Here is a 236,755-nt window from a genome sequence, read left to right as displayed (position 1 = left end):
TTTTACAAATTTTTTTAAGTTAAGGATTTAAAAATTAATTTTCAATTAATTATCAATATCAATATCAATTAATAAATACACTTTAAATCTACTTGAACGTAATGCCATATATGATTTTATTTTTGTGCTTCGCTACTTATGGATGTTGTCATCCTTGTTTATGATTCAAATCGAAATATAGCTAATATTTTCTTAAATTAACAAAATGAAATGCAAGTATGATTAAGTTTTCTCACTGTTATTGTTATGATTAAACAGATGGACATTCGACATTCAAGTACCAAGTAGAATCGTATATATTATTTGGATGTTGCACATTATTTCATGTCCTCTAATAAAGTGATACTCGCAGCTGGCTAAAATACCGATACCTCCCATCCACCCTCTTTACACAATCTACTCCTACTGGATGAACAAACTGACATTAAATGAGGACTATCGAGTTATCTCAATTAGCGACAAATTTTGCCTGTCAATATATCCAAGTATTATATATCCATACCAAGTAGACATTGAAGGTTAAGGTTATATTAATCACAGAAATTCGGGGATAGGACAATGTATTTTTAATTCATCTTTCCATCTACATATTTGAACAATTAATTTTGTATAGTGTAGGACAGGTAGCATAATGATTCAATTGCCATTATACAATCCCCTCCTCCCCAAATTTATCCTATATAATATATTTATATTTTCCGCTTTTGCGATGGCCATACTTAGGTTATGAAAACAATGTATTAAAATATGTAAATATAATATATGTGGTAATAATATCATTTCTCGTATTCATTCGAATCCGGTGTATAGGAACCAGTTCTCATCCATACGAAAAAACTATGTCTAGCATCGTATTATATCAAGCTTTCAACGAATATAAAAATGTACAATCATTAAAATCAGTTTTTTAGCCCATGCCTTCGGCACCTCGGTGCTAAAAAAGTGGATTTAATCATATAATTGTACATTCTATATCCGCGGAGAGCCGTTTATAATATGATGCGAGAAATAACTATATGTTTAATAGCTTATGTTGAAATTCATTATCTATCTATTTAATTCAATCATGAAATTATGATTAGGGAGGAAGGGGACATTGGGCTGTTATTACACTATCCCAAAAGTATTATTATAACGTTTTCTTATTTGTTGGACAGTCAACTTTGGGAACTTTTGTTGAATTTTGATTGGTTGGTTCATAAAGTTGAGTGTAAAAAATACGTTTTAACCACTAATTGTAATTTACAGAAGGTTAATCATCATTAGAGATGAACATCAATTTATCGGTCAATGTCTTATCCCTTTAGACCCCTTACTTATATTGCACTAGAGGCAGCGTTCTAAAATTAGACCGCTATTGGCTAGATTGAATATTAATCATTTTCTTTCATTGTCCTATCCCTGAATATTAAACTATTTCTTCCATTGTCCAATCCCCGAATATTAACCTTTTTCTCTCATTGTCCTATCCCTGAATATTAACCTTTTTCTTCCTTTGTCCTATCCCTAAAAATTAAACTTTTTCTTCCATTGTCCAATCTCTGAATATCAATATTTTTCTCCATTGTCCAATCTCTGAATATCAACCTTTTTCTTCTATTGACCTTTCCTTGAATATTATTTTTTTCTTACATTCTCCTTTCCCTGAATACTAATTTTTTACTTCCATTGTCTTTTACCTGAATATTATTTTTTATTTCCTTTGTTCTTTCTCTGAATATTAATTTTTTACTCCCTTTGTCTTTTCCCCTACTATTAACCTTTTTTCTTCCATTGTCCTATCTCTAAATATATTTTTTTTACTTCCATTGTCCTATCCCCGAGGCCGCGTTCTAAAATTATCACGCGATTGGCTAGATTTATCAAGTATTTTATTTTACTTTATTTGACATAACAATTATACGTCTTGCAAGCATTGCCTTTATCCTATAGAACAATAGTACATCAAATAGCAAAAACTGAGATCTGGCGTCACCCTTCCAACCTAATGCATGGCAGATATCAGGGATAGGACAATGGAAGAATAGTGCTAATAGTTTTGCGCCATGACTCGTATCGATGGGCTCTATGTAATTATCTCGATTAGAATATTTGATTAAAAAATAAGTCATTAAATTTAAAACTAATTAAAAAAAAGGAAAAAGTACTAACAAAACTTTCTTGAAAAATAAGTTGCGCGAAAAATATGTATATCGTGATCGTCTTTGTTTTGGATTTGTATCAGACAATAAATTGTTTGTTATTATTCCACCCTCTTCTTTTTCTAGTCGCCGTTGAAATATGGACTCCGTTCTAGTCTATGAATTAAGATCCTACCCCACGTTAGGTAGTCGCCTCTCATTAGACAATTTCTAATTGCTTGTTTCTCATTGGTAAATTTCGAGAATAAATTCAGCTTTTAGGAGATTAATTTGTTACAGCCAAATATTCATTATTTACTTAATATTATGATTTTACATTTTATATCTACGGAAATTAAAATAAAGAAAAAATTTTTTAAGATAAGATAAATATCTCAGAAAATACTTTACGTTTCTTAGTGGTATTATTTAATAATCAATTTAAAATTAATCTAATAATTTTTACAATCTAAAATTTTTTTAAAAAGACGACATCAAATATATATTTTAAACATGTTGAATTAATACCACAACATGCGTAATATTTTGCCGCAACAAATTATGAAGACAACTCCCCCCCCCCCCACCCATTAATTAATTCCCCATACACATACAAAATAGGGGTTACCAAATTTCTTTTATAAATATTATTGTAATAGCTAAAAATATTACGCCGATATTGAATTACACCAAATTTTTTAATTTCTAAAAATATTGTTATAATAAATAAAAAACGTTCCGCCGATATTGAATTATACCAAATTTTTTAATTTCTAAAAATATTGTTAAAATAAATAAAAAACGTTCCGCTGATATTAAAATGCTCTTTTGTTTTAATTTATTGAATATTTGAAATTTTAGAAAAAGTATTTTGGAAAACCCTATTCATAACAATACCAAACCAAATTTGAGGGGGGGGGTGGGTGAGGGAGTGGGAGTGACAGTAAAACAATCACCAAACTTCCAAATTTTTTTCATGTATTTTGTAGATTTATTGTTTCAAATTTTTTTTTTCTAATTCGATCATTTAAGTCACTCTTTGCTTTTTCTGCAAAAAATGATCTAGAAATTCAAATCTACAAAACACGCATCCCCCTTTTGTATCTTCGAGGTTTGGTGATCCTCTCTCTCTCTCTCTCTCTCTCTCTCTCTCTCTCTCTCTCTCTCTCTCTTTCTCTGTTTATAGATTATTAATTTTGGGGTAAATCACTATCACTTATAGTATAGTGGTCAGAGTCCTATCTCTCAGATGTGATGATAGTGTGTTCTAATCCCGGCGATGTTCATCATGATTAATTTTTTCAGTTTATTATTTCTTTGTCTCTCTCTCTGTATCCTATCCTTATTAATTTTAATAATAACAATGTTCTCTTGTGGGGTAGTGGGCATGATGCTAGCCAACGGTCATAATGATCGAGCGTTCAAATCTTGGTAAAAATTGTCTTTTTCTGTTCATTTCCTTGTCTACCTTGGATGCAAGTTCAAGTCTTACCAAAAAACAAATTTTAAAAAATAGCTTTTTGATATTTTAAGTGACTGTTAATACAATGTAAATGTAAATATTTTTAACTTAATATATTACTTAATATCTCAGAGAGTGAAAATAATATTTGGTGTTTGGGTAGTTTCGAACTGACAACCTTCCGACTTGAACTGATTCAAAACTGAACCCTCATCTCTACCCCTGAGCCAAGACAACCGATATGAAAATGTGTGAAATTTTAAAGTATACTATAAGAATTAAATTTTTGTGTACATTGTCTATTTTCACATGAGATTATTGGTCTCCTCCGTAGCTTGATTATAGAACGTTGGTTTCCTTATCCGTATGTTGCGGGTTCGAGGCTCTCCGAGAGGGGCAGGGATTTTGTAGTTGTTCAAAATTGGGAGTTTCTGTGTAGTAAAAGTTGTCTCAAATATAGGTATTAAATAAGAAATGACAATGCTTATGATATTGAGACACAATAATTGCCATGTCATTGCCCAGGCATTTTGGGGATATGATATTTAGACAATTTATAGATGAAAGATTAAAGTAAAAGAATATATGGGATGGGGAACATGTGCTAACTTTAAATTTAATCTTTAAATATCATCCACTAGCGTCGGAAATATAAACACAGACAAGTCACTACAAAGAGCAGAAAGTAATTAGCAGACGAAAAAAGTCCCCACCACTTTTGACAGGTAGTTGTATGAGCTATACATTTATATTTATATATTTATTGAGAAAAGGACCAAATCCTATAAAATTTGCTAGGGTTAGGGTTTACTTTGTCTTAAAAAAATACAAAGAAATAGGTATATTCTTAAATCTTAGAAATATTTTATAAGAAAAAGCCTATTTCGTATCTTAAGGTTTTGTGGTTTTTGTGCTTGCTAGGAACTTTTGGAAAAATTATCTATTTTTATCTTAATCATCTCTTGCCCAACACCTGTATCCCTGAGACAATATACACATTAGTCAACACAGTAATGGGAGGAATATAAATATTTATCTGGAATGTGCCTGCCCTGTATCCCTGAAACAATATACACATTAGTCAACACAGTAATGGGAGAAATACAAATATATTTATCTATAATGTGCCTGCCCTGTATCCCTGAAACAATATACACATTAGTCAACACAGTAATGGGAGAAATACAAATATATTTATCTATAATGTGCCTGCCCTGTATCCCTGAGACAATATACACATTAGTCAACACAGTAATGGGAGGAATACAAATATATTTATCTATAATGTGCCTGCCCTGTATCCCTGAGACAATATACACATTAGTCAACACAGTAATGGGAGGAATACAAATATATTTATCTAGAATGTGCCTGCCCTGTATCCCTGAGACAATATACACATTAGTCAACACAGTAATGGGAGGAATACAAATATATTTATCTAGAATGTGCCTGCCCTGTATCCCTGAGACAATATACACATTAGTCAACACAGTAATGGGAGGAATACAAATATATTTATCTAGAATGTGCCTGCCCTGTATCCCTGAGACAATATACACATTAGTCAACACAGTAATGGGAGGAATACAAATATATTTATCTAGAATGTGCCTGCCCTGTATCCCTGAGACAATATACACATTAGTCAACACAGTAATGGGAGGAATACAAATATTTATCTAGAATGTGCCTGCCCTGTATCCCTGAGACAATATACACATTAGTCAACACAGTAATGAGAGGAATATATTTATCTAGAATGTGCCTGCCCTGTATCCCTGAGACAATACACATTAGTCAACACAGTAATGAGAGGAATATATTTATCTAGAATGTGCCTGCCCTGTATCCCTGAGACAATATACACATTAGTCAACACAGTAATGAGAGGAATATATTTATCTAGAATGTGCCTGCCCTGTATCCCTGAGACAATATACACATTAGTCAACACAGTAATGAGAGGAATACAAATATTTATCTAGAATGTGCCTGCCCTGTATCCCTGAGACAATATACACATTAGTCAACACAGTAATGGGAGGAATACAAATATATTTATCTATAATGTGCCTGCCCTGTATCCCTGAGACAATATACACATTAGTCAACACAGTAATGGGAGGAATACAAATATTTATCTAGAATGTGCCTGCCCTGTATCCCTGAGACAATACACATTAGTCAACACAGTAATGAGAGGAATATATTTATCTAGAATGTGCCTGCCCTGTATCCCTGAGACAATATACACATTAGTCAACACAGTAATGGGAGGAATACAAATATTTATCTAGAATGTGCCTGCCCTGTATCCCTGAGACAATATACACATTAATCAACACAGTAATGAGAGGAATACAAATATTTATCTAGAATGTGCCTGCCCTGTATCCCTGAGACAATATACACATTAGTCAACACAGTAATGAGAGGAATACAAATATTTATCTAGAATGTGCCTGCCCTGTATCCCTGAGACAATATACACATTAGTCAACACAGTAATGGGAGGAATACAAATATATTTATCTAGAATGTGCCTGTCCTGTATCCCTGAGACAATATACACATTAGTCAACATAGTAATGGGAGGAATACAAATATATTTATCTAGAATGTGCCTGTCCTGTATCCCTGAGACAATATACACATTAATCAACACAGTAATGAGAGGAATACAAATTTTTATCTAGAATGTGCCTGCCCTGTATCCCTGACACAATATACACATTAGTCAACATAGTAATGAGAGGAATACAAATATCTAGAATGTGCCTGCCCTGTATCCCTGAGACAATATACACATTAGTCAACACAGTAATGGGAGGAATACAAATATATTTATCTATAATATGCCTGCCTTGTATCCCTGAGACAATATACACATTAGTCAACATAGTAATGGGAGGAATACAAATATATTTATCTAGAATGTGCCTGCCCTGTATCCCTGAGACAATATACACATTAGTCAACACAGTAATGGGAGGAATACAAATATATTTATCTATAATGTGCCTGCCCTGTATCCCCGAGACAATATACACATTAGTCAACATAGTAATGGGAGGAATACAAATATATTTATCTAGAATGTGCCTGTCCTGTATCCCTGAGACAATATACACATTAATCAACACAGTAATGAGAGGAATACAAATTTTTATCTAGAATGTGCCTGCCCTGTATCCCTGACACAATATACACATTAGTCAACATAGTAATGAGAGGAATACAAATATCTAGAATGTGCCTGCCCTGTATCCCTGAGACAATATACACATTAGTCAACACAGTAATGGGAGGAATACAAATATATTTATCTATAATATGCCTGCCTTGTATCCCTGAGACAATATACACATTAGTCAACATAGTAATGAGAGGAATACAAATATCTAGAATGTGCCTGCCCTGTATCCCTGAGACAATATACACATTAGTCAACACAGTAATGAGAGGAATACAAATATATTTATCTAGAATGTGCCTGCCCTGTATCCCTGAAACAATATACACATTAGTCAACACAGTAATGGGAGGAATACAAATATATTTATCTAGAATGTGCCTGCCCTGTATCCCTGAGACAATATACACATTAGTCAACACAGTAATGGGAGGAATACAAATATATTTATCTAGAATGTGCCTGCCCTGTATCCCTGAGACAATATACACATTAGTCAACACAGTAATGAGAGGAATACAAATATATTTATCTAGAATGTGCCTGCCCTGTATCCCTGAGACAATATACACATTAGTCAACACAGTAATGAGAGGAATACAAATATATTTATCTAGAATGTGCCTGCCCTGTATCCCTGAGACAATATACACATTAGTCAACACAGTAATGGGAGGAATACAAATAACTAAAACTCAAAGCGGGATGGGACATTGCGCTGTTTATTACACTAGTCCCCAAAGTTTTATAACATTGGGGACTTTTCTTGAATTTTAATTGGGTGGTTAATCAAGTTGTGTGTCCAAACATCCAAACCACTATACTAATTGTAATCTATAAAAGGGTAATTTTGTGAATCATAATTAAGGATGTGCATCAATTAATCCCTTTGAATCCATGAATAAAACTGAAAGTGTGTGTACAGCATGGAGGTAGGGGACATTGGGCAGTAAATTTTACGAGGGATCTTATCTTCATCATCGCCGGTTATCTCTTCTTTGCAGAGCATAGGCCATGCACAATGGCTCTCCATTTTTTAGGGATCCCATGATATATGTTAATTTGGACGATAAATTGATTGTTCATCCCCAATAATGTTCAAATAAATAAAGTCTTTTGTAGATTTAAATCATTGGTTGAAAAGTTTAGCCACTACTAGTTTACCCCGTAACGTGGGACTTTTCCTATCTCATTTTCTTTGTGTGAAAGATATAGGGCTGTAACTAAGTGTTTTTTTTTTAAATATGTGTATGACACATAATTGAAAGTAGCAATTTTTCCTTTCTGGTGTACTGGGCAAAGAATGCCAGCAAACCTGGCAGGGTCATCCAGGTAAAGAGTAAACTAACTGTTAACTTAAACAAAGCATTTGTGTTAGCAAAATGCTAAAATATCCTATACTAGTACATCGTAATATGAATTATAGGTAAAAGTAATTTCAGGTTCCATGTATGATCTTGCAGGTCTTAATCCTCCAGGTCAAAAAAATAGCTCCTTTGACCGCAATTTTTGACTTACAGACTTCAAATCTTAAACTTAAGCCATTAAAATGAAATATTAAAAATTGAAAAGATCCACAAATATTTCCGCCAACCGTTGACTGCGGCGGCTGGAAGCTGCCAAGTACAGCTGCCGCCACCGAAATTTATGTTTTGATATTTTTAATACAAAATTTACATAAAAAATCAACATTTCCTGAAAAAAGTGTTCTTCTAGTTTCAAAGAAAATTACAGCTGTTTGAATTTTTACAGTAAAAAAGGACCTTACAAAAAAGGTTGTTCAATGAAAAATCTGATTTATAGTCGGAAATTCTTTTTCAAACACACGTGCAAAAATAATTTTTTAGCCCTCTAGCTAAGGTTTGGAGTTTATTGCAATAGAGGATTTATCTCTGGAGGGTTGAGGTACCCTCCCTAAAATAGTTGTAAACCTTCCCTGGACCTATAAGAAGCTTACCTTTACAGGAACCAGCGATAAGCGAGTTATTCAAGTGCAGACAAACACATAAGACAGATAGATAAACAGACAAAAATCCTATTACTTTTTAGATGTGAAATAACATTTATATGGCAGAACCAACAAAATATTATTAGACTTTCTATAAAAAGAAATCTCTGAAAGAAAAAAGCATGTGTACAATTTCTCATGAAATCACCCAAATTTCCTGGGAGGGAGGGGACATTGAGCTGTGTTTTACACTAGTCCCCAAAGTTTAATATAAAAAACTTTGGGGACTTTTATTAAATTTTGATAGTTTGGTTCATTAAGTTGGGTGTCCAAAGGTTTCAACCACTAGTTGTAATCTACAGAAGGGATTATTTTTATCATCTTTGGGGATGTACATCAATTTATTTGCCATTGTCTTGTCCCTTTACATCCCTGCAAATTTCTATATAACTATATGACTGGCGTTGACACTTTGTGATATATTATAAACATGTTTTTAAATAAATATTTAGATGTAAAGCTACGCAAATGAAAAAAAAATATTACCTTCAAACTTAATTAAGTTAAAAAAACATAAAAATAAGACATAAATAATGTATTCTATTACGGGAGAGGTATACCCTTTTTGCTATAAATTCATTCAACTTATATAGGATAAAATTAAGTTTCTTAAGATGGAGTATTTTGTAAATAAAAATAATAAAAATTATCAATAAAGCTTAAAAATGATATAGAAATCAATTAACCATATAATCAGAGTATTTTTGTCAGAATCTGATCTTATAAAAGCTCTTCTGCCATTAGAGAATGTCTGTACGTCCGTTTTAGGTAGGATTTGACAACTTGAATAGTAAAGTTTCTTGCAGCGAAGTAGAAAACTAATCATTGTTGACTATTTCAGGAATTGAAGGGTACATTGGGATATAAAATATACTGTTACCCAAATTTTTATTAGCTCACTCTCTCTTTCGATTGTTTAAAAACGATGGGGTAAATCTTAATTTGTTATTTTAAGCAAGCAATGTCCCACTCCCAACAGTTCAACCAATAATTATTATCTACAAAAGGGGTAATTTTGTTCATTATCACAAGGGATGTACAGCAATTAATCGTCCATTGGCTTGTTCTTTAAGGTCTCTGATTATTTTTAACAAAATATGGAACATGCATATAACTATTAATAAATGACCGAGAAACAGTTTTTTATTCATTCCAAATATGATTATATGCAGAGTTTTTAACAATCAGTATTATATATATGTTATAAAGTAATAGGGTGTCTTTGTGTAGAAAGCAGAAAGTTTAGTAGTGATCCAGGGCAGGTTTTAGGCTATTTGTTGGGGTTAGAGAGCAAAGCAACTAGTCTTAAAATGTAATGTAGATTATTGATTGGAAAAATATGTAACCTAAAAATATCATTTAAACAATATCGAAAGTCTAAAAAAATAGAAGCTTTTTAATATAAAAACATGTTTATATTTTTGTTGGACATGCTCTACTATAAAGCATACTGATACAATAAATCATATTTCCACTTAATAATTCACAGTTATAGATTGTATATGTGGGTAAATGATAACATATAAGTGAATAATGATCTAACCAACTATTAGAAACCACAGCAAAATACAGGAAAGGAGGTCGTAGCTGATATAATTTTTTTGAATCTTAATCTTGTGATAATATGTCATTATTGAAGCTACTCAGTTATTTATTCAGTATTAACATATATTCTCTCTCAATTTTTATTACAACTGCTCTATAACTCACTTGGTCAGTTTGTTCATCTATGATTTTTTAGTTTTTCACGAAATAATGTGTACTGTGTAATTGAATAGAAAAAGGAAATAGTAGCTTTCGCAATATTCCGTAAAATAGTGAGCAAGCTTCCAGTCAAATGCGCTTATTAAGTCTAACTGTTCTTAAGTTTGTCCTAACGCATAGTATAACTAAACGCATATTTAGTAACAGTTTGACCTAATAAGCGCATTTGACTGGAATCTTACTCACAACTTTCCGCAATTTTGCAAAAGGTACTAATGGATAAATTTGTTCTTTGTTTTGTACACAGGAATCTCACCCTTGAAAAAGAACAAATATAAATAAAACATTTGTTTATATTTACATAAAGTCAACAATTACTTAGTTGAGTAAATAATAAACAAATGTTAGAATAAATATCATAAAGATAACTTGTTAATAAAACATCTTTTATCATGGATTTGTCTCATGTAGAAGTGAATAAAGCATTATTAGGATTATTGATTAACAAGAAGTTACAGTAGATTTTTTTAAGTAACTGGAAAAAGTATCTCAAAATTTTTTAAAATGAACATCATAATAATTCAAGATTGTTTTATTTTGGACGGTTCGTCTGTTTTTGCTTATCTTTAGTTATTTGTTATCACTCTTTGTTGGTTGGAAGGAGTATCACTAAAAAATAGATTTTTTACCATAGATTGTCAATTATCTATAATACAAAATAGCTTGATGTCTGTCCGTCCGGCCCTAAAGATGGTTTTATTCTATTTTCTTAGTGGGTAGGACACCCCCAACCCCTAAAAAAACAGAAAAATCCCTCTAAATTTTTTTTGATAGAAATTAGTGGGGGCACCTTAGTGGGGGTACTCAATTTTTTTAAATTAACTCTTGGGGCAAAGCCGCTAGTACATAATGAAATTAAAGAGATGAAGATTTTTGTTTATATTTAGTCCATATGACATTGTAATAGGAAAGAAATTTTGGAAGATAACTATCCATAAATTTCCAAAAACAATTGTAAGAAATTCAACTATAAAAAGCTGAATTATTGAAGAAGTGGTCGGATTGTTCTTACGCTGTATTCCTATTGGTCCAAATAAGTGATTTGGGATCTAGATTTTCTATAAATTAATGTACTCTGAAATTGTTCAAGCTGCGCTACATATGTATACACTTATGGATATAATTATCCTTGTTTGTGTAAAGTTAATGTTATTTTTCTGGCAATAGAGTTATAAAAGAGATATACTGTCTGATTCCACCAATAGGAAAATAATAAAAAAACATACAAGAGATCTTATTGGTTGAAATTGTGTACACAATTTGTTACATATGGGCATATTTTTTTCATTTTGTTCATATTTTGGGTCAGCTAAAAATTGTGGCATATTTTAGTATCAATCTTTTCCTAGGTAAATTAATTCATGTAAAAAATTCTTCCCTCAAATAATTTGAAGCAAATGACGAAATATATATTAAGTTAGTTATAAGATTCTTTTAATAAAGTTAGCTTTCTAAAATTTATAACGTTGAATAAATTCGTCTAAAATTTCTATCCGTATCTGGTACATAACAAAAAGTAAACAAAAGGTATGTCTGCAAAAATTCCCTTTTTAATTTTGACGAAAAATGGGGTCAGTTGGACTATCTATATATGCAATGTCTTTTTCTTGCTGGCCTGTTTTAGTAGCCACAGAAAATATCCTTTGTAAACAAAACTAAATAATCTGTTAAGTGTATATAAGCAACTTTAAAGAGACAAGTACTTTTACTTAAACAGAAACTCCAATATTTAGTCTTATGCTTTTTTTGTAATAAATCCAGTAAAAGGACAATAGAGATTAATAAAGGGGGAAGTAGGTTGTGCTAAAATTACGTAAAATTGTGAGTAAACTTCTAATCAAAAGTGACTATTAAGTCTGACTGTTATTAAATGTGCCTTTAATTATACTATGCATTTTGTCAATATTAAGAACAGCCAGACTTAATAATAGCTTTTCACTTGAAGCTTACTCACACCTTTACACTGCGAATTTTAAAAGAAAAAAAGTTGACCCTCAAAATTTCACCTTAAAGTGACACTTTTCTAATAGTTTATAGTCCACTAACTCATAAGCAGTAAGAATTCAAATCCATTAAGTCCCTTCTAACGAGATATTGGCAACTTTTTGCACACATTTTTGCAAACGGCAATTATTTCCTTTATTTGAAGTTTTGGATAATAACATTTTCATAAAAGTTTTCAGTAATAATCATTTAAGATCCATTGTTGAGAAAAAATAACTGAAAAAATGTGTTTCCATGCAAAATAAGCTTAAAATCTAATGATTTTAAATATTTGCGATTTAATGGTAAAAAAGAATATTTTTTTCTTTTTGATAGCCTGAATATGTTTAATTTTGTTTTTTATATAATCTATTCTTTGAATAGACATGCATATTCTTGCAGATTTTAAAAAAAATTTAAAAAATCAAAAATCGAAATTAATCAAAATTTATCTATAGCCTTTGAAAAATACTTTTGATATTTTTAACCTATATAATCAATAAAATCAATGAAAAATAAAAAAGTTTTATATAACAAACTTTTGGAAAAGGTTTAAGATAACTTCATAAAATTAGCATTTAAGTAGGATATATTTCTTGTCTATTTTAAAAATGCAAATTAAACATAGTTAACGAATATTTAATTAGCAAGAATAGTAATAGAATATTTCAATAACTACTTAAACCTTTTTGTGGCTATGTTATTTATTTAAACAGAAAATCTATTTTGTCAGAATTATAAAAATAATGAAATATTTTCAAACAAGCTTGCAAAATAAACGTAATTTTATCAAACTTCCTCACAGTTTTTAGAAGATATTGTTGTAAAATATTAATTATTAAAATAAAATCTTTAATTTACAATGTTTAAAACACCTAAAAGTAAATTCTAAGCAAAATTAGATTTATTCTCTAGATTTAGAGTAGCTGCGCTACTTAAAAAAAACATCTAGTATTGAAACCTACAGCTGATCAAAAATCAATAGTCATAAATTGGTGGTTTACAGATATCTAAACATATATATACACCTTACAGATTTATTTTTAAGATGGAATGTAAAGTATATTATACGAGATGTCATTTAGTCAAATTTTAAACAAAATAATTTTCATTAATTCATTAACAAAAAATAATGTTATAAATTTAAACTCACAAAGAGACTATTGTGTATTTTATTATCATGTTCTTTCTGCAATCTGATTCAAAACAAATTTTTTCTCTCATTCAAGTCAGGGATGAGTTTAGTACCAAAAAAAATAAAACAAGTTGAAATACTTTTAATTTAATTTGATATTATTGTATAATATTTTCTTTTATATATAATTTAAGAAATATATTTATAAAATATTTACCTGTCATAAAGACGACATATAAAAACAACATCCTTATAAGGAAATTAAAATCTATTTTCAAAATTTTCAAATTCATTTTATGCTTAAGAAGGGACGAGAAGGAATTGAAATTCAACATTAACTTGTTATTTTGCTTGTATATTTATCATATTTGTTTACAGTTTATTGGTAAAGTTTGGTAATACTTTATTTCGAGTCTATCATGCAGTGTTTACGTAATTTTAACACAACCTACCTCCCCCTTTATCTCCTTCATTCCGTCAATTATTTTCCAACTACCACTAACATAATCTCACATTAGACCTTTTCTTGGCGAGGGGGGAAGGGTGAGATATTCGCTTATCCCCATATGTTAAATGCCGGAAAATCATTTTGTTACAGTGAACTTAAGGGATAACACAATAGACGATAAATTGATGTACATCCCTAAGTATGATATAATACGATGTTAGACATAATTTTTTTGTATGGATGAGAACTGGTTCTAATCCACCGGATATTATTAATACGTTTCGAATGTACACGAAAAACAAAAATATCTCTTCGCTTTTGGAAATAAATGAAGTTTAAAAGTAGTGCCCTATAGATTATTTAGTTGGTTAATCAACAAATAGTTCAAATTTTCAACATTTCCCAATTAACAAAATATATTAATGTATCTTAAGAGAAAATATGAGTTGTCCATTTTTGGTTTGTAAACAAAAATTAATTTTTAATGGACAAATGGACAGACAATTTTCATGATACGGGATGGTTAATATAGATAATATAGTTTAAAAATAAGAATTCAGTTCTAGAAAGAAGGAAGTAAAATAAGAGAAAGAGAAAAGAGATAGAGACAAAGAAATGGAAGGAGAAAAAGAGAGAAAGATATAAATGAAAGGTAAAGGTAGAGAGAGAGAAAGAGCAAGGTGTGATAAAATTTTTCCCAAACATTTTTTATGTTGTGTATTTTCCGCTATTTACATCTATTTCTTTTTCTATTGGCATCAATTATTCAGCTGACTTTCTAATAGTTGTCTATGGTGATAATGTCTTAGGACTCGCAAATTAAGATAAATCATCGGTAATCTACACGGAACAGACAGGGAGTGGATATTGGACTATAAATTTTACTGGTTTCCAAAGTTTTGTGGCTCAAAAACTTTAATTACTTTAATCTTGTTTAATTGGTTGGTTCAAAAATAGAAGTGTCAAAACTTTTCAGGCTATAATTTTCAATAGCAGAAGGGGTATTTTTGTTTATCATTATTGGGGAGGCGTATCAAATTATTGTACAATGTCCTATCCCGGATCCTTAGGGTCCCTGACAATAATAAGAAACATACAAAACGAACATTGATAATTAGCAGGGAATAAATTATCTAGAATACATTAACCCTTTACAGTCGGGCCCCTTGCCGCACCTTAATCGGTCGGGGGGGGGGGGGGGCGTTCAACGCCCCCCCTAATTATCTCAGTTCCTATTAGAGCTAGAGGGCTAATTTTTTTTGTGCAAGTCCCCTGTTTGATAATGAATTTCCGACCTTTTATAAGTCTAAGTCAATTTTCGCTTCCTTCACCCTTTTATTTAACAACCTTTGTTTTTAGGTCTTTTTTTACTTAAAAATTTCAAACGGCTGTAATTTTCTTATTTTTGAAGCTAGAAGAAAAATTTTTTCCCAGAAAATGTTTATCTTTATGTAAATTTTACATTAGAAATATCAAAATATAAATTTCAGCGGCAGCAGCTGTACTTGGCAGCTGCCAGCCGCCGCAGTCGGCGGTCGGCGGGAAAACGGCGGCGGATCTTCATGAAATTTTAATACGTTATGTAGACATGTAAGAAAAGCTTAAGTTTAAAATTTGAAGTCTCTAAGTCAAAAATTGCGGCTACAGGAGCCATTTAAAGATTTCTGGAGACCTGGAGGATCAGGACCTGCAGGATCATACCTGGAACCTGAAAGTGACTTGAACACCTGTATTTCATATAAGGATGTACTACTAGAGGATTTTTTAGTATTTTGGTATGGTAAAATGCTTTGTTTTAGTCAAAAAAAATATTTTTGCTCTTTACCTGGATGACCCTGCCAGGTTTGCTGGCATCCTGTGCCCGCCAGGATGGAGATATTCAAAAAATTCCAACTCTCAGTTATGTGTCATACCCATACTTAAAAAGTCAAGCAGTTTGGGCTCTTTATCTTTCACACACAGAAAATGAGATAGAAAAAACCGGAGGGAGGGGCGTTCAACGCCCCCCCCCCCCCGACCGTTAAGGGTTAAGTAGTATAAGTCAGGGAGTAAGGGAGGGGACAATGACTTTGGGTACTAGCGCACAAAATGCCGCTAACTCGTTTGTTAGTTTTGAATATTGCAGACAAGTATCAATAAACTTAATTTGTTATGATATGGCTGGTTTTAACAATTTTTTTCTCTCCAGAAAATATCATTTCATGGATAAAAACTTTATTGTGATATTTGTTTAATAAACAATTTAAGAATCCAATTAAATTTTGGGTTATGGGGCTATGGGTTGAATGGGTTTCAGGGAGATTTTTCTAATTATTAATTACAGAATGGTTACGTCAGTCTGATGTGCTGGTAATATAATTTTCAAATGAATGCTTTTTTCTTGGAACTTTCTTCTTATTTTATAGTTTTCTGTATTGTATTAACTCTCCCTTTACAATTTCCTCCATATTTTCTGGATTAATCTTGATTTCAAGGTCTTTCAGTAAATACTCTTAAATTGAATTAATTGCCCATTGTCCCCTCCCTTACTCCCTGAGTATAAGTAAAGATAACAATGTACTTACTTTCTTTGTAGTAGCGAAGCTACTCTATGCATTACTTAGTCAGTCATCAGTTAGGCTGCAGCGCTACGGAGAAAATGTTATTTTATCGCCTGCTATTAACGATAGACAGTTGGAATTTTCAGTGAAGATTACTATGACATCTGCGCATCTATTCTATGCTTTGTTTGGTTTTAAAATTAATTTTCGAAAAGTTTGCACATTAGTCTTTTGAATCAACCAATAAACAATCAGAAAATGTACCCAACGTTTTTAAGCCAGCAAATAAGTAAAGGTTTTTTTTATAAAATTTTGGATACCAATGTCTTCTGAGCCTCTGGATAATTGGAACTGTTTACATTTCCCTTAAGGAATTAGAAATCATTATAGTTAACATAATGTATAAATATACATACAATGTACATATACTTTGATCGTCGTAACAAAGTACGTGCCTATTTTTAAAAGCGAAGCTTTTCTATAATTAGGGTTCGTCAGTCTGTAACGATTAGCTTTTTTAGTTAATTTAGGCTTGTTAGAATTGTCCTATCGATTTTTATGGGGATACCTACAGTTGTTAGGTAGGATTTAGAAAGCGGAGCAACTCTATAATCGTTACCAGAATGTCCGTATGTTCATTTTTAACATGTTTGATTGATCTGATTTTGGCATACTGATCCTCAAAACAATTGTTATACATTGTTATAAGCTGAGCATCTCTTTAATCAAGTCCTAAAAATGTAAGTATGTCCTTTAACATTATCCTGTATTTAAGCAGTTTTTCAACTAATTTCAGGAGAACCCACAAAGATTCCAGGGACATAATACGCTTGTGACGGTTTACGATAGTAACAACCACAAGACAAACAACCCCTTGATTGCACAATCTTTATTTGTTAGTTCTAACAGTGCATTGTAATGAGTTCCGCCTGTTTATTGGCCAAAGTATTCCTCTAGCTCTTACTATTATTGTAATGCAATATATCAGCAGTAAGTATAATTTTTTATGCTTTAGTATGACGCGGCGCGGACTAGATATGATCTTGAAGGCGTATTTAGGGATTTTCTTCTTTCGGGTTGTGTACATTTAGCTCTTATCATAAATTTACGCATGGTAGAGACGTTCTACTAATTTCAAACCATGCAAGAATATATTATATTTTCAGACCTACAATTTCTCCAGGTTCTACATTAAATCAAATGGATGCATTAGTCCAAATTAAAGAACCCTGTAAATCACAGCTTCAATCTGGTTAAATAATCCGTTAAAAGTAGAAAGGTCTTTTCTGATTAAATTTCCTAGGAAAAGGTCATTAATTTGAACTTCATATTGGAAACAAGAACAAAAATCTTTTCAGCTTTAAAAAAATAAATGTTCCTTTAAATCAATTTGCTATCGAATTAAAACCAAAATTGTATTTCTTGTTGCTAACAAGCATTAGACAACGAAATTCAAATTATGGACGTACATACAAATTGAATAATAGAGCAGCTACGTAAGCAAAAATCGTAAAAGGGTATTAAAAAGTTTTCATCATAATAAAAAAGATGAAATAGTTTCTGCCCAGGGACAAAATGATCATTTTGGATACCTATATTTTGGACTGTAAATTATACTAGTACCCAAAGTTTAATTGTCATGTTTTTCTATTAGAACTTTGGGTACTTTCATTAAATCTTGATCAGTTTGTTCATACTAGCATTGTCCAAACTTTCCTCACATAATAGTAATCTACAGAAATAGTAATTTTGCTAATCATCATTGGGGATGTAAATTATTTTATCGTCTATTGTCTTGTCCGTTAAATTCAATCTATGTATAATTATCTAACATTATTAGATTAAATCGTCACATTTACCTTGAAACCATGTTTTAGTTTACTAGAAAAAGAGGGTCATGTTAAGGAAACGAAGTTGCGGGTTTAGTCGTATTTTCACAGTAGCTTTTGAAAGGTTATTTTAGGTTAGGTTAGGTTAAGTAATTGCCCCCCAGGGTTAGGCAATTGTCCACGCAGGGTTAGAGCCCCCCGCAGGTGCAAGATATAAGAGAAAAGCTACTGTGAAAATATGACGAAACCTGCAACTTCGTTTCCTTCACATGACCCGAGAAAGATAGGGAAAAGTAGGTGTAAGGGGTTGTCAACACTCCAACAAGTTATTAAAATAACCAGTTCCTTCTCCCTTTTTTGTCCTCTGGATTCACACCTCACTAATTAATCACTGTGCACACCACTGGTTAAAATCCTGTAAATCATATATAATTGAAAATTGCTTATTGACAGGTTTGACCGCTAATACAAGGTATAAAAAAGATATAAAATTGAATATAATATAATCATTGGTCCTTTATTCCTGACTCTTTATACAGAGTGTTTTATGTTCGATTATGCATGAAAGGAACGAGTTGTAATAGTTTCATACTAACTTTAGTTAGGTAAACAAAATTATCTGGGTAGTATGGGTAGTAATAGTTTCATACTAACTAGAGTTAGGTAAACAAAGTTATCTGGGTAGTATGGGTAGTAATAGATTCATACTATCTATAGTTAGGTAAACAAAGTAATATGAGTAGATTGGGTAGTATGAGATTCATACTAACTCCAGTTAGGTAAACAAAAATATCTAAGTAAAATGGGTAGTAATAGATTTTTTACTAAATATCTGAGTAGAATGGCATTAAGCTGTTTTAATTTAACTCACTGTAGATTTTCTCTATATTCTTTTTTGCCATCTTACAATTCAAATTTATATATCCTTTGAAACCTCCAAGCACATTAATTCAAGATCACATGCAAAATACATTTCGTTTTCTAATATTACATTAAATAAGGACTAAAATATTAAAAACTAGCGCAGCCGAGCAATAACAATCCTATACTATACACCAGGTAAATCTAAGATACTTTGGTTAACGATCTAACTATCTGTTACAGGCGGATGGACAAAATTGTAGAAAGTTTTGGATTTTAGAAATGAGAAAAGTCTTTGATATAAAATGCAAATAAATAAGATTGATTGTCAAATTTTTGAGTATTTTATGTTTGAAAAGGAGGATTATCATATCATAAATTGATGCTTTGTCATTCATATACAGGGTGGGGCAAATAAGACCGGACAAATTCTAACTTCTAAACAAATGAACATAAAATCGTACATTTTAAAGATTTTATTGAATTTTAAAAACTGGCAAGCAAAATAGGTATTTGACTATTAGATTATTTAATAAAATCACCGCCAGCCTTAATCACCGCCTCTACCCGCCTCCTCAACCGCCGGCAGGTCCATGTCAAAATGTACCTGTACAAGCTGGCGTAGTTCTCCTTGATAGTGGCAATGAGGGAGGTCTTTCTGGTATGGGCACGTCTATTGGTGCATGCCTCAAAGTAGCCCCAGGCCCAAAAGTCCATTGAATTAAGATCGGGCTGCTGGGAGGCCACATTTCCTTAGGAACGTGAGTAGCCGCAGGATCCAAATTCGCCAAACTTTCAAGCTACCCTTATACACAGAGGCTCTTATTTGGACCACAGTTGAGCTAGAACGACGTTCTTTACCTTTTTGGAATTGGCATGAAGTTTCAGCTAGGGTTGTCAGCGCAACCTATAGTCTAAAATGAGTTTTAAAGTTTAATATGGGTCCCTGAAGTCAAGAGCTGAGAAATTTTCACGAATTTTCATGGTTTTTGACGTTTTTTACATCTCAAAATCTGCCTAATTCTACTTTGCTGGAGTACTACGGCCAAGCCATTTCAGATAGAGAGCTCTAGCCTTTTCTAGTGTCTTACTTATGTATCTAACAGTATCCCCAGCAAGTTGCATAACTCTACCTCACCTACAGATGGGCTGAGGACAGATGCAGTGGGCCCTAGTCGAGAATCAAGATTAAACCACCGGCGCATTTGGAATCTGCCTTGTTGAACATACGCACGGCCAGCTCGCTGTACACGTCCATCTTCGTCTAAAGATTTTTTTGTGCTAAAAGGTCATTACCTAAGCTTTTTATAGCGTGGTCAAACGTCCTGATTGGTCAAGTAGTTTTGGCGCTATGGCCGTTTAAAGTTTGTCCGGTCTTATTTGCCCCACCCTGTACAATATTGAGATGTATCGGCTAAATTCTTTTATCCCCCCAATAGAGTAGTATATATAGAGACATATTCTGGTTTAACCAATAGACACTTATGAAACGTACAATCTAGACGCGCTATTGGGTAGAAACTATACACATTTTGGTATAAAAGTCCATATTGTTTTGGTTTCTTCCTCTAAAATTCAGCTATAAATGGTCGAATTGCTTTTTAAAAACCAGAGATCAATTAGTTTAAATAGTTAAACAAATCTTCAAGTTTTGATAGATTTTTTTACATTTAACCCTTACAGATCGGGGGGGGGGGGGGGGGGCTCAAAGAGCCCCCCCCTCTAGTTTTTTCAATCTCATTTTTTTTGTAGGTAAGATAGAGAGTTGTGACTTCATGACTTTTTAAGTTTAGTAATTATACGTCGGCAAGAGTTGATTTTATTACGATATCTGGTCTGTGTCGGTCGTGGTGTCTGGTCAAAGTCGGTTGGGTAGCACCAAAATTAGAAAAAAATTCTAAATAAATCTTAATTTCTACATTATGACTTTTGTGTATAAGGAGAAACCTAAAATTTTTTTTGGTGAATACTTAGATATCAATGACCTTCTGAGAAAAGTTGTGTTATGACCGTTTGACCGCTCCCTGACCGACTTTATGACCGATTTTTGTCCGGCTTTTACTACAGACATATATCATGAATATCGTGGCTTCTATTACAGCTAGAGTCCTATAATTTTTTTTGGTAAATCCTTGAGCAACATCAAACAGATTTAAATATTAATTGGCGCCGCCAACCGCCGTTTTACCGCCGTAACCGCCGAAAATGGCGGTTTCCGTTATTTGCCGTTTTTTGGCGATGATCAGAAAAAGTATTTTTTTTGCTATGAAAAATAAAAGTTCGTCCTAAAATTTGGTCATCCTAGCTGCAAAATTGGCCGCTCTACAGCTGTTTTAAAATTTAGCGGCTGGCCGCTAAAAAGCGGCTAAGGAGCGGCCTGGCCGCTATGACTAGAAAAAGTAATTTTCTCTAAAAATACACATAAACCACCAGAAAAAAATTTTACGTCTTTATCTGTAACAGGAGCTGAGATAGAGGGGGGGGCTCTTTGAGCCCCCCCCCCCCCCCCCCCCCGATCTATTAAGGTGGGAATTGGGGCCCGAGCTGTAAGGGTTAAAAAAGGTTAAAGTAATTTGAAAATAACTTATTAAACTTGAATAATAAAAAACGAGTCTATACCCCTTCCATTTTTTTAGTGCACTTTTAATTTTAAAATTTATTGTCATGATGCTTTTTTTCCCCTTAAGAAACTAATGGCTTTAGTCCCAGTACTTAGGGGATTCGCAAAAAAGGGGTATGAATTGTCAATTGTTTAAACGTAAAGATATGTAAATCAAACAATATCCATATCAATGCAATGTTGAAAGTGTAAATTTATTCTTACAATAGCTAAAAATATGAAAATAATTAACATTCTTTCTGTATTTTATTATCATAATTAATGGCGATCTTAAGAAAAGTCGACGTTTTTGAGCTTTTCAAAGTATTTCATATGGAATGTATGAGCTTTATTTAAAGCAATGCAGATTTATTATTACTTGGATCTTACACCAGATTATCATTTACTCTAATAAAGTAAAACTTGTAGCTGGGTAAAATAAAGATTCCCCCAATCCTCCTCCTATATCCCATCCCCTCCCCTACTACTGGATGAATGAATTGATTAATAAATGAGTTCCATATTAGCAAGCTGAATTGATGACAAATTTTCCTCTTGGCAATATATCCACGTATATCAAATATCCATTGCTTTATTTAAAGCAAACGATGACAAATTGTTTTCTGGCAAAAAATGGCTACATATCATTTTTTGTTTTATTCATATTCAGACTTTTTACATTTAAAGAAACATGGATCCCTAACTTTTAAACATAATTTTTATACAGGATGTTGAGAAAATTAAGAAATTGTAATAGTCCCAGGTTGTCGAGTACACGGTTTTGCCAGGTTAAAATTAAGAAACATTTGAGGGGGGGGGGAAGAGCGTCTTATGGAGGAAGATTTATTGCAGACAACAAAAGTGGACACCTGTGATCTAGAGGTGGATCCACCCTTCCTCTGAACGCCTCTGTTGAATATGCAGACAGGGTTAAACAAAGGACGTTTATGTTTATCATAAACAAAGTTACCCCTTTTGTAGATACTCAACTTATTCATCAACCCAGATAACCAAAAGTTCTATGCTGCCGGTCAGTATAATTTACAGTCTAGTGTCCCCTCACTACCCCACTCCTTTGTCTGATGCGATTTTGTTATAGATCCCTGGAATTAGGACATACCAAGACAATTACCATATTTCTTCAACCATGTTTTGCAAACATTTGAAAATACAAGCAAAAAGATTTAATTATCCGTTGTGTTTCAAAATGAAAATTAAAAATTTAGTATTTTCCAGCTTAACTTCAAATTGAGTTTTAATAAAACTATGGGGTTTGACCCAATCTTACACTAAATAGCCTACAAAACATTTTGTATTTCCGTTTTCGTGATATTAAGTAACAAATAGAGAAAGATATATAGATAGATAGAAAGACATACACACACGACTGCTATAGATATAAAATTAAAAGATTATCACATTCAAACGCTTTTCTAAAGTCAAGCTAACACAAACTAAATCTTTGTAAAATGTAAGGGATTACAGGGATAAGACAATGGACGATAAATTGATGTCTTGCACCCTCAATTATGACAAATAGAATTACCCTTTTGTAGATTATAATTGTTAGTGAAAAACTTTGAAAACTTCTAATTCAAATTTTATGAGAGTACCGAAATTTTATTAAACTTTGGGGACCATTATAATTTACAGTCCAATGTCCCCTACCTCTTAGTATAATGTAGGTATACAATTAATGAAAGAACATTAAGCAATATACTCTTACACACAGGACCTGGATTAATGACCAAACATTATAACTCTTTCTGGATCCATTAATATTAGTAATCGATATATTAATACTTGGATGTTGCACCAGAGTTTCATGTACTCTAATAAAGTAATGCTCGGAGCTCGCTAAAACAACAATACCTCTATTCCAACCACATCCCCCTACCTAATGGATGAAAGAACTGACCAATAAATGAGGTCCTTATTAACAAGCTTAAATGAAGACAAATTTTCCCCTGGAAATATATCCATGTATATTGTATATCCTATATCCATTAACATTAGCGCAACTACCCAATGAGCAATATTGAACAGGCTTTATAATTGGAGGGAGGGGATATTACTGTAGATTGTGATGTTAGGTACCCAAAGTTTTGCAGGCATGCTCTTTCATTTGCTATTACAAAAACTTTGGGTACCGTTTCTAATTATTGAATATACATATAACACAAATAATCTTCAAGGAAACTATAGTTTTGTAATTTTTAAAGCATTGAAATGTGTTAAAAATTGCGTCTTACAAACGGTCTCGAACTTTGTTTATCCAATTTCAAGGGACAATAACCATTAAAATACACCTTCTAACAGTTGAAATGGTTTAGATTTTTTAGTAATTTGCGTCTCGTACATTTCAGTATGCAAAACTAGAGAAAAAAACAAGTTATACAAATCAGACCTTAAATTTTCTTTCATCGAATTCGACAAAACAATATATGTGATTACAGAAATAGATATATTATTACTTGGATGTTGCATCAGATTTTCATGTACTCTGATGCTGGCAGCTGGCTAAAATAACGATACCCTTCCATCATGATTGAACCCATCCCCTCCACTCCTGCTGGATGAACGAACTGACCAATACATTAGGTCCAAATTAGCTAGCTAAATTGACAACAGATTTATCCTTGTCAATATTTCCACGTATATCCTTTATCTATCAACAAGGATGACAACATCCATAAAAGCGAAGCTCTGAAATGGAAGGACAAATGGACATTAACACTTGTATAATGTCAGAACTGAATAATCAGAATGCGAATGTATAAGAGTCAAAGCAAAATTGTAAGTAAATTTGTTGAAAAACTGCTTGATACAGGATAATGATTATGGACATACTTACATTTTTAGGACTTGATTATAGAGTTGCTTCGCTTATAATATTGAACTTTGTTGTCCTAGGAATCAGTATATCAAAAATCAGACCAATCGGATAATTAGGTCACATACAAATTTGTTGTTAAAAATGTAAAAAAATCAACATGTTTAAAATGGACGTACGGACATTCTGGTAATGATTATAGAGTTGCTACGCTTTCTAACTCGTACCTAACTATTACAGGAATCACCATGCAAAATTTGAAATCGATAGGACAATTCTAACATGCCTAAATTAACGAAAAAAGCTATTTAAAAAGTAAAAAAATCAACATGTTTAAAATGGACGTACGGACATTTTGGTAATGATTATAGAGTTGCTACGCTTTCTAAATCGTACCTTACTACTAAAGGAAGGACGGAAGGACGGACAGACGGACCGACCCTAATTATAGAAAAGCTTCGCTTTTAAAAATGACAAGATAGAGTTATAATTTTATTTGAAAATCAATACATAAAAACATAGTTACAGAACAAATAAATATATATCTTTCATGTAATACATGTAGTTAAGCGTTAAATTTTAATGGTTACAAATTATTTTTGTAATTCTATACTAAAGTTCATTATAATAAATCTATATATTTTTGTTATAAAATCTATTTTATCTAATTATGTATTCTTATAAAATTAAATCTAATAGAGTTTCAGAAAATTTTCGGCAAGCAGTTGTCTTAATATACTTTATTTAAATGAAAAGCAAAAAAGTGCTATTTTCTAATATTATATTTTATACAAAAAATAAATTCTTTTTTTATAAACTTTATTTTGGACTGATTATAAGCTAATTAATTAATATTTACAAAAATATGTAAAGAAGCGACTTAGTTATCTAATTTTTTTGTTCTATTCTAATAGACTTTTAAAAGTATAACTTTTTGAAATATGAAATTATCATTTTTTCTTAGAGAGCAGTTATCGTATTACAAAAGCTAGTATCAGTTTTAATTCCCCCCCCCCCCAAAAAAAAATTAATAACCCCTCTATTGAAATTTTTATCCCCTTTTCCTCAAATAAAAAACATATTTTTATTTGGTAGATTTCAGTTGCGAGTTGAAGGTGTGAAATTGTATAAAAACAAACAATGGATCTAATGCGGTTCTCGGTAAAATGGTCCTGATATCGATCATCTCTAAAATCGATGATCTTTAAAGGATGCTAGCTGTCAAAGGCCTATAAATAATATGATTATGGAATAGCCAGGATCTAACGATGCACGGGGAATGCTTTACTGGAGGAAATACTTAGTATTTTTCGCGCATTTATGTGCACTGCGATATAAAAAGGAACATTTTACTGTGAGCTGCACCTGATCCAAAACAATCTCTAGTATAACAAAGACGCAACACAGTAAAAATTTTACAAAGCATATACTGATAATTTTGGCACAACGAATCCGAATCATAAACCTTTGCAAAAAAAATGAATTATACAAAAAAATAATGAATTTTATATTTTTAAAATTAACTAAAAAACTTTTAACCGATTCGGAGGAAATACTTAGCTAAAGGTTCAATTGAAAATTACATAAAAGAATTAACAATTGTATTTTTAAAATTATTTTTCTGTCAAAAAATAATTCAAATTTTAAATTGTTGGATACCAACAATTTTACATGTTTTAATAGCTTAATTTTTCCAAATTAAAATAAGAATAAAATAATAAAATTAATTTCAATTCAATTTAAATATTAATACGACATAAAAATGTGTAAAAACAACAATCCATCAGGGTCACAAATGTTCAGAGATTTTTTTTTATAGAGATTCAATAAAAAAATAATTTTCTTATTTTTTATCCTAATATAGAGATTTTTTTTCAACAATGCATATTAGTTAGAGGGATCACGGATTTCTTCACGTTAGGATAATAAACCGGACTATCAAATATCAAAGATAACATAAATAATCCAATAATTATTTATCAAAATGCCTTCTAAACATTACTTTTAACTAAAGAATTGAATTAGAAATTAATTCAAATATCTTAAGAGCAGTTCTTTCGTACTTCATCTTAAACTAATTACAGATTCTAAAAGTTTAGTTTCTTAAACTTTTGCCTAGTTCATTGATATAATGAAGTCTAGTTTCTGAACCCTAACATGAAAAATTCCGTGGGTACTCTAATATAAACTTAACTAAAATCATTGAATTTATAATTGAATTAGAAATAGATTTAATTTTCAATGATTTTATTCTACAAAATACTAATTTATATCTGGACGGTAATGGTACATTAAACACATTACAAATGATCTCACAAAAACTTTACAAAAAAAAGTACCTTAATAGCGTACATTCTAAGCATTGTTGTACATATTTTGAAAGTTTTCATGAGATCACCAATTTACAATATAGTACAGAGTAGGCATAGGAAAATTCGTGTTTTTAAAAATAAATTTAATTCTATAACTGTTATTCATAAATCGTTATGGAAAGTATATGAAAAATCAAAATGTTTTACTGAATGAATTTAGTAGGTGGATGTATTTTCTAGTATGTAAATCTTTAAAAATATTGATATTAATTCAATTTAGATCACTTTTAAACCTTATTTTTACTTGAGGGAGTGAAGAAACTTGATCCCCTTACAATCTTAGTTTAAAAAGGAAAAGGAACTTTTTTAGGGGTCTTTCACTCTAGTTTGAAATCTTCCCTGTAAAGGAGAGTCATATCTGTCCAGCATTTAGCAAGATTTTACGCTAAAGACAAGAGGGACATCATTTTACTTTCATATAAGGATAGCACCTAAAGTTTTTTCTAGTGAAAGAAATATGAAATATGCAGCCTTTAATATGTGAATTTGATACTCAAATTTTGTGTCTATAACATGTATACATTTTTTTGTCGTTTAATGACTTTTTTAAAAAATAATTCTCCCTGTTCAAATAATTCCTTACCAAATATTTTGTAATTTTTAGTGACATCATCAACCAAATATCCCTAAATCCACAATAATCTTATTACAAAATATGTGAGTAAAAAAATTTATGAAATTAAAAAAAAAACACGAATTTTCCTATTTTTCCACCCACTGGGGTAAGGTATTTTTATTTCACAGTGTTTCTTCACAGTTTAAACAAAATATGTGGATTCTATCGAAGAGTTTTGTCACAGTTTTAACCAGTATTACAGGTCCCAACTTTTCAACCAATAATTTTATTCTACAAAAGGGTGAATTTTGTAAATTTCAATTGAGGGAGTACATAAATTCATTGTCCATAAAACTATTTACAAAAAAATTCCAGTATGGCTTTCAAACCGATTAATATCCGCTGGATTAGAACTAGTTATCATTGAATTAATACCAGTTTTGATAGATAGAAAACCGTGACAAAACGACTTCAAATATCCACGTCAAAAAGAATTCTAAAGTTTTTAGATCCATGGCATGAAGTATGATGCTGTGCTATTTAACACAGTATCACAAAACTTTAGGAATTGAGATGTTATTAAAATAGTTTTCATCAGTGGCACACAGTGGAAGTATTTACAGCATAGAAATGGAAGCTAGGAAATAATCATCTCTGTAATAGTCCTCAACAGGACCCAGACATGACTCCAGGTGGGCAGACAAAGATTTGTAGAAGTGGAGCCACGAGTTTATGTCTTGACCGTCATCTATGTACACCTGAAATTAAATATAAAACTATAATAAATTTTGATTGGTTTGTGTCCTAATTTTTCAACCACTTTTTGTAATCTATAACAGGGGTAATTTTGTGTATTATTATTAGGGATTTACACCAATTTATCAGCCATTGTCTTTACCCTTTTGATCCCTGACTAATCATGCATAATGCTTCGAGTTAAACTTGACATTGACAGTAAATAAGTCAGAAATTGTGGTTTTATTTCCAAATTGAAACTGTCACATTATTTTAGAACAAATAAATACATGCACATAAAAATTCTGTACTATAGAATTAAACTCAAATTTAAATTTGGCCCAAAATCACTTTTTTCTGTGATCATTAAAATTGCCTTTTCATGTATGGCTTCGAAAACGATTATTATTTGCTGGATTAGAATTGGTTTCGAAGGCATACTGAAAAATAATGCCAATAAAACTATTTTTTCATTTCAATATCTGCGGAAAGCTGTATGTATTACGATGCGATAATTAAATATTCTTCTGAAAACGGTTGTCTATAAAAATTACTCCTATTTTTTTGTTGTACATTCAAACGACTGCTTACAAAGAAAATTTTCTCTACCTGTTGTTTGAAGACAGTGCCCTCCAGGACAAGCTTCCTGGACAGCTGGAAGAGGTGGTGAAGGTTGACAAGGTCACCAGGACGGTTTGTCAGGTATAAACTCTGGCCAGGATAACCCAGGCTCTTGGCAGTCAAAGAACTAAGCTCATACCTAAGTATATTCAAAATATAAATTCAATGATTATTCTATCAGTGGCGTGCACCTGGTTTTACAATGTGGAGTGGGGAGGATGTTTTATAAATTTAAGGAGTGAAAAAAGGGAAGCCAGCTTTTCCTAATATCATGTTTTGGGGATAAAAATCACCCCCCTTCTGCACGCATATGTATCAAAACATTTTTTTATTGCTCGACTAAAATTGTAACTATTCTTTATTGATCACTACATATGGTCTTAATCTTATCTTTATTCAAAGTTGTAGTTTTTTTTCTAAACTAAAGCTACCCAGGGATTTTGTCAGGCGTAGTCAAATTTCAGACCGCCGATAAACGAACTCAAAATTCTACTTGTGAAATTATTATATGTAAACTGGGGACAAATCTGGTTGTAAGGTTTTAACCAAAGGTAAGTTTGAACGAAAGATGGAAACAAAGGAAATGGTTTTGAATAAATATTTCACTTAAAATTGATTGTAGAATCCTATTCCTTAGTCCTTGATTTTTCACAAGAAAAAATGAAACTAATTCAACTGTGTAATGGGTAATGACTGAGGGATTTTTTTCTTAAAAATTCCTTTAATCAACCAAGGCCATAAATATTCCTCCCTTAATATCGTACTAAGAAGTGTTTTAAAACCTTTTAAAAAGCACTTTCCCTCTCATGTACTGATCCATTAAACCTTATTTAACCCACCTTTGCTAAATAATCAGCAAGAACTTTTTATTATACGAAGATTGAATATAAATAGGGTGGGGTTTATGTGGCCCCACGAGAGGCTGCAAGGATATTGTGGAGGGATTGTTTGCTTATTGTGCTTAAAAAGCCTGAATGTCACTTTTTTTTTCACAATTCTCAACATTTTTCTTTTTTTTCCTTTTCTTAAAACAGTGTTTTTGTAAACTTGAACATTCATTTTTAACATAACAATATAACTCTTTAATAAGACAAATTGACCATTAAAACACCCATTTCAGTATTTTGAGGTTTTTGCTTTAAATCATTGTCTCACTTAAAAAATTATACTATTCACCGAAAATATCATTTTTTATAGATTATATTGCTAAAAAGCATTAGCCGATTTCAAAAAATACCTCAACCTAATATTTTCTGTCTTTTACAATTTTTCTTTCTCTTTCATCTTTCTTTTTATGCAGTTTTGTTTACATAATATTTGATATTAAAAAAAAAACACTTTTTAACATAATTCATCATCAGGGATCTAAAAGGGATAAGGCAATAGCTGATGAATAGATGTACATACCCAATAATGATACACAAAAATACCCTTTCTGTAGATTATAGCTAGTGGTTAAAACGTTTGAACACTCAACTTAATGAATCAACCAATTAAAATTCAATTAAAGTCCCCAAAGTTGATAAGTCAACTAATAAGAAAACGTAATTATAAATCTTTGGGGACTAGTATAATAAATAGCTCAATGTCCTCTCTCTCCCTTGTTTATATCTAATAATACAATATGTAACAAATTATAATTTTTCATAATTATATATTTTTCTTATAAAACTGTATGTTCCCGTGGCGGGAACCCTGTGCCGCTTGTGAGTCTTTGAATATCGGCCAATAGTGTCGTAAATATTAACACAGCCAAGTCGCTACAAAAGAGCAGAAATCAATTTGCTAGCAGACGAAAAAAGTCCCCACCACTGGAACCAGGTAGTTTTCTGAGCTATGCATCTATACATTAAATAGCCCTCCATTTATACAGTTCACATCCTCTAACCAAAAATTCATAAAACCCAAAAAGGGCCCTGATATCAATATCTTTCTACACAAAGTAAATATTTACCAAAGAATGACAGCATTTAGTAAATTTATGACAAAACTTGTGAAAAAATATATATCTTGTTTTTCGTCATTCTAATTTTTATTCCTATTAGTTTATGTCGATTTAAGTTAGGGTAAAACTAAGATAATTTATATGTTTATAAATATAGATTAAGATTTTATTCAATTTTCTTTTCCACAAATGAAAAGTAAATATATATTTTATGGATAAATTGAGTCGCTAGATAAATTGACTTAGCTTAATAATATCTATTCTTACTAAACTCGCACTAATGTCTAATATAAATTCCAGGTTATAATACATAGCACGGTAAATTTATGCACACCCCCAATTAACAAAATTACACTAAGTTGGTGGAAAAGTATGAACATTACTATTTTGTAAAATAATAGTTCCCAAAGTTTTTAACCAAGGAATAAGAGAACGTAATTAAAAAACTTTGAGGACTATTGTCTCCTCCCTCCCCGATAAATTGAAGGAAAAATTAATTTTACCTGTTCCAATTGAATTGTTGGCTTCTTGGTCCGAGCAGATTTTCACTACGGAAGGCATCTGAATAAATTATTTATAAGAACATACAAAACTTGTTCTATAGAATTTTTAAATCCTTACTCCATCTTTATCTGTTAGTATGTCTGCAAATCTAGTCCTAATTCACATAATGGAAAGGAAAAATGTAATTGGAAAACAATGGAAATGTAGATTGGTTCTTTTAAATTTTTGCCTAAAATGTTTTTTAATTAGTGTAAAAGGACTTTTCTTTTATAGAATTTTCTATATATAAGGTTTTATAGTAAGATAATTGATCCCACATAACGATTATAGAGATGCTACATGATGTAATGAAAATAAAATTTTAAAATTTTCCAATAAAAATATATTTTATGTAAGTTTTGAAGATCATATATAAAAATTTGACACTTTGATGGTTTAAAACTAATTACTATGCAAAGTTTTTATAATTTCAAAACCCGCATTTTTTAAAAATTAGCAAAAATATTGGTATTACTTATTTAATAATTCATTATTTATCCCATATTATAGACAGCTTTCCACGGATATTAAAATGCAAAATTATAAGATCAAACAAGTTTTGTTAGCTATGTTTACTGGAAAGCTTAATGCAAGTCCTACGCTTGGCCTACTCTATTTTCAGAAAAATAGTATTACCCCAAAATTATCAACCCCCTCCCCCTTTTAAATTAAAACTGATTTTACTCAGGAGGCAGCTGCTATCATTTAATTATATGACACATTGTTTGATAACCTATGAGTACTTTCAACTTTATCAAACCAGCGTTGGAGGAAAATTATAATAAACTTTCTTTTGTTGTTGTTACTTAATAAAACCTGTCAATTTAGAGGTAAAACATAGCATAAAACCAACCATATTACCTGTCAATTTCCAATTAACAGTCGGGGATACGTACACGACACACTTGGTGAGTGTTGGCTCGGAGCCTGCAGCCTCAATGTCTGCCAGGTAGACCATGCCAGCTGTGTAGCCTCCCTCGTCCTCCCCGACCAAAGCCACCTTGGTCTTGTCAACGTAGTGCAGCTCTTCGCTCAAATACCTGAACATTATTTAATAAGGTGTTTTCCCTCAAAGTGCCCTATTGAGCACTGAAAGTATCTCAATACTTGGTAGCCACTCAGGGTTAGGTCCTTGAAGAGTTAAAGCTTGGGCAGGGGTGAGGCATAGGAACACCCCCCACTCCATATTATTTTGAAAATTCTTATAAAGAAAAGGGGTGTTTTTAGTAATAAACAGGCACTATGTGGGAAAGCCCCGATATTTAACATTATATCTGAAAATATTTCATAGATTTATAACAGGATCGCCCCCAAGGAACTGCTTCCATGTATTGGTCCCAGGAAGGATTTTAAACTATTAATTAACTTTCTAAAAGAAACGAAACCCTAGAATTTTAATATAATGAAAAATTATATATTTGTAAGTCCAACATGCTATTTCTACGTAATAAAATGTATCCAATTGTAATTGTGAGTACATTCACAAATAACTGGAGCCAAATACTTTAACAGTAAAATGGTGAGGTCAAGGAACAACCAAGATATATAAAGATACGACGATGGTTAATAAATTGAAGTACATCTCCAATGATAATACACAAAATTACCGCTTGTGTAGATTACAATAAGTAATTAAAACGTTCAACTTAATGAACCAACCAATCAAAATTAATAATATTCCAAAAAAGTAGTTAAGCAAACGAATAAGAAAATGTTATTAAAAAACTTTGGGGACTAGTGTAATAGTGTAATAAACAGACCTCCCTCCCACCCTGAGGAAACTACTCAAAGTTTAAAATTATTTTTAAAAATGGTTTATTTTCCAAAAAAAAGTTTTCATAGCAAAATATCTATTCTACTATTAGTGGTTATTTGTATTTATACTCTTTTTATCTACTGGGTATGATTGACTATAGATTTTATGAAATAGATTCTGCAAATGTAATATAAATGTAGAAAATACGTACAGACAGGGGAGTATTTAGAATCCATTAAAGTGGGGCTATTTGACTTGAGCTCTTACTAATATTAATCTAAATTTCAGTGTAAACTAATATACAAAGTTTTTTCTTTATTATAGTAATTTTGTTTTATTGGGTGAACATGTAGGAATTCTGTAAGAGTAAATATAATGTTTGATGCTAAAAGTCAATAAATACAACAAATGCTTTTACAATCTATATAAACACACAATATATATAATCTAGAGACAAACTCTCTAATTCATCCAATAGAAAAACAGTGGAGGAACAACCCATTCATACTATTGGTTAGAAAGTGTACAGATTTTAGTAAGAAAGGTCAGTTTTTTCATTTGCACAATAAGTCAGCTATAAAGAGTCGCATTACTTAGGATAAAGCTTTGCTAGGTTAAATCATATCATGTAAAATTTCTCCACTTGAAAAATGTAAAGCATATAACAAAACATATACATGTATAAGTCAACTAAACCCAGAACCACTTCATTATGCAATCTACATTTTCCTGGATATTTTGTCTACGGTAGTCCATAAGTGTACAGCTTTACAGTACATTGTTTCTATTTGTCAAAGCAACACGTATGATAAAGGAAAAAGATTCCTTTTAAAGTAAAATGCTTATATTTCAATCAAAATCTATATTTTTTTATTTTTTACCAATCCACTTCATTATGCAAATCAAAAGAAAATCAATGGGAAAACGTTTGTTTTGCACTTTTCTCCACTTTTAAAAAATGATTCTGATAAAATATCAATTTTTTAAGGGATTTATGCATTAATTATAATGAAAAACAGTTAACGGTAGATTTTAATGATTTTTCTAAATAAGAAATAATTGAAAAAAAGAAATTCTATCCCTATCACTTTAGAGAACAGCTGCCGACCCCCAGTCTTATGGATGAAGCTAAATACATGTTAAAGATAAAAATTAGCATGAAAAGTATACAAAAATGTTTTTTGATGTGTTAAAAAAATCAATTTTAAAATCTTGATTTTGAGGATGATGGCCCTTCAGATGCTCTTACTGGTGGTGAAGGTGAGCTAAATGTTATCTAAGTACATGACCATTACAACAACTTGTCTATTAACCTATATACCATTTTTTGTAGTCATAGCAGCCTCCACTGGAGCCTCTCGACATGAAATATAACCATTATCTAAAAACTACATTATTTACTCTATGAATTTTAGTAATTAAAATTGCAATTTTTTTCTTTTGTAATATTTCTTGGCTGGAGGCTGCTATGACTACAAAAATTGAACCATAGTTCAATATATAAGTTTCATCATGGGCATGCACTTTGATAACATTTAGCTCACCATCATCACCAGTAAGAGCATCTTAAAGGCCATCATCCTCAAAATCAAGATTTTAAAATGGATTTTTTTAACACATCAAAAAACATTTTTGTATACTTTTCATGCTAATTTTTATTTTTAACATGTATTTAGCTTCATCCATAAGACTGGGGGTCGGCAGCTGTCCTCTAAAGTGATAGGGATAGAATTTCTTTTTTTTCAATTATTTCTTATTTAGAAAAATCATTAAAATCTACCGTTAACTGTTTTTCATTATAATTAATGCATAAATCCCTTAAAAAATTGTTAATTAATCAGAATTATTTTTTAAAAGTGGAGAAAAGGGCAAAACAAACGTTTTCCCATCGATTTTCTTTTGATTTGCATAATGAAGTGGATCGGTAAAAAATACAAAAATTTAGATTTTGATTGAAATATAAGCATTTTACTTTTAAAAAAATCTTTTTCTTTTATCATACGTGTTGCTTTAACAAATAGAAACAATGTACTGTAAAGCTGTACACTTATGGACTACCGTAGACAAAATATCCAGGAAAATGTAGATTGCATAATGAAATGGTTCTGGGTTTATGAATAGTTGAATTTCTTGGATTATTATATCCTTAAAATTTTTCATCTCTGATAATATTAGAAAGAATTGTGTATAACAAACATAAATAAAGATGTATATCTGCTAGAATTTCCTTTTTAATTTTGACAAATTTTGGGGTCTGATGAACCACTGAATATGCACTAACACGCCCACAAAACAAATATTATCAATAGACTTATTTACATATTGACATGATTGAATATTTTTAAAGCAGATTATAAATTAACAAGATGCTCATATAACTACTGAATGGATGTAGAATATACGTGGACATTATGACGGGTTGCTATTTCCCCTGTTACTTATGGGTCAGTTCTTTAAACCAGAAGTAGGGAGAGAGTGATGAAGTATAGGAGGGGGTTGAGAGGATAGTTTTAGCCAGCTATGAGTGGCACTTATTTAGAGTATATGAAAATCTGGTGTAAGATCCAAGTAATGATAAATCCATTAGTATAGTATCTTTGTTATGATGTGGTTGGACTTTGAACTTTAAACCACTATAACTGCAAGCAAAGCCAACCACGAACCCAATATATTTTCTGCCCTTAATTAATTGCTTAGCATGTCAATTCAAGAACTACAGCCTAGTCTGCTTCAGAAGATTAAATCTGAGATTTACAGCGCAACTGTGGCACCAAGATTATATATTTAGTTAAATGATATTGCAAGGCAATTTGATAAGTCTAACTACTTACACTCATTGCCAATTTCCTCTCTCTCTTTCTATATCCCTCCGTCTTTCTAATCTTGTATATTTCTCCATGTATATATCTGCCCAATCTCATTTAACTGTTAATACAGTAATACCATAAAGACTTATATACATAAGTAAATGTGTATACTGTAAGGGATAAAGTAAAATGCCAATTGGATGAAAATTTTCGTAAATCATAGCTCTCTATCTTTATAGGTTACATCATCCTCACCAGTTATTTCTTATTAAATATAGGCCACGTACAATGGTCTTTCTATTATCTTTATAAGTATGCTTTATGAAATAATGGCATATATTGCAGAATACAGGATAACCCATGACTGTGGCTCAACACGTAGCGCATCCACTCATCGTCGGGTAGGTGATAGGTTCAAATCTTAGACCAACACCGTGTCATAACTAAAGACATTAAAAATGGTTCTTACTGCTGCTATGTCAGATGCGCGACATAAATAGTTAGAGTAGGGGGAATGCCTTGGTCCAAAACAGGCGCAATTCACTACCATGAACAGTTAGGACTTCTCAGACAAAAGTTGTGCAATCAAAGGGTTGGTTGTCTGATGGGCAAATGGACGCTTTACACCGCAATCATAGGGGTTAGGGCTGACATATCCATAAAAAAAGCCACAATGTTACAGAAACACTGACAAATTGTCAGCGGCCTATGCTCCCCCTTTGGAGTGAAAAAGGGCTTGTTACTGTTACTAGCGGCTACGCCCCTAGAGGCCTCTAGTGGCACTTTAAATTTTTTGTTTGTTAAAGTTTACGATAATTCTTTATGTTACGGATACCTCTTAATGTTACGTTGAAGTCTCCCAGATTTTAAGAAAATTTTCAATTTTTTTGTCATTTCTTTTGGGAGGGTGGTAGTACCCTCCCCCAAAATAGTTAAAAACCTTCCCAGGACATATGAGAATCTACCCTGTTAAGGAGAACCCGATCGGTTCAGCGGTTAGCGAGATCCTTCGGTACAGACACACAGACAGACACACAGACAGACAAACATCCTGTTACTTTAGTATAAGGATTGCAGAAAACTTACCAGATTAAAAAAAAACTTATTTTGATGCTGTGAGTATTGGTGCAAAAAATATGACGTAACAAAAAAAATTAGCCAATGAGAGGCCGTTATTGACCAATGGTAAAATTTATAGTGGCCTCTCATTGGCTAAATTTTTTTGTTACGTCATATTTTTTGCACCAATACTCACAGCATCCTTATTTTTCTTGCAATTGACTTGTAAACCACATTTATGAAAACAAGCTGCTTGGCTAAAAGTGCCTTTAAAGTAGTGAAGCCACACTTTAGTTCAATTTGTCTTTCTGTCCGTAACAATATGGAGGAATGGAGCTGCTATAAACGCTAGACCTGTCTAGACATTAAGGGCCATATATGGATTATATCCAGAGCAGTCCGACTGCTTTGGAACAGCTTTTAGTCGCTTTTTTCTGATTTTGTATATTTTTGGTAAAGAAGCTGTATCAACTTTTTTGCTTTTTATTTAAGATAGCTAGCCGGTCCTTTCAGTAAGTAGTAGATGTAAAATTTTTCATAGAATTCAGATATGCAATCGGTTTTTTTGTAGACCTCTTATTTTTTAAGTAATTTAAGTTTTTTAAAAAAATAATTAAGTCGGTTTTAAGGTACTAAAACGCAACAAAATAAAAGAAGAAAATAGCCAGTATAAACAAAAATAGTAAGATCTTTAATTTGACACCTTACTTTTAAAATTCTGTTGAGTAATTGTTGAAAAAATCTATTTTTTTAACCTCGGTTTAATCAAAACATTAAACCTAAATATTTTCTCATACAGACATAAAAAATATGGGTTCATACATACCATTAGAATGAGAAAAATAATATGAATCCATTGTAAGCAAAATTGAAAAAGTTTAAAAAAATTGTAATAAAAAATAGAAAAAATAAAAAAGTTATTTTAAGAATTGTAACTACTAAACTAGCCAATCACAAATCGCAAAAATTGACAAATCGGGAAGCTTAATCTATAAAATTAACCTATAGAATTGCCAGAAAAAAAGGAGAACGTTCATACAATATATACAATAGATACTACAATAAATATAGTGATATTAAAGAACATGTAAAGAATGAAAAATTATGAACAAATATGCATCAGTCTGTTTATAAACTTCAAAACAATGCAGTTAAAAATACATTATTGTTTCTTGTGTTTAAAAAATATCTGCTACATTGCATTGTCTTTTGTTTAGGTTTTTTTCAGGATTGGTTTAAGCTAACCCTTTAAAGCCGAAAATTATGATTCTTAAAATAAACTTATTTTTTTTATTATAGTTTTATAAAACTTTTTCAATTTTGCTTAGAATAGATTCGTAATATTTTTCTGATTCTAAAGGTATATATGAACCCATGTTTTTTATGTCTGTTTGAGAAAATAATTAGGTCTAAAGTTTTTATTAAACCGAGGTTAAAAAAATAGATTTTTTCAATAATTACTCAACAGAATTTTAAAAGTAAGGTGTCAAATTAAAGATCTTACTATTTTTGTTCATACTGGCCATTTTCTTCTATTTTGTTGCGTTTTAGTACCTTAAAACCGACTTAATTATTTTTTTAAAAAACTTAAATTACTTAAAAAATAAGAGGTCTACAAAAAAAACCGATTGCATATCTGAATTCTATGAAAAATTTTACATCTACTACTTACTGAAAGGACCGGCTAGCTATCTTAAATAAAAAGCAAAAAAGTTGATACAACTTCTTTGGTGAAATTTTTAAAATATTTGTGGTTAATAGTATTTTTATTTCTTATCTTTTTCTCCCTGGAAAAATGAACATTAATTTGTTGCAAATTATTGATATTTCCTCCAATTAGTTTCATTTGAAAATAGATTATGGTGCAAATTATTTTGATGACTTAAAAAATATTTAAGTAATTCATTAATTATTTCATAAAATTACTTTTATTCTAAATATCATTTTCAGGAAAATCGCCAAATCTTTAATAAAAAAATCTGTATTTGAAATGAGGAGATTCTTTTTCTTGAGAATTTGTTAAAAGTTGTTTTTCTTGTATACCACCACCGCTGAATATTCAACAGAAAAATTTATTTTCCTGTTTTCGGAAAACTTTGATATCCGCTGGTTTAAGTGTGTTCAGCTCATGTATGTGTGGGTTTATGTGTGTGGTGCTGTAAGAGCAGCAAAGAATCTCTACAACTTTTCAGTACTTACAATCAGGCATCTAGAGAATCGGTTAAAATTAAAAAGTTCTCTCAACTTATATATGTATGTCCTAAAAGCAGATGGGGGAATACCTAGAAAAAAGTATTTTTTTTTAATAACTATGTATAATTAACACTTCCTGACAAAGGAAGTGCAATAAAAAGCGATATTTTCACCAAAATGTATTGTTTTATTTTCTCTTGTAAAGCGAAAACCCCAAATTCGCACCTTGGATTAAAAAAAAACACATTTATATATTTAATACAGCCAGGAAGGGAAAAGACAATAAGGTAGAAAAATATTGGACCCTTATTTTTAAAAGCGAAGCTTTTCTATAATTAGGGTCGGTCCGTCCGTCCGTACAACTGAGATGGATAGCTTTTTTCATTAATTTGGGCATGTTAGAATTGTCCTATCGATTTCAAACTTTGCATGGTGATTCCTGTAGTAGTTAGGTACGATTTAGAAAGCGTAGCAACTCTATAATCAAGTCCTAAAAATGTAAGTATGTCCAAAAACATTATCCTGTATCAAGAAGTTTTTCAACAAATTTACTCACAAATTTGCTTTGACTCTTATTAATTTGTATTCTGATTTTTCAGTTCTGACACTATACAAGTGTTAATGTCCGTTTGTCCTACCGTTTCAGAGCTTCGATTTTATGGATGTTGTCCTCCTTGTTTTAACAATTTTTAGGTACTACGAAAGACAAATTTTAACATCTAAAATATCAATTATAAATTTATAGTCTCTTGTTCTATCATCGTATCCCTGTGGAAAATGTTTCCATGAAAAAAGCTTTTAGATTGAATTATTCATGAATTTATATTTTGACAATTCAAATTCTTAAAGTTTTATTTTAAATTTTCAGATCATGTCGGAGATACGCTGAATTTCCTTACATATTAAATTTCCATCATCTTTAAGGTTAATTCAAAAAGTAAGTTATCACAACGCATACTTTTAAAGCTGGTTTTCAGAGCACTTCAAAAAATTGTGTGAAAATTAAATAACAATTTTTTTACTGATTAAAACTAAGTTTTAAGTATATATTCTCAGTGGATTCTTAGATATATAAGACTTGATCCAAAATTTGTTTTGTAACATTTTTTCTTTCCAATGCATAAATTCAGTTAAAATGAAATAACAAAGAAATATATGTAGGCATTTAATTTTTTATTAACAAAATTTTAATAAACACCAGAACCGATAAAAAATTTCTAGAAAATAAAACTTAAATACTATTTTAGGTAGCAACTTGATTTTCAGAAACACATAGAGGCAGACACACACACATACTACCTATTTATATAATAAGAATAGGGAAGGCAAAGTTTCAAACATTTTAAATGGTAATTTTAAGACATTTAGGATACATAATCTTAAACATACAGTAAAAAGTAAGGTTTTGTTTAATCCATACTGAAAAAGAGAGTTTGAAGTTCTAATCTACCATAGATTAATAGGTTTCAAATAGTAATACTTTTACTAAATTTATTTAGAATATAATCATATATACCATTTTGATCTTACTTTGTTTTAACCAATCTAATTAAATTAAAACTTAATGAATATATTAGTAATTTAAATTCTAGTACATTTTATGACCAATACGACATAAAATTGTAAATATTGAACAAAGTTAAGGTTATACAATTGAATGTTTGAATAGATTTATTATTAATTGGATGTTACACCAGGTTTTCATGTTCTTTACTAAATTGAAACTCGCAGCTATCTAAAATAACGATTCCCGCTATCAGTATCCACCCTCTTAAGCCATCCTCTCCCCTTCTACTTGATTAGCAAACTGGCCAATAAATGAGTTCCATATTTGCTAGTAAAATTGACGACAATTTTTCCCCTGTCAATATATCCACGTACATCCTAAATCCATTAACCCTTACAGATCGGGGGGGGGGGGGCTCTTGGAGCTCCGAGAGCTCCAAGAGCCCCCTCCTCTAGTTTTTTCAATCTCATTTTTGTTGTAGGTAAGATGGAGAGCTGTAACTTCATGACTTTTTAAGTTTAGTAATTATACGTCGGCAAGAGTTGATTTTATTAGGATATCTGGTCTGTGTCGGTCGTGGTGTCCGGTCAAAGTCGGTTGGGTAGCAAAAAAAATTTGAAAAATTCTAAATAAATCTTAATTTCTACATTATGACTTTTGTGTATAAGGTAGAAACCTAAAAATTTTTTGGTGAATACTTAGATATCAATGACCTTCTGAGAAAAGTGGTGTTATGACCGTTTGACCGCTCCCTGACCGACTTTATGACCGATTTTTGTCCGGCTTTTACTACAGACATATATCATGAATATCGTGGCTTCTATTACAGCTAGAGACCTATAATTTTTTTTGGTAAATCCTTGAGCAATAATAATCAGATAAAAATATTATTTGCGCCGCCAACCGCCGTTTTACCGCCGTAACCGCCGAAAATGGCGGTTTCCGTTATTTTCCGTTTTTCGGCGATGATCAGAAAAAGTAATTTTTTTTGTTATGAAAAATGAAAGTTCGTCCTAAAATTTGGTCATCCTATCTGCAAAATTGGCCGCTCTACAGCTGTTTTAAAATTTAGCGGCTGCCGGTAAAAAGCGGCTAAGGAGCGGTCTGACCGCTATGACTAGAAAAAAGTAATTTTCTCTAAAAATACACATGAACCACCAAAAAAATTTTTACGTCTTTATCTGTACTAGGAGCCGAGATAGAGGGGGGGGGGGGCTCTTGGAGCCCCCCCCCCCCCGATCTATTAAGGTGGGAATTGGGGCCCTATCTGTAAGGGTTAATGTTTGTTGAAACTCTTTGTAAATGAAAGCTGTTTGGATTTGATGTTTATCTTTACAAGTAAATATGTACATCAAATTTATATTCATCTGTTAAATAGAGTTATTACCATAAATGGTCAATTCATCCAACTTATAAAGGATTCTAGCAGATAAAGAATTTTGCTAATATTTAGTATAATAAAGGGTATTGCAATAATACAAGTAATTTTTTTTAACATAATAACTTTTCAAAGCAAAGCATTATCTTAAGGAATTCAGCTGTTTATAGCTGACTTATTATAAAAATGAAAAATTCCCTTTCATTCCAAAATGTATACGCTTTATAACTAATAACATGGTCTGATTGTTCCTACACATTGTTGTTATTGGTACAGTTCCGGTATTGATCATCTAAACTTTCAAGATTTATTATCTGTCATTTGGCTTAATGAGAATGAAATAGCGTTCAAACATATAAAAAGAACGTGCATCCAATTTTTTTAGTGCTTGTATGGAGTGGGACGAGATACTTTTGTACAGCCATTAGGGCCAGCTCAAGCTACACGTTTATGCACAGTATGACATTATCACCTCACCTTGCATGTGTCCTCAAACAAGTCACATTAACGAATGACCATGCTTGGAATAAAGGTTGTAATAATGCTATGTTTATTATTTAATTTTGGTCCCACGACAAACGCAGGAGTCCCAAACGTCGGAGTGGACACTTAACCTAACCTAACCCATTTTAGACCATCTTATAGGTTTTTTAAATGCCTAACCTCTGCGGGGGGCTTATTTGTTCATTCATATCTTAACCTATTTAATCTGTATAGAAATACTTAATAAAATTAGTATTTTAACACTCCTGCGTTTGTCCACTACGACGTTTGGGACTCCTGCGTTTGTCCTGGAACCTTAAGTATCCGAATAATAAAATAATTGACATTTCGTTTAAGCTATGAAGATATTTAATAAAACTTTCGAAAATGAATAAAAAGTTATTTTTTACATTCATTATCTTTTTTTTGATACCTTTTGTCTTAAATCATTCAAATTTTCCCAAAAAGTAAAGATGATCTAAATTTACAGTATTACAGACTTCTTTACGAAAATGTAAACATGTATATGCTAAAACGTTTAATAAAACTGTAATAAAGAAAAGGATAGCAGTAAGTCTCAAAGCAGGATTCTAAAGGGATAAGACAAATGCCGATAAATTGATGCGTATCTCCAAAGATTTTAAATTATCCCTTCTGTAGATTACAATTAGTGATTGAAACGTTTGGACACTCAACAAATTTCAATAAGTCCTCAAAGTTGCTAAGCCAATGAACGAAAATATGTTTTTATAAAACTTTGGGAACTAGTGTAACAAACATCCCAATGTCCCCTTACTCCCTGGTCTCAAAGTATCCTGTGCCAAAAATAGAATAAAATATGTATAAAGTAAGCTTACTTAGCTGTATTCAACCTTAATATATATTCGCATTTCTGTGGCAATTCGCATAATTTGCCAATTTTTGCCTCGTATTTTTGTCACATTTAGACAAATATTTGCCCCAACCTCCATGTACTTTTAAACATGCAAACTAATTTTGTATAAAGCTTAGCATCCCTTTCTCTCAAGGAAACTAAGAAACATACATATATTTGATGTTAAAGGGGTTAAGGGGTAATCCCCCCCTCTATAAAGACGAATTACCCCATTAAGAAGTTAACCCCCCACCCCTCCTTAAAAATATATCTTTAAAACCTTTATAAAGAAAAAAAGTAAAAAGTTAAAAAAAAATAGAGATAAGCTATATGGAGAGGGGACAATGTGCTGTTAATTACACTAGTCCCCAAGTCCTATAATAACGTTTTCTTATACTTTGGCTTAACAACTTTGGGGACTCTAGGGAATTTTTATTGTTTGGTATATAAAGTTAAGTGTTCAAACTTTTCAACCACTAATTTTAATCTACAGAATCGATAATTTTGTGCATTATCATTGGGGATGTACAATACATAAATTTATCGGCCATTGTATTATCCCTATAGATACCTGAATTTACATACAGACTATATTTAAAGAATATTTGCACTTGTAACAAGTGTTGCTACAACTATTTATAATTCTTTTCATGTGTATCTAACCAAACAGGATCATAACAGCTAAAAGCTTTAGTCAATTTTTCATAGCATTATGTCCAGTAATACAACATAGGTTATAGCATAGTTAATGATACAACTCAGGTATCTTAAGAGATAAGTCAATGGCCGATAAATTAATGTACATCCCAAATGATAATGTACAACATTTCCCCTGTTGTAGATTTTCAGTGGTTGAAACGTTTACACATTCAACTTAATGAACATTTCAAAATTTAATAAAAGTCCCAAAAGTTGTCAAGCCATCTTTTTTTATAGGTATACTTTTAATTGATTAAATAATTTGCCTTTAAAATTAGTAACAAACTGTTTTTTTTTGTTTACTTTACTAATGGCTTCGCCCATAGCATTTAAGGACTATGAATTCGAAGATAGAAAAAAATATCTTAAAACCATCCCATAAATCTTAAAATAAACAAATTCGGGACCTGTGTCAAGCTACCCTAAATAGAGAACTCAATCGGTTTACTTGTCTTTAAAACCTAAAGCTTAAAAAACAAACCATACTACATTATACATTTTAGGATTGCATGTAAGTAAAAAATAAATCAATAAATTTGTATTAATCAAATCTAGTTTTAATTAAATGTGTCTAAGGTAAATTAAAAGAAATGACATCAATAGCCAAAAGAAAAACAATTTTGTTACAACTTAGCACAATTGAAAAAATAATGCAATAAATCACAAAACAATAAACAAAAAGTTTTACCTCATAACTTGAATAATTTCTTGATGTGCTTCGTTACCAAGTACACTCTCGTTCTTTCTCTCCATGTTAGGTATGTCAATCTAAATAAAAACATACAAGTTAGGTATACCTATCTATCTACCAGTAAAAAAAGCTTTGGAAACACCTAGAAATGAAATTTTCTCAATCTCAGTTACCCATAAAATTATCAGTTTTTCTTTTTCATCCATATAAACATAGCTTTGAAACGGTATGACATACGTACATTAACTCTTGTTGAGTGTAAAATATATACAAAATATAAATTTGTTGCAAAACTTTTTAAATTTAGAATACTGTTTAAGGACATACTGACATTTTTAGGAATTGATTGAGATAAAATTGTACCTTATTATAATAGAAATCAGTATTCCAAAAATCAGATCAATTTGATGATTTTATTTCATAGAAGATTGTTGCTAAAAAAGTGAAAAATCAACATGTAAAAAATGGACGTACGGACATCCTGGTAAAGATTATAGAGTTTTTACGCTTTTTAAATCGTACCTAACTACTAAGGAATCATCATTCAAAGCTTGAAATCGATAGGAAAATTCTAACAGGCTTGAATTTACGAATAAAGCTATCCGTTACGTACGGACGTACGGACGGACCGACCCTAATTATAGAAAAACTTCGCTTTTGAAAAGATCGTATGTGATATAAACCCGGGATCAAAAGGGTTCAGACAATGGTCGATAAATTTATGTACATCACCAATGATGATACAAAAAATTACCCCTTCGGTAGATTGCAATTATTGGTTGAAATGTTTGGACACTCAGCTAATTGTACCAATCAATTAAAATTAAAGTCCCAAAGGTTGTTAAGCCAACCAACAAGAAAACGTTGTTATAAGACTTTTAAGGACTAGTGTAATAAACAACCCAATATTTAATCTCTCTCTGGATATTAACACAGACATACTTATTAAAAATGTACAAAATAACAATATTCTAATAATGAAATAAATCAAATAAAATTGTAAATATGAATTTGTAAAGCTTGTCAAAATGTGTTGAAATAAGATTTGTGCTGTTTTCTAAAATGTGGAGTCATTCTGGATACAATAGATGTAAAATTGTTAGAAAGTGTGAATTCTTCTTTTTAGATAAGCTTCATATAGGTCTCAGGGTTGTTTTAGGCAACTTAGGATAACTTATTTCCTCTTAATACCTATCACCTAGATGCAAGTGACGCAGCTGCTAGTTGTATAGAAAGGCATATTAACTACCAATACACAAAAAATCCGTAAATTCTTTTTCATTCCTTAAAAAACAAACATTCAAAGGTTGATGGGGTTCTTTATCCAGAAAGGAAGGGGACAATTAGTTGTTTAGTACACTAGTCCCCAGGGTTTCGTGATAACGTTATTTATACGTAAACAACTTTTGGGACTTTTATTTTATTGGTTGGTTCATTAAGTTGAATGTCCAATTGTTTCAACCACTAATTGTAATCTACAAAAGGGGTAATTTTGTGTATCATTATCGTTCTTATCCCTTTAAATCCCTGTCTTTATTTTTCTCTTGGCCAACACACCAGAGGCTTGAGAAAAAAAGTCATAAAAAGCCTAGCACATTCTGTTAACTCTATTATCATTTTCCTGAAAGTGCAGCGAATTTGTAAACTTGAATGAAATATAGGAGAACATTTTCTCAAGGTTTTAGGATATACTCATGGATAGAGGGATATATCATCTGAAAAATTATTCTCAGAGTTGAAAGGGACAAGAAAAAATCTAAATATTGCTTATAAGTAAAAGCATTTTCCAAATTAAACATTTTGTGTGTAATATGTATAAATAAAGGGTTCTAAAAATATTACGATACGAGAAATAACTATTCCATTTTTTACATTATTCTAAGGTCAGATTAGGTTACATTGGGTAGGATAGCCCTGCAGGGCCTCTATCAGGGCCTCCATATTTATTTTAAAAAAGAGGTTCGAAGGTTTAGTGCTAGCTATGCAGTTTGTGGGAAAGCACAGACATTTTAAAACTAGATCTAATGAAAAATGAACCGTAAGTAAGTTTTTTCACACATCTAGAATCACGTCCAATTAACTGTTTTCACCGGCATATAAATTACATACTTATCAACCATTATATCCCTGTAGTCATCTTTTAAATCCATAACATAAAAAGCATAACATATGTGTATGGTGAGAGCAAGCATGGATTAAGGGATATGACAATAAATAAATTAATCTTGCCCTCTGAATTTTGATTTTTGCAGATCAACCTTTAGATTCGTGAACATTTTTTGGGGGATAAATTAATTGTAAATTTATTATATCCATATCCTATTTCTGCTTTTGATCTACTCACTTTTGTACAAAGTAGAAAAAAAACTAATTTGAACCAAAAAAGGAAGGGGAGGTAAACTGGTAAAATCTTTTTCGTTACGAAGGAAATTGGTTCAGTCAAAAAACATCAAAATTGTTACTCTAAATTAAAAAAACATCGAATAGTTTATTTTGATTATGTTGCTAGATAGATAATCCATCCATATAGATATATACAGATAGATAGATAAAATAATATGAATACCTTTGCAATGATATAGTCCTTGTTGCTAGATAGATAATCCATCCAATATAGATATATACAGATAGACAGATAAAATAATATGTATACCTTTGCAATGATATAGTCCTTGTTGCTAGATAGATAATCCATCCAGGTAACTTTCCAATTCAAATCAATACGTGGGAACAGCGAATCTCTGAAAATTTATAAAACAAAAATTGAATTATATTCTGTATAAATCTATACTTTTGTTTTATATGAGTCAAATAAGAGGTTTTTTTTGTAGGGAGGTTTGTCGTACTCTCTCTCAAAATAGTTGATAATCTTCCCTGGACCTACAAGAAACTTCGCTGTAAAGAAAAGCCATATCGGCCCACCGGTTAGAAAGATCCATCAATATAAACAAATTTACAGACAACAGGTAAATATCCTGTTACTCTTTTTAAAGGTTAAAATTATTTTTATAAAACATTCTTGTCGGAAGGATTATATTGATTTTGGCAGCTTTAAGATTATACACTCAACAAAAACCAGCAATTACATTGCTCATTACCAATAATTTATTTTCATTTAATAAGTTATTTGTATAAAAGGTTCCAGGACAAACGCAGGAGTCACAAACGTCAGAGTGGACATAGTGGAGTATTTCTATAAAGGTTAGGTTAGTTTAAGATATGAAAAATAAGACTCCCGCAGGGGATATGCATTTGAACCTATAAAATTTTAAAAATATGTTAGGTTTCCACCCCGACATTTGTCCACTCCGACGTTTGGAACTCTTGTGTTTGTGCCAAGGACCGTATAAGAGCCTTATTTACTAAGTATATTTGCGATAACTTTTATTTAATGAAATCTTCCAATTTTTAACATGTACAAAACGGCCTGCTTAATTGCTTCAAGATCCATGTCGGATCTATATAGGAAATAAATGTCTATAAACGAGCTCAAGTTTTCCAAGGAATATTTGTTTAAAACTCATAGTGCTCCAATAATCCATAATAAACTCTCATTGCCCAGAACGATAAGACCCATTATTTTACTTTATTAAAAATAAATTCCTTTTTTTAATTTCATGTTGCTATTTACCTTATATCAATGTATTTAATTTCTAATCATAAAAAAGAAAATTTAGATTTATAATACAATAAATTTAAGAAAACTCTATTTTAAAAGAATTCGATTGTGGCGACACTTTGTGTGTTCAAATATTAAACTAAAATTGTAATCATCATCATTAACCCTTTGGTGATGGTAATGTAAAGAAAAAAATATAATTTAAAAAATCTTTTTTAAATCATTTAGATTATTAAATATTTACTTTCTTTTAGATAGTAATGCCGGGTGAGGAAAATAGATTTATTGAGAAATAGATATGCATATAGAAAACTAGCCAATAGGGAGATAATTATATCGAGCCAACTCTAGTTTCTAAATGTGCTGCACATATTACATGGGAATAAAGAATGAAAACAAAACTTACATATGAACTATCATTGGGAAAGCAAATTCTTCCTTTTCTCTGAAGCCAGCAGGGAGTCGTAACTCTACATTTATCAACCTACCAGGGCTTATCTCCACCTAAATAGGTTTATTCTTTGTTAGATGGAACATCTTCCTTTAAAGCGAAGCTTTGAAATTAAACTGTAGAACAAACTAACAAGAACAATGTTTTAAATTAACGAACAGACTATTTAGTAAAAATTATTAAGTTGCTAAGCTTTCTAAGTAGTATATCTGTTACAGGAATAAATTATATACATACTAAATGATTTTAAACAAGAGTATACCTACTGTAGATTAAAATTATTGGTTGAAACGTTTGGTCACTACTAGTTTTGAACTAAATTTTGTACCCAATAATTTTTGAGCCAACGAATAAGACAACATTGTAATAAAACTTTGGGTAATAACTACCAGTGTTAAATGTTACACTAAGGTCAAAGTGTTGTTAATTAACAAATATTTGTAACAATATAAAAGCAAAAATTAGGGGGGAAAGGGCTTAAATAACTGTTCACGGGATGGGGACCCGGTGCCGACTTTAATTGGGTATTTGAATATCAGCCAATAGGGTCGGAAATACTAAAAAAGCCAAGTTCCTACAAAAAAAAACAGAAAGGAATTTGCTGGCAGACGAAAATCCCAACACTTGAACCAGGCAGTTGTCTGGGTTATATATCTATCTTTACCTAAACATTTATTGTAGCAATCGTCATAGACTTTAATTTAATGTTAATTCCAGTTTTCTAAGCCTTAAAGGTATTTATATTATGATTTTGATTCTATTATTCGTAATACAATAAGATGAATTTATTTTCAGTATGACTCAGAACCGGATTAAATCCAGCGGATATTAACTGGTTTGGAAGCCATACTGGAAAACAAATGAATTTCATCCTTCTGTTTTAATAAAACCTTGTCAAATGATATTTAAAAAAAAAATATTTAACACAAAAAAAGCTGTAGCTAAAAATTATGTTTACTGCATAAACTACATGCATTCAGTTTTATACTTACATATATTATACTATCAATATAATGTAGATCAAGATTTATCTAGATAAAGGAGCAACCATTCAGAAAAATAATAAAAATAAAGGATTTTTCCTACAAAGAAGTTTTGATGTTAGTAGCCCTCCGTATATTTCCCTCCATTATATTATCTGGGTAATAATAGTTGCATCTTTTCTTTTCAATGCTTGGTGCTTTCACTCCAACATATTCCTTGACCACCGAACCCTTGTCCCCCCTCTCTTTTTTTAAATATCGAAGAAAAAATATTTCTAGCCTTTGCAGGATAATAAAATCCTGCGGAGTGCAAAACCCATTCCTATGAATTACTATATCTGAGGGCTTTTCTAACCTTTACTAAACTTAATCTCGCCTAATTTAGCATAAAAAATATTCTTTTAACAAAAGCAGTTTGTAGTCCACATGTGGCATGAATTAGATCGGCAAATATTGTATTAGTTATTTTTTTTAAAAGCAATTATAGTGTACTAATGCAGAAGAACAATATATTTTGTTTTAATATTGTTAAAAAAAATAGTTCTCGCGATAAAGAATAACCAACCATCCATAGGGGGGGGGGGGGGAGTGTAAATATGTGTTTTACCCCCCTAAAACTTTGAAACACCTCATTTTAATCTCTCAAAATAACTTGAATTACCCCCGTTAAACATTTGAAACCACTCATTTCACCGCTTTTAAAAAAGCTTATATGTCCTGGAACCCTCCATTCTTTCACAAATTAAAGGGGCGGTAACAGATTCTTCATGACTTGATCGGGAAAAAAAGAAACAAAAAAGCTTATTGTTGTTACTGAAGCATTAATTAATTCTAATAATCATTGTCATAGACATTTGTCCTTATAATGTATATAGTATATGTGGATATATTGACAGGGGTAAATTTGTAGTCAATTTAGGTTGCTAATATGGAGTTGATTTATTGGTTGGAACTTTCATCCAGTAGGAGGAAAGGGGATGAGATAAAGGGATGGATGGGTAGTATCGTTATTTTTGCAAGCTATGTGATTCACTTTATATTGGAGTACATGCTAATCTGGTGTAATATCCAAAGTAATAATAAATCCATTACCCTTATATTCATTCTCAGAAAATTTTTTTTTCTTTCTTGATATAAGATTACTGAATAAATAATACGATTCAGATTTACAAAACATTAAACTATACAAAGGTTTAGCCTATTTTAATTGAAAATCAATTTTAATATATATAAAAAAAGTTCAATTGGGAAGGAGGCAAATTTACATAACATGATAAAAGCCTACTTTTATTAACAAGTTTTCAAAATTGAAAAAAAAGATATAAAATACTGATTAAAATACACTTTAAACTTTTTTCTCTCCATATTTTATTAATGTATTAATGAATCTTAAAAAGATAAATCTTAGATTCCATTCATTTTATATCCGTTTTTCCTCTAACCTTTCTATTATTAAAACAATGTCATTGTCTATGGCTTGTCTACCAGATAACATGTCACTTGTCTGTCTGTCTATCTACCAGATTATATGTCTTTTGTCTGTCTGTCTGTCTACCAGATTACATGTCACTTGTTTGTCTGTCTGTATACCAGATAACATGTCACTTGTCTGTCTGTCTGTCTACCAGATAACATGTCACTTGTCTGTCTGTCTGTCTATCAGATAATATGTCACTTGTCTTTCTGTCTGTCTACCAGATAACATGTCACTTGTCTGTCTGTCTGTCAGATATCATGTTATTTGTCTATCTGTCTGTCTACTAGATTACATGTTACTTGTCTGTCTGTCCGTCTGTCTGCTGGTCATTGATGGATAATTGTATTCTTGTTTAGTTTGTCGAATCTGTCACAATGAAAAGCCACAGGGACGCAGGGAAAGGACGACTTATGGCATTTAATTAATTGCATATGTCTGAAGTATTTTTAAAATACTGCAAAAGGGATAATTTCTAAGATATCTAAGTCGATTTATGGAGGGAGGGATGGGACATTGGGCTGTTTATTAGTCCCAAAGGTGTTATGATAACGTTTCTTATTCGTTGGCTTCACAACTTTGGGGATTTTTATTGATTTCGGATTAGCTGGTTCATTAGGTTCGGTGTCTAATTGTTTCAGCATCTATTTTACAGAAGGGGTAAATTTGTGTATCATTATTGGGGATATTGTACATAAATTTATCGTACATTGTCTTACACCTTTACTTCCTGGATTTATGCCAAAAATTAGAATTTTAATTATCTAAAAATTGTATTAATTTCATAACTTTAGCATAATATTGGTCATAAAAAGTTAAATATTGGAAGTATGGAAGGAGGGTCTTATATATCTATGCGTAATTGGTTAATTTAAGCATCACATGTTGGCATCACAAACATAGGCGTTTGGTAGGGGGTGTAAAAGGATGTCAACACCCCCCTGAAATAAGAAATGGATAGGACTGCTTTCCTCTTTTTTTCGCCCTTAAAAGACTTCACCCCAGACTTCCAAAGGACTTCAATGATCTTAAAGTGTATAGACAAATCACCAATAGTCTTCATTAGCTTTAACAAGGATGACAGCATCCATAAAAGCGAAGCTCTGAAATGGAAGGACAAACGAACATTAACACTTGTAGATTATCAGAACTGAATTAGCCGAATATTAATGCATCAGTACAAACAATATTTTAAGAAAATTTGTTGCAAAACTGCATAAATAGATGATACTGTTTAAGGACATACTAACATTTTTCGGACTTGTTTATAGAGATGCTTCGCCTAAAACATTGTACCTTGTTGTAATAGCAATCAGTTTTCAAAAAATCAGAAGAATCGTATAATTTTAACATACAAAAATTTGTTGTCAAAAAATTTCAAAATCGACATGTTTAAAATGGACGTACGGACATTCTGGTATTGTTTATAGAGTTGCTACGCTTTCTTAATTGTACCTAACTACTATTGGAATCATCATGCAAAGTTTGGAATCGATAGGACAATTCTAACCTGTTTAAATTAACGAAAAGAGCTAACTCTCTGTGACGGACGTACGGACGGACGGACCGACCCTAATTATAGAAAAGCTTCGCTTTTAAAAATATTTCTAGTGAATATTAATTTTGTATGCCGGTGTCCCTGACAAATAACAGATTTACTAACATGTGTCTGTCTGCTTGTAATAGACATATTTATATCAATGAATAAAAAAGAAAGATTAGTATTAATATTATTGGATGTTTTCAGTGGATGATTTTTTTCTCAATATTTTTCAGTTCGAAGATTTTTTTCTCTCCAATGTTTTCAATAATAATGAAAAACGCACATGTTTATTATTTTTTACTATGGAGTTTAACATTATAAATTTTTTTTTAATATTGGAAACATTACCTCACTTTTATTTCATTTTCAACAAAAGAAGATACTAAGAATTTCTTCAACAGTGACAAGAAGAAAAAGGACGAATTGGGATTATGCTATAAAAATCAATAAGATCTTAAAAACAGCCTGTCCTTGGCTTTAAAAGCGTATTATTCTTTTTACGGATATTGTGAAAAACCTTAAAAAGTCTAAAAATACTCATTTTTTTCATCCTAATTCAGTACTAACATAATTTTTGTGCATCCACCTTAATTTATCCCTATATATTCAAACACCTTGATAATACAGGCTCAGCCACAAATATTTAATCTAACTTGAAACAAATAAATTACTATTGGTTTAACCTATTATATCTATTATAGATAAAAGATGTAGATTGATTGCAGCCACCTTTAACCTTCTCTTTTATTTTTACATTTTCTTTTTACACGTTTTTATATATATAATGTATTGCATTTTTTTTATTAACAAATGAAGTATTACAATTTACTCCACATCCACTCACTTTACTATTCTTTCCCGGCCCTCCGACTGAATGAACGAACTGACAAATAAATGAGGTATTAGCAAGCTAAATTTACGTCAGATTAATTCCAGTTTTGATAGTCCCGAGGGGACAAAGGTCCGGGCTAACAAAATTGGTATTAGATTAAGATTTTATGATTCATTGAACATTGTCTATAATACGATACAATTAATGATTTTTAAGTACGGCTAAGAACCGGTTAAAATCCAGCGGTTTCGAAGCCATTCTGGAATATAACTTACCATAATGAACTTGGTTTGAGCCATAGCGAATTCTTGCACAGTCTTTTGGAGCTCGGTGTTGTTCTCCAAGTGGAGAAAACATTCTCCATTTGATGTGGAGCAAACCTAGATAGATACAGATATAAATAATTTGTATAGTCTGTTGGAGCTCAGTGTTGTTTTCCAAGTGGAGGGAATATTCTCCAGTTGATGTGGAGCAAACCTTAATAAATACAGATATAAATAATTGCACATTCCAGTGTTGTTCTCCAAGTGGAGGAAAAATTCTCCAGTTAAGGTGGAGCAAACCTAGATAGATATAGATATATACAATTGCAGAGTCTGTTGGAGGTCAGTGTTGTTCTCCAAGTGGAGGAAACATTCTTCAGTTGATGTAGAGCAAACCTAGATAGATACAGATATAAATAATTGTACAGTCTGTTGGAGGTCAGTGTTGTTCTTCAAGTGGAGAAAACATTATCCAGTTGATGTCGAGCAAAAGACCCGACATAGTGACAGTAAAAATGAACCGTGTGACGTCAATAGATCCATCTCTTTTTAAGGGGTTTCCTTTCCCACTACTACTCTCATCTCTTCCTTTTATGATGTTACACGGCTTATTTTTTTCTACCACTTTGTCTTGTCTCGTCGAGCAAACCTGGATAAATACAGATACAAAAAATTAACATTTTCCTCTTGTAGTTTATAGTTTTTCTTTGGCCCAATTATAATCCCTATGTGATTGCCAAATAATTTTTTAGAAATATTTTAAATTCCCCCTTGCCCTTCCTTAACAATTTTACTTTTCAGATCCAAAATGTGGGCTTCTTCACCCCAAAAAAAATTGTTTGGCTAGGGTAAGCAACTTCAAAATACTTGGTCTGTAAAAATAGTGGCTTAAAATAATAAAAACTGTTATTGTGTAATGTTCAAACTCATGTTTTATAAAAAAAAAAGGTTTTCCAGAGCCCAAATAGTTCTGATGAAACACTTTTTATACCTGAGTAAACGGAATTCCAGGGCCCATGCATTGCTGTACGAACAAGGCATTGTCACTGGATAAAACCGGTTTTGAATTCTGGCATGGAGTCGCACAGGTGATACAGGTCACTCCATTGACTGTATGCTCTGCTAGGCTATTATTCAGGTAGGCCAGGTCGTCGGTTGGGGAATTAGATGGTTGGTATCTAAAACGAGGGTGGCACTTTAAGGTATATTCTACTATGATTTGCTTCCCTCACATTTTTCGCAAGATTTTTTATGTTCATTAAAGGTTGACTTTTAGGTTTTTATCAGAACAATTGTCAAACCTCTATAGGTTAATGACAATTGACATTTGCATTTCGTAAATAATTACAGACTCAAATTCAAAATATTTGCAGACAACCGTTTTAAAGGGATTTAGGAACATACACAATATGACTATCTTGTCAATTGTTTGAAAATGTAAAAACATTAAGCCTTTCTTCAAAAGACATAAAAGGAAAAAAAATTACAACCTGTATAGATGTTGTGTACTATCTTGATCTCCAGCTGTTCCAGTGAAGTATCTGAAACAAACAAGAATGATTAAATTGAAAATAATTTAACTTTCTATCATATATGAATCATTAAAAATTTTATATTGGCAATTGTTAGAGAGTCAATTTTTTCAAATGATGGTGGATGAATTTATATTTTGTAAAAAGATGAAATACATTTATGCTGCCTTGCAGATTTACGTGTTTGTGATGATTGCGCGCGTAAAAATAAACTTACGGACATACTTTAGTTAGATAATTGTTGTGCTGTTCGAATTTTTTTTAGATTTGACTACACATTTTACCTTGTAAACGTATAATTTATATTTAATAAATTATAAGAAAGCCGCTTTTTATCTTCTGTTGCTCATTTTTGGCCAATAAAAATAATAAAGTACAAGTTTCTATTTTTAGGTAACTCATAAATATTTATGTTTATGTGTACAAATAGTACCAGGAATCCAAGGATTGGACAAGAGATGAAAATAAATAATTTGCAAGTGGTGGCGCAGCATTCAAAGAGATGAGAAAGAGGCAGGAACATCCTAAACCATCTTGGGACCTAAACTTAGCTTTCCTAAAAAGTAGAACTCAATCAGTTTCGTAGTTGTGGAAATCTTAAGCTTCATATAATAAAAAAACGTACTATTGTATCTAATGCGATATTCTGTTTTTGGGAATTTGTAAATGATTTTAAATTCTCTTATTTCCTGGTTCAAAAATTACCAGTACTAGATATTATCAATCTAGGTGATTTTTATTGAAGGTTGAAAATTAAGGTTCCAGTAAAAAATGATTTTTTTGGTAAATTAATCAAGGAACTGCTAATATGTCAGTCGCCAACGGTTGGTATAGTACCAAATTCTATAAATATGTGCAAATCAATACTTTTTACATAAATTATGAAATCAAAGGACACAATAAAAACTGTCCCGAATTTGTATTAATTTTGAGGAACACGACTCCAGTTACGTCATATTTTTCTTTCCCGAAAAAGAGAAGGGGGAAAGAAAAAAAAGGGAAGGGGGGAAGAAAAAAGAGATGGAAGAAAAGGGAGTTTTCCCCATCTCTTTTGAAGAGATTTTCTTCCCCCCTTCCCTTTTTCGGGAAAGAAAAATATGACGTCACTGGAGTCGTGTTCCTCAAAATTAATACAAATTCGGGACAGTTTTTATTGTGTCAATCAAAGGATTGCTCGAAATACTATAACAAATAGTATTTTGACTTACAAGAAAACTTGATTTAAATATTTTTTATTTGGCAGAAATATTTCTCTTTACACATAACCTGTTCAATCACCAAACTTTATTTTGATGAACATTGCAAATAATACCCATCCTTTGGCTGTACCTTTGTTTTAGTATAAAAAGGTTGACACAGTGAAAGTTGTCTCATATGAACATTCTCTATTTCATCATATTTAATAATGTTTATAGGATATACGTGGATATCATGACAGGGGGAAATTTGTGGGCAATTTAGCTTGCTAATAAAAACCTTAATTGTTGGTAAGTTCGTTAATCCAGTAGGAGGGGAGAGGAGGTGGATTAAGAGTATCGTATTTAAGCCAGCAATATCCAAGTAATAATAAATGTATCGATTTATTTAATTATGATTAATTTTGTTAGGCTTACCTACCTTAGAAAGAAGTTAAAAAGCAAAACAAGTAAAATGAAAAAAATATTAATTTTTATAAAGGTAAAGTTAGGTCAGCTAAAGGTTAAAGGAGCCCTACAGGGATAGTACACCATAGGATTAGTTCCCCTCAGAACAAGAGCCCCAGCAAGGGATATAATTTTCTTCTTTCAAAATTCAAAAAGAGTTAAGGAATTTCCAAACTAAATTGATCTAAATTCATTCGAACAATAGAGGTAAAATACATTAAACTATTTTGCTCTAGACTTTTCCGCTATTCTTTTCAACACTAAAAATAGTCTTACTAGCAACAAAAACAACAAGTTAATCATAAAAATAAAAATGTACAAAATAGTAAAGCCCAATGATATATCACTTGAAGAAAAAGTGTTTGGATTGATGCCAAAACAATGATTGCAGACTTACCATTTACATATTAGTATAGACAAATACAAATAGCAAATACAAATATAGAAGCTGTCTAAGTATCAGTGTAATTTTATTTTATTAATGTATATCAAATATACGTGGATATTTTGACAGGGGAAAAATTGTCGTTAATTTATGTTGCTAACATGGACTTCTTGGTCAGTTTGTTCATATAGTAGGAGAAAAGGGGATGGAAGGATCGTTATTTTAGCCAGCTACAAGTTTCACTGTATTAGCCTAGTGTAGGATCTAAGTAATAATAAATCCAATATTTTATTTTCATTCCTAACCATTAAATTTTGTGAGATTTCTGCCATGTAAAACTAAATTTACTCATCACTTCAGGACAGAAAACATGATTTTTCAGTATGGCTGAGAATCGGTTCAGATCCACCGGATATCAATCGTTATTTTTGTTCTACTTATGGACATAATTGTTCTTGTTTCAATGAGTCTATGTTTGTATATATCTGTTATTGTTGATGTTAATATATTCTATTCCAAGTGGTTTCCTTATATTATGTCACAGAAAACATCTTTTATTCTGTTTTTTCCTTTCCAATTTTCCTTTTTTTTTGGTAGTGGAGCTACTCTATAGGCACGATCTTTTTGTACTTTCTCTATTTTGTCCTTCTATTATTAATTTATACGCACTTTTACTATTTTATAATGTCTACGTAATTGTTAGCTTATCATTGCTATGATAGTCATGAACATAATTGAATACAGAATTTTTTTTCACTGTAATTCTTATTTTTTTCATATTTCATAGAAACATTCTTTGAAAATGTTTCTAAGGTTTATAATTAATTTAGGGGAAGGTACCTCCACCCTCCAAAGATAACTTGGAGATAACCTTTTTCTTGCGTGATTTATTTTTTGAAGGTGGTGGTTCCCTCCCAAGACCTATTAGAAGATATAGTTGTTACTTTTATATTATACGTATTGTGGATTCGAACCCAAAACTATTATCAAGTTGTTGGCTCTATCTTTCTAAAGTGGTAATGAGTTACATATTGGTAATCTAAAATGATTGTTCTCGCCTCCTTTCCTCATTCTTTGTGAAGCTTTTCTTTATTTAGACAATTTCAGTTCGGCTGACTGTACTTTCATAATTTACAATATAATGCTATCAGCTATGAAATAAGGGATAATAAAATATTTAAATCTAAAATCAAATTTAGGAAGAGCTACAGCCAAATACTTGTTGAAAGTAATGCATTTTTTTGCCGCAACAATTGTCATAATAATCATCCTATAAATTCCAAAAGTGAAATTAGAATTCATAGGGAAATAAGCCCAAATGAAATGGGTAAAGCAAGCTTAAAAATGAGAAGTACATTATTACTTTTTTAAAAAGCTATCGGCTGCGCTCCTAGCAAATAGTAGCTATGTATTTTCTAGGAGTAAGGAAAGTAGGACATTGCCTAAAACCAAACTTATATATAAGAATTACATAGCCTAAAACCAAACTTATATATAAGAATTACATAGCCTAAAACCATCCACGGAACTATATAAAGCTGTCATAAAATGGAAAACTCGATCGGTTCGGTGCTAGGTAGGATGTTGACTACAGACAAAATACCGAACTACTTTATTTTAAAGTATATAAATTTTCCCTTTCGACAATTGTCATTCTTGTTTTGGGTGATAGTGGCTGCAAAATTTAGCTTTTTCATTTGCTGCCAACCAAGAAAATGAGACAATTACTCAGACAATACTAGAGAATTGTATCAGGGAGAAGGCATTGCAAACTTTTGTACTGATGAATTTCGTTAAAAGCTGAACCGATCGGGTTCTCATAGGTCCTGGGAAGGTTTATAACTGTTTTGGGAAAGAAGAATCGCCAAAAAAAATATTTAAAAAAAACTAAAATTAAAAAATTGGGTTAAGGATTTCAACTCCCTCTTCAAGTACTTCTAGCGGCCTCTAGGGGCAAAGCCGCTAGTAATATATATTTGAGCAGCTGCAGATACCAAAAACTATTTAGATACATATTCAGATCCTTATTTATAGTAAAAGTTACACATCCCTTGCACAACAAACTAAAAAAAAGACAAAATGGTTTAATTTAGTTTAAACACAGTTTTTCTAATAAAAACAAGAATGATACATTTAATTTGATATCAAGCTTATCTACTAAATAAAAAAGCTGAATTGATTTTGAAATAATTTTAGCTTACATGGATCTTGTTGTATAAAGCTGTTGGTGATAATGGTGATTTATTTGTTAAATATTTGTTGGAATATTTACAAAAACATTGATCTGAAGGGATAATAGATTGAGTGATAAATTAGAAAACTAATCCCTGTAGATAAAAATTCATTATTAAAAAGATTAGTCACTGCAAGTTTCTACCAATTAATCAGGATCTTTAACAAGCCCCCAAAATTTTTAGAGAACGGGTTAATATAATTTCTCGTATTCATTCGAATCCGGTGGATAGGAACCGGCTCTTACCATACGAAAAAACTATGTCTAGCATCGTATCATATCCAGCTTTCTGCGAATACAAAAATGTACAGTCATAAGATTAAAACCAGTTTTTTTAGCCGGTGCCTTTGGCATCTCGGGGCTAAAAAACTAGTTTTAATCTTATAATTGTACATTTTATATCCGCGGAAAGTCGTTTATAATACGATGCGAGAAATAACTATTACTGTCCAATGTCCAGATATCTAAGTAAACAGACTAACAGACAAATGCTTTGCAACAAATAAATTTACAAACCAAGTCTTCTTTGTACACAGCATTTATGAAGAAAACACACAAATACATTTTTTTTGGGTACAACCAGAGAGTGAGGGGACAATGTACTGTAAATTAAACTGGTAACCAAAGTTTTATAACCAATCTTATTCGTTAGCTCAAAAACGCTGGATACTAAAAGTGACAAAACTAATCAATCAACCATAACTTTAATACACAGAAAATTACCCCAATTTTGTGGGGTTGTAGATCAATTTATCTTCCATTGTCTTATCCCTTAAAAGCAGAACTAAGAATATATATTTTTGTACAATGTACATATATGCAGTACACAAATGCACAATTAATTACACATGAGATATTACTGTGCTTGTATGATCAATAACATACATTAACATTTTGTACATCGAGAGCTGAATTTTTTTCTCAACTTAACCAAAAATACATAACATAAGTGACCTATTAGTTCATCATAAAATTGTTGTTAATATAATGGATGTAGAGTATACTTGAATATCATGACAGGAGAAAGATAAATTTAGGTTGCTACTTACTAAATCATTATTGGTCAATTCGTATGGGGGAGTGGTGAAGGGAATGGATGAAGGGGATCATTAATTTAGCCCGCTACAAGTTTCACTTTTTTAGAGAACACAATAATCAGTGGACTATTTTCTCTATGCAATATTGTACTATTAACTTCCTGAAATAAATTATTATTATTATTATAATCTGGTAAAGTATCCAGGAAATAATAAATCCATTATTAATGCACATACGTACAAAGATAAACAGATTTAAAAGATTTACACAAAACTTTGCATTATTCAATTTAAATTTAGTTCAAGCAAGTAAAAGAATTCAAGAAAAAGTAAATCACTTTAACTTCGCATTGCTCCTAGGATAGTTTTAGACTATTTTATTTTCAAAATAAGGTGTAAGGGTTGCTTCTCGTAAATTATGAAAAAATGTAAGATAAGATAGATGTATATACAACTTAAGGTCAATAAATATATGGGCTTTTAGTTGCTTGATACAGTTACAAAAGCCGAAAAAACACTTACATGTAGTTTTGGTCCCAGTCTAGAAGTTGTTTAACTCTCCAAGCTCCATGTGTCACAATCTGAGGACCTTTTATACCGTCAGAATTCAGATTCTAGTTTTATTGAAAGATTAGCATTTTCTCTTCCTGTTTTCTAGCTTTAGATTTCAACTACTGAGCTGGATCTTTAAATCATTTTAATGGTGAGCCAGATCGGGGTGAGCCAACTTTTCACCAATGAGAGCACATCATTTTATGAAATGCCGCGCTGTGATTGGCTGAAATTCGGCGCACCTTGATCTTGCTCCCCACTAAAATGATTTAAAGATCCAGCTCTGAACTAAATTGAGTTCTACTATTAGGGAAAATTAACATTGTCCTGGGATGGTTTTAGGCTAACTTATCTTTAAATTTAAGCCCTGGGATAGGTTTAGGCTATTTGTGTGATCTTTTTTCTTGCCCTTTTAAGTACAGGGCCCTAAATGCACAGCCTTTATGATCCTTAACAGGTTATAATCTACATCAAGACCAAATTATAAAACAGCAAAAAAAGTCAATAAATTTTAAAGGTGATTGAAGAAACAAGAATGTTAAACTTCCAATATGCTATCTTTTCCTTGATGTGTATGTGAGGGAAAAGCCCCAGTTCTCCCTCTAATTTAAGAGCTATGTACGCCATTTTTGTTAGATCTCTGTGTAAAATATAAAATAATGCATCTATTTTTGCTTAAGGGATAAGACAATGGATGGTATATTGATGATTATCAAAGTTTTTGACCCAATAAATAAGAGGGCATACTTATGTTACTTTGGGTACTAATATATATTACAGTCCATATATACCTCCCTTATTAAACTATTTGAATTAACCCACCATTTTGAGATTGGTACCCTTTTCCTCCCCAAAATAAAAAAAAACATGTATGTCCTTGAGAGGAGCCTTTTACAACCATCAAATAGGCATAGACATAATAGTTTTATTTCAAATTTGATATACTACAATTTACTTTTTGTGTATAAACTTAACTGCAATATAAATACTATTAGTACATACATGTTATAAAAGAACCAGGAAAAATTATAGTCTCACTATTACATAAATCTCTGGCATAGAGGGTTAATCACATTGATTGGTTAATTTTGACAATCTTAAACTTGTAATTAAACAACAATTACTTTTATTCTACAGCTTATAAAGAATAATTTTTTTAGCTAAATTAAATAAGCATATGATTTTAAATTACATTAAAGCTGGAATTATTTTTAGTCAAATCTGTTTTGTAAAATTTTTTTAATCATTTAAATATTTGCCGGTAAAAACTAGTGTATCTTTTTAAATCTTTAAATTGATTTCATTAGATTTTTCACCACAGATTATATACCTTTTTATTGTCAAAGTTGTAAATAAAGGTCCATCTAATAGTAATTTATTTAATCGAACCTCTGAAACACAAATAGAGGTAGAATATTTAATTTTTGATTACTTGATTATCCTTTTTCTCTAATTAATGTGTATGTACTATGTAGTAATGACCATGCGGGTAGGAAACACAATAAAATATCTGATGAGAATATCTAATCATCTTATACTTATCAAAGGAAATGAAATACTATTTTAAAGAGTTGTTTGTATGTTAAAATGGTTTGGTTTTAGGCTATTTTGTATAGATACAATGCCCCATACAATTTTTTATATGTTTAAATCAGTCTTTCTTTCTAAATTACACTGTACAAAATCATTCTTGTTATACCAGCAATTATGCACAAATATAATCTCAAAGATAATTTTCCTCCAAATATTTGATTGAGATGCATTTTTAAATTATCCTGCCTGTTAAGCACTGGCTTCTGATGGATAGGTGAGAGGCTATTATACCCATAATTAGAGGCTGGCTCAAATAATTCCTAGAAAAATGGATATCATGATGGAATATAGATAGATAGATAGATATGATTGTTATTATTATCTAAAGGTGAAAGGCTATTATACCCATAATTTGAGGCTGGCTCAAATAATTCATAAAAAGATATATGAATAGCAGTATTACTTGATAGATAGATGGATGAATTACAGATAGATAGATAAGTTAAAAAGGTATATTAATGAACAGGTGATAGGCTATTATACCCATAATTTGAAGCTGGCTCAAATGATTCCAAGAAATATAGATAAATAGCAGTATACTGTGATAGATAGGAGGATGAATTATAGATAGATAGATAAGTTAAAAAGGTATATTAATGAACAGGTGATAGGCTATTATACCCATTAATTTGAAGCTGGCTCAAATGATTCCAAGAAATATAGATAAATAGCAGTATACTGTGATAGATAGGAGGATGAATTATAGATAGATAGATAAGTTAAAAAGGTATATTAATGAACAGGTGATAGGCTATTATACCCATTAGTTTGAAGCTGGCTCAAATGATTCCAAGAAATATAGATAAATAGCAGTATACTGTGATAGATAGGAGGATGAATTATAGATAGATAGATAAGTTAAAAAGGTATATTAATGAACATGTGATAGGCTATTATACCCATTAATTTGAAGCTGGCTCAAATGATTCCTAAAGAAGATAAATATCTGTAGTGATAAATAACTGAAATAATATATGACATACAGATAAATTGTATGGTTATTATAACGGAAATGTTACAAATGATTTGAATATTGCTTGTATAATTTCTGGAAGTATGTATATATATAGACAATTTCAATAGATAGATCAAATAAATGATGTTAGATAGTTTTATAATAGGAATATGTTATTTTAAGAAATTTAATCTTAAATCATTACTAGTCTGTAAGAGGAAAATTAGTTACTGATTAAATTAAAGTTTTATTGGAAAAAATTGTTTGGATGTTTTAGGATTATAAATATTTTTTTTTATCCTGCATTGTTAGCACTTCTTGTGATATAAAAAGTATTATTACATGCTAATGTATTAAAAGTATGAATTATAACCATACATGCAGGGATCTAAAGGGATAAGACAATGGTCGTTAAATTGATGTACATCCCCAATGATGATACACAAAATTACCCCTTCTGTACACTAAAATATGTGGTTAAAACGTTTGACACTTAATGAATCAAAAAATTAAAATTCAATATAAGTCCCCAAAGTTGATAATCCAACGAATAAGTAAACGTAATTATAAAACATTGGGGACTAGAGTAATAAACACTCCCTCCCTGACATATACTACCTGCATTTTCTCATAATAAATCATGTTCATGTAATAAAAAGGAAATGAATATTGGCATATTAATGCAATATTTTGTGAATAATAATTATTTAAATTAGAATAAAGGCATTTTATTATTTTATTTTTGTTGTGGATTTTATAATTACCAAAACTAAACACTTTTTTAGTTCTTTTATAAAACACTAGGTTGACAACATCCATAAGTAGCAGATCTTAAAAAAATAATGGAATGAACAGACAGACAAACTAAGTTATATTGCAGATTTTAAGTTATTAAAACAATAAAAAAGAGAGAAAACATTAAAAAACAATGTAGCATTCTATAGATTTATGTCATTTTTAATTGTAGCCGAGAAATTCGCATTTCCCTATAGCGTTACGGAATGACTTGGATGGACAGACAAAGGGAATTTTAAAGTAGCTTCGCTATATAAAAGTTGAGGTTACTAAAATATACTTTTATCGTTTGCTTAAAAAAATAAAACAACAAAGCAAAAAGCTGTTAATATTTCATTTTTTTATAAAGTTGATTATATAGCTAAGAAAAATTAAAATATGGGTTATTCTTTTTCTTGTATAATCCCTAGATGATAGAGGCTAAGCCGCTAGTAATGTATCTGTAAAGGTAAGAGTTAAGTAGATCCATGTTTTATGTATTATTACTGGGCATAAGATGTAATTGATATATCTGTCAGGGGGATACAATCAATGTTATGGATGTTAATGTGTACATCAAACTACTTTGCGGGGATATAGTATTATATTGCTACTAACAAATGAGTATAAAATTGTATATTCAATTCATCTAATGTAGAAATAAAAGATTGTATGTAATATAATGACCAGCACCACTAATAAGACAAAAGTCATAATATTATAAGGTTAAAATATAATATAAAATTCTCGTGGGCAAAAATTTAGGCCCAAGGTCTGAAATAACAAATACTGTCATATCCCAACGTGCTACTTAAATGAACTCCCACGTGGTTTTAACCATGTGCATAAAGTTAGTGAGTTCATCCCCCCTCCCCGGAAAAAATGCATAACAATAGCAACTTTACTTGCAAAATATTTGGGGCAAATTATTTTTTTCTTTAGTTGGCACATCCTTATCCCTGTGTACTAAGCTTAGTCAATTATGTAATACCTACAGCTTTATAATGTACATTATGTTTTCTATGTATTTTTACCAATAAAATCATTAATATATAGAACAGAACAATACAGAAGCAGATAGAAAGATACAATATAATGTAATACCTGCAGCTTTATAATGTACATTATGTTTTTTGAGTATTTTTACCAATGAAATCATTAATGTGCAGAATAGAACAATACAAACGGAGATAAAAAGATATAAATATTAACCAAATATGATAAATAACAGAAAGCACCAAAAGCCTTCAAATGCACACTCCTAAAATCCATCCTATCTCTTGATAGATAGAAAGATAGGAAGGTAGATAGATAGATAGAGTAGTAGATAAATATAAATAGAACTAGATGGTTAGATATATAGAAAGTACATGGAGAGGTATTCTCAACCTGATAACAAGCTCCAGAAGTCTTGCAGAGTGATACAATCCTGAAATCCTGTTCTCTAGTTCTGTTCTCAGATATACTGGTAGATGGATGGATATATAGAGAGAAAGAGAGAGGTAGATATTTCCTTCCTGAGAGCAAGCACCAGAAGTCTTGCAGAGTGATACAATACTGAAATCCTTTACTCTAGTCAACATAGGTAGATAGGTTGAGAGAGATGTAAAGATAGACAGATAGATATTCTATACCTGAGGTCAAGCTCCAGAAGTCTTGCAGAGTGATACAATCCTGAAATCCTGTTCTCTAGTTAACCATGTGTTTAGATATACAGATATACTGGTAGATGGATGGATAGATAGAGAGAGGTAGATAGATAGATATTTCCTTCTTGAGAACAAGCTCCAGAAGTCTTTCAGATTGATAAAATCCTGTAATCCTGTTCTCTGGTTAACCAAGTCTCCAGATATATAGATATACAGGTAGATGAATGTATAGATAAATAGAGAGAGAGAGAGAGAGAGAGAGATAGAGAGAGGTAGATAGATAGATATTTTCTTCCTGAGAACAAGCTTCAGAAGTCTTGCAGAGTGATAAAATCCTAAAATCCTGTTCTCTGGTTAACCAAGTCTCCAGATATATAGATATACAGGTAGATGGATGGATAGATAGATAGATATAGAGAGTTAGATAGATAGATGTTCTATACCTGAGAACAAGCTCCAGAAGTCTTGCAGAGTGATACAATCCTGAAATCCTGTTCTCTGGTTAACCAAGTCTTCAGATATATAGATATACAGGTAGATGGATGGATAGATAGATAGATAGAGAGAGGTAGATAGATAGATGTTCTATACCTGAGAACAAGCTCCAGAAGTCTTGCAGAGTGATACAATCCTGAAATCCTGTTCTCTGGTTAACCAAGTCTCCAGATATATAGATATACAGGTAGATGGATGGATAGATAGATAGATAGAGAGAGGTAGATAGATAGATGTTCTATACCTGAGAACAAGCTCCAGAAGTCTTGCAGAGTGATACAATCCTGAAATCCTGTTCTCTGGTTAACCAAGTGATAGTCCAGGTTGTTGAGTCCACCCAGGCAACATTCTCAACATAGTAATTCCTAAACAAAGAATTTTTCATCAGTTACTCTGTGAAACTAAGATGATTTGTGTTTGCTTACAATCTAATAACGTTTATGTCGACTATATGTAACTTAACAAGCTAGGTCATGGCTTTGAATTGAAGGCGTTGTTTAAGCCCATTTTACTGATGTCTCGACAATCTTTCACTATGAATCTCTAAAAAAAAAGTTTGGAAAGGTTATTTCCTTGTACAGTACACTCAGATATACTATAATTATTGACAAGCATGGCCACTAAATATCTGCCAGACATCTATGCAGGCATACATGTATTCCTATTCTGTATAATTATATACCATTTAATTATACCCAATAATGGTTCTCACAGGGGATAAAGGAATTATTGTATTGCCTTAAAGTTATCATTAAGGAAAAAAATACTAGAAGATATAGATAATTAAAGTACATATCATAAAAGTTTTTGGGTATTCTAACCTAACAATATTAGCATTGGATGTTGCAACAGATTTTCATATACTCAAAGCTGGCTAAAATAACGATATCCACACCACAATCCACCCCCTTTATCCCCATTCTCTCCTACTGGATGAACCTGACCAAGGAATGACGTCCCTATTTGCAAACTAAATTGACGACAAAATTTCCCCTTTCAATATAACCACGTATATCCTATATCCGCTATTATAGCACGTCTTTTATGTTTTAATTCTACTATCGAACGCTTTGTTCATTTCAAACTGACTTTAATTATAAACATCTTGTTCAAGTTTGACTGTAATTTTTATTGTCACCAAAGTTTTACAACCACGTTTTCTTATTCGTTGGCTCGGAAACTTTGAATACTTGAATTATGATTGGTTGTTTCAAAAAAAAACTTTTAAAACAATTATTCTAATTCACGCGATGGGTAATTTAATCATTATCATCATTGGGGATGTACACAAAATTATAGTTCACTATCTTTCAAGAACTTTCAACTTTCATTTTTATAACGCGGGATAAATAGACCCTAGCTTCTAGGGGTTCTCATTTGAAGGGGGAGGAATGTGACTTAAGAAATAGCCTAAACCCATAACGAAAAATTTGTAAATGTTTCCTAAAACTTGAAATATCTATATCGGGTCAATGGTTAAAGGACACACAAAAAATCATACAGCTTTATGTATCCATAGAATAATAATTGAAAGAAATTCCGACATAAACTTTAATATCATCTACATATCCATTTCTGTCTGATATAATTGGATGTTCTGAAAAAAGTGAACATAATTAACCTTGAATATCTCTCATAGTAACAAGGAAAAGTATGTCCATGCGAAAAAAAGAAGAGTTTTTATATTTGAACAAATAAAGGGAGGGAAGGGCTAATGGCAGTTAAATTGGTCTACATAACATTAACTCTATATTTACAAGCTATCAAAGGCATATTTATCATTAAAATTTAGGTGACAAAAATAGGCAGTTTTCATAAGGAGCATAGTCGAATAAAGAACTACAAAATAACGAGAAATCTCCGTATTTCCAATTAATTTCAAAAGAATTTTTTTTGTGGGTTCATATTTTACCTTCTATTGTCTTATCCCTGCACTAATTGATCATGTGGCAAAAGTTGCAAGGTCGCCAAATAGAAATTATTATCCACAAGAAATGTGCAAAAACACATAATTGTTCCATCTACTAAATAATCAAGTCAACCACTTCAGTTTTTGCCCACCTTATCAACTTCTTTTCAAATAAGTCCATTGCCAATACAAGATGCCAGGGAGGAAGGGAATATTGGGCTGTTAATTATACAAGTCCCCAAAGTTTTAAAACAGCGTTTTCTTATTCATTCACTTATTTGGGAATATATTGAATTTTTATTGGTTGGTTCTTTATATTGAGTGTTTAAAAGCTTCAACCACTAATTGTAATCTACAAAAGGGGTAATTTTTGTTTTCGTGATTGGGAATGTACATCAATTTATCTGCCATTGTATTATCCCTGTTGAGTCCTGACAATATGTAAACATTAATAGCTTAATTCATGTTTTAGAGCAAATTTCATTAAATTTAAACCGAGAAAACAAAATATTTTGTTAAGTAATTTTATATTTTAAGTTTCTAAAGATTTATAAAAAAAATTCTAGGAAAAATAAAAGTTCTAACTTTTCCTTAAGATAAATAAAACTGCTATTATTAAGTTAAAAAAAAACCAAACAAATATTTGTTCATTTTGCAATGGTCATTAAAAAACAAGTTGTTATTTGTTCTTACTCTATAATTGTTAGACAAATAAAAAAATTAAGGATTTACTTTTTAAGGAGTGAAACGTCTGATTTTATATTGAAGCCGCATTTTTACTGCTTATACCGCTGTTTATTTTTTGTTTAATATCACCCATAATCATGGTTACGTATCTTTCATTGAAGTTTACTATGTAGCTTGTGACTGCCTTTTATTGCACGACTTTTTTTCTGGTAGAGATACATTGTAGGAGTCAAAGCATTCTATTCCGAAAATAAATTAGGAACATTTCTTATTTGTATCTAACACCTGAACCGGTTGATTTATTCATTTTATATTACCAAAGCTTCGTATAGGTCTTGGTTTAGTTTATGGCTATATTTTTAAATCTAACTTTTGGGATGGTCTATGCCAACTCAGTTTCCTTACAAAAAATATATTTACAAATATAAAAGCCCCTAGATGCTTTTACTTAAAAAGATGATTCAACAAAAAATCCACAAAAATATTTGGCGGTTGCAGAGCTCTAATATTTACTGTGTGAGTAACTTAATAGGAAAATGCTTAATGTTCTTTTGTCTCTGGTATGAATCTATTATCCTTCATTACATGCCTTTTCAGACTCCTTATCTCTAGCATCCTCTTTTTTTCTCCATCGAAGCTACTCTGTACTTAAAAGTATAGTTTCCTGCATGTCCATCATCAATCTATTTGTGGAAAACAAATTATTGACTTCCTGATAAGGTAAACAATTAAAATTTTAAAATTTTTGACACTCTACTCTATAACTCACTTTCTCTGCCTGTCTGTCAAAAACGTATTTTTTTCTTGATCAGTATTTTAATTCGCTCTTATCTTTTAGTTCATTTTTAAATAAAACATTTAAATCCTCACAGGGACATATGTGGCTCTTTCATAAAATGGAGAACTCAAACGATTCAGAAATAAGCGGTATCGTGATGGACAAAAAAAACCTTAGTATTTCATATGTTTGGACTTGTTGTCTCGCCCTTAGCCATCAGGAGAGAGAGGGTTAGGTCAGTAAAATAAACTTAAACAACGCCAAGGCTTTTATACAGATGCCCTAAAGAGTACAAACCATTCGAACCATCAATTTAAAAAAAACCTTACTACTTTTATATTTAAGTATTTCATATGTATATTGTTATGTAAAATTTCCTATGTATGTTGTTATTCTTGTTTATGTCTAGCTGTATGTAATATGTTTCCTATGCATGTTGTTATCCTTGTTTATGTCTAGCTGTATGTAATATGTTTCCTATGTATGTTGTTATTCTTGTTTATGTCTAGCTGTATGTAATATGTTTCCTATGTATGTTGTTAGCCTTGTTTATGTCTAGCTCTAGGTAATATGTTTCCTATGCATGTTGTTATCCTTGTTTATGTCTAGCTGTATGTAATATGTTTCCTATGGATGTTGTTATCCTTGTTTATGTCTAGCTGTATGTAATATGTTTCCTATGTATGTTGTTATCCTTGTTTATGTCTAGCTGTATGTAATATGTTTCCTATGGATGTTGTTATCCTTGTTTATGTCTAGCTGTATGTACTATATTTCCTATGGGTGTTGATATCCTTGTTTATGTCTAGCTGTATGTAATATATTTCCTATGGATGTTGTTATCCTTGTTTATGTCTAGCTGTATGTAATATGTTTCATATGGATGTTGTTATCCTTGTTTATGTCTAGCTGTATGTAATATGTTTCCTATGGATGTTGTTATCCTTGTTTATGTCTAGCTGTATGTAATATGTTTCCTATGGATGTTGATATCCTTGTTTATGTCTAGCTGTATGTAATATGTTTCCTATGGAAGTTGATATCCTTGTTTATGTCTAGCTGTATGTAATATGTTTCCTATGGATGTTGATATCCTTGTTTATGTCTAGCTGTATGTAATATGTTTCCTATGGATGTTGTTATCCTTGTTTATGTCTAGCTGTATGTAATATGTTTCCTATGGAAGTTGATATCCTTGTTTATGTCTAGCTGTATGTAATATGTTTTCTATGGATGTTGTTATCCTTGTTTATGTCTAGCTGTATGTAATATGTTTCCTATGGATGTTGATATCCTTGTTTATGTCTAGCTGTATGTAATATGTTTCCTATGGAAGTTGATATCCTTGTTTATGTCTAGCTGTATGTAATATGTTTCCTATGGATGTTGATATCCTTGTTTATGTCTAGCTGTATGTAATATGTTTCCTATGGATGTTGTTATCCTTGTTTATGTCTAGCTGTATGTAATATGTTTCCTATGGAAGTTGTTATCCTTGTTTATGTCTAGCTGTATGTAATATGTTTCCTATGTATGTTGTTATCCTTGTTTATGTCTAGCTGTATATAATATGTTTCCTATGGATGTTGTTATTCCTGTTTATGTCTAGCTGTATGTAATATATTCCCTATGGATGTTGTTATCCTTGTTTATGTCTAGCTGTATGTAATATGTTTCATATGGATGTTGTTATCCTTGTTTATGTCTAGCTGTATGTAATATGTTTCCTATGTATGTTGTTATCCTTGTTTATGTCTAGCTCTAGGTAATATGTTTCCTATGCATGTTGTTATCCTTGTTTATGTCTAGCTGTATGTAATATGTTTCCTATGTATGTTGGTATCCTTGTTTATGTCTAGCTGTATGTAATATGTTTCCTATGTATGTTGTTATCCTTGTTTATGTCTAGCTGTGTGTAATATGTTTCCTATGCATGTTGTTATCCTTGTTTATGTCTAGCTGTATGTAATATGTTTCCTATGGATGTTGTTATCCTTGTTTATGTCTAGCTGTATGTACTATATTTCCTATGGGTGTTGATATCCTTGTTTATGTCTAGCTGTATGTAATATATTTCCTATGGATGTTGTTATCCTTGTTTATGTCTAGCTGTATGTAATATGTTTCATATGGATGTTGTTATCCTTGTTTATGTCTAGCTGTATGTAATATGTTTCCTATGGATGTTGTTATCCTTGTTTATGTCTAGCTGTATGTAATATGTTTCCTATGGATGTTGATATCCTTGTTTATGTCTAGCTGTATGTAATATGTTTCCTATGGAAGTTAATATCCTTGTTTATGTCTAGCTGTATGTAATATGTTTCCTATGGATGTTGATATCCTTGTTTATGTCTAGCTGTATGTAATATGTTTCCTATGGATGTTGTTATCCTTGTTTATGTCTAGCTGTATGTAATATGTTTCCTATGGAAGTTGATATCCTTGTTTATGTCTAGCTGTATGTAATATGTTTCCTATGGATGTTGTTATCCTTGTTTATGTCTAGCTGTATGTAATATGTTTCCTATGGATGTTGATATCCTTGTTTATGTCTAGCTGTATGTAATATGTTTCCTATGGAAGTTGATATCCTTGTTTATGTCTAGCTGTATGTAATATGTTTCCTAGGGATGTTGATATCCTTGTTTATGTCTAGCTGTATGTAATATGTTTCCTATGGATGTTGTTATCCTTGTTTATGTCTAGCTGTATGTAATATGTTTCCTATGGATGTTGATATCCTTGTTTATGTCTAGCTGTATGTAATATGTTTCCTATGGAAGTTGATATCCTTGTTTATAGCTGTATGTAATATGTTTCCTAGGTATGTTGATATCCTTGTTTATGTCTAGCTGTATGTAATATGTTTCCTAGGGATGTTGATATCCTTGTTTATGTCTAGCTGTATGTAATATGTTTCCTAGGGATGTTGATATCCTTGTTTATGTCTAGCTGTATGTAATATGTTTCCTAGGGATGTTGTTATCCTTGTTTATGTCTAGCTGTATGTAATATGTTTCCTATGGAAGTTGATATCCTTGTTTATGTCTAGCTGTTTGTAATATGTTTCCTATGGATGTTGTTATCCTTGTTTATGTCTAGCTGTATGTAAGTTGTTTCCTATGGATGTTGTTATCCTTGTTTATGTCTAGCTGTATGTAATTTGTTTCATATGGATGTTGATATCCTTGTTTATGTCTAGCTGTATGTAATTTGTTTCATATGGATGTTGATATCCTTGTTTATGTCTAGCTGTATGTAATATGTTTCCTATGGAAGTTGATATCCTTGTTTATGTCTAGCTGTATGTAATATGTTTCCTAGGGATGTTGATATCCTTGTTTATGTCTAGCTGTATGTAATATGTTTCCTAGGGATGTTGATATCCTTGTTTATGTCTAGCTGTATGTAATATGTTTCCTAGGGATGTTGATATCCTTGTTTATGTCTAGCTGTATGTAATATGTTTCCTAGGGATGTTGTTATCCTTGTTTATGTCTAGCTGTATGTAATATGTTTCCTATGGAAGTTGATATCCTTGTTTATGTCTAGCTGTTTGTAATATGTTTCCTATGGATGTTGTTATCCTTGTTTATGTCTAGCTGTATGTAAGTTGTTTCCTATGGATGTTGTTATCCTTGTTTATGTCTAGCTGTATGTAATTTGTTTCAAATGGATGTTGATATCCTTGTTTATGTCTAGCTGTATGTAATATGTTTCCTATGGATGTTGTTATCCTTGTTTATGTCTAGCTGTATGTAATATGTTTCCTATGGAAGTTGATATCCTTGTTTATGTCTAGCTGTATGTAATATGTTTCCTATGGATGTTGTTATCCTTGTTTATGTCTAGCTGTATGTAATATGTTTCCTATGGATGTTGATATCCTTGTTTATGTCTAGCTGTATGTAATATGTTTCCTATGGAAGTTGATATCCTTGTTTATGTCTAGCTGTATGTAATATGTTTCCTAGGGATGTTGATATCCTTGTTTATGTCTAGCTGTATGTAATATGTTTCCTATGGATGTTGTTATCCTTGTTTATGTCTAGCTGTATGTAATATGTTTCCTATGGATGTTGATATCCTTGTTTATGTCTAGCTGTATGTAATATGTTTCCTATGGAAGTTGATATCCTTGTTTATAGCTGTATGTAATATGTTTCCTAGGGATGTTGATATCCTTGTTTATGTCTAGCTGTATGTAATATGTTTCCTAGGGATGTTGATATCCTTGTTTATGTCTAGCTGTATGTAATATGTTTCCTAGGGATGTTGATATCCTTGTTTATGTCTAGCTGTATGTAATATGTTTCCTAGGGATGTTGTTATCCTTGTTTATGTCTAGCTGTATGTAATATGTTTCCTATGGAAGTTGATATCCTTGTTTATGTCTAGCTGTTTGTAATATGTTTCCTATGGATGTTGTTATCCTTGTTTATGTCTAGCTGTATGTAAGTTGTTTCCTATGGATGTTGTTATCCTTGTTTATGTCTAGCTGTATGTAATTTGTTTCATATGGATGTTGATATCCTTGTTTATGTCTAGCTGTATGTAATTTGTTTCATATGGATGTTGATATCCTTGTTTATGTCTAGCTGTATGTAATATGTTTCCTATGGAAGTTGATATCCTTGTTTATGTCTAGCTGTATGTAATATGTTTCCTAGGGATGTTGATATCCTTGTTTATGTCTAGCTGTATGTAATATGTTTCCTAGGGATGTTGATATCCTTGTTTATGTCTAGCTGTATGTAATATGTTTCCTAGGGATGTTGATATCCTTGTTTATGTCTAGCTGTATGTAATATGTTTCCTAGGGATGTTGTTATCCTTGTTTATGTCTAGCTGTATGTAATATGTTTCCTATGGAAGTTGATATCCTTGTTTATGTCTAGCTGTTTGTAATATGTTTCCTATGGATGTTGTTATCCTTGTTTATGTCTAGCTGTATGTAAGTTGTTTCCTATGGATGTTGTTATCCTTGTTTATGTCTAGCTGTATGTAATTTGTTTCATATGGATGTTGATATCCTTGTTTATGTCTAGCTGTATGTAATTTGTTTCATATGGATGTTGATATCCTTGTTTATGTCTAGCTGTATGTAATATGTTTCCTATGGATGTTGTTATCCTTGTTTATGTCTAGCTGTATGTAATATGTTTCCTAGGGATGTTGTTATCCTTGTTTATGTCTAGCTGTATGTAATATGTTTCCTAGGGATGTTGATATCCTTGTTTATGTCTAGCTGTATGTAATATGTTTCCTAGGGATGTTGATATCCTTGTTTATGTCTAGCTGTATGTAATATGTTTCTTTTCATCCGAACATCCTTTGTTATAGATATTTCATTACTCTTTTACAAACATATTTTTAATACCATTCAATAGAGCTAAATTATATACTTTGATTTCTATCCTATTGGAACTCTATGTGTATGTCTGTCTATACTGAGGGATCTTGCTAACCGCTGAACCAATACAGTTCTCCTTAACAGTGAGTGAAGCTTTTCATAGGTTCTGGGAAGGTCTATTACAATTTTGGGAGAGGGTACTACCATCATCTAAAAATAATCACCCTGGTAAAACTAAAAACACCTCTTCCTCAAATGTTTTTTCTATAATTTTTTACAAATCCTTGAGTTGAATATCTTTAACATTATATTTTTTCTCGAAAAAAGGAAAGTTTTCACGTATATACACACATATAGAATTTCGTCAGTACATAAAAAATGTTAGCCAAAAAATATTAATGTGCATATTGTCAAGGATCTAAAGGGATAAGACAATGGCCGATAAATTAATATACATCCCTAATGTTAATTTATAAAATTATTTCTTCCGTAGATTACAATTAGTTGTTTAAACGTTTGGACACTCAAATTACAAATGAGGAACTAAATAAAGCCAAAAATTATTATTAGTCTACAAAGTTGTTATGTCAACGAATAAGAAACCATTATTATAAAACTTTGGGGACTAGGGTAATAAACAGCCAATTGTCCTCTCCCTCATGACATATTGCACTTTGTAACCATAATTCAAATCCATGCGTGCCAACCTATGTTAATAAATTCTATGCAGTTCACGGTAAAATATTCCTGGTATTGATTATCTCCAAAGTCTATGAACGTTAAAAGCTTCTTGATCCCAAACAGCTGAACATTCAATTAGCACAATATCATTAGCGGTATAAGAATGTGCACAGCGAGATAACAATGCATTATAGATTAAAGTCTTTCACTGATTATTTGAATGCCTTCTTATGTTTGATAAAATTTTATACAATCTTAATATATTCGATCAGACGTTTGGCTTCTAGCAGCCTTTAAAGTTCATAAATTTTTGGAGATAATCGGTCCGAGGAACATTTGACCGCAAACTGTACCTGATTTTTTTTTGCAAAAACCTTACATTATGGTCCAGGTATTATGGCCGTTTTACTTGATTTACTGGGATTAATTGCAGGATATGTAACCATATATAATATATATACCTTCAACTGGGTATAGGGATGTGTTAATGAACGATAAATATTTAATATATTCTTTAATATTTTGTGTCAAATCAAAGAAGATAAAGTATAGAATAGAATCCAGGTAGAAGATTCTGCCTGGCTAGCCTGAAGTAAAATTGGAACTTTTGAAAGACCAAAACGGCTACAAGGCTGTTAGTAAATAACATGATTTCAGTAATTATTCAGAAAAAATATTCAAAATAAATTTCTTTTCCAATGATTTACTAAAAGCCATGTAGCCAAGAATCCAGCTTCCTCTTCCCTATTCACAATGGATTAAAAATGAATTTAATGTGCATATTAAGCCTTAAAAAAGTAATTATGTAAGAAAATTTACAAAAAAATATTGGTCTCAGTATTTATATTATAAAACTAAGTTGCGCTCTTATGTTTCTTATATTAGATGTTGATACAAATTAAACTTTTCTAGTTTTGTCCAACTAGTCATTGTGATTTGTACTTTATCATTATTGTCTTTACTGCGCAAGTCAAAGATTCCTTCAAATTTCCCAGAAATATTTAGGGTTTTCATTTCTATTCCTCCTTATTCTATGTGTCAAATATGAATTAAAAAGAGAGAAATATTACACATTGTTCAAAATTACACTAAAAGTTAGAATTTATATTTCTCTTTATTATAAATAAATTGACTTTGAGAGAGGAGAGGGGAATTATGATCCATTATGCATAAAATGAGGGCCCTATCCATGCGGAGATATCCAGCACACACTACAACCTAACCAAACATGACCTAAAAAAACAAAAAATACTCACCCCTTTTCTCAAATTTGTGTTTTAAATTAAGGGGTGTTTCGTTGCTAAACAAGGGACTTTGAGGGAAAACGTTGATTATTACCAACCATCAAGATTATTTGAAACTCTTACTTGGTTTTCAAGAATTCTGGAGGTTTGATTTCCATGTTTTTGTTCAGTTTGAAATCATACAGGTAGACCTTCACATGCGAGATATTTCGGCCAGCCTAAAGTAATTCAAATATTACTTATATAAAAGTAACAGGGTGTCTATCTGTTTCTCAGTGCGTGATATGGTTCCTATTTAAGGTCCATAACTAATTTAGTGAATGGTACCTCCACCTTTCCAGGAGTAATCATCCCTTGGACCCCTTCCCCCACCCCCCTAAAATATAAACTGGAAAGTGGAGGGTTAAATCCCACTTCCCTCAAATCTTTCTAGGGATATAGCCATTAGTAATGAACGATTTGAACAGTTAAAGTAAAATAATGACATGCCAAATATTCTAAAACAACACAGTATTGAATTTCAAATCAATACACATTGTAAAGCTTTTTTTATTGTTTTTTTTTATGATTTCTAAAATGAAACGGCTTTATTAATCAGATAAATAAAAGCTTTTAAATATGTTTATGCAATTAATTATCTTACCATAGGATATTTGATGAAAACTTGATCAAGGCCGGCCTCGTGTGAGCCCAGTAGCCGCGGGTACCTGACCTCCTGGAGGCCAGAACAGTTGATGCTCAGGTAGACAAGATGACCGCCACCTGGAGACATCCACAGAGCTGAGTCGGAACGCAGGATACGCTCTTAAAAAATACTGAGTTGTCAAAAATATTCAATGAAAACTTTTACCTTCAAAATAGTAAAACATCATATGAATAATACAGAAATCACAAATTTAAAAAAAAAATTTATAGGAACAAACAATCAGACAGCCTACTACTTTAACACAGAGACATCCTAATGTTACATGAATGAACTTTAAAAAGATTTTTTAAAAAACCTGAAATGGCGAACATAAGTCTAATTTTATCAAAAGATACTATATTTATATGCTTTTTAACCATTACAGATCGGGCCCCAATTCCCACCTTAATAGATCGGGGGGGGGGGGGGGGGGGGGTCAATATCTCGGCTTCTGTTACAGATAAAGACGTAACATTTTTTTCTGGTGGTTCATGTGTATTTTTAGAGAAAATTACTTTTTCTAGTCATAGCGGTCAGGCCGCTCCTTAGCCGCTTTTTAGCGGCAAGCCGCTAAATTTTAAAACAGCTGTAGAGCGGCCAATTTTGCAGCTAGGATGACCAAATGTTAGGACGAACTTTTATTTTTCATAACAAAAAGATTACTTTTTCTGATCATCGCCGAAAAACGGCAAATAACGGAAACCACCATTTTCGGCGGTTACGGCGGTAAAACGGCGGTTGGCGGCGCCAATTAATATTTTTATCTGTCTATTGTTGCTCAAGAATTTACCAAAAAAAAATTATAGGTCTCCAGCTGTAATAGAAGCCACGATATTCATGATATATGTCTGTAGTAAAAGCCGGACAAAAATCGGTCATAAAGTCGGTCAGGGTGCGGTCAAACGGCCATAACACCACTTTTCTCATAAGGTCATTGATATCTCAGTATTCACCAAAAAAATTTTAGGTTTCTACCTTATACACAAAAGTCATAATGTAGAAATTAAGATTTATTTAGAATTTTTTTTAAATTTTGGTGCTACCCAACCGACTTTGACCGGACACCACGACCGACACAGACCAGATATCCTAATAAAATCAACTCTTGCCGACGCATAATTACTAAACTTAAAAAGTCATGAAGTCACAGCTTTCCATCTTACCTACAAAAAAATGACATTGAAAAAACTAGAGGGGGGGGGGTCAATATGACCCCCCCCCCGATCTGTAAGGGTTAAAAAAGAATACAATTGCAATTGCTAAATCTTTAAATTATATTTTTGTAATTGCGTTAGTAAGAGTTTATCTTAAATTCTTGTAACTGCTGCGCTAATCAGAGAAAAGAACTTTCAAGTAGGGCTTCGAAGCCGATAAATATTCATATAGTCATACTGAAAAATCATGTGTAGCGTCATAATACATAAATTTTTAACGATTTTAAAAATCATAAAAATTGACCCCACCCCCCCCCCCCCTCCCGGCTAAAAAACTTGGTTTAAATCTAATAATTTTTAAATTTGATATCCGCAGAAAGCTGTCTATAGCACGATGCGATAAATAATAAATATTCTTTGTTTTTAAAATGCAAGTATGACGATCCAAATGAAATAATAATGCCAATAAATTATGGAGAAAAAACAACAACAAAACAATAAAATAAACAATTATTGCGTTTATATTATTGGAATAAATTAAACTACGGCCTTGCCAGGATTACACTTTGTGCCCTGTACCTATGTTTTTCCATGAAATATTTTTAAAAAACATAAATGTGCTGCAAAGTTGCGTAAATACAGGATACAGTAAAAGGAAGTACTTTGATGTCAGATGAATAGAATGGTAATATCATACACAGATTTTTTGTCAAAAAGCTAAAACGATTATAGGGTTGCTACTCTGCCTAAATCTTACCTAATTATTATAGGAATCAGCATACAAAGTTATAAATCGATAGAACAATGCTAAATTGTCAATACTGACGAAGGACGGAACAACCGACCCTAATTTTAGAAAAGTTTTGCTTTTGAAAACACGACAGCCAACCTAACATACCAAAGTATTAAATTTTTCAAAAAAAATAGCGGCAATAAACGTTCTCCTTAAAATGTATAATATAAAATAATTTTTACATTGGCCTGTTTGTTTATTGAATAAACATAATCAGGGTATGATGCCATAAAACCAGGGAGGGGGGGGGGGGGGAATGAGTTATTTATTACACTAGTCCCCAAAGTTTTATAATAACGTTTTACTATTTGTTGACTCAACAACTTTGGGGACTATTATATAATTTTGATTGGTTGGTTCTTCAATTTGAGTGTCCTAACGTTTCAATCATTAATTGTAATCTACTGAAGTGGTAGTTTTGTGTATCATTAATAGGGATGTTTATTTATCGTCCATTTTCTTATCCCTGTAGGTCCCTGTAATCAGGCCCTTTGATGTCATAAAACGTAAACAAACAAATAAATAAACAATATTTTTATCGATAATGCAAATATTCTCATTTTTCTAAAATTATGCCTGTTTTTAAAAGATCAAATTAAAAGAAAGTCACATTTTTGGTTGTAATGCAAATAAGAACCCAACCGTTAGATCATATTACATTTATGCACCTTGTAATTATTTCCTTTATACATTTTGTCTGAAAACTAATCCTTTATTAATGTGACGAAAAACGTATTTTGCTTCCAACATCAGTCTATTCTAAACACTATTATTTTATTAAGAAGATAATATGTACTTCGGAGATCTAAGTGTTTATTACAAGTACCCTAAAAATCTAAGAATTCATATATTCTTTCCTATAAACAGCTATAAGGAAGATCATTTAAAATTAACAAACAAAAATTCGCAATTTTTAGATGTTTGAAATTTTTTTGCTCTCTTAGCATTTTTATTGTACTTAACCCTTGATGATTATTCTTTTCTCAATTGTATTATGTTTTATTAGCAGAAAAATTAAAGCAAATTAGTTGAAGTATGAAGATATACAAATTATACCTTTATAAGTCCAGTCTGTAATTCCATTGAAGACAACTCCTTGAACACCAGTCCGCGTGATTCTATCATAGCATCCAGTGTTATACGTTGTCTAGGTGTCACAATTAACTGCATATTATTTAAAGCTTTCCGTAGTTATCAAAATTAAAAAAAAATATAAGATTAAAACCAGTTTTGTTACATTCAATTGGACTAAGGCCCGAGCTAACATTAACATTTTACATGCCAATGATTATTCGTGTAAAATTGTCGATAATACGATGCTATACTTGATTTTTCAGTATGGCTGAGAACCGGTTCTAAGCCAGCGGATATTAATTGGTTTAGAAGTCATACTGGAAAATGTAAAGAGAAAAAATCGAAATAAACATAACGCTGATGATGCCTGATAATTTTGTTATTATTCTCAGGGGTAGGTTTGTAGTAGATATCATTATCCTTTACGATCACAACTGAGCCCCCGGTAGAACCAACCCACTCGACGTGCTGTAAGCGTTCCTGAAACCAAAATAAAATAATAAAATTTTTAAAATTGTAACAGCAATGTTACCATACAATAATGAACAAAGAATATGTGGAAATTGTGAGAGATTTTCGCATACCCTAATCAAATGTTCTCACAGCTGGCTAATGACGATACTCCTCTCACCATTATCCCATCCCCTGACCATGGAGGAATGTCTTGACAAATATCTAAGAACTATATTAGAAACCTATATTAGTAAATGACCACAATATCCATGTATTCTATATCCATTTATACAAGTTGGTTATAAAAATAGATTTATCATACAGCTAAGTATGGACTTATCTTTGTTAAATTTTAAATCTACAGCTCCAACAAATATGTATAACTCAAGATTACATAACGATTTTTTTATTATTAGTTTAAAGTTTCCAGCCGAACCAGTAAAAGTGGCTGACTCTAATTATGACGTCAAAAAAAATTAACCAATGATAGGCCACTTACAGTGTATGCTGGCCTCTCATTGGCTAATATGTTTTACGTCATAATCAGAGTCAGACACTTTTACTTGGTATTTCCAGCCGCTGTCTTTATGCAACAAAAAAATGCATTTGCAAGCAACTATAGAAAAAGACTATACCATAACCCAAGCAGTTAAATTATAGTCACAGCTAAATTGCTGCGATAAAGTATTTACCGCTGCTAATTCAACAATCTGTAGGCAATCTATAATTGAGGCGCAGCTGCTAGTCATGGCTGTTATAAGTCAATAATTAACTAAATTGTATGAACACTGTAAATCCCTCTAGTTTTATCTTAAAAAAATATATAATAGATACAATTCAGGGAGTAAGGGAGGGGACAATGGATCGAATATTCAATTTTTAGTAGTCTCAGACTTTGGGTACTGGATTAAAGGGAATGTGCAAGAATTTAGCAGTTTCTGACTGAGTTTGGGTACTAGCGCATAAAATGCCGCTACTCGTTGTTTTAGTTTTGAATCTAGCAGACAGAGAGTTGAGAATACACGGCCCCCCCTCCATATTCTATTTCACTCTCCTCTCCTCCAATCTCCCTTTTTTTAAGCACACGATAGGAAAAGGGAGAAGTGAGGTGGGGGCATGGGGCAAGGGAAATAAACTGGATAAAAAGGGGCAGGCTGGCGTATTGGTTCATTTTTTTGCCCAGCCAGCCAGCAGTTGGCTGGGTCTAATAATCTTGTAAGATAAAAATCGCACCATAAAACCTCAATATATTTCATCAAAAACAAGATGTGATTACGCTTTGCATGATTTCTTAGTTTATAATTTTCTAAATTTATTGAACAAACCATTTACAATTTCCTCCAAATTTTATGGATTAGTGTAGATTTCATGGCCTGTCTTTGAAAACTCTTATATTGAATTAATTGCCCATTGCCCCCCTCCTTACTCCCTGGATACAATTACTGATCCTTAAATTAGGACAGAAGTATAGAAAGAAAATTCAAATATATTTAGTCAGGTTAGGTGATATTATATCTAATACTTGATTCCCCCAAAGGGTTAAGACACCGCAGCGGTTAGGTAAAAAATACCCCGCTCTCTAATTTTCAATTTATCTTACAATAATTGAAGTGGAGGATTATCATTGCTTTACAGACACTTTGTGGGAAAGCACCTTTAGACTTTACAGTTTAATAAAAAGTTTACAATGAAAGTTTAATTACTGTCTATTAAAAATACAATAATATTACGCAAACAAGGGTAAAATAATGATAAAAAGCGTAGCTCTAAATTTTAAAAAATTGCATGAAAAGCAGAACCAATTTATTAAAGAATTAGTTTTAGTACCTTAAACTAATTAACACACATGAAATGCATGTCATATTTGAACGCCAAACCAAACAGGGGGCTTGGAGAGTAGGTACGATATTAACAAGGATGACAACACCCATAAGTAGCGAAGCACAAAAATTCATGAAGAGAATTACAGTCAAGATGATTTAAAGAGGAAATATTAAAATCAAGAATAAATATAAATTGAATGGAAACAAATCACAGAACCTTTTACGTGTATTTTAAATTTTTCCATGTGTTTATGCTTTGTAGCATAACTGAGAGACCGAGGGACCAAGTTAATTGAATACTGGAACTCATGAGTATAGAGAAAAAAATAGATGTCTATCTAGGAAAATTATCAAAGTGTCTCAAAAATCCGCAATGTGACGTCAAAAAAATGAGGGATTATCCATCTCTTTTTTAGGTGTTCTCTTTCCGCCTTCTTCTCTCAATGACGTCACATGGCTGATTTTTGAGACACTTTGTAAAGTTTCTATCTTTTAACTGGAAAAATCATATTTTCCTCATAATGTTACGGACTGACAGACGCGCAAAGTGAGTTATAGTAGCGTCGTTAATAGAAATAATAGACAAAAACATTTGTTGGAAAACTGCAGAATTTCAAGTTTGTTTTGGCAGTAGTAATGACTTAGGAATTACACAATATTATCTATCTATCTTACTTTATATCGATCTATCTTAATAACTATCTTTCTTAATTTCTATCTTTCTTAATTTCTATCTATATCAATATCTATCCAGCTGTCTATCTATCTCGTTATCAATCTTACTAACTATCTATCCAGCTGTCTATCTATCAAACTATCTATCCAACTGTCCACTAAAGTGTGTAGTAGTTAGTAAAGTTTATCAGCAAGGGATGAGTAAGCAATATCAAATTTGTCTCTATTTCTTCAAAAAGTTTATCTACAAACACACACATACAGGCACACACACAAGCCCACGCACACAAACCCATTGACTAATATACATAGTTATGCAAAAAATAAAATAAAATGAAAGTTGAAGAATATCTTTATTCTATCTTATTCTTAAACTAAGTAATTCTTCGATACTTTGATTTATATAAAATCCGGCAATCAGTTAAAATACCAATCCATTTTTCACAATTATTTATCTATCTATCCATAAATTACTAATATATGTGACCATAAAGCCATCTATAAATTCATTTAAAAACCAATCTATTCAATTTATACATATTTACATCCATTTTTCAATTAATAAATTTATTGATTTATCCAATGATATAATGGTTCATAAATCTATTTTCAAACAATATATCTATTCATAAATCTATTTATCTATCTATGTTGTACCTGTGTTGCTCAGGCATCAAGTGACTCAACACCAACTATCTATCAATGTGTGTACCTGTGTTGCCCAGGCATCAAGTGACTCGAATATCTATCTATCTATGTGTGTACCTGTGTTGCCCAGGCATCAAGTGACTCAACTATCTATCTATCTATGTGTGTACCTGTGTTGCCCAGGCATCAAGTGACTCAACTATCTATCTATCTATGTGTGTACCTGTGTTGCCCAGGCATCAAGTGACTCAACTATCTATCTATGTGTGTACCTGTGTTGCCCAGGCATCAAGTGACTCAACTATCTATCTATCTATGTGTGTACCTGTGTTGCCCAGGCATCAAGTGACTCAACTATCTATCTATGTGTGTACCTGTGTTGCCCAGGCATCAAGTGACTCAACTATCTATCTATCTATATGTGTACCTGTGATGCCCAGGCATCAAGTGACTCAACTCCAACTATCTATCTATCTATGTGTGTACCTGTGTTGCCCAGGCATCAAGTGACTCAACTCCAACTATCTATCTATCTATGTGTGTACCTGTGTTGCCCAGGCATCGAGTGATTCAACTCCAACTTTCATCACAGGAGAGTTTAACCTAAATGAAGTTAGACATAAATAAATACACGTAGACATAAACTTTTTTTAAAAGTAGCTTTTCTACAGGTAGGTCGGTCCGTCCGTAATGGATAGCTAGGTGCTTGCTTACATGTGAAGACCGGAGCACCGAAACCCCCCCCCCCCCCGCTTAGTTTTGACAAAAATCAAAAATAAGGGGGGGGTAGTTTTTAACCCCCCGCTTAGTTTTGACAAAAATAAAAAATAAGGGGGGGGGTAGTTTTTAACCCCCCCCTTAATTTTGAAGAAAATCAAAAATAAGGGGGGGGGGGGTAGTTTTTTCACTGTACAACACGCCAGAAAGTTGAGTGAGGTAAATCAAGTAAATCCAGTATACCAGAGGGGAAACCTTATTACAGGGATATTCATGTTTTGGGGCATAATTTCCTTATTTATTGACTGATTTTAGTAATTGATGTATCCCTGAACAGAAAATAAGGAGGAGGGGGGCCAGTAAAATGTTTTAATTTTGCGCAAAATTAAAACCGTTTTAGTGGAGTAGAAGCTCTTTATAGTGCCTATTAAAAATGGTGTCTTATTAGTACATTATTCTAATATGACATTATTCGTAAAGAGCTTCTATAGATTTTGATATACCAGTTTCTTCTTCAATTTATCTATCTATTCTAAAATCTATTTTCACTTACTCAGTTTGAATATTCTGTATAGAGTATTGTGCAGAGCTGCCGTAGTATGAACTTAATTCTGCGTGGCGCACTAGGATCCAAACTCTGAAAAAGAGAAGAAAAGTTATTTATCACATAGTACTTTAGACAACTTTCCGCGGATATTAAATATTTTAAAACCAGTTTTGTTAGCCCCAATGGCCCAAGTCTAACAAAACTGATGTTAATATTATGATTTTTAATTTATTTTTCGTGGAAAAATTTCTCTAAAGTGATGACATACAATTTTTATCACTATGGCTTAAACAGGTTTTAATCCAGCGGATATTGATCGGGTTCGAAGCATTAATGGATATGATACAATATCATCTTCAATTAAAAAATGTTAAATATATTGAAATATAATTCAGCGCTTTCACACAAAGTAACCTGGTGAGCACTTACCCCCCCCCCCCCCCCCCCCGTTTCCCCTAATGTTTAAAGTAATAGAAAGTAAAGGGGGAAATAAGATAGTTTGGTAGGCATATAACCCCCCCCCCCCCCCCTCCTTGTAGAGATGATCCACTCAACATTGAATAGTAAAAAAGTAAATTTTATAGTTGCTAAACGCGTAAACTTTTCTCTATATCTTCGCACATTTCTTTTCACAATAGAAAGAAAGAATCGCTCAGATTTCCTGTAATATTTTATAAAAATTTCTTTTCCAGTACGGATCCCAAACCGATTCATATCCGCTGAATTAACACCGGTTTCAGCAACTGTGAATAACCATATATAGCATCGTATTACAGATAATTTTCCAGAACTATTAAAACAAAAATCATGAAATTAATAATATTTACGTCCTCTCGGAGCTTATAAAAATGGCTTAATGATTTTAGATTTTTATGATTTTTGTACTTTAATATTCGCGGAAAGCTGTCTATAGTACGAAGCGACTAATAACTATTCCTATATTCATATTAGAGATAACCATAAAAAATTTTTTTTTTTAGATTGAATAAAGTGTAGAATGATTTTCTTACTGAAAAAAATAAAGTTACAAAACATAGAAGTTGAAAAAAACTCCCCGAAAAATGAGAACTTGGGTGCATTGGTCAACAATTTGTATAATATGATTACAGACGCACATACAGACATCATATTTGTATAATGATAGAACATGCAAAAGTTACTAATTTCATTATCTTATTATAATGTAAATGTTCATATTGATTTATATTTTGTATTAATCAAAAACATACTTTAACAATTGGTATCATCATACATACATAGTACGTTCATCAAAAACGGAATTTACTGTTTTCTACGTTATCGCTTGATTTTGTCTTTCATGCAGTTTATTTTTGGGATGATATAATGTTTATAATCTGAAAGAATAGTTATTTATCGCATTTAATCATATATACTTTAAAAATGCAAAATTATAAGACCTAATCAGTTTTGTTAGATCCGGGGGGCCGAAGTCCCGGGCTAACAAAACTGTTATTAATTTTAAGATTTTAATTTTAATTTTACGTAATTTAATTTGCTTTAGTTACAATATCTTTGGTGATTTGCGCCTGGCGAGCATAGAACCCCTTCCCCTCCTATTTTTGAAGAAATTGAAAAAGAGGTTGATCATTGCCTAAACCCTCTGGGCTACCATGAACATAACCCAATATTAGCAAACCTAACATTAGCAAACCTGGTAAAAAAACGAACACATAAATAACCCTCCCCATTTTTTATTTTTAATTGCTTTTAAAATATAGGGGGGGGGGGTCTGTTCTTGATTAGTCTCATTGAAAGAAACCACTATATCTATATATAAACAAAGTACATTTAAGTAAAGTTATCATATATTTAAGTACTACATATCTGTATTTGTAGTATATGTATCTACTCAACTGAAAAATTATCGTTGGCAGTTATTCAAACTATGAGTGGCTCCAGATTTTTACTTAAAGGTTGCTCATTTATGGCAATACCTGTAAAAACAAAAAATCGGAATTTTACTATGAAAAGATACAAATTGTTATTTATAATATAAAGTAGATCGATGTCTGTCTGTCTGTCAATTTGTTTGTTTATTTATTTGTTTTTCTGTACCAAAGGATCTCGCTAACCGCTGAACAGATCGGGTTCTCCTTAACATGGAACAGGGTAGCTTCTCATAGGTCCCGGGAAGGTTTATAACTATTTGGGGGAAAAAAATATTTACTTTAAAAAAAATTTAAATTGAAAAAATGGGTTTTTGGATTCAACTCTCCGCTCTCCTAGAGGCCTCTAGGGGCGAAGCTGCTAGTCGTATAATATAAAAGTAATAATGTATTTTTTATGGTTGGAATTAGTTGTACTTTTAAAGAAAGTTTATATATTCTTGGGGTTGTTTTTAGGCTAAATTCCTTTAATTTCCTAGAAGTTAGTTCCGAAGCAACTAGTGTATATACAAAGCAGCACAATGTCTGTACGTCAAAATCACAAGAAATCAACAATTGCATGTTCAAATTTCAGGTAAGCTTTATACTAGCTAATTTAATCAAATTATTTTTTTAAAGAAAAAGAACAGTGCTAAAATATCTATTAACTATCTTGATACAGCAATTTTATAACTGCATTGTATTATAGACAGTTTTCTGCTGATATAAAATGATTTTTCAGTGTGGCTGAGAAACGGTTCTATTCCAGCGAATATTAATCATACTTGAAACAGTATTTCCTTATAAGTGACAAGAAATATTTGAAAACAGTTTTTTATTGTTAATTTCCTAACCTTTAGTATGTCATAATTGATAAGTACTATATGAGTACTCTAGTAAATACTGAAAAAAGGAATATGTTATCATCAATTAGAACAATCAAGAATCACGATTAATCTATATAATATTCTAAGAATAGTTATTTATAGCATCAGCTTTCTTAATGTAATATAAAAATGTACAATTATAAGATTAAAACCAGTTTTACTGCAACGAGATGCCAAATGTACTGGCTAAAAAAACTGGTTTTAAACTCATGATTTTTTATTTGATATTCGTAGAAAACTGGATACAATACGGTACTATACATGCTTTTTCAGTACGGCTGCAAACCGGTTCTAATCCAACGAGTATTAATCGGTTTCGAAGCGATGCTGTCATCCAACTGTTTTGCGAGGAAAAATAATCCTTATTGGAACAAAATGATGTGTCTGTGTGTTATCGTACAATTTTATACTATGATTTTGTAACTACACATATGAATGAAACCAACCCAGCCAATTACGCATAGAATAATTTTATTTATAAACTTATATGACATAAAAAATATATATTTCTAGTTCTGGGAGGGGGGTGTTGGGGGGGGGGGGGGGGTATCAAAGCAACAAATTAGAGGAAGCAGGAGCTATATGCTAATGGAGAAGATCCTGTTCCGATTTTGAAATCAGATAATATCGTCGGAAATATAAACAAAGCCGAGTCCCTACATAAGAACAAAAAAAGTAGTTTGCTTGCAGACAAAAAGAGTCTCCACCACGTGGAGCAGGTATTTGTAATGATTATAATCTATACTTATACATTTATCGGACCACCATACTGACCCTTTTCCTATGTAATGATATCCTTTTGTAACCTTTACTTAACCTAACCTAAAATAAGCATAAAGAATACGTTATTTTCTTTACAAAGTTTAATTATGGTCCAGATGCTAAATGAGGGAAAGAACCGATAATTTTTTTATGATAATACAAGATGAATGATTTAGAATAATACGGCTGGTTAACAAACAATGAAAGCTATAAGCAAATTCTTTGCTGTAAAGAGTTGGGGTAGGGGTAAGCTATCTAAAATTAATGTTATGATAACCACTAGAGGATGGGATATGACTTCAGAACTTATATTGATTTACAGACAACCCACCTTGATTGTACGATCTTTTTCTGAAAGTTCAATGGCAATGAGTAGCGCCTGTTTTGCACCAAGGCATAGTTCCTACTCTAAATAGTAATGTCGCGGAATATAGAGGCAAGAGGAACCATTTTTCTCGTATTTATTCGAATCCGGTGGATAGGAACCGGTTCTCATCCATACGAAAAAACTATGTCTATCATCGTATTATAAACCGCTTTCTACGAATATAGAAACGTACAATCATAAGATTAAAACCAGTTTTTTTAGCCCGTTCCTTCGGCAGCTCGGGGCTAAAAAAACTTGTTTTAATCTAATAATTGTACACCCAATATCCGCGGAAAGCGGTTTATAATACGATGAAAGAAATAACTATTAACGTATATAGTTATGACGCGGCACTGTGTTCCAGAAAAGCAAAAAAATGACAAAAAATCATAGCGAGTGTATATTTTAAAATTTTGACGAAATTTTATTTAAGTAGCAATAAGTATCCATATATCTTTCAATGTAATGACGAAATTTTGAATATCTCCATCCTGGTTGGCACAGGATGCCAGCAGACCTGGCCGGGTCATACAGGTAAAGAGCAAACATATTTTGTTTGCCTTAAACTAAGCATTTTAAGTTACCAAATACTAAAATATCCTATACTAGTACATACCAATATGAAATTTAAGTGTTTAAGTCAATTTCAGGGTCCAGGCATGATCCTGCAGGTCGTGATCCCTCAGAAATCTTAAAACAGCTCTTGAGACCGCAATTTTTTACCTATAGACTTCAAATTTTAAACATAAGCTTTTCTAACAAGTATGTATGACCTACTGAAACTATATGAAAATCTGCCGCCGTTTTACCGCCGATCGCCGCCGCCGAAATTTATTTTTTGAGATTTCCAATCTCAAGTTTACATACAGATGAGCCTATTTCTTATTTATTTTCTGTGTGTAAATGTACGGAGGGAGGGGACAATGGGCTGTTTATTATAATAGTCCCCAAATTCACAAAATAGCATTTTCTTATTTGTAGGCATAACAATTTGTGTGACTTTTATTGAATTTTGATTGGTTGGTTTATTAGTTGAGTGTCCAAACGTTTCAATCACTAATTGTAATTTAAAGAAGGGCCAATTTTGTGTATTAGTATTGGAAATGTACATTAATTTCTCGGCCATTGTATAATCCCTATAAATCTCTGATATAAGACTTTCATTTTATTTTCAATTTACTTGAAAGGAAGCATTTTCTATCTTAAACAATACAAATTCGGTGACTACTAAAATGGTGGGTCCACGTATTACGTGCATGACAGATATCTTGAGTTTTTTCCGTCTTAATTTCTTACGACTTTTTATACAGTTTTGTATTGTGGGAGGCGTTGTTAGACAAATTAGTTGGGGGGGAAAGTACCAATTCAACGGTGGGCGTTCATTTCCGCATGCTATCACTTCAGCATATTGTTTCATCAATACACAAAAGCAAATTAAATTAGAAGGGGTATACAGTAGTGGGTATAATGGATCTAAAGGGATAAAGATAATAAGACAATGGCCGATAAATTAATATATACCCCAATGATGATACTTAGAATAACCCCTTCAGTAGATTAAAATTTGTGGTTGAAAAGTGTGAACAATCAACCTAATGAAGCAACCAATTTAAATTGACCCAATCCCCAAAATTGTTAAGCCAACTAATGAAAAAACGTTATTTTAAAACTTTGGGTACTATTGTCATTGCCCACTCTTTCTCTGCTGTACAAAGTTTGTACGGTGTTAACAAGGACAAAAGGGATGTAAAGTAGAAAATATTTTTTTCGTGAAATAAAAGAAATTATTTTTTTTTTCATTAAATAAAAGATATATAAATATATTTTGTATCTTGTTTATAAAAATATTTTAGATTCTAAATAAATTTAGCTGAGTAATTTACCACATCATATTATAGACATCTTTCCGTGGATAATAAGTGAAAACAAGGTTCCGAATGCCTTAACTATAAAAACTAGTGCTAATCTTATAATATTTACTTTAATACTCATGTAAAATTTCTGTAATATTAGAAGTAATAGAGTAGCCTCGCTACTAGAAAACGATTTATCTTTGTACTTAATACCCTTTCTTTAAGAGAAATAATTCTTCAATTTATACATGGGAACGTTTTATGGGGGCGTTCAAAAAAGTGGTGGTTTATGCACCACCAATAATTAAAATTTAAACAAAAATAAAAATCTGTATTTTAATGTATTTTATATACGTAAATATATTCTATTCCTTAGTATCTTTTATTTGAATGCTTACAAGCGACTTCAGATAAAGTATCAATTAATTTGCATGCGTCGCATGTGTTTTAATGTGTTCGTATGAAAGTAAATTATGTTTGCATGAATAAATGGAGTTGAAATATGGATCTTGAAATTGTTGGCGAAGTTTATCTATAATTTGAAATGTCTGTCAGCTTGTCTATGTAACATTTTTTCTGCTTTTATTTTTAATTTTTTTGTATTTTCCTCATGGCTTTTCAAACAGAATGACTGATTAACAGGTAGAAAAACAAAGTGAGTTACAGAGTAGATTTGCTTTAAAAATGTGTTTATCTGCCAACATTTTTATTTTGTTAGTGAGTGAATAAATATTAGTTTTTTAAAAGCAAAGCTTTTCTATAATTAGGGTCTGTCCGTCTGTATGTGAGTTTATTATTATGGGACAGTTAGCTATCCTGGTTAAAACTATGCCCCGCCCCATAACTCAAACAAGGCCAAGAATTATTCCCTACTCCTCCTATTTAAAAAAACCAATGTTTTAATCTTTTTTTTAAAACTTTTTCAGTCGTCATACCTAAGATTCAAAATAATTTGTGACATTGTTCTATATAAATGTATGTTTAATATCTTTGATCATATTTGCTGTTATCTAATATGTCTCATACCTATATTTTTTAAGACAAAATGAATTGAAAATGAATGCTAAAATCGAAATATATCTTCATGTCTTAGAATAGTGTATTTTTTAAAAAATAGGTTGAAAAACATACTAACTTTAAAATAGGTTAATTTATATGAAATATAGGTGTTCAAGTCAATTTCAGGCTCCAGGTATGATCCTGCAGGTCCTGATCCTCGAGGTCTCCAGAAATCTTTAAAACCCTCCTGTGACCGCAATTTTTGACATAGAGCCTTCAAATTTTAAACTTACGCTTTTCTTCTACGTCTACATAATGTATTAAAATTTTATGAAGATCTGCCGCCGTTCTCCCGCTGACCGCCAACTGCGGCGGCTGGCAGGTGCCAAGTACAGCTGCGGCCGACGAAATTTATGTTTTGAGATTTCTAATATAAATTTTACATAAATATAAACATTTTCTGAAAAAAATTATTTTTCTTGTTTCAAAGATAAAAAAAATTACAGCCTTTTGAAATTTTTAAGTAGAAAAGGACTTAAAAACAAAGGTTGTTAAATAAAATGGAGAAGAAAGCGAAAGTTGACTTAGGCTCAGTTTTAGTCGGAAATTCATTATCAAACAGGGGACATGCACTGAGATAATAGGGGGGGGGGGGGGGTTGAGCCCTACCTCCAAATGTGCGGCAAGGGGCCTCACTATTAAGGGTTAATGTCTAGTATACTTATTGTTTTGTATTAGATATATTACTTAAGGGGGGGGGGGGGGCGGATCTGACACTTTTGCGTAAACTTGGAGTATAGGCTTTGTCTTAGGAGTGAGAGGTTAGGTTATTTGGGGGAAAAGTTTAGTTTTGGGTGTATTTTCCTAATATTTTATTAAATTTTTTTATATGTCTCCAGGTTCAGGTGCTGCAGGCTGGAAGGTCACTTCTGGAAAGGTATAAATGAAAAAAAATAGTTTGAAGAGTTAGAGATCAACTTATTCAACCAAATATGCATCTTTTGGGATGTTATGAGCGTATATAAAGAAAAAATAAAAATCAGCCTCCACGTTCAGGTCCTGCAGATCTCCAGGTGAATTCTGGACAAGTAAAAGCTGAAAATTTTTAATTTTATAGTTAGAACAAAAAAAACTGAAAATTTTTAATTTTATAGTTAGAACAAAACTTATTTTACAAAAGTTTCTACTTTATTAATGGTATGAACTAATTTGAAGAAAAATTTGAAATCAGGATCCAGGTTCAGGTTCTGCAGGCCTCCAGATAAATTCTAGACAGGTAAAAACTGAAAATTTTTACTTTTGAAGTTAGAACAAAACTTATTTAGTAAAAGTTGCTACTTTATGGATAGTATTAACATTTTTGAGGAAAAATTTGAAATCGGGATCCAGGTTCAGGTACTGCAGGCCTCCAGGTGGATCCTGGACAGGTAAAATCTAAAAATTTTCACTTTTAAATTTAGGGCATAACTTATTTAACAAAAGTTGCTACTTTACGGATAGTATTACCTCATTTGAAGAAAAATTTCAAATTGGGCTCCAGGTTCAGGTACTGCAGGCCTTCAGGTGTATCCTGGACAGGTAGAAATAAAAATTTTCACTTTTAAAGTTAGGGCATAACTTATTTTGAACCTGGAGCCCAATTTCAAAATTTTCTTCAAATTAGTTAATACTATCCATAAAGTATCAACTTTTGTTAAAGAAGTTATGCTTTAACTTTAAAAGTGAAAATTTTTATTTCTACCTGTCCAGGATCCACCTGGAGGCCTGCAGGACCTGAATCTAGAGGCTGATTTTTATTTTTTCTTCATATATGCTCATAAAATCCAAAAATATGCATATTTAGTTTAATAAGTTTATCTCTAACTCTTCAAACTAATTTTTTTTTCATTTATACCTGTCCAGAAGTGACCTTCCAGCCTGCAGCACCTTAACCTGGAGACCTATCAAAAAATTTTTAAATACAGTGTGTTTTTTTATGAGAACTTTTTTGAAAGCAATTTTACCCCACTTATAGTTATCAGAATTTAATGATTAATGGCTTATTTTCTTCGCTTTTTAAGGGAAATTATGAAACAACCAAAAAATGTTGAAAAAGTACAGAGCTGGATCTTTAAATCGTTTTTATAGTGCGCTGAATTGGGGCGATTCAGAGGTGAACTGTAGCTGCGCTGGTGGTTAGCCACAGCTCGCCTATAAAACAGGGATTTTTAAAAGATTTTCGGCGCGGTGTTGCTAGATCGCTGGCGACACTCAATAACATATCCATACGTGCCGGTACAATTTTATAACTTAAAATGGGTCAGTACGGTGTTTTATATAAAAAAATATATAATTTATTTTTAAAATAACTATAAAAATGTTTTCACTATAGTTTTGCAATAAAATATTAAACTAATTTTAAAAAAATATTTATTTATTAAATATGAATCATCCAGATTTAGCGCGGCAATGCCACTCGTTGAGTGGCATTGCTGCGCCGGTTCGGCGCAACTGACCGCGCTGAATCGCCCATGCCATTTCTATTTAAAGATTGGTATTTAATAATTTGATGGCGCGCTGAATGAATCGCCCCGGTTTAAATCACCTATAAACAATTTAAAGATCCAGCTCAGTAAAGTTGAAAATTAAAAACTTAGGTGTCAACATCTAAAAATGGTTTTAGAGCATTTTTCTTATGTTCAAATATTCTACCTTTTGCAAGAATGGCTGCAAAACGCTTCAAAGTTGAGATATAGAGCTATAAATTTATACAGATACTATTAGGGACATGTACTAGAATAGGTCAAAGTTAGAAGGCCATATCTCAATCAGGGAGAAAGTACTGGCCCCCCAAAGTCGACTACTGAAAATACAATTTTTTTCTTGCAAAGGGTAGAAGATTTGAGCATAAGAAAAATGCGCTAAAACCATTTTTAGAAGTGGTCACCTAAGTTTTTAATTTTCAACTTTACTGTACTTTTTCAACAAAAACTGTAATTTTTTTTGGTTGTTTCATAATTTCCCTTAAAAAACGAAGAAAATAAGCCATTAATCATTAAATTCTGATAACTATAAGTGGAGTAAATTGGCTTTCAAAAAAGTTCTCATAAAAAAAACACACTGTATGAGGAAAATACACCCCAAAACTAAACTTTTTTCCCAAAAAACCTATCCTCTCACTCTGAAGACAAGGCCTATACTCCATGGTTACGCAAAAGTTTCAGATCGCCCCCCCCCCCCACATATCAATCAAACAACAAACCCTTTGAATTCATGAACTTTTTTTTTGAAAGGCTCTTGTGACCGCAATTTTTGACTTACAGACTTCAAATTTTAAACCTAAGCTGTTCTAACATGTATACATGACATATTTAAATTTCATAAAAATCCAACGCTGTTTTCTTGCCGACTTCTGTCTGCAGCGTCCGGAAACTGCCAAGTACTGCTGCCGCCGCCGAAATTTATATTCAAGATTTCTAATATTATATATACATAAAGGTAAACACTTTCTGAAAAAATCTTCTTCTAGCTTTAAGAGTACAGAAATTACAGCCTTTTGAAATTTCTAAGTAAAAAAGGACCTAAAAACAAGGTTGTTCAATAAAAAAGTAAAAATTACTTTGATCCACTTATTGTCGGAAATTCAATATTAAACAGGGGACATGCACATTAGAAACAGAGATAACAGAGTGAACGTTCAATATCGCCCCCCCCCTCCTCTCCTACCCTCGACCTATTAAGGTCAATAAAGGGGACCAACCGTTAAAGGTTAAACATAAAATTCGCTACTAAAAATAAACTGTAAAGTCATCTTAGAATTGATTAAAATTTTTATTTAGTTTCCTGCGAAGAAATCTGCGATACCGTCGCTAATTTTTAAAATTATAATCTATGCTATAAAAATTGAATTCTTTAATAATTTGTATTAAATTTAAATATGGAATGTAAATATAAGTAGAAATTATTTGTTTCTATCAATGCGTTGCAAAATTTTAAGTTCGCCAAATTTGAGATATGTCAGAGAGCCAGACCCACCATTTTAGGGGTCACCACAAATTCTACTTGTCTTTTTGAAAGCACCTTTGGAAAAAGGTTGCTTAATATAAGTGTGAAGGGAGTAAATAATGCTAATTAAATAAGAATATATATTTGAACTAGGAAACCACATAGATTTTTTTAAACTTCTAGCTTTAATGGGTTTAGATGTGGATATAAGTTGGGCATTACCCCCCCCCCCCCCCAATAAAAAGGTAAAATAGTTCAAATAAGAGCCTAGACATTTAGGGATAATCTTTATTTAAAACTTTTCTTTACTTTTAGTTTAATTGATTATGTGTTGGAAATAAGTAAAAAAATAAATCACTTTTATATCTTAAAAAATTGTTATTTTTGTATAGACCCAGTATTTTTAGGGCTTAAAAAAACAAACTTCGCATACCTTCGCATACACAGGGTAAAGTTCTCTGATATTGTACATACATCTAATATCACCATGTAAGAGGATTTGCTTGGACTCTTATGGTCTTAAAAGATCTGGAACCAAACGTAAAATTTTCATTAGAAGAAAATTGTCTATTTTACAGAAATCGAGTATGCTAAGAAAACCATCTACAATTACAACAAAAAATGGAGATTTGACTTCTTTTAAAGGCTAAACGTATAAATTATTACATACTGATTCCAAAAATATATAATACTTAAAAATAGCTTTAAAATTAAGGGGTCCACATTGATTTGAAATGTAGTTTAGTTAACCTTAAAAATAGTTGTTTACAATGATGAAAAGGAACTTAATTCCATACCTCTGGTATAATTACACGTAAAATTCTTGTTTTTCATAGTAAAGAGCTAATTCTTTCGGCTTTATTTCCCAAAACTTGTGTATATTACTAAACAATTGTTTAAAAGTGTATTTTCCAAATTGTAAAAAACGATTTTTTGTCACTCGTGGAACATAGTGCGCGGTGTTGACGACTAGCACTACTTGATGTGTTACAGACACGTTTTTTTTGCAGTATGGCTTCGAAACGAATATCTGCTGATTAGAACCAGTTCTCAGCAATACAAAAAATCATACAATAGTCACAGGATATAAAAATAGAAAACATAAAATTAATTCCAGTTTTGTTAGCACGGGCCTAAGGCCCCTCGGGCCTAAAATCTTATAAATTTTACTTTTACTATTCACGGAAAGCTGTCTGTAATACAATGCGACAAATAACTGTTATCAACTTTACAATTTATCTATCCCTTCATGCCTATTAAGACTAATATACCTGTCTTGAGAGAGTGAATAGGAGAAAGAATTTATATATCCATTTATCTACCCCTTATCCCTGTGAAGACTAATATACCTGTCTGGAGAGAGTGAATAGGAGAAAGAATTTATATATCCATATATCTATCTATTTATCCCTGTGAAGACTAATATACCTGTCTGGAGAGAGTGAATAGGAGAAAGAATTTATATATCCATTTATCTATCCCTTTATACCTGTGAAGACTAATATACCTGTCTGGAGAGAGTGAATAGGATAAAAGAATTTAAATATCAATTTATCTATCCCTTTATACCTGTCTCGAGAGAGTGAATAGGAGCAAGTATTTATATATCCATTTATATATCCCTTTATCCCTGTGAAGACTAATATACCTGTCTGGAGAGAGTGAATAGGAGAAAGAATTTGTATATCCATTTATCTATCCCTTTACCCCTGTGAAGACTAATCTACCTGTCTGGAGAGAGTGAATAGGAGAAAGAATTTATATATCCATTTATCTATCCCTTTATACCTGTGAAGACTAATATACCTGTCTGGAGAGAGTGAATAGGAGAAAGAATTTATATATCCATTTATCTATCCCTTTATACCTGTGAAGACTAATATACCTGTCTGGTGAGAGTGAATAGGAGAAAGAATTTAAATATCCATTTATCTATCCCTTTATCCCTGTGAAGACTAATATACCTGTCTGGAGAGAGTGAATAGGAGAAAGAATTCAGAGTTTTCTGAAAATAAAAACAAAGTATTAATTATCGGAGCAAAGGAAGTCGTTGGGAAGTCGTTAGGAAGTCAATAGAGGAATCTCAGGGAATGAGCCTTTGTTTAAACATATTGTCTTAAAGGAATAATCTGTGAGTTGTTCTTCTTAGAAAAAGAGAAATAAGTAAACAAACATAGTTATCAGGGAGGGAGGAGACATTGGGGGGTTTATTGCACTATTTCCCAAAGTTTTCTTATTCGTTGGCTCAACAACTTTGGGGACTTTTTATTAAATTTGATTGGTTGGTTCATTTAGTAGGTATCCAAACCATTCAACCACTATTGTTATCTACAGAAAGAGGAATTTTGTATATATATATATTGCTTATTACAGACTTATAGAGTAACCAAAATATTGACATATTCTGAACTGCTATTTCATTGGAAGCGCGGCAATAAGATGACCGTACATCCATGAACGACACTTGCTTAATATGTTTCAATGATCTTTAAACATATGATGAATTGTTTCAAAAGTGTTGAGCATACCTTATTTATCCTTATTTTAATAATACTTCAAATATGCAGTTTTATTTCTTTGTTACTTGCTTATCTTTGTTTATTACTATTAATTTTTATAAAACAAGGATGACAACAAACGGACATTAACACTTGTATAATGTCAGAACTGAATAATCAGAATGCGAATGTATAAGAGTCAAAGCAAAATTGTAAGTAAATTTGTTGAAAAACTGCTTGATACAGGATAATGATTATGGACATACTTACATTTTTAGGACTTGATTATAGAGTTGCTTCGCTTATAATATTGTACTTTGTTGTCCCAGGAATCAGTATACCAAAAATCAGACCAATCGAATAATTAGGTCACATACAAATTTGTTGTTAAAATGTTTTAAAAAATCAACATTTTTAAAATGGACGTAAGGACATTCTATTAACGATTATAGAGTTGCTACGCTTTCTAACTCGTACGTAACTATTACAGGAATCACCATGCAAAATTTGAAATCGATAGGATAATTATAACATGCCTAAATTAAAGAAAAAAGCTATTTAAAAAAGTAAAAAAATCAACATGTTTAAAATGGACGTACGGACATTTTGGTAATGATTATAGAGTTGCTACGCTTTCTAAATCGTACCTAACTACTAAAGGAATCATCATGCAAAATTTGAAATCGATAGGACAATTCTAACATGTCTAAATTAACGAAAAAGCTATCCGTTACGGACGTACGGACGGACGGACGGACCGACCCTAATTATAGAAAAGCTTCGCTTTTAAAAACTAGAGTTGGCTCGATATAATTATCTCCCTATTGGCTAGTTTTCTATATGCATATCTATTTCTCAATAAATCTATTTTCCTCACCCGGCATTACTATCTAAAAGAAAGTAAATATTTAATAATTTAAATGATTTTTAAAAGATTTTTTAAAATTATATTTTTTTCTTTACATTACCATCACCAAAGGGTTAATGATGATGATTACAATTTTAGTTTAATATTTGAACACACAAAATGTCGCCACAATCGAATTCTTTTAAAACATAGTTTTCTTAAATTTATCATATTATAAATTTAAATTTTCTTTTTTATGATTAGAAATTAAATACATCAATATAAGGTAAATAGCAACATGAAATGAAAAAAATGAATTACTTTTAATAAAGTAAAATAATGGGTCTTATCGTTCTGGGCAATGAGAGTTTATTATGGATTATTGGAGCACTATGAGTTTTAATCATATATTCCTTGGAAAACTTGAGCTCGTTTATAGACATTTATTTCCTATATAGATCTGACATGGATCTTGAAGCAATTAAGCAGGCCGTTTTGTACATGTTAAAAATTGGAAGATTTCATTAAATAAAAGTAATCGCAAATATACTTAGTAAATAATATGAAATAGTGGAGTGTCCTATTAATGATATATTATTCTTTTTACTCAACCCATTCAGTGTTATAAAGCTATTTAAGATTAACAATTACCCTATAATTAATATTAGTCTTTCCTATTGTTTCATTGGCAAGTGTAAATAAGAAGGGATCTAAAAATATAAGACAATGGCCGATGAATTTAAGATTAACAATTACCCTATAATTAATATTAGTCTTTCCTATTGTTTCATTGGCAAGTGTAAATAAGCAGTGATCTAAAAGGATAAAACAATGGCCGATAAATTGATGTACATCATTAATGGTGATAAACTTTTGTAGATTACAATTAGTGATTGAAGCGTTAGGCCACTTAACTTAATGAACCCAACCTATAAAATTTAATAAAAGTCCCCAAAGTTGTTAAGCCAACAAATTATTCTGGGGACTAGTATAATAAACAGCCCAATGTCCCATTCTTGCAGATATTATGAATAAATCACAAAATATGACCTTTTTTTGTCTGAATGTACGTTTGTTTAATTTAGATTCGTAAAAATGTATAACTCAAAGAAAACTATGCTTTATAGAAAACACTATAGAATCAAATAAATGAAGAAAAATACTTACAAAAATATTAGCAGAGACGAGAGATTTAGTTTGTTTTGTGTGAGTATTTATGATAACAAGACCCAGAGAATCTGCAGATATGAAAGCCAGGTCTTCAGCTGAAATAAGAAAAACATTAGTCAATTGAAAAAAGGTATCTAAAGGGATTAGACAACGGCCTATAAAATGATGCACATCTCCAATCATACACAAAATTACCCATTCTGTAAATTACAATTTGTGGTTGAAACGTTTGGACACTCAACTGAATGGATTAACCAATCAAAATTCAACAAAAGTCCCCAAAGATATTAAGGCAACAAATAAGAAAACGTTATAAAACTTTGGTGACTAGTGTAATAAAGTCTCTGGATTACACTATAGTTCATTTTGTCTGTTTGTTTTTCAGTCTGGATGTCCGTAACGCTATGGGGATATGTGATTTTCTTTGCAGCTTTCTAAATTAAACAGCTGAATTTTTATGTAATGATTTGTCCGTCAGTCTGTCGATCAATGATACATTTACATTGAAAAGGTGATATTTTATTTACTAAGTTTCCAGAGATAGACGTCTGCTTTTTTTATAACAATTTTGCTGATCAATGAGCATCTACCTTAAAGCCCTACTTGTACGTCGGTTTTTCTTTAATGCTCTAGAGATAATTCATAAAAATTGGGTATTATTAAAGACTGAAAGCGAAATTTTGTAGTAAAGATTCTACTAACCAATAAACTTCTACTAAATAACTTACCTTGTACGTCTGTCTGTCTATTTATTTTAGAATTAGTTAATCGTTTTAAATTTATAAGCTTTACTACTTTTGAATGTTGTCATCTAGCTTTACATTACATGTCTTTCTTTACTTTTTTGTCCTTTAAGATTTAAGGCTTTGAAAAATTTTTAATCAAGTTTTTACATGAATAGTTTTGCTATCAATTAAAACTTATCAATTTTTACAATACCCAGCTTTATACAACTTTTAAATACTTCTTTTCACATAAAAACAAGGATGACAACATCCATAAAAACGAAGCTCTGAAACGGTATGACAAACAAACATTAACACTTGTAGAGTATGAACAGTAATTTCTACGTTTGATATCGATAAGAAAATTCTAACATGTCTATTTTAACGCAAAGAGCTAACCATTACGGACGGATGGACTTACGGACTGACCTTAACTAAAGAAAAGCTTCACTTAAAAAAAAACCTTTTTAGGATTTGGAAATAAATCACAGGTGAATGAAATATATTTTAGAATTTTAAAAGTTTCCAGCCATTTCAGTGAGCAATTTATTTTAATCTTTTCTTTAAATATAACTTGTTAAACTTTAGTGTTGTTATTATACCAACATAAGACTTTAATAGGCAGCTTTCGACTGAAATTAAAATGTATAGTAAAACTAAAACCAGTGTTATTAGCTCGGGAGGCCAAAGGCCTGGGCTAACAATTTAATATTTTATTTTAATATCTTTGAAAATTCGTCTGTAATACATGATTATAGGTATAGCTGAGAACCGGTTCTAATCCAGCAGATATCAATAGGTTTCAATGTCATACTGGAAACATAATGCTATCAGGTTTATTAATGTCGTTATGGATGCTTTTTCTAATTGTGTCAAGCCAGGAATATTAAAATAAATTGAAAATAAGGAGGAGGGGTAAATTTTTCCAAATCCCAACCCTGCGGGGTTAACAAGCATCCATATAACCGGCCCTAACCAGACCTAAAGTAATAAACAAGCAAATACAAAATTAACCATCCTTATTTTCAATGGGGGGTTGGGTCATAATCAACAAGGCAATTTGATGGAATACACCAAGTTATGTGTAATGTTGTACATTTAACATAAATAATAGGCAAACTACCACTTTATATGTCCATTAACACATTAGCGATATTTATTCCTTATAAATCATGTAAATTTCACCAAGGATATTAGGACAATGGACGATAATTTCATATACATCCCAAATTATGATACACAAAATAACCCCAGTGCACATAAAATTGTTAATGTAAAAGATTTGACCCTGATGTTTTTTATTATGACGTACTAGTAGTTCCAAAAGATTGAAAACCAGCGAATGATTTTTTAACATTATGATTTAAAGTCAAATGTCTCATCCCTCCCTCAATTTTAAACAATTTTCTAGGAAGGAAATGTTTCAAATGAATAGGATGTTGGCGTTGCTTTCATGCAATATTTTCACTCAATAAAGCAAACTGTTCTTAACTCACTTATCCATAATGTATATAAAAGGTTGACTATAGAATTATCACTTATATTGCCATTGGACAACCGTTAATTTTTGCCCCCTCCCTAACTAACAGCTGCGTCAAGAAGTAGGGAAGAGCAGAAAAATAGCCTAAAACTATCCCAAGACTTAAAACTAAATTGAAATAGCCTAAAACTATCCCCAGAATCTATGTAATTGAAGAACTCAATCGTATGCACAGACAAAAGAAACCTTACTAATTTAATAGGACTGTTTTATGCTAAAAATGGGCTGTTCTAAAATAAACTAAACCTCACCTAATCTAAAATCTTATGTTGAAATTATTAGTTTACTTGTAGTAAACTAACACCAGCAATAACCTCGTAGTTGCGAGGCCTTTGTTTTACATCAGATCCAACAATCAAGAGGAGCCCTTCCCGCCTTTTTCTGTCAAAACCCTTGGGACAACCAACTCTTTGACTGCATGACCGTTGTCAGAAGGCCATCAGCTCCACGAAGATGCGGGTAATTGGTGGTCAACTAACGATTAAGTGTAAATGCCCTAGATTTACTAGACAGGGAAAATATAAATATTAAAGTTTGAAAGTAAGAAAGGTCACAGAATACCACTCGGGTCATGCATTTTTCTCATTTATATTACAATCAATAAACAAAGGGAATTACTAAATGATTTGTGGACAAAATAGATTATATAATATTAATTTAATTATTACATAATGATCAAATTCATGAAAAAATAATTCATACATAAAATCAAGAAACAATACCAAATTCATAATGAATTTGACTTGATAATTTAAAAGTTGTTGCAAATTGTTTCTTCTTTAAATGACATATACTCTCATAAATTGCTTATATAATTATAATAGAATTATCGGTACACCGACAAACGTCCTACCGCGACAAACGTCCTACTACGACAAACGTCCTACGCGACAAACGTCCTAAGCGACAAACGTCCTACTGCAACATCTCTTAAGTAAAACGTCCTAAAAATTTAAAGGTCGAATTTTGTAATGCAAGGATGTATCGGGTTCGAAACCATACCATTTGATAGCCAACACAGACTTTGGAAAAACTGTCGGACAGATTTTTAAAATTTAGCCTATGGTTAAAGTTATTCAAAAAATAAATTTCAGTCAAAGATTATTTTCCTGTGTTAATTATCGCCATATTGAATTTTATATTGATAAGTATTCTTACAATTAGAGGATTTTGTCCTTAAATTTGGAAGATTTTTTTTATTTCATAATTTTTGAAAATTTTTAGGACGTTTTACTAAAGAGATGTCGCAGTAGGACGTTTGTCGCGGTAGGACGTTTGTCGCTTAGGACGTTTGTCGCGTAGGACGTTTGTCGCATTAGGACGTTTGTCGTATTAGGACGTTTGTCGGTGTACCGAATTATCCCATAAGACTTCAAAATTGAGAAGCTGTAATTTTGTCAAAACAAAATGTTGATTAAAATAATACTTAGAATGAAAAGGTACCGCCTAATTTAAAATCATTCCCAATTCAGGCCGAGGACATTCAACTGTAAATTAAACTTCCAAGTATTGTTTATGGTAATTGGGAATGTAAATATAAATGTATACTTATTTGTCTTATGCTGTCTGATTATTATATGATACATATTTCTTATATTATAAAAATAGAAGCTGCAGCCCAAACAAAAGGGGTCTGTCTACAAAGGGCAAGTAAGGGGGCAGATAGGATCCCAAGATTCAAATTCAAAATAAAATAGTTAAAAACCTTCCGGGGGCACTCTCTAAAATGAAGAACTCGATTATTTCAGTAATTTTGAAAAGCTTAATGGTTATAAAAAATCCTTACTATTTTGTGTAATAGGATTGTTTTATCCAATTTCTGCATTATTTTACTTTCCACTGATTTTTGATAGTGTTGCATAGTTGCCTGTTTGTGTATCTGATCGACTATTGGATATAGAATATATGTGAATATTATGACAGGGAAAAATTGTCGTCAATTTAGGTTGCTAACAAGAATATCATTTATTAGTTAGTTTATTTATTCAGAGGGAGGTAAGGAAATGGGGTTAAAGGTGATAGTTGGGATCGTTATTTTAGCCCCCTACAAGTTACACTTTACTAGAGTACATGATAATCTGGTCTAAGATCCATGTAATAATAAATCCATTGTGTATCTGATCAACTATTGGAATGAATTCTATAAAAATTAGGTCGGGCCAAGTTCTCAGTTATTCAGATTATTATTACGCTTTTTCCAAGATTTTACGCACCTCTTTTAAAAGCGAAGCTTTTATATGACTAAAGTCTGTACGTCCGTCCGCACATAATAAAAATGTTAGAATTGATTTATTGATATGAATATTTGCATAATTATTGCTATAACATTTAGTTACGATATTATAGCGGAGCAACTTTACAATGTAATCGTTGCTAGGAATTTCGTTCGTCTATTTAAACAGCACCAGGTTTTTACGCAATTTGGCAACAAATTTATGTACAATTTTATTTATGCTTATAAAACTAATATTCTAACACTCCACAGTTGTTACTGTTTGTTTGTACAACTGTCTCTTCATAAAGATTTACTTTTATGAATGTTGTCATCCTTGTTTTAATAGGTTTGTCTGTTTCTATTGCATGCAACTTATCCTTGTAAAAAAAATTTATTTTTAAAATAAATTTATTTCTTAAAACATCTTTTTTAATGCTACATTTAATTTTTTATTTTGAATCCATAATATCCCTATAATTTTTAGGAAACTTCTTTATGTTTAATATTAATTTTATTTTAAATCAGAAACTATAAAGTTATTTAACCATTTTCAAAATCTTAAGCAACATCCAACTAATTAAGTGTTAGAAATCAATGTACTATAGAAGAATTATTAAGTTATTGAAAATGTAACTAAAATCTAAAATTTGTCCATATATTTGGAATTTGGAAGGCAAACAAGAGAACTAATAGAATTTCCAATGTTTATTTACTAAATGAAATTCAAATCAGTAATTTAAGGATAAAATTATTTACTAGGATCATATGAAATTTCGTCCTATAATATAACATTTAACTGAGACATAATTAAGTTAATTGTAGGGTTGTAGGCTTTTTTAGACTATACTACTATTCAATTTCTCGTATTCATTCGAATCCGGTGGATAGGAACCGGTTCTTATCCATACGAAAAAACTATGTTTAGCATCGTATTATATCCAGCTTACTACGAATATAAAAATGTACAATCATAAGATTAAAATCAGTTTTTTTAGCCCGTGCCTTCAGCACCTCGAGGCTAAAAAAACTGGTTTTATTCTTATAATCATATTTGAAGAAAAATATTACTGCTTTTTCTTCAAATATGATGATAGTTTTATAGACAATTCGTCCTTTTAAAAGTAATTTTTGTTTTCATTTGGTGCTTTCCCTCTCAAAGTTTCTAATTTTGAAATGAACTGAAAAAATGGAGTTTTAACCCTGCGGGACCTGTACCACAGGTGCCCTAACTCTTTGAGTATACCCTGTACCCAATATAACCTAAACTACCCTAGCCTATAGTAACAACATCAAAAAAATCCCGCATACCCCCTGCTATTTAATATATTCCATTTATTTATAAATAAGGGTTTTGTGCTTGAAACGGCACATTGAGAGAAACTACATTTGGTGTTCCTTTCTCCCTGACTTCTCTGGTTAAGTCCTTGTCCTAGTTGTTGTTGGATAGAAAAATGTCACAAAATCCCGGTGCAGTTGGAACAGGGATATAGGGATGACACAATAGCCAAACAATTCAATTTAAGAGTTCAGCTGGAAGGCCTTGAAAACCAGATTTATAAACAATAAAAAAAGTTCAATTTCTCTCTATTTTAGAAGATTAAATATGAGAAACAGCTAAAAGAAAAAAAACATTAATTAAAAATTTAACATTCTATAATTAATCACTTGAAAATTGCCATTGAAACTCGTTTACCCGAAGTACTACCACCAAAAAAAACCCCAAGAAAACAGAAATTTGAAATATGAGGATTTATATATTGTTTATCACAAAATATCACAGTAGAGTTTTGATCTATGACATGAGATTTTTTAAAGAAAAAAATGATTGTAATCCAACCAAAATATTTTTGTTGTCTGTTAGAAATCGTGTTGATTATTTTCATTATTTTTGCTACGCTATGATCGTTGTAACCCATTCTATGGCATTATGTACAGTGCACTAGTCTCAAAAGACTTTAAAATTAACAAATTTTAAAAAAGATTTTATTAGTTCTAGTACCCAAAGTGTAAGACAGCCAAGAAAATGAAATTTATGTCCTGTTGTCCCAACCCTGTATCCCTGAGTTTGAAAGGGAAAATAAGTCTGAAGGTAAACTTTTACTCTTTCTTACCATCATTATATTACCTCAACAAAAGACAACTTTATTGCAATTTTTGTTTAGATTTGGATTTCTTCATAATACGTCATCAATTTGTATTCTAGTAACGCAGCTAATATATAACTAGGATTTATCCGCGGATATGAAAATAAAAAAATATAAGATTAAAAACAGTTTTGTCAAACCCCAATGACAGAAGGCCGTTGCTAACAAAACTAGTATCAATTTCATTTTAATTTCGTGGAAAATTATTTGCAATCAATGCTATACATTATTTTTTTATATGGCTGAGAACCGGTTTTAATCTAGCGGATAGTGATTGGTTTTATAAAACGGTGTGATAAATAACTATTAAAAACTGATGGCAGACACTCAATAATCATGAATGTACAAAAAGTTTAAAACTATCAAAATACAGCTTCTAAAAGTTTGATCAAAAGTTAGTAAATTATGTTAAACATGGTAATTCGTGACGAAGCCCAATCTGCACCACTTTTGATTCCTCTGACGTAATAAAAATCCATCTCTTTTTTAGGGGTTTTCCTTCTCACTTCTCCTCTCATCTCCCTCATTTTATGACGTCACAGGAATCAAAAGTGGTACGGATTGGGCTTAATCTAATTCGGAATTTCTTTAAATAGTCATAAAGATACTACTCTATCTAAGTTGATTCTGGCTATTACAGTAATCATCATGTTATGTTTAATATCTATAGGACAATTCTAACATGACTTAATTAACTATATTAGCTACCGGTTACTACCTGTCCCTACAGGAAAAAAGGAAAATTTTTGTCAATTTAGGTTGCTATTCCCCTGTCATTTATTAATCAGTTTCCCGTAGGAGGGGAGAGAGTGGAGTACAGGGAGAGATGGGAAGGATAATTATTTTAGACTGCTAAAAGCTTCACTTCACTAGAGAACTTGAAATATGTAAAACAGTGTAACATAGAGTGCAAATCATGGAAATAAGTTTTGCAGAATATTTATTTTGCAGTCATAAAAAGTATATAAGAGACACTATAAAAAGTAAATACTTTGATTTGGCTAAAACTGTAAAAACTTACAACATAAAACTTATTTTACAACTTTCAATTCAAATTGATTTTATAGTTTGTATACTATAGGTAGGCTACATTTAATAATACATAAAATCAAAAGTTTACAAAATATAATTTGCCTATAAATTGAAGTTGAACAATAAGAAAGAAATTTCTTCTATTTTTTTATGTGAAATATTTATGAATTTTTTATGATTAAAAGTTTTTTTTGCAAACTTTTATATAACTTAAAATTTGTTTTCTTTAATTTTTGCACAAAATCTAATTTAGGAAATTTTCTTCACCTAACTAGTAAAGCTAATTTGGCAATTTAGTAAGTCATGCAGTCTTATTAAACATCATTTGGCAAAATTAAATTTGTAATGGTTAGACTCGAACATATATTACCTGAATACCAGTTAAAATTGTAATGGATAGGTTCGAACATAAATTACCTGAATACCAGTTACAATTGTAATGGCTAGACTCGAAATTATATTACCTGAATACCAGGTACAATTATAATGGCTAGGCTCGAACATTATATGTTACCTGAATACCTGGTATAATTGTAATAGCTGGACTCGAACATATATTACCTGAATACCAGGTACAATTGTAATGGCTAGGCTAGAACTTATATAACCTGAATACCAGGTATAATTGTAATAGCTGGACTCGAACATATATTACCTGAATACCAAGTACAATTGTAATGGCTAGGTTCGAACATAAATTACCTCAATACCAGTTACAATTGTAATGGCTAGGCTCGAACACATATTACCTGTATACCAGTTACAATTGTAATGTCTAGGCTCGAACATATACTACCTGAATACCAGGTATAATTGTAATGGCTAGACTCGAACATATATTACCTGAATACAAGGTACAATTGTAATGGCTAGACACGAAATTATTTTACCTGAATACCAGGTACAATTGTAATGGCTAGACTCGAACATATAATACCTGAATACCAGGTACAATTGTAATGGCTAGACTCGAACATATATTACCTGAATACCAGGTATAATTGTAATGGCTAGACTCGAACATATATTACCAGAATACCAGGTACAATTGTAATGGCTAGACTCGAACATATATTACCTGAATACCAGGTATAATTGTAAAGGCTAGACTCGAACATATATTACCTGAATACCAGGTATAATTGTAAAGGCTAGACTCGAACATATATTACCTGAATACCAGGTATAATTGTAATGGCTAGACTTGAACACATATTACCTGAATACCAGGAACAAGTGTAATGGCTAGACTCGAACATGTATTACCTGAATACCAGGTACAATTGTAATGGCTAGACTCGAAATTATATTACCTGAATACCAGGTACAATTGTAATGGCTAGGCTCGAACATGCCCGATGTCAGGTTACTCAGTTGCATTCGAAGACCAGATATTCTAAAAATATTTTATTTAATTTATTAGTTATCAAGAAAAACTATTTTTAGATTTTTTATCCTTATCCTATTTAAAAATGAATAAGGTTTTTTTTTATCCAAAGCTATACACATATGAATAACTCCTGGACTGATTAAGTTCGCCGTTTTAAGAAGGTCCCATATAGGTGCAGGGATGGTTTTAGGCTATATTGTCATTAAAATTTAAATTTCGGGATAGTTTTGTGCTAATTTTCCGTGTATTCCTTCGGATATTTTCAAATATTCAATTTATCTATCTACATCTTTCCAGTTTCCTACCTAGGTCTAGTATTTTGTGGGGTAATAAACCAAACTATCTATCTAATCCACGCTATCTGACTATCTATCTAGCTACCTACCTAGATCCAGTATTTTACTATCTATCCATAACAATTTGAACCACACTATCTATCTATCTACCTACCTAGGTCCAGTATTTTCTGGGGTCATGAACCAAACTGAGAGTGCTACAAGGCCTGAAAAAAATCAAAATTATTAAAAAATATGCCAGAACTTAAAAATTGATAAATCTACATAAAGTGTAGGTTTCTTAAAGGTATTTTTTACTTTGTCCAATATCTAAGAAAATATAAAATTATTAAAAAGTAGAGAAAATGAAAGTCTAGCAACTAAACAAGGACAATCTTAATTAAATAGAGATATAAAAATGACTATCTGAATCTTTATTTGTATTCTTTAAAGTGAAAGACTTCTGAAAGTGTTGCTTTATTATATTCACGACATTAAAATAGAAATATTATATGGGCAGGAATGCATTGGCCAAAAAAAGATTCCACTAAATGTCACGCACTATTAGGACTTTCATACTAATGTCTTTTAGTTAAAGGGTTGTCTGTGATAGTAGAAATACATCTTCCAGTTTGGCTTCGGAAACGATAAATATCCTCACGATTAGAACCGTTTCTTAGTCATACTGAAAAACTATGTATTGAGTCTTATTTAACGAATATCGAACTAGCAATCATAAAAATTAATACCAGTTTTGTCAGCCAGTGCCTTTGGCCCTTCTAGGCTAACAAAACTGGTTTAATTATTACATTATACTCTTTTATCATTTTAGTAAATTTTTATTAAAACCACCTATAGAGTTGCTACGCATCTAGAAATTTATGCATACCTCTAGCACATAATTTATCCAACATAAATATCATGTAAGCATTTACATTAAAGCAATAAATAAACATTTTGTGCCTAGCACTGAACATATATAGAATTTTTAAATAGTTGGTTGGGCCTTCAGGTATGCCAGGTTTGGTCCAGGTATATGCCCATACCAATAATTTTCAAAGAATAATAGTTTATAGAAAATATGACAAAAAATTACATTTAAAGAAATACAATTTGTCTTATTACTTTAGAGCAACTTTATGAACATTATTATGGCATTATCAATCTTTTTGAACATAGAAAAAAACAATTCCTCTCAATTCGAAAATTTCAACAAGTTTTTAGAAAAGTTTAAGCTACTAGCTATCCTTCTTTATAATGTTATCCTATGTTGCAGTGTAAAATACAAGATGCAGGTTTCTAAATTTAACTCTATTTCATTTTTATGTAAATCGTGGATCTGAAGGAATAAGACAGTGGATGCTAAATTTAATCAAATCAATAATGATGACAAACAAAATTACCCCTTCTGTAAAATAAGTCGATTGGTTGAAATGTTTGGAAAAGGATATTTAATAAATCAACCAACCAAAATGTAATTAATAGTATCCAAGTAATTAAGCCAATGAATAGGGAACTGTGATTATAATTCTTTTGGTACTAGCGTAATAAACATTCCAATGTCCTCTCCCTCTCTGATTTAATTACTTTATACTATATTGGAATATTTTGGTTGTAATAACATTTTGTACAAAAATCTATTAGAAATATGCTCAAAACTGCAGCAAAATCACCCAAAAAAGAAAATATTCGCCAGCTAGATTTAATAACATTATCAAGTTTAAAAAATGTTACAAAAGTAAAATACATAGATTTTCTTCAGAAAACATCCCCCTGGCTTATCTAACACAAATTTTAACACTTTGTAAGTTAGATATAATCGGTTAAAGATTGATTTGGATGTATGGATGGATAGGTTGTAAGTTAAAATTAGATAAACTTTAAAATAAGTTTCCAACTACAAAAGTTGAATAACTTCGTTGCCTTTGAACTTTCTAGTGGATGGTTTGGTAGGGGAAATAAACCAGCGAAATTTGAAAATAATAATCAGCCAGAAGATTATCACTAAATTATTAGAACATACTTTGTCTGCATGTTTTAATGTAGGTATAGTTATACCCCTGTTAATTGGCCAAGGAATTCTACACATCTCTTTTATGAAGGCAAGTATATTAATAACATTTTACGCTAAAGCTGGGAAATATGATTACTGACATCTTGTGGACACCTCTGGTTTGCCAGAGGGGAAAAATATTTAAATTCAATTAAAGATAAATTTAGAATGAGTTAAAGATTGTCAAACATGGGCTTGGCAGCCGCAGGCGGATAGCCGAACCTACAAAAAAGGACTAACTGACTTGCAGTTTGATCGTAAAATAACTCAGTAATGCCATAATATGCATAATACCCAGCCGCCGTAAAAATCCGCAGCTGATAGAAATAAAACTTGGAGGCTGCCGAGCCAATAATTTCTAGATGGTGAAATAACAACTGGATTAAATTTCATCAAAACAAATAAAAATCAAGAGTACATTTTAAAAAATAAATTATTTCACTCGATATACGTTGATATTATGACAGGGGAAAATTATCGTCAATTTAGCTGGCTAATATGGAGCTCCAAGTAAAAATAATAATAAGTTTTATATAAATGTGTAATTGTACTTATTTTGATGGTATCAATAAGGGTGGGAGGAGACTTTGAGTTGTTTATTTCACTAGTCCCCAAAGTTTTATAGCAACGTGTTCTTATTCGTTGGATTAAAAACGTTGGGGTCTTTAATTAAGTTGAGTGTCCAAACGTTACAACACCTAATTGTAATCTCTACAGAAGGGGTAATTTTTTATGTCATCATTGGGAATATATGTAAATCCATCGACTATTGTCTTATCCCTTTTATCCCTGCTTATATTAATGGTATCAATAGTTGTACAACAATTTATTTACATATTGGGAGAAGGAAAAGTGCATTGTTGTATTAGCGATGCTACTTATTAATTATCATTGGGGAAAAAACATTTAAAAAGTTTAATAAAAAGACCATACATGAAATAATAAAAATAATAATATAAAAGTAACAGGATCAGTGTCTGTTTATCTGTACCGATGAATCTTGCTAACCTAAACCGATATGATTCTCCTTTTCAATGTAAATTCTTCATGGTTCTGGGAAGTTTATAAATTTCTTAAGAGAAATCGCCGGTAGAAAAAAAACCACTAAAAATAAAGGCTTCAAAACCGAATAATATCCACCGAATCTAAGCCATGCTAAACATCATATAAAGCGTGTGCAAAAAAAATACGGACTTTATTCAAATTAAAATTGCGCGGCTTGTGTTAATAGTAGAAAAATATTATGCATATCGTTAGGAGTCTACTTTTTGGAAATATTTTGACGATTTCTCTGCTACGTATAGTTACGGAGCTACGTGTTAAAATGTCCCAACTGATGTAAAACTTTACTTGCGAGTAAATTTTAAAATATAACTAAAAATACGATAAATAACTATTTTATCCCCGCTACTTATAGTAGTTTTGGTCCCTGTGTGATTTTCTAATCAAATTGAGTGCAAGTACAATATTGTTTGCAACAAATTGATGTCCATACACTTTATACACAAGACAATTATGTACATAAGTAGCAAAAGAACATCTTGGCATTGAAAATTGACCACGCAAAATAAAATATAATTATTTTTTTCAATATTAAAAGGCCGCCAGAAGAATCATAAATTTAAAACAATAATTTAAAAGAACAAATCATCAAATTAAATATAATTTTAGGTTTTAAATTAATTGAGGTGAACCCTTAAAGTTAACAAATTTCGAAGTATTTTAAATTGCAAAATATATTGCATATTTTTTTATCAACATTTGAAGAACACCAAACAACAATGTTATAAAATAAGAAAAGCTTTTGTTTTATAGTATTGGTACAATAGCAATATTTTTATTAACAATTTTATTAACTAGCTTTAATCTTCTTGTCATTTTAGATATTGGCAATAGTTTAAACTTGGATATATTGACATGGGAAAATTTGTTGTCAATTTAGCTTGCTAATATGGACTTCATTTATTGGTCAGTTCTTTCATCCACTATGAAGGGAGGGGATGGGATAAAGAGTATAAAGGAATCGTTATTTTAACCAGCTATGAGTTTTACTTTAATAGACAACATGGAAATCAAAGTAATTAGAAATTTATTATTGGTATAGCTAAATAAGAGGGGGGGGGGAGTTTTGACAAATTGGCGTAAATAGTGAGTATAGGCTTTATCTTTGGACTGAGAGGATAGGTTATTAAAAAAAAAATCATTCTTATATGATGAGTTTTAAGATTTCTTGGATAGGCCTCCAGGTTCGGGAGCTGCAGGCCCCCAGGTACAAGAGCTGCAGGCCTCCAGTTGGTCTATGGACAGGTAAAAATAAATTTTTTTTTTTTTTTGAAGAGATAGAGGTCAATTTATTAACAAAATATGCATCATTTTTCTTCAAATATGTAAATAACATTTAAAAATATGCATATTTTGTTATATAAAATGACCTCTAAATTTTCAAAAAAAAATATTTTGATTTTTGCCTGTCCAGCAGGGAGTAAGGGAGGGGACAATGGATCGAATATTCAATTTTTAGGAGTCTCAGACTTTGGGGACTGGCTTAAAGGGAACATGCAAGAATTTAGCAGTTTCTAACCAATCTTGGGGACCAATTATGAATGACGTCACGCAAAATCATGCATAATCTCGCGGCAAACTAGCGCGTCAACAAAAAGATAAACAATAACAAGCAGACAGAATATTTTGATTTTGAAAATTATTTTGTAAATTGAATCATTACATTTTTATATCTAATTCTTGTTTGATGTTAATTCATTCCGATTAGTGCGTTGTAGAAAGAAATCATATTAAGATTATTAGTTATTATGAGCAAAGCCTTCCTATAATTAAGTCCCGCACATTTGTACGTCCGTAACGGTTAGCTCTTTTCGTTACTTTAGACATGTTAGATGTTTCTTATTGATTTAATGTAAAGGCAAACGTTTTTTGTCTTTAGCTTAATATTTATGTAATTAATGATCCGATTAATTTCAAAATTTTAGGGAAAATTCACGAAGTCCTGAGTTGTTCAAGGTTTGTTTTTCATTAAAATCTCAAGATGGTGTTATTTTATTTTTCTGTCCTGGATGCTAGGAGCGCAGCTACCAGTTATCCTAAGATATGTTACTTAAACCTTAAGATCTTTAAAATTAAGATGTACTTATGTTCTCAACTATTTTATTTATGTAGTATGAAATTTTGACGCAAGGTATCTCATTTTTATTTCGTTAAATGAAATAACTTGAGTTAAAAGTTCTGTAGAAAGGTAATTGTTTTAGCAAGTTTTGTAATATAATTATTTTAAGGCTTTTTCATGTCTAAGCTTTTTAATAAATACAATAAAAAAATTTGGGTAAAAGAAGTTGTAAAAGTAAAATGGTATGTTCCTTAATTTTCCAAAGTTTAAATAATAACAATTATGGAAATGAAATGTAAACAAGGGTTTTGATCTCTAGAATCAAAGGCTTGTAGTAAAGCATCAGTTTAAGGATGGTGCATTTCGAATTAAAAACAATTCAAAAAGTCAAAAATTTCCACTAAAGGTTGCTATATTGCAAATACTTGTTTTATCTGGAAATATCTGGGTTTTCAACCTTAAAGGGTCACAACTATAAAATTGAATTAACTGCCCATTGTCCCCTCCCTTACTCCCTGCTGTCCAGAGACCACCTGGAGGCCTGCAGCTCCTTAATCTGGAGGCCTGTCCAAAAAATATTAAAACTTGGGAAAATTTATCATATTATGAATGATTTTATCCCTAATAACCTATCCTCTCAGTCCAAAGATAAAGCCTATACTCACTGTTTACGCAAATGTGTCAAAACTTCCCCCCCTCTTATTCTATTTACTTTATCTTAAGATCATCAGATTCTTTTGACTAGTTATTATCAATAAGGAAATGAGTAAGACCATTTTTAATCTACAGAAGGGGTAATTTTGTTTATCCCCATTAGAAATGTACATCAATTATTGGCCATTGTCTTATCCCTTTAGATCCCTGTGAAATAGGAGTAGAAAAAATTAACAGAAATTAGATATTGTATATACCGTAATCTTGAAGAGTAGCTGCGATTCAAAAAATCTACTAACCTATAACAGATAAAATAACAACGAGAGAAATTCCAATTCCTTTCCAGTTCTGTTGTGACGGAATCACGGCCACAAGCTCCTGAAACAAATAAGATAAGGTTAGGCATTGGTTATTAGGCCCCGTAGGGAATACACTTGAAATTTTGTAAAACATTACAGACAATAAATCCAAAATTAATAGTAAAAATGGATATAGAATATACGTGGATATTATGGCAGGGAAAACGTTGACGTAAATTTAGGTTGCTAACATGGACAAAATTTATAAGTCAGTTCGTTTTGTAGAAGGGAATTGGTAGGATTAAAGGGGTAATCGTTATTTTAGCCAGCTTCAAGTTCCACTAATTTTTTGGTTTTAGGTGATTTTATATCTTTTTTTTATCTATCTAAGGACGAATGAACATGTAACCTTAAAAGATAAAATTACATGATAACATATTCTCATAAAGTTCATACCAACCTAATTTGCATATAATAACACAGCTAATAAAAGATGCAAAAAATCTCTGCTTCCCACAGAATATATTAGATGTATCGACAGGTAGATATAATAAATATCTTTCAATTCTTCTTCTATTAACTAATATTATTGTATTCTATGCCAAGAATAGACCAACACTAGAATTAGTTGAAAAACATACTTTTTTTTTTTTGGGGGGGGGGCGGGGGGGCTATCGTAGTTAACAAGGTAGCCCCCAAAATCATTTAAAATAATAAAATATTTTTTTAGTAGCGAAGCTACTCTATAATTCACTTTGTCCGTCCGTCAGTCCGTCAGTCTGTAAGAATAGGTATGACCAACACTAGAATTAATTGGAAAAGATACTTTTTAAAAAAAATAATTCAGTTGTTGGTTTCAGCTGATTTTATCTTAGAAAACTGCTTACTTTAAGAATTATGTAAGTATTCGTGAATAGCTTAAAATTTCTGTTTTTTATTATTAAAGTGGCTAATACTTTTTTTGTATGGGACATTGCTTTAACACTTGTGCAGTTTTAAATGAGAGCTCATTAAAGTATCAAAACATTATTTATTGTTAGGAGTAAGGGGATAAGTTTTTCTTATAAAACTTTTGTTATCAAGCTGTTAAGTTATCGTGCTATGACAAGGAGAAAACCATGTTCTTCATGTCATTAGTTTCTTACTTCACTTGTTGTATAGATTATTTATAATTTATATACTGGTGTTTTATATATCTAAATCGGTAATAACCAATTTAGAAGAAAGAAATATCCCTCAATCCATGTAGGTTGCACTTTCTTACACCATGAGATAAAGTTTTAAATGAGTCTTAAATATTTTTCATAATACACATTTCCTACAGTTTAACGAATAATACTATTTTATAATGTAGTGTGGTTTTTTGTCTGTACGTTCAGATCTAAGTAACAGCTAACTCGACTAAGCTTCTATTTTTACGAAATATAGGTGTATGGTCTTAATTAAGATGCCAATAGTGGCTAGTTTAATATTTTAAGAATTTTCGTGGGACCAATAAGAAGCTTGACAGAAAAGCAATATTCAATTACTTTATTTTGTTTACTTAATATAGACAGACAAACAATGTTATAATCAGAATGTACTTTCAAATTTAATCATTTTTTTTATTCAAAGCCAAATAGTCTATACTTTTTCTAATTTGATTAAGTTGTGCTATTTAGGGGCTTTTTAACATGTATCTTATAGGTGACCCCTCCTCTTAAACAAGCGCCTAGAGACTGTAGCTGAAGCCAGTAATATTTGATAACATATTGTAAAAGTATTGACCTTAGATAAATCAAATTTGCTCCATTGAAACTGTCAATGAAAAGAAAATGAAGAAAAAGAATTATAGCGACTTTGGGAACAGGACAATTGCACTAAGAACATTATTCTACATTGTTTTTTTTTATTTACTAAGTATATTTGCGATAACTTTTATTTAATAGATTCTTCCCATTTTTAACATTTACAAAACAGCCTGCTTTATTGCTTCAATGTCCATGTCAGATCTATATAGGAAATAAATATCTATAAATGAGCTCAAGTTTTCCAAGGAATAAATGTTTAAAACTTATAGTGCTCCAATAATCCATAATAAACTCTCATTGGCCAGAACAATGAGACCCACTTTCAACTTTTAATATAGTAAATTTAAGAAAACTCAGTATGAAAAGAATTCGGTTGTGGCGACACTTCCTTTTGTGTGTTCAAATAATAAAACTAAAATTTTAATCATATGAACCCTTAGGTGATAGTTATGGAAAAAAAATATAATTGAAAAAATATTTTTAAAATCATTTAAATTTAATATTTACTTCTTTCTTTTAGATAGTAATGGCGGGGGAGGAAAATTGATTCATTGAGAAATAAATATGTACTCATAGAAAACTAGCCAATAGTGAGATAGTTATATCGAGCCAACTCTAGTAAATAATAATATTACAGTATTACTTTTGCCATATGTCTGTCATATAAGTTTAATTCATTATTGGGTAACTAGTAATTTACTATCCCCCCTAACAAAATTGGTGTACATATTCATGGTAACTTTATGGCCATCAGCTATGGAATTGGGTTTATGGAAAATATTTATAATTAAGTTTTATATAAATATTTATTTTTAAATTTGAATTAAAAATGAAAAAAATAATCTATTTTAATCATCACAAAATACAATTTTTTTTTTTTTATAACTAGAATTTGGTGGACAATTATTGTTTTTTTGCTGTTTAAACATGAATTAACATTAACATTTGAGACACCTAGCGGCAAATTACAAACTATGAAATATTATTATTTATTTTACCCTTTAGGACTGAGAAAAACAATTAGCCAAATTTAGAATTTACACTTTTTCCTGTTAATATATCAATTTAACCAACTCCCTATTTTTATCTTTCTGTTGGTTTAATACCAGACAAACGTCCGCTAATAAAACTGCTCATGAAATAATTTTAGAATTCCGTTTTATAATAATAAGCTCTCTAAAATAAAAACAAAATAAATCAAGATACAAACCTATTTGTATAACCACAATAAATAATTGTACTTTCATAATTTTTCTAAGAGTTTTTGTTAGTTTAAACATAAATAAACATTTACGTTTGACATCTAGCGGCCAATTATCCCCCCCCCCCCTCCCCTTTTTATTTTTAAATCTTAAATACAAAAAATGGGTTGATCAAACGCAGTTTATTGCCTTTTGTGGCGAAGCCGCTAGTCCTAATATATAAAGTAGTAAGATTTTTGTCTGTAACATGAGAGTTCGATAACTAACGAACCGATTGGCTTCTTTATTTATAAGAAGATTCAAGGTCCTTGTTTTAGCAAAATTAATTTTTAAAAGACTTGAGACAGTTTTGAATACAAAGACCAAGGACGTTCAAGGGGGGAGGGGTAAAGGGGTGATTACCCCCCCCCCCAAACGATTACCCCCAAAATATTTTTCATTTTACCCCCCCCCCCCCCTCATTTAACATTTACCTCTATCTTGGGGGTGCCGTAAGCACCCCCAAACATTTAGGAGGGGGTACTAAAATAAAAATCCCTAACAAAAAATTTTTGGCGCGCTTCGCGCGCATTTTTACTCCTAAACATTTAATAGTATTTCATTATTAGGTAGGTACCTTTTTACATTATTAAATTACCCTTCAAAAAAATTTACCCAGAGGGTAAATTTTACCCCTGACAACAGGTTAAATCCCCCCCTCCCCCATGCAAATTTTACCCCGGGGGTAAAAATTTTGGGTGGAGAAAAAAATTTGTAAGCACCCCCAAGATAGAGGTAAATTTTAAATGAGGGGGGGGGGGTAAAAAGAAAAATATTTTGGGGGTAATCTACTAATCATCCCCCAAAATAAAAAACTTGGACGCCACTTACAAAGACCCTAGATGTTTAGACGCAGCCATTAGTAAACTATAAGTTAATGTTTTGATTTTCAGCAATTAGCATAAAAGTAATCAAATGTTAGAGTATACAATTTTTATGTTAACATCGTTTGTGTCTAACTGACTTTTTATCTGTTGATACAATACCAGAACAAAGTTTAACAGTGCATTTTTAATACAAATTCTTCACTTACTGAAATATTTTATATTGAGTTCTCTTTTAGATATATTAACCTACAAATCAATCCAAATTGACAAAGTGCCCATACATTTTAAGTTTTTGGTTCAGTTCCAAAAGAATAATTATAATGAAATGAATGTATTCTTTATTGAATAAAATGAATCACAATAAAAGAAACATCTGAGTTATTTGAAAGAAAATATTGTTAAGTGCAATTAATTTCATTTTTTTGTACGTATAAGATAATAAGATATATTTTTAATTTAATGTAGTAATAACAAATAATTACATATTGCAAAGTATTATACAGACAGCTTTCCTCAGATATAAAGATGATTAAGTATTTTAGAAATACATGATTTTTCAACATGGCTGAGAACCGGTTCTAATACTGATGATATTAATCGGTTTCGAAGCTATACAGGAAAATTAGTTATTAAAGTAATAACTCTACTAACTAATTTTTATATTATCCAATTCTTTTTTTGTGCAATAAATTTTTAAAATGACCTAAGATATGGATATTAAGTTTAGTTAATGTTCCTTGTAATTTTAATCATTTCTGGGAAAGCATCTGGCAAAAGATATTCAGGGATAAAAAGATAAGAAAATAATATGGGCGTCAAAACATTTTAGTTCTAGGTGGTGAGCTGGAGGGAATTCAAAATAGGGGAGGTACACCATTTTTTTTGGAGTGTCGAGGGGAGAAAAACTTATTTTGGTGTATAAATATCAAAAAGTTCACATGAAAAAAGGGGGTTTAAGATGTTTTATGGGGGAAGGGGTGTTCGGGTTACTACTTAAATTCCCCTACCACTCTTAGACAATGTACAAACATCCAATATTGTTCTAAAGTTTTATGCGTTAAATTATTTTTTAAAGCTTGTATTTTCTTTCTTTTTTAAAAAAAAACTGGGGTTAAAAAGGTATCAAAATAATGATAGTAACAAAAATAAAAGGATTTTAACCTTAATTTTGCTAAAAAAAAGTAGTTTCATGTAAAAAGTTATTTTTTGCTCAGTCACTTTTTCAAAACTTTAGCTCCAAAAATGCATGTAAAACTTAAATTATATATATTCTGTAGTGAAAATGTTTAGAGAACAATGAAATATGCAATAGAAAATAAGGGCTGTAGACCTTTAAAAATTACTTTCTTATGAGTCATTGTGTTGATATAACAAATCATTTTCTCTTGATTAAGATAATAATGTACGTAAAAATTGCAATGTACTTCTTTTTAACAATGAAATCAAATCATGCATTTTATGTTATAAATGAGAAGCGTTTCAAGTTTTGTGTATGTTTGTATGTAGTGGTAGCTTTGTATTAGACATGTAAAACCAACTATGTGCAACCAATTCCGTGTAAATTCTTGTTTCATAAAGTTATATTTTATTACATTTATTTATTTACAGTAACTGGATGTCTGTCTATCTATCCCTTTATATGTATGTCAGTAGCAAATACCTTGGATCTACTGCAGTTCACGGTAAAATATTGCTGGTAACGAATATTGCCAAAAATCTATGAATTTTAAAGGCTGCTAGCTGCCAAACGGCTGAACGTACAGATCATGCCCGCACAGTATTTAAGCGGCATAAGAAGGCCTACAAATAATCTGGAATAGCCATAAATCAATAATGCATAATTATCTTGCAGTGCAGAGAAATGCGCGAAAAAGGCCTATTTTACGCGTTTTTTTCTTTCAGTGAAGCTTTCCCTGTGTATCATTGGATCTTTGCTATTCCAGATTATTTGTAGGCCTTCTTATACCGCCTAAAATGGTGTGCGAGTATGATCTGTACGTTCAGCCGTTTGGCAGCTAGCAGCCTTTGAAATTCATAGATTTTTAGCAATATTCGTTACCAGCAATATTTTACCGTGAACTGCAGTAGATCCAATGACTTCGATAACCTCTGTACCAATATGGCTCTTATTTACATTGTAGATTTTTATAGGTCTCAGTAAGGCTATTTCTATTTAAATGGAGGGTACCTTCACCCTCTTGAACTAAAAACCGCCCACTTAAATCTACTAGAAGTAATGACACCTAGGAGAAAGCTAGGGCATACCATAATGAAAATTTAATTAATTATTCAGTTTGAAGGCACAAGATTAAAATACTAATACATATACAATTACACCTTTTCCTCAATGCTTAATATCAAATAAATTTATACTAGCGCATTTACTCTTTAACTATATTGTCCTCTGTATATATTTATTTTACAAAGTACATTACTCTCTGTAAATTCCTTTCCTGCAAAGTCCTAAATACATATCTCCATACCAGTAATTATGAACATTGTTATTCTTGTTAAAATTGTCCAAAATGTTTAAAGCATATGCATATGCATATGCTGAAGTCATATGTTTCTCATAAATTTAGAAACACATAATCATTTACAAAAATATTATGGTCTTATTAACAGTCTAGCAGTTTCCGAGATCTTTCAAGACACATCGCAAATCCAGCTACTTTATTATATAGGAAAATAGAGAAAAAAGGTAAACAAAAACATTTTTTCTCTAAAACTTAAGTCTTTTTTTATATACTAGCGGATACGCCCCCTAGAAGCCTCTAGGGGCACTTAAGGAATGAGGGGGAAAAGTCGACCTCATCCCATTTTAAATTTGAGTTTCAAAAGAGTAAAAAAAGTATTTTTTGAGGGGGAGGGGGGTGAAGATATCCTCTTCAAAAATAGTTTAAAACCTTCCCATGACCTATAGGAAGCTTCACTGTAAAGGAGAACAATATCGGTTCAGCGGTTAGCGAGATCCTTTGGGACAGACAAAAAACGTTTACTACTTTATATAATAGGATTATCTATGTACAATTTAAATACTTTTCCCGCGAGGCTGGCTAGGATTTCAGAGGTCATATTCCAGATTTTAAAAGTTTAAAATATGCAAGGCTTGGCAGCAGCGAATAAACCTCAAAGGTTAACTTGATTTATGCTTTGAAAAATAATTTGAAAGAGAAATTTCCTAATTGGGTCAGGTTTAGATTTCCAGCTGATTTTAAAATTGTAAAAGGATGATTTCCCTGAGGCTTACAGGCGGCTGATGCGACTGCCGAGCCATAGAAATATGAAATATATATATTTTAGATTCTCTGTGTGTTCATATTTCATTTTAAATTGTATTCTTTCATTAGTGTCAGTATTATACCAGGGATTTTAAGGGATGGGACAATGGATGAAATTTATATACATCCAAATCTTGAAAGTTTTGTAAATTAAAATTATTTGTTGAAAAGTTTGCTAGTTTGAGACAGTCAATCAATGTTTAAAAAAAACGTTCTTGTGCCAACAAATAATAGAATGTGTATATAAAACCGTGGGAACTAGTATAATTAACAGTGCAATATACCCTCACTCCCTGGTATAATACATACATTCAAGGCTACATAAATAGGACAATGAAAAATACATTTTTCTCTATTCTAACCTTGTGCGTTGACAAAGTAGGAAGGGGGCGGGGGATGAGTTTTAAATTTTTTTTTTTAGCGTCAACTCCCTTTTCCTCCCTGATTTACATTACATAAATGTGTGGGTATCTAAAGTATAGATTTCTCTGTAAGTTTCAAATATTTTTTTTATCTATTCTATGATGAAAAGTGCTAATGTTACTTTGTCTAGAGCTAATTTCTGGTACGACTGCGTTGTACTTTTCACAGGAGCTATATAAATAGCTTTTGAGGGTTTATGGCTATTTTCCTAACCTTACCCGCCCTCTCGTGAGACCAGGGGCAAAACAACTAGTTTCTTAATATGCAACTATCCCAACTGGCCAAAATTCTTAGTTTTCTGTTGTCCACTTAAAATCTTATTGATATACGCTCGAACCCAGGATGTAAAAGACCCCAATCAAGTTTTGATGATAAAAAAAACTTATATAAGAAACGGAACAAAATTGTGTGCACTTAAACCTTACTATTTAATAGAGAAAACAGTAAAACTTAAACAACTATGATTTTTATTAAGGTAGCTTATTAGTAGTTTTAAAATAGGCATCATTTAAAAACATCGCAATTAAAACAATTTAATTGTTACTTAGAAAGGATTTATCTAAAGCTGACAATCCTAATCTTTTCATTAAAAATTAAAATATGAATCCAATTTTCTTTAACTAATTGTTTTGTTTAAATTGAATACATAATCCTTTAGCACCAAGGACATTTTTTCCATACGAAACCAATTACGTTTTTAAATAAAACAAGGATGACAACATCCATAAAAGCGAAGCACTGAAACGGTAGGACAAACGGACGTTAACACTTGTATAGTTTCAGAACTGAATAATCCTAATATAAATGTATGAGAGTCAAAGCAAAATTGTGAGTAAATTTGTTAAAAAAACTGCTTGATACAGGATAATGTTTATGGACATACTTACATTTTTAGGACTTGATTATAGAGTTGCTTCGTTTATTACACTATACTTTGTTGTCCCAGGAATCAATATACCAAAAATCAGATCAATCGGATAATTAGATCACATAAAAATTTGATATTAATAAAGTAAAAAAATCATCATGTTTAAAATGGACGTACGGACATTTTGGTAATGATTATAGAGTTGCTACGCTTTCTAAATCGTACCTAACTGCTAAAGGAATCACCATGCAAAATTTGAAATCGATAGGACCATTCTAACATGCCTAAATTTACGAAAAAAGCTATCCGTTACGGACGGACGGACTGACCGATCCTAATTATAGAAATGCTTCGCTTTTGAAAAAGGATAACAAAATCCATAAAAGCTAATCTCAATAACAAGAAAGACAAATATTTAGAAATTTCACATCAATACTAGTCAACAAGAAAATCTAAGAAAAATATTATATTATATTTGATACTGACTTGCTAACTCGGCAGCTATCTAAGATGGACAACTGATATTCGTGGTGAAGATTCCCCTTTACCAATTAGTGTCTAGTATATAATTTACTTGTCGATCATGCATCAAAAGACAACAATTTTGTTTTATTAAGGTTTTCTGATTTTTATATTTATATGATTTATATCATATTCTCCTTTTTATGAAAACTGAATATCTGATTTATAACTCAATTGGTCCTTCCATAATTTTTTTATTCGATATTTATGGATGTTGTCATCCTTGTTTTCGTTCTAACCATATTTTTTTTGTTCTGTGTAAAAAAACTTAATAAAATGATTGAAAAGTAAAGTAAAAGTTGCAAATGTAAAAATATGAATTTTCATGTTCTGTAGTTGTACTAGTGCATAGTTTACCAGGGAAAAGGGATAGAACAATGGGAAACCAAAACACTCTCATACTTTGGTGACCTGGATTAAATCTTGTTTAAATAATACACTAGCAGTATCAAAACTTTTTCACCAGAATTGTACGTCAATAGCTGTCTTATTCCTTAAGATCCCTAGCTAACACCTTATTAATGCAATTTACGTCAGTCAAGCAATCTTTCAATTGAAATACTATCATATATTCAATTACATCAATGATTATGTTTATACTCTCGTCCCTACCATTTTTAACATCCCTATTATGATACAATTTAATTATAGAATAGATTATTTTAGGCCTTAACTTTTAAAGATTATTAAAATGTCAAATTATATTTCACTTGTTCTATACCTATATCCCAGCTGGTTCAGTGAAAAATTACTGTCCTGTTAAAAACGGATTTATTTCCAAATTGAATATTTTACGTGGATTTGCAATTCCACACAATTCTAGTTTAACACAGTGAGAATGGATTTATTATTACATGGATCTTTCACCAGATTATCATGTACTCTAATAAGGTGAAACGTGTAACTGGCTAAAATAACGATTCGCCCCTTATAACCCCTACCCTCCCGTTCTACTGTATAAAAGAACTGACCAATAAATGACAGGGGAAATAACAACCCAAATTGAGGACAATTTTACCCTGTCATAATATCCACGTATATTATAAATCAATTACAGTGAGTTACAGATGTAACAAGGATGTCAACATCCATCAAATTGTTTCTTACAATAATTATTCAAATCTTTATATTTTCAAATTTCTTTTCATTTTCTACTGCAAGTATTTAATTTGTACACCTGAACAATAAATCCTATAATGTATAAAGCTCAATTACGAATGTGTACTTTTCAGGGAAGCATTATAAATATTATGCGACATAAAACAAAAATTTTCAAATGGACAGTTACTAGAGATAAAGGAACACGTTTAGAAAAGTTAAACATATATTATCATTGTGATTTTTAAATCACAAAACTTTTTCTAGTATAGTTTTGAAATCGGCTCTAACCATTTTTGAAAAATTGCGCATCGCATCGCTTTACAGACAAGCTTCTATTAATAACAACATAAAATCAATACCAGTTTGTTGGTTGGGGCCTTCTGCCCCATAGGGCCGTTAAAATTGGAATTAATCTTATAACTTTTCATTACACTATCTGCTGAAGGCTGTCTACAACACGATGCGATAAATGGCTCTTAAAACCTCCACTAATGGTAATATTTTTTAACTGTAGTATAGTGGGTGGGTTGAATTGGGAATTGTTACAATAAATAGTTTTACAAAAGTTATGCAAAGGAAAAATTGCAATTTCAACTATTCTGCATAACAGTTTGATCACTTTTTAAAAGCAAAGCTGCTCTAAAATATATTTATGCATTTTTAAAAAGTATTATCTCTTTAAGGCCTTTCACTTAAAGATAGTTGAAATAGACTATTCTTTACAACCGTCTACAGTTGTATAACAGGCATCTAATCTTAATTATTTTTCTTTAAAATTATTGCCGATTTTTCTTCTTTTTTTGTAATATTTAATAAATTTCATTGTTTATGATCAAAATGTACATTATACGTAATATCCTCTTTTATCAAATTTTTATTTCAAACAGGATATTCAACCAACAAACAAAATTATTTGGATGAAAACAATGGCGCAAATAAAAATATTTCAATTAAATAAAAACTCCTACTCAAATTTGACTGAAAGGGTACGGTGACTAATGAGTCCATTGAGTTGGGACCATTGACAAATCACCCATTCGCAGCATTACAGACAATCAATCTTCTGTTTGAAAAGTATTATTTCTAACTAATATATAGAGGAATGAATATTGAAAGGAAAAAGAGAGATAGCTTATCCCTTTTTTCATGGTAGAAACTGATATAAATTGTCATGCTTATTACTCATTTCGTTCCTGCAGTAATCATTTTAATTGAAATACCTTTGAGCTAATGCATCCTTGTTACATGATGAAAACTAGAGTAATTGAATGAGACATGAAAAGCATTGGGGGGGGGGGGGGGAGGCTGTTGCATAAAAAATGCATTTTGCTAAATAAAAATGATTGAATAGGTTATATTTCAATTGGAATGTTGAGTGATTCATTCAATAGAGTTAAGCAGGGTTAGAGAATAATTTTCTTGAATATATGTAGACAGCAACCTGACTAAAGCATGAGTTATAATGAATTTTAAAGAAATGCATAATATTACATATTTATACATAATACTTTATCCTAAGCAGTCAGGTTTTTTGTATTAAGCGTATTGTACTCTAATAAACCCATCGAGTTTTCTATTTTAGGTAAGATTCACATTTCACATATATCCTAAAATAACCTATCAAAAGCTAGTGTGAAAATACGATGAAACCTGCTACTTAGTTTTCTTTCCATGTTCCAATATTTCTTTTATCTATAACTGCTATTTCTTTTCATTCTACTTGACATAAAATATTCAATTTTGAAACCATATACTAAATTCTTAAAGTGTTCAATGTTTTAGTCAGTTTGATATTAACAAAGCATTTGATGTAATAATTTCAGCACGTATTTAGTCGTGTTTACATAGTCAGTTCTGCAAGCAAGGATATAACAATAAAAGATAAATCAATATATACAAAATTTTTCTTTGGTAGCAAATCATTCGTAGGTAGATTAATCGTTTTAATGTCACTTTTAAAATTCACAATATTAAGAAATATTTTTCTCTTTTTTTGATAAATTTTATTAAATATAATGTATCATTATCATCACTTCTTATACATTGGGGTTTACATCTTCCTTCCCTCCCTCTCTCCCTGTAAAACAAATTCTAGGGGGGTGAATTTAAATTTACACCCTGGAGTCAATATTTTTTAGTAGGGGTGGGGATATCTTCGGCCATCCCACCCCCCCTCAAGCATAAAAAGCTTAAGTCCTTTAAAACCCCCAATAAACAAAATTAAACTTATAAATGATTAATTTAGATCAATGTCAAATTTTTGTATTTGATATAAAACATCTTGCTAGAATTGAAGAACAACGTGAAAGGTTTTACATAGATATTGAATAGATTATTCCCTTTACGCTAAACTTTAATAAAATTCTATAACATTTTTATATTTTGTCCATCATGTAAAAAGAACATTTTCATAAAATATAACAAGAATAATGATATCCAAGTAAAGCAGCAATAAACAGATAAAAAAATACAGCGAATTTAAATATCAAAAGTAGTTATTATTCATTAGGTATAAGTTATGAAAAAATACAAAGTAAAATTGTCCGACAAAATACCCTAATGATCTTTTGATCAAAAAATGTCTAAGATTTACAAGCAAGGAATATATTAGCCATTGTCGTATCCTTGCATAAAAACTCTTTAATATTATACTTTTTACTCAATTTTGACCTAACCCATAATTCTTTGAGAACAACAAACAAAAGATTTATTTAATTAAGGTAGTTAGAGCCGAAAACACATTTTTTAAACTTTAGAAGATTTTTAGTTTATTATCAGTGTATCACTATATAAAAATCATTTTCATATTCTAATTGTATTATCCATCAGAATGAAACTTTTTCTTTTGAACTTCACTTTTTATGAAACTAGTAGTTGTGCTCCTAGGTATAAGAAGGTAGCAGAAAATAGCCTAAAACCATACAAAGGCTTCAAATTACAAATTTATTAGCCTAAAATCAACCAGGGACCTGTATATAGCTTCCTTTTAAATGAGAACGCAAACAGTTCCTTAGTTATTGTGATCTTTATCTTCAGACAAAAAAAGCAAGTATATTTTCTACTAAAAAGTTGTTTATATTTTTAAGAATCGTTCGCGGCTCTAACTGTAAAAGAAAGTAAGGAATTTACAGACAAAAGGAAATTTGTTGTCTACATTAAAAAAAATAATTTTTCTGACTGGTCAAAAATGAGTTTAGCAAAAATGCGTTTTAAAAGCAAGTAGGCTTTTAAGGCAATATTAAGTATTAAGCATTGAAAACAAGTATGGCTATTAAATAAAGTAGTAAGTATTTTTGTCTGAATCTAAAGATCTGGAAACGTGCTTGTTTGAATTAGTTGTACTTTTTTGATAAGCTTTATAATATTACCACCTCTGTCTTGGAGCAAAGCAACTAGTCTGTAGTCGGATGTTTTTAGGCTATTTTCTTCTCCCTTCTTACCCCTTAACAGTCATATAGACGAAATAGATTGCTTTTGGAGAAAAATAGAATGGAGTTTTTCAAGTACTTTTAAAATAACTTATTTTGACCCTATTCTTACACTTTATTAATTCCACTATTAGTTGTAACTTGTCAATATCAGAATTTGTTTTACTAGAAAAGGTTCTTCCAGAACAACGAAAAGTATTTCTTATGCAACGCTAAAAGAACTAGTAATATATACGATGGTTAAATGAAAAAATATAAATTTTAAATCATGCTTAATGCTACTCACATAGTATCTAGGGACTCGGTATTCGAAGGGTTAGGGAGGGGGCAAAAAAATGGCATAAAAATCCCAAAACTTAATTCAGTAAATAAAATACTCTATAAATCCCCCGGAAATTATGTGAAGCTCCCAAAAATAGTGCAATAATCATTGGAATCTGAAGATTCATGAAAAAATCTTATTATTGAATATAAAACATTCAAAAATATCAATAGCGACTAAATTTGTAAAAACTCAATTTAGTCGATAAAGCCCATTAAAATCATTAGACAACAAAAATTTCATAATTGAAATTCATTAAGAGAAAAAAAACGTTATCTTAGTTGTTTTCTTTGCTCAATTGTAAGAAATATAATATCATATTTGGAATTGACATGTACATAAGACCAATGGATATATAATACGTGGATATATTGACGAGAGAAAATTTGCCATTAATTTAAGTTGCTAATATTGACCTCATTTATTGATAAATACCTTCATCCAGTAGGAGGAGAGTGAATGGTGTAAAGGAGTGAATTGTTATTTCAGCCAGCTGCGGGAATCAGTTTATTATGGTAAATGGAAAGCTGATGTAACATCCAAGTAATAATAAATCTATTATGAGACCAGTAAGAAAGAATAAGAAGAGTTGAAAGAGTAATAAAATATTATGTTATTGATAAGTGAGACATAAAGATCTAGATTATCATGGAAGGAAGGATAAATAAGTGATAGAATTGTTCTATGAAATTAAAAGATTGTTTCAAGTGGTAAAAAATATTTTCTATAAAAAAGTTTATGTCATTTGTATGGTACTAAATAAATATTGATGACATTATTGAATTATCAATTGAGCCACCTAACATGTTTTAATCGGCAGCTTATTTTTTTTCTTTGTTGATTAAATAAAAGTATGATTTTATTTTTAGAGGAGAAAAAAGGTTTTCTTCACAAAAAATTGTGTTAACATCAAAATATCATTTTTGAGTTACATCAATGAATTTAATACTACTTGGATCTGACAAACCCCAAACTGTCCAGTTTTGAGCAAGACGATTCCAGTTACGTCATATACGTTTCGGGAAAGAAAAAGGGAAGGGGAGAAGAAAATCTCTTCAAAAGAGATGGGAGAAAAGGGAAGAGATTTTCTTCCTTCCTTCCCTTTTTATATGACGTCACAGGAATCGTCTTGCTCAAAACTGGAAAGTTTGGGGGTTGTCCTTGAATCTTACACCAGATTATCATGTACTCTAATAAAGTGAAACTTGTAGCTGTTTAAACAACGATCCCACAATCCATCTCTTTACCCCATCCTTTTTTCTCCTACTGGATGAACGAAAAGACCACTATATAATGTCTATGTTAACAACCTAAATTGACGACAATTTTTCCCCTGTCATAATATCCACGGTATATTCTATATCCATTTTTCTCTGGGACTGTAAGAAATGTTTTATTTGAAGAGAGATGAAAACTAGGAATACATGGATAGGCCAATGGGTGTTAAAATTAATTTTCCATAAAAATCAAGTGTCAAAATATTAATTAGCTGGCATACATTGGATGGGGGGGGGGGAGCAAATGATGTAAATTAATTTATTTACCATTGTCCACTCCCTCCCTGGATAAGACATGAAAAGGCAATGTATGGTTTTAATGATGTCTTTTAATCAGGGATATTAAGGGATAAGACACCCCCAACTACAATAAACGAAATAACCCCTTAAAATTGAGGTTAAGCTTTGACTTTGAAGGAATATACGACCCAATCAAATGATGTTTTAGCTAACGAATTAGGAGCTTAATTAAAAAAAACTTTGGGTACACGTCTAAATTACAGTCAAATGTCCACTCCTTCCCTGCTTTTACTAGTTTATATACAGTATGAAGGACTGTAACATAAACATGAACAGTTTTTAAAAGCGAAGCTTTTCTATAATTAGGGTAGGTCCGTCCGTACGTCCGTCCGTAACAGAGAGTTAGCTCTTTTCGTTAATTTAAACAGGTTAGGATTGTCCTATCGATTCCAAACTTTGCATGATGATTCCTGTAGTAGTTAGGTACAATATAGAAAGTGTAACAACTCTATAATCAATACCAGAATGTCCTACGTCGCTTTTATGGATGTTGTCATCCTTGTTTTTATATTAGTAGCGCGGCAATATTCAGCATAAAAAATGTTTGACAAAATAACAGAGTTAATTTACAACTAATAAATAGCTATACAAACAGCTGAAGAGAATATTTATTTTCCTCACACCAGTTAAATAGCAAGCTTACCTGAAAAGGGTAAAATAAAATTAAATACAATTAAACTAAATTACATTAACATTATGTCCACCAGTTTACGAGATTATTGTGTGGGCATACAAAAATAATGAAAATAATAATGAATTAGAACTCCATTCCATATTGATTCCTGTAAAATTAGGTGCGTTTGAGAAATCCTTGAGTTTAGACTTTTATATTGATATTCTACTTATTCAGTGCTGACACTCAACAGTATCAATTATCAAAGCTTCGCTTTTATGAAAGGTGTCATCCTTGTTTGATATAAGTTTTACAGATAATATAAAGATATAAAGGAAAACATTTAAATTGTGAAATTTTAAAAAATAAACAAAATCCAAGTTTGTTGACTGCAAGCTTAAACAAATTCCGAACATAAATTCTTTAGGTTTGACACACAAAAATTTTGTACACTATTAATGCATTTAGAACTTTAATGAATAAATTTATTCTAATTAGTAGCGGGGATGCTATAAAATTAGGACTTTTAATATCAGTATTTTCTGATTAAAGTAACAGCAACTTTTGAATGAAATTCTATATTTTACATAATGATTCTTTGTGCTTGATAATCATTCAACAGATACAGTGAGTTTTAAAGCATATATTTACTGTCATAACTTTTTTGCTTGACCTATGTATTACTATTGATTTGCGTAGCATTATCGACAGACCGACGGTTAAAGTAAACTACATACTTCATGCTCATTGGTATAGAGAATCTTCAAATAAAAATTAAGCCTTCTATTTGGAAAATCAGGCGAAAAATTCACGTTTTCCCCTTACCGTATCGTCAAGAAGGACGAACGGACATTTCGAATTATAAAGTAGCTTCGCTAATAATTTAAAAATTAATAATAAAATATCCAGATCCTTTTTTATAATGTATAATAAAAGTAGCAATGAAATTTTTATGAAGGATAACTATTTTTCCACCTTTTTATTAGCACAGCTACTCTTTAACCATGGGTAAGTCCGTTCTACCTAACTTAACAACTACATTAGAGGAAATTATGTGATTTCAGTCGAGAAGAAAGGAGGTGAGTTATACTGGTCCCCAATATTTTAAAACACGCTCTCATATTCGTTCCTTATAAACGTGATCGGTTGTTTAAAACTTGCTGTGTCTAAGCTTTTCCCCACACACACACAAAACAGAATGATAATTTTGTTCATCATAATTAGGAGTGTACATTTTTTTCTTTACTGTCTTATCAAGTTACCCCTAAAATTTTCTAGATTTCTTATAGTAATTAAGTTTTTGTAAACTTAAACTTCTACATAATAACTGTGTTACAGTTTACCTTGCTTATCAATTAAGTCTAAAATATGCTGAGATCTTAAGGGACAAGACAATGGAAAAAGATGTATGTATACAAAATAATTACTTCTTGTATAAATTAAAATTTTTGGTGAAAAATATTGAAACAGTTAGTTTGTAAAACACAATCAAGACCGAATAAAAGCACCAAAGTTTTTTAAGCTAAAAGATTAGAGATCGTATTTTAAAATTTTGGAGATCAGTATGTTTACATACTAATGTCCCATCTATTCCTGAAAACATTGCAAAGATTTCCTTACTCATGGACGAAACTTTCCTTGTTGTTATTTGAGTAATAAAAAGGTGCAAGAAAAACACAAGTATAAATAGCCCTCATATTATCTACACAAAATTGACAAGCTTTCTCACACATACACACACCCAAACAGACACATACATACACACACACACACACACACACACACACACACACACACACACACACACACACACACACACACACACACACACAAACTAGCGCTATAGGTAAACACACAAAAACACATAGGTACACTGTAAAAAAAAGTTTCCGGCATGGCCTCGAAACCGATTAATATCCGCTGAATTAGAGCCGGTTCTCAGCCATACTGAAAAATCATATTAAAGATAATTATTTTACGAATATTAAAATCAAAATCATAAGATTAATCACATTTTTATTTATTTAGGGTCCCCTTGGGACTAACAAAACTGGTTTAAATCTTGAATCTAAGAATAAATAAGAATAACCCCCATGCCAACTTGATTGGTTGATTCAAACTTTTTAATATCTTTAATCTATCGAAGAGATAATTTTTTATCATCATTATGGATTTCCATAAATTTATGGTCAATTGTCTTATGCCATAAAATCCTAGGGAAGTAGTTAAAACGTATAATAAAACGCATCAAAATTATAAAAATTAAATTTTCTCAGTGCATGAACGACGTCTATTTCATAGCTTTGACTTGTTAGCTCAAGAGGAAAGGAGATTCAGAAAAATTTCATTCATCACAATTTGAAAGCTTTTTTACTTTATAAAACTTTGGGTACCAGTGTAATTTACATTCTAATGCAGAGAGAGAGGAGATAATGGGCTGTTTAATACACTAGTCCCCAAAGTTTTATAATAACTTTTTCTGATTCGTTGACTTTGGGGACTCTTGTGAATTTTGCCTATCACTCCATTATCATTGGATGTCCTAAATTTATCGGCTATTGTCTTATCCCTTTAGACTCCTGAGTCCAATGTCCCCCCTCTTCCCTGGCTACTTGTCATCCCTATATACTTGTTTGTGTATAATCCTGTATTGTCTATAAATAAATGTTGGTCAATGATCCATAATTTATACAGCATTCTTTGTTTTTAGTAGCAAAGCTAATCTACAACTCAATAAGTCTGTCAGTCAGCTCGTCTTTAACTGTTTTGGAGAAATATAATTTACTAGGCTGATATTTATGACAGAGAGCTGAAATTTTTGGTGAAGATTCCCTGTACCAATGATAACCCAGTACAATATTTACGTGATCATGCTGTCGGTCATGCTTCAAAAGATAACTGAACATCACCCTAAATTTGACTTTAGTCCATCCTAGATTTTTTTTTGTGCTGCTCTAAGTATTAATAATTTAATGTTGTCATCCTTGTTTACTTTCTGATACAAAACCATAAATACTAATAATAGCTTTGTTTTTGAAACACTGTTGTACCAAGAACTTTTATATGATGACATGGTTTATGACGATAATATCTCAGATAACTTACTGTAAATATCCTCTTTTTGGATTTTAATATTTGATGTCCAAAATATAAACATCACTACTAATTCATATTATTTATCTTTTTTATTAAAAAGTTTAAGGTTGACATATTATCGACATCTTCCTATTCTAATGACAATAGTAATGGTATCGTTGAAGTTATTGAATAAAAGTGGTCATGGCTGATCTATTTCCGACCTATTATAATAAAATCTTACTTATACAGTCTTGTGTTTATTTTCAAAATGCACAATATTTTATAAAAACAGAAAAATAGCAAGAAAACATCCAAATAAAAAAGACTTCGACTATCTTCTGACCTATGTAAAGCTTATCTATAGAACGGTTCAGTGGTTATTGAAATCTTAAGCTTCAGTCATACCAACTACTACTTTAAATAACAGGAATTTCAATCTTAAATCTATTAATGTACTATCTTACTCACTGAAACTAACCTATCTAAACTCTGTTTAAGAAATGTTATTTTCTGTCAGCCTTTTAGAAAAACAAATAAACAAACTATGTATTAACTTTTTCTATATTTTAGCATTCTAATTGAATTTAAATTTGTTTATGCAAATATATTTTGATATCAAAATTAGAATCTTTGTGTATAAGACAAGATTATTAAATAAAACAAGAACTATATAGAATGACCATAAGTAGCGCAGCAATGTGAAGCTTAAAATTAAAAAAAATAACACTTTTTTAGATCTCATTTCTACGCCTAATCCCTACGAACAAGGGGCTTATACCTCCGGGGCTACCCAGTACCCTAACCTACTGACCTAACCTAAAGTAATAAATAAACAAAAGAAATATACCCAACCCCTCATTATTTACATTTTTTCAAAAATAAAATTATATATTTTTGGAATAGTCCCTTTCGTGGCTTTTTAAAACGACTTTTAATAGGTTATTTTAGGTTATATTGGGTTAGATGATTACCCCGCAGAGGCTAGAAATTATAGAAAAGCTACTGTGAAAATGCGAAGAATTTTCCACGAAAAGGACTATACCCGATATTTTCTATAAATCATTTTTTGCCTATTAACTTCTCTTCTCTTAAAAAAAAACATATTTTTATCTTGTTTTTATTTAAAACAACAATGTAATGTAAGTCCAATTATAATCCTCATTATGTGATGTACTTTGACAAACTTATAGAGATATCCTAGTTATAGAATAGCTACACTCTTAATAAATCAGAAAAGACATTGCTATTCATGATTTTGGGGTTTATTAAATTAGATTTTATATTGGATATAAGGATTTATATATTTACTATTCTTTTATTTAATTGGTTTAAAGATTCTCAAGGGTTCTCAAGGAATAAGACAATTGATGATAAATTGATGTACATCCCCAAACATGATACACAAAATTATCCCTACTATAGATAAAAATTAGTGGTTGAAACTTTTAGACAGGACACTCAAATAATGAACCAACCAATCATAATTAATAATACGTCCACACAATTTTTAAGCCAACGAAAAAAACATTACCATTAAACTTTGGGGACTAGTGTTATAAACAGTCTCATTTCCCCTCCGTCCCTGCTTTAAATAAGCCACATACAAAATCAACTACCATCAAAGTTTTTTGTGAAAATTTTCCAATTCCTTTAACCCTGGATTTCATGAATATTTTACATTTTATTACAAACTAGGATTTACAAACTACAGTTACATAAATTTATTAAACAAGAAATAATTCTGATGCTAATATTTGTTCCTTATTGATGGCTAAGCTTTTCTGTGGTTATGGTTGGTCCATCCGTACGTCTGTCCGTAATGGATTGCTCTGATCGTTAATCGTTATTTAAGCATGTTGAAATTTCCCCATTTTATAGTTTGCATGGCGATTACTGAAAAGTCAGGTACAATTTCGACAGGGTAGCAACTAAATAATCTTTATCAATAAGTCCTTATTTCCATTTCAAACATGAAATTTTTTTTCTAATTTTGAAATATTTTTTTTGAATATATTGACAGTTTTCATATATTATCATAACTTTCTAAATATTGACTCCTAGGTCAATTATGAAACATAGTGAAAACAAAGCATTTTCATGGGGAGAGTAAGTCATCCCCACAAAGAAAAATTGTCCCTAGGTAAAATTTGCCACCTTCATTTTTTTTTCTTAAGACAAATTCAATAAGAGGGGGTTACCTCTCCCACCTCTCTTGCTTGACAACCTGAGAGGTTTGTAGCCTCATGTATTGTAACTTAGTATAAATTTATTTAATCAAAGAAATGGACTATTGAATATTGGGTATTATAATGGATATAGAATATACGTGGATATTATAACAGGGGGAAAAATTAACGTCAATTTAGGTTGCTTAAATAACATCATTTATCGGGCAGTTCAGTTCAGTTCGGTTCAGTAGGAAGGAAGGGGATGAGATAAAGAGGGTGGATGAGGAGTATCATTATCTTAGCCAGCTACGATTATCATTTTTTAGAGTACATAATAATCTGGTGTAATATCCAAGTAATAATAAATCCATTGTTATTATGGAGTCAAAGGGAAGAAAGAATAAAAAGTTTGACTGACTTAGAAGTTTATATCGTGTTTGAGGGCCATACGTCAATTTTACGTCGGAGAAGGTCAGGTAAATAGCCTAAAACCAACAAAGACATATATAGAGATTCCCTTAAAAGTACAACCCATTTGTACCAGCAGTTTCTGAGGTCTTATGCTTTAGACATAAAAACTTTACTACTTTATATTATTAAAAAATAATATTACTATTTAAAATTATAGCCTATCTACTTTTAGAGTCGGTGCATCTGTTCAACATTCTATCCGTTCATAACTGATAGCTGAAAGCTCTTGCGTTAATTTAGAAATGTTAGAATTGTCCTATAACCTTTTAACTTGTACATTACATTATAATGTAAGGCACTAGTTAGATATCGTACTAAATATATTATCCTTACCAGAAAGTGAGAATGTTTTATTTTAAGCATGATTTTCTAAATTGTTTCATTACATTTTATAACATGATTTAATCATTCCATATACTTTATTTTTTGGACTATAGATGTCTGGTACGTTTAGGCAAAATATATAAAGCTAAGCATCTATATAATTTTAACAATTTTCTAGCAAGCTTTGTAATTGGCTTCAGAGAATATAAGTTATAGGATAATGCAGTGAAGTTGGGAAAAAAATACTACGCAAAAATATCTCCGCTAAAGTAAAGTATGATATGCATATGTGCCAAACTGAAATATGTGAAAACTATATAAACTTTTCAAAATACACAGAACATCTTTCAAACCCTCTTTCATAGCACGGGAAAAACTTTTTTTTCTGCACTAAAGAAGTGTTACTTTAAAAGTTAAGAAGAATTACTTTTGAAAGTAAATGCAATTGATCTTCACCTTTATATGCAATAGTTAAAAGCAATTAACATTTTACCAATGCAAGTACTATATAATGAGGTCCAAAGTCTTTCTGTCTATTATATTAACTTTAAAGTAGGTTAAATGTAAGTATAGCCTTTGATGCGCTGTCAGATCGATTTTTAACAGCTTTTTATTTTTGAAGCTACTCTATAAATACTTTTTGTCGTTATTTTTGTAATTTGTCATGTGTTATTTAAGCATTATTTATGTCGATAAACAAAGCAAAAAATCAACATATCAAAGTTAGTCTTCAATCGGTTCAGTGCCTAACGAAATCTTAAAAGTTAAACTGTTAAGCTGTTTACTTCACATCCAAAAATGATTAATAGTTTTTACCTGCTCATCATAACCTGCATAATTATCATCCATTTTGTATCAGATTTATTTTTCTATTTGTTTTACTAAAGTCTATACACAAAAATCTGATTCAACAAGTGTGTCTTTCACAAAAAACACACAAATTCTATGATAAATAAGCGCGCGTGGCGCGCGCTAATGCGCTCTTAAACGCAGCTTTCTTCACTCGCTCAATACTATTTAAGATATTAAAATTTTTAATAAAATATTTGTATCACTTCATTTTGTTTACATTATATTTTTTGACAAGTGAAAATGGGGGCCAAGGCAGTAGCAACCTTGCTCTGTTGACTTTCAGTCATTTACTGACACAATCACAAATAGTTACTCTATACACAGATTTGCGGGATATTTTGATAGTTCTATAAACTTTAAGCTTAGTGAATCACAATAGGATTGAACCCTCAAAGAAGCCAAATGTAATGTGATAATTTTAGTTAAGGGAACTGCCAAATATTGCTTAGCGTTTCTACGGATGAGAGAAAAGTAAGAGAAATATTGAGATAGAGAGCAAGAGTGCAGGGGGGGGGGGGGGGGTAACAAGATGAGAGAAAAGAAAAAGGAATGGGGAAGGAGATAGACAGAGAATAAAAGGAATACAGGGGGGGGGTTAAGTCCGTAAGAAGTCAGAAAACAAGGCCAAAAATTAGAATTTTTGTTTTTATTACTAAAGTTTAATTCTTATTTCTTAAAAATTAGATGTTTTAAAAGCCATAAAGTAATGACTTTGTAAACTAAGGTTTGTTCGTCTCTCCATTTTTAAAAGCGAGCCTTTTCTATAATTACGGTCGGTCCGTCCGTACGTCGGTCCGTCCGTAACGGATAACTTTTTTCGTTAATTTAGGCATGTTAGTCCAATCGATTTCAAATTTTGCATGGTGATTTCCTTTAGTTAGTTAGGTACGATTTAGAAAGCGTAGCAACTCTATAATCATTACCCAAAATTTCCGTACGTCCATTTTAAACATGTTGATATTTTTACTTTTTTAACAACAACTTTTTGTGTGATCTAATCATCCGATTGATCTGATTGTTGGTATATTGATTCCTGGGACAACAAAGTATAATGTTATAAATTATAATCAAGTCCTAAATATGTAAGTATGTTCATAATCATTATCCTGTATAAAGCAGTTTTTCAACAAATTTACTTAAAATTTTGCTTCGACTCTTATACATTTATATTCTGATAATTCAGTTCTGACACTATATAAGTGTTCATATCCGTTTGTCCTACCATTTCAGTGCTTCGCTTTTATGGATGTTGTCACCCTTGTTATTGTATTAACAAGATAAATATGCATTGCATACCCTTATTTAAGAAAATAGAATAATGATTTTAAATATCTTTTATTAATGGTATATTGTATGATATTTTTCCAATATTGAAAATCTAATTAGAGTTATGGAAGGGGAATTTGGGAAATATAAATCATAACTAAAAGTTTAAAAATATCTTTTAAAAAAAGACATTTGAACTATTTGAGAATTACAGCTATCAATGAACGTGTAGCTTATATATCAACATACAACGAAATCTAAAATTAACACAAGTTATTTTTATTATAATGTTTTACATTGTTACATATCTGTAGAATAGATTAACTCAAAAGTTCTTTGCAAAAAATTAACTATAACACCTCAAAATTTTCAACAAATATTACTTTTCATTGGAACTCAACTACGTAGCATTTAATAAAAGTTTTAGTATTTAAAATTTTAGTTTAAATTTAGTATAAAGTAGCAGTGCTAAAAAAATTATTCCTCCAAACAAAAATATATATAAAGTATTTAAACAAAAATATATTTCCATATTTATATAATATAAAATACGTTTATCTATTGAACAAAAAATGATGCATTTTACAAGTATTTTATGTTCTTTTTTGCATGAATATTTATAGAATACGCTCAAAAAAGATAATTCTATTGACATACTCTGTGCTTTCATTTTTATAAAGTAGAAATATTAAAGGAAGTAGGAACTATACAATATATTAAATAAGTATGAATATTATAAGAAAAAACAGTATATAATAATCATTAAATAAAAGTAACCAAGATGTGTATTTGATTTTGAATCGCCATGTAAACTATTTTGTATAGTTTCTTTGCGATCAGAAAATTCTTGTATATGGAATGGAATATTATTAAGAAAATTAAGTCAGGTTATATACAAACATAAATAAGAACACTCACATTTACGGCAAAACAGACATACTATAGTTATATAGTTTCTACGATTAACATTATTAGCAGGAAGGTAGGGGACATTGGAATGTTTATTAGTCTCCAAAGTTCAAACCAATGTTTTCTTATTCGTTGGTGACTTATTACATTTAATTGGTTGGTTCATTAAATTGAGAGTCCAAACTTTTCAACCACTAATTATAATATTCATAAGGGGTAATTTCATGTATCATCAATGGGTATGTACTTAAAATTTATCGGCCTTTGTCTTATCCCTGTAGAATTAGATACCTGCATTACTAGATATATTTGGTTGATTAAAAAGGTTTATACAAGAAATAAATTGGGTTAATATTGAATGTTTATTAGATTATTAAGATTGTATGTCTAAACTCTTAGGGATTTATTTTTATGTATAGTTTTATTGCTATGAGACAAAAATAAATAAAGCCTTTGTAAAATTATTTTGCACAAATTAAATGCTCTGCTAAAGTCAAAGAAACACAAATTCATCATTTTTCAATAAATTAAAGATAAACAAAAATGACATTATCCATAGAAGCCAAGATGAAAAATAGAAAATAATTTATAGTTAAGTACAAATAAAAAATTTTATTAAAATAATTTTCTTTTTTCTTCTAGAAGTAAAATAATTGTTATACCTATCTATTCAATTATTATATATGTTTTAAAACATTAAAATGATTATATAAAACTCATGCTTTAAAATGTCGATGTTTCTTACTTGATTAAAACTAACGATAAAACGATGTACATTCCCAATCATTATAACAAATACCTCTTATTTAGGTCACTTTCATTGGACGATTTTAAAAGGCCTTTTTAAAAACAAAGCTGACCATAAGGCTTACAGGACGTAATTCTAGAGACTGTCCTACCATGGTGTGAAAAGCTTTGCTCCTGAAAGTAAAAAGCACTGTGAATCTATTGTAGGAGTGAGATATGATTTATATACCTTTATATTGTGAAGCATATTTCATTTTTACAAAATTTATATCATATACTCACTTAGACTAAGTTGTAGGTATGGATTTAAAAGTTTAATAAATACTTTCTGCGTATTTTAATGATAATTATATCCTTAAGAACGATTTTGTAAATAACAGAGAAAAAAATACTCGCTAACCGCTAGACTAATTGGGTTCTATAATAAGGGTTCTTCATGTAGGTCCCACGATGGTTCTAGGCTATTTTATGCAAATTACCATCTCTTTCAATGGCAAAAGAAGTTTTTGTTAAAGAAATGTATGCATAACAAATTATAGAGTAGATACACTACTAATAAAGAAATAAGCGGATAAGATTTTGTTAAAGAAATGTACGCATAACAAATTGCAAACTACTTTTGTGTACTCTGCGCGGGTAAAGGGAATAGTATTTGGTTCAAAAAATATTTATCTTTAACCTTTTTAATGCAAAGCATGTCTATAAAGTTTTATTGTCTAATCACTTGAATAATATTTTACTGTTTTATTGGAAATTTAAAGAATAAGTCAATAAACAATGAATATATGCACAACTCCAATCCTCATAAACAATCTTAATCATTTGTCTTTAATTTTTTTTAAATACAAAAATTATATATTTGTATACTAGGAAATACTCACGTAGAGCCCTCTAGCGTGGGCAAGCGGGTTATTGTTGGTCGTCCCTATCTAACTTTCAATTTTAGTTTAATAATTTTTTTTTTACTTTCAATTTACGTCTAGGGAGGATTTTTCTTGTGAGCGTTGTGGTACCCTCCTCCAAAATAGTTATAAAACTTTCAAGGATCTTCCGCAGTGAACAAGATTCTTGGGTAAAAACAAACAGAAATATATCTTATTACTTTTATTAAATCTATCGGTGAACAAGGAATATTTATACATATACATATTAATCAAGAAATCCTAGATTTGAACATTTGAATATCCCCTTATGCGTGGTATTGTGTATGTTGTATATTTGCAAATTAATTTGCATACTTCTTTTATGCACATTTATTTCATCTAATTCATTTGCAGTGATTCTTCTCCATAAATCCAAACTTTTAAAAGTCTTATGTGGAATAAATCTATGTTCAAATTAAATATGTCCAGTCTCTTATCGTATTATTTTGTCGTTTTTCCCTCATATCGCTTATAGAGCAAAATTAAACTCTTAGAAAAAGCGTATTTTTATGCATATTTTAGGTTATGTTAAGTAGGGGTTAGGTGACTTACAAGTTTTAGCCCACGTGGGGGTGGCTATAAATATGTCAGTACCTAACTTATAAATAAGAAGAAAAAAATTAAGTTCTTGACATTCTATTCAGAAATCCTTTCTATTTTACGAAATGTTAAAATGATCAGAATTGAATATTGGATTTTGTATTTGCATACTGGCTGCGTCTTCAGGGATACAGGAATAGAATAATAACTAGCTGGTTCTCTAGGGATACAGGAATAAGACAATAACTAGCTGGTTCTCTAGGGATACAGGAATAGAATAATAACTAACTGGTTCTCTAGGGATACAGGAATAAGACAATAACTAGCTGGTTCTCTAGGGATACAGGAATAGAATAATAACTAGCTGGTTCTCTAGGGATACAGGAATAGAATAATAACTAGCTGGTTCTCTAGGGATACAGGAATAGAATAATAACTAGCTGGTTCTCTAGGGATACAGGAATAAGACAATAACTAGCTGATTCTCTAGGGATACAGGGATAGGATAATCACTAGCTGTTTCTCTAGGAATATGACAATCATCGGCTTTTTCTCCAGGTATACAGGGATATTTCAATCACTGGCTGCCCCTTCAGGGACAGGGAAATATTGGTTTAAGTAACATTCAAACATTTGATTACATGACCTTTGTCTGCGTTGCGCCTGTTTTGGACCAAGGTTTCTTCCCCACTCTAACTTTTAATGCCGCGCATCTAATCGTTATTAACGTCTTTAGGTATGACGATGTGTTGAGCGGAATTTGAACCCATCACCTCCCAGCCGACGAGCGGCCAAGTCATGGGTTACTTCTTTTTAATAACCTTTGATCAAAACTTTTTTTTACCAATGATTCTAATATAAAGAAAGGTTAATTTAGTTTATTGTAATTCGGGTCGTATGTTAATTCATCCCCTAAGATCAATGAAAATGGTTGGATATAGAAATAATTGATCAAAAAATCTTATTTTGTTGCAGAGAACACATCCCGCTATCCCTGAAGGATGTCAATGTCACTATAGAATTTTCATATAGAAACCCACAAAAATTTGGAAAATAATTTGATTTATGTTTGCATTTCCTGACAATATCTCTACACATACACAGTTAAACATACACACACACACACACACACACATACAAACACACACATACAAACAAACACACACACACACACACACACACACACACACACACATAGACATACACACAGATATACACAATTACATACCTACACAGACATACATATGAAATTTTAAAGAAGCAGAGAAAAGATGTTTTAAAAACAATAATACTAGCTGCATTTTTATAGAATATTTATTTTATTCGAGTCATAACTGAAGACGTTAAAATATTACTTACTATTATTTATTTTACTCTAGACAAAATTTTTATAAAGATGTTCAACTACATTATTTAGTTCCAAAATTAAGTAAAAATTTGAAGTATATAACCATAATATCAAAGGAAATAAAATTTCAATTTCTTCTTTCTCTAATAATATATTTAAGAAATTTGAAAAGTAATATAATAGTATATAAAGCATATAAATGTCGTATTCCAAAATTTTACTGCAAAAATAAATATTTTAGAGAAGAAAGCCGAAAAATTTAGTGTACGGTAGTTTGGTCATCACTCCACCGTTTATACTTTCTCTTCGAGGATTTATTTTACCTGTAACTATATAAGTTGTGTATATATTGAGCTTTCCTTTTGGTACTTACCTGATTTTTACGGGGTTCTTTCGCTTATTTGTAACAGCTACCTTCTTTAATTGCTAATAATATTAGTTACATTCATCTTTTTGACGATTTTTTTTAGCAGTTTCATAGTTATTTTTAGCTATTTCTTATAAATATAAAAAATATAATCAAGTCGATTTGAAAAAGCTGACTCTAAATATATGAGAGAAATAATTTCAGTAATTTTTCAGGTAAAAATACCATTCTAATAACATACCACTATGTTGGTAGGTATGCAGTTTATTAAATTACTTGTAAGACTAACAATTTCTTGAATATTGTTAATTTTATCATGTTTTATTTGACAACCTGTCAAAAGCAAAGCAAAAATTAGGACCAGTCTGCCAATCCGTAACGGATAGCTCTTTTTGTTAATTTAGACAAGTAAGAATTGTTTAGATTATTCCTGTAACAGGTAAACAGTTAAAAACGGTTAAGAAAGCATAGCAAACCTATCATTGATCTAAGAAAGCCCGCACATTTATTTAAAAGATGCTGATTTTAACACATTCGATTATCCTAAGCATCTGAATTTTCAAATATTGATTGCTATGACAACGAGGTACAATATTAAAGGCGAAACATCTCTATTATTAGGTCCATGAATGTAATTAGGTTCGTAAAAAGTATCCTGTATTAAAGTAATTTTACAATAATTTTTACTTTTGGTTATTAAGTTATTGTTTTTGTCCATAGTGATTAATCATAGTTAATTACTTGCAGAAATATAATGTCCAGAGAAACTAGTGCAGATGCAGAGGGACGAGGTGGTGGTGGTGGGGGTGGACGGGGAGCTGGAGGCTCAGAAGAAATAGGTCCTGGTCAAATCTACATGCCCTTTGTGGTTATGGAGGTAGGAATTTAACTAGTGCTTTTCCTAAATGTCCAGTGAACACAGACCCCCCCCCCCCCCTATTTTAAAGAGTAAAATAGAGTAGGGATGTGGGTTAGTGTTTATTCCTTATACCCAACTCCCTATGTAGTTGTTCAAACCCTACGGGGCTACATTTATTTAATATAATCTAATATAACCTAGCCTTGGCTAACAATGATTTTTAAATAATTTACTGCCATGTTATAATTTAGATGTGCAATAGCAATGTCTGTATGTTTTTTAGGATCTTTTAGACAAGCTAAAACTACTAAACTATGAAGAAGAATTTGTCGGTCAATTGAGGTAAATTTATTATAATTTCATTACAAAAGTAACAGGGCCTGTGTGTTGGTCTGCATGTACCGATGGATCTCACTAACCGACGAACCTATATGGTTCTCATTTACACAATAGCTTGCCATAGGTCATGCAATCACGACTCCTGATTACATGTTTTAAAGGCATCTCTTACACCTTACTTAACTTAACCTAAGAGACAGAAAGATAAATAACCTTAATTAATCTATGACAGGATGCGTCCACTGAACCGGCATTACTTTGTGCTGCAAACCAACTCTGGCGAACAATTCTTCCTATTCACTTCTCTGGCCGCTTGGCTCATAAGGAACGCAAAATAGACATAAACAATATTCCTTGACTTTGTATGGCTCCTGTGACCTCAAGGATGGATGGATTTCATTTTTTTTAAATTTAAAACTGAAATGTAATTTGCATGGCTTTTTAAATCGCTAGGATGGATGGATCAAAAAAATGGTTTACCTAAAATTTGTAAATATTATATACACTAAAATTCTTAAAATTAGCTTGCAAAACTTTTTCAAGTGAAGAAATACTTTGTTGAAGCCATGTTTCTGCGTTTAAAAAGGAATAACAGAGAAAATTAGATAAAAATAAAAATAGGAAAAAATCAAGCAAAATAGGTGAAACTAATCTTGATAGAACATTAAAAAAAAGATGTTTATATTATGTGTTTTATTAGAAAATCTGGCAAAATGTTTGATCAACCCCAGGTAAACAAAAGAGAAACTAACTGTTGTCTACATTTAAATTATCTTTTTCAAATCTTTAACATTAAAAATAAAATGAAACTCTTATTTAGTTTTTATTGTAATAAAGTTTTGACGTGATATATAATGAAATTTTCACAGAGCTGAATTTAAAATTATTGTTTAAGGTACGTTTCTTATGACTATAATATTTGTTAATTGTAGGAAACAGATGATCCAAATTCCACCATCTCAAAGATTTTAGAATTTGTCAGGTAAGACAAAAATTTTTATTTAGACTGTTCATTACTTTGGGCCAGGTTAGGTTAAATTATACCTTGCATACATTAGGGATTAGGATTAGTAAAACATCTAACCACCTCTGATATTAAAATATTTCAAGGTTTTCAGTGCTCGACTTGCGTTTTGTGGGAAAGCAACGCAAAGATTTACCTATCTTCTAAGTCATTCCAAGCAATAAATACGAGACATACCTAAAACAAATATTATAATTTATTATCATATTAACAAGAATAACAATTTCCAAAGTAGCACACATATTATGTTTGGACAAACGAAAAAAGTGAGTTATAGATCAGTGCTGGATCTTTAAATCATTTTAGTGGTGAGCCAGATCGGGGTGAGCCGAATTTCAGCCAATCACAGCGCGGCATTTCATAAAATGCTGTGCTCTCATGGTGGAAAGTTGGCTCACCCCGATCTGGCTCACCACTACAATGATTTAAAGATCTAGCTGAGATGTTCAATAGTCATATGAAAGATAGGGTTAAAATAAATAAAGAAGACTTTTGTATGATTTCATAGTTATGATTTTGTAGCATGTCTGACAGAACAAGGGACCAAGGATTCTTTAGAAAAAAAATTGAAATACGAGAAAATTACGACAGTCGTACATACGGATATTTAGAATAATACAGTAGCTGCACTACTAAAAAAATTTCTAGATTAGTTGATCCCTAAACCCTCAAAATAAGCTGGTAAAAGAAAACATTATATAAGTCTTTTCAAATTATTAAAGTTGAAACTCGATATCAAAGTTAAAAAATTGACAAAATTTTGTGGCAACTTTTAAAATTTAAAATAATTTCAAGTAAAAGTTTTAACGACAACTTTAAAATTAAATACAATTTTTCCTTATGTAAGCGTATAACATGAATTTAACAAAGTTTTTTTTCTTTAAAAATTTTTCTTTTTTCTATTGAATGTCACAAAAGAGTTATTTATTAAATTATTTAGTGGTAGTTTTTTTCTATGAAAACATTTAAAACAAAGATGACAAATCAGTCGTGAGAATAAATATTGTACCTTGTATCCTAGGAATTATCATTCCAAAAATCAATTTAATTGGATTATTTTATCATACGATAAAGTTAAAAATCTGTATGCTTAAATATACATACGGAAGTTTTAGTAATGATTATAGAGTTGCTTCACTTTCTAAATCGAGCATAACGGTTACAGGAATCATTATACAAAGTTTTAAATAGATAGGACAATTCTAAACGATCAGATCTATCCGTTACGGACGGACGGACCGAACTACCTTAATATAATAATTTACTGTGTTACTTTTATTACTGTTTCAATTATAATAATATTGTCAAATATTTTAGAAAGTTGGGTGTGACAATTGACTTTGCACCGAGTAAACTAAAGCAAGGCTTTGGAGAACAGGTGAACTATTTAGAAGCATTGCTCTTGTATAACTATGGTATGTCCGTCATTTAGGTCAATTGTTACAATTGCAAACTGTTTGATGCTTTGCCTCAATACCCAATCTCATTTGTTGTTGATATATTGAAATGAAGGAGGTGGGATTACTCTATGCCCAACCCACGCTGCCCGACCTTTACATGGGATGCCCTAACCATGTGGGCTTTCCTTGTACCTAATATTATCTAACCTAAACAAAGGTAAAAAGATAACAGAGGTGAATTTGGCTCACTGCCTAACTAAAATAGTGAGGAAAAATTTTCCCCTCTAATTTTAGTAAGGCAAAGAATTTTTAGTGAGGCATAAGTTTTTTAAGAATCCACCTCAGTTAAAAAAAACTAACTACCACTTATTTTTAATTTATTTAAAAATGAGGAAGGGGGGAGTTGTTTGAGAGAAACCACCTATGTTTAAACACTGAAAACATGAATAATTCTATTGATAAGTTTGTGATTTTTGTTATAATGAACATCAGGAAATTATAAAAAAAAAATTTACCTTTATAGTGGTTTTTGGTTTTAAAAAATCCTTTTTCAAAAGCTGATTAAAGAAACCTCACAATTATTAGGAAGATTTTTTTTATCATTTTATGATTTATTGTTTTAGGCAATATTCGTCTTGGATAGACTTAGCGACGAAGCACTGAGGTAAGGATGAGTTTTTTCAAGAGGGAGATAAAACATTGGAATGTAAATTGTACTGGTTCCCTAAGTTTTATATACACAATCTCTTTTTGGGCTTTATAAACATTTTTAAAATCTGGATTGAATACCAGAATTTTTTAGTGTAATTTTTGTGTACAGAAGAGGTAGTTTTGTTTGTCTTAATCTTAATCAATTTATCGTTCATTGTCCTATCAATCCCAGATGTCTAATATAATCTTTATTCTGGCACAAAGAAGAACGATAAAAATATAATTAAAAGAGAAGAAAATTGGGAAAATATTGACTCTGAAAGAATAATGGTTTTAATTAATGATCTTAACTCAACAGGAAAAAGGACAATTTTGTACAAAAATGGGACAGCAACGACAAGCCAATAAAATATTAGTTTTAAAAGGAATATTATATTAAACTTTATAATTTTATATATCGTTAATTATTATTTAACGATAATAATTCATAAAATTTTGAAGTTATTTAATACCTATATTTGCGGTTCCCCCAAAAATAGCTTTAAAACCATAACAGGTTGTAATAATTCTTTTACCCTCTAAAGAAAACCCACCTATATTAAAGGGTAGCTACGATTCCAAAAACTAAAATAAAGAATGTAATAAATTTCTTTAAACCTCCAAAATTATTTAATTAATACCTAAACTTTTCTTTTATATTTTCTTTTATCTTTTAATCTAATAAATTTGGTAAATGTTTTCTCTCTTGTGAGAGTTAAAAAGAAAAAAAAGTTAACAAGGAAGATAAAGGGAATAGTAGCTTACGCAATAATCCGTAAAGTTGCGAGTAAGATTCCAGCCAAATGCGCTTATTAGGTCAAACTGCTTTTAAATATGCGTTTGGTCAACATAAATAACATTTAGAATTAAAAAGTGCACTTGACCTTAAGCTTGCTCACAATTTTACTTATTATTGTGTAAGCTACCATTCCCTTTATGAAATAGTAGATCCTTTTGATAAAGCCTTTGAGATCTTGTAATCCATTTGCTATCTAATAGATGTAATCAATCAACCACAAAAAATCCACAGATAGAGGAATCAACACACTCAATAATATATTTTTCTCGTATTCATTCGAATCCGGTGGATAGGAACCGGTTCTCATCCATACGAAAAAACTATGTCTAGCATCGTATTATAAACCGCTTTCTACGAATATAGAAATGTACAATCATAAGATTAAAACCAGTTTTTTTAGCCAGTGCCTTCGGCACCTCGGGGCTAAAAAATGGTTTTAATCTAATAATTGTACATTCTATACCCGCGGAAAGCGGTTTATAATACGATGAAAGAAATAACTATTATTATTATGAGAAGCTTTTCCTTTAAGTGCCTAGCAAGCAAAGAAAAACTTGTCACTCCCCCCCCCCTCATTTTAAAAAAAGAATATAGGTGGTGTTTTTTGTTGTTGTTGTTTAAACTTGACAAACATATTGGGCTACCCTGTAACCAATATAACCTAACCTTACCTTTCCTAAAATAAAACAAATATACAAAAAAGAAATAAGGAATTGGTTGGTGTTTCTGTGCTCGACTAGGCATTTTGAAGGAAAAGACCAAGTTTTGTAATGTTTTATATTAATTGCTTATTAATACTAATATTATTCATCGTAACAAAGAACTCAATGTATTTTCCTTTTTTATTATTCTCACATTAATTATCTACACGTTTAATACATCTTTTAATTAGTAAAAAGATAATAATGTAGCATTCATTAAACAATTTGTCCACAAATAATACCTAATTTTCTAACTAACTTACTATATTCCTAATGAAAAATAACAAAGAATTATTATGCAGTAAGAATAGATAATTTTATAACTTTTGGAATCTTAAATAAATTTTAATTTTTGAATTAATTTAATCTAAAATTAAGCAAGGGCATGCTAAGTCTATTTTGTAAGATCTATTAACTGAAATTAAAAGCCTTTATTAAATACAGCTCATTGTATTTAGTTTAATACAATATAATTTTTACACTATCACCTCAAAATTTTGATAATGTTCAGTAATAACTAATTATCTGCTAGAGTAAATACAGCTTGTTGTACACTTTCCAAAATGAATGTCCCAAAACTTTACACACTTTAAACTTGTTAGATCGTTAATTAACATATAAGCTATATAGAATATATGGCTTATATATATTTATTCTAAATTTACAGTTTTTAACATATGCATAGATAGTTTTCTAGATAAATTTGTTCGTAAACAGAGAAAAAAAGCATAGAACTTGTCTACAGAAATTTGCAGTTATTGTATATTTATTTTCTTTGTGATATTGACTGAGAAATATCACCTTCCTTAAAGGCCAAGATCAAAATGTATCCCCACACAAACCTTACTTTTTTAAATTAATGGAAAATAAGGGGGTAGTAGTTTGTTTGTTTATTACTTTGGGTTAGATTAGGATATTTATTAGGTAGATCAAATTAGGTTAGAGTATACCGGGTACTAGATGGACCAGCAGGTTAGGCATACAAAAAAAAATTAATTATGTAAGGAGGTTGGAGTTTTAGTGCTCAACCAGCCACTTGTGGGAAAGCTATTCATTAATAATGTATATGGTGCACGTGTGGTATCCGCCTAGGATAAATGGCAGACACCAGAGTTCAATATGACTACGGCAGTGTGAACAGACGTGGACACCTTACTATAGAGAAGCTACGCTTCTCTAACAATCACTAAATAACAAACAGCATCTATTCAGTTGTTCCTTTATTGAAGGTCTAAGGATTACTAAAGTTATATACAACAAACAATAGCTACACAGATAGGAATAAATAATCATAAATAAAAGCAATATAATACATATACAATAGTCAGTTTGGGCAATAATGATCCCCCATCCCTGAGAAGGGTGGGGGGAATTAACAATGCAGCTTAACCATAATAAGGCTGTCAGATTCAATCATTAATTTTAGGCATAGGGAGGGGGTCGGCAGACCCCTTCCCCAGGACTCGGGGGAGGGCCTTTGGCCCACCCCCGAACCCCGGTCAGGGGTGCCATAGGCATGGCTCACGGTTGCTGAATACCACAACTCTCCCCTCGGAAGGCTGGGAGAGAGTCTCCCTGCCAGACTTCCGACAGTGGTTGAGGCCTTCGGCCCGCTCCTTAGGGCTAAGATATGTACAAATGATAATGATTCAATGGAATCCTAGTGGTGATTTTCAGGGCTGATGGGCTCCCAACGTGGGATAGAAGGTAGAGGCTGGCTTCGGTTGGACACGTAGCTCGGCGCCGGCAGGTGTCAGGTTGGCGTGGGGCACAGCTGTTGCGGGGCCGGTCAGTAGCGGGGCATTCTGGTTGTTGTTGGCAGCGGCTGGGGCACTGGCTGCCAAGTTGACCGTCTGAGCGGCAGCCTGGCCTCCCGAGGGGCCGCGGGGTCGTCCAGAGGGCGGTCCAGGCCTGCCTGGGCGGTCATGCCCGCTATCGGCTGATTGCATGGACACCATTTCCTCGGCGGCTTCCCGGCCGATGGGAATGGCATCCCAGTCTACTGAAAAGTCCCGGGACTTGGCGTGGGTGAGCCGAGCTCTGGCCAAGGCCTTCCTGTACAAGGTTGGATGGTACAGGAACACTTGTGACATCGCATTCATGGCGGCCCGTACACCTCCTTGTGCGGCTGCCAGGGAAATGATGGTCAGGTCCCCCAGCAGTTTGAGGATCAACAACAGCAAACACAGTATGGCTGCGCCATCTCCCCACTCGTGAATAGCTTGTCTGATCCCAGCCCAGACATCCAGGGCGGCCTCTCCTTCCTCCGCCAGCCGGTCGATATTGTAGGACACGATCCCATGGTCTCCGGTGGCCGAACAGCTACCTTGCTGAACGCATGAGCCATAGGACAGGCCGGTCAGCATGGCGGATTTATACACTGGGAACGCTAGCAGCTGCTGCCAGTCGTTCAACTCAGCCTGCGAATACAAGCCTCCCGAACTAAAGTCATCCAAGGGTTCTGTCAGCAGCTGCTTGGGCGTATCCAGCGGGGGTGGCCTCTTCTTAGGTGCGGGGGTTAGCTCTATCCAGCCTTCCTCCGCGTGCACAGTCAGGGGGTAGGTGGAGGAGCAGGGAATCTTGGTGGCGTGGCCGCTATACACCCGTGTCACGGCGTCTACAAATCCTGTGGGTTCCACTGGTACTTTGTCCCAACATTCCTTGCTTTCACGGACAACGTATTTGTTGCGTTGGCAGGTAAGCTGGAGCAGGACATCTCCCCTCAGCACAGAGAACGTGCTCCCCTGGACACGCACCGGGTGGGCCGGGTCTAGTTGCTGGAGCTTCCAGCAATTGGCCGCTACTTCTTCTGCCGCTGTGCTTTTCATGCGTGTCTCCAGGGTAAATCCAATGTAACCTGCATGTATCTGGGCCTGCAGGGGGACATCCACATCCCTGGCCGATACTCTGGGCAGCGCTGCCGCGGCCGGGTCAGCTGCCACGAACAATGCTGGGTGGTTGGTGGCATGGGCCTCAAAGTCGCAGTTCACTATTGAGGTGGGGTTGGTCATGTTGATGAAAAACTGGGCTTGATGGTCAACCAGGAACGCATCCATCACTAGGCTAGGCTGGAGGCTGCGGATCAGCCTCAAGGGGCAATCTCTCCCCAGGTGGTCCCACACGTAGGTTGCTTCCCCAGTGATGCAAGACAGCTCAGAATGGGGACATTCTAAGGCCAGGTGGTCAGATTGGGACTCCACCCGTCCATCCTCTACTACGTAGGTCTCTTCCTTGACCAGCAGCCGTCGTTCCTGGAGCACTAATTCATTGCGGTACAGCTGGCCCTCGAAGTGGACGTCCTCCCCTTCACAACCCACCCCCTCGGGGCTGTTGACCAGGGCGCCCACCATATCGAGGGTGAAGAACAGGGGATGGTTCAGCTGGAACGTCAGTGGCTGGGTCTTGCCTGGCAGCGTGTAGACTCGGTTCCTGGCCAGGTCTCGGCACGTTTCTGGATCGATCTTGGTTGGCCTCATGAGGGTGGGGACCGAGGTCACCTTGAGGTGACCCCATACCCCACACCTGAATGTCCACTGTTTCCCTAATCTTGACTTGCTGCAGGACATGTACTTCATGGCCCAGGGGCACCTCCTGGTGTAGCGGTTCTGTGCTACACATCTTTTCCTTATTGTAGGCTGTGACGTGGGTGGGGTTGGCGCAGTCCCACCCTACCAGGACGTAGCTAGTTGTAGGCCACACGGCTGCCAGCAGTAGTCCCCACAGGACCATCCACCAGTGTGAGAAGCTACCAGACAGCCATCTACCTCGCGCACGCGGCTGGGGATCTTCGGCTCGGGTCACGGCTGCTTCTTGGGGCTGGACACGGCTGGGCTGCTCCTGGCTAGATACAAATTTCCATTGAGCGTTATCTTTGTGTGTTCGGGGCACCCCGATACCCTCCCCAATGACAGACTGGCAGGCGACTGGCGCTTGCCTGGGTGTCGGCTCCCCTAGCCCCAAGGGGTCCCTTCCCTTGTCCATGGCATGCCCAGTGGCGTGGGGCTGAAGTGCGTGTGGCACAGGCTCGCCCTGACTCACGTCCCTCCCCTGCCCTAGGAACTCAGGTGCATGTGGCACAGGCAAGTCCTTATATCCCCAAATTTCAATCTCCCCAGCCTCTGGTGCAGGGGGCACAGGCAAGGTTGGGGTTTTACAATAGTTTGGATACAACACATTTGTTAAATTTAACTTATCCTGGCTCGACTGGAAGTGCTGGGCAGCTGGGTTCCCTCGGCTGGCAGGGGGCGCTGGATGGTGTATAACTGGGCTCTCCTGACAGGCTGGTGGCGCTGGCTGACTGGGGGTGACGGGTGTCACCCCTTCCTCTGGGACTGCTGGCTCGTTCCAGGATCCAGGTATCTCGGTGGGGGCGACGGTTGTCGCCCCAGGCACCAGGTTGGAGGCGCTGGATAGCACCCCCCAGTCATCGCAGGTGGCGGCGCTGGGTGGCGCCCCATACATCGACTCTGATGCGCTGGCTAGCGCCTCCTGCCTCTCTCGCTCAACGGCCGCCAGGGCCTCCCCGTACACCGTCTCAGTGACGCTGGGTAGCGCCCCTCCACTCTTGCTGGGTAGGCTCGGTCGGGCAGGCCCCATCATGTTTAGGCTAAAGGGCTGGGGCCTCAGAACTTCTGGCTCGGCAATGTTGTTGGGCTGCACAAACTCCGGCCCCAGGTGGTTGAGACTGAAGCCCAGGCCAACCCGGTTGGGTTCAGCCGCGCCTCCCAGTACGTTGATTCTAGCTGGAACGGTCCCAAACTGCGGCATTCCGTCGGCTCGGCCCGCTGCGTTGGGGACGGCTGCTTGCTGCGGTGGTGCTGGGGGCGCGCTCCCTTCCATGTGGGCTACTCTGCTGGGCTTTCCTGGGGGAGCACCCTTGTCTGCGGTGCGCCTACGGCCGGCTACCTGGTCCCATTCGGCTCTGCACTCGGCCGCCGTATGGCCAGCATAGTGGCAACGCTCGCACTTGGCAGGACGGTCACGGCGTGGCTGGGTGCGTCTCTCCTCTAGGCTGACTTACATAGGCGTCGGACAGTCTCGAGCTCAGTGGCCTCTCCCTTGGCAGCGGAAACAGCGGCCTGGAGTCTTGTCATCTGGAGCGACCTTCCCCATCTGGTGGAGACCCGGAGCCAAGGTGCCAATCTCCATTGGCTCCGACTCGTCGTAATTGGGCAACTGGACGCTGGCTGATCCCGTGAGCCCGTCGGTAGCGTCCACTAGGCACACACCCTCCTTCAGCTGCTTGGTAATCATTGTGACGGTGAACATGGCTCGCCTCGTGTACTCAGGTACAGAGGCGATCTCATGACTCATCATTTCACGTTTCACATTAGCGTTACGAATGCCACGATTTAATTCATCGATTAATAATTCGAGATCCTCATGGCTGTAGGCCTCCCTATACAAGGCACACTTTGTGGATGCTTGTATAGGTTCTGTCGAGTGTTGCCTGTAATCCCTGAAGGCTTGCTTCAAAGTCTGGGATTCAAAGGCTGGACGAAATAACATTTCACACTCGGCCTTGACTTGTTCGTATGTCAAGGCTTGGCCTGCCTCGCCAAACAGATGAGAAGCCATTTCCGCCGCTTGCCCTACCAGTGACAGTAAAAGGGCGTTGCGGCGGTTGAGGGTGTCATGGGGCGGCACGCAGTAAGCCGCCCATGACATCTCGAGTCTGCGGATGTGGGAACTCCAGGATTGCTTGGGCGGTCCTCTATACTCCGGCAGGTTACTCAGCATCAGCTTGCGGTACTCGGCTGGAGCCGGCTGGGGGTCATCCTGGAGCCATCCTTGGGCTTGGTCGCCTCCTGGCGCTTGCGGCTGCTCCATCGGGTCAACGGTTCAGCAGCGGGACACAAAGCTGTAAGACAATATGATAAATGGTTTACACTTGAGGCTTTCTAGCCTAGCAGCCAACACTGTTTATCACTAGGTTGGTAGTTTAGCTACAAAGATATAACTTGGATGTACTTATCACTAGTTTTATTCTGGGTTTGTAGAGTAGGCTGGTAGGGGTAGATAGCTGTTGAGGGTCTGAACTGCTGTCAGGAACTGATTGGGTTTTCCTTTATCACACTATAGATAGGAGGGAGAAGCTTGTAATTCTTTATTTTCTAAAAATATCTCTGTTAGATGCTATGGAGTAGCTCCGCTCCTGTGTGTGTGTGTGTGCGTGAAATCTCCTTTCCTTGCAGCGCGCTTACGCACCGTCAAATCCGCGCACACAGGTAAAACGCGCACTTATCCCTCAACTCGCTCTCTCATTGGTCCGCTTTGTCCGTTGAATTTTATGATATGTCCCGAACTCTGTTGCGCGACCTGTAAATGGCGCTCTGTTTTCCCGGTCGCTAGCTCCACCCCATGGGCGGACTTAGTCAAGTGTGGGTAGGAGGGGGGAAGCGCGTGAGGGGACGGGGTAAAGCCGTCCGTTCCCCCTATGGGGAAGGGGGAGTGCTGTGGGTTTGAGGTAACTGTGTGATGAGGTAATGGTGCCCTTTCTCCTTAATCCTAGGCTTATTGTTATGTCACCTTGATTGTATTTTCTTCAATGGAGAGTGGGCCCCTCCCTTTCCTCTGGAATAAGGGGTGTATTTTGTTGTGCTGGAGGCTTGGGTGGTTAGATTGTTTATCAAGGCATTGTTATATTACATCTAGATTCTATTTTTGGCCTTATCACAATACATAACAGATTTGCTTACCAAGCCTGTTCTATTTTTAGTTTTATCACAATACACAACAAATTGTTTGCCAATCCTTGCTCATAAATCTATTGTTTAGCCATCACACCAGGGTGGCAATCCCTACAATGTGATATAATATCTGCTTTTCTAGATGGGTGGCTGCGCTGTAGCCTCTCAGGATACTTGGAGTTGACGTAGTTTCCTCTGCTTGGTACACTACACTCGTATGTTGGCTCGCAGCTCGCAGCTATTTGGCGTGTTTCAGTCTATCGGCGGCAGGGAATGTCCCGTCCTGCAGCGCCGTGTATCCGAATCCGGCTGATGGCGGCAGGGAATGTCCCGTCCTGCTAGTGCCGCTGGTTCGAATCCTGCTATCTCTTGCAGTAAATGTTGGCCTATTTTCAGCCGTTTGCACTTAGTTGGCCTGTTTCAGCCAGTCCGCAGGCCTGTTTCAGCCCTTGAGCGCTCAATTCTCCGTTAGATGTCGGCGCTTCTCGCGGTTCTCCGTCAAGTTTCGCTGTTTCGCTTCCACAACTGCCGGATGCAGAGTTATACCTTGCTATCCAGGGTGGGTAATTCAGGTTGCTTGTGTCAGTTTTGCCAGTTTCACTGCTGGGAGTACCTTAGCCTCAGCTACGCGTCTGCTCTACACTTGTGGTTTGCCGTAATCTCACACAGCTGTCACCAAAAGTTGTGGTATCCGCCTAGGATAAATGGCAGACACCAGAGTTCAAAATGACTACGGCAGTGTGAACAGACGTGGACACCTTACTATAGAGAAGCTATGCTTCTCTAACAATCACTAAATAACAAACAGCATCTATTCAGTTGTTCCTTTATTGAAGGTCTAAGGATTACTAAAGTTATATACAACAAACAATAGCTACACAGATAGGAATAAATAATCATAAATAAAAGCAATATAATACATATACAATAGTCAGTTTGGGCAATAATGATCCCCCATCCCTGAGAAGGGTGGGGGGAATTAACAATGCAGCTTAACCATAATAAGGCTGTCAGATTCAATCATTAATTTTAGGCATAGGGAGGGGGTCGGCAGACCCCTTCCCCAGGACTCGGGGGAGGGCCTTTGGCCCACCCCCGAACCCCGGTCAGGGGTGCCATAGGCATGGCTCATGGTTGCCGAATACCACACACGCACTATTTGCCAAGTGAATCACTTTTCTGCACTACATATTTATATTAATAGGTCCTCTAATTTCACCTGGAACAGTCCTATTCCTCCTGGCAGAGAGGACCAAGAAGAGGATCAAGATATTGATGAAGATATGGAGGTACTTTCCAAATACAAGATTTGCTTAGATCATAACCAATTTTTCCATTAAAAGCTAATCAACAACAATCAAAATCCTTTAATTCAGAAATGGATGGCAAATAAAATATAGACAATAATCTAAGCATATGAATATGTTTGTTTAAGATTTTGCAGGTTTAAAGAGAAACTACAAGGAGACCCTATTTTAGGTTTCACATTTTTTTCACATTTTTCACATTTGTTGAGTGATTATTTGACATAGTTAAGTAGTTGAACACTGATTTTTTTACATAGCAAACTGAATGCTTGTAATTTTAAGGTAAATCTGGACAGAGTTGAGGAGGAGATGGCTGCAGAATATTCTGAAGAAGAAGAGGATGATATTCTTCACATAGGTAACATTTTTAATTTGTTTTAATATCATTTCATTAATTTTTAGTTAATAGAATCCTTGGCCTCTGCCCTAAGGTTGATTGGGGTTTTGTCCCTTCTTTATTGATGATTAATATTTTTTATATAAATGTATTGGCATTCAATGAATTCTTATTCAAGAGCTAAAAATATATTTGTACTTTCATAACTTTAAGCTAATTCTAAAATTGAGAAAGATTGCATTATAATTATTTAGATAACATGGGAAGTTATGCCATAGACAGAGTTGGAGGCCTGCAGGAGGCCAGAGATAAACCTGAACAGATCCTCCAGAGCAATACAGATGCTGAAGCCTGGAACCTGGAGGTTGAAAGAGTGGCTCCACAATTAAAGGTACAATTATTTGACAAGGATTAAAATAGTATGTGAAAATGTTCCAAAATGCATTTTTAAGTTTTTGTAAAAAAAAAAGAAATAAGTGTCTTTACTGAGAATAAGACATGGTACATATGCAGGATTCATTATGTAAAGGCTAATATTACCAGCACATGCAATACTTTTCCAAGAATTACTTAAATTCTCTTAGTTTTTACTTTCATGTTCAAGTACATTTACATGAATATATCTCAGAGCTAGACATGAAATATAAAATGAAAAATTCTAGTAAATGAAGTAATTATCCTATTTAGATGAATTTTGAACTTTAATCAATATTAAATTTCAAACTTAAATTTGTGCAAATTATGTGCACTTAAATTTTGCTTTTATGAATTTTATTTAGACATCTATTAAGAATATAATATGATTAGTTTGAATTTTGCTGAATATAGGGCAGATTTAAGACTAATCGATTATTTCAAAACAGGATTGATGCTGTTCATTAAAATCTCAGCCTACAGATATAAATAAACCCGCAAGCACCAAGAAAAATAAAAGCAAAATACATGTTTTTGGGATAGGTTTTATTGAAACTATTTAACTATTTAAGTGAATTCACTCTAAATCTTTATAGGCTAAGACTGACACAAAAAAAAGTTGAAAAAGTATGAAAACAAACATTATTGCTAAGAATCAGACATGATCCAAATTTTGGATTGTCTACATAATAACCACTCATGTATGCCTGAAAGTAATTGTTTTTAGGTAACAGTTCGAGTGGATGCTAGAGACTGGAGACATCATTTAGAACAGATGCATGAATACAGGTACACACAATTTTTTTATTTACTCAAGCAAGAATTATATTTCAATTTCGGAAACTTACAATGGCAGTCTTTACAAAAGTAGAAGTTTTACAAATTAAAAATGAAATTATCACCTAGATTAGAACCGGTTTTCACCCACACTGAAAAATCATGTATATCATAAATTTTCCACGGAAAATAAAATAAAATCATAAAATCAATATTGATTTTTATAAATGCTATCCTTCGGACCCTCGGTTTTAATTCAATGATTTTTTATTTTAATGTCTGCGGAAAGCTGTCTATAAATAATGCGATAAACAACTATTATAATTTTCTAGAAAGGGAATCCAAGACTCACTCGTGACAACAAAAACTAACCTAGCCAGGCTTCAAGAAGATATTGGTAAAACTTTGGAGAAAATCAGTAGCAGGTACTATCAATAAATCAATTAAAATCCTTTCTGTCAATAATTTTTCTTAAGATTATATATGTATTTTGATATCTGAGATATTACAGTCTTTAGCACTATTACATAAAGAACTCACTTGATTAATAATAACCAAAGCCCTCACCTCTATCAATTTGAAAAAAAAATAAAGGAAGGGGGTAGTTTTTTGTTTGTTTGTTTATTTGTTTAGGTAAGATTAGGTTAGGTTATATTGAATACCCAAGGATTAGAGACCTCCATACTGGTTAGGCATACGAAAAAACTACCCCCCTTCCCTATTTAAATTATTTTGAAGGTTAAGGGGGGGGGGGGTTATCGGTGCTCAAGCGACCACTTGTAAGCTACTACTGGTCTTTGTTTAAATTCATAATAGGTTAATTTTCATTATGAAAATGTACTAGGTGAATAAGGAATTAACAAGGATTAATACTTAGAAAAGTTGCGTTCAAACAGCAATATGATAAAAGTAATAGCATAGTTTTAAAACAAAAAATTACTCCTTATTATGGATTTGTTATGAATATAAGTATATATTTGTGTACGAAGAACTTACGCGCGTCTTTCAAGTCATGTTTATCTTCCTACTTGTGAAGTAGCTATGATTTTAACAAAATATTTGAATTTCAGGGAGAAATATTTGAATTCTCAATTAGAGGCTCCGCTAGGTGAATACAAACAGTTATCTCAGCATTTAGCACAGACTAGGTTAGTACCATTCTTGATAAACTTTAATACTGGCATTACATCAATATAATACTTCCAGAGAACCACATGACATTATTTACTTCAATACACTCAGTATTTTAAACAGTATCAATGCATTAATCTTATTTACTAAAAAAAGGAGATAATAGTAAAAAGTCTTTATGGGTTACATTGAGATATTTGAAGAATTTATTTATATTAAAATGATTTTTTCGAATAATACGAACAACTGAATTTTAGACAATATAATTTTCCTCGGCAGAGCATGAATAAAATGATACTTTATTTACACTTTTTAACAAATAATGTGGCCAGCTTGTTCTTACACTAGTTTCCTATTGGTCCAATTAAAGGATTTATTGCGAGCTATACGTTCTATATTATATTCTATAGATTATGTATCCATCAAAACGTCTTTTATTTTCTAGGGAGCAGTATAAATCAGTAAGTGGCGGTGTAACGGAGAGATCCCGCCTTCTGTCCCAGATAACGGATGATCTGGAGTCCGTTAAATCAGAGATGGAGGAGCGTGGCACCTCTATGACAGATGGTTCTCCGTTGGTTAATATCAGGTAAATTATAATAGAATTCAAGGCAATTTTGTTCAAAAAGAGGTAAAAAAGAACAGTAAACCATATGAAGTATAGACTCAGCAGTGGCGTGCACAGAGTTTTACCAGGGCGGAGTAAATATTTAACCCCTCAAGGTTTACGCCAGTGTTATATACTTTCTGAAAATTCCAAGATTCTATTTAAAAAGCTATTTTGGTAGAAACTGCACAGACTCTGCTTTCATAAAAGAAAATATATTTTTAAGAATTATAAAAATTCCATTTCTACAAAAAAAATCTAATTTAAATAAAAACACAAAAATAATAAAATTAAAAACATTTGTATAGAAAATCATTAGCCCGAGTGAAAGCTGAGATAGTTGCTATGGACGTCAGAATCGGTGTAGTTGAACACAATCTTTTACAGGTTAGCAACAACATTATTTGTTTTAACTTATCGGCTACACCTTTAGAGGCCTCTAGGGGCACTTGAATTGAGGTGTGAGGTGGGAAATTGACCCTCAACTTTCAATTTTGGATTGAACAAAAGCACAGTTGGGCTTCGAAACCGATTTATATCCACTGGATTAGACATGGTCCTAGGCCATACTCAAATATAAATTTTCTACAGTTTGGATAGCCTGGGCTTTCGGCCCTTTGGGGTTAATAAAACTGTAAATAAATAACTATAAATTTCAGGCGAGAATGAAGGATAAGACAAACCTTCAAAGAGATCTTCATATGGCAGTTCAACAAAATAATATTTTCAAAATATAAAACATTTTGTCTGAGATCTGATAAATTATTCTTTAAATGGTAATTATCTCGTTTCAAGGGTAAAAAATCCCCCCAAACACTTTTTTTCATATTTTGAAGACAAATTAATATGAAACGAGCAAATAAATATATATGTTTGTATATAAAATAGATATTTAATCTTATGTTATTCTTTTTTTCTTTTTTTTATAAATTAACATGTTTAAACTAGTTGTAGTGTTTGTACCAATTAAAATTTAATCTATTCATAAGTAGATTAATCAAATAATTTTAATTAAAGTATTCTAAAAAATAAATTATATGAATACATTTTAAAAAAACACAAGTATTTTTTATAATATATAGATATGCTCGTTTGTCCATCCATAATTCTTTAAGCTTTTCTACCGTGGATGTTGTGATTCTAGTTTATCTTACCTAATAAGGTTTTATCTTAAAAGCTTTATAAAAATTAAAAAGGAGTTTAATGGGTGTGGGGTAAGGCCACTCGCTTTTACATTTGTTGATAGAAGGTTCGAGTCCATTCATAACATAACTTTTATTTACAACCATAATGATGACAAACAATATCACCTTTTCTGTAGATAAAACATTTGTAGGAATTTTTTGAACCCTTTTGTTTGTTGAAACATTAGAGTAAAACACTAGAGGGAGAAAGGGTTAAATAACTGTATCTCCCAATCGCAACCGTCTTGTGCAACCTTGCCATTGCATGGGTCATCGAAAATCAACCAATGGTATAGCTTAAATTTCACAGCTAAGTAGCAGAAAATGATTTAGAAGCAGACGAAAGAGGTCTTTGAAAAATTAAGGGAGGTTGTTGTCTGTATATACATCTATACTATAGGTCTGTTAAACAAACAAACACGATTTAATGAAAACCCTCCAAGTTTTAAGCCAACGAATGAGAGCACGAGTTAATGAAAGGAAAAATAAACTTAACTTTTCTAATATTTTGGTTAATCATTAACATTTTTGCAAAATATATAAATACAATATTGAATACCTCTTTTTATATTTATCTTTTTTATGCTTCACTTAATTCAGGACACGATACTTTTATTTTATTCAGGAAAATTGCTAAGAACTGAGGGAAAGGTAATGGCCGATAAATTTATTACATCCCCAATATTAATACACAAATTTACCCCTTCTATAGATTACAAAAAGCGGTTAAAATATTTGGACACCCAAACTAATGAACCAACCAATCAAAATTCAATTAACGTCTCCAAAGTTTTTAGCCAATTAATAAGAAAATGTTATTTTAAAACTTTGGGGACTAGTGTAATAAAATTTCCTCCCTGGGAAATTTGGGTTGCTAGTATTCGAGGAAAGTATCACACTTCTAAAAATGCAAACATAGATCTATTATTTTGTCAACTTTTTACAGTAGCATAGCTATTCTATAATTATCAAACTAAGGTTTGTCGGTAAATTACAGACTATTTGCATAGTAGACATAATACAAACTAGAGATACAGACGGACATCCTGTAAAGTGATAGAAGCTTAGATTTATAGACAACACCCTTTACGTGTTCAACATAGTATAACATAAATGTCCAGTTTTGCGTTCATGTTTTGGGGTAGGACCAAGGGCGTGCAAGTCAAATTAGCTGGGAGAGGTAGAAGTAAATGCGCCAAAAATTATGCACTCCAAGTATTTATCCAAAATACAGGGGGGTGGTTAAGGTGAGGTATAGATGAACGAAGCTCCCTACATTTTTAAAACTAAACTAAAATTATTTCACTCCTGCTGCCCTCCCCCCATGTGCACGCCTATGGGAAGGATGCACAGGGAAAAAGATTTATGATGATAAAACAATCAAATCCAAACACAAACCAGCATGTCACACAAAAACAAACATTCTGTTTACTAAGACCAAGAACAACGTTGTACATAAGTTGTGCAGAAAAGTAAAAAGGAGTGAGATACAGTCAGTCCTATAGGCTATGTATGTTTTTCGATGCTGAAAACTAACCTTTAGGATTTTAAAGGTTATAGTAAAGTATTCTGGTAACCAAATTTATCTTATTCGTTGGGTTTAAAATTTGGTATTTTCATTAAATCTTCATTGGTTAATTCAAACCAGTGGTGTGCAAACTTTTGAATTGATGATTTTAATCTACTGAAGGGGTAGTTTTGTTTATAATGAATTGGAATGTACATAGATTTATCATCAATTTTAAAATTTGTGCTTAAAGTTTTGATATCTGCTATCGTAACTAAAATTACATAAAGAATTTGAAATGAACTCTGAACATGTTGAAAAGAAACATTGTGTACATTCCATGACCAGCAACTGGACGCCTAACCAAACCCCAATCCACTAAACTTATAGCGTTTTCTTTAATTTGTCTGTAACTTAATATCTTTAATAGAAAATCCAGGTACCTTCGAAATTGCACAATCAATTTCAAATTTGCAAAAATATTCTTTTAACAATAAGCTACGATAATGAAAGAGTAACAACTCTAAAAGTAATTTATTAAAATTGAATAAGTTATTTTACTTTCATCATAAAATGTTTAATTGGCTATACCTATGAAAATTAGAAATGGTGTGTTAGACGAGGAATCATTTTTGTTCTTTAATATTAGTGCTAACACTATTTTAGGCTTCCATTTAGATAAATTTGGTCATGCTTGTTAATTATAAGGGTTTGAGGGGAAGGGGTAATGGATATAGATATACATAGTTTTATTAACATGGAAAAATTTATGTTCACTTCGTTCATCCAGTAGGAGGGGAGGGGATGGGGTAAAGTGGGTGGATGGGGTAGCGTTATTTTAGCCAGTTGCGAGCATCGCTTTATTATAATACATGATAATCTGGTGTAAGATTCAAGTATTAATAATTCCATTTGCTGGAGGGGATGGGTTTGTATTGGTGTTCAACTATTGAATAAGGTAATTCTACTAAAACATTTCTTTGCTATTTGCCGAAGAAATTGAAAACGGGAAGGAGACGGAAATTAATTTTTTATGAATTCTAAAATAGAAATATATTTTTCATGGATGGTAGGGGCCAATGGCTGTGTTTAAGAATATAACACTGTCTTTTTAATAAAATAATCGTATGGTACCCAATACTAGTCTAATTATTGTGGCAAAACTAATTATCTCCAATGTCCTATCCCTGTTCATCCCAGATTTCTGTGCAAAACTTAATTTGAACTCATGTTAGATAACAACCACCACTGGCAAATGAAGTTGTCTTTTTGTCTGTCTGTGAGTGTAGTTTTAGTAACAAATCTACTATATAATTCTAAATGGCTGCCTGTCAGCTACGTTTATGGGGGGAAACCTTATTATCGGCTGCTATTTAAGATTACATGGAATTTTTTTGTGTGAAAATTGTCTTTACTCTACAACTCTTTTGGTCCGCCTGTCTGTAATGCTCAAGAGGACAATACAATACTTTTTTTCTCTCTTCTGCTAGAACCGCCATAATTAATGATCTTTTAATGAAGAATTTCTTTGTATTTATGAAGCTACAATTTTTGAGTGAAAAAACTCTCTGAACCACTTTTCCTTATACAACAATAGTTATTTCTCGTATCGTATTATAAACGACTTTCCGCGGATATAGAATGTACAATTATAAGATTAAAACTAGTTTTTTTTAGCCCTGAGGTGCCGGAGGCACCGACTAAAAAAACTGGTCTTAATCTTATGATTGTACATTTCTATATTCGTAGAAAACTGGATATAATACGATGCTAGACATAGTTTTTACGTATGGATGAGAACCGGTTCCTATCCACCGGATTCGAATGAATACGAGAAAAAAAATTATATATCAGTGTTAACAGCGAAGTTTTATGTTATACAGACAAAGTCTTAAGTTTAATAATATTTAAAAATAAATGAAATGTTTCAAATTCGCAGTTTATTTACAAAATTACATCAATACAAAAATGTACAACCAGCTACACGTATTGTAATCCGCACATTGGTATTCAAGGCTTTGCTTTAAGGCAGTCAGTTTATAGTTTTCATGTATTAAATATCATGCAATAAGTTAAGAAAATAAATACATAATAATAAGTTATCTTTATATATGTAAATATGTAATAAAATGCATTTTATGACTAACTAACTTAATGGTATACTCTCTAATAAAGTACAGAATGCCTCTCTGACCATATGTATCTATGTCCACTAAGATCTTCAGAACGAAGTGACCTATCATTCTACCATTCTCAGTGAAATTTTTAGGGGGAGAAAGTCAATCAAAAATTAGCCACGTAACGTCATAAAAATGAAGGATTATCCATCTCTTTTTTAGGGGTTTTATTTCCCACTTCTTCTCTCATCATCCTCATTTTTATGACGTCATGTGTCTGATTTTTGAGTGACTTTCTCCCCCTACAAAATTTTTTAATTAGTCCGTCCAGGGAAAGTTTTAAGCTGCTTGTAGGACAAGAGGGGCTGATGAACAATATCTTAATGGCCGTCATGGAAGTAGATTATACGCTACAAAATAATAGAGTAACTGTGCTTCTAAAAATACAATAGAAAATAATAAATTCAGTTTTAAAGAAAGTTAGACAGTTAGGGAGTTGAATCCATTTTTATAGAAGCAGAAATATAATCTATGATTATGGTTTGGACCCTCTAAAACTGTAATCTACCCTTCCACTTTCCCCTCTCTTGGTGAAGATATCTTCAACGCCGATACGATTTTTGAAATATAAGATTCCACTTTTGTCTCTCTTGTTAAAGATATCTTCACCAAGAGATGCAAAAGTGGAATCTTAAATTTCAAAAATCGTATCGGCGTTGAAGATATCTTCACCAAGAGAGGGGAAAGTGGAATCTTACATTTCAAAAATCGTATCGGCGTTTCACCAAGAGAGGGGAAAGTAGAATCTTACATTTCAAAAATCGTATCGGCGTTGAAGATATCTTCACCAAGAGAGGGGAAAGTGGAAAGGTAGATTACAGTTTTAGAGGGTCCAAACCATAATCATAGATTATATTTCTGCTTCTATAAAAATGGATTCAACTCCCTAACTGTTAGAAGTGAGTTAAATACATAAAACACGCTTTTCCTCCCCTGTCAAATATATCGATTTTATGTTATAAAATCAAAGTTCCCATTGCTGACATATAACTTAAAGATTTAAATAGCCTGTAATTTATTTTGAAATTACAAACATTATCCAAATAACTGCATAAAAAATGATAATGTATATAGAATATGCCTGGATATTATGCAAGTGGAAACATTTTCGTCAATTTAGGTTGCCAACATGAAACTCGTTTATTGGTCAGTTCGTTCGTAGGAAAGGATGTGGTACAGGGGGTTGAGGGGGGGGGGGGTCATTTATTAGAGAACATAAACATCTTAAAATCTGGTGTAAGATCCAAGTAATAATATATCCATTCGAATAATGTTTTTAAGACTTGATTGTTATGTTGATATAATAACAGCACAAAGATTGACAGGGTCCCCCTAGTTTCCAAAATAGACTTTACTGAATTATCTTAAAAACTTTTTCACAATGTTTCTTACAAGTCTACCCCCCTTTTTCCAACCATTTTCTGATGCATTCTTCCTACCATCCACACACATAAATATCCATGTAACAATGGAAAAACAATGGAATCTTAAAAAATTATAAATGAGATAGACTTCTACCTATACATATACTTATCATTAGGATCATAAGGGATAAGATAATGGACGATAAATTGATGGGCAATAGTATCTACAATAATGATGGCCACAATAACCTCTTCTGTAGACTAAAATCATTAGTTGATCAATGATCAGTTTATACAATGCTGGATTCAACCAACTTCTTGATATTTAATAAAAGTCCCCAAAATGTTTGTCACTTCCCTACCTGGTTAAAACAATTTTTTTTTTATTTTCTTCTTAATTGAAGAAAAAAATCTAAAAAATAACAAAGCCCACAAACGGGTTGAGTCCTTTACTTACATCTTTATAAGAAAGGAGAAGTAGGCATCAAAAAGCCTTAAACCATCCTGGAACCTATGTAAAGTTTTCCTAATATGGAGAACACAATTTGTTAATTGGTCAGTAATAACTTAATAGTTAAACAAAACCTCACTTTTTAATAGTATCATAATCTGTTTACAATTTTTCAATTCATTTTGCAACTTTTTTTTATAAAATCTCCATTTATTTTTTTCTGTGAAATATAAGATGCTCTTAAGAACTTTCCCCTTTTTAATCCTCCTTCTAAATACTTTACCAAGTCAAGAGTTAAATTTTCTTTACAAACTTTGTTTAAGAGTTTTATCGTCTAGTAATGGATGTAGAAAACATGTGGATATTATGACAGAGAAAGAATTGACGTCAATTTAGCTTACTAACAAGGAACTCATACTTGTTAGTTTGTTCATCCAGTAGGAGGAGAGGAGATGGGTTAAAGTGGGTGGAAGGGGTGAATCGTTATTTTAGCCCGCTGTATGCTTTACTTTATTGGAGAACATGAAAATCTGGTGGAAGATCCAAGTAATAATATATCCATTGGTCTACTATGTGTATGTTATAATGTTCGATAATTTACATACATACACGGAAAGTCTCTACAAAATAATTGTCAATTATATTAACTTTAGCTGCAATATCAGGAGTGTGATTTTATTAGTATGGTTAAGCAGGAATTCCTTATTATTAGAAAGATAAGGGACATACAGACAAAGAGCTTGCAATCAAAGGTTAGTTATAAGATCAGCCAATGAAAACATGATAGTTTATTAATTATTTTTTTTTCTATTTCTAAAACTTAAATGTAGGGGTCTCTAGAAAGGCAGTCCCTAATGGTAAACATTTTTTGTTTACTTTAAGAGTTAACTTTTTAAAATTTATTATTCTTTCCTAAAAATCTTATTTCAATGCACAATATTTGACATAGTTTTAATAAAAATTGGTATTAAATGTGGAGCAAGCTTTATAAAGATAAATGGCTTCTATACTAGACCTCAATTTTAACATGTCAATTTGTAGGAACAAGGGAAAAGTAACTTTAAGGTCGAACTCCCACATTTTTAATGTTAGTTTTGAAGAAAATAAAAAAAAATTAAAAAAATTGTTTGTGGTCAATTCTCATGTGCAGACTCATATCTTGCTACTTTTAAATAAGGATATATCAGCCTGTGCTTCAAAATGTTTCATGATTACTGAAAAGGGTAAATAAAAAGAAATGATATTTTTGTTTCAAGTATTTCACTTGTAAAGAGTGTTCTATATTTCCTTGTAAACATTATAGAAAAGGTAAGGCAACACATTTGAAAATGTTCTAGATTGTAATAGAGATAATTCTGAAATATGTATAACAAAAAGTTTTTCGCCATTGTTAACCAATAAATGTAATGTTCAGTCAATAGTAGCGCAGAAATATTAAGCCAGTGTTTCAATAAAATAAAGATCACCAACATTTTTGTCATTTATTGTTATTTTTTAATATCATTGTTATGGATCTTAGTAGATATTTCAAATAATTTTGATCATTTATTTCTAATATTTTAGTAATTTCTGTCAATCAACAAGAAATTTGTAAAAGAAACGTTGTTACGGATGGACGTACTGGTTGACCTTAGTTGAAGAAAAGCAACGCTGCTAAAAACGAATCCAATAAAATTTTGAGATGTTGGCAAGGCGTTTGACTGTGTTCCACATTATCTGATTATGCTAAATCACGTTATATTACACAAGAAATTTAGAATCAGGAATCTAAACATAGAAATATACACGACTTTATATGGAGGATCATCCCTTTGACAACAAGATAATAGAAAATAAAGTTGTTTATATGCAATGTAATTTAGTATTTTTAGGCCACCTTTAAAATATAGAATTTTAAATAGCTCTTGTGGCCACCCGGATTGATGAGTCTAAAATATTTTTTCTTCTTCATAAAGTTGCTTTTTTGCCATTTGGAAGTGTACTATTCATACAATTAAAATGATAGGCAAAATCTTTAGATGGGGGTATTAAATACCAACTCTCTCCCTACGGATTAGGGTGAAGAATATGGATATATAGTATATTAATTATTTTGAAGGTGTTATTCATTCTATGTTTATGATAATTCTACTGCCATACCTTAATTTTTCTTTCTCTTGGGATAAAAAATGAATGGGTAGGTGTTCATATAGTTGAGCATAATCTATAATATGTATATTTTTTGGGAAGTTTAAAAAAACACTAAATAAGGAATATTATTTTAACATAATATATACAAAAGACTACAGAAAAAATAAGGAATGCTTTAGTTATTAACAAGTAGAGCCACACAAATATATTTTAGACAACGAACAACAAACTGTCATACACTACCACCGTAATGTTGTACACATTCATCATAAGCAAGACAGAAGAAGGAATATATTAAAATTAAATAGTAACTGCGCTATCAAAAATATCAAATGTTATGTAATATGTATGATAACCTGCATGGAAAAGGTAAAAACATAGAATACCTACCTGGATAAAGCGAACGGGTAATGGACAATAAAAAAACCTAGAACAGTGCCTTCCAAGCTTTTATTTGGAGGGGGGTTGAATGACAGATTTGAGAAGGGTAATCTAATGTATTTCTTGAAATTTTAAGAGGGTAAAATGAGGGATTTTTAAAGTTTAAGAGGGGTTATTACCCTTAGACGTCTCTGACCAAGAAAACCTAGCTTATTCATTGATAAAGTGATAGCATAGTGGATAATAAAAACATATAGTGCCTAGTTATTAAGATATAAAGTGATAGGGTCATAGACAATAAATAAAAACCTAGAAAAGTGACTTAGAGTTGGTTAAATGACACTTTTCAAAAGTTTTGGGGAGGGCATTCTAATGTATTTCTTAAAATTTTGCAGGATAAAAGGAGGGGTTCGAAGTTTAAGAGGGGTATACACACCCTTTGCCTCCTTAGACGCCTGTGACCTAGAAAACCTAGTTTATTCATTGATAAAGGGGTAGGGTAATAACCAAAAAATAAAAATCTGAATTACTTAAAAACCTTAAATGTCTATTTTACACATTGTTAATTGGATATAGACTATAAATATAATACCTAGTTTTATTCATGGATAAAGTTATAGGGTAATACAGTTAGGGAGTTGAATCCATTTTTATAGAAGCAGAAATATAATCTATGATTATGGTTTGGACCCTCTAAAACTGTAATCTACCCTTCCACTTTTCCCTCTCTTGGTGAAGATATCTTCAACGCCGATACGATTTTTGAAATTTAAGATTCTACTTTCCCTTCTCTTGGTGAAGATATCTTCAACGCCGATACGATTTTTGAAATGTAAGATTCCACTTTCCCCTCTCTTGGTGAAGATATCTTCAACGCCGATACGATTTTTGAAATTTAAGATTCCACTTTTGCTTCTCTTGGTGAAGATATCTTCTGGAGATTACAGTTTTAGAGGGTCCAAACCATAATCATAGATTATGTTTCTGCTTCTATAAAAATGGATTCAACTCCCTAACTGTAATAGATAATAAAAAACTATAATGTCTATTTTGATTATTGACAATGTGAAAGGTTAATGGATAATAAATAAAAACCTAGAATGTATAGCATATTCATAGATACAGTTATAGGGTAATAAAAAACCTTAAGATAAAGTGATATAGGGTAATGGATAATAAAAAAACCTACAATTCCTAGTTTTAATAGATTAAGTTATATGTTCATGTTAACGAGAAAACAGGAGTGTCTTTTTATCAATCAACAATGACAAAACTATTGACAATTTGTTTTGTCTCTTTTAATTTTTCCTATTTCTCCTATTGAATTAATTAGTTATTTGGCATTGTTTGTATTAAAAATATAATTTATTTCTAACAAATGTGTTCCGAAATATACAAATTTTTGAAAGTTAAGTCCGTACGTATGTAACTGATAGCATTTTCGCTATTTTAGAAAGTTAGATTAACCTTTCGATTAATAAGTGTATAAGTATTTCTTTAATACTTGAGTATGATTTTGACAACAATTCTTATTTAATATATCATATAAATATCCTAAAATATGTCCTTAAACAGTATCCTATATCTGCGCAATTTTGTTATATATGAATGTTCTGCTTATAAAGTTCTGACACTCTACAAGAAGTTAATACTACCGCCTGATATTAGCGTGTCGCTTTTATTGATTTTGGAATCCTTGTTTTCGTAAAATTAAAATCTAGGAACGAAATTTTTATTTTGGAACAGTGACTAAATAAATGACAATTTGTGTAGTTTTTCCTTTAGACATATCATTAAAGACCCTAAAAGACGTCTGCACCCATAGCCTTTAGTGGAGGGAGAAATGTAAAATAGCAGACAACCATACCAAGTCTGTAATTGAAAAAAAAGAGCTAAATTTCATTCTCTGCCCTATTTAGGTAAAACTTCCTCAAAATGAAGACCTTAATTAGGTCATCAAAAGATCTATATGGACAAACTAAAAAACACTTTACTTCAATAAGGGATTTAATTTACTGTCTCTTACCTACAGTGACATATTAAAGAAACTTTTCGACTATCTAAAATTTTGTGGATCTGTTCAAAACCTTGCAAAATAGCAGAAATTTGCAATACAATACGATAAAGCTTTTACATTCTTACATTATGACGGACGTACCCAAAGTTTAAAGTAGCTCCGCGATCTAAAATAAGCAGAGAGTAAATTTGCAAAGAAATGAAATATTTTTTTCTTATCATTTTTTTTCAAGAAAAGATTCTTAAAAATGATTCGCTTTTCTAAATTATATTTGCACTTTTCACTTTATATCTATTATCAAGTATGACATTCATATAAATGTGACAAAAAACAAGGATTACACCATCCACATTTACGATGCTCATCAATTAATTTAGTGAAAGAATTCTAGTCTGTATCTCTAGTAATTAGTATATAGTTGTTCAGTTTCAATTTTATATCTCAAAATTGCAGAAATCAACAATAGTGAATTCAATAGGACGATTCTATCATGCCTACATTCACTATCAAATCTTTACAAAATGAACATTTAAGTTAATTTAAATATTCCACGTGGCTTGAGATACTAATAATTGTGAGAAATAATTTATTAAACATAAGATTTAGGGCTAAATATATTTCAACTATTTTATTTTTATTAATGTCCTCATTTTGTTTGGTTTATTGAAATCAGATAATAGCGTCAGAAATATAAATAAACCGAGTCCTTACAAGAGAACAGAAAGCAATTAGAACATACTAAAAGGGTCTTCTCCAACTGGGCCAGGTAGTTGTGTGGATGATACAACTAAACTTATACATATATTTTATGTTCACTAACGCTTATGCTTGCAGAAAAATATTAAAACTGAAAAGGGGTATAAATCTATTTTGCTGTAAGTTAAAAAAAGAAATTTAATTTATTCTTTTCTGTGAAACTTTTCTTTTGATATTATTAATATCTCATTCTTTTGTCTTGCTCTCAGGATGGAAGGCGAATTCAGGGTTCAATTCTATACAGTACATATTTTGTACATATCGAGGACGTCAAAGCCTTTTCATTTGAGGGGGTAAAAATTAAGAATTAAAAGTTTGGAGGGGGAAGGGATAATCTTAATGTCATATAGGCAATTACGTCTAAAATTTTCTATTTGTGAATGGGAGGATAAAAATAAAAAAAATGGGTTACTGCAACCGCAAATTCAATATTTTTTGAGAGGGGGGGGGTCACTTTTTAACCTCCCCCCCCCCCCTCTTGGACGTGCCTGGTACATTTTGGTTTTGTTGAGGTTTACTATTATTGTTATTGATATATTGTTACTTGGATGTTGCACCAGATTTTCATGTAATCAGATAAACTGATGCCCGCAGCTAGCTAAAATTGTTGGACCCCCATCAATTCCCTTTACCCCATTCACTTCTCTCCTACTGGATGAACGAACTGATCAATGAATGATGTTCATATTAGCAAGCTAAATTTATGACGAATTTTCCCAGGCAATAAATTCACGAATGCTATATTCATTTTTAGTGATTATTTATCCTTGTACTTTTTAAGCTTGAGTACATTCATTGACTTCTGGGTATCTGTCACTGTTTTGTGACAATTTTGATCTTAATGAAACTTTTAAAAAATACTTTTCTTATTAAATACCCTTTGCAAATTTTCTTAATCTTAAAGAAATTACAATAAATTTATCAAACAATGGCAATAGAACTCGATCTTAGAATATTATACGATTTTTATGAATTATAAGAATTTCAAAGTTCCAAAAAAGTTTTAAAATCTTTTAGGAAAAACAAATCAAATAAAATTAATCAATAGTTATTTATCACTCCGTATTGTAGACAGCTTTCCGCGGATTTTAAAATAAAAAATATAAGATCGGAGGGGCAGAAGGTTATAATTTTATTATGTTTATTTTAGTAAGCGTGGAAAATTGTCTGTAATACGATGCTGTACATGATTTTTCAGTTTGGCTGAGAGCTGGTTCTAATCCAGCGGATAGCAATCGGTTTTGAAGCCATTCTGGAAAAGTTGTTATCTATTATGTTTGTGGTTTATAAACTTTAAAAATTTACTTCTTGTATTTCACCAATATAATCAATAAGATGTTAAACATGACAGTATAGCTGAGAACCGATTATAATCCAGCAGTTATTAACAGGTTTAAAAGCCATTGTCTATGATTGTTCCCTTCCTCCCTGACTATAATCCCACAAAATGTGCATGTGGTTTGTGAAATGTGGTTTGTGAACTATAAAAATTGACAGCTTGTGTGTACTTTTATTATTGTATTACTGTTCCCTCCCTCTCTGACCATAATCCCACAAAATGTGCATGTGGTTTGTAAACTATAAAAATTGACAGTTTGTGTGTACTTTTATTATTGTATTACTGTTCCCTCCCTCTCTGACCATAATCCTACAAAATGTGCATGTGGTTTGTAAACTATAAAAATTGACAGCTTGTGTTTACTTTTATTATTGTATTACTGTTCCCTCCCTCCCTGACTATAATCCCACAAAATGTGCATGTGGTTTGTAAACTATAAAAATCGAAGGCTTGTGTGTACTTTATCGTTGTATTACTGTTCCCTCCCTCCCTGACCATAATCCCACAAAATGTGCATGTGGTTTGTAAACTATAAAAATTGACAGCTTGTGTTTACTTTTCACCAATGCATCCACTCTACAACTATGGTAGGTAGTGCTTTTCTTTTAAGGGCCCGTCGGACACTGAAACCTCGCACCGGTTTTTGAAGAAAACAGAATAAATAGGGAGGTGGGTAGTTTTTATTTCATATGTTTACGTACGGTTCCCTAACCTTACGTGGCTAGCCAGTACCCAATATAACCTAACCTTACCTAACTTAAAGTAATAAACGAACACACAGCAATCTACCCCCCCTTTGCTTTTAATTTCTAAAGGGGGTATAAATGTGCATGATTCCTTTAAAGTAATTTATTTAAACTGTCTTTAACCTTACACATTAAGTCAATATTCATTCTTCCAATGTATTTATTTACACATACAGAATAATTTGATTTTCAACATTTTTAAATACTTATTGTATTACAATTATTTTTCCTTACTAAAAACAAATATTTATTGTTGCCGCTTCGCTTCTTTTAGACACAATCATTCTTGTTCTTTTGTGTTGTTGTGCCAGGGTGGGAGGGACACTGGTCCGGGTATTCCAATCCTTATACTAAAGTAACAGGATGTCTGTGTGTCTGTCTGTGTGTCTGTGTGTACCGAAGGATCTCGCTAACCGCTGAACCGATCGGGTTCTCCTTAACAGGGTAGCTTCTCATAAGTCCCGGGAAGGTTTATAACTATTTTGGGGGAGGGTACCACCACCCTCCCAAGAGAAATGACAAAAAAATCGAAATTTTAAAAAAATTAGGGGAGACTTCAACGTCAAATAAAGAGGTATCGTCATAAAAATTAACTTTAACAAACAAAAACATTTAAAGTGCCACTAGAGGCCTCTAGGGGCGTAGCCGCTAGTAGAACATAAAGTCATATAGTTTTGTTTTATTCATTGGCTTAACAACTTTTATTAAATTTTGATTGGTAGGCTCATTTAGTTTAGTGCCCTAACGTTTCTTCAACCACTCGTTACAATCTACAATAGGGGTAATTTTGTTTTTCATGATTGGGAATGTACATCAATAAATCGGTCAATCGCTTATCCCTTTGAATCCCTGGTTTGTTGTGTGCACTTTTTAAACTCGGGTAATTTGTCCTTATTACAACATTTTACCTGTAAAAATGGATATATTATTACTTGGATGTTACACCAGAATGTCATGTACTCTAATAAAGCGGTACTCATAGCTGGCTAAAATAACAATACCTCCCACCCATCTTTGTTACCATCCAATTGGATTAAAGAACTGACCAATAAACAACATCAATATTAGCAAACTAAATTGACGACAAATATTCCCCCTGTCATAATATCCACGTATATTTTACATCCATTCCTTTAAATCAACAGAAACGCAGAGATCTAAGGAGATACGACAATAGATGATAAATTTATGCATTTCTTAATTATAATAAGACTACAAGATTTCATGATTTTTTGTGTATCAATGAATTGATTTTAAATTTCTCTATCCTAAAAATAAAATATTAAGTAGTAATATTATTTTGTCTGAAGCTTATGATTTCAATAATTACTAAACTGTTTTATTATTATTTTTATGGAAGCTTTTCATATGTGTCAGGATGGTTTTAGACTATATTTAAAAGCGAAGCTTTTCTGCTATTAAAGTCGGTCCGTCCGTCCGTAACGGATAGCTTTTTTCGTTAATTTAGGCATGTTAGAATTGTCCTATCGATTTCAAACTTTGGATGGTGATTCCTTTAGTAGTTAGGTACGATTTGAAAAGCGTAGCAACTTAATAATCATTACCAGAATGTCCGTACGTCCATTTGAAACATGTCGATTTTTTTTACTTTTTTAACAACAAATTTTCATGTGATCTAATCATCCTAATGATCTGATTTTTGGTACAATAATTCCTTGGACAACAAGGTATAATGTTATAAGCGACGCAACTCTATGATCAAGTCCTAAAAATATAAGTATGTCCATAAACATTATTCTGTATCCAGCAGTTTTTCAACAAGTTTACTTACAATTTTGGTTCGACTCTTATACATTACATTTATATTCTGATTATTCAGTTCTAACACTATACAAATGTTAATGTCTTTTTGTCCTACCGTTTCAGTGCTTCGATTTTATGGATGTTGTCATCCTTGTTAGATATAAGCCTCAGGATTGTTCTAGGCCATTTTCCAGCTCTCTTCTTACATCATTGAGTTTTTTTTTATTTTACCAATTTACTGTTTCATTACATAAAGGTTTAATGTATTTTTTTTTCATCCCAGCTTACTGTCAATGGAAATGTTTGTCCCTTGTTTTACAAAATATGATGCTAGTAAGCTTTGTTATGCTAATTATGTACACAACTATCCTTGTTTCATCAGAAATATAGTTAATTTCTTTTCCCTAAAATTTAAGCTTCAATATATTTCTACGAATTTCTAGAAATTTGAAAATCTTTTTATAAATCTCGTATTGAACAATAATGGTCTTGCTTAATATCCATTCTTTTAACATGCAATGTTGTAATTAGGTTAAGAAATGAATATAGTTATGTAATATTGAAAAATATATAATTAAATACATGTTCCGTGGATTGACCACCGCGAAAAAAAATTTCCTCACATTTTGTTTGATATCTCTGATAGGGCTTTACTGATTGACAACATCCATAAAAAAAAAACATGTATCGACCAATGGACAAAGTGAAATATACAGCAGATAACCAGTGGTCATAAAAAGGGACAAAAAGATAGAGAGATATTATTAGGAAGTAGAAAACGTTTCTTTTATAAAATGAATTACATACCGACGGACAAAGATAGTTTTATCCTGGAAGCTCTTCACCAAGTAAAAATCAGCAGGTAATCTATACTAGCTGCAGAAAAAAATCAACCAGAGCTTTATGGAGAACTGTCAAAGTGAATTGTATAGTAGTTTTGCTATTAAGAAGTTGTTATCAATCATCTCCATAGGTACTAATTAAATATTAGATTAGGTAAATCTACTTAAATAGAAAGAGGTTTGGATTTGGTCCTTTTTTTTAAGACAATGCAAAATTGCAAAGGCAGCTGTCTATCCCCAACTAAATAGGAAAAATATTATGATAATGATACTAATACTATTGCATAGATAATTAGTTGCACTAAAACATGTTTCATATCAACAATATTATTATATTAAAAGTAACTAGAGATATGTATATTGAAACAAAGACAATAATACTCAAAAGAAGCGCAGCAATATTAAAAACAATTATTTAGGGAAAGTTTTTTAAAGACAGAATCAGAGACGCATGAAAATGCACTTATCATTGAACCGATTAAGTTCTCCAATTTAGGAAAGCTTTACATAGGTCTCAAATAAAAGTCTTGGATTGGTTTTACGCTATGTTTTGAATATTCGAATATAGAGACCCTATAATGCTAGGAGCTTGGAGTGCAACCGCTTGTTAAATATAACTCAAGTATGAAAACCGACAAAAATACAGATTAATTGTAGAAAATTATTATATTGAATAATATGTATTCTCATTAATCAAAGTCAAGAATTGAGATCCAAAACGTTGAAATGTTAACAGATAGATATACATACAAATAGGAAGACATATATGCAGACAGACAGACAAACAAATATACGAAAATAGGATGCCTTTAGCTTCTTGGAGGCATCTTATCCATATCTGAGTTATGACCTATGTAATAGATAGACAGACAGACAGATAGATATAAAAAAAAACAGACAAATGGATTGATAGATAGATAGATAAAATATACCCAGGAGCATTCTATCCAAATCAGAGTTTGGGTCCATTCTTTTTGATAGATAGATCGACAGACAGATGGACAGACATATAGATAGATAAACTATACCTGTAGCTCCCTAGTCTTACCCAGGAGCATTCTATCCAAATTAGAGTTGGGAATTATTTGATTTGACAGATACATAGATAAACAGACAGCCAGAAGGACAGACAGCCAGAAAGACAGACAAACAGAAGGACAGACAAGCAGAAGGACAAACAGCCAGAAGGACAGACAGACAGATAGATAGATTAACTATACCTGTAGCTCTCTAGTTTTGCCCAGGAGCATTCTATCCAAATCAGAGTTTGGATCCATTCCATTACCTCGAAACTCCATCCCCATAACTTACTAAACAAAAAATACTATTTCAGTTCTTTGTGTTTCTTGTGATATCTAAAACTGCTTAATTATTCAGGGAAGATTCATATTGAAAACAGTACAGTAGAAATTTATAATACCATTTTAAATAGGCAAAATCCTACAAAATTCGTAGTTATGATGTCAATAAAAGCATGTATTTATGGTTTTAATTTACATAAGGGTAATTTGGTTTATTTTTATTTCGAACACCGTCTTATCCCTTAGGATCCCTGCTAACAAATACATACAAAAAAAGGAAAAGAGAAACAGACTAACACTTAAGCAACTCTACAATTGGAGAATAAGGGATGCAGGATTAGATAAATGGATAATCAACTGGGAGAAAGAGATCATATAATTAATTTTCTTGTCTTGGTAATTTTTATAAAGCTTAATTTGTTGGTTAAACTAGCAAACTTAAAACCATCAATTTTGCTATAAAGAAAGGGTGATTTTTTTTATCAAAATTTGGAATTTACATCAATTTATTTACTACTGTCTGGATAATGATATTGATAAAAAGCAGTAGCCTTGTGTATTATTGTATGTACTGCTTCGTAGGGCAGGACGTAATCTGTCAATGAATAAATATTTTTTTATGTTATGTTTTATAAATGAATGGTCGTTAAGATTAAACTGTTTTGAATAATTATTTTTCTTATAATTACTAATCCCTGTATCTCGGATAAAGAATACCTCTAGAAAAGGTAAACAATGTTAGCGGGAAGAAACAATTCTTGCACACAAAAATATTAAAGGTACAAAAAAAAAAGAAAAAATAATATGGGAAAATTTGTGATGACTCTATAATGAAAATAACAAGATGTTTGTATGTGTGTAGCAAAGGTGGGTTTATAAATATTTTTGGGGAGAATACCTCCCATTCATGAATGAATTTTTCATTCTAAAATTTAAAGTGGAAGAACGACTTCCCCATTCCCCTACCGTTAAGTGGCCCATTGAAATCTATAATACAAAGTAGCTTGATGTCTGTCCGTCCGTCCGTCCGTCTGTCCGTCCATCTGTCCGTCCGTCTGAAGCTTAAGATCTCGGTAACCACTCAACCGATCGGATTCTACTCTTCAGGGTATATACCTATTGGTCCTGTGGTGGTTTTAAACTATTTTCTTGGGGGTTGAGACATCCCCAACCCCCAAAAAAATTTTTTTTTTTTTTTATTTTTTTATTTTTTTTTTCTGAAGATTTCCTTGGTCCTTTATGTTTTGTAGAAGATTTCCTTGGTCCTTTGACGAATTTCGCCTTAATTTTTTTATCACCTCTTGGGGCAAAGCCCTAGAGGCTAGGGGCGAAGCCACTAGTATATATATAATTAAACAAAATTTTAGATAAGATTAAACAGCAAAGGTTGTAATAATGAATACATGTTTTAAAAATCTTCTAAATAGCTTTAAACTAACACAAGATCAGAGGGTTTAACACCTGAGAAGCACAGCCTATTCGGATCATCTGTTACCGAGATATTAAGCTTAAAACGGAATGATAGATAGATTTTGTTTACATTATAGATTGGCGAGAGATTCTTCATGGAAGTAGTATTTAAAATTTTAACTTTATATGTATCATTGTGAAATAGACATGAACTGATTTCAGAGACAAAATAATACATGAAATCACAGTCCCTTATTGCTAACTAATACTGATATTTATGACTACTCAATTGTTATTATTTAAAAATAATAACTTTTAAACTCAGCTATTGACTCCTTTCAATTTCAAACGAAAGTAAACAAGGATTGCAACATTCATATAAGCTAAGTTAATGAATTAACACGTCAATAATGTTATTGTTTATGTTGGGCTTGATTTAAGATTAGTAGTTTTTAAATCCCAAACTCCTTTGGGGCCTATACCTGATTGCCCTAACCCAGCGGGGCTACCCAGTACTCAACTCAGCTTAAAAAAAACTTAATTTAATTTAACAAAAAAAAGAATACTATTCACATCCCCCAATTTACGTAAAGAATAAAACAATTGATGGGGTATTTTGGCGAAGTAACTCAAAATGTTGAAAAACTACGCTTTAAAAAAACTAAAGTGTTTTTCACTTTAAAAACACACTGAACTACGTAAATATAGCTCATTAATGTTTTCTTCTTTTTCTTACACTTTTCAAAATAAAGAAAATAAGTTTTTAAGAGTAAAATATTTGAATTTATAAAATGTAGCTTTAGGGTAACTTTATTTTTTTTTAAAACCTATGATATAAAGTATAGTAATGTATTTTGACTGTGCCTAAGATTTCGATAATAACTTGGTTTTGGTTCTCCATCAATTCTAGGGAAACTTTACAAAGATAAGTATTATGCTATTTTTTTCTAAATTAAAGTTTTCGGATGGTTTTAGCCTTTTTTCAGCCACAACACACCCTTCGAATACAAGTACTTTTTGAATGCTAAAGGGGTGAATGTGAACATAAAAATAAATAACTCATTTGCCAGGTAAATTAAAACTTAAGAGATGCTGTGCTTCTTCTTTCTTACGGTTTGAAAACAATTGCACGTTACTTACATGCTTATAATACAGATCGGCAAATATAGAAAAGCTTTGCTTAAAATAAAAATCATGGCTCGTCAGGCCTCAAATTTAAACTTGTTTTGATGCTTTTTGAAAAGAGGGTTAGTTATATTAGGGTCAGATTTAGACTTTTAGTGGTTTATTACAATTGTAAAAGGTTGATTTCCCTTAGACTAAAAATGCGCGGCTGTCGAACCCTGACATAAAAACACTTACCAGAATACATATGAACAACAGAAGGGCACACTGAACAAATTTAAGTTTTTTTAATTCCAAAAATAAATATAAAATCACTCTTTATTAAATCATATTACAATTCACATTTTGAAATAATTTTTTTTAACGAATCACAGTCAAAGTGTTTCACTTTATGTCACAGTTAAAGATTCATTCAAATTTTAACAAAATGTTTCACTCCATTATTTTTATTTCTAAATAAATGTTTTGATAGTTATTCAACTACATTTTTTTTTATTTTATAACATTTTTTCTGAAAATAAAAGGATATTAATAGAAAGATTATATGATAAGTATTTTGCTTATGATTAATTAAACAAGAATAAAAAAATACACAAAAGAATGTATATATCGAGATGGCTAAGCTTATGATAATTAATCTGCTCTAAGCTGTGGCGTGCAGAGGTTTTTACCTGTGAAATGTAAAGCACTAAGGAGGAAAAAATTTGAAGATAGTACTTCTATAATCTTGTGAAGTTTAAGGGGGGTTTAGAAACCTTCGTATGTACGCTAAACAAAATATAATGCAATAATAACATTTAACATTTAAAGAAAATAATAAGCTAGATAATTAAAAGAAAATAAATGAAATTATCAATAATAATAACCCTACCCCCCTGACACTCCCTATTATAAAAAATTAAAAATTTGTCCTAACCCAGCAGTGCTCCCCACCTGCAATATGGGGCTACCCAGTATCCAATATAACCTAACCTAACCTAAATAAACAAACAAAAGAAAAAATAACCCCCCTCCAAAAGAAATGCTTAACAAGGAACTTTGTTTTGAAGCGCCAGTTTATGACCAAAAATCAAATAAAAATTTTCATGTTATAGAGTAGCTTTATACAAAAAATTATCTCTAAGAGAAAATAATCTGATTAAAAACTAATTGAATCTTCTCACTAATCTTTCAATTCATCGAGTTATTTCATCACAGAAAAAAAACCTATTTTCTCTAACTTTTCCATAGCAATATGGTTGATTTTAAGCAGCTTTTTAGCTGCTTTTTTACCATTTTTTCGGCTACTTATGAATGTTGTCATCCTTGTGTTTTATTTCTCAATTTACTTGCTTAATTTTTGGTAAGATTCCTATTAGTTTCTAGTTTCAGATATATGATATTTTCATTTGGGAGTTTTGTTAATCTTAATTTATATGCTAATACGTATTTTATTATAAATGTATACATAATGAAACGTATGTATATTATTCACATACATAATGTACACAAACTAGGGTTGGTCCGGATATCCGGCCAAATAAGTATCCGGCCCAACCCTAACACAAACGTTATATTTTTTTCGCTATCATAGAAAGTATAATTTTGAGCACTTATACCGCCCCCTCCCCCTCCTTCTTTTCAAAATAATTGAAAATTAGAGGGGGGGAGGAGATATTTGATCAATAGATTAGTGAGAATTCGTTCACTTGTAAGGTAATACCTGCTTTTTGAAAGCGCAAAATAAACCTTTTTTTTAAATCGAAGCTTATACATAATTAGGAACAGTCCGTTAATCCGTTATCGTTATTTCAGGCACATTAGAATAGTCCTATCGATGTCACACTTTACCTATTTGTTCATTTTCTGCTCTAATCACACCCAAAAAAAAATATTTTCTTTGATATAAGTATTTTTATTCAATTTTAAAGTGTCCATCAGTTTATTATGTCTATATTTTTTGTGTTTTTACTTAGCACCATCAGCTACGCCCCTAGAGACCTCTGTAGGCACCTAACGAAAGTTGTGGGGGATAATCCTCCACTTTTGAGTTTAATTTTTTTGGGCGATTTCTCTTTTTGGTGGTACCTTTCCCAAAATAGTTCAAAAACCTTCACTGAACCTTTAAGAAACTTCGGTGTAAAGAAGAACAACATTGGTTCAGCGGTTAGCGATATTCTCTGGTACAGACAGACAGAGACCCATCCTATTACTTTTATATAATGATACTGAGTTGAATAAAAGCTGCTCTAAAATGTAACACAAAAAGTGAGAAAAAAATGAGGTATGTATTATGTAAACAATTCTGATATGTGAAATTTACAATGTAAATAAATCTTATTTTTTCTTTTTTTAGCGTACCCAATCCAAGTCTGCTGTATGTCCGTCGTTTTCATCTATATTTTAATACTTGGATGTTGCACCTGAATTTCATACTCTGACAAAGTGATGCTCGCATCTGGCTAAAATAACATTACCACCCATCTATGAATTAACTTATTAATAACTAATGTCCATATTAGCAAGTTAAATTGACGAAAATTACACTGTCAATATATCCACGTATATCATACATACAATGCCGTTTCATGTTCGTACGCATCACACAGGGATTATCAGAATCACACTTCTCTAAAACCCGTACTCAATATAACATAACCAAATTTATATTTGGCTGTTAATTATACTGGTCCCCAAAGTTCTATGACACCTTCTCTTTTTCATTGGTTAATTGATTGGTGGATATAAAATTATCAGTGTACAAACTTTCCACATATAACTATAATCTACAGTAGGGATAACTTTGTTTATCAAGTTGTTTTGCTTTATTTGGATAACTTTGCACTTGTTATTTTACGTTGTCCATCAAACAAACTTTTTACTTATTTGTTTGCCAAAAACTTAACAATTTTCAGACACTCTTAAAAAGAAGGAAAAAAGTAATTTATCGAATCGTATTATAGAAAGCTTTCCGCATATATGAAAAAGAATAGTTTTTGACCAGTTTTTTAGCACCGAGGTGCCGAAAACAAGGCATACAAAACTGGTTTTAATTTTATTATTTTTATTTCAAATTTTTGTGCATAAAATAAAAATACATAATTTTCATTATGGCCGAGAACCGGTTCTAATCCAGCGGACAACAATCAGATTTAAACCCATACTGGAAAATAATTTTTGTTCATATGTCAAATTAATGGGTATTGGGTAGCGTATTTTGGAATTTAGTCACCTACACCAATTAAAATTATGTGATTATTTTAATTTCAATCCAGGGAGGAAGGGAACATTGGGCTGTTTATTACACTAGTCCCCAAAGTTTTATTATTATAATATTTTGTTTTCGTTGGCTCAATATTTTTTGGGACTTTTATAGAGTTTTTTTAAGTTAAGTGTCCAAACGTTTCAACCATCAATTGCAATTTACAAAAGGGGAAAATTTGTGTATGCTCATAATGGATGAACATAAATTTATTGGCCATTTCTTATACCTTTAGATATCTTCTTATCTGAACTGATAAGTCAATTGCATGTTCTCATTATCAAATTTATCGATTTTGCTTGCAAGAGTTTTAAGTGAAATCAAATAGATGCTTAATAATTATTAAATTTTGAATAAAAAAAATGTATGTACACCCTGTAGTAAATTATATTTAAGCCGACAATACTTTTTTTCAGCAGCAGAGCCGCCTTCAAACCAAGCCATTTTTCTAGGTAATGTTTTTTTAGAGTCCATATAAATAGTATGAAACAACTTGTTTCTTTTTACAAACAAAATATAAAATAAGTACATTTTTACATTGAATATGCTTTATTTGAGGGAAAATTATTATTATTGACGCAGATGCACAAAATATTACATTAATAAATTTACATATTTCTATTATTTCTGTGATTCAAAATTGTTTTTGCAGTTAATAGATTTTATATACCCATGGAAAGATTTTTTTGAGGGAGGGGAGTAATATCTACTTCCTTAATCAGTGAAAGCGACGAAAAAGGGTAAATGAACCCTCCTTAGTTGTTTTTAATCCCTCTCTTCAAAAAAAAAAAGATTGGTCATCCAAGGCATTTTTCTAATGTATACAGTACAAAAAAAAGTACAAAGTACAATACGACAGTAAAGTAAGTGGCTGATAACCATGACGAACTTTAATCAAAATTCTATAACTTTTGACATATCGTAATAATAAACTTTTTTTCAATGATTCTTAAGTACAAGTTATAAGTATATTATGTAAGGAGAGGGAATATGATATTTTTAAAACTTTTAATAACTTAACACTGTCAATATGTATAAACGTCCATAATGTGCATTTTTACACAATATCTTATTTTTGTTCGCTGAAAAAAGTTTCACAAGATTAGGTGGAAAACACATTTTTGAAAATATCTACTTTTAATTGTCACAGATAAAGAAGACATTTGATTGTGAACTGAACGCAACGTATTTGGTAAAAATCTTTCATTGAGTAGAATTTTTTTCCTCATTGGGTATGTAAAGTACAGTTATCATTAATTGCCTTATCCCATAAGATACCTGCCTTGTCAGTCCATGATCATAATACACCTATTGAATTCAAAACATAGCTTATAATCAGATTTATGTAAAAACCATAAAGTGTATTAATTAAAACAATGATTAAGATATATGGGCATTCCATTAATTACACGAAACCTTCACAACATGACAACAGATCATAGATTAGATATGCATTTTAAGCTTTTAATCGTTTTGGTATAATATCACCTTTTGCAGTTGAAATACTAGTATAAACATTTTACTTCACTATTCGTTAAAGTATCAAAGTATAATACGAAACTGTGTGTTATGATTGGACACCCGAGTCGGCTTATTACAAATATAAAATCGGAGAATAGATTATTTGTAAAAATAAATCTTCAAAATTTGTAAAAAAAAATGTTCGAAAATTTATAATTCTAGTAAATTGTCGCCAAAAATTTTTAAGTTTTATATTTGCAACTTTTCAATAATATTTTGTAATTTGATAGATGTTTAAATAAGAAATTTTTTAAAGGATTGGTCTGAGATTAATTTATTATCTAAATGAAGGTAATCTATGTTGGATTAGATTTATAAAGTAGAATCTTGCAATCCTGATTTACTTAATGACATTATGTTGACTTACAATAGCAATAGTTTATGTCGAAATATGTCATTGAATAGGCCTACCTGATATAACATTGATAAAGATAATTCACTGTTTATTTACATCGACGTTAGGTATTATAACACCTATGTGAAAATTTTAAATCTTTAATTATGGCCTAAGAATAAGATAATGACTATAATCTTACTTTAGCCAATTAAGAAGTTAGTTTATTTTGCATACTGACAAATCAAAAAAATCAGAAGATGACAACGTTTTGGATTGCCGGTAGCCGGCTGAAGTTTGTCGAAACAATAGAAGTGAATTATTGACCATTTTTTTGCGGCTGGCAGCTAAAAAGCGTCAAACGCGGATGTTACAAGCAGCTGAAGAGCCCTTTAATAAACCTAATTCACATGGTAATTAATTAATTCAAAGGGTTTGAACATAATTTACATTAATTTAATAGACCAACAATAGATAGTTACAGGATTTATACAAATTGTCTTGTGTCATTTAGTGTCTTTATCCCATCGCCTCCTCTCCTACTAGGCTGAATTTATTTTTGAACATCCAGTATGCAATTTAATTTGTCTGTTGATCTGGAAGTCATGCCACAAAACATAGAATATAAAAATATAAAAATACGAAAAAATGTACCATGATTTTATCTTTAAAAGATAATTTTTGATATTAACAAATGCTCTTAAAATATCTTTGTCCGCATACCAAACCATGATTTTTGTATGTTATGGATGTTGTCATCCATGTTAAATCATCATTTTCTCGGTTTTCATAAAAAATTAGACAAGAAATTTTTAGAGACATCCATAAAAATTGTCCATATTTAATATATTACTGAGATTTCTTATGCATATAGGGAACTGTTTTATAATTTGCAAATTTGATGAATGCATGATTTAATAATTCAGGGTTGCAAGGTTCTTAAGAAGAAAAAATATCTCTTAAAACATTTTGTTGTTGTTTTGGCTATATTTCTTTAAGAATGAAAATTAGGGTCAGTCCGATATCCGTAACGAGGAGGTCTTATTGCTAATTTGGAAATAATAAAAATATCCTATTGATTTTAAACTTTACATGATCTGATCATTCCTGGCGATTTAATTTTTAAAAAATTTACATGATATAATTATTCTATTCATTTGATTTATGGAGTAATAGTTCCAAGGACAACAAGGTTCTGACACTCTACATGTGTTAATGTCCATTTGTCTTACAGTCTGATTTTAGAGATTACACAGACGTTATCATCCTTATTACCTAAGAAATAAACCAGTAATAAATTGGAGTTTAATGCTGTGAACAAACTGGAACACACAGGATATTTATTTCCATGTCCCTGTACTATGCGAACAATCAAATGTTTTGATAATTATATGCAAATGCATTTAATTAATAATTGCAATCAATTGTACAAATATAGAATATACGTGGAAATCATGACATGGGAAAACTTGTCGTCAATTTAAATTGCTTACATGAAACTAATTTATTGGTCAGTTCGTTCATTCAGTTAGAGGGGAGGGAAATGGGGTAAAGGGGATGGAAGGTGGAAATGGTTATTTTAGCCTGCTGCGTGTTTCCCTTTATTAGAGAACATGAAAGTCTGGTGTAAGATCCAAGTTCAGATATATTCATTATTGTAAACTGAAATATGTATGATCTTCCTTTTAAATTAGTAAAATAAAATAAATTTTTAGAAACAAATGTGTCTGAATATGCAACAAATTAAGTGTAGTCATTAGTACTGTATTATAGTTAACTATTGTTTTGCCTTGTACTTTTTGTGTGTTATGTTTAATTCATTGGTCTGTTACTTTTTACACACCATATGAGTCTTTTTCTGAGCTATCGGTATAATCCAGCAAAACATCACTGGAATAAACACCCCTCCCTTTAGTTAAGATTTTGTTTGCACTCAAAAACTTGTTTCACTCGATGTTTAGAGCTTCAACCATGTGGACTTTTTGATCTTTCTCAATCTAACAGAACCTAAAGGAAGCACCTTTTCTTTATATTTTTTTATTCAAATATAAATTTTTGTTTCATTTTTCCGTTTTGGGGGATACTAAATAAACACGCCTTAAAGGGAAAGTACCCACTATGTGCACCCTCCATGACAGTACTCAATGATCTATAGATAAAACATCTGCACCAAAAATTGCAACAAATTTTTAATAAAAGTCCATATTTCATGTACAGGGTTCCAGAATCAATATTTTTTAACGGGATGTTTCATCTAAAGAAAGATGTTTTGTCTATACTTAGTTTTAATTTGGAAATGGTATAAAAGGGTGTTATCTAACAATATACTCTTCGCCCCTAACCTCTAGGGGCTTTGCGTCAAGAGATAATTTTTAAAAAATGTAGTATATGTGGTGGATCTTCATCTGCATCATCAAAAAAAAATTGAGGATCTTCATTTTCATGATCTCCATCATAAATAAAAAAAAATGAGGGGGCATTTTTTTTATTTTTGGGGGGGTTGGCGTTGGGGGTGTCCCACCCCCCAAGAAAAAAAGCCTAAAACCACCATGGGACCAGTAGGTATATTCCCTGAAGAGTAGAATCCGATTGGTTCAGTGGTTACCGAGATCTTAAGGGACAGACGGACGGACGGACAGACAGACAGACAGACATCGTTCTACTTTGTATTATAAATAGGGGCACTCTAATTTCATTTACTATAATACGGAATACAGCATTTCTGGAGTTTAAATCATAATAGTCACCAGGTTTTATCTTCATTTCTTGGCTTATTCTTTTAAAGGGGTAGTTTCACGAAATGCATTTGAACTTAATTTAGTGAACTGCATATTTTTTGCTAGTTATTGGTTTAAACTATATTTATATGGCATATATTTGAAAGAATTTCAATTTTCTACCACGTAGTTTTGAAATGATATTTTAAAAACTACATAGTAAAAAATTGACATTCTTTCAAATATATGCCATATAAATGTAGTTTAACCAATTAACCAGAAAAAAATATGCGGTTCACTAAATTAAGTTCAAATGCATTTCGTGAAACTACCCCTTTAAACTTGATTTGATACATACTTTCAATGTCTAATCTTTTCCATCAATAATTTAATAACAAAGAATTAAAGAGGCAATTTTTTAATAAGAAGATCAATTCATCTTCCATTTTCTTATCCCTTTAGATCTCTGAGTTTGATAAAAAGAAATTTCTGACATTTTGTAGAAAATATGGTAAGACGTTCTGTGGGGGTATTTATGAAACAAAATATCAATAAAATAAATATCTCTAAGATAATAAAACAATATTTTCTTACTTTTTATGTTTGGCATTGTATTAGAGTCTAACTAAAAGAAAAAAAATAATTTAATCCAAATTTTAAAATATATTTTTACGATTTTTTATGTATACTAATAGAACTAAGGCATCCTTGTCTGTCATTGTGTCTGTCTGTACTGAAGGATCTAGCTAACCGCTGAACTGATTGCGTATCCAATATTTAAGACATAAAGTATGATTTGGTTAAGTAAATTGATGTGGTTAATTGGCAGATTTTTTATTATGCTTTATTGGATGTTGCCATCCTTGTTTTCGTACTATGTGTCAAAATGCTAAAGATTTCAACATATGACCAGACATATCAAGGAGGAAGGGGACATTGGACTATAAATTACTTTTGTAACCAAAAGGTAATAACCACCTCGTCTGTTCGTTAGCTAAAAACTTTTTATACTTTGTTTGAATGTTTATTGGTTGGTCTTTTATTGGCTTTATAACCAATAATTTAAACCTGAAGAAGAGGTATTTTTGTTTAGCATCATTGGTTATGTGTATTGATTTATCCCCTAAATTCTATGAGAAATATGCAGAAAAGAAAGAAAAACAAATTATTGTTCCTCTCCAAAATGTGTCAAGAAATGGAAATCCCATGTCTTACAGTTTGATTAAAAATAGATGCTTTGCCAGTTTTTTTTTCAAAGTTGCACAACTGCTGTTTAAAACATGTTGTTCTTCATTAATACTACCATAGAAGTGTAACATTCAAAGAGTTGTGAAGATCATTTTAAACACCATAAAAGTGAAGGTCTAAAATCAACCGGTAGAACAAACGAACATGAACACATGAGTGTCAAAACTAAATAAGAAAAAATATTAATTTGAAGATATTTAAGGACATGCATACATTTTTAGGATTTTAATATAGAAATGATTAGCTAAAATACTGTACCTTATCATCCTAGGAAGCATTATTCCGAAAATCAGATGAATAGGAAAATCATTAAAAAATTATTGTTATAAATCATGTATTAAATTTAAATGGACGACTTTTTGGTAACATTTATGAAAATGCTAAGCTTTCTAAATCGTTCCTTACTTTGTTACAGGAATCATTAATATAAATCCAAAGTTTGTAATCAATAGGATCATTAATATTCCTAAATTACCGAAAAGAGCAAAATGTTACGTACGGACAAACTTACGGGTGTACAGGCATTAATTATATATACAGATGATACAAAATTGGATACATGATTTATAAATCTATTTCATTCTAAAATGCGTAATCACAAAGCCTAAACAATTCACTGGCCTAGATGAATTAAAAATTTAGTAAACTACTCAACTTATGGGATAAATGCACCTCAAACAAATTTGATTATATAAGGTTTTATTTTGAACTTCCATCAGGGATGTAGGGATGTTGGAACAATTGGTTTAAAATAATATTATTATGGTTTGTTGTAAGGCTGTGAAACTAAATTTATTTGTAGCTGTTTTATTGAGAAAGAAAATAAGAAGTATACATGATGTTATTTGTTGTTTAAGCTAGCAAACAAAGAAAAGTATGACAACATCCAAGAGTAGGCAAGAATAGGGATGAGTAAGGAAGACGATATATATACAGATGGACAAACAGGCAATATGTGTTATATAGCATACTTTAACTTTCCATAAAAAATCGCAAAAATTTCATTTAAAATAGCAGCCGAGATAATCACATTCTTCATAATTTTATGGACTGACTGACTGACGTATAGACTAAGTGAATTATGATGTAGCTTTTTTACCGACTACAAAACATTTTCAGAGATAATTCAGCCATTAGACCAGTAATAGAAAAATCTTAAATATGTAATTTGATTCTCTGTCCATTTTCCCATCCCTGCACCCGTGACTAGCACACATATCTGTAAAAGTTGATTATTTGTCCATTGTCCAATCCCTGCACCCGTGACTAGCACACATATCTGTAAAAGTTAATTCTTTGTCCAGTGTCCCATCCCTGCACCCATGACTAGCACACATATCTGTAAAAGTTAATTCTTTGTCCAGTGTCCCATCCCTGCACCCATGACTAGCACACATATCTGTAAAAGTTAATTCCTTGTCCATTGTCCTATCCCTGCACCCGTGACTGGCTCACATATCTGTAAAAGTTGATTCTCTGTCCATTGTTCTATCCCTGCACCCGTGGCTAGCACACATATCTGTAAAAATTAATTATATGTCCATTGTCCTATACCTGCACCCGTGACTAGCACAAATATCTGTAAAAGTTGATTCCTTGTTTGTTGTCCCATCCCTGCACCCATGACTAGCACACATATCTGTAAAAGTTGATTCTTTGTCCATTGTTCTATCCCTGCACCCGTGACTAGCACACATATCTGTAAAAGTTGATTCTTTGTCCATTATTCTATCCCTGCACCCGTGACTAGCACACATATCTGTAAAAGTTGATTCTTTGTCCATTGTTCTATCCCTGCACCCGTGACTAGCACACATATCTGTAAAAGTTGATTCCTTGTTTATTGTCCCATCCCTGCACCAGTGACTAGCACACATATCTGTAAAAGTTTCCTTGTCCATTGTTCTATCCCTGCACCAGTGACTAGCACACATATCTGTAAAAGTTGATTCTTTGTCCATTGTCTAATCCCTGCACCCGTGACTAGCACACATATCTGTAAAAGTTGATTCTTTGTCCATTGTCCCATCCCTGCACCCGTGACTAGCACACATATCTGTAAAAGTTGATTCTTTGTCCATTGTCTAATCCCTGCACCCGTGACTAGCACACATATCTGTAAAAGTTGATTCTTTGTCCATTGTCCCATCCCTGCACCCGTGACTAGCACACATATCTGTAAAAGTTAATTCCTTGTCCATTTTCCTATCCCTGCACCCGTGACTAGCACACATATCTGTAAAAGTTAATTCCTTGTCCATTTTCCTATCCCTGCACCCGTGACTAGCACACATATCTGTAAAAGTTGATTCTTTGTCCAGTGTCCCATCCTTGCACCCGTGACTAGCACACATATCTGTAAAAGTTGATTATTTGTCCATTTTCCTATCCCTGCACCCGTGACTAGCACACATATCTGTAAAAGTTGATTCCTTGTCCATTGTTCTATCCCTGCACCTGTGACTAGCACACATATCTGTAAAAGTTGATTCTTTGTCCATTGTCCCATCCCTGCACCCGTGACTAGCACACATATCTGTAAAAGTTGATTCTTTGTCCATTGTCCCATCCCTGCACCCATGACTAGCACACATATCTGTAAAAGTTGATTCTTTGTCCATTGTTCTATCCCTGCACCAGTGACTAGCACACATATCTGTAAAAGTTGATTCTTTGTCCATTGTTCTATCCCTGCACCCGTGACTAGCACACAAATCTCTAAAAGTTAATTCCTTGTCCATTGTCCCATCCCTGCACCCGTGACTAGCACACATATCTGTAAAAGTTGATTCTCTGTCCAGTGTCCCATCCCTGCACCAGTGACTAGCACACATATCTGTAAAAGATAATTTTTTGTCCATCGTCCCATCCCTGCACCCGTGGCTAGCACACATATCTGTAAAAGTTGATTCTTTGTCCATTATCCTATCCCTGCACCCGTGACTAGCACACATATCTGTAAAAGTTAATTCTTTGTCCATTATCTCATCCCTGCAACCGTGTCTAGCACAAATATCTGTAAAAGTTGATTCCTTGTCCATTGTTGTATACCTGCACCCGTGACTAGCACACATATCTGTAAAAGTTGATTCCTTGTCCATTGTTCTATTCCTGCACCCGTGACTAGCACACATATCTGTAAAAGTTGATTCTTTGTCCATTATCCTATCCCTGCACCCGTGACTAGCACACATATCTGTAAAAGTTGATTCCTTGTCCATTGTTCTATCCCTGCACCCGTGACTAGCACACATATCTGTAAAAGTTAATTCCTTGTCCATTATCCTATCCCTGCACCCGTGACTAGTACACATATCTGTAAAAGTTGATTCTTTGTCCATTATCCTATCCCTGCACCCGTGACTAGCACACATATCTGTAAAAGTTGATTCCTTGTCCATTGTTCTATCCCTGCACCCGTGACTAGCACACATATCTGTAAAAGTTGATTCTCTGTCCATTGTCTCATCCCTGCACCCGTGACTAGCACAAATATCTGTAAAAGTTGATTCCTTGTCCATTATCCTATCCCTGCACCCGTGACTAGTACACATATCTGTAAAAGCTGATTCCTTGTCTATTGTCCCATCCCTGCACCCGTGACTAGCACACATATCTGTAAAAGTTTATTCTTTGTCAATTGTCCCATCCCTGCACCCGTGACTATCACATATAACTGTAAAAGTTGATTCTTTGTCCATTGTTCTATCCCTGCACCCGTGACTAGCACACATATCTGTAAAAGTTGATTCTTTGTCCAGTGTTCTATCCTTGCACCCGTGACTAGCACACATATCTGTAAAAGTTGATTATCTGTCCATTGTTCTATCCCTGCACCCGTGACTAGCACACATATCTGTAAAAGTTGATTATCTGTCCATTGTTCTATCCCTGCACCCGTGACTAGCACACATATCTGTAAAAGTTGATTCTTTGTCCATTGTCCCATCCCTGCACCAGTGACTAGCACACATATCTGTAAAAGTTGATTATCTGTCCATTGTTCTATCCCTGCACCAGTGACTAGCACACATATCTGTAAAAGTTGATTCTTTGTCCATTGTTCTATCCCTGCACCCGTGACTATCACATATATCTGTAAAAGTTGATTCTTTGTCCATTATCCTATCCTTGCACCCGTGACTAGCACACATATCTGTAAAAGTTGATTCTTTGTCCATTGTTCTATCCCTGCACCCGTGACTAGCACACATATCTGTAAAAGTTGATTCTTTGTCCATTGTTCTATCCCTGCACCCGTGACTAGCACACATATCTGTAAAAGTTGATTCTTTGTCCATTGTTCTATCCCTGCACCAGTGACTAGCACACATATCTGTAAAAGTTGATTCTTTGTCCATTGTTCTATCCCTGCACCCGTGACTAGCACACATATCTGTAAAAGTTGATTCTATGTCCATTGTTCTATCCCTGCACCCGTGACTAGCACACATATCTGTAAAAGTTGATTCTTTGTCCATTGTTCTATCCCTGCACCCGTGACTAGCACACATATCTGTAAAAGTTGATTCTTTGTCCATTGTTCTATCCCTGCACCCGTGACTAGCACACATATCTGTAAAAGTTGATTATCTGTCCATTGTCTCATCCCTGCACCCGTGACTAGCACACATATCTGTAAAAGTTGATTATCTGTCCATTGTCTCATCCCTGCACCCGTGACTAGCACACATATCTGTAAAAGTTGATTCTTTGTCCATTGTCCCATCCCTGCACCAGTGACTAGCACACATATCTGTAAAAGTTGATTCATTGTCCATTGACCTATCCCTGCACCCGTGACTAGCACACATATCTGTAAAAGTTGATCCTTTGTCCATTGTCTCATCCCTGCACCAGTGACTAGCACACATATCTGTAAAAGTTGATTCTTTGTCCATTGACCCATCCCTGCACCCGTGACTAGCACACATATCTGTAAAAGTTGATTCTTTGTCCATTATCCTATCCCTGCACCCGTGACTAGCACACATATCTGTAAAAGTTTATTCTTTGTCCATTGTCCTATCCCTGCACCCGTGACTAGCACACATATCTGTAAAAGTTGATTCCCAATCAAAACTTTTATCCACATTTTTCTTTCATGGAAAGTAAACACACACACAAACGTACACTTAATAACATTACACACACACACTTAAACACACACATATACTCACAAATACACACATACACACAAATACACACACAAACACACACCACACTTATATATTTTCAATCACGTACAGAGTGTGCAATAAATATAATTTAGAATGTTACCAATGACCATCTGCAGATAAGTTGTCAAATTTTGGCTGTTCCACTAATTACTATGGCTTTAGAGAGGACCAAAACTGAACTTTTTGATATTAGCCTTATTTAAAAGTAACATGATGTCTCTATGTCTATCTGGATCTTAATATCTTGATAACCGCTGGATTGGTATGATTCTCATTTACAGTAGAGCTTTTTAAAGGACCAGGGAAGGTTTATAACTATTATAGAGAGGGTATCTCCACCCTCAAAAGATAATTTGACCCTCCAACGAAAAAAAATGATTTTTAAAACTTCACCCTTACCATCCCTCTTTCCCTCTATCAATCTTAAGGCCTCAAAGGGTGCACTGTATTCCAGAAATCCCGAAAAATGACAAAAAATCATAGAGAGTGTATATTTGAAAATTTTGATGAAATTTTATTTAAATAGCAATAAGTATACATATATCTTTTAAAATAATGGTGAAAATACTTATAATAAGGGTTTTACACAAGGGGCGTCAGGGGGGGGGGTGTAAAGCTAGTCTAATAAGCACATTTCAGAAGCTGTAACTTCCTTTGTTTCTAAGCAACATTGACGGGAATCATATCAAAAGATATTACACAACCCAACTAACAATGTTTGTTAACCCTAAATAGTCGGGGGGGGGGGGGGAGGGGCGACCCTCCCCCCTTTTAGTATTTTCTATCTCATTTTCTTAGTGTGAAAGATAGAGAGCTATAACTGAGTGACTTGTTTATAATGGGTACGACACATAACTGAAAGTTGAATATCTCCATCCTGGTGGGCACAGGATGCCAGGATACCTGGCAGGATCATACAGGTAAAGAGCAAAAATAATTTTTTTTATGACTTAAACTTAACATTTTATCTTACCAAAATAATAAAATATTCTATATTACTACATACAGGTGTTCAAGTCAATTTCCGGTTCCAGGTATGATCCTCCAGAAATCTTTAATTGACTCATTTTACCTCAATTTTTTACTTAGAGACCCTCCCCCCTTTTAGTATTTTCTATCTCATTTTCTTAGTGTGAAAGATAGAGAGCTATAACTGAGTGACTTGTTTATAATGGGTACGACACATAACTGAAAGTTGAATATCTCCATCCTGGTGGGCACAGGATGCCAGGATACCTGGCAGGATCATACAGGTAAAGAGCAAAAATAATTTTTTTTATGACTTAAACTTAACATTTTATCTTACCAAAATAATAAAATATTCTATATTACTACATACAGGTGTTCAAGTCAATTTCCGGTTCCAGGTATGATCCTCCAGAAATCTTTAATTGACTCATTTTACCTCAATTTTTTACTTAGAGACCCTCCCCCCTTTTAGTATTTTCTATCTCATTTTCTTAGTGTGAAAGATAGAGAGCTATAACTGAGTGACTTGTTTATAATGGGTACGACACATAACTGAAAGTTGAATATCTCCATCCTGGTGGGCACAGGATGCCAGGATACCTGGCAGGATCATACAGGTAAAGAGCAAAAATAATTTTTTTTATGACTTAAACTTAACATTTTATCTTACCAAAATAATAAAATATTCTATATTACTACATACAGGTGTTCAAGTCAATTTCCGGTTCCAGGTATGATCCTCCAGAAATCTTTAATTGACTCCTTTTACCTCAATTTTTTACTTAGAGACCTCAAATTTTAAACTTAAGCTATTCTAACAACTATACACGACCAACTAAAATTTCATTAAAATCTGCCGCTATTTTCCTGCCGACTGCCGTCGCTGAAATTTATATTTTGAGATTTCTAATAAATACAGATGAGCAAATTTCTTACTCATTTTCTGTGTGTATATTTAAGCAGGGAGGAAGGGAACAATGGACTGTTTATTATACTAGTCCACAAAGTTTTATAATAGTTTTTTCTTATTTGTAGGCATAACAACTTTTGAGACTTTTGAATTTGATTGGTTAGTTTATTAGTTGAGTGTCCAAACAGTTCAACAACTAATTGTAATTTATAGAAGGGGCAATTTTGTTTATTACCATTGGGGATGTACATTAATTTACTGGCCATTGTCTTATCCCTTTAGATCATAGATATGTAAGAATCTAATTTTTATTTTCATTTATTTTAAAGGAAACATTTTCTATCTTAATCAACATAAGTTCTACTCTTCTTTGTTAATATGAAAGAACCTTTTGTGAAAGGTTGCTCAATTAAAGGGTAAAGGGAGTAGATAATGTTAAACATATAAAATCAGAATATTTTTTGTTGATTAAGGAAACCACATACAAATTTTTAGACTTCTAGCTTTAATGGGATCCAAGATTGATATAAATCGAGGCCCCCCCCCCCTCCCCAATATAAGGTATGAAAGTTCAGATAAAACCTTAGACATAAATGGATAATCTTTTATTTGTTTTTAAAACTTTTCTTTACTTTAAGTTTAATGGAATAGGTGTTTTAGATAATAAGTAATATATTACTTTTATGTCTAAAAAAATTGTTATTTTTTTGATAGACCCAGTATCTTTAGGGCTTAAAAAAACAAACTTCGCATAGCTTCGCATACACAGGATAAAGTTCTCTGATATTATACATACATCTAATATCACCATGTAAGAGGATTTGCTTGGACTTTTTTGGTCTTAAAAGATCTGGAACCAAACGTAAAATTTTCATTAGAAGAAAATTGTCTATTTTACAGAAATCGGGTATGCTAAGAAAACCATCTACAATTACAACAAAAAATGGAGATTTGACTTCGTTTAAAGGCTAAACGTATAAATTATTACATACTGATTCCAAAAATATAAAATACTTAAAAAAAGCTTTAAAAATAAAGGGTCCACGATGATTTGAAATGTAGTTTAGTTGACCTTAAAAATAGTTGTTTACAATGATGAAAAGGAACTTAATTCCATACCTCTGGTATAATTACACATAAAATTCTTATTTTTCATAGTAAAGAGCTAATTCTTTCGGCTTTATTTACAAAAACTTGTGTATATTACTAAACAATTGTTTAAAAGTGTATTTTCCAAAATGTAAAAAACGATTTTTTGTCACCCGTGGAACATAGTGGGGTGTAGCCGCTAGTTCTTTAAAAAAGCGAAATTTCAACTGTAATTGAATTCAATATTAAACTAAAAAACAACATTACAGCAAATTTGTATTTCTTTTGTGTCATAAAAAAAATTCTACAAAAAGTTGTTAAAACATTCTTTTGACAAAACTGACCTTTACACGTTTTGCAACAATGCGCTATGCTATACAGAGATTGAGATTATAGAAAAATATTCTTCCGAGACTTTTTAATGCCTGTATGTTTAACCCTTACAGATCGGGCCCCAATTCCCACCTTAATAGATCGGGGGGGGGGGGTCATATTGACCCCCCCCCCTCTATCTCAGCTTCTGTTACAGATAAAGACGTAAAATTTTTTTCTGGTGGTTCATGTGTATTTTTAGAGAAAATTACTTTTTCTAGTCATAGCGGCCAGGCCGCTCCTTAGCCGCTTTTTAGCGGCCAGCCGCTAAATTTTAAAACAGCTGTAGAGCGGCCAATTTTGCAGCTAGGATGACCAAATTTTAGGACGAACTTTTATTTTTCATAACAAAAAAATTACTTTTTCTGATCATCGCCGAAAAACGGCAAATAACGGAAACCGCCATTTTCGGCGGTTACGGCGGTAAAATGGCGGTTGGCGGCGCCAATTAATATTTTTATCTGTTTATTGTTCCTCAAGATTTTACCAAAAAAAATTTTAGGTTTCTAGCTGCAATAGAAGCCATGATATTCAGGATATATGTCTGTAGTAAAAGCCGGACAAAAATCGGTCATAAAGTCGGTCAGGGTGCGGTCAAACGGTCATAACACCACTTTTCTCATAAGGTCATTGATATCTTAGTATTCACCAAAAAAAATATAGGTTTCTACCTTATACACAAAAGTATTTAGAATTTTTTTAAATTTTGGTGCTACCCAACCGACTTTGACCGGACACCACGACCGACACAGACCAGATATCCTAATAAAATTAACTCTTGCCGACGCATAATTACTAAACTTAAAAAGTCATGAAGTCACAGCTCTCCATCTTACCTACAAAAAAAATGACATTGAAAAACCCGATCTGTAAGGGTTAACTTAAAGATTTTATTCTATACTATCAGGGCAGGCTTTAGATTTATTTTATGCCTTGCATATTCTAGGTTTTAAGTAGGGGAAAAATAAAGTTTTTAATTCTGGAGAAATAAGGGGTCTCATAAAGAGGAATATGAAGGCAGCTATTCTCTAATTATGACCCTGTAAGTCAAAGCGTAAAAGTTATTTAGCCCCGTAATTTTTTACAAAAAGATTTATTTACATATTTTATTATCATTTTTTTCTGTGCTACTTAGGGAAATAATTGTCCTTGTACTATAAGTGAGCACGGATAGTAAGGGATAAGACAATGGCCGATAAATTGATGTAAATCTCCAATAATGACACACAATATTACCCCTTCTGTATATGAAAACTAGTGGTTGAAACATTTGGACACCCTTAATTAACCAATCAATCAAAGTTTACTAAAAGTCCCCAAAATGTTTAATTAACGAATAAGAAAATAATTATTATAAAATTATAGGGACTAGTGTAATAAACAGCCCAATGTCCCCTCCCTCCCTAATAAATGAGAGTATGGATAAAAGGGTTATGAATCAGAGTTGTGGTCAAGTCCTCCGCGCAGAATTTGAAAAGGAATTTAAAGTGCTGCCAATGCATTTTTTAAACTAACTCACAGGGATGCAGAGATAAGTAAACTAACATTATTGTGTAAATAAAGATTAGTGCTTTGAAAGGCTTATCTTGATTCAGAGAAACTACATTACTAGTATTTATAAAGTTTCATAGAATAGAGTTTTGTTTGTCTCTCTGTCTGAGGAAATGTGTTTTTGTTTGTTTGTCTATCTGCCTGAAAGATTTTACTAACCGTTATACCGATATTGCTATTTTCTCTATTTTGGTAAGGGTATCGTTCCCTTTACCCTCCAATGAGAAATCACCCCACCAAAAGAATTAACCCCCTCTGCTCCCTCAACCAATGTTATAAACTTACTAATCAAAACTAAAATTAGGGTTCCAAAGAGGCCTTTAAGGGAGTAGCCTCGATCATTTAAATAAATCTACATACACCAAATAGTCTTAAAATCAATTTATAGCAATTTTTCTGAAAACCCTATATCCCTGTCCAACGACACAAAACCATTGTCATGAAAAGAATTTAAAATGTATTGCAGGATAGATAGAAGAAAAAGATTTTCATACCTTGATAAAAATATAAAATACAGTTCCTTGTTTAAAAAATGGTCAGGATGACTTTCAGTCAGTCTGTTTGTCTTCCTGTTGGTGTGTGTGTTGCTAAGGATCTTGCTAACCACCGATATGGTTCTTCTTTACAGTAAAGCTATAGGTACGGGGAGGGTTTATAACTAGTTTAGGGGAGAGTTTCTCTACCCTTCTAAGCTAAAATATTTACTTTTACTTCTTAAAAATGAATTGATAATAATAATCCATCCACCTTATATCCTTCAAATGCATCTAGATGCCTCTAGGGACATAGACGTTAGTATACACAAACACAGATAAATCTTATATTTCATTTACCTAAAACTTAAACTGAAAAGAATTTAAAATAGTTTTGGGTAAATTGATACACAAAAAAAACTTAAACAAATTAGATATAAAAATTTAAATATAATTAGCTTTATGGAAAAATTTGAGTTACGATTTTTGACAATCAAATTTTTAGCCATCTCTCTTTCAAATTCCATAAAAAAAATCTGAAATATTCCAATCGCTACTTCTTATAAGTAAGTAAAAATTTTTCAAATAATTTTTCTTTAAATAGATAATAATGAAAAATTGTGTAAAAATGTTAGAACAAGGAAAATGAGATTTATTAATCTTGTAAAAAGATGAGGAGAAAAAGAATAGGAGATGAGCACAGGAAAGGACGAGGACATTAAACAGTATCCAAAGTTTTTATCTCAATTGGCGGATCAAAACTTTGGGTTCTTTTATCCAATTTTGAATAGACTTTTCAAAACTACCGTTCGTTGTCTAATCCCTTAAGATTACTGGATGAGTATAATTCAGGTCCGAAAAGGACAATAATAAATCTACATCTCCTTTTTATGTTCCAATATAGCAAGCTATGAAAGGTGGAATTTTATACATCCGTATTGGAGGAGGAAAGATTAAATTATCGTCCATGGTTGAACCATGGCATCCCTGACAAAAATAAATCAATGTAAAAAGTGGTGTTCAATCCGTTTTGATGGAATCTCAAGCAGGTTTAGTATTACAAAAGCTCAAATCCAGGGATCTAAAGGGATAAGACAATTGGAAAGAAAATTTATGTACATCCCCAACGATGACACACAAAATTACGCCTTCTGTAGATTATAATTAGTCGTTGAAAAGTTTACACATTCGATCAACTTAATGAATCAAACAATCAATATTCAATAAAAGTCCGCAAAGTTATCAAGCCAACCAATAAGATACTTTAAAACTTTGGGGACTCGCGTAATAAACAGCCCAATGTTCCCTCCCTACCTGGCTTAAACCTCTGTTAAACCCTGCAGGCAATATAAATATTTATATTGCCTTTATTGCATATTAAACAAGGATGACAACATCCATAAAAGCGAAGCACTGAAACGGTAGGACAAACGGACATTAACACTTGTATAGTGTCTGAACTGAATAATATAAAATAAATATAAAAGTATAAGAGTCGACGCAAAATTGTATGTAAATTTGTTGAAAAACTGCTTGATACAGGATAATGTTTATGGATATACTTACATTTTTAGGACTTGATTATAGAGTTGCTTCGCTTATAATATTGTTCTTTGTTGTCACAGGAATCAATATACCAAAAATCAGATCAAACGGATAAATAGTTCACATAAAAATTTGCTTTTAAAATAGTAGAAAAATCAACATGTTTAAAATGGACGTACGGACATTCTGGTAATGATTATAGAGTTGCTACGCTTTCTAAATCGTACCTAACTACTACAGGAATCATCATGCAAAGTTTGAAATCGATAGGACAATTCTAACATGCCTAAATTAACGAATAAAAGCTATCTATCTCGGACGGACGGACGTACGGACGGACCGACCCTAATTATAGAAAAGCTTCGCTTTTAAAAATAAACCATTGTATTGATGCAATGCATTAATAGTCTTATGTATGTCGATATAATAATAGCAACAAGAGATAATAGGGTTCAGACAAAAATATATTAAATAAAATATGTTCAATATCTTTAGTAAATCATATTTGCCCTACTTGTGTATATTAAATATTCGGGTATAGTCTCTTTCATGGCAACGCCTCTAAAGGGGCGTTCCGTCGTATTTTCACATTAGTTTTATGGGTTAAGTTGGGTTAGGCGTTTGCCCTGCAGGATTAGGCAATTGGCACCGAAGGGTTAGAAATAAGTAAAAAGGTACTGTAAAAATACGACGAAACGCTGCACTTTTGTAACGGAATCGTTATTAGCAGATTACCTATTTCCTAGGACTCTACTAGGTTTTTAAAAGCGAAGCTTTTCTATAATTAGGGTCGGTCCGTCCGTCCGTCCGAGATAGATAGCTTTTATTCGTTATTTTAGGCATGTTAGAATTGTCCTATCGATTTCAAACTTTGCATGATGATTCCTGTAGTAGTTAGGTACGATTTAGAAAGCGTAGCAACTCTATAATCATTACCAGAATGTCCGTACGTCCACTTTAAACATGTTGATTTTTCTACTTTTTTAACAACAAATTTTTATGTGGTCTAATTATTCGTTTGATCTGATTTTTGGTATATTGATTCCTGGGACAACAAAGAACAATATTATAAGCGAAGCAACTCTATAATCAAGTCCTAAAAATGTAAGTATGTCCATAAACATTTTCCTGTATCAAGTAGTTTTTCAAAAAATTTACTTACAATTTTGCTTTGACTCTTATACTTTTATATTCTGATTATTCAGTTCAGACACTATACAAGTGTTAATGACCGTTTGCAGTGGCGTGCTAACCGAAGGGGGCGTTTGGGGCAATCGCCCCCCCCCCTAGCGACCAAAACGCCCCCCCCCCCCTGCCCCCCCCTAGTGACCGCCCCTCCTGCCCCCCCTAAATGTTGAAAAATGCCCCGTTTTGCCCCCCCCTGGTAAACAAAAATGCCCCTTTTTGCCCCCTACCCTACAAAAAGCAAAACTCTCCCAATTTCCAAAAAAAGATCAAGAAATACTCAAAAAAAAAATTTTTTGGCGCTTCGCGCCAAACAGACAGTTACTATTCATTTAACCTTAATAGGAAGTATCTTTTATTGTTTAATATAAACTTTTTACCAAAGAAATTTTGTACATCCCCAATGATGATACACAAAATTACCCCTTATATAGATTACAATTAGTGGATGAAACGTATGGAAACTCAACTTAATTAACCAACCAATCAATATTCCATTTAAGTCCCAAAAGATGTTGAGCTAACGAATAAGAAAATGAAATATTGGGGACTAGTGTAATAAATAGCCCAAAACACCTTCCCTCCTCCCTGCATATTTGAAGAAAAAAATTTGCGCTTCGCGCCCTTCCAATTGGTTTCTGCTTTTTATCACATTGTATAAAAACATTTGTAAAAATCAAATATTTAATCAAAAAGTTATTTAAATAAAAATGAAACAGCGTTGATATTTATCTAAGCCTTTTTTTCAACATTGTATGTCTGTCTAAATTAATAACTATATATGATGTCATATGATGTTCAGGATAAGTTTATAATTTTTTTGTGTACATACCCTAACAAAAAGACATGTTTTTTTTATGGCAATTTTTATTAAAGAGCCTTAAAACTAACTACACTCTATATTCCTAACTTGTTAAAATACGTCACTCTTGTTGTAGTTAATTGATTTTAGTTCAAAAAGGAAATAAATTTTTTTCGGTGCGCTTTGCACACTGCCCTAATAAATCCTTGAAAACACCACTTCATGAAAAATTGACATATTGTTAAATTGCCATTTGAAGAGGGTAGGATATGTTGAGATAACTTTTTATCTTCTCTATAATAACTATGGCTGTCAGTTTGTAATGCTAATGGGGAAATGTAATTTTCTTAACTGCAATTAAAGATAGAAGGCTAAAACTTAATGTTAACACTCCCAACATTATGGAGCATAATTAAATATTAGAAATTTCTGGAGGTCGGACTGCTTTTTAGGACGTTTTTGGCAATTTTGTATCTTTCACAATTCCCCCATTGTTTGGTCCAATTCACAAAATTTTTGTAGCTAAGGGTATCAAAATCAAATTTTGGATATAGTCCCTTTCGTGACATTGCCTCTTAATTTCTTCATATTTTCACAGTAGCTTTTCCCCTATTTATAGCCCCTGTGGGGCCAATTGCCTAACCCTGCGGGAAAATCACCTAACCTAACTTAACCTATAATAAACTATTAAAAGCTACTATGAAAATACAACGAAATGCCCCTTAAGAGGCGTTGCCACAAAAGAGACTATACCCCAAAGTTTTCCATATTTCTAAGAGATTTTCATATCTGTAGATGAAAGGACAAGTATTTTTTTTTATTTTTACAAAGTTCTTAATATCTTTGGATTTTATAGCACAATAAATTTTTTTGTGGATTATAATATCAAAAAAATAAAATCTCTCGTTGTTCCGAGCATCTAGTATGTAATTTACTTTGACTGTCATCACACAACATACAAGAAAAAGGATTTGTGACTTTTTCTACCTAAAATATATATTTATTTAAACTAATGCTCTTTAAATCTTCTTGTCTATATTCTTATTAATGATTTTTTGTGCTTTGCTACTTATAGATGTTGTCATCCTTGTTGTCATACAATAAAGAAATATTTAAAATCAGTTCTACATATTAGGTTTATTTTTGGTAAATTATTTCCAAAATGAGTGTTTTTATCTCCCCCCCAAAAAAATTTTTTATTCATCCTTCCTGCTGAGATTTTATACCATCCCCTTCCTCCCATAAAAAATATTTTGTGGTGGGGGGGGGGGGGGGGAGGGGGTGGAAGGTTAAATTATCTTCTAAACTTTTTTTTCAAAGATGCTTTCTAGCTCCCTTCCCTTCGGTCATTGCAGGGTGGGGAGAAGGGATGGGGGAGAAGAGAGGGGGGGAAGAGATGGGGGATATAAATGGGAAATAGGGATGGGGAAGAAGGGATAAGGACTAGAAGGCACATAATCAAATAATCCCACCCCTTAAAACGCCCTTATTTAAAATTAGTATATATAATCAAAATGCCCCCCCCCTAAAGCAAAGTGCCCCCCCGGGGCACTTTGATTTAGGGGGGGACAAAAGTTTACAAAATCTTCAAAATGCCCCCCCCTAGACAAAGTGCTTCGCACGCCACTGACCGTTTGTCTTACCGTTTTAGTGCTACGCTTTTATGGATTTTGTCATCCTTGTTAATATATTAGTCACTTAAAAAAAAGTTCCAACTCATTATAATAAATTTAGAAAATCGTCCATCTGCAATTACAATTTTTTTATTTCTATATTATTCAAATCCATAAAAATCTTTGATATCAAAAAATGTTATTCCACATAAAAAGCTAGGGCGTTTTTCGACATGATGCACCTAATCATATATTCATGTATCTATATGGGATATCATGTAAGAGAAAATAAACTTTAGAATTAATGCATTTAAACTTAATTGCACAAAACGTGTTGTCATTTTCCTTGTTAAATAGTTAGGTATACGAATGGGCTATTGAGTATTAGGAGTACTTTTGTATTCCTTAAATATCTTATTTTCATATTTAAAAACCTTTATGATTACACTCTACCCTTTCACCTATTATATTTTTTTTCTTTTATCAATTGACTTTTTAAATGAAGACTCCATCCTGGCGGGCACAGGATGTCAGGATGCTGTACGTATTGGTGCAAAAAATGGGGACAAATTTCAAATTGTTTTGGCGTGTGACGTCATACCCCCATCTCTTTTCTAAGGGGTTTCTTTCCTCCTTCCCTTTTCTTTACCCTCACTTGTGACGTAAATAAACAGCCCCGTCAAATCAATTTAAAAATTGTCCCCATTTTTTGCACCAATACGTACAGCATCGATGTCAGCATACCTGGGAGGGTCATCCAGGTAAAAATGATTTTTTTTATATCAACAAATTTTCCAATACTAAATTCATCTACAATAGTACAAAACAATATAAAATAAAGGTGTCCAGATCAATGGTAGTTTCCTAGTATAATCCTCCAGGTCTTCAACAGACTTTATACGGCTCCTATTTTTTACTTCAAATTTATGTTACTTTAGACAAACGGAATGACATACCGATTGACAGACATGTCAAAATTATAAAGTAAAGGCACTACTTAAACAAAAAAGCCTCACCCTTTCCAATACACTATGATCCATTGAAATATAGAACTGTAAAATGCTCGTCAATTAGTTTAATTAATGCCAGGGTAGAAAACAACACGAGCTGTTGTTTAATATAAATGCATATTAAGCAATATAGGGAAAACTTTTTAAAATTTTTAAAAACCTTTCCAGTATGGCTTTGAAACCGATTAATATCTGTTGGATTATAACTGGTCCTCAGACATACTGAAAGATTATGTATAGCATCATATTACAGACAATTGTCCACTAATACAAAAATAATAAAATTAATACCAGTTTTCTTATCCCGGGCCTTCGGCCAATCGGGAATGACTAAACTGGTTTTAATCTTATCATTTTGCATTTTAATATCCGCAGAAAGCTGTCTATGATACAATGTGAAAAATAACTATTTTAGAGTTAGACTTTTTACCCTTTATATGCACTTATATTTGTTAACCCAATATAAATGATATTGGTCTAGTGTTTCTTGAATTTTCTTATTTAGGGCGAACTACTGTTTTGTTTTATTTCCATACTACCTAGGTATTAGATAAAGTAACTCCAAACAGACAACCATCCCTTTGAATACAGGTTTCTAATATAATTGAGTTAAAGTTTCTTCATTAAAAAATTGTTTTTTTTTCCTTTAAGCAACATAGCTACTCTATAAATAGGGCGTCAATAATATATCTTTGCTATCTTGATATAGATTTACTTATATTATTACACCTTTTTAAACATAATTTTTCTTAATTGATGATAATAGATATTATTATTTAAATGTTTGAAAACGTAATTCAAAAGAAACTATTCTTAAATGCTATTTTTAAATTTTAAGTCGAACAGTCTAAAAGATAATTTTATTTCCACGTGGTTACTAATAATCTAAACTCTAGTTTTCTGCGTATCAGCATTGTATAAATATTCAGGGAGGGAGATATACTGGTACCCAAAGTTTTAATAAAACATTATCTGTTTCATAAGTTTTACAATATTGCATACTTTTTATCAAATTTAATTATACAATTGGCAAATTCAAACTAGCAGTGTTTGAACTTTACCTAAACTTTTAATCTAATGAAGGGATAATTTTGTTTATCATCACATGGGATGCTAATTAGGATATATAAGTTGGAAGGAATTTTAATGTTAGAGGGAGATTTGAAATCTGCATAAAATTTTAAGGATTTTTTATTATATTCGTTTTTTGTATAATTATTTATCTAAAAGCGGAAATACAATTTAAGTTCATAAATTTTGACCAATAGGATAGGTGGATTGGAAACTACCTGCGCTTGGTTGAATGATGTGCGACACTTAAGCTTCTCCAATCAGTGCGAAGATAATTTTTAATCCACCAATCACAGATTTCAAAATTAATTAACTTAAATTGTATTTCCGCTTTTAGCTTAAGAATTATACAAAAAACGAATGTTATAAAAAAATCCTTAAAATTTGATGCAGATTTCAAATCTCCCTCTAATATTATTATTCCTTCCAACTTATATATCCTAATGCTTATCTTTATCCCTGGTGACCCTGGTTATATATTGGCGAAACCATTATGGAATTTCTATACCGAATGTGTACATATACTATTTATACATTTACTGGCTAAGTATTAAAGTAAAAGAATAGAGGAGACATGGGGTCTTTTTATGGGGTCTTTAAAATCAGTTAATAGCGTCGGAATTTGAAATATAAGCAGAAGAAAAGAGTCCCCACCACTTGGGGCAGGTAGCTGTCTGGATCATACATCTAGTCTTATATGTTTATAGGCTAAGTAGCTAACAACCCTAGGTTTAATCTTACACAAATTCTTGCATTATCATTTTTACACAAGCGACGCTACTCTAAAATCATACGTTAACACCGAATCAATAACGTTGCTACAAAAGACCTAATTAGAAAAAAATATAATCCTATTTAAAGTTAAGTTAAGTCAGGAGTTAAGGTAACTTAGGTTAGGTTAAGATTATTGGATATAAATTTGTTCCTTTGATTTGGATATGCACAAAAAATTATTCTTTTGAACGATTGGGTCTTGTGTTATTTAGGTCTTTTGTTTATATCTTTTATAGGATTAAGTCTTAACTTTTTAGATTTTTTTGTAATAAGGCCATTTGTAGCAACGCTGAATCAATAATTTAACTGTCTAATCTTCTTTGTTTTATGGACTTAAAGAAATGCTTCAATTTTTAAGATAGATATGTAGTAAATGAAAAAATTTCTAATTTGTTATGACGATCAGTCAAAACTTAAACTTTTTAGACTTACACACATCAGTTTGCTGGGATAAATCAACATCAATTAAACGTCAATTTCTTTAAGAAGTGGCTGTTTCCCTAGCCAAAAAGATCTTTTTGTACTTTAGTTAGATAAAACTTTAGATGAGATAAAGTATTACTAAAAAGGAATGTTTTAGGGATAAAAAAAATCAGTTGTATATATTGAGAATAGTTATTTATTTTTAAGACTTTCCATTGATATAAAAAGATAAAAACCAGTTTTGTTATCCCCGAGGGGCCGAATGCACGGGCTAACAGAACTGGTATTAATTTTATGATTTTTATTTTAATATTGGTAGATAATTTTCTGTAATACGATAATGTACATGATTTTTCTGTATAGCCTAGAACCAGTCCTAATCCAGCGGATACCAATCGGTTTCGAAAATATACTGGAAAAAAAAATAGTAGTTTTATAGCAATTCATCTAAATCAAAGAGATATTCAAATAAAATAAATGAAAATAAACAGTCAAGTTTATATAAATAAATAAATTTGATTATCTGAAAAGATTATTTTTATAAACTTTTGATGTGTTTGATGTTTTGTTTATATTAAAAATGAAATAGTTGAGCAGTTATACCTACATCAGTGGGGACCAAAAGTGAACTTCTATATACTGAAGATTTTTTTCAGATATATTTTTTCAAATTCTTATTTTCTTTATCCCATAACTATTTCCAAATAGCCTATATAAAACTAAAAATTTCAAAACTGTCTGTCTTTGGTCGGTTGCCGGATCTAAATGAACATGCATTCATCCATTTTCTTTGTTAAGTAATTTAATTAGTTTTGTATTTAGAGATTTCATGTAGGGTTGGGCCGGATAGTTTTTTGGCCGGATACCGGATATCCGGCCGATTTCAAATGCAGGATATCCGGCCAAATTGCCGGATAACCAGCCAAATTACTGGCGTCTTATTATATAAAACTGGCGGCTACGCCCTTAGAGGCCTCTAGGGGCACATGAGGAGGGGGGGAGTTGAATTTGATAACCATTTTTTTATTTCAGATTTAAGAAAGAAAAAAAAATTTAAGGGGGGCTGACGCCCCTTATTTTTATATTTAGTTGAAAAATTAAATAAAAATATTTTTTTGGCGGGGTTGGGTATTTTTTTTCTAGGGTCGATTTCTCTTGGGAGAGTGGTAGTAAACTACCCCAAAATAGTTATAAACCTTCCCAGGGCCTATGAGAAGCTACCCTGTAAAGGAGAACCTGATCGGTTCAGCGGTTAGCAAGATCCTTCAGTACAGACAAACTGTACTGTTACTTTATTATAAGGATTCAGGTTAAAACTTAAAAATTATGTAACTATTAAATGATCTTTCTTCTAAGCAATTAATCTAATAAACTATTACTACCCTCAATCTGTAATATTTACCCCTGTTGGAGGATGGGTGGGGAGGTGGCATTGAAACATTTTTTTTTACTTCAACAAAGCATTTCATGTTATCAAATACTTAAATATTCTATAGTCGAAATATCCTCATATGAAATATAGGTGTTTAAGTTGATTTTAGGTTCCAGGTATAGTCCTGCAAGTCCTGAACCTCCAGGTCTCCAGAAATCTTTAAACGGTTCCTGTGACAGCAATTTTTGACTTAGAGACTTCAAATTTTAAATTTAGGCTTTTTTATAGGTCTTCATTACATATTACAATTTCATAGAATCCGTTGCTGTTTACCTGCCGACCGCCAGTTTGAGGCTGGCAGCTGCCAAGTACTGCTGCCTCAGCCAAAATTTATGTTTTGAGATTTCTAATATAAAATTTACATAAAGATAAACATATTCAGAAAATATTGTTCTTATAGCTTCAATAATAAGAAAATTACTGCCATTTATAATTAAAAAAGCAGAAATTTTTGTTGTAAAATATAAAATATTTTATTGCCGGATATCCGGCCGGATAGTTTTAATATCCGGTATCCGGCTGGATATTGAAAATGGCCGGATATCCGGCCCAACCCTAATTTCATGTATAAACCAGTACGGCTTTTTTGTCTGATGCTTAAGATTTTCATAACTACTGAACCAATAGAATACTTAATTTTTGGGAAGCTTCACAGAGGTACAGGGATGGTGAAACTATTTTATAATCTGATATAAGTATTTGGAAGGTTTTAGGACAGTTTTTATCCTTTCGATTACAGATCCTTATAAAGTATCTTATTTCAATAAAACTGAATTTAGAATAACCGCTAGCTATGGTAAACACCTATTCACTCAAAGCCCTTACTGTACGCAACTATGTAACACTGTTTCAATATGAATTTCATTTTTATCTGTTTTAGTTACGCAGCAATTCCTTTTAATTTACTTTAAATGGATAAGGCAATTTTATATATTTAATTTTTATACATAAAAGTAATAGGATGTCTTTATGTTCGTTTGTATGTACTGATGGATCTTACTAACCACTGAATCTTATAAGTCGTGGGAACTATTTTTGTGAGGGCTAAACCACCGTCCCAAGAGAAATCGCCCCTAAATGAGAGGCCAGCATAAATTTTACCATTGTATTGGTCAATTACAGTGTATAATGGCCTCTCATTGTCTATTCTATCGTATCACGCCATAATCTGTTGAGGGACAATAATCATTGTTTTTATGTTCTCATAATCCCATTCTTGTTTGAAAGCTATAAAGGCAAACAGTAAAAGGGAAAACTAAGTAAATTCTTGAGCTGTAAAACTTATTTTTTAAAATAAAACTCGTTCGTTTTGATTTATAAAACATCATCCTAAATTAAGTAGGATATGATCTGGTTTTAAATCTTTCCCAAGCATAAATCCTAATTTTTAGATAGTCTGTTTGAAAGTATTGAAAGCACAACCAAATATTTCATTACATACAACAAGCGGCTACGCCCCTAAGGGCCTAGGGGCACTAAGGAAGGGGTGAAGTCGATCCTCCACTTTACACTATGGGTGTTTTTTTAAATGTAAACTTTTTTAGGGGTTATTGAATTCTAGGGGATATTATATATAATAGATATAAACCTGTCCTGGACCTTTGAGAAGCTATTCTGTAAAGGAAAACCATATCGTTCGAGCGGTTAGTGAGATTCTTTTCACCATACTATTGCTTATCCCCTGATTATTATCTACCTTGTCCTACCCCATACATTTTATGAAGCAATTTATAATAAGTAAAATAAAATTACTGCACTCCATGGAGTAATTTAGATGTAGGTCCAGGTAGTTTAATTTATGATAAGTAATAGAAGTGCCGAAGGCACTGGCTAAAAAAACTGGTTTTAATCTTATGATTGTACACTTTTATTTTCGTAGAAAGCTGGATATAATACGTTGCTAGACATAGTTTTTTCGTATGGATGAGAACCGGTTCCTATCCACCGGATTCGAATGATTTAATTTATAAGAAGTATAATAATATTACTGCACTCCATGGAGTAATTTAGATATAGGTCCAGGTAGTTTATTATAGATTTTACCAATTTGTTTATACTTAGGCAGAATTTTATTAAGTTAAACCAAAGCGGGGGACAGTTATTTAGTTGGTCCAAAGTAGCAGAATTTTTAAATGTCACATATGAAAAGCTAAGGGATCTCGGATAAGACTATTGCCGTTGAATTGATGTACATTATAATGTACATCCCAATTATGATACACAAAATTACAGATAGCGGTTGAAACGTATGGACACTCAACTCTATGAACCTTCCAATCAAAATTAAATTCTAGTCCCCGAGGTTGTTGAGCCAAAAAAATGTTAATATAAAACTTTGGGGACTAGTGTAATAATTAGCTCAATGTCTCCTCCATCCCTGCCAAAAGCTGTTAAATAAAACTGCTACAACGATTAATTCAAAATACTTAGCTACCATCAATCATAGACTACCAAGGGTGGGGTAAAGGGGTGTTTACCCTTCAAATTTTTTTTTAAATACATTAGATTACCCTTTCAAACCTTGCATGATAATTCTAAATTATTCCAAGGTGCAACTGCAGTTTTACTATTTTTCTACATAATACTATTTTACACTGGTAATTTTATGACTCTAGCAGTGATAGGGATATATTTAATTGAAAATTAAGTAATTCATCGTTTAAATACTAAAAATTTAAAGGGTAGAGAATAGTTATTTCTCGCATCGTATTATAAACGGCTTTCCGCAGATATAGAATGTACAATTGTGAGATTAAAACGAGTTTTTTTAGCTCCGAGGTGCCAAAGGCACCGGCTAAAAAAACTGGTTTAAATCTTATGATTGTACATTTTTATATTCGTAGAAAGCTGGATATAATACGATGCTAGACATAGTTTTTATCTATTTCATAATTCAAATGAAATGATTGGGAATAGTCAGTAAAGTATATATTAAAAATATTTTAAGAACGTATACTCTTATTATTTTAACATTAACAAAAATTCACATTTTTAACTTCGACATAGTATTTATTTATAACATTTCTCTTGCAAGGGTAGAGGTCGGCTTCGACAAAAAAAATAAAAATGTTCCTAGGACATATAAGAAGCTTATCTGTAAAGTAAAGCCATATCTTTCCACTGGTTAGCGACATCTTTCGGTACAGCCCAACACATAAATATATACATCCTATTAGTGCTAGATATGATTATTTAATTATACCTTTTTTCTATCTATCTGTAATTATTGAATATGTACTGTACATATTTGTGTACTTATGACCATTGTAGTAATTTATGTGCATACTCACATATTCTAGATTAGTCTAATATATTCATCTTCCAGTTGCTTCGCCCCTAACCCCTAGGATGGGGCGGGGGATTATAGAAAAATAGCATTAAACCACTCCGATGCATTTTTAAGGTAACCCGAAAAGTACAACTAATACAGACCAATATTTTATGAGAATACAAAGAAAGATTGTCTGTTTGTCTGTTAAGATCTCGCAAAGTACTGAACAGATTGTATTTTGCTGGGTTTTAAGCTATTTTCCTGGGGGTTATACCTATCTTTAATTCTTGTTGATTCTTTGAAATTAGTTATTGAATGTTTTATACAAAAAAATGAAAGCTTATGTATTATTTATTTCTAAAAACTATCTTTTAAATAATTATGAAAAAATATTAAAGACATTCTTTTATGAAAATACCTAAAGCTAATATATCTTATTAGCCCATTTGTAGTGTTTTCTTTATAGATTATTGAAAAGAAGTTAATTCAGCTAATTAGACAGTACAAAAATATAACCTAGTTTTTGAGGCAGTTTCCCTCAAAGTGCCTTGTTGAGCATAGAACAGCTTCCCTTATATTTTGTTAATAATTAAAAAATACACATGCTTTATTTTAGTTCATTTAAAAAGTAAGGAGATAAGTGTTTTAGTGTTTTATGAGGAAAGACACCTTATGAATTGATTAGAAAGTATCAGTATCAAAACATTACATTTTTAACGTTCCATATTTTTATTTCAGTTCTGCTGATATGTTTAATTAAAGTCTTATTTGGTTATGCCATACTACAGTGGCAGCCGGTCACCCTAGAAAGTTTTTGCTGCCGAGCCCTAACCTATTTATTATCAATATTCCTTATGTTACCTATCATTGGATCTCTGTAAAGGCCTAATTGGAATGTTCTTGAGTGTTTCAATATATGTATTGGTTTATTAATGGATATAGAAAATGTGGATATATTAACAGATGAAAATTTGTCATCAAGTTAGGTTGATAATATGAACCTTATTAATTGGTCAGTTTGTTCATCAGGTAGGATGGGGTATGGGGTGACGTTTGGTGGTTGGGGTGTATCATTGTTTTAGCCAGTTGAAAGTATCACTTTATTAGAGTGCGTAAACATCTTGTGCAACATTCAAGTAATAATATATGTATTGGTATATTGAAGAAGCTATTTATGATAAGGCCTGTTCAATATTTTTACAAATAGAATGACAAGATTTGCCCCATTACAATTTTTGAACAGTTTATTTTTAAGTTATATATGCTATAGGAGGCGAAATTTAAAGGCATGGATAAGGTGAAAACAAATCAATGAGTAAGATTCCCTATATCTGGTGAGCTTAGGTATTCTTATTTGAGAGTATTAGTTAGGAAACTGCAGATAAAGGCCACACAGGGGTTGGCCCCCCGAAGGGATTGGACATAAAAAAAAATATTCAAAAAATAGAGTCAGCGATAGAATTTGTAGGAAAGCACCATGCGCTTGGTGACTACATATGATGTGCATGTCAAAGTATGTATCAGAAAACAAATATGCCTGACCAAATTCATACACATAATTTACTTCCATTCAAAAAGATTTTAAAATCAATTCTAATTGACAGTTCTAATAATATAGAATATTGTTACAAACCAACTACAATGAATATAGGATATATATTGACAAAGAAAATTTAGTCGTCAATTTAGCTTACTAACATTGACCTCATTTATTTGTCATTTTTTATCCAGTAGGAGGGAAAGGGATGAGGTAAAAGTGGGTGGATGGGGGGTATCGTTATTTAGCCAGATGCGAGTTTCACTTTATTAAAGTACATGAAAATCTGTTGTAATATCCAAGTAACAATATATCCATATTATGTAGAATATTGTTACAAACCAACCACATATTGCAGCCAATAATCAAAGTTGGAATTTAAGGCTTTATCCAGGGATAAGGTACTAATTATTAACAATTTTATCAAAAAATATACTATAATTCCTATTAGGTAAAGTTTTTAGACTTTTTTCCTTCAACTTTTTCGTCAGTCTACAATTACAATTTTAAGGCAAAGTATATATTTAGTGTATAGTATAATACAACTAGCGGCTGCGCCTCTGTCATCAATGGAAATAAACAACCGAAAGACACCGATTTGAAAATATAATAGCCTAATAACATCCCAGGACCGCTGTGAAAATTCCTTAAAACAGAAACTAAATCAATTGATGAAAAAAGTATCTGATTTATATAATGGCATGGATAAATTTTGTTTACAAAAAAGTAAATGAAAACAAAATAGTTTTTCTTCGGATAGATTATCCCTTCCTTATCTTCTGTGATTGAAGAATAGGATGGATGAATATGTTTCTATGAAAACCAGAGTGGAATTTAAATTAGAATCACAGTTTCATGGAAAAAGACATATTAGAATGAAATTATAGTTGTCTGAACAAGGGATCTAAAGGGCCAAGACAATGGCCGATAAATTGATGTATATCCCCAAAATTACTTCTTCTTTAGATTACAAATAACGGTTGAAACACTCAATTTAATAAAGCAACCAATCAAAATCCATTGAAAGTCCCCTAAAGTTGTGAAGGCAACGAATAAGAAAATAATACAAAAATTTGGGGACTACAGTAATGAAACCTCTCTCTGTGTCTGAACAAATTTTATTTGGAAATTATTTAATTTTTTTTTTATGGTTGAATCAGTTTAATTATAGTCTCATGGCATGTTTCTAAAAATGGTATGCCTGCTGAAGTTTTTTGATAAAATAAAAATATTTTTTTTTTAACACTCTTTGCTTCACACCAAGGAGAGGGCGAGAGGGGTAAGAAAAATAGCTTAAAACCACCCTTTATGACACAATGAAGCTCATCTTAAAAGTAAAATAGATTTAGGACCAGCAATTTCGAAGAACTTTAGCTTCAGACAAAAAAAATTTACTTCTTCATACTTTAGGATTATAACCATTTAATGTATAGGTTAAGATAGATTGGGGTGGATTAAGATGGTGCTTTAATTATACTTAAATCCGTGTTTCGTTCTCCATCGTAATGATAGGATTGAATAGAAAATTGTTCTCCCAACGTTTTTCCAACCAATGTATTATTCATTTTTTTATATATGCATTTAAAGTGCAATTAGGGCAGCCATCAAGAAAAATAAGGTTACATCTACTCTTATTTTGTATTGTTTGTATAAAAGTTATAAATAGAATCAATGGATTTTTTTTTTTACTTGGATCTTACACCAGATTTTTTCTTAATAAAGTGAAACTAGTAGCTGGCTTAAATATTGATTGTCAACTCCACCCTACCTCTTATTGGATTAACTAACTGACCAATATATGAGGTCCATATAAGCCAGTCGAATTGACGACAAATTTTTCAATGTTAATATATCCAAGTATATTATATCCATTTGTTGAGAATCCAATCAGAGTTATTCTATTGACTGCAAATTGAATAAATCCAATGTGATCAGAGATCATACTCTGGTAACCTAATATTACAAACTTTGCATATTCTTTTTTGGTATTCTAATGGCTTCAACCCATGTTAGGACAAATAAAGAAAAGTTGCAACATATGTGGCATAAATGTTATCATTTTACATAAAAAATAGTTTTTAATATTTTTGAATGGTATGTTAATTGTTGATGTCCCACCCACCAAAAAAAATAGCTTAAAACCACAACAGGACCAGTATAATATTCCCTTACGCGTAAGGCCCAATAGGTTCAGTGGTTACAAAGATTTTAAGCTTTAGACAGACATCGTTCTACTTTGTTTTATAAATGTAAGGTTTTCTTTGAAGAAATATAGGCTTTAGGCTATTTTGAAGGGTGAAATAGCACTTGTAAAAGGCAAATTCAATCTTGAGGCCACATTTACCAGAATGATTTGGGTTAGGCTTAATTTTCAATAATTTTTTATTTCCCTTTTTAATTATCCTAAACTAATTTATGAAATTATGAAAAACGTATTAATTAGGTTATAAATCGGCTACGCTGTCCCAAAACCAGTAATGAATTATATGTATGTGAGCGAAGAGAAAAATAAAATAAAAGGTGATATCATTCTAGGGTAATGTAGCCGCAGCCGTTTCTAACAACTCTTAGTTCATAAACCGCTGCAAGTAGCCGCAGCCGTTTCTAACAACTCTTAGTTGATAAACCGCTGCAAGTTTCTCTAATTATGGACAAGCAGAAGACACAAGTAGTCGCATTTTAAAAGTTCGAGGGCTAATCAATTCTTAAATTGGTAAAAGAATCCATTAGTCTCAAAAGTTTTCAATGATGGGATATATTTTGGTTCATTTAGGATGTGTTGTACATAAATTTATCGGCCATTGTCTTATTCCTTCAGATCTCTCGGCTTATATATATAACTCAGAAATTAGGCGGTGGCGAACCGTTGTTATATGTATAAAGAAAATAAGAAACTCTTAATTGACATTAATTAGAACAACACGTTTCACTTATAAAGTTTTTCTTACACAGGAAAATATAATTGATGTTTTTATTGGTGTCCACTCAGAACAGCTAGAAAAATTATTATGTTATGTTTGGATTATTTGTTTCGGCAGGGAGGGAGGGGACAGTCGGCTGTTTATTACACTAGTCCCCAAAGTGTTATAATTACGTTTTCTTATTCGTTGGCTTAACAACCTTTGGAACTTTTATTGAATTTTGATTGTTTGTTTGGTTCATTTAGATGAGTGTCCAAACGTTTTAACGACTAATTGTAATCTAAAAAAGGGGTAATTTTGTGGTTCATAATCGGAAATGTATCTTATGCCTTTCGATCCCTGATTTTCGGTCTTAACGGCTGTTTTCTTTGTTCTTTACCTAATGGAGAATTTAAAAATCAAAATAGTTTAACAATTTTAAAAATGTTTAGTGTAATATCTAATAAAAACTACAAAATAGTAAATAATACATATATTCTATTGTATAAAGTAGTAAGGGTTTTTCTCGTATTCATTCGAATCCGGTGGATAGGAACCGGTTCTCATCCATACGAAAAAACTATGTCTAGCATCGTATTATATCCAGTTTTCTACGAATAAAGAAATGTACAATCATAAGATTAAAACTAGTTTTTTTAGCCCCGAGGTGCCGGAGGCACCGGCTAATAATTGTACATTCTATATCCGCGGAAAGCCGTTTATAATACGATACGAGAAATAACTATTACTGTATTTTAAGATTTTCCTATCTTCTGAACCAATTTAATTCTTCATTTTATGTAAACTACTTATAGGTCCCTGGATGCTTTACGGCTATTGAATTTTCATATCTAAATATGTTTGGTTTTAGTCTTACTTATACTTGCGTCATCAAAATATATCACATTAAAAACTCTTCATCAAATTTTGGCAGTCTCTAAATTAGGGTTGGGCCGGATATCCGGTGTGGCCGGATATCCGGCCGGATATCCGGCCATTTTCAATATCCGGCCGGATACCGGATATTGAAACTATCCGGCCGGATATCCGGCAATATAATCTTTTATATTTTACAACAAAAATCTCTGTTTTTTTAAATCTAAAATGGCTGTAATTTTCTTATTATTGAAGCTAGAAGAAAATTTTTTTCTGAATATGTTTATCTTTATATAAATCTTATATTAGAAATCTCAAAACATAAATTTTGGCGGTGGCAGCAGTACTTGGCAGCTGCCAGCCGCAAACCGACAGTTGGCAGGTAAACGGCAACGGATTTTATGAAATTGTAATAAGTCATGAAGATATATAAAAAAGCTTAAGTTTAAAATTTGAAATCTTCAATTAAAAAGTTGCGGTCACAGAAACCGTTTAAAGATTTCTGGAGACCTGGAGGTTCAGAACTTGCAGGATTATACCTGGAACCTGAAATCGACTTGAACATCTATATTACATATGAGGATGTACGACTATAGGATATTTTAGTATTAGATAACATGAAATGCTTTGTTTAAGTAAAAAAATATTTTTACTTTTTACCTGAATGACCTTACCAGATTTGCTGGCATCCTGTGCCCGCCAGGAAGGAGGTATTAAAAATTTTCAACTCTTAGTTATGTTTCATACCCATATTTCGAAAGTCAGTCAGTTGTAGCCCTCTACCTTTTATACACAGAAAATGGGATAGAAAAAAACAGAGGGGGGGGGGGGGCAGGCATTTAACGCCACCTCCCCGCCCATTCTCCAACCGTTAGGGGTTGATATTAAATATTGAGGGTAGTAATAGTTAATTAGATTTATTTGCTATGGAGATTTAATAGTTACTTAATTTTTAAGTTTTAACCTTAATTTTATCCTATTATATAAAGTAGTAAGCTTTTTTCGTCTGTAGCGAAGGATCTCGCTTACTGATGAACCGATAAGGTTCGATATGGTTCTCCTTTTTAGGTCCCAGGGTGGTTTTAGTCCGTTTAATTTTTATAAAAAAGTCGTTGTAAAGTTTTAAGTTATTTTTCTGCACTTTCATGTCCTTTCTAATATCCCTAGATACTAGGGACGCAGCCGCTAGTATAATATAAAACACCAATCCCTTTCGTGGCAACGCCCCTTAAGGAGCGATTATTCGTATTTTCACATTAGCTTTCCTCCTATTTCTAGCCCCTCGCAGGGGACTCTAACCTTGCGGGGCCAATTGCCTAGCCCTGCGGGGCAATCACCTAACCAAATATAACCTAACCTAACCCAAAATAACCTATTAAAAGCAATTTTAAAAATACAACGAATCGCCCCTTAAGGTGCGTTGCTACGAAAGGGACTATATCCTTTTTGATACTTTAATATGTAGTAATTTGGCCGGTTATCCGGCCGGATATCCGGTAATTTGGCCGGATAACCGGATATCCGGCGTTGGCCGGATATCCGGCCGGATACCGGATATCCGGCATTTGAAATCAGCCGGATATCCGGTATCCGGTATCCGGCCAAAAAACTATCCGGCCCAACCCTACTCTAAATTTTCTAACTTGATTGACTAACATGACTAGCAACAAATACACACTCTCCCATGTCATTTTTCTTTATTATTCCCAGTAACTCTCTTCAAGATAAAACTATAACTATTAGTTTTAGTAGTGAAGCTGATCTATAATTCACTTTGTCTATCTGACAGTCCGTAACGCTACGGTGGAAACGTTTTTTACTCGCCTTCGATTCAAGATAGACAGCTGAAATTTTCAGTGAATATTCTTATGACATATGCCCATCTAATCTATACATTGTTTTGTCCATCTGTCTGTTATTTAGGATGCTCTATCGATTCCCAGATTTTAAATTTTTTGTGATTTTCTTAATTCCTTTTAAAGATAGAGAGCTGAAATTTTTAGGGATATATTAATCTTACAATCTACATATTTTCACCAAGTTTTATTAAAATTTGTTGATTAATTGGGGTGCTAGATAGATTCCTAGATCTTTAGGTTTTTGTGATTTTCTCGATTCCTATTCAGGATTTACGGCTGAAATCATCAGGGATTGAACATGCTCATATTCTACATATCTCCATCAAGTTTCATTAATAGTTAATTATAGTTAATATAGTTAATTTTTTCCCGATATCCATTCATAATTTTTGAGCTTTGCTACTTATGAATGTTGTCATCCTTTGTGATTATTTATGTAATTTATATTTATTTGTTTAAAGACAATTTTCTGCAGAAAGGAAAAGAAAAATTGGATTATTGCGTGTTTTGTTGGCCCTGATAGGCCCTAATCCTGCGGAACCTATATCTTCTGTTCCGCAGCCCTACGGGGCTAGCCATTACCCTATCCTAACCTGACATAAATGAATAAATAAACAGACGAAAAACAACTGCCCTATCCCTCTTATTTTCAAAATAAAGGGAAGGGGTTGGGGTTATCAATAACCATTGCTGAACTTGGTGCTTCGTGTTTAAGCTTCGAATCTATAAATAAGTTAATACAAAATCATTAACTGTCATTTCTAATTGAGAAAATATATTTTTCTTCAAAAGAAATATCCCTTCGATATAGCTAAACTTTTGTATATAGAATTGTAAGTCTCATTGAGAGGCTTGGGTGTGAAAGTTTATTGAAAAGTTCTCCCTGAATTTGACATATTTATCTATGGACATCTAGCTCTAGAAAATATTAACAAACATATTGTACAGTCTGTGTAAAAAATCGTATTCAGACATGAATTTATAATTATCCAATTGGTCCAGCGGTAAGGGAAATCTTTCTGTACAAACAGACATTTATAATACTACATCTATTATAGCCTAAAACCATCACAAGTCTTAAAGAGCACTCAACGGACAGACAAACAAAACACCTTATTACTTTTTATAATCTTTATATCTCTCTCTATCTCTCTCTCTCTCTCTCTCTCTCTCTCTCTCTCTCTCTCTCTCTCTCTCTCTCTCTCTCTCTCTCTCTCTCTTTCTCTCTCTCTCTCTGTATCTTAAGATCTTGCCTATCGCTGGACAGGTTTGGTTCTGAAAAAAATACCTAATAGATTACCTCGAATTTAAAAAAAAAATCTTAACCTTCCACTTCCTTTAAGTGTCTCTTGATGAGTAATTAATTGATTTATGAATAAACTGAGTGTGTCAGCTGAAGAGTCATTCAGTGAGGGAAGAGGATACTTTAAGTGATATTACTTTTAGAGAAGACATACATTATATTTAAATGTGTTTTTTTTCTTCTAAATTACAGGGAAAAATACAGTTATCCTTATTTTTAAAGTATTTTTATGTTTTAGTATGTAATAAAGAATTGAATATCAGTTTACTTTTTACACCAGTAGTGGATTCGTCCCTAGCCTCTAGGGGCTTTCCCCCTGAAGGTTCAAGGAAGATTTAACTTAATTTTAAATTATTAATATGTTAGAGTAACAAATAAAGATTTATAGTTTACTTTTTATAGATCTGTCAGAATATCAATCAATATTGATGAAAGAAATACATCAAAGTGTTATATTATGGTGTTAATTTATTATGAGATCCCAAAAACGCCTCTAAAGATATTATGTTGATTAATGTTCTAAACATTATCCTTTTGCACTCAAAAACCTTTATTTCTTATTAAACAAGGATGACAATATCAAAAGTAGCAAAAAAAATCAAGGATCGGCAAACGGTCAAAGTGAGTTATATTACAGATGTACAGTTACCATTGATAAAAAAATATTTTATTTACAAAAACACGAAACCTTTCAGCTGGTTTAATGTTTATTAGGATATATAAGTTGAAAGGAATTTTAATGTTAGAGGGAGATTTGAAATCTGCATCAAATTTTAAGGATTTTTTTTATAAAATTCGTTTTTTGTATAATTCTTTATCTAAAAGCGGAAATACAATTTAATTTCATAAATTTTGACCAATAGGATAGGTGGATTGGAAACTACCTGCGCTCTAATTGGTTGAATGATGTGCGACACTAAAGCTTCTCCAATCAGAGCGCAGATAATTTTCTATCCACTAATCACAGATGTCAAAATTAATTAACTTAAATTGTATTTCCGCTTTTAGATAAAGAATTGTACAAAAAAAATTTTTATAAAAAATCCTTAAAATTTGATGCAGATTTCAAATCTGCCTCTAACATTAAAATTCTTTCCAACTTATATATCTTAATGTTTATATTTATAAAGCATGACTAACAAACTAACATTCCAAGTGAATATATATTAAGTGCTCATTGGTATAAGGAATCTTGAGGCAAAATACACAACCGTATAATGGAAATAGCAGATGAGAAAATCATATTTCCCTTATAGCGCTAAGGACTGCTTGACGGACGAACAGACATAGTGAATTTTAGAGTAACTTCAGATCTATAAAAGATGTAAGTATTGTTCAGAAATTCTTAAATACTGATTATTTTGTTAAGAATGTCTGTCTTTGTTTGCTACTAATAGAACCATTACAATACTTTAAACAACGTGGGACTTGAATGTACTACAATTCACTTTTTCCTACGTTGTATTTTTTAAAAAGTGTCTTCCAAATAATGTAATATTTTTAACCACTTACTTTAAATAGAATTAATGTATGTAAATAAAAAATCATAACAGCGTTCATTCGGGAAAATTAACAAATGAAAAAAATCTAATTTTTAGGAGAGGGGTGAGGTGTCTAATAAGAATGACAATTAAGCTTCTCATTGGTTTTTGTAAGGTTTATAACCATTTTAGTGGAGGGTACCACCGATCTCCCAAGAAAATCGCCCCTAGAAAATAAATATAAAATATATTTCATTTAGTGCCGGTAGAGACCTTCACTGTCAAAGGAAACATTTTAACGTGAGGCAACAAGGGGCGTATCCGCTAGCATTGAATATCCCACTCTAGTAAACTGTTGTTTGTTTACATGCCATACTGCTAAAAGTGTAGTTGGGAATTAAATACCCCACTCTAGAATAATATTGTTTGTCTAAATGCCATACTGTTGAAAGTGTAGTTGGGAATTAAATACCCCACTCTAGTAAACTGTTGTTTGTTCAAATTCCCTACTGTTGAAAATGTGTAGTTGGGAATTAAATACCCCACTCTAGTAAACTGTTGTTAGTTTAAATGCCATACTGTTGAAAGTTTAGTTGGGAATTAAATACCCCACTCTGGTAAACTGTTGTTAGTTTAAATTCCCTACTGTTGAAAATGTGTAGTTTGGAATTAAATACCACACTCTGGTAAACTGTTGTTTGTTTAAATGCCATACTGCTGAAAGTGTAGTTGGGAATTAAATACTCAACACTAGTAAACTGTTGTTTGTTTAAATGCAATACTGCTGAAAGTGTACTTGGGAATAAAATACCCCACTCTTGTAAACTGTTTTTTGTTTAAATGCCATACTGCTGAAAGTGTAGTTGGGAATTAAATACCCCACTCTAGTAAACTGTTGTTTGTTTAAATGCCATACTGCTAAAAGTGTAGCTGGGAATTAAATACTTCATTCTAGTAAACTGTTGTTTGTTTAAACGCCATACTGCTAAAAGTGTAGTTGGGAATTAAATACCCCACTCTAAACTAATATTGTTTGTTTAAATGCCATACTGTTAAAAGCGAAGTTGAGAATTAAATACCCCACTCTAGTAAACTGTTGTTTGTTTAAATTCCCTACTGTTGAAAGTGTAGTTGGGAATTAAATACCCCACTCTGGTAAACTGTTGTTTGTTTAAATGCCATACTGCTGAAAATGTGTACTTGGGAATTAAATACTCCACTCTGGTAAACTGTTGTTTGTTTAAATGCCATACTGCTGAAAGTGTAGTTGGGAATTGCACAAATAAATTCAATTCTCCTCAAAGTGGTTTAATACAAAACAACAATAATCATACGTTTTTAGCGAACATACCTATTTTAAATCTACAAATTATATTTATTTTATATTTTTGTGACATTTAATAAAAGTAGTAATATATCAAAGAATTTTAATTAAATTCTGTATGAGTGCTAATTTGTATTAGGTTGATTTTTGCATTTTTCACAAAATTTATTTTTTAAAGTATTATGATGTCTATATGTGTGTGTATAGCTATCTCGCTATCCACTAATCACCCTTTTCACGCTGTTATAAGTCGAGAAGAGGTTTTTAACTATTTTAACCTCCACTCTCTAAAGTTTACTTGTAAAATTAAAGCCTTCGACAATCAAAAATTTTCTGGATTAAATTATTTTTGTATTTTGCTACTTTAATTGACTTTTTTGTTAAACAAAACACTTTTCTTTTGTTCAGAAAACTTGTAGTAATGTGTGCTTAATGTATAGTATATGTATTTAATTCATATAGCACATTTATTTCAATTGATTCTTTATGTTCAAACATTTTGTTTCTTTTATATTTACTGACAATTAGGACAGAGTAGAGCATAGGTAGAGCAACAATAACAAGATTATTTTTATTTATTGGAGGGGTGGGTCTTACTTCTAAAAATTCACATTTACAAAACTTTATCTTTTTAGAAGCTTAAGTGTAATAAGAGCCAGGGAAGGAGGTGATATTGATCCAATAATCAAACTAGAATATAAAGTTTTATAAACACATTAGCTTAAAAAACTTTGGGGACTTTTATTAAATCCTAATTGGTTGTGCAAACATGTAGTGTGAAAATTTCAACCAATAATTTTAACCTACAGAAGGGGTAATTTTGTTTATAATTATTGGGAATATATCACATATATATATTTAACGTTTATTAGGTTCCCTTAAAACCCATGAAATAAGCAAATATTTTTGACAAACTTTAATATAAGTGTTTATCTCTTGATTTCAAAAGATCTAAATTATCTGATATTAATTTTTCTATCCCAACAGGATACTATTCCTTGGGGCTCATCTATCTTATACTTCACTTAACCTAAACTAAAATATTTTAAAATACAAAATAAGGGTAACCCCCATTTTTACGTCTAAAACACATTCTAAATATTTGATACAGAGCTGGATCTTTAAATGTGTAGCCGTTGGCGTGGCTGTAGCCGTGGCCGTAGTCATGGCTGTAGTTGTAGCAACGCTTTAGCCACACTAACGGACTGTGGTCACTTTTAGCGTGGTTAACCACGCTACGACTACGACCACGCGTTGCCAATATGATTTAAAGATCGCATTTTTTTTTTGTGGCCACGGCAACGCGTGGTTAATATGATTTAAAGATCGCTATTAGGTTGGTGGCTGTAACTCTGACCACGACTACGGCAACGGCTACGCTTTTAAAGATCCAGCTCAGGTCTTTAATTTCCTTATATTTCATAGAACAAAAGAAAATTTTTCTATTAAAATTTGAACACAAAATGCTTTTAACTAAATTAGACCTTAACCAAAATCATTTTTATTAATGTTTAAATAGATATAGTCTAGATATATTCTCTCTAAATCAGTCAATGGGAAAACAGTGGAAAAACAATGTGGTCATATTAATGGTTAGAACATGGACAGATTTGTATTTGAAAAGTATTTTACACATGATAAGAAATTGTCATCTGTAAAAAACGATATTTTTTATGTAATTGCCATCAATAAAGTAAGCATTTCTAAATATGAAAGGAACTATTAGTTTAGTCTAACAGAAAAATTAAAGGCAAAATAATTTTTCTTTTGATTGCAGTATCCTTAATCGCATTTCTTTAGGGAAAATGTGTTTTCTTGCTGATTAATGAGACTCTACTCTTTTACTTACTGAGTAAATTATTGAGTAATTATTTAGTAATGATATCTACTAAATAAATTAATTTATTGGTCCATCACTATTTTATTTTTTACTGAGCTTTGCTTTTTAGGGATGTTGTCATTCTTAATTTTTGTTACATCAAATTGGTTATTTATTGTTTAAAACATATTTTTAAAAAAATTCTATTTTTCAAAATTAATGGTTGAAAAAAAATAAGTTATAAACAATTACATCTTAACTAAAAATATAAAAATTAATTGAACCGTAATAAATAATCCTATTATTTAAAATTATAAGATTTTTTGGACTGTAGCATAAGATTTCGATAATTTCTCAATCGAGTTCACTATTCTATACAGCAAGCTTCTTATAGGTCTTATGATGGTTTAGGCTTTTAAACATTTGTATCTAAGTTTGGTTTTAGGCTATTTTCATACTTTCCTTACTCCTTCAAATACAGTGCTCCAAGATGCTAGTAGCGCAGCCGCTAGTAACAATAAAAAATATTTCATAACACAAATCTGATTATAACTAAACTTTAAATAATTCACTTATTTATTTTCTCTCTGGGAGAGAATGAGAGGAAAGGAGAGATGGCTCTGAGAGGCATCTCTGAGTAAAACTGCACAACTCTAGCAGTAATTTCTCTTTTTCTCTCTCGCTCTCTCTCTCTATCTCTCTCTGTCCTCTCTATTATTCTTTCACCTTTACTTCCCTTTATCTTTCTCTCTGTGTGTGTGTGTGTATGTGTGTGTGTAAGAGATATTCAACAGGTATGATAAAAGATATATAAGGTAAGAAGTTCCCCCTTTTGTAAGCACAGCAACTCTATAATCAACGTATTCTGTACGTCTATTATAGGTTGAATGTTAAGACTTGTTTTTCTAAACGATTGAAAGATGTACTATTATAGTTTTTATGTTTGTGCATGAAGATCTCTCCAACTAATCAACCAATTGAGCTCTCAATTTCAGGGAAGCTTCATAAAGCTTCCAGGGTGGTTTTATTTTTCTACCGCCTGAATTCTGTGCGATTACATGGAAGTCGAAAATAATTGCAAATGATTGAAATGACATTTTTACTGTTTTATATTTCCCTGTTTTATTTTAATCTAAAATATTATAAGCTTTATATAAATGTACAATATTATCTTTGTCATTCCTCTTTCCCCCTCTGTGGCCCCATGATAAAATCGTCTCCCCCCCCCCCTCGCCTTCTTACTCTCATTGTCTCTTGAAATTAATCTTTTGAAAAATATTAATAATGTTAAGATTTTATGCTTTATTAGATGGTTAAATATAGGAAAAGTATTTTTTTAAGAATCGACATTTTTCATGATTTAATATCTGCTAAAAGTGCAATTAATTCTTAGATAAAAGTAAAAGGATCTGTTTGTCTGTGTGTACTAGATGATCTTGATGACGACTAAACCGATATGGTTCTCCTTTACAGTGAAGTTTATCATAAATTTATCTAGTAAGTTTAATAAATATTTTGGGACAGGGTACCACCACCCTTCCACGAAAATCGCTCGTAGTAAAATTGCTCACACCCCCCCCCAAAAAAAAAAAACATTTAGTTTTTCATTATAAAATTAGAGAGGGAGGCTAAACACCCTGGCACCCACATCAAGTGCCCCTTTGGAACAAGTCTTTATGAAATTGAAAAAATACAAGGATTTTAATCTTATAATTTAATGTATTATACAACGCTTCTTATAAACATAACTGTCCTTGTTTATTGAAGAATTGGAGAGAGTATCTTTCTTATTTTCATAGGTGTATAATATACGTGGATATTATGACAAGGGAAAAATTGTCGTCAATTTAGGTTCTTATTAAGGCCCTCATTTATTATCAGTTCGTTCATACAATAGGAGTGGAGGCTATTTGGTAAAGGAGGTGAATGGGGATAATTATTATTTTAGCCAGCTGCGAGTATCCTTTTTATTAGAGTGCATGAAAATCTGATGCAACATCCAAGTAATAATATATCGATTGAGAGATCTTATTTCTCGGTCAGGTAAACCTATCAAATAAAATTGATTTTTTGATTGCATTTAATAGGATTCATTTATATTAACTACTAGCGGTTTCGCCCCTAGCCTCTAGGGGCTTCGCCCCAAGAGGCAATTTAAAAAAATCATTAAAAAAAATGAGGGGGAATTTTTTTTATTTTTGGGGAGGTTGGGGGTGTCCCACGCCCCAAGAAAATAGCCTAAAACAAACACAGAACCAGTAGATATATTCCCTTAAGAGAAGAATCCGATCGGTTCAGTGGTTACCGAGATCTTAAGGGACAGACGGACAGACGAACAAACAGACAGACGGACAGACATACAGCTACTTTGTATGATAATAAAAACATTGATATTATAAGATTTTGTATATTGAAAAACAAAAAATTAGGGCAATTTCCTAAAATTTCCTTGTTGAGCACAGAATACCATCCCCTTAATTGAAAAATAATAGAAATTAAAGGGTATTTTTTCCTTTACTTGTTAATTACTTTAGGCCAGGTTAGTTTAGGTTATAAGACGGGCTCGATGGAAAAATATAAAATTTTTGTTGTTTTGAAAATCTTTATATAATGCAAAATTATTAAATTGAATTACTGAAATTGTATAGGAAAATAATCCTACGAGGCAAGGACGACCAAGCTTTTTTGAGAGGGATAAAATGAGGGGTTAGAAAGGTTTTTGATGAGGGATAAATAGGGGATAGTCTAATTCATTTTTTTTCGAATTTGAGGGGGGTAAAATACGAGGTTTAAAGTGTTTGAGGGGCGTACAATGAAAAGTTCTAAAGTTTTAGTTGGTAACAACCTTCCCCCCCCCCCTTGCACTCCCCCAATTGGACATCTATGCTGCCATGCAAGTTTTGATTTCAGATTGTTGCCTTAAAATGCAATAAACAAGTTCACATGTGTACAGTTCACATAAATCATAAACTTTAGAAATGTTTATCAACAGAATTTATAAAGTTGCACTATAAAGTTAAAACAGAGAAACAAAGATGTACAGATGAATAATCTCAAACTGCATGGACTCTATACAATAAGTAAGACTTAGAACCTGGTTTCAAATCTTTTTGATGTGACAAATATTGTAAAAGAACAGTTGAAATAAATCAGAAATAGTAACTTTGTCTGCAAGGACATCCAAGCTTTATTTTGAGAGGGGTAAAATGAGGGGATTCAAAGTTTGATGGGGATAAACGCCCATTTAACCCCCCCCCCCCTTCTCCCATACCACCTTAGACGTCTATTTTATGTGCGTAGGTGTTCCGTGGCAATAGATTTGTAGGTAGTATTCATCTAAATTAATACGTCTATTAGTTGCATTAGTTGCTAACTTTAACTTATTCAACTGTTTATAAAGACTTATAACAAATGCATTTAGTAGAAGAGATAAATTTTAATTTGCTAAATGTGTTTCAAAGGAAACGTCACTACATACGTTGATACGTACAATAAGTACATAAGAGAGTATTAAGCCTAATACATAATAGATTGTATAATAGATATTTTGGGTATAGTCCCTTTCGTAACATCGCAACTTATGGAGCGATTCTTCGTATTTTCACAGTAGATTTTCTCCTAAATCTAGCCCCTGTGGGGGGCTCTAACCCTGCGGGGCCAATTACCTAACCTTGTGGGGCAATCTCGTAACCCAATATAACCTAACCTAAAATAACCTCTAAAAAGCCATTTAAAAATACGACGAATCGCTCCTTATGGGTTGATGCTACGAAACGGACTATTCCCGATATTTTTATGCGATTTTTACACAATGGAAATATTCACGTCTTACAGATTATAAATTTTATAATTTTATTTAGTATTATTAGAACACAGCTATTCTGCAATTTAATCTTTTTCTATACTACACTAAGAAAACTTATTTTTAAAAAGGTATCTAGATTAGCAAAAAAGGTAATAAAGCCACCATTGATTTATTAATTGCCGAAATTGTTTTCTTTTTAATTTACCATTTCATAAAGTTGCTACACTACAGAAAAAGTACAATATTATAGAATTACAATATTTTCTTTGCGTTTAATTAGTGTGTTATTACAGATCATTGCTTTATTTTTAGCTTTCCTGTATTTTTTTTCTTATTAAATAAAACTTTTTTAACCCTAAACAGTCGGGCCCCTTTCCGGACCTTATTCGGTCGGGAGAGTGGGGGGAAGGGGGGGGGGGGGGGTTGAAAAACCCCAATATCATCTCACCTTCTAATAAACTAGGGGTCTAACAAATTTGTTCACGTTTCCTGTTTGATAATGATTTATAATTGACTCAAAGTCATTAAAAGGATTTATCTTATGAATAAGAAGGATTGATGGATGTGTTTAATCTAAATCAAGTTAAAAGAATTAATCTATTTTAAGGAGAGAATTTTAAACATTAAAACATGATGACAACATCCTAAAGTAGCAAAGAACAAGGAAATATAAAAGTAGCTAGAAACCGGCCTAGAATCAGACCGACCGCGATAAATGTTTTATACTTAATTATGTTCCATATTGCAGGATATATTGACAAGAAGTTTCAGCACTCTATCTTAGAAAATCAGACGAATTATAGAGTAGTTTGAGATATCTTATGAATAAAGGAAGTTAAAGAGATATATATAAAGCTAAAAGCAAATAATTCATGCTTCCCAGCCGTCTGAATGTCTTTCAAATGATAGTTAAAATCACACATTTGCACTTCATTGTTCTCTTTAAGTCAGGGATCTTAATGGATAAGGCAATGGTCGAAAAATTTATGTTCACCCAATGTTCACCCACAAGTAAGTTAAGAAAATCAAGTAACAGGATGTCTGTTTGTCTGTGTGTATGTATGAACTGATCGGGTTCTCCTTGACAGGGTAGCTTCGCTTAGGTTCCGAAGGTTTATAACTATTTTGGTGGAGGGTACCACCACCCTCCCAAGAGGAATCACAAAAAAAACGAGAAAAAGTTTTAATTAGAGACTTAAATAAACATAAATAGAAAATAATTACACATTTGAATTTAAAAAAAAACAAAGATTTAAAGTGCAACTAGAGGCCTCTAGTGGCGTAACCGCTAGTATTTTTATAAAGGTCCAAATGTTTTTCATTTAATGATTTAGAAAACATGTGTTCTATATAAATATATGTATATATAAATTTAGGAACTAATATAATTTTCAGTCCATTGAACCCTCACTCCTTGAATTATGTGCAACATATTTGTGCATTTTAGACATAAACAAAACATTTGATATTTACTTTTACATTTTCAATTTATTTATAACTAGCGACTACGCCCCTAGCATCTAGGGGCTATGTATATAAAGTGGCAGAGGAGCAAGAAAGATAGCTCAGAACAATCCAAATATTTAAATTTTTAAAAATAACCCAATCAGTTCAGTAGCATTTATATTAAAATCATATGTCCGACAGACTGACGTACCAAGTAAATTGTATATACTGTGTACTAATTCATAAAGATATCAGCTATTCATCATGTAAATATAACAGCCGTTTCAAAAGCATAAACAGACAGACATTTGGAATTACAGAGTATCTTTGCTGCCAAAAAGTCTAATACATTTTTTTCATTTTAGTAGCGAAGCTACTCTATAATTCACTTTGTCCGTCCGTCCGTCCGTCCGTCCGTCAGTCAGTCCGTCAGTCAGTCCGTCCGTAACGCTATGGGGGAAATGGGATTTACTCAGCTCCTATAAAAGATAGAATGCTGATTTTTTTTGCCAACATTCCCATCATTAAGGAGCACAATTGACTATATAACATCATTGGCGTTCGGACCGATTTTTAGCAGGTTTTAGGCTATTTTTATATTTTTCACATTTTTGTCCATATTTTCAGTGTTTATGGTCCGATTTTCAAAATTTTTTCAGTTACAGATATCAAAATTAAATTTCCCGTCGTTTCAAGGAACAACCATGAAGGCCAGACTGCCTTTTTAGCAGGTTTTAGGCTATTTTTATATTTTTCACATTTTTCTTCATATCTTCAGTGTTTATGGTCCGATTTTTAAAATTTTTTCAGTTATAGATATCAAAATTAAATTTCCCGTCTTTTAAAGAAAACAATCATGACGGCCAGACTGCCTTTTTAGCAGGTTTTAGGCTGTTTTTTATATATTTAACATTTTTCTCCATATCTTCAGTGTTTATAGTCCGATTTTCAAAATTTTTCAGTTATAGATATCAAAATAAAATTTCCCGTCTTTTAAACAAAATACCCATGATGGCCAGACTGCCTTTTTGGCAGGTTTTAGGCTATTTTTATATATTTAACACTTTTTTCCATATCTTCCGTGTATATGGTCCGATTTTCTAAATCTTTTAAGTTAAGGATTTAAAAATAAAATTTTTTGTCGTTTTAATAAAACAACCATGACGGCCAGACTGCCTTTTATCAGGTTTTTGGCTATTTTTATATGTTTTACATATTTCCCCATATCTTTGTTTATTTTGATGCAATTTTCAAAATTTATAGGATATCAGTATCAAAATATTTTTTCCCATTGTTATGAGCATCTTTAATATAATTTCTCGTATTCATTCGAATCCAGTGGATAGGAACCGGTTCTCATCCATACGAAAAAACTATGTCTAGCATCGTAATATATCCAGTTTTCTACGAATATAGAAATGTACAATCATAAGATTAAAACCAGTTTATATCTGCGGAAAGCCGTTTATAATACGATACGAGAAATAACTATTACTTTGACCATCGTCATCATGCAAAATAAAACAAGGTTTCATGTTTATTTTATCCAATAAATCTATTCTTGATTTTAGTAAAAACCTTTTAAATCTACCTGTACGTATTCCCATCGACGATTTTTTGTGCTTTGCTACTTATGGATGTTGTCATCCTTGTTTAATCAATAAGATCTGGAAATGCAAAGATGTCTGGATTATATTATCTTCTGTATGTTATGGCTTTAAGTAGTATTTTATACCAGGGATCTAAGGGATAAGACAATTGCCGATAAATGGATTTACAGCCACAATTATGATACACAAAATTAACCGTTCTATAGATTACAATTAGTGGTTGAAACGTTTAGACTTTCAAATTAATGAAAAGTTCTCAAAGTTACCAAGCCAACGAATACGGAAACGTTATTGAAAAACTTTGGGGACCCATGTAATAAACAGCCCAATGTCCTCTCCTTCCCTGATTCAATACAATAATATTGGAATAAGAATGCAAAATGTGTTACTCTTGTATCTTTCACTAGCGGTTGCGCCCCTAGAGGCCTCTATGGGCCCTTGAGGAGGGGGAGTTAAATCAAAAAACCCATTTTTTAAAATTTAGATTTAAAAAGAAGTAAACAAAAATTTTTGGGGTGGTAAGGGGTTATTTTTCTAGAGGCGATTTCTCTTTGGGGTTGGTGGTACCCTCCACT

At 32.1% G+C, this 236,755-nt stretch overlaps 2 protein-coding genes across 4 annotated transcripts; one reads left to right on the top strand and one right to left on the bottom strand.

Moving 5' to 3' along the window:
* Positions 1-28,208: 28,208 nt before the first annotated feature.
* On the bottom strand, positions 28,209-183,838 carry LOC145321994 (inactive dipeptidyl peptidase 10-like). Of its 3 annotated transcripts, XM_080163716.1 has the most exons (27): positions 183,727-183,838; positions 180,874-180,963; positions 116,936-117,014; positions 110,984-111,035; positions 110,457-110,539; positions 101,485-101,582; positions 98,937-98,977; positions 86,241-86,324; positions 85,516-85,573; positions 81,739-81,851; positions 81,354-81,415; positions 78,309-78,469; positions 77,789-77,883; positions 67,255-67,375; positions 63,324-63,397; positions 62,111-62,184; positions 61,515-61,608; positions 55,653-55,703; positions 55,154-55,340; positions 54,175-54,279; positions 49,023-49,120; positions 47,651-47,738; positions 44,995-45,074; positions 32,412-32,590; positions 31,511-31,568; positions 29,051-29,201; positions 28,209-28,464 (listed from the first exon to the last, which is right to left on the bottom strand). In XM_080163716.1, exons 2-27 carry the CDS (start codon positions 180,955-180,957, stop codon positions 28,324-28,326), a joined length of 2,511 nt encoding a protein of 836 aa, XP_080019842.1. In that variant the 5' UTR covers positions 180,958-180,963; positions 183,727-183,838; the 3' UTR covers positions 28,209-28,323. The 3 variants fall into 3 exon arrangements, with proteins under 3 accessions (XP_080019842.1, XP_080019843.1, XP_080019844.1); XM_080163717.1 differs by lacking the exons at positions 180,874-180,963; positions 183,727-183,838 and adding an exon at positions 139,786-140,109; XM_080163718.1 differs by lacking the exons at positions 110,457-110,539; positions 110,984-111,035; positions 116,936-117,014; positions 180,874-180,963; positions 183,727-183,838 and adding an exon at positions 109,705-109,742.
* LOC145323447 (intraflagellar transport protein 57 homolog) lies at positions 146,676-164,052 on the top strand. The gene is made up of 16 exons (XM_080165850.1): positions 146,676-146,798; positions 147,064-147,122; positions 147,352-147,444; positions 147,820-147,850; positions 148,052-148,101; positions 149,461-149,521; positions 150,167-150,207; positions 159,627-159,711; positions 160,012-160,087; positions 160,321-160,457; positions 161,208-161,269; positions 161,590-161,682; positions 162,328-162,405; positions 162,834-162,977; positions 163,304-163,382; positions 163,655-164,052. Exons 1-16 carry the CDS (start codon positions 146,676-146,678, stop codon positions 163,730-163,732), a joined length of 1,290 nt encoding a protein of 429 aa, XP_080021976.1. The 3' UTR covers positions 163,733-164,052.
* Positions 183,839-236,755: the final 52,917 nt, after the last annotated feature.

This window comes from Acartia tonsa, chromosome 6 (assembly GCF_053477335.1).
Source record: "Acartia tonsa isolate MP-2025a chromosome 6, ASM5347733v1, whole genome shotgun sequence".
NCBI classification, from domain to species: Eukaryota; Metazoa; Arthropoda; class Copepoda; order Calanoida; family Acartiidae; genus Acartia; species Acartia tonsa.
Note: the sequence above shows the minus strand (reverse complement) of the source record. Positions and strands in the feature narration are given on the sequence as shown.

What these genes read in the sequence shown, in the direction of transcription:
- LOC145321994 (XM_080163716.1), bottom strand. Translation starts at nt 180,957, where the DNA reads ATGGGGATGGAGTTTCGAGGTAATGGAATGGATCCAAACTCTGATTTG. An exon ending in GACTGGGACCAAAACTACAT is followed by an intron (nt 55,704 to 61,514) that starts GTAAGTGTTTTT and finishes TGTTTGTTTCAG; the next exon opens with ATACTTCACTGGAACAGCTG. An exon ending in AGGACTATATCATTGCAAAG is followed by an intron (nt 45,075 to 47,650) that starts GTATACATATTA and finishes GTTTTTATTTAG; the next exon opens with ATTGACATACCTAACATGGA.
- LOC145323447 (XM_080165850.1), top strand. Translation starts at nt 146,676, where the DNA reads ATGTCCAGAGAAACTAGTGCAGATGCAGAGGGACGAGGTGGTGGTGGT. An exon ending in AAATGTTTGATCAACCCCAG is followed by an intron (nt 147,851 to 148,051) that starts GTAAACAAAAGA and finishes TGTTAATTGTAG; the next exon opens with GAAACAGATGATCCAAATTC. An exon ending in CTTAGCGACGAAGCACTGAG is followed by an intron (nt 150,208 to 159,626) that starts GTAAGGATGAGT and finishes TTATATTAATAG; the next exon opens with GTCCTCTAATTTCACCTGGA.